The following is a 285,361-nucleotide window of genomic DNA, read 5'->3' as shown; positions in this document are numbered from 1 at the left end:
GTATTTTTATACTCATTTATATTCAAAAAAGATAAATACAACTTCAGAAAAACCCCAAACTCCTTTATGACACGCAAATCCAGGGAAAATAAAATCTGTGACTGCAGCAAATGGAGCAGAGAGGAGCGAGCTCTGCTCCCTGATGAGGAATTGTGCTTCACCCACAACAGATGCAGCTCTTGATATTTGTTTTCTGCATAAATCTACATTTTAGGCTGAAAGCAACTGCTCTGCCTTTGTCTTGCTCTGTTCCATCCCTCACTGCTCTTTTCAGCTCAGTGCCTCACACAAACATCTCCAGTTTGGGCTTTTCCAGCCCCAAATCCCAACCAGGGAGACCCTGGCCATGGAATAACTTTGCTGCAGGCCTGCTGGAGTTCAGGTGTTCCTTTTCCCGTGGCTATCAATTCCTGCCGGCAGGGATGGTCCATCCCAGCCCCGGTGATGGGCAGAGCCCTCAGGGCTTGCAGCACCCAGGGGAACAAGGAAGGAGCAGCTGGAGCGGGTGCTGTGCCTGCAGGATGGGAGCTGGGGACAGGAATTCCTGCAGGACCCAGGGCTTGTGCTGCAACTTCAGAGAATCCAGGAATGGTTTGTGTTGGAGGGACCTTAAATCCCATCCAGTGCCACCCCTGATCCAGCATTATATGGAGGAAAAACCCAAAGCCAGCTCCCCAAACCAACACAGACTACATTATAAATATGTTATATGAGATATAAAGTCACTTCCAACCCATCCATTCCATGATTCTTCCCATGACTCCACGATTTACAGCTCATATTGCAGCCAGGGCTTTGGGAATGGCCTCGTGCTGCCAGATTTCCCCCTGGAATGGGAAGCTGGGAGAACAGAAAGTGGAAAATCCTCTTAGTAGGGCTGGGGTGGCTGTGCCAGGCTCCAATTAACACCAGAGGGTTCGTTATTAATTATGGCAATGAGGGAAAAGGGAGGATGTTAAATTTGGGAGAAAGGAGATGGCCCCAAATAACTGCCAGGGAGGGGAAAAGGAATGCCTGGAAAGCAGCACTGGGTCAGGGATGGAGGATGGAGCCCTCCGGCCACCCTGGTGTTCAAAACAGATTCCCAGACACCTCTCAGGCCTGGGACACTCCTGAAATCCCAAAGCTGCTTTTCCCTGGAGCCAGAAGATCTGGGAATATCCAAGGTGTTGCCTTTCCCCTGAGAGGGTGCTGGAGTTTCACTTTGCTCTGCCCCAAACCAAATCCCTCCCCATCCAGAGTGTCCAACCCTCCACAAAACACGGCCCAAGCAGGGATTTTAAATCCAGCCTAGAGGAGTCTGAAACCCAGGCAATTGCAGGGAAATGAGCCAAACACACATTATCCAAACCTGTGAGGAACAGATCCCAAACATATCCGGAGCACTGGGGGGTTCCTGGGGTGGACACCCCTTTCCCAGGCTCTGTGTCCCCAGTTCCCATCCCTATGGATGGATCATGGCCATGAGGGGCAGCACATCCATGGAGCAGCTCCTTCCCTTCCCTCCCTCCCAGGGGTGGGAATCCACAGCTGGAGCAGCCCCTGGCACCAGGGATCATCCCAGGGGATCCAGGGAGGGATCCCAGGGGATCCAGGGGTGCTGCAGAGGGGCTGCACATCCCGGCGGATCCCAGAATTCCTGAACACAACTCCTGCCCGTCTCTCCCTCCCCCCAGCACATCCATCCCTGAGCTGAAGATGCTGAGTCACAATCCCAGCCCAACATCCCGAATTCCCAGGAAATCCACAGCTCTGCTGGCAGAGTCTCACACAGTTTAAAAACCCTCCTGGAATAATTCCCTATAAAATCCCCAGCCCCACAAACTCCCTTTAGGTCACTTCAAGGAATTTGTCCCCTGTCCTTGATGCCCTTTTTGAGAAACAAAAACATAAAATTAATATGTCAAATCAAGGTTAAAAATAATGACCTAAGATCCATTAGGATCCCTCCCAATGATACAAAACTTGCTGGTGGAGTTGTTGCTGCTGCAGAAGAATAAAATCCATGGATATTTTTGGCTGCTGAGCTCGGAATGGAGCCTGGGGTGCATTTTTGGGGGGTGGAGAATGAGCCAAGACATTTATTATTATTATTATTATTATTATTATTATTATTATTATTATTATTACTACTAAATGCTGGATATCCCTTAATAACAATAAATGTCTTAATAAATAAATAAAACCCAAATAAATAAACATCCAATTAAATATATAAACAAATAAATAAGCATATAAATAAATAAATAAATGCATTTTAAAACAAATAAATGTCCAAATAAATAAATGTTTTAGTAAGCAATGTCTTTGTGAGCTGCTGAGGTGGGTCCAGGCTGAGCTGGGCTCCAGAATCAGAAACCCTGGAGTTCTTCCCTATCCTTCAGCTCCTTCCCCGGTGCCTGTAAAATCCTCCTCCTTCCAAGGAGGCCCAGGAGGGTTTTTTGGGAATAATTTAAAGGATCTGTCCCCAGACTGTGCCTCTCAGAGGGGACTGAGGTGCAGAGGGGCAGCAGAGCAGAGCTCAGGCTGCAGGCAGCCCGTTTCAGGGTACTCACATTCATCTTCCACTCCCGGCTCCTTTCAGGGCATTTTTGGGAAATCCCAGGGATTGGGATATAGGGATCCCGAGCCCCGCTAGGGCTGCGCTCCCCCCTTCCCCTTCCAGCTGGCCATTCCTCTGGGATTCGCCCGTGGAGTTGAAAAATCCACTTCGAATTCCTCTGGCATCCGCGATTCCAGCTGAACTCCGCGTCCCGCCGACGGAGCCGCTTCCAAAAGGATCTCCCGAAATCCAGACGGCTCCTGGAGTCGCCTTGACCCTCGGGATGGAGGCAGATCTCTTCCCGAGGAAAGCAGGATGCTGCTCTCTCTCCAAAAAATCCTCCCCTTCACAAGCCTCGACCTTGCCAGGGAAATCCTGTCTGCCTTGAATTATTCATCCTCTTCCCGCGCTGCTCCAGCAGACAATTCCAAGCATTAATATGCCATGACTTTTTATCCTTTTGGGGACATTCCCCCCCCCGCTTCCAAACTCACGCCATCCTGGAGGTGTTCAGCAGCATTCCTGCTATTTCCCAGATCAAATCGGCGTCTCCAGCCCCTCGCTCGCCCTTCCCGGTGGGAATGAGCCCAGGAACAGCTCCGGGAACAGGGATAGCAGGGTTGGATCCAGCCGGAGCTCCTGCTCCCGGCAGCACTTCCCAGCCTGCCTGGGCATGGAATGCAGGGCAGGCATCCGGCTCTGCAGGGAAAAACCCTGCAAGGAAAATCCGTGCTGGGAATTCCAGGAAAATCCTTTTTAAGGAATGCTGGTGGCAAATCCTGGTGGTGTAGAGGGTGGTGGCCAGGCCGGGCTCTGCTCCCCGTGGTGCCTGCTGGCTGCATCCCTGTGGCTCCCATCGGGATTTGTCCCTGGAATTTCGCTCTTTGTGGCAATCCCAGACCCGCTCCAAGGTCTGGAAATGGATTAAAGCGTCCAGAGGATCCTTTTTCCTTCTTCACGGAGACCAGTTGGAATCTGGGGTGCCTGGAGCTGCTCCACCGTGACCAAACCCCAAAATCTGCTCATTCCCATGGAAAACCCTTTGGAATTGGGGTTTGGAAAACCCCTTTCCATTGGAAGTGGGATGAGCAGTCAGCTCATCACTAATGCTTCCCTCGGCTCAAATCAGGGCTGGAAAAGTTGGAATTCCTGCCCTGTTAGCTGAATAAATGACATTCCAACAGCAGGGGACTCCAGCCAGTGAATTCCCAGCCTCAATTCCTTGTGTTTGTTATCCCCCAGATTAGTTTCCATATTTAAGGTGGGCTTGTTGCAACCCTGGGCTGTGTCTGAGAGGGGAAGGGTGAAAGGTATCCCGAGCCATCCCAGCATGGAATTCCCAGGCTTCTGCAGCTCCAGTTTATCCAAAATAGGAAAAGATCAATTCCAACAAAATCTCCTTTTTAATGGATTTTGGAAAGAAGGGAATATTGGAAATATTTCCCCTATGGATGAGAACATGAAGCTGCACTTTGGGATGGGCTGTCCTTGGCTGGAGCAGGAGCCAGCTCTGGGATTGGGAACTCTCAGAATTTAGTGGGATTCGAAAATCCCTGATTCCACCTGGGGGAAAAAAATATCCCTAAATCCAGCATTGCTGGGAGCTGCATCCTGATCCACCTGGAGGGTGCCGTGTTCCACTGTGGGAACTGCGAGGAGCTCTTTTAAAAACAGGACCGAAATTAACCCAAACGAGGCAAACATCGTGTCTGAGAACCATTTATTGGTAACGAAATAAAACCAAAATAAAAAGGTGTTACCCTACTAGAGAGGGGTAGAAAAGGCAGAGCATGGGGAGGAAGATAGAAGGGAGAGAGAGAGAAGACAGAGGGAAAAGAGGGAGTCAAAAAATCAAAATAAAAGAGAGTTACCCTACTAAAGAGGGGTAGAAAAGGCAGAGGATGGGGAGGAAGATGGAAGGGAGAGAGAGAGAGAGAGAGGAGACAGGGAAAACAAGGCTTTAAAAAACCAAAACAAAAAGGACTTACCCTACTAAAGAGGCGTAGAAAAGACAGAGCAACGCGGAGAAAGATGGGAGGGAGAGAGAGAGAGGAGGCAGAGGGAAAAAAGGGGGTTAAAAATCCAAAAGGGAATTACCCTACTAAAGAGGGGTATAAAATAGAGTGAGGGGAGAAAGATGGGAGGGAGAGAGAGAGAGAAGACAGAGGGAAAAGAGGGAGTCAAAAAAAAAACCGAAATAAAAAGGACTTACCCTACTAAAGAGAGGTAGAAAAGGCAGAGCAAGGGAGAGGAAGATGGGAGGGAGAGAGAGAGGAGGCAGAGGGAAAAGAGGGCGATTCCAGCGGCGCTCGGGGAATGCCGGCCGTGTCCCCGGGCCGGGGCTGCGCTCGCTGCCTGCCCGGGATGGCTCCTGAGGCGACGGACACCAGGGGAGGGGACACTGGGGGACACAGGAGGCCAGCAGCCAGCGCAGGGGGTGGGCAGCGCTCTGGCTCGGAGAGGGCAGGGCTGGACACCGGGGGCTCGGGCAGGGAGCAGGGGCGAGGTAGGAGGGACACGGGGAGGGAGGAGAGCCGTGAGGGAGAGCCGGGACAGCCGTGAGGGAGAGCCGGGACGTCCTGTGGGACAGCCGGGACAGCCGGGACAGCCGTGAGGGAGAGCCAGGACAGCCTTGAGGGAGAGCCGGGACGGCCTGAGGGATGGAGAGCCCAAAGGTAGGACGGGCAAAAGGGATAAAACACCGGCCAGGGCCGGGGCAAATGGGATAAAACACCGGCCACGACCAGGGCAAAAGGGACAAAACACGGGCCAGGGCAAAAGGGATGAAATACAGGCTGGAGCCAGGGCAAACGGGACAAAACACGGGCTGGGCCTGGGGCAAAAGGGACAAAACGGGCCGGGGCCAGGGCAAAAAGTATAACACTCAAACCCCCCAAAACGACAAAAGCATAAGCTCCAAAAGCCCCAGAATCGAAAAGCAAAAGGCACAAGACGCCAAAAGCCCACCCTCAAAAAGCCAGCTCGAAAAGCCCCGTGGTTTATGGCGCAGTTACTTTTCCGCCCCCGCTCCTCACAAAGCCGGCAGCGGAGCCTTGGTAGAGACCTTTTCCATGTGATGGCAGTGTCCCTGCAGGGGACAGTGTCCCCGGTGTTCCCCGCTGCTGTCCCTGCAGGGGACAATGTCCCCCATGTCCCCTGTGGCTGTCCCTGCAGGGACAGTGTCCCTGGTGTCCCCTGTGGCTGTCCCTGCAGGGGCAGTGTCCCCCATGTCCCCTGTGGCTGTCCCTGCAGGGACAGTGTCCCCGGTGTCCCTGCTGCTGTCCCTGCAGGGACAGTGTCCCCCATGTCCCCTGCTGCTGTCCCTGCAGGGACAGTGTCCCCCATGTCCCCTGCTGCTGTCCCTGCAGGGACAGTGTCCCCCATGTCCCCTGTGGCTGTCCCTGCAGGGACAGTGTCCCCGGTGTCCCTGCTGCTGCCTGGCCCTGTGGGACATGAGCAGGCTGCCAGCACAGTCTCCCGCAGGCACGGCCTTCCTCCATCTCCTCCTCAGCTGTGCAGCCCCTTCTACACAGGCCTCTGACCGCCAGGGCTGGAAAATTCCAAACTAAAGGTAACTTGGCTCCTCACGAGGGGATTAAAGGGGCTGTGGGAGCTGGACCTTGTGTTCTGTCCATACAAATCTGCTTCTCTTCTCTCAGATCTTTCCCCTCTTTAGCCAGGACCAGTTTGTCCCCAGCTCCCTCAGAATTAATGAGTTAATGAACTGTTAATGACGTGCTACAACTCCAGGCATGGACAGTTCCTAGGGTCCCTTAATCCCCCCCTTTCCAATACGGGATTAGGGTTTTCCCTAATGGGTTTCTGCTAATTCCTTATGAGATTGCAGCACAAACAAACACATCCCTGATTCCACCTTCCTCTTGCCATTCCCATTTCCCTTGGAAAAGGACAGGGAAAGGGGAATGGCTTCACAAGGACAGAGGGGTGGATGGGACATTGGGAAGGAATTTCTCCTGTGAGGCTGGAATGGATTTTCCCAAGGATGCCCCATGCCTGGAAGTGTCCAAGGCCAGCTTGGAGCACCCTGGGATAGTGGAAAGGTTTTGCATTTCATTGTCACAGAAATGTAGAGCTCATCCAAGAAAAAAATAGGAATGTTTCTAGCAGCAAGAAAATTGCAGGAAGCTCAAAAATGGGGATTAATTTCCAAGCACCAATCCTTGAAATCTGTCTATGCACTCCTCCTTTCCACAGACTCCATGGATGATGGGAAAATGCAGGAAAAATTTCCCCTTTTTCCAAGTCAAACCATAAACAAAGCAATTCCAGACCAATATTCCAAACCTTCCAAGCCTTAGTTCCATTCTGCCTTTTAAATTCCAACTTCTTGTAATTCATTTTTCCATAATGAAGCTTGGAAATCTCACCCCCATCAGGGGTTATTCCCTTAAATAACCTGACCTGACTTTTACAATTCCCTTTCTTAACAGACTGAAAGGAGCTGTGAAGGTTCCAGAAGCAGCTGTTGGGATGTTCTGCATCCTGACAGGAAATCCAGGCTGACACTTGGAGCGGGAGAATCCCAGGAGAGGTGTCCTCAGTGCCCTCCTTGAGCATTTCTTTAGGTAAATTTTAGGGTTTTTATGGATCAGCACAGCTGGAAAACGGACACAAAGTACTCCCTGCAAGTCTCCCCCAGGAAAAAAAAAATTATTAAAATAAAACCATATTTATTTTCCATTGTTTTTTCCCATTGCGGGTCCTCAGGGATGTGTTAATCCTCAGGGCATTCCTCCCAGGAAGAGCCACAAGGCAAAAATTCCTTCAAGGTTTAAAGAAAAAAAAGGTGAGGAATGTTCAAGGGAGAATTTTTCATTTTCAAGGATTAAATTATGCCCAGTTTAAACAAAACCAAGGAAAATAAATCCCAGAAAAAAAAAAAAATGAATAAATCCCAGAATTTGGCATTCTAGGTCCATCTGCTGTTGGAAATATGGAAAGATCATAAAGATATTTTGGCTGTAAAATACCTCCAGCAGGGGCAGATGGGGGGAAAGCCTCCTGAGCAAAGCTGGAGTGAAAAACACCCAGAGAGGATGGAGGAAAGTGCAAAAATTGGGGTGAAAATCAGTTAAAAAGGGGGGAAAACCCTAAAAATCAGTGGGGGTGGTGGCACAGAAGGCAAAAATTGGAGGAAAAAGCCCCCCAAAAAATGAGATTACAGGGAAGAAATTGAGCAGACAGGAAAAAAGCCTGGGAAAGGTCCATGTAGGAGCACAGTGACAGGAAAAATACAGCAAAAATGCAAAAAAACCACACCAAAAAAGTTCGGGAAATACTGCAAAAAGTGGAAAAAATAAAAAAGAAAAGGAAAAAACACACCAGGAACTTAAAAAATTACAACTTTAAGTTAAAAACGGAATTTATTTCCCACCTGGGCAGGGGTGGAGCCTGAGCAGGGCAGGATCAGCCTCGTTCCCTTTCCCTGAATCCCTGCTTGGAAAACAGAGATTCCAGAGCAAGTGAGCCATGAATTATTAATTAGCAGGGCAGAATTCAAATCGGAACGAAACCTTGGATGATTTAAAATAATCCTAAAGCAGAGCTGAGCTGCAGAGGGGGAGGGAGGGCTCGGGAAAAGCTGGGAAGAGCAGCTCCAGAGGCATAAATAATTCACAGGGCTTTTCATTTATTCAGCTTTCTTTACTTTCCTAATGTTCCAGGGAGGGATGGGGATGAGTGGCTCAGGCAGGAGAGGAGGGAATGTGGGGAGCCCAGCAATCCCTGTCCTGCAATCCCAGCGTTTCAGGACACATTTCAATCTCTATTTTACATCAAAAATGGGATTTTTTTCTATCCATTGATCTCCTTGAGGTGGCTGAAATCAGCTCTTGTTAATTAATTTACTCCTGGAGGCACAGGGATGCTCCTCTCCTGGTGTCTGTGGAATGAGCACTGGGCATTCCCAACCTCCTGCTCCAGTTCCTGACTCTGGGATACCATGGAGTGATGGTCTGGGAGAGCTCCAGGCTCTCCCATTTTGGAGAGGATGTGGGAGCACAGGGAATGTGGAGAGCTCAGCAATCCCTCTCCTACAATTCCAGCCTTTCAGGACACATTTCAATCCCTTTTGACAGCAAAAGTGAGGTTTTATCTCCATTTATATCCATGAGGTGGTTGAAATCAGCCCTCAATAATTAATTTATTCCTGGAGCCGCAGGGCTGTGCTCTCCTGGTGCCTCTGGAACAAACGTGGGATATTCCCAACCTCCTGCTCCTAATTTATTTCCCATCCCGTATTTATTTCTCAAGCTCCCTGATCAGGAGGAAACAAGTGATTAGCGCTGATGGGAGGCTAATCAAGAGATTATCAGCGAGGACAATAAATCCAGCGCTGGGACACAAAAGAAATCCCTCCTGGAAATGCAAATTCCGGCTGGGACAACAATCGGATTTTGGGCTCCGGCAAAGGGATAAATTTGGGTGAGGGGGGCTCAGGTGAGCTCAGAAAAGCGGAATCGGCTTTAATTCCAGGAGTTAATTTGCATTTTTGCGGTGACATCACTCGGCAGCGGTGACACAGCAAAATTAGGGATTTATTCATGGATTTGGGAGAACTCTTCACTTCTGGAGTGCAGTTTTTATGGACGAGTGGAATGGGAGTGATGGAACTGAACCCCGGAGCAAAGGGAAGGTTTGGAATCCCAAAACCCAGCTGGGTCTTCCCAGGGACAGGAGGAAAACCAGCGCTGGGAATTGCTCAGGGACCACAGGTGCCATGGAGCCATTCCCAAAGCAGGAATTGGTTGTGGAAAATAAATCACCCCTCAGAAACCACCTCTGCAGGATTTCCTGAAGGGCTCACAGCAGCACCCCAAATTCCCTTTGCTCTGTGCCACAGGGGCAGCTCTGGCCCCAAATTCTGCTCCCTAAGGACAAATCTAGCTGGGAAGAGGCAATTCCTGGCTTTGAAAATGAGGATTTTTAACACCAATAATTCTTTTGTGTCATTTTCTGCATCTCAGGTCAGGGAATTGAAGGGCTGAGTGAAATTGGTGGAGACCACAACCAAAAAGACCCCCCCAGCTTTGATCTGAGGCCAACTCTGAGCATTAAAATTGCAAATTGATCCCAAAAGTTCTTAACTGGGGTGACACTTTTAATTAACACTTAAATTATTTTTAATTTTTGACATATAAACTTTTAAAATTTTAAGATTTTTAAGATTTATTTAAATTTGTAAAAATTTGTTTTGATTTTTCTTTTTAATTTTTAACTTTTTTTATAACTCTGTTTTATTTTCCACAACAAAGACATTGCTAACCCCTGGTCACAGGAACAAATCTATCCATGGACACCTCGAGGGTGCTCCAACCCCACACCTGGACACAGCTGGGTTGGGATAAATAAAAATCAAGGATTTCAGGGCTCCTCTCACCCCATTGCTCCCAGCCCAGGAACAACAGCACCAGGGTAAATTCCCCTCCCAGGAAAAAAGTAAAAAATCCAATGGCAGCACAAACTCTGGACAGGATGTCCTGGATCCCAAACTGTGAGGTGGCAGCAGCAGAGAATTTAATGAAGAATGAAGAACTTTTCAGAGCAGCATTGCTGAATGACTTTCTGTCACTGGAGAGGGGAAAAATCCCAATTTTCTTTGCTGGTTTCCATTTCTCCAACTCCTATCAGCCAAAATAGTGAGTGGCACAGAAACTTTTCAAATGAGATCTGGCAGATTGGTGGGAAAACAAATTTATTTGAGTTCCACGCTTTTTCCTTGATACTATTAGTGGGAAGAGGATTTGCAGCTGGATTTGCAGCTTCCCAGTGTCAATCTTTTCTAGGAACTGTTAATAAAAGTCACATCTCCTGGGGGCAGAGGGTGGGGTTGTTGTCTAATGTTTCAAATCCAGAATATTGTAATAATCCCTCATTAATTCCATCAGCTCCCTGGCAGACAACTGCTGGATAATTGAAGGGGGAAGGATTTAAAGGAGGATCCTGATTTAACATCCAACTTCCATCCCAGTGAAATCACAACCCTGGGAAGAAAATTAATCTGAAAATTAAAGGTAAATGCCAATGGTAATGTCTTAAACCTTCCTATTAATATTTTCACTCTTCCTCCCCCCTTTTTTTCTTTTTGTAGATTTATTTTAAAAAATAGGTTAAAATAGGTTTATCAACCTATTTTTGTTTGTATTTTTTTTAATGCTGATCCATGTATTCATAATTTTTAAGCTATTTTGAATATTCCATCTTCTATTTAAATTCTCTCATTCCTTTAGAAGTGAAGCAGAGCTGAGTATTACAGGTATTCATTAAGATTTCTATTTTAGCTTTTATTACTCACTATGGACAAAAGCCACTGCAGGGAATTGTTGTGTCCCCACCTCTGTTTTTTAACTCTCTCTTTGGGATTCCTGTCGCTTTGGAAGGAGCAGGGAATGGAGGAATTGAGAAGGAATGCAGGAACCTGGATCCATGCAGGCCTGCTCAGATTGTTATAAACTCATTTATTGAATTAATCTGTGATAAGAGATAAGAGCATCACAGCAAATAAACATCTGCCCACAAAGGTTAAACTTCAGGCTGCCTCATTTGGGGAAAATCATTGTTTTCCTGAAATAAGCAAGCCATTAGAGTGGGAAATAGCAGGAATAATTCCTGGAAGAGCCTGCATAGCTCTCCTGAGACTGATCTGTATTGGCAGCCAGGGGAGCATGGCCCCCTAATAGGACAATTTAAATGCATAACAGCTCCAATAAACTCCTTAAAGGGTGTCCCCACATTCCTTATGGCTCCCCACAAAAATCCTGGATAACTCACAGGCCTTTAAAGCAGGAGAAAATACTGTCCTGGCTGTCTCCATAACCAGTTCTGCCCTTAGGATGGATTGTGTGGAAGGCAAAACTCAAATTCCCCTTTCCTTCCACAGGGCCCTGTTTTAAACAAATCTAAAATAAACTGTTTAAAAAACCCAAAACTACTTCCGTGACCAGAATAAAGCAACAGCAACCTGCAGTGATGGGGAAAAATGCCAAGTTTGGGACAGCATCTATGAGAGGAAAAGGCATGGATTTCATATTTTGGGAGAAAATGCCTTGGGCAGCTCCTATTTGTCTGATTGTTTGAAAGCCACCTAAAATTCAACAATTTGGGTGTCCAGGCTCTCCTGAACAGCAGGAAATTTCAATTTCTCCTGATCAGATTGTCCAAAACCAATTCAGTTTTTCCTGATCCACTTGTCCAAATTTCCCTGAGGGTGTAATTAATCTATCAGGTTTATTAGGCTCCCGTTTTACTTATTTAATTTTTTCCCAGTACTTGTGTTGAGATAACAATTATTTGAGATTTAGCTGCACCTTCAAGTACTTGATCACTCCCATCTTTCCCCACTGGGATTTTGCTCCTCACAAATTTGGGCTCTCAGAAAGTCGTGGCTGAAATGCCCAATTTTCTCCTGGAAAATTAAAAAGTAGGCCCTGGCTTTGCTCAGGAGCAAGACTTGAGGTAAATTAACTTTCACTTTGTGTTTTGATGGATGTTTAATGAACCCAGCATTGTTCAGCTGGAAGTCTTGGAGCTGTTTTTCATCCCAAACCTCTCCTGAGCAGAGCCTTTGACAGGTTATTAAGATTTTAGTGTCACTGTGGAAACATTTTTCCAGGCGTCTCGGCTGTGATCAGGAGAGGTTCTCTGCTCCTTCTCCATCTGCTGATCTCCCAAACCAGCTAAATTAAAACATCCAGCTCTTTTTTTTTTTGGAAATATTTAATAAGCAATGATTTCCAATCCCGGATTCTTCGTTCTAATGACCAAGAAAAGCTTCCCCACCATTTAGTGGAGGTGCTGAGGGGGAGGAAGTTGAGTTATCAGACAGTGGGAAAAGTCAGACTGCTCTGATAAATCCCCAAATTATGGAGGCAGGGAAAGACTCATTTAGGGACTGATCCCACAGCATCCCTGTGCCAAGGGATCCAGGAGGTGGGATGCAGATGGATACCAGATGGATACCAGATATTTGTGTTTTGCACATGTCCATCCAGGTTTTGTGGAACAGGAAAACATCTGGATCATGCAATTATAAATTACTTCATATATGGAAATATTTATATTAGGATACAGCTGCATTTCCCATTTACATCAAGGTGAATTCCCAAAACCTCAGGTAATTTCCATGTTTTAAGTGAAATTCCACAGGAATTCAGTTGATCTCCAGCACTGATTTAACCAAGGAAATAACATCTTGAGACACCTTCCCCATCCCTGGCAGTGTCCAAGGCCAGCCTGGACAGGGCTGGGAGCACCCTGGGAGAGTGGGAGGTGCCGCTGCACACAGGACGGGGTGGGATGGGATTTAAGGTCCCTTCCCACCCAAATCAGCCTGGAATTCTAGGAAAACACAGGAGGAGCAAAAAAAAATCCAAGACATTGGGAGTTCACTTTCAGACATCCAAGTTTCTGACATGGATCAATCCAGAATGTCCAGCCCTGCAGCCAAACCAGGGCTGGAATTACAAACACAGCTCGTTCCCACTGGTTTGGCTGCTCCATGGAGAAGACACTAAAATGAACTGTTAAAAGGAAAACACACCATCAATCAATCTCATACTCAAGTTCCTGTTCAGCCCTAATTAAGTGGGAAAACCCCAACATCAGGTTATGCTAAAAATGACTTTTAATTCAACTTTTTCAAAAAATCGATTTAATTAAAGTTTATACTTACACTTTTTAAAAAAAATCCCTCTTGGAAGTGCCCCAGTTTGGGAGTAAACCCAGATTTACTTGAATTAAACCTGGCCCAACCTGATTTGTTCTGTCACACTCCAAGCAAGACTCTTCCCCAACCTTCCCTCTCTTTATGCTCCTATTGCTGTAATAAAATATCATTTACTGAGGCTCATGTATCCCAAAAGAAATTCCACGAGGTTTTAGGACCTTTTCTACCATTGCCATCAACCCTTCCAGCAGACAAAGTTCCACTGTGTGGCAAAGGCTGGAAACAAAGGACAGTGGTGCTGGAAAAAGCCAAATAAAGCCCTTCAGTGCTGCTGGAAAATGCATCCATTGACAGCCAGGAGCTCTGCAATTCCTTTTCCATGGAGAGAGGAGTCTGTGACAGCCTCTCGTTTCTTTGCCATGATTATCTCATGGTGGGCACAGCCTTTAATAAATGAAATAATTCTTTTCTTGTGTCAAAGAGCAAGGTTTAAAATGAAAGCATGGAGAAGATAAATCCCCAAAACAAGGACAGCTGAAAGGACATTGCCACGGAAGGTCTGAGTTTATGCTCTGAGGGAAATTAAGTGGGAACATTTAGAATTAAAATATCTCCTTGCTGAGCAAAAAAAATGAGAATATTCTTAATTTTCTGGATCATTAAACTCCTGGAAAACGAGTTAAGGAACTCTGGGATATTTTTACAACACTGAGGGTTTGGGGATTTCTGATGATGTGATGAGTCAGGCTCAGGTTTGCAGGGAATCAGTGCCCTCCCAAAGATTTCTGCAAGAGGGAGCAAGAATCCTTAGGGAAAGGTCACAACCCAGGCACAAAGTTGTCCAGTTCCCTTTCTATTGGGACAAGGAGCAGCAAAGGATCTGTTCCATTCAAAGGGAATGAAGGAGTTCCTGCAGATGGACTTAATGAAGAAGTGTATCAGGATTAAAGGCATGGAATGGGAATTGGGACTTGGAAAAGCCAGACTGGGATTTGGACGTGCAAATTCCAAGCTCCTCTGTGCCTCAGTGTTGTCCTAGAGGAAATTCAGGGCTCAGTTGATGGTTTGGGGTTTTTTTTTCCCCAGAAATGGGAAGGGACAGACAAAAGTCCAGCCCTGCTCTACAGCCACCCATGGAACTCCAGCTCACAAAGCAAATTTAGAATGATTTTGGGAGAAAATCCAGGAAATATTTTGCTGTCAGGAAGAGAAACATCAAAATGGGCCCCAAGTGAGCAGGAAGCCACAGCAGGATTCCCAGTGTTGGGAGGGACACAAAGGCCAGAATTTCATGGAATCACAGAGTCCTTAAGGTTGGAAAAGACTCACAAGATCAACCCATGTTCACCACTAAATAATGTCCTCAAGTGCCACCTCCACACATTTTTGGAACACTTCCAGGGATGGTGAATCCATGAATCCACCACTTGCCTGGTCAACCTATTTTCATTTCTGTACATCCCAAAAAACACAGCTCTGGACTAAAAATACTGAGTTTTCCACAGCACCTTCATATTCCCTTTCCATTTCATTCAAGGTAGAAAATCTGTTCCTGAAATTTGGCTTCAAGATTTCATATTTAAGTTTGCATCCCAATTTTGCAAAATTAAACACAAGAGACGAGATAAATCCCTGGCATTCTGGGAAGCACAGCAGGGTTTTACAGGAGAGGGGGAAACAGGCACTGCAGTGTTCACAAATAGTCTGAATTCAGCATGGGAAATATTATGACATCTTCATCTAATTTACATAATTTACATAAAAATAAAATTACAGGGGAATATTAAATTCCTGCATGCAAAACCATCTCTTCCTTTCCCTCCCTGAACGAGATTCTCCTTTTGCTTCTCAGTGGATTTTATCCAATATCTGGGATTTCTGGACACTGACAAAATCAAATCTAACAATAATTTGATTTTCTTCTGAGCTCCTCAGAGCACCAAAGCGATTTTATTATTCTGAAGATGGTTTGAAAGCATCTTTATTGAAGGCCCATAAATGTCTTTAAAGCTGTCCATGTGTCAATGGATCAAGAATACTCCTGAAATTCCTTGTTGTGCCTTGTACCTGAAAAATCCATTTGGAACAGCTTCTCCTGTATTGAATTCCTGTCTGGAGCAGCTGATTTAAGCAGCTGATAGAGGTTGGCAAGTGGCCCATTCATTGTGTTATCATTTTATACACTCTGTCCATAAAACCCCCAGGAGAAGGATGGACTGTCTGTCCATGAGAAATAATCCACTGGCTGAGCTTTATTGGAACAGCGATGGAATTTTAAATATCTTGGAAAAGCCAAAGCCTGGCTGCTGACACAATTGGAGCAGCGTTTTCCAAGCTCCACGTTCAGGCTCAGAATGAGAGGAATTAATGCAATTAAAGCAGCCTTAATTAGCAACTGGAAACAAGGGTTTAGTTGGAAAAACAAGAGCTCCTAAATTTTCAAATAATGAAAATTATTTGAAACTGGTGTACACAGGGTGTGGGGAATGCGTGTGGGGAATGTCCAATGTAATAAACCACAGGAATATTCCACAGTTCACCTCTGGCCCTGGTGTTCCCAGGTGGGAACTGCTCAGCTCCCAGCATTTTCCTGCCCTGGCCAATGGGAGGAAAAATATTGAATTCAGTGTCAGCAAAGAAGAGCAAAATCAGGTCAAAATTTCAGAAGTCGCCAATGAAGGAAAGTTTAAAGCACAGTCCAAGGAATAAGGACACAAGTGGGGTCTGAGGTGATCCTGGCACTGCTAAACAAAATCTTCCTGGAGAGAAGAGCCTGGGAAACAGGAAACCCTCCAAAATTCACTGTTGCATGGGTAGGACAGAGGAACTTTGGGGAGTTTTGGGGTTCATAAAGGCTGACACTTTAAAGGAAAGGGAGAAAGAGCAGCAGAAGTTAAAAAAGAGAGAACCAAATTATGCAATCAAACAAATCATGGAAGTAATGGATAATCCAGAATAAACACCAAAGTCCACTGCTGTACTTAGATCTCTTAAAGACCTTTGAGGAAGGGTGGCTTTGCCAAAAATTATTGGTATGAGAGATGGGTTTGGGAGAAAATCTGCAGACCTGAATAACTCCAGCATGGGAATCTCCATTAACACAGGATTTAATCAGGTTTTGTTGAAATCCTGAATAATTCCAGTGGGGGAATGTCCCTTAAAACTGGGTTTGGGGAGGTGCTTGTTGAGGAGCAAAGCTGCCCAACCTTCCTCCCAAAAACATCACCCGTGATTGGGCTCAGCTCCAGGACGGGCAGAGCAGGTGGGACATGAACCTCCAGCACCAGGGCACCTCCCTGCTGCTCACTTTGGGTTCTTTGTTAAAATTAAAATGGCTTTTTTCACCCCCAGCTTGAAATCTTCACTCCCTTGAAGAAATTCCCAAAGAAAATATGGCTGTTTCCTTAAATGCTTCCCTAAAACATCATTTATGTCTTCTTAATGACCTTTAGCTGACCCTCACAGGTGGAAAATTGCCTCAAAAAATGGAGTCATTGAAACAGAATCAGAATCTCCTAAAAACCAGAATAAGGATTATTATTTGCTTATATTCCAAGCAGTAAAATAGCTCAAATCATATTTATTCCCACAAAAATGTACTTTCCCAGTGTATTTACTCTGAAAATTCATTTTACGAGCAGAAATCAATACTCTGCCCTTTGGAAGGAGATCATCTGGATATATTTGGAAAGATCCACTGTGCTGTAATAGACCCCATTAAAGTGCTGCTGCCACATTTCAGTGGTCATAGAGCCACTAAAATAATTTAATGGCTCAGGATGGGGCAATTTCCATTGGATTTTCCCTCCATCCCAGTAAGTTTCTATGAAATATATTTTATACATCTAATTCCTCCTGGTCTAATCATGACTTTATTATCCATTACTTGAATTTCTTACATTTCCCCCTCTTTTTTGGTCCCATGAAAATAGAATTCATCCCAGCCAGTGAAGATAATTCCTTGTGGGAAACCTGTGTTTGGAAATCTCCCTGTCTGAAATAATTCCGTGTTGGAGACACGTCACCATTCCCATCCTTTCCTTCCCATTCCTTTTTCCTGCACTGCTCCAGTGTTTTGCTCTGGATTGAGCTGTTTAAGCTCTGTCACAGGCAGGGCTTGGGAAGGGTGACAATGAAAGGCCTTGTCATTTTGGATTTGCCAGATCCTGGTATTCCAAATAATTCCTAGGAGTTGTTGGTGTGCTCTGCTGTGTCCTCTCCTCACCCATGCCCAGCTCTCAAGCAAACACCCAAAGCTGTGATCCCAGAGGGTCTCATTGGAAACTCTACATGTTTCAGGATATTTTAGCTGTGCATCCTAAAGAGCAGGAAGAGATGGAATCTTTTCCAGCCTAAAGAAATCAGGCCACTGTCATCATTCCCAAAGACTGCAGATGCCATCAGCAAAGCTCACTGGTCACAGAGGAGAGAATCGTGGAATTGTTTGGGTTGGAAGGGACCTCAAAGCTCATCCTGTCTTCCACTTCCACTGTCCCAGGCTGCTCCCAGCCCCAGTGTCCAGCCTGGACACTTCCAGGATTCCAGGGGCAGCCACAGCTGCTCTGGGAATTCCATCCCAGCCCCTCCCCATCCTCACAGGGAATAATTCCTTCCCAATATCCGTCCCTTCCCTCTGGAAGTTCCTCAGACAAAGGAAATTCTGGATTTTCAGTGTGCTGTCACAGGGCTGGAGAGAAACCTGCCAGGAGCTTCCTGTCATGGTGCAAATCTGCTCTGCACCCCCCTGCTTAATTCAGCATTAAAGTCTGCATTAATATTATTTTCATTTTGGGGCCTGGCTTTGTAGCAGGCAGGCAGTGGAATTTCCATGCTGTGGGAATAAATGAGATATTGCAAATAGAATTAGCTTAGAAAGGATTTATAAAGGATTCAGCCAAATTTCCTGAAGTGGGACATAAATAAAACTATTTCTGAGCCCTCTCATCAATATCACCAGAGCCATCTCATTGTGAAACTTCACAGAGCTAAACCCACTCCAGAACTCAAAAAACTGTTCTCAAGTATCTCAAGGAGCTGAATATTCTCCCAGAAACATCACCAGAAATGTCTTATCAGAGGTTTTGTCATCAACCAAGAGCATTTCTGGATTGATTTTGCTGCTGCTAATCCACAAGGACTCAAACTGACATCAATAATCCCATCAATACCCAACCTTCAATGCACACAAGATAAAAAAGAAGAAATTGTTGGTGTTCTGCCCCCACCAGCAGAAAGGATCAAGAGGGTCCTTTTGTATCCCAGCAGTTCAAATCCCATGGGATGATATTTTTAAGGGATTTAAACTTGGATAATCACTGGGGATGATTATGTACACAAATAAACACAAACTCAACAACTATTTCTCCATATAAAAGCCATTTAAAAGACAAATTCCTTGTTAGGCCACAGCACTTTGAATTCCATGCTCACATTTAGAACTGAGATTATCCAAAGCCAATGGGAGGGATTGAAAACAACATTTTTTTTCCATGTTCCTTTCATTCCAAGTGTTATCTGACAGCCACATCAGCGTTAATGTTTCTCCCCAACCCATCAAATATTTGATTTCTAATTAAGGCCTTTTCATCTCAGTTGGATTTGTCTCCCTCATCTTTAATTATGTTTCCATCCACGCTGCTCAAGAGCAAGGATTTGCATTTTTACATTATATAGAAATCACATTGTAAATATTTATCAGATGGTTCCCTCTCTGCTGCTCACGGATTTGGGAATTCAGGCTCACAGGAAAGAGGGAATGTTCCCATGTTAACACCCCACTGCTTGTTAGGATTTCATTGCCTCCCATACATTAATTTTCCCTCTCCCTCGACTTCCCATCGCTCCTGCAGGTGCAAAACCCACCTGGGAATGTCACAGACACCGGTGGGAAAATGGGATTGTGCTGGGAGACCCAGGAACACACAAAGGCTGCAGAGAGATTTTGTTCTATTTTAGAACCAAACCTTAATAAATCACTGAGGAAAGTCCCAGCTTTGAAGGTACCCCATGGGGCAGGAAGGACAGACAAACTGGGGTTTGGGCAGAGGTCCCCATGGAACATTTCTATGGCATCAACTGATGGACAAAAGGTGGCAAAATACTCATTCCTGTTTAGAAAAACAGCTTTTGTGTGGCTACACGTCTAATAAAAAGCATTTCTTGGTAGAAAGTTGCCTCTTGGAGCACTGGGCTCAAGCAGAAAAATGGGAATTTTACGGAATGTTCATTCTCGTGAGCATCCCAGTGATTTTTAGGAGAGGCAAAGAGGTGCTTTGCCAGGGTGGGAGGTCAGCAGTGACAGGGTTGGGGTAAGATCCGCGCTGAAGGGCAGCGGGCCCCGAGTCCCGGGCGAGGAGCGAGCGGAGCTGCCGCTGTCCGCGGTGCTGAGCGCGCCCGGCCCCGCCGCTGCCCGCGGTGCTGAACGGCCCCGCATCCCGGGGATGCCGCTCCTGCCCCGGGCAGCCCGGCAGGGTGGGAGCGGGGCTGACACATCCCCCTGGACACGGAATGTTCCTGAGACCCCGCCTGGAATGCTGCACACGGATCTGCTGTCCCCGCAGTAAGAAGGACGTGGAACTGCTGGAGCGAGCCCAGAGCTGGCCATGATGTTGATAAGGGGACTGGAGACCTTCCCCTGTGGAGACGGGCTGGGAAGGTGGAATTTGTCAGCCTGGAGAAGAGGAATTTGTGTGCAGAGCTCAGAGCTACTCCCAGAATCGGAATGGGGATACAAGGAAGACATGGAGAGACTTCACTGGGAGCTGGAGTGACAGAACAAGGGGATGGCTTCAAGCTGAAGGAGGGGAAATTTAGATGGGATATTGGGAAGGAATTCCTCCCTGTGAGGATGGACAGACCCTGGCACAGGGTGTCCAGAGCAGCTGTGGCTGCCCCTGGATCCATGGAAGTGTCCAAGGCCAGGCTGGACATTGGGGCTGGGATGGTGGAAAGTGCCCCTGCCATGGCAGGGGTGGGATGGGATGAGCTTGAAGGTCCCTTTCAACCCAAACCATTCAGTGATTTTGGAGGAAAAAGCAGAAACCCATCTAGGAAGGAAAGTTTTAGCACTTTTCTACACGGTAGCAAAAATTAAAACATTTACAAGGAAGAACATTATTTCAAATCTGTTATACATCTGTCTTCTAATTTCTTTTTAGCAAAAATTAACGTGCAAAAGGAAAACAAAAGCAAGTGAAGACAACACAGCTCCAGCCTGTGTGCTCCTCATACCATAATCTGATGAGTGATCAATAACAGATCATTTCCAACAGTTAAAAAGCTGTTTGTACTATACACACGAACCTTTCTTTGCTACAAAGCAGCAGCCAAGCAAGAATTCTCCATTTCCCATCTTATCCCTCAAGCTCTGACAAGTGATCAATAACAGATCATTTCCAACAGTTAAAAAGCTGTTTGTATTATACACACACGAACTTTTCTTTGATACAAAGCAGCAGCCAAACAAGAATTCTCCATTTCCCATCTCATCCCTCAAGCTCTGACTCTGCACCCGTTCCATCAGCTCTCTCCATGGGGAAGGCCCGGGGGAACCCCGTGTTGTACCCCACAAATGCTCAGAGATGGAGCCATCACTTTCTCCCCACAAATACAGAACTCCCAGCTGCCCTTCCTGAACTCCCAAACACCCCAAAGTGTCATTTTCCAAACGAGATCAGTGCTGGAGAAACTCTGGAGCACACAGCAGAGTCCCTGCGCAGGGTACGAGGGACCTCTGGTGGAGGCAGATTCCAGTGGCAGATAAACATTTATATCCTCATTTATTCCTCTAATTAAAGGAACCAAACCCCTTTAATCCATGAAATGTCAGTGTCTAACCCAATAACCCAGCCCACCTTGTCCTCCTCCTCTCCGGCTACCAACTGAAAATAAAGCAGTGCCCTCAGGAATATTTGATTAAATTCTGTCAAGCACCGTGTCCCAAAATAAACCTGCTGGAAACAGCTTCACTTTGGGCCTGAATCAACACTTGGATTGACACTGGAAAGAGTCAAATTAGCCTCAGAATTCCAAGATCAGAGTTTTTAGTGTGGAAAAGCTCTGTTTGATCCGTGCCTTGGGCTTCACAAGATTAAAATCGCTCCAACTTTGCAACTCAAGGCAGAATTAAATTTATTCAGCTTGAAGAACACCACTAACAATGATTCCCAGATTTTTGTAGGGGTCCAGAAGCCACCAAAAGCTGTCCTGGGAGCGACAACAGCCACTGGCAGTGAGGATCCAACCAAGCTATTCCCTCCTCAGGAGCAGGGAGACACTTCCTGCACCACACACCAGGGCAATCGCTGCTCCTGGAATTCCTGAATTATTCCATGTGCTCCAGTCTGCAATTCCCTCAAGTCTTGTTTTCTGTCACAAGGCTGAAGGCAACATCTCCAGGCTCTGTATTTGTTTAATTATTGTCCTAAAAATCCCAATTCAGAGGCAATCACAGAGCTGTTTGTATTCCAAAAATGGGATCTATATTTGGGGTTTATTTAGGGTCAACTTAAAAAGAGAAATGCAGCCTCCAGCCACTGGTCAAGGCAGAATATTTATTCCAAAATCAAATTTAATGCTGATCTCCTAAATCAACTTCTCAAAGTCCCTTTTAGCCTCCTTTAGACTCTTTTAGTCTCTTTTTTGACAAAAATCAACCAACAAAACAAAACCAAAAATCAACCAAGAAACCACCTTTCTTTTCATGAAAAGCACCACAATTTGAAGTTTTTTTGGGAACACAATATCCTAAACACACAGGACACAAGACCACTTGGAAACCCCTTTTTATCAGCAAGAACATCTCAAAATCTGCTGAATTCCATGTCTGATACCCACAGTCACACATCCTGATGAGCCTACAAGAGGAATCTCTGCCTGGAGGTCATTTGAGACACCTAAAATCCCCTTTTTAACCCATTACCAACCCACAACTGAGCTTTCACTTATCCCAAACCCCAGAAAGGAGGGCAGCAAAGGCAAAAGGAGGAATTCCAGCCGGACTCACGGGGGTGCTGCTGTCGGAGAAGGTGTTCATGCTGACAGACCTGCTCATCTTGCCCGAGGCTGGCGACCTTGGGGACATTGGGGACCTTGGGGACGTCGGGGACGTCGGGGACGGGCTGCCCTTGTCCCGTAGCTCCGGGGATGGGGACAGGTCCTGGCGCTGCAGGTGCTCACGCCATGCTCGCTGGATGCTGAGGGAACAAAGGATTTCAGTCCAGATCCCTGGCTCGAAACTTTGGGGTTGGGGGTTCCTGTGTTCTGTTTTCCTGTCTGGGTAAGGATCCCGTGGAACTGCCTCTGCAGGGTTTGTGTAAGGCACCACTGGGGTAATTTAGGATATTTTTGAAAGAGAATCAGGGGATTCTGGAGTGGTTTGGGTTGGAAAGGACCTTAAACTCTTACCACGTTCCTCGGAGTCCCACCCAATCCCAAAACCCATGGAAGTGATTTCAGTTCAGGCCATCCAGAACTCAGAATTTATCCTACATTCCACAATCAAAATAAAAACATCCATTTTTCCATTTAAAGAATTAACAACCATCTACATCCTTTTTTTATACCACGTTTCAGATTACAATTCAGATACAAGTGGAATTTGAGAGCTAGAGCAGTATCATGGAATTATGGAATCCTAGAATGGTTTAAGGTGGAAAATGTCATCTCATTCCATCCTCTGCCATGGGCAGGGACAATTTCCACTATCCCAAGCTGCTCCAAACCCTGTCCAACCTGACCTGGAACAATTCCAGCATCCACAACTTCTCTGCAGGATTAACTCCTGGTAGGATTTTTAAGCAATTGAGGGTTTATTCACTGTGATGAGTATTTACATATTTATATTTACATATTTATATTTACATGTATTTCTATTTTAAAGCTAGAGAATAGACTGAGCTTAAGTCATAATTACTCTCCTAGAAAGCTCCCTGAAAATGGATTATTTTATCTGGTTTTTATTTGCATGACTAAAAGCTTAGAAGACACTGGCTTTAATTTGAAACTTCACGTCCTTTTAATATTTTAATATGCATTAATATCTGAATGGGCTGTAAGTGAGGCGGTGTTTTCTGGACGGAGGCAATTTCTGTGTCAGGGCTGGAGGATCCATGCTGGGAGAAGCTCCAAAAGGAATCCTGGACTCAGATAAATATGTGGGGAAGTTTAATTATTCAAAATCAAGACTTCTAGAATAACTGACGCCAGGGGAAACTCGGTATCATGTAATGTACAGCAAAAATTGTAATTTGAAGAGAGGATTGATTTAGGATATGAGGAAGGACTTTTTTCCCATTAGGGTGGTGGGGGAGAGATTTCCCACCCTTAAAAACACCCCAAATCAGGCTGACAAAGCTGCCCTACTTGAAGCCATCCCTGCTCAGGCCTGAAAGGTCCTTGAAGGTCCCTTCCAACCCAGACCATTCCACGACTCCATGATTCGGTGGCGTTGGGGAGGTCGGAGCTCATTCCGGAGCCCCGGGCTGTGCTGGGTGTCAGCGTGGGCCGTGGCCGAGCCCGAGGAAATCCCGCTTCTCCCGAGCACCCTGGAGCAGGAATGCTGCACTTCCAGGGCTGCTCCCGCCAGGAAATTCCCAGGAAACTGATGTTGGATGGGAAAATCGGCTGCTCCTGCCAGGAAATTCCCGGGAAACTGACCCGAGCACCCTGGAGCAGGAATGCTGCACTTCCAGGGCTGCTCCCGCCGGGAAATTCCCGGGAAACTGATGTTGGATGGGAAAACCGGCACGGAAAAGGCTCCGTGCTGCCTTCCCTCCTCTGGCTTCTCTGCACACAGGGAAAAATCCAGCAGATTCCCAAATATTCTTGAGTTACGCAGAGGAAATGACAAAATGAGTGCAACACTGATGTTTAACATTTGAAAGTGGGTTCAAAGGGAATCTGTGGGATTCTGTGATCCAGCCCAGGATGGTTTGGGTGGGAAGGAAATGGAAATCCCATCCCACCCCTGCCAGGCACACCTTCCCTGCTGCTCCAAGTCCCATCCAGCCTGGCCTTGGGGACTTCCAGGGATCCAGGGACAGCCACAGCTGCTCTGGAATTCCATCCCAGGGCCTCCCCACCCTCCCAGGCAGGAATTCCCAATTCCCAGTCTCCCATCCATGCCTGCCCTCTGGCAGTGGGAGCCATTCCCTGTGTCCTGTCCCTCCATCCTTGTCCCCAGTCCCTCTCCAGCTCTCCTGGAGCCCCTTCAGGCACTGCAACGCCACAATTTGGTCACCTCAGAGCCTTCTCTTTTTTCCAGGCTGAACAACCCCAACTTTCCCAGCTCCGTATTCTTACACATAGAGAACTTAATTAATTTGCTTAATTAATTTGCTTAATTAATTTGAAGATCTTTTATCCAGCTACACAGAAAGCCAGGATGGATCCAGTGCGGATCCTGCAGTCCCATCCCACCCCTGCCAGGCACACCTTCCCTGCTGCTCCAAGTCCCATCCAGCCTGGCCTTGGGGACTTCCAGGGATCCAGGGACAGCCACAGCTGCTCTGGAATTCCATCCCAGGGCCTCCCCACCCTCCCAGGCAGGAATTCCCAATTCCCAGTCTCCCATCCATGCCTGCCCTCTGGCAGTGGGAGCCATTCCCTGTGTCCTGTCCCTCCATCCTTGTCCCCAGTCCCTCTCCAGCTCTCCTGGAGCCCCTTCAGGCACTGCAACGCCACAATTTGGTCACCTCAGAGCCTTCTCTTTTTTCCAGGCTGAACAACCCCAACTTTCCCAGCTCCATATTCTTACACATAGAGAACTTAATTAATTTGCTAATTGGAAGATCTTTTATCCAGCTACACAGAAAGCCAGGATGGATCCAGTGCGGATCCTGCAGCTCAGGAATTGGACATCCCCAGATGCATTCCAAGGCAGACCCAACACTTTTCCTTACTCACATTTTCACTTTGGATTCCAAGGGCTGGAGATTGATAGGATATTCCTGGATATTATTTTCTTCATCCATGGTGAGCTGATGGCTACGGGGAAGAAAAGGAAATTAGTTAAACGTGTTCCAGCCTGACATTCCTGCAACCCTGTGAATGAATTCCCTAATCTGGACAAGAACAAACAAGAGCTGCTGATCAGAAGGTGTTGCTATCTTTGGAGGAATTTATCTGGACCTCTGTGTCCAGCTCCCAACAAAAAAATGGGAATTTGGATCCAGTTTTCCAGTGGGAACCTGCCTGAATCCCTGTTTTAAATCTCCCAGCTGCCACAGCTCCAGGGACAGGCACAACCAGCAAAAGAGCTGCTGTAAATTAAAAACAAAACAAAACAAAACAAAACAAAAAACCAAAAAAACCCTGTCAAATCTAACAGATATCCCTGCTAAATTAACTCCCATCCCCATGGCCATGCTGGAAAAGCTGGAGAGGGAAATGGAAAGGAACAATGGGAATGCTGGCAGCAAATGAGTTACAGCAGCAAAAGCCACGTGGGGGGTGAGGAATAAATTCTTTGTAATAAATGATGGCCAAGGAGTTGCTGCTGGGAAGTGATGGCTCGAAGAAAGCAATCTGAAAATGCTGGAATATCCAAATCCAGCATCTGGGATCACTGCCCTGGATGGAGCAGCAGCATGGATTGAATGCAGCTCTTGGCAGGAAATTTGGGAGATCAGACCCCAACCTCTGGAGTTATTTTGAGACTTTACTGGGCACTCAATGATATCTTTGTCAGAAATTGTCCTCTTGTAACTAAAAATAGGAATTGTTTATGGGAAAAAGGCAAAATTTGGGATGTCTGTGACAAAGAGGATCCCTCAGCAAAGGGTTCACACCTTGGAAAATCCATTTCACTTTCTCATGGGTGAGGTATTTTGGAAAAGGCACATTTACCTTTGGAGCGAGTCTTTGCCATCATTGACCTGTTCCAGGGTGTGCTGGAGCCTCCTGAGTTCTTCCTGCAAGGAGAGAGAGAAAAAAATATTTTTATGAGAAGCACTTGGACATTTCCTCTTAGCCTCAAGACAAAGCAAGTTTTGAATCAACGCCAAAACAAAAACAATCCCTCAGGTTCCTCCTACAAGATTTTAAACTTAAAAATCCATAACAATGACAAAGAAAACAATATTTTATTGATAATCCAGCACAAGTTTGAAAGGAAATATCAGAGCTACAAAAATAAGACACAGAGTAAAAGAGGAAAGTTTTCTTTCTCTTCTTGGGTATCTTTGATTCCAGAGGTGCTCCTGGGAATCTTTGTTCTGCCATCAAAACCTATTCAGGCTCTTAATGAAGAGATTTCCAGCCTGCACCACTTCCTGTTCCAGCAGTTTAATGTGGCAGATGTGGAGCTGGGAATCCCCACATCCATGGTAATTCCTGGGAAAAATCCATCCCTGATGTTCAGCACAGAGGTTTGGCTTTAAAAAAATGGAATTCTTCTGAGGCACAGCTCAGTTCAGAGATAACCACACAACCTTTCCTTCTCCCACATTTTCCCTCCGGCAGTTTTTCCAGCCTCCTCCAGAGCTGGGTACAGTAATTTAGAATGTGAAAACAATTTGCAGTTGACTTTATCCATAGCTCAGGGTGCCAAAAGCTGCCTGACTTCCATAAATCACTCCTGGTGTTTGACATCATTTTCCATTAACCCTGGGGTGAAGACTGAGCAGAGAACAAAAAAAGCAAGAGGCAGAATTGGTTGTGATGTTTTTGACTATTCCGAATGAAACATCACTGGGCAGTGCCTCTAAAAGCCGGGATAAAAGGCAGCTCTGGAGGGGGCACAGCCGAGTTTGCATAATTGGGAAGAGGAGGAGACAGGAAATCGATCCTAATTTCAGTCGGGCATCATTAACCGTGGAGTATCGATCCGTGCTCCTCGCGGCGGGATTTATGGAGCTGCCCGTGGTGCTGATCCCATGGAAAAGGGGTGGGATGCTGCAGAGGCACAGGGGGGGACAGGGACAGCCAGGATGGTGCCACCCTCAGCTCCACATCCTGCCCAGAGTGACCCAGCTCCAGGGAGTTCCTTTGGAATGGATCCACATTCCTGCTGGAACCCAGGATGAGTTACGGGGCTTCTCTGAGCCCGGATAAAACAAGAATACTGTGAAAATTCCTGGGCTTTTCTTTTCCCTCCTCCAGCTGCATACAGATGTGGACAGGGATTGGGCAGCTCCAGGCAGACACTGAGGGAAAAAAAATCCAGGAAAGCTTGAGGAGCACACTCACTCAGAGCAACCTGAAGTGTCTTTTCATAGTCCTTAACGTGCTCATTCCATCTATCCGTTAATTATTTTTCAGCCTGAGCATACCCAGCATCCTGGGGTTTGTTAATTTTATATTTTTCCATTTTTTATTGCTTTAATTGCATGACACACTTGAGTCTGGATTATTTGGGAGAGGAATACGAGGAGATTGGAACACAGGCAGGGTGAACTGCAGCACAGCAGGGAGGGGAAGGCAGGGGGAAATCTCACATGACAGATCCATTTCTGAATTCCCAGGGGAGGGGTTTTCCCCAGAAAAAGCAGGGGGGGGAAAAAAAAAGCTTTTTATAGCTCCTGAGCCTCTTAATTTTAGTGACAACAACAGAGGAATGTTTGAAAACTGAAAGAAAATCTATTAATCCAATTTTCAACTTTTCAGTGTGGAGGAATGTCTGTAATCCTCACAAAAGAGGGATGAACTAGTTTGGGAATCAGAAGGTTCCTGTAAAAAGTAACAATCCCATTTATGAAAAAATATTATTTCTACAGTATTTTCTTCCAGGGGTTTTAGGAGGAAATCTGAGGAGTGGCTCTGCACAACTCCCTGACAGGAGGGGACAGCCAGGTTGGGATTGGGATCTGCGACCGGGGAACCGGGACAGGAGGAGGGGGAAAGGCCTCAGGCTGGGCCAGGGGAGCCCCAGGGTGGACATCAGCAGGAATTTCTCCATGGAAAGGGTGCTCCAGAGCTGCTGAGCAGGGACATCTCCGCTCTCAGATGCACCAGGGGCTCTGAAGATGGTTTTAATTCCAGAGGTTGCTCGGCAACCACATCCCATGTGCAGCACCACCGCTCTTCACCTGGAGCAGGGAAACACTGGATGGCTCCTCAGGAACACCAGATGGCTCCTGAGGAACACCAGGATGGCTCCTCAGGAACAAACATCAGGATGGCTCCTGAGGAACACCAGGATGGCTCCTCAGGAACATCGAGATGGCCCCTCAGGAACAAACATCGGATGGCTTCTCAGGAACACCAGATGGCTCCTCAGGAACAAACATTGGGATGGCTCCTCAGGAACACTGGAATGGTTCCTCACAAACATTGGGATGGCTCCTTTCAAACATCAGGATGGCTTCACACCAATACTGGGGATGGCTCCTCCCAAACCTGAGCAGGGTCAGGGAACAGCGACAGCAACGAGCCACAAGTGCTCCTCCTCAAGTTGTGCCTCTGGTGCCCAGCAGCAGGAAAAGCCAAGGAAACCCAACTGCAGGTGGAACTTGTCTCTCCTCCTGCTCCTTCCCACCAAACCAGTCTGGAATTCCATGGCATGAGGCTGTCTCCAGTGTCCATGGGATATAGAGATGCTGCTTATGCTGGAGGCTGGTGGAGCATGGAACTCCAAGGAAGCCTTGGAGCACACACTGAAGATCATCCCAATCCTGGATATTTTTCCTCAATCCTGGATCTTTTTCCTCAATCCTGGATCTGTTTCCCCAGTCCTGGATCTGTTTCCTCAGTCCTGGATCTGTTTCCCCAGTCCTGGGTCTGTTTTCCCACTCCTATCTAACACACCCAAACCTAAGCAGGTTTTGAGTGGCAGCTGAATCAGAAGGGTTTTGAACTGGGATCTTAAACCCCATCTCATTCCATCAGCTGCCACACTTCCACAGACTGGGATGCTCCTGCAAATCTGACACAGGGATTGGGATGCACAGGACCCTTAAAATCAACCCAGAGCTAAAATAACAAACACTTTTCCCTTGGAGGCCCCACTCCAAAACCAAAGCAGAAGCAGGGCATCATTCCCAGGGTTTCCCAGTTATCCCATTCCCATTCCCACAGGAAATTCCCATCCCATTCCCATTCCCTCATGTGCCGTGGGAAGCACTGGGCGTTGAGCACAGAGCAGGTTCTGGGAGTTTGACTGACAGAGTCCCCCAGCATCCAGCAGGGCCTTGGGATAAAGGGCATCCCAGGAAAACCTGAAATGCAAACAAAAAAAGCAGCACGGGAAGCCCTGAGATGGAAACTGGTCACATTCAATCTGGGAAAGCAAAGAGCTCCACTGGGTATGAATAATTCACAAACAGCCTCAGACAAATGATCTCAGGTCGGGAAGGAAATGGGAAAACCTCTGGAGGCTGCAGCTCTTTTTATTCCTGCCTGGTTCCTGCTGAAAGCTGTTTTCTCTGGGGTTATTTTTTGCCCTTTAAAAGAAAAATATATATGGATATCTAAACAGGCTGGATGTTCAGAGAACACAGCAGACCCCAGAGAAATCCTTTCATTTTATTTTCATCTCTGGCTGGTAAATTATTCATTAACAGGGATCATGCAATGGGGGAAAAATTAAAAATTGGTAAATTAGTTTTCATTTGTTGACGTTAATTATTTAGTGTTCTTCCCTTTTATTAGAGGAAACACAGAGGGGGTTTAGTCTTGCTCTGGCACTCCAAGTTTGCTCCCCAGACAACTCCCAAATTAGCATTGCTGTGGCTACTTCTGTGGAAAATCCATGGGAATGTGACTCCAGGGCTGAGATGTTGGGGCAGAGCTGGATTTCTGAATTCCAGAGAAACTTTTGGATATTTTTCCACAACACTTTGTAAAAAAAATAGGCAGGTGGGGCTTTATTTCCAGATATCACCCCAGCCATGGCATTAATGGGGATCTCATTAATTAATCTCCCTGAGCTCAGCTACAAACACCCAACATTCCCATCAAGCTCATTCTAATAAAGAAATACCCTGATATTTAATGGGCAGTGGAAATGGAATTGTCTCTGGAGCAATCTGCTTTGGATTTTGCAGCCTCGCTGCCCTGAAGAGCCACAGGCAGGAGAAGTTAATCACAAATGCTGGAGCCAGACTAAAACTGAGCTTAGCTTCCCAAATCTCCAGCTCTCCCTAATCCTGCTCCTCAGCTCACAGGAGCTGCCAGAACTCGTTCAACACCTCATCCAATTTTTCTTCTGTCAGATTTCAGTGGCTGCTCCATCCTGAAAAGCTGGAAAAGCTTTGATTCCTCCCAGCTTTTCTTCCCAGGCAGCCACACAACTCCCAGGCTCAACTCTGATTTTTCTGAAATACTCTCCAAATGAAACCTGCCACTCATTTATATAAATATGTATAAAATAATAATAAAATAATGATTAAAACCCCACCTGGCTTTGTGGGAGTCCCCATTGTGACCAAACTATACCTATTTCAATCTTTTTAACAAGTTCCTGAGAGATAAAACTGCTCCTGGTGCCTGAGAGCAAATAATTTCCAGGGAAGTTCAATTCTTCAATCACAGAGCCAAAATCCAGGTTTTCTGCAGCAGCTGGTCCTGCTGCACTGGATTTCTGTGCTGGGAAATGTGAAGGTGACCCCAGGACCTGCAGCATCCTCAGTTCATTCAGTCAGGTGGGGTCAGCTTTTAATGAACTGAATTAAAGAATCTTGGCTTGATTGGGTTGTTAATTCTGCCCTCCCTGGCTGAGGTTTTTGGTGCATTTTTACATTTTTCCCAGTCCCAGTTTCCTGCAAACACACATCCCTAGGAGGATTTCAGAGACAGATCCACCAGGACAGGAAATTAAAGGTCTCAGCTCCCAGACATCACAAGATCAGATCAAAAACCAAATGAAATCCCAGCATTCACAAACAAAACCTGGGATAATGAAAGGAGGCCCTGGCCACGGGGAGGGGGTGGAATTACATCAGCTTTGTTGCCCTTCCAGGACCTTCCTCCAAACTAAACCAAAATGCTGCATAATTGTTGAGAATAAAAAGAACCCCCAAAAGTGACAAACCCCCTCCTCCCTCACTGCCTGCTCTCCCTGCAGTGTCTGCCAGGAAGGAGCCTCTGCTCTGGGTTTCCAAAATCAAAACTGAATTCAAATGTCAGACAGAGTAATGACAAGACCCTTCCTTTGAAATGTCTCCATCCTGCCTCCACCCAAGGGACAGAAAGGACAGAAACTCAGTCCACCAGAGCTTTGAACTTCTCTGGCATCCAAAAGCAAGGCAGAGCCCTTGGGCTGCCCCATGGCAGCATCTCACTGATTAAATCTCTTCTTTTCCAGCTGCTTTTAGAACACCTTTAATTCTCAAAGTTCACAGTGACACCAAAGACCTTTCACAGCCGAGCCTGAGAGTGAAACAGCCCATTTTTGCCAGGTTTAATGCTACAGGAATGTCAGGAACACCACAGAAACAACACACAACCACTGCCAAGCTGCACCGGGGTCGCAGGAGTGAACTTTATCAACTGAAAAGCAGCAGAAAAGGTCAAATGGGCACGAGGAGTCCATCCTTGTGGATCCTGGGTGTGTGGAGGGGTGAGGGGGAAGCTGGAAGGGAATGTTCTGGAAATGTTACGTTGGAGATGCTGCTTTAATGCTGTGCTTGGACCTCTGGCAGCTGCAGCATTCGCCGGAGGGATCTGTCACAATCTGGCTTTAAACAAATCCAAATGTTGGTGCTGGGTGTTCTGCTGCTGCCTTTGTCAGGGATTGCTGGAGCTGCTAAAGGTCAGATCACAGGAGGCTCCCACAGGAAAGGCTTTCCAGGGAGATCAGCTCTGGCTGTGGGAGGAAAGGGCAGCTGGCTGGTGCTTTGTGATCTGTGGGAGCCAGGCAAAGCTCAGTGCTGGAAATGCTGCAGGGATGCTTTGGCTGCTGGGGTGTTTGTGGTGTTCCTGTCACAGGAAGGAATTCCATCCCTCCCATCCCTGTGCTGGGCTCTCCGGTGAGACACGGAGCTGGCATGGGGGAATTTGAGGCACAGAGCTCTCCATGCCATGTAAAATATCCACCATAAAACACAAGCCCTAAATTTAGGGATTAAGCCCAGGAGTATCAACTGGGTCCCTGGTTCAGTGACCACTTCCTTTTTGGAAAATCCATTTTTATGGCCAACACAAAACACCACAGCACCAGGACTGCAGAGCTGTACCATCCCAATCCGAGGAATTCCTGAGAGCCAAACTCTCCTGCTGGAGAATCCCAGGATGGTTGGGTTGGGGAGGGATCTTAAAGCCCATCCAATTCCACCTGGGACACCTCCCACTGTCCCAGGCTGCTCCAAGCCCTGTCCAGCCTGGCTTTGGACACTCCCAGGGATCCAGGGCAGCCACAGCTGCTCTGGGAATTCCAGCCCAGCCCCTCCCCATCCTCACAGGGAGGAATTCCTTCCCAATATCCCATCTACAGCTCCGTGGAAAGAGGAAAAGCACTCCCAGCTTAGTTATGAGGATGGTGAGCAAGAATAAACCAGCACTGAAGTGTTTCTTCCTCCATCACACAAATAATTAGGAATACACAGGGTTGTGTGATGATTTTTAAATAGGATCTCGTGCTGCTTGTGGGAATACAATTCCACAGCAATAGTTTATCCTGGGAAGTCAGCTCAGTGGGGTTACAGCGTGCCAAGTTGAAATGGGAACCATTTGTTTTCTGTCTGCATTGCAGCAGGAGCTGGCAGAGTTTTTATGGAGCATCCCTGACAGCCCCCAACTGTTATTTTCCCAAATTAACGCCGTGCCTATGGAGTTAATGGGAGTGCAGGCAGCGAGGGGTCTCTCCACAGCCTGGCCTCGTGCTCAGGATCCTTTGCAGGAGCAGAGAATAAAATCTGACAAAGCTTTCTGTAATTACTGCTCTGCTTCACGGGATGTCACCACAGGCACCCCGTGCTGCTCTGTGACAAAGGACACGGTGCCGCTGCTGCTCCCCCAGGCTGAGGGCACAAAAAGGGGACACGTGGAGAGGTTTTAGATTTGGGGGGTGTGGAGAACCCACTCTGCCCTTCCAGGGAGCTCCACAAGCCCTTGACCCCACCAACACTGATTTCTGGAGAGGGCTCTGCAGAGTTTTACCTGAGGACATCCTAGGGGAACAAGGAAATTCCTGCTCGTAAAGGGGAGGATTGCCCCAAAAATTCACCCCAGGAGGTGATGTAACTCCAAGGTGCACATTCCTCCTGCCACGGGATTTCTGGCTTTGAGAGAGGAGTCACACAAGTCTGCTCTGATGGAAAATAAAGAATCCTGGAATATCCTCAGCTGGAAGGGACCACCAGGATCACCCAGCCCAGCCCCAGCCCTGCACAGACTCCCCACAGTCCCACCCTGGGCATCCCTGGCAGTGCTGTCCCAACACTCCTGGAGCTCGGGCAGCTTTGGGCATGTGCCCATTCCCTGGGCAGTGCCCAGCACCTCAGAACCTTCCCCTGATTTCCAACACTGGAGAGGCAGCAAATCCTGCATCCTTTAACCTCTCCAATTCCCATTTATGACAGAAATATTCCATGTTGGATGGCTCCAGGACTCATCCTGTGCCCCAGAATTTCCAGGTCACGTCTCTTCTCTCAGCCTCACCCTTTCCCTGCTGATCCCTGCCCACCTCCAGCTCTGGATGTGCCACCCTGCCCTTGGGCTCCTCTTTCCCTCCTAACCTGCATTTTATCCCTCCTGGATAAGAAGGAATTCTTCCAGCTCCAAAGCAGCTTTGAATAATTATTTTACCCCTACTATATTAATCTGGCTCCTGCAGAACAGCAGCTTTGCCACAGGACTGGAGCAGGGGAATCAATTTTCCAGGAGCAGCTTGTTTTTATTCCACCAGCTCTCCCTTCCCAATGATCCCTTGTCCCTTGCCTTGCCCCGACAGATTTTTGCATGCAGAACTTTTTCCAGATGGCAGCTTCGGTGCAGACAGCAATTTGCATAATTTAAATCTGCTTCCTGGCATAAATTATAACACAACACAGCTCAGGCTTTGATTTCCAGCTCCTCACAGCCAGGGCTGGGCAGTGCCCAGGAATTGCAGGTGACTCTGGAAAACCCTGGTTCAGCCATGGCATGGGGAAGAGCTGAAATCAGAAATATTTCCTCATGGAAATGTGCTCCAAACAGCAGCATTCCAGTGAACTCCAGGAGCTCAGCGGCTGCTCTGGAGTGAAAAGGTCAAGGAGAGCTCCTGGTGACAAAATTGGATTTTCCCACAAGGACAAACACAACTTTGGTGCTGTTCCAGGAAGGCTGAGAAAAATCCATGGTCAGTGAATCTCGTTCCTGACTTTCCAGTCCCCAGAAGCTGGGCTGAGAGCTGGAATCACCTCTTTGGGATCCCAAACGTGAGAGGTCACTTGGGATGCAACCCCTCCCAACAAAAATGAATTATTCACCTTCCAGAGGCTCTGGTTTACACCAAACAGAAGTGTCTGTCCCAAAATACACCCAGGAACAGCTGAGAGATGGAAGCACTCGGAGCAGAAATGTGCTGGCAAACAGGGAACACAAACGGATCCCTCTTCCAGAGAGCCCCACAACAGAAGCCTGAATCCCAAAATAATCCCAGTAAAACACACATATTGCCCAGAGCCTGCCTTGCTCCCATCAGTGTGGTGGCACAGTGGAGCCATTCCCAGCCTTGGCACGGGCACGGCTCTGGGGCTGGCCAGGACTGAACATCCCTCTGTCCATTTGGCACGGGACAGACACAATGGGCCCAAACCCCACAGTCTGCAGCCATCTGGGATGCTGAAAACAGCAATAAACCCAAAAAGTGCTGTTTTGGTCTGTTAGCACCCCGAGCAAGCCAATGTCTCCAAACATTTGTGTGTCTTATGTCTCAATTAATGCATTTTCATTTCTGCACCAAGTGCCTTCTCTCTGCGTTAGAGGAGCATTAATTCTGCCACTCCGAGTCCTGAGTTTGGGCTCCCTGACCCCATTTCCACTGTCAGAATTTGTGTTTAGAAATGTCAGATGCTAAATTCCTTAATTTCTTAATTCCATTGTTTGTGGGGTTGTGACAGGCCCCACAAGGCTGAGGCCACTTCATCCCCAGGCAGGGAACACCTCCATCCCCTCATGGAGTGCCCATGAAATTCCACACACTCAAGGCCATATTTTCAATTAAAATTTGCCTTGGAATATTCCCCCAGCCCAGTGTGGATGTGTTTGCTCTGTCCTGGTGGTGAATTCCCATCAACTTTCTGCCAGGGAAAAACCCCAGAGGCTCCTCAGTGAGGATCACATCCATCAGCCTCAGGCCTCTGCTCCACTTTTTAATTACAACGCTCAGGATCCTTCCTTCAAATCCTACACCCGAGGAGAAAGGAGCTTTTCATTTGCACAACATCCATGAAATTCCCTGCTCCAGTGGCATCCATGTGCTGCTGTTTCCTGGACTAAGGGAGAGATTCCCTCTCTTCCCTCTTTCCATGCAAGATGAGTTTGCCCAAAGTCACAATCGCTTTAAAAATCAGTTGTGCTTTGTGCCCACACTGAATTATAAGGATCATTTTCCATCAGCAACTGTGCTTGTAAATGGACAATTCAGGCTTGTTTTGCCTGGGATATATTGCAGTTTGAACACTGGTTTAATTGTAATTATACCCAATTTGGGTGTTTATTTCTAGGTATAGGCAGATCCTGTTTCCAGCAGAACTTTGGGACGAGGACTTTGCCACAAATCAGCTGCTGAAATGCTGGCCTAAAACAATCCTGAGAGTGGTTTGCACAGACACCTCCCCCCATTTAGGCTGAGCCTAAACCCCACCAGCATTCCCAGATTCCTTTGGAGTCTCTCCCTTTGCAAGAGGACGTTTTCCATCAGGATTCCAATCAATGACCACACAACCACGTCACTGGATGGAAAATTCCCTTCAGGCACTGCTGGCCTCGTTGGATTCCTCAGGGAGAGAAGGAAAGGGATGGGATGAAAGCTTGGGTTGTTTTGTGGAGAGGGAAAACAAGACAGGAGATGAGCTAAAATCACCCTGAATTTCAGGTACCTGGAGAATGGAATGCTCCACGCTTCTCATTCAATTATTAGCACGTAAAGACCACCCTAAATACTTGATAATTGAAGGAATTTAAAGGATTAACAGGAAATTAATGAGTAAAGGACCCTCTCTGTGTCTTTCTGAAAGCAGCCACTCCACATTGTTTTAAAAGGCACCAAGTTGAACATCCTCCAACTGCTTTTTAATAAATGTAAATAATATTCCAAAGCAGGGACGAAATGCCAGCAGTTGAGAGGTGGCTGAGCCATCCATGGCATGTAAATGAATTCCCTGCCTGGATATCAGGATGTGGATGTGCAGCCTTCAGGAATTAAATAAGCCCAAATTGCACAGCTTGAAAAGAGCTTCCCAAAGCTCCAAAAAATCCCTTTTATTATTTATGTGGGAAAAGCAGAGGAGCAGCAAGGGGGAAGAGTTGCAGGTGACACCAGGAGTCAGTGAAACCTGACAGAAAATGCTGAATTTTGGTAAAAATTGAGGGCAAATAAATTAAACATGAAGCAGGGAAATGCAAAAAAACACTGGAGGATGTAATTGGATTTACACACAAAAGTAATGGCAGCATTCCTGCAGCTGGGAGAGCAGATCCAGCTTCCTTCAGGAATTATAATAATCATGGAATTATTGAAGCTGGGAAAGCCTCAAAGGTATTCCTAAATCCAACAGAACTGCCTGGAAATCATCATTCCTAAGGGATGGGAGCTCCTCTCAGCCTGGATCCTCCAGGGGGTTCACTGGCCCAGTTCAGTGGCACACGGGTTCTCCAATTCCCACTTTCCCACAGTTTTCCTGTTTCCACTCCCCTGACATCCCTTTAGATGAGGGATTCCCCAGTTCAATCTGCAGGTTTCAGAGAAAGAGGAGAGCTGAGAATTCCTTTTCCTCGTGGATACTTTCCCAGCTCTGTTTTGCCCCAAAACCACTCTTTGGACCCTTCAAAGGGGAATGGCCCCACAGCAAGGTCCTGCTCAAAACCTGGGATGAGCAGAGCTGCCCAACCTCCAGCTAAACCCTGGATTGAGATCTTTGTTTCAGGAGACATTTCCATGTTTTCTCTGGGTATTTTACTCTCTGTAGTTACTCCCTGTATTTACACCCTGTATTTACTCATCCAGCCTGTTGTAGAGGAGTGAGTTGGAATTCAGGTCCCAGTCCCTGTTCCAAGGGGACAGCACAGAAACCTGGGACAACACCTGCAGGAGCCTCACCCCTCCTGCCCCCTGAAGCCAGGATGCTGCAATCAGGTTTTCCAGCTGTAGAAAATATGGAATATTGGCTGTGCTGTGTTTTTCCTGCTGCAATCAGGGCACTGAGAGCCACAGGCCCCTGAAACAGGAAAATTTCCCCTTCAGAGAGCTCACCCCAACCAGTTTGTCATTTATTCCTGTGTTTTCTTTGGCATCCAGGGAAATTGCTGGAAGTACAAACATTCCCTGGCATTTGATCTCTTCCCTGTATTTTAGCCAGGCTTTAGCCCTTGGGCACACCAAGAGTCTCCCTGGTTTTATTGGGATTCCAGGAACCCCCAAAGTATCACAGCAGGGACCTGCAGGAACCTCACGACAGAAAATCTGAGTTTTAAGAGATTTAAAGCAGGGAAAGGACTCCAATTCTGTCTGTGCCTTGGAATATTCAGGGAAAGCAGGGAACAAAAGTACTGGACACAATTCCAGAGGTTAGTGCTGCACAGAGAACACGAAGTAAATCCAGCACCTACAGCTCAGAGAAGTTCTTATGGGTTTATTTTATTTATAAGACTCCTCTAGAGCTTCTCCAGCCTTTTGAGAAGCTGAAAAACTTGAACCAGCAAAGGGAATCCAAATAAATTCAGCTCCAGGTAAGTGAGATATTCCTAACGCAGCCTCTTTTTCCCTGTGCAATTTAACAAATGAGTTTCCAGTGTCTGACAAGTTGTCTGGGAAAACAGAGAAGCTCAGATTAATTCCAGCATGGGAGAAATGAGAATTCAATATTTGCTGATTTCCTGCCACCCACTCTGGAGCTCGGAGCTGTGGAGGATCCATCAATCCCAAGATGTTCAGCCTCCTCCCCTGAGAAATGGGATGTGCAGGATGGATCCTCACCTGAGGGTTGGCTCCCTGCCCTTGGAATTCCTGAGGAACCATCCCCAGCTCCCTGCCTTGCCTCCCAGTGCCTCTCCCTGCTGCATTTCCACCCTCTGGTGTTTATATCACTCCCATCTGTCACATCCCAGTGGATAGCCTTGGAATGAGGTTTGGAAAAGCCCCGTGGGATGTCCAAGCCCTGGGAATGAGGTTTGGAAAAGCCTCGTGGGCTGGCTGTGCCCAGCACAGAGGCGATGGAGTTCGGGATGGAAGGAACCACCCTGTGGAAGAGATTCCTGATGGAATCTCTGCTCCAACGTGCTGGGAAGATCCTGGATGCCCAACCCAGCCAGCCCTGCTACAACTATTCCGGCAAAACCCCACAATCAACCCGGCACCGAAGGGTTATCCCAGCGCCAGACCCGGATTGGTCCCGCAGCATTCCCGGGATGACTTCATCGGGATCCAGCCCCGAGCCGGCAGCTTTTCCGTGTTGACAAACTGCTGAACTCTTGGCTCCAGGAGCCCTGCATCGATCCGCCGGCTCCTCCAGAGCTTGGAGCTGAATCCCAGCGGAATCCCGAGGCTCAGAGCCGCGGGCTCTTCCCCCCGGGAAGCACAGCCACCTTTTTCCCCCCCAGTAATTGCACAGCCAAAAGAAAAAAGGCTGTGAAACGCAGGGAAATCCTGCCACAACACTCGGCCACGGCTCGGCAGAGCCCTGAGAATCCCCGAGAATCCTCGGGCATCTTTCCCAAGCGCTGTTTGGAATTGTTATCACCCGGAGATTATTCCCTCCTTCCCGAGCCTTAAATCCCCTCAATAAACTTACAGCACGCCAGGAATCGCCTGGCGATCGCTCCAGCCTCCTTCTCCCGAGGCAAAAGTGCCGCCGGCTCCCAGATTCCTGAAGGGAATGTGCCTGCGCATCCCCGGCGGTGTCACATCCACGTCCCGCTGGGCACCCCGCATCCCTCCCCGGTGATTCCCGGGGGAACGGCTCCATCCCGAGCTGCCCGAGCCCTTCCTTTGGAATCCAGCCCCTTACCAGCCGCATGGTGAAGTTTCCCAGGAAAAGGAGGCAGGAACGCGGCTCCTCCCGCGGAACAGCAGCACACAGGGAAGCTGCGAGCCTCGGAGTTGAGCTCACTCGAAAGGCACCAGAAAAACCTCAAAGAGAGGAGGGGGGGAAAAATGGGAAGAGCCAGAGCGGGAGCGAGCAGCGCACAGGCAGCGAGAGGAGAAACTCCTGGCGCGGCTCCAGCGCAGGGATGGATCCGCTGGCATCCGCGGCCGCGCAGCCATGGGAATGGGGAAACTTGGATTTCCGGGCGGCTTCCGAGCCGCTCTGCTCGCTGCAAGGAGCGTGTGACAGGGAATCGGCCAGGCTGGCTCCAAAAGGGAATGGCGGGGTGGGTGTGTGCCGCACGCAGAAACACTTCAACCCGGTATTCTACTTTGTATAGTCTATTTTCTATATGTTATTTTATGTATTTTAATTTGTAACTTCTGTTTCTTATTTTATATTCTACATTCTATATTCCATATTATATTATATATACATTTAATATATATATAGTAGATTTTTATTTAATTTCATTTATTAAATATAAAATATATAAATATAGAAGTATAGATATATAAAGATATATTTATATAATAGATATTTAATACTTTATATACTTATATATTTCTATTCTATTCTATTCTATTCTATTATATTATATATACATATATAAAATAGATTCTATTTCATAGATTCTATTTTATGTATTTATAGATTCTATTTTCTGGTTTATATTTTATATAAATAAACCCAGCTGCCAGCACAAACTCCAAACAGCTCGTTCCGTCAGCTCGTCGATGGGAATTTTATTATGCACAATTCCAATCCCAAACTGCATCCAGGTAGCTTCACTGGGGTTTATGATGCTCTTCAGGCACAAATTCCTTAAGGGGTTTTTCCCTAACATTGCCAAAGATCCATTTTCCAGAGGTAATTCCAAGGATTTCAAGCATTTCATGGTACACTGTCAGTGCTCTGAGCCTAAACTTGTGCAAAGATTTCTGCTTTGGCATTGTCCTTCCAATAAAAGGAAGAGAAATAATAATCCAAAATAGTAACAACCGCTGATTTTTCTTAGGCCAGAAGACTCTGTAAGGCTCAGACAGAGAACCCCTGGTGCTCCTCACACCTCCAAACTCCAGCTGTCCATGGAATTATTTGGTCTCCTGAGCTCCAGCCCCTCTCCCTCACTCTCCATGCAGGAAAACCCTCCCTGCCCTTCCCAGGAGCCAGGCTTGTCCTTCCCGCTGCTCCCAGGAGCTGATCCCGTGGCCAGGATCTGATGGGTGGCCTTGGGCCAGCAGATGGAAAGGAGAGGAGCTGCTCCTGCTCCTCAGGAGAGCAGGAAGGACACAGAGAGCCCTGGCTGGGAAAGCAGGATCCACACAGGTTCCTTGCATCCAGGCTGCTCCGTTCCCACTGGACTCTGGAATGATGAGCACTCCCTGCCCAATGAACAGATTTTAAAGCAGCCAAAATCCAGGAGCTCCCGCATTCCCAGAACTGCTTGGGAATCCTTAGAAACAGCCTTAAACCCAGGAACTGAATCGGGAATTAAACCCACAAAGCCAAAGGGGAAATTTCCCCGGTATTCTACTTTGTATAGTCTATTTTCTATATGTTATTTTATGTATTTTAATTTGTAACTTCTGTTTCTTATTTTATATTCTACATTCTATATTCCATATTATATTATATATACATTTAATATATATATAGTAGATTTTTATTTAATTTCATTTATTAAATATAAAATATATAAATATAGAAGTATAGATATATAAAGATATATTTATATAATAGATATTTAATACTTTATATACTTATATATTTCTATTCTATTCTATTCTATTCTATTCTATTATATTATATATACATATATAAAATAGATTCTATTTCATAGATTCTATTTTATGTATTTATAGATTCTATTTTCATATTATATTATATATGGAATATAGAATGTATATATATATATACATTTAATATATAAATATATATATACATTTAATATATAAATATAGTAGATTTTTATTTAATTTCATTTATTAAATATAAAACATATAAATATAGAAGTATAGAGATATAAAGATATATTTATATAATATATGTTTATATATTTCTATTCTATTCTATTATATATACATATATAAAATAGATTCTATTTCATAGATTCTATTTTATGTATTTATAGATTCTATTTTCTGGTTTATATTTTATATAAATAAACCCAGCTGCCAGCACAAACTCCAAACAGCTCGTTCCGTCAGCTCGTCGATGGGAATTTTATTATGCACAATTCCAATCCCAAATCTGCATCCAGGTGGCTTCACTGGGGTTTATGATGCTCTTCAGGCACAAATTCCTTAAGGGGTTTTTCCCTAACATTGCCAAAGATCCATTTTCCAGAGGTAATTCCAAGGATTTCAAGCATTTCATGGTACACTGTCAGTGCTCTGAGCCTAAACTTGTGCAAAGATTTCTGCTTTGGCATTGTCCTTCCAATAAAAGGAAGAGAAATAATAATCCAAAATAGTAACAACCGCTGATTTTTCTTAGGCAAGAAGACTCTGTAAGGCTCAGACAGAGAACCCCTGGTGCTCCTCACGCCTCCAAACTCCAGCTGTCCATGGAATTATTTGGTCTCCTGAGCTCCAGCCCCTCTCCCTCACTCTCCATGCAGGAAAACCCTCCCTGCCCTTCCCAGGAGCCAGGCTTGTCCTTCCCGCTGCTCCCAGGAGCTGATCCCGTGGCCAGGATCTGATGGGTGGCCTTGGGCCAGCAGATGGAAAGGAGAGGAGCTGCTCCTGCTCCTCAGGAGAGCAGGAAGGACACAGAGAGCCCTGGCTGGGAAAGCAGGATCCACACAGGTTCCTTGCATCCAGGCTGCTCCGTTCCCACTGGACTCTGGAATGATGAGCACTCCCTGCCCAATGAACAGATTTTAAAGCAGCCAAAATCCAGGAGCTCCCGCATTCCCAGAACTGCTTGGGAATCCTTGGAAACAGCCTTAAACCCAGGAACTGAATCGGGAATTAAACCCACAAAGCCAAAGGGGAAATTTCCTCACCCTACCAATCCGTGGGATCTGGGAGTGCCCCGTGGCCTCGGAGCTGCAGTAAGGCCCAGCCAGCCAAACCCACCGTGGGACTGCAGCCGGCCGGGATGGCCGAGCCAGAGCTCTCCAGAGGAGCCATTCCCACCTGCTGGACTTAACCATGGGTTTGCTGTGGTCCAGGAGCTGCGGGGGTTTGGCCCTCGGGGTCTGGTCAGGGGTAGGGTGGGTGATCCAGACAGAGCAGGATGGTCCCTCTGGAGCAGAATGATCCATCTGGAGCAGGATGGTCCCTATGGAGTAGGATGGTTCATCTGGAGCAGGATGGCCCCTCTGGAGCAGAATGATCCATCTGGAGCAGGATGGCCCTTCTGGAGCAGGATGGTCCCTTTGGAGCAGGATGGTTCATCTGGAGCAGAATGGTCCCTTTGGAGCAGGATGGTCCCTCTGTAGCAGGATGGTCCTTCTGGAGCAGCATGGTCCCTATGGAGAAGGATGGTTCCTCTGGAGCAGAATGATCCATCTGGAGCAGGATGGTCCCTCTGGAGAAGGATGGTCCCTATGGAGAAGGATGACCCATCTGGAGCAAGATGATCCCTCCAGAGCAGGATAGTCCCTCTGGAGCAGGATTGTCCCTCTGGAACAAAGTGCTCCATCTGGAATGGGGTGGGGAGTGCCCCGTGGCCTCGGAGCTGCAGTAAGGCCCAGCCAGCCAAACCCACCGTGGGACTGCAGCCGGCCGGGATGGCCGAGCCAGAGCTCTCCAGAGGAGCCATTCCCACCTGCTGGACTTAACCATGGGTTTGCTGTGGTCCAGGAGCTGCGGGGGTTTGGTCAGGGGTAGGGTGGGTGATCCAGACAGAGCAGGATGGTCCCTCTGGAGCAGAATGATCCATCTGGAGCAGGATGGTCCCTATGGAGTAGGATGGTTCATCTGGAGCAGGATGGTCCCTTTGGAGCAGGATGGTCCCTTTGGAGCAGGATGGTTCATCTGGAGCAGAATGGTCCCTTTGGAGCAGGATGATCCATTTGGAGCAGGATGATCCATTTGGAGCAGGATGGCCCCTCTGGAGCAGGATGGTCCCTCTGGAGCAGGATGGTCCCTCTGGAGCAGGATTGGCCCCTCTGGAGCAGGATGGTCCCTCTGGAGCAGGATGATCCATTTGGAGCAGGATGGTCCCTCTGGAGCAGGATGTTCTCTCTGGAACAGGACGGCCCTTCTGGAGCAGGATGGTCCGTCTGGAGCAAGATGATCCCTCCAGAGCAAGATAGTCCCTCTGGAGCAGGATTGGCCCTATGGAGCAGGATGGTCCCTCTGGAGCAGGATGGTCCATTAGGATGGTCCCTTTGGAGCAGGATGGTTCATCTGGAGCAGAATGGTCCCTTTGGAGCAGGATGGTCCCTCTGGAGCAGGATGGTCCTTCTGGAGCAGCATGGTCCCTATGGAGAAGGATGGTTCCTCTGGAGCAGAATGATCCATCTGGAGCAGGATGGTCCCTCTGGAGAAGGATGGTCCCTATGGAGAAGGATGACCCATCTGGAGCAAGATGATCCCTCCAGAGCAAGATAGTCCCTCTGGAGCAGGATTGGCCCTATGGAACAAAGTGCTCCATCTGGAATCCCTCTGGAGCAGGATGGTCCATTTGGAGCAGGATGGTCCCTCTGGAACAAGGTGCTCCATCTGGAACGGGGTGCTCCAGCCCACCCACGATGCTCCTCAACATTCCCAGCTCCCGGTCACATCCCAGCCCCGTTCTCCAGGGCACACCTGCAGCTCCTCCTGAGCCACACCCAGGCCACATCTGTCCCCTATCAAAGCAAAGAGGGTTTAAGCCAGTCCTTGTGTGTCCCCAGGCCAGGCCTAAGCTCCTCACGCTCCATCAGCAGGACGCGCTGGGGGTGTTGTGCCACGACACCCTCACCAAACCAAGCCCAAGCCTTCAGTTGTTCAAGGCTTTTGACTAAAACTGGGCCTAACACTGGGTCTGGCACTAAAACCAGATTTTCTGACTAAACCCACGGAAGGACTGGCCGCTATCAACAGCAGATGAATCATTTATGGAGATCAGCCCCAGGATTTGCAGCTCTGCACTCCTGGAATGCCAATGGAAAGGAAGAGCCGAGCTGGCTCCCTCTGCTCAGCCTGCCCTCCCCAGGGAGCTCGTTAGTGTGGAAACACTTGCTGGAGATTTCCATCAGTCTCTCAGCGCTGGAATCTCTGCTTGGGATTCCCACTCCTGGGTGCTCCAGCTGAACAGAAGCTCCTGGGTGACTCCCACAGCCACCCCCAAATCTCAAGGAACAGATTCCCAGATTTTTAAGAATGAAATTATTGAACTGCCTTGGTCAAATGTTGGACTAAGCTGGAATTGTCTCATCCCGCCCACGCTCGGCCGCTTCCAGATGGATTTATCCAAGAGAAAATGAAATCCTGGATGTGGCTCCTTGAGCGGTGTCTGTAGGAACCTCAAGTTCCTTGAAAAATGAAATGTAAAAAGCAGTTTTCCAGTAGCCATGAAGATGGAAAACATCATTCCTGCTTTCAGAAGGGGAAGAAAGGAAAATCCTGGGAACTGCAGACCAGGGAGCCTCACCTGCATGTGGAGGTGGGATTTATGTGGGATATTGGGAGGAATTCCTGGCTGGCAGGGTGGACAGGCCCTGGCACAGGTGCCCAGAACAGCTGTGGCTCCCCTGGATCCCTGGCAGTGCCCAAGGCCAGGCTGGACACTGGGGCTGGGAGCACCTGGGGCAGTGAAGTTCCCAATGGCAGGGCTGGAATGGGATGGGATTTAAGGTTCCTTCCAACCCAAACCATTCCATGGCTCTGGGATAAAATGGGGACCCCATCTCCAATTTTAACATGGGATTGAGAGGCTGGGGGATCCATACAAAGCCCACCTTTCCCGAGAGGACACGATGGGCCCGGGCAGCAGAGACCCCATCCCAACTTCCCCAGCACTCGCCACTCCCAGGCCTTGCATTCCTGGTCTGGATGAAAATGGAGAATCCCCCATTTCCTGCACCAGACAAAAGCACTTGTGCATTGGAATAAAATTCTTAGTAATTATTATTTTAATAATTTAAAATCACCAAATTATTTTCAAATCATACCATTTCGAGAATTCTAAATGATTAAATTGTTTTAAAACAAAACCACGTGGAAACACTTGGAAAACAGTGGATTTACCCCTGGAATCATGGATTTATCACCTGGAGATGGCTTTGGATGCATCCTGGGAACTTCATTTTGGTGCTGGGAAATTCCCCCTTCAGTCCTACCTGGTTAGTGAATAAAACCCAATGTCCCCAAAAGAACTTCCTCTGCTGTAAATTCCCTGGAATCCACAGGAAATGCCTTTGGTTTGCTCCATGTGGGAGCTGGGCCTGAGGGATGTGCAGGGAAAGATTTCCAATGCAAAATAAGGAATAACTGATCCGAGTGATATCTGCAGCCTTTGGGGCCCTTAATGAGCTGTGGGAGAAAATTAATTTCCATGTGTGATATACTCAGAGACTACGAGGAAATCTGGGAATATAATTAATCACAGCATAAAAAAAAAAAAGGGATTGGATATAATTGTAAGTAAATATTTCTTAATTATTCTTCTAACTCCATGGCTAATTTATTTCCCTGGACACTGTTCCTGGTTCAGGCTGTGAAATATTTATTGGTCCAACCATAAATTCCACATTTTTTTGAAATAATTCAGGATTTTCAATGCCTCTGTGCTAAACCCCAAACATTTAAGGCACAAACCCCCCCTCCCAATCCCGAGCAGAGCTGTGGGATGCAAAGCACATCTTTCCTAGGAAAAGCAGCAGGAATGATGCAGATTCCCATTAATTCCTCCTTAAATTGGATGCTGTCATCCCCCCCGCCTTAATTAGCCCTAATTAATTACCCTGCCCAACACCTCTTGTGTCTGTTCACTCTCTGAACAGTTTTATTGTGGATTTTGCTCCATTTAAAGCTTCCCAGTGCTTTTTTTCCGTTCCAGAGGCTTCCCAGAGCAAGAACCAAGAGCTCTTGCAGTGAATTACGGATTTTAGTCCTCGGATCTCTCCCAGATGTTTATTTTGAGTGTCCTTGTGCTGTGCAAGATGTGTGCAACCCTTGGAAAATCCGTTTTTCTTTCCAGGGCGAGCTGCCCTTGCTCCCTTAAAACCCAATCCTGACTGCCACAGAGCTTAAATCAAATCCAGGCTTTGCATCCCTCAGCCTGAAGGAGGAAAGAATGGGAAAACTCCCAAATCCCATCCTGCTTCCTATGGACACGGCTTGAGTTGTTTCAAATGCCCTTTCCAGCCTTTTCCTCCAGGAGCAGAGGGATTACAGGAGCTGGAACTCCAAAGATTTGCGAGGCAATGTGAGGGATTATCTGGAGGGGAACGTTCATGGTTCACCCATAAAATATTTGAGGGATTTGGTGCTGTTGAGAGAAAAATCCCTGGAAAAATTGAGTGCATCCATTGGCTCCGGTGCTTTAGGAAAACCAACCAGAATTCATCTAGGAAAATTCAACATCATGTTTAAATATGAAATCTTTATGGTGGAGAGCAAATAGTAAAAGAACAGAGTTGTTTTTTTAACTCCTGCTCAGCCCTCAGGATGTTAATCCAGTGGGAAATGCTCTTCCATTTTCTGGGAATGGTGTTCCTGCTGTTCCTCATGGGCTTGCTCCAGTTAATTATGGGATTTAATTAGTCACGAGTGGTGCCTGGGGAATCAGATAAACGGTCTCTCCTGATTTATAACATTCCAGAGATCCCATCAGTCTTAACAAAGGAAAATTGGGAATTATCACTGATGGATGAGCCTGGGTGGGAACTGGGGGAATTCCTCCAGAAATTCAGGACAGGATTCAGGGACGGAAATCCCCAAAAATAAGAAGCAGCGGGGATTTTCCTGCATTCCTGGGGCACTTCCCGTGGCAGATCCTGCACTGGATCCTTGTGGATCCCTCCCAGCCCAGGGTGCTCCACCACTCTGGGACACTCAGCAGATCCTGACCCCGAAGCCCATTAAAGCCCAGCCCACAATTACTCTGAAATGCTGATTTTTGCCTTCCCAGTCTCCAGAAAATGAAGTTCTGGGCAGACAGGAGCCCCCAGTTTGGCTCTGGAGCTGCTCCCAGCTCTGCTCCTCCAAATCCACATCCCAACCCAGCCCAGAGCGCCCGGCAGCTAAACCCAGCCTAAAATGAACTTTGGCACATCAGGCAGTTAAACCCAGCCTAAAATGAACCTCTGGCACATCAGGCAGCTAAACCCGGCTTAAAATGAACCTTTGGCACATCAGGCAGCTAAACCCGGCTTAAAATGAACCATTGGCACATCAGGCAGCTAAACCCAGCCTAAAATGAACCTTTGGCACATCAGGCAGTTAAACCCGGCCTAAATGAACCTTTGGCACATCAGGCAGCTAAACCCAGCCTAAAATGAACCTCTGGCACATCAGGCAGCTAAACCCAGCCTAAAATGAACCTTTGGCACATCAGGCAGTTAAACCCGGCCTAAAATGAACGATTGGCACATCAGGCAGGGAATTCCTGATTTTCTACTGGCCCCACTATTCCCAGTGAGGGATCTGCCCTTCCCCAGTGCAAGCACTGCTCCCTGATGGAGTCCTGCCTGGGTTTTGGTGATTATTTGGTGATTATTTGGTGATTATTTGGCGATTATTTGGTGTTATTTGGTGATTATTTGGTGTTATTTGGTGATTATTTGGTGTTATTCCCATCCTGAGAGCTGCACTCTCCTTTCCCCAGCAGCCTGGCCTGCCAAGCCTGGATTATGGAGGCCAAATCAGAGATGGAATCAGCACTTGTGGGGTTTGACAAAAGCCACGAGGACACCAAACCCCCAAAGCAGAGGACAAACCCCCGTGGCACAGGGCAGGAATGAACAGCTTTTGAAATTCACAGACACCAAACCAGAGGTAAGCTGTGGTTGTAACAAAGATTGCCAGGATTTAAATGGAAGGTTTATTTCAAAATAAACATTTTATTCTGCTTAGAGAGAGTTTGGGGGTGGGGCTGAGTTAAAAGGGGGCTGGTGCTGGGCAGACACCACCAGGGATGGCTCAAAAGCACTGTTAAATAACAAATAATTCCTGTATCAAACACATTTGGGTGGCTTCTCCAATATTTTTAAATCTTAATGTAAATGAGGTGCTTCTCTCCTTTTGGTGCTGCATTTTTGGTACAAAATCACTGTTAAATAACAAATTAATTCCCGTATTCAAGGACATTTGGATGGCTTCTTCAGTCCTTGCTCTCCTTTTTTTGGTGCTGCATTTTTGGTGCTGCCCAGGGGAACCAGATCCCACCTGTGCAAACCCCACAGGTGTGGAAGGTTACATTTTTCCCTTTTTTTTCTTTTTTTTTTTCTTTCTTTCTCCGGGGACTTTTGCTCCCTTCTGCTGCTCCGAGGGGACTGCAGGTGCTCAGGGGACACCGCCGTGCTTGGGGTGGGGACGAGGATTTGGGGGGGTTTTTATTGGGCTGGATTTTGGGCTGAGCTCGGTGCCTGGGCGTTTTCCTGGGAAGTTTTTGCAGGGATTTGGGGCTTGCCTGGGCTCAGGGAGGGGACAGGGGTGGCTTTGGGGCCGGGCTCCTGCTGCTGCTGCTGCGGGGACAACTCTGCCACCAGAGCTCTGTCCCTCCCTGCTCCTCCTGCCGGGGGAGTCTGGGGTCTTCCCAAAATCCCGGAGCCCAATCCCTGACCCCAATCCCTGATCCCTCACCCTCTGCTCGGTGCTTTAGGGGAATCCTGGGACCCCAATCCCTGATCCCTCCCTGCAGAGGGACCCTGACCTTTAGGGGAAATCCAGGACCCCAATCCCTGTGCTCAGGGGAAATCCAGGACCCCAATCCCTGTGCTCAGGGGAATCCCAGGACCCCAATCCCTGTGCTCAGGGGAAATCCAGGACCCCAATCCCTGGCCCCAATCCCTGTGCTTGGTCCTTTAGAGGAATCCTGGGACCCCAATGCCTGATCCCTCTCTCCAGAGGGACCCTGATCCTCTGGTCTGTGCTTTAATCCAGTACCCCAATCCCTGTGCTCAGGGGAAATCCAGAACCCCAATCCCTGGCCCCTCACCCTCTGCCTGGGGGAAAACTGGGACCCCAATCCCTGTGCCCAGGAGAAATCCAGTACCCCAATCCCTGTGCTCAGGGGAAATCCAGAACCCCAATCCCTGGCCCCTCACCCTCTGCCTGGGGGAAAACTGGGACCTTAATCCCTGTGCCCAGGAGAAATCCAGGACCCCAAACCCTGACCCCAATCCCTGTGCTCAGTGCTTTAGGGCAAATCCAGGACCCCAATCCCTGATCCCTCTCCCATCTCCTCCTGGCACCCCCAGAACATCGCACAGGACAGGTGAGAGCTCAGGAAAACCCAAAAAATCTCTCCTCCCTCTTCTCCCTCCTCCAGCTGTTTCCTGCTGCTGCTTTGGGGTTTTTGTTCCACTTTAATCCAGACCCCACACCCACCCCGACATCCCACTGTTCCCACAGCTACACCCAAGGGGGAATGGCCCAAAGTGGGGGAAAGGCTTTTGGGATTGTTAATGGGATTGTTTCCCCCCCATTATTTTCCCCCATTTTCCCCCTTTCGGAGCTGCACGGAGGGAGCCCGGCTGTTCTCCTGCTCCAGCCCAGGCTGGCTCCCCAAGCCCGGGGGGCTGCAGCCCCTGGGGGCCGGGCAGGAACATTTGCACCCCAAAAGGAGCTCAGTCCTGGCACGGAGGGATCCCTGTGCATCCCCCGGATGTAGACCCCACCCCAGCCCCTGCACCTGCACTTCTGACAGAACAAAACCACCAAAATCAACACCAAAGTCAAGCTCTGAGCCCCTGGTCAATTCTTAGGGACTCAAAGGACCTCAAGTAACCCCAATGACCTAAAGTAACCCCAAAACGACCTTGAATGACCTTGAGTTGGCCCCAATGACCTGGAGTAACCCCAAAATGACCTCAAATGACCTTGAAATGACCTCAAAATGACCTAAAGTAACCCCAGTCAGGAAGTCAAAAATCTCAAAATCCAAAAATGACCTCAAGTAACCCCTGTGACCTAAAGTAACCCCAAAACGACCTTGAATGACCTTGAGTTGGCCCCAATGACCTGGAGTAACCCCAAAATGACCTCAAATGACCTTGAAATGACCTCAAAATGACCTAAAGTAACCCCAGTCAGGAAGTCAAAAATCTCAAAATCCAAAAATGACCTCAAGTAACCCCTGTGACCTAAAGTAACCCCAAAACGACCTTGAATGACCTTGAGTTGGCCCCAATGACCTGGAGTAACCCCAAAATGACCTCAAATGACCTTGAAATGACCTCAAAATGACCTAAAGTAACCCCAGTCAGGAAGTCAAAAATCTCAAAATCCAAAAATGACCTCAAGTAACCCCTGTGACCTAAAGTAACCCCAAAACGACCTTGAATGACCTTGAGTTGGCCCCAATGACCTGGAGTAACCCCAAAATGACCTCAAATGACCTTGAAATGACCTCAAAATGACCTAAAGTAACCCCAGTCAGGAAGTCAAAAATCTCAAAATCCAAAAATGACCTCAAGTAACCCCTGTGACCTAAAGTAACCCCAAAACGACCTTGAATGACCTTGAGTTGGCCCCAATGACCTGGAGTAACCCCAAAATGACCTCAAATGACCTTGAAATGACCTCAAAATGACCTAAAGTAACCCCAGTCAGGAAGTCAAAAATCTCAAAATCCAAAAATGACCTCAAGTAACCCCTGTGACCTAAAGTAACCCCAAAACGACCTTGAATGACCTTGAGTTGGCCCCAATGACCTGGAGTAACCCCAAAATGACCTCAAATGACCTTGAAATGACCTCAAAATGACCTAAAGTAACCCCAGTCAGGAAGTCAAAAATCTCAAAATCCAAAAATGACCTCAAGTAACCCCTGTGACCTAAAGTAACCCCAAAACGACCTTGAATGACCTTGAGTTGGCCCCAATGACCTGGAGTAACCCCAAAATGACCTCAAATGACCTTGAAATGACCTCAAAATGACCTAAAGTAACCCCAGTCAGGAAGTCAAAAATCTCAAAATCCAAAAATGACCTCAAGTAACCCCTGTGACCTAAAGTAACCCCAAAACGACCTTGAATGACCTTGAGTTGGCCCCAATGACCTGGAGTAACCCCAAAATGACCTCAAATGACCTTGAAATGACCTCAAAATGACCTAAAGTAACCCCAGTCAGGAAGTCAAAAATCTCAAAATCCAAAAATGACCTCAAGTAACCCCTGTGACCTAAAGTAACCCCAAAACGACCTTGAATGACCTTGAGTTGACCCCAATGGCCTGGAGTAACCCCAAAGTGACCTTGCGGTGACCCCAGTGCCCTGCAGTGACCCCGGAGTGCTCCCGGGTGTCCCGGCCACTCTCCGTGTCCCTGAGCCCCCCCGTGGCTCCCCGGGGGTTTCCTGCTCCCTCCCTGTGCCCAGTGCCCCCCGCTGGGGCTCTCTGGGTGTCCCCAAGTGTCCCCAAGTGTCCCCAAGTGTCCCCCCAGCCTCCTGGGGCTCCTCTGTGTCCCTGCTGGGCTCTGGTCCCTTGGCAGCCTTGGCACAGTGTTGGGGGGTGGCAGCTCCAGAGCCCTGGGGACACCAGGGACAACCCCAGGGACACCAGGGACAATCCCAGGGACAACCCCAGGGACAACCCCAGGGACACCAGGGACAACCCCAGGGACACCGGGGACACCCCCAGGGACACCAGGGACAACCCCAGGGACAACCCCAGGAACAACCCCAGGGACACCAGGGACAATCCCAGGAACAACCCCAGGGACACCAGGGACAGTCCCAGGGACAACTCCAGAGACACCAGGGACAACTGCAGGGACACCAGGGACAATCCCAGGAACAACCCCAGGGACACCAGGGACACCAGGGACAACCCCAGGGACAACCCCAGGGACACCAGGGACAATCCCAGGGACAACTCCAGAGACACCAGGGACAACTGCAGGGACACCAGGGACAATCCCAGGTGGCAGAGCCTGGCAGGGTCTCAGGACCTCTCCTCTGTCCCACCCCAGTGGGGAACATCGCCCAGATTTCAACAATTTGGGATTTATTCGATCGCTGTTGTTGGTAAAATCAGCAATTATTGATCAGTGATTGATTATTGAACACAGAGCCATGGATTAGTCCTGCACTCAAACACAGAGCAAGAATTCCTTACCCCTGTTAATAGCAAATAAAAAATTCCAAGAATTCTTGTCCAGAATTGTGAGGGATATAAATTCTGGAATTCTAGAATTGTGTGGTTTTATTTATCTCTCTATCTGTGTGTGTAAAGATATATGTATATTTTAAATATATATTTCTATAATATCTAAATATATATATATATATTATATAAAATATATATCTATTTATATACTATATATAATATATATTGTGTTATATATAATATGTATTTCTACTGTGCAAATATTATCTATTTTTAGATATAAATATATAAATATTAATTTTTCCCCCTAGAATTGCTGTGCAAGAACTTTCCAATCCTTCAGAATATTCCCATGGATTGCCTGGGATTTTCTTCCTGGGTGGTGGCTCCGTGTCCTTCCTGTCCCTGAGGGACCAGAGCCTTCATTCCGTGATTCTCTCTGAATATTTTTCATTACTTTAAACCTTTCCCTGAGCTGGAATTTAACAGAAAATTGCCAGAACAGTTCCAAACCAGCCCCAAAATCAGCCTGCAAAGGATCCAGGAATCCTGAAAGATTCTTTTCCCCAGGAGTCACAGAAGCACCAGAGCACACACAGCCTCTGTGTTCCAACAAAGGAAATTTTATTTCAACAATAAAACTTGGTTTCAACAACAAATACTTTTTATTTCAGCAATAAAACTTTTCTTTCTTACTGACACGGAGATGGAACTCCAAACAGAGGAACTCTGAGCGGGCTGCACACGAGACTGGAAACAAATCATAAATAAGATTAATTTTATTAATATCAGTATTTTTAATTGCATTAAATGTCTTAATTAAACTCATAAATTTACACTATATATTTTAATTACTAATTGTATTAATGTTACTAATGTTATGAATATTAATAGAGCCTGTGAACATTAATGATGCAGCTGCAAACAAAACGAGCACTTGAACCTTAAAGCTCAGCTGCTCCCTGGGAGAACTTTTCCCTTCTGCTTTTCCTTCTTCTTTAAAATCTGGAAGGATCAAACACTGCTGTTAGAATTGTACATTAATTGTACATTAATGTCACTGCTATATTATTGTTTAAAAAAAAAAAGAAGTTTGGTGAAAATCTCCACATTTCAACAGTGATTTTTCCAAGCTGGGGATTGAAAGGAGCAGGAGAAGCTGATCTTCAAACTCACCTGACATGGAAGTGAAAATACAACACAAAAGCCTTGCAGAACACAGCTCAAGCCTTGCTATTCCAAATTAACCTGCTCAGTTCCCATTAAAAAAATGAGTAAGGGTAAGAATCAGTTCACACAACAATCTGTTCTTGTGAAAAACCAGCTCAAACCTACAAAAAAAACCCCACCCGTGTAAAACACTCACTGCCCAGGAGACAAAAAATGTAAACTGTCTAAAAAGAGAAAAATGTGATGAACATGCATTGGTCATTACCAGGCAACGAACCGAATTTCACTAATTTACTAATTAAAGTCACACACAGCACCTTCAAATACCACACAAAAACCAACGCTGTAAATAAAAATTCACCTATTCTACATAAAAAAACCCACGTGTCTCTGTCTATTACGACTCTCCCTGCCGGCAAACAAGAAATCCTCTGCTCCCACCATTCCCGGGACATCCCAGGCCGGATCCAGCCCGGGAGGATCCGCGGGCAGGGAAAAAGACAAATCCCAGCAGGATGAAAAGCCCAGGCACGACATTCCCTGCCCGTTACTATGGAGATCCCGAGCCTGGGATGAGCCAAAGCTTCCAGACGGGATCCTGAGCTGCCCCGACAATTCCAGGGCAGGAATGATCCCCAGCCAGGGCAGGAACACAGCGCAGGGAGAGCAGGGCTCAGCCCAGCCTCAGGGGGGGACACATCCATGAGCCAGGCTGGGATCCCGGCAATGGGAAGGGGAATGGGAAGGGGAATGGGGAATGGGGAATGGGAAGGGAAGAGCTGCCAGCGCTGCTGGATCTGCCCTTGGACCAGCTGGAACGCCAAGCCCAGGACAAGGCACAGCACGCAGCCAGCCCTGGGCTCTGCCCTCCCCTCCTTCCCCAGCTCAGGTTTCCCCTGGGATTCTGTGCCAGGAGAGCCCTGGGTGGCAGCTCCACGGGTGAGGATGAGCTGGTTCCAGCAGCTGTGCTCCATCCTTTATCCATGGGGAATCCCAGCTCCCCGAAATGAGGGACAGACCCCAGCCTGAGCCCCCGGGATGGAGGCAGCACATTCCCACTGCTCAGGAGTGCTGGGAACGTTCCTCTGCTCTGCCCCATTCCTTGGGCTGAATTCCTCCTTCCTTCTCCTCCCAGCCTGATTCTTGCAGCAGTTTATGAGCAGTAATTAATATCCAGGCAGGATGAAGGAGAGCAGGGTTCCCACTGCTTGGAGATGTTTATTATTTATTCCTCTTTAAGCCTTGTTAGATTAATCCATTTTAAATTACCACATGCTGCCAGGCACAATTATTGTAATTTATTGGGATCATTCCGGTGCTTTATTTCCCTCGGATGTGAGGTGGGGGCTGCTCTGCCAGGGCTCCCAGGAAGCTGCTGGAGCAGCATTCCCTTTCCCAGAGGGAACAACCCCCAGCCCAGCCTCCAGGCCACCATAATTCCTCTTTTTTTTTCAGCAGAGAGGAATCATGGAATAGTTTGGGATCTCAGAGCCCATCCCATCTCCTGTGCAGGGACACCTTCCCCATCCAGCCTGGCCTTGGACACTTCCAGGGATTTGGCAGCCACAGCTGCTCTGGCAAGGACAGAATTCCTGCCCCTGAACCTCTTCCTGCCTCATTTCCCACCTGGGACATTCCTCAGGTTTTCCAGGAAAAAAAAGAGTCCTCCAGCTGTGCCCTGTGTCACCTCATTTCTTTAGGAAAATTCCACATTTTTGTTAAAAGCTGCAGCTGCCATTATTCCCTTTAACTCCACGAGGGGCTGGGAGTCCATCAAGAGCCACTGTAAATAACAGCACCTTAAAGAACAGCACCTTAAATAATGTCACTAAATAACATCATCTTAAATAATGTCACTTGAAATGACAGCACTTTAAATAACACCACTTTAAATAAAATCACTTCAAATAATACAACTTTAAATAACACCACTTTAAATATTACCACTTCAAAAAATATCACCTTAAATAACACCACCTCGAATGATATCACTGTCAATAATATCCTCTTCAATAATATCATTCAAAAAAAAATCACTCAAAAAAAGTCATTAAAAAAAAAATCTCACTGTCAATAATATCCTCTTCAATAATATCATTCCAAAAAAAAATCACTCAAAAAAAAAGTCATTCAAAAAAAAACATAGCTCAAAAAAAATCACTACCAAAAAAATCCTGCCAAAAAAAAATCCCTACAAAAAAATATCACTCAAAAAAATATCACTCAAAAAAGATTACCACTCCAAAAAATATCACTCCAAAAAATATCACTCCAAAAAATAATGTCACTTGAAATGACAGCACTTTAAATAACACCACTTTAAATAAAATCACTTCAAATAATACAACTTTAAATAACACCACTTTAAATATTACCACTTCAAAAAATATCACCTTAAATAACACCACCTCGAATGATATCACTGTCAATAATATCCTCTTCAATAATATCATTCCAAAAAAAAATCACTCAAAAAAAAAGTCATTCAAAAAAAAACATAGCTCAAAAAAAATCACTACCAAAAAAATCCCGCCAAAAAAATAATCCCTACAAAAAAAATCACTCAAAAAATATCACTCCAAAAAGATTACCACTCCAAAAAATATCACTCCAAAAAATATCCCTCCAAAATTCCAGCAGTGCAGAACCACAGGACGGGATCCCTCGTGCTCCCCAAGCCCCCAGAGTGCCCTGGAATTCCAAATCTCTGCTTTCACCTCCTGCTTTTCCCCCCGGGCTGTTTGACCCTGGCAGCACAGCCAAGCCCAGCGCTCCTGGCACCGTTGTTATTTTAAACACACTTCCAATAAACTCCCCAATGCAGTCGGAGGCCTGCGAATAAACGAGCTCATTAAACACCCCTGGCACTTAGCAGCATCTCTGGTGGCCAATCCCAGCTCGGGCAGGGCTGTAATTTATAACTTTGATGCCCGTTTAATCTGCTCATAACCATCAATCTCTGATTTTTATTGCCCCGTTCTGCAGCCTGAGCAGAAAACCTGCTCCAATTAGCCCCCCACCAAAGAGACCCTCGCGAATAAATACTGACTTTAATATCCCACGGCACAATTCCCTGGGATCCATTTCTTATTTCTGGAATAAAAGAGCTGGGGAAGAGGTTTGTGATGACAAAAGCAGCCCCAGAGGGCTGGGGAAGAGCAGCTGGGGAGCAGGAGCTGCTCCGGGCAGCCCAGATGGCACCAGGAGCTTGTGGGGTGGGACGTGCCACAAGTCACCCTCCAGGGGGATGGGAGACCCCCAGAGCTGCAGCTGGCTCCAGCTCCAGCTCCAGCAGGGAATTGGGGTGCTTGGGAATGAGGCATGGAGCAGGGGAGGCTGCCAGGAAAAGGAAATCAGGGGGAGCCCATCAATCCCTGTCAATGCCAGGCTGCCAGGGATTCATCCCCAGTGCCAGGAGCTGCCAAAGGAGGAGCTGGAATAATGATTTTCCTCGGGATATCAGCCTGGCTCAGAGCTGGAATCTGCACCCTCTGGAGCATCAGAACCTGCAAGGTTCTCCTGGGGAAGAGCATTTCCCACTGAGGTGGAAAACCAGCCTGGTTTCCAGGCAGGAAAACAGATGGAGGCACCTGAATTGCTGCCCTTGAGCCCTGGGAAGCCTCTGAGCTCCTGATTCCTGCAGCTCCTCGAAGGGAATCTCTGCTGTGGCCATCAAAAACCTCGGACAGGGATCACAGCAGCAGCTCTGGAACTGCTGCATGGAATCCAAGCTGTGCTTTCTACTCAAAACCACAGACTGATCCCCCAGAAAAGCCCCACTTTGAGAATGGAGACAATTCCTGGCAGTGCTGGGGCAGGGGGATGTGCTCCCGAATCCCTGTGGTTCACTGGGAGGCCAGCTGCTAACTCTGTCAGGCAATATTCAGTGATGGATTCCAAAAGGATGTGCAGGGTAATCAGGCTCTGCTCCTGAGAGCACTAATTGGGTTAAGCTCATGAACAAACCCTTGGGAGCAGCAGCCTGGCCAAAGGGAGAGCAGGAAGGGCAGGAGGAAAGGACAAGGGAAAAAAATTATTCTGTGCAAAGGGAAAAAATGTGAGTCTGTGGATTGTGCCCTTCATCTGGCACCTTTAAAATGGCAGATTTAAAGTGGCATTTGAAAATGATTTTGGGAATGATTAATTAATGATCAAATAAAATGATTTTTTAAATGATTAATGGGAATAGAAATGGCACCAAAATGGATGGGTGTGGCATTATGGAAGTGCCAGGATCCTGGAATGGTTTGGAGGGACCCCAAATCCCACCCAGTGCCACCCCTGCCATGGCAGGGACACCTCCCCCTGCCCAGCCTGGCCTTGGGCACTGCCAGGGATCCAGGGGCAGCCTTGGGGAACCCATCCCAGCCCCTCCCTGGGAAGATTCCTGCCCAGCATCCCACCCAAGCCTGCCTCTGGCACTGGGGCCATCCCTGCTCCAAGCCAAGGACACCAAAGCAGGGGATGTGCTCCCTCTGCCCTGAATATCCCAAACAATCCCAGGCCAAGGACTGCCCCAGCAGCCTCCTCTGCTCTCAGCCATGGCAAAAGGAAAGGGCTGGCTTTGCTTCCCCTGCAGCACAGCACAGCCCAGAATTCCAAACTGAGAGGTTTGCCCCGGAGTCAGCTCTGAAATCACACTGGCATTACAGGCAATCCATCACCTGCCACTGAATTCATGTCAGAGTCCAGGGGCAGGGAAATCAATCCATGCAAACGAGGAGCTGCTGGACTTCCATGGAGCCTGGAGTGCCCCTCCAGCTTTCCCTCAGCTCTCCCTGTGTGCATCCCTCATTCCTGACACCTTCCTTCAGCTGGGGTGGCACCTCCAGTCTCACTACAAACTGCTTGCAGGGATTTCTTTGATCTAAAATCCTGGGAAATCTGCTTTAGGGAGCTCTTCTAAGCAATGCTTTTTCTGGTAGATTGGGAAGTCAAGGTTTGCCCTGGATTTCATCTTCATGGGGGTCTGGGATGCAGGGTGGGCAATGAGGGACACCCAAAAACCTCCTCTGGCCCAACAAATCCAAGTTGATTTGTTCCTACTGCTGCACTGTAAAATAAACCCCAAAACATGTATGTAAGAATGTTAAATAATATTAGAAATCCATGTCATGCTCACCTGCAGACGTTCTGGGAATAAAGTCGGGTTTTTGGCCAAGTCCTGGAGCGTGGAGTTGAAGGAAATTTCCATCAGGATTGAGGGGACACCTGAGATGTCCCTCTGGGTTTGCCCCAGCCCCAAAGGAGCATTTCCCCCAGCTGCCAGGAGGCTGCTCCTTCCCTGACCTTTATTTGCTATATTAAAGCAAACACACATGATTATTATTATTATTATTGTTATCATTATTATATATTCCATCCCATTCCAGCAGGGCTGTGGGATGTGCCAGCTCCACCAGGGCTCAGTTCCTGCCGTTCCCAGCTGTGCCCACACACAGAGCTTTGTAAACTCGTTAACAACTCCATTAATTACGGGCTAACGCTGATTGGGATCATCTGAGGAGCAGCCCCGTGTTCACAGACCCACAACTGCAAAATCAAAATCCCAGAGGAGCAGCTTGGGCAGGGGGAACAGAGCAGGAATATTTCTCCTTCTGTTCCCTGGAGGCCCCACCTTTGGCTTGAAGAACAGAGGAGCTCCAGCCCCAAATCCCAAAGAAATGAGGGAGTTTTCTTCCAAAGGTGCAGCTGGATCAGCCAAAGCTCATCCACCAACAGCTCCCCAAGCCCACTCAGGAGCACATGGAATAATCCAGAATCCTGGGATCCCTGAGGCTGGAAAAGCCCTCCCAGAGCATCGAGGTCCTGCTGTGCCAGATCCCCACCTTGTCCCCAGCCCAGAGCACTGGGGACACCTCCAGGAATTCCCTGGACACCTCCAGGGGTGGGCATCCAAACCTCCCTGGGCAGCCCAAAGCCTGACCACCCATTCCATGGGGAAATTCCTGCTGCTGCCCACCTGAGCCTCCCCTGGTAAAACCCAACAGAGAACACCAAGACTTCACCCACCTTGGAAATAAATCCAGTCCAGGAGAAGTTTGAGGTGCTTTTCCCAAAGACTGGACTCTATTCCACGGAATCCCTGATTGTTTTGGGCTGGAAGCACCTAAAAAACCAGGCGGCCAAGGGCAGGGACTCCTTCCAGCACTGCAGGGAGCCCTGTCCAGCCTGGCACTGCCAGGGATGGGCACCCCGTGCCCGTCAGGCACCAAAACAAACCCCGGCAGCCGCAGCCCCCAAGGTTTTCATCCCAATTTCCCGATTTGCCAACATCCCGAGGCAGCAGCGGGGCGGTGCTGACCTCTAGTGAGAGGTGGCTGGAAGAAGGAGCAATCCTGGGATAAATTCCCTCCCGGCTCCATCCCCTGCCCCTCCTCGGCCACCGCGGGCAGGGCACGCAGAGATTTTGAGCAATTGGCCCAATAAATGCCCGATTTTGATATATTTTCAATAACTGTGCCCAGGGAGGGTCAGAGCCCTCTCCACAGCCAGCCGGAGGGGCTGCAGCTCCCAGGGGAATTTGTCCCCCAGGAGTTCCCCCAGGGCTGGGGCAGGATGCTGAAGGGTGCGGGGAATTCAGCAAGTGAAACTGAAACAGGAACCGCAGGGCTGGAAAAGCCGGCCTGGAGGGAACAGCAGAGCAGCTCCCACCAGAACGCGTCAGAGTTCAAGAGAAGAAGAACAGCAAAATTCAATTTAATTCTCTCCCTCCCCATGCAAAAAAATCAACAACCCAGCAGTGGGGGAAGCTTTGCCTTTGGATCCTCAAAGAGAAACTTCCCCCAAACTCTCCACCCTTCCCAGGGGAAAAAAATGACCCCAACAAACCCAAAAGACAACAAGAGAACCCTCAACAAGCAAAAAGCAGCGTCCAGTGGAAGGCTTTATTTAAAAACACCCAAAATTCACAAGTCTACAAGGAAACCAGCAGCCAAGCCAAGCCCTCAGTGCTGGTTCTGAGGAGCCAGCAAAGCCAGTAAAACCCAGCACAGCTCAGGGGGCAGGAGCTCCCAGAGCTGCTGCTCTGCTTTCCACATTGTCCTTCAGAATCCAGAACTTTCACCCAAAAGGTCCTTCAGAAAAATGAGAGTTTTCCTGCTTCATCAAAAAAAGCTCCACTGCAAAGTCTCTTTTAAAACCAACTTTAAGACTGTGAGTTCTGCTTAAATTAAAATATTAAATTAAGAATATCCTACATCAAATGCAGCATTTTTATCCTAACAGACTCCTCTCTCTGCAGCCAGGCACAAGGCAAAGGCTCCTGAGCTTTTTGTGGCTCACAGGGACTCCCAGGAGCCATCCCAGGAACATTCCCCATTCCTGGGGCTCCACAAACCTCCTGCTCCTGCCCTGGAAAGCAAGATCTGCTCACTTCAGGGATCATTTATCTAATTACCTCGAGGAGTAATTAAACCAAAGCAAAATGCTCTCTGCAGGAGCTCTGGGAAGTCCCTCCTCAGCAAGGAGCCTCCCACTGCAGCGCTGGGAAAATGATGAGTTCCACCATGGAACTGGAGGCTTTTCCCTCTGGAAGCCAAACTCAGCACTTGCTTTAACTCTTTTTATGGTTTTTAGTCACTAACTCTTAAAAACAAATCAGTTTTCACATTATTCAGGCTTGGAGAGGTTATTGCTGTTCCAGACCTGGGATACATTCCAAGGTGAACACTTTCTGTCCTTGTGGAATTGGAGATTCCTCTCAGATATCCACTTGGGAGCTTTTCCTCACCTTCTTCTCTCAGAAAAACAAACCAGAGCAATGAAGGTGTCCAAGGGGAGAGGCTGGAAGTCCCCCCCTGCATCCAGGCTCATCCCAGCAATGCAATGATTGAGTTTTCCCATTTGCCAGCCAGAGATCAAATCCTGGCCCTGGCTCAGCTGCTCACGGAGTATCTGAGGCTGGAGCAGCTGCTCAGAGGTTCCACCAGAGCCACAATTCCCCATCAGCATCTCTGCCCTGCCCAGCAAGGAGGAGTTTTAGGCAATATTTTAAATCTAGGATCTAGGCTGGCAGCAAAGCACGGAGCATCTGCTGGTGCTGGGCTCTGTGTCCCAGGAAATTCAGTGTATTCCTGCTTTTCCACAGGGCCAAGCTGCTATTTCAGCACGCTTCTGTGGGCCAGGGTTGAGAAACAGGAGCAGTAATGAGCTGGGAGCTGCAAAAAAATAAAATTAAGACATTCCTCAGCTTCTGAGGTGGGCCAGCCTTTGATCCCTTTCCTTCATTCCATTTTTAATTATTGGGAGGTTTCTTTCTGAGACCAAATCCCAGGAATTTCACTCAGAGGTGGAGCTGCTGGCTGTTAAAACCAGCCAAATTCTTTAAATAAACCCCTGATTATTCTGGTTTTGAATTGTCTGTGAACCCCTGTTAGTGATACCTGAGCTCCAAGCTTGGACAGGTATTTATTCCTTAAACTAAAGGCATCAGCTTTTGGCAGCAATTTTGCCAAATCATCTTCATTCTGCCTTCTGAGCCTCTCCTGCTCTTCTGCTCTGCAAAAGAAAAAGTGGCAAAAAGATGTTTGCCCTGAGGGAAAACCCTGCCAAGCAGGGAATTATTGGAATATCAGTCAATATTTTAGTATTGTTATTGTAATAGCTAGGAAATGTTCTGGGCTATCAGGTGAATGAGCCTGAGATGTGCAGGGATCAATAATTCAGTGTAAAGAAAGAGAGAGGCTGATTTCTGCAGCTTCCTTTTATTTCATTCCAAGATTTCAGTAGAAAGAGAAACCTTTTGGTTTTTCCCAGATTACAACGTGCTCAGGGAGCTCTGTAACAACTTTTCTATCTATTAAACAAACTTTCATCCTTAAAATAAACATTACAATACAAAGAGAATCTAGAAGGCAATAAAAGACTGCTCAGCAGTCTCAGAGTTCAGAAATCTACCAAAAAAAAAGGTCCCTTTGAGCATCTGTGGCTCTTTTTGCACTGTGGTGAAAGGACACAACCCAAAGCTGTGAATACATTGAAAAAGTGGTTTTTGCATGAGGACAGTGACAGAACAGCAGCAGGGAGGTGCTGGGAGCCCTGGGTGGGAACACAAAAAGGCTTTTTGCTCAGGAAGCTCCACCCTGTGAGCTCAGGGGTCTGAGCTCAGCTTTGCTCCAGGGGCCCCTGGGGAGGCAGAGCCCAGCCCAGCAGGAAAAGGAATTTTGGAATTGTGAGAACACAGCAGGGGCTGAGGCAGTGCTGGAAGCCCCAGGGGTGAGTGGATCTTCCAGAGAGCTACAGAGCAACCTCAGCTCTGCTGCTGGCAGCTGGGGAGGTGCTGGAGCTCCCACCTGGGATGGGCTTTGCTATTCAACTTTCCTTTCTGCAAGAAATGGGGACAACAATTACTGCAAACCCTGGCCTGGGGCAGCCCAGATCCCCCAGAACCCCTGGAATTGTCACACAAGGGTGACAAACCCTGAAATGGGACATCCCAGATCCCACAGAACCCCTGGAATTGTCACACAAGGGTCACAAACACTGAAATGGGACAGCCCAGATCCCCCAGAACCACTGGAATTATTACACAAGGGTCACAAACCCTGAGATGGGACACCCCAAACCCCCCAGAATCCCTGGAATTGTTACACAAGGGTGACAAACACTGAAATGGCACATCCCAAACCCCACAGAATCCCTGAATTGTTACTAGGGTGACAAACTCAAACACTGAAATGGCACATCCCAAACCCCACAGAACCCCTGGAATTGTTACACAAGGGTCACAAACCCTGAGATGGGACATCCCAAACCCCACAGAACCCCTGGAATTGTTACACAAGGGTGACAAACCCTGAAATGACACATCCCAAACCCCACAGAACCCCTGGAATCACTGATTTGTTACACTAGGGTGACAAACCCTGGCCTGGGACAGCCTAAATCCCATCAGTGCTGTGATTTAGGCTCAAACCACCACACTTCACTTGTGAGGCCACTGAAATAAAGGAAAACAGAGAGGAACAGTGCCAGGAAAGGACACCTGGATAATGCTGCCCCAAACACTGACTGACAGGAGGCAGGATATGAAATCCAAAAACAGACTGAAGAAAATAAATCCAGCAGAAATCAGATTGGAGAAATGATCTGCTCAATCCCTTCAGGACAAACACTTCCCAAGGCACTGACATCTGCTGGCTCTGTACTTACTCAGAAGCAGCTGCTTTTTGCAGTTTTGCCCTTTTCTTTGCAGACCAGTTGAGATCACCACCTGTAAGAGCAGCAGTGGGCACTGAGACCTTCCAAACTGGGGTTTTGTGGCTTTGCTATCAAAACTCCCCCCAGGAGCTCTCAGAGCACTGAGAAAGCAGAAGAAAGATTTTACAGAAGTAGAAACTGAGGGAAGGAGAAGCTGCAAAGACTCACCTGTGAGGTGATTCACGAAGTACAGCATGACCACAGCTATCAGTGACACTGCAAGAGGAAAGGGACAGTTTTAGCTGACAATAAATGACCAGGCTGAACCCACAGCCAAGATTTTCATGGAATCTCTAACTCAGAGGAGTTTCCTGCTTTTGTAAATCTCCCTGTGCTCACAGAACGTGGTAATTCAGAAAGGATTTTAATTTTAAACTTATAATTTACACTTTAAAAGCACTGTTTGTCTACTCTCACTCCATTTTTTAAACACTGAAACTCTCCACGCTTCAAGGAAACCCCAAGCACTTCAGTGGCTGTGAGTTCATCCCAACACTGCCCCAGCTGACACCTCTTGGAGAGGAATGTTTCTGTTTCCCAGGAAATGTGAAGCCAGAGAGCCCAGTGAAGCTTCCTGAGCCCATTCCCAGCGTGTTCCAGACTCACAGCAAACACAGGCACTGAAGAAGACCTCCAGGAACAGGTATCCCCTGGTGTCCAGGATCATGCCAGCTGCTATGGCAATCACTGCCAGGCCCAGGTTCTGGATGGACTGCATGCTGGGACAGAGCAGGAACAGCAGTGATTTCTTTCTTTCTTTCTTTCCTCAGGAAAATGGAGTTTCATTTCCTCAGGGAAAGCTCCTCAGTGGCACTGAGCCCATGAGAGCTGCACTGTCCCCGTTTGTTGGGACATGGGGAGGCAGGGCTGGGTTTTGCAGGAGTTCCTGTGCCTCCCCCAGCCTCGGGCTCTGTCCCAAACCCCCCTCCCCAGAGCAGCCTGGAACTCCTGCTCCCAGCCTGGAGGAGCTGGAACCAGGAATGGGTTGGATCTGCTCAGATTCCGTGCTTCCAGAGTGCCAGGGATCAGGGCATGGCTGGGGATGGAAGGGACCTTAAAGCCCACCCAGACCCATGGGCAGGGACCCCTCCCACTGCCCCAAGGGTCCAACCTGGCCTTGGGCACTGCCAGGGACCCAGGGGCAACCTCAGCAAATCCAGGAATCCCACCCCAGCCCCTCCCCACCCTCCCAGGGAACAATTCCTTCCCAGTGTCCCATCTCTGGAGTTTAAACCATCCCCCCTTGCCCTGGCACTCCAAGGTCCCTCCCCAGCTCTCCTGCAGGCTCCCTTCACTGGAATTCCCAATGCCATCCATCCCTGCCCTCTCCCCGTGTCCTGCCCCTCTGTCCCTTGTCCCCAGGTCACCCCAAAGCTGCTCCCTGCAGGCTGGAGAGCCCTGCACTGCCACAAAGGTACTCACAAGCCATAGGCAGTTCCCAGCTGGTGCTCGGGGACAACAAAGGCCACCATGGGCCACAGGGCACAGGCCAGCAGGGAATAGGACACGCCCAGCAGGCACTGGGGACACAGGGGACACGGGGTCACAGCAGGGCCACCCAACAGATCAGTGCACCCCCAACAGGGACAGAGAGCGGCTCAAGGAACGCTCTGTGCCATGAAACTGGAAATAAATGTCCACACTCGGGGCTTCTTCTGGGAATGATCCCCAAAAATAATCCCTGGTGATTTAAATTGGGGTCTGATTGAGCACCCAGAGCTGCACCTCACGGGAAAGATGCTTGAAAACCAAAGTTGTGAATCCCTGCCCCACTGAGGAGCAGCACAGGGCTCAGCTCCAAACCAACACTGCAGGAAATCTGCCTCAAGGAAAGATGCTTGAAAACCAAAGTTGTGAATCCCAAAGTTTGAATCCATTTGAAAATGTGAATTCTCAAGAATTTGAGAAGAATGCACATTTTTACTGAGGTTCCATCCAGCACATCAGAGGCTGCTTGAGTAACAGTGATAAGCTTCAGAAATAAATTAAAATAACGATTTTTAGGAGAAAAATAAGCAGTTTGAATAATAGTAAAAAACTTCAGAAATAAAGTAAAAGAGCAAGTGAGCAGTTTCAATAACAGTAAGAAGCACCCAGAGCTGCACCTCACGGGAAAGATGCTTGAAAACCAAAGTTGTGAATCCCAAAGTTTGAATCCATTTGAAAATGTGAATTCTCAAGAATTTGAGAAGAATGCACATTTTTACTGAGGTTCCATCCAGCACATCAGAGGCTGCTTGAGTAACAGTGATAAGCTTCAGAAATAAATTAAAATAACGATTTTTAGGAGAAAAATAAGCAGTTTGAATAACAGTAAAAAACTTCAGAAATAAAGTAAAAGAGCAATTTTTAGGATAAAAGTGAGCAGTTTGAATAATAGTAAAAAAAACTTCAGAAATAATTTAAAAGAACAATTTTTAGGAGAAAAGTGAAGACCTGGCAGAGGAATTTAGTAATGGAGTGAGGAATCTTTTCCACCTCCCAACACACACAATAATTCAGTGCCAACCCCATTGCTTAATTTATATTTATGAAAGAAATATTTGATAATTTATTTCTATTTAGGTCTAAACCCCAGAAATAAATATTTGATATTTAATTCTATTTAGGTCTAAATCCCATAAATAAATATTTGATATTTTATTTCTATTTAGGTCTAAACCCCAGAAATAAATATTTGATATTTTATTTCTATTTAGGTCTAAATCCCAGAAATAAATATTTGATATTTTATTTCTATTTAGGCCTAAATACCAGAAATAAATATTTGATATTTGATATTTTATTTCTATTTAGGGCTAAACCCCAGAAATAAATATTTGACATTTTATTTCTATTTAGGCCTAAACCCCAGCAATAAATATTTAATATTTCCTTCTGTTTGGGACTGAGTTACCATGGCTATCCAGGGGTTCCAGAAGGTGAAGGCCAGCATGATGTGTGAGGCCAGCGTGGTGACCACAGCACACAGCACCCAGATGATGTTCTTGCCAACTTTATCCACCAGCAGGCCAAACACTGGGGACATGGGGGCTGAGATGATGTACACGATGCTGCAGGAGAGGGAAATTCCAGATTTAACACCCCCTGAGTCCTTTGTTAATTCCAGGGACAGAAGAAAAAAGCAGCCCCCAAAAAACCCCAGTAATTTAGAATTCCCAAAGGGCTTGAGGACATGGAAGTGCTCAGCAGCCAACAGTGACAGACTCAGTGTTTTCTTGGGGGGTTTCACTGCTTTGGGCTTTGGCCACGTCTCAAATTCATCCTCAGACTACCCAAACTGAGCTCCTTTAGTGTTGTTATTAAACTGCTTTTATCACTCAGGGAAGAATCACTAAATACTAAAATAAAACCCCCCAGAGCTTTTTCTTTCCAGTGTGAACACCTGTTTTTAATAAAAAAACACATCCACATTTCCCAGTTATTCCTTGGGTCTGTGAAATTATTTCTGCACTTAAATGCAGCTCACAGGAGATCCCAAATCTCTTCCCACCTGCCCAGAGCCCACAAATACACCCTAAAATTTGGCAGTGTTCCTTATTAAATCCACCACAATGTACCTGTTAATTGCACTGGCTTCTTGAGAGGAAAATCGGAATTTTTCAATAAAGAAAACCCTGAGGGGAGGAAAAACATTATTTAGGAAAATGCAGACCTGAAGGACAAGAAATCAAAATGAAGTTAGACAAAGACATGAGAATCTCAGTTACAAAAAAAAAATTAAATAGAGCTTTGACATAAATATCCCAGATTCTAACTTATAATTCATTTAGGAGCTTGTTAGCAGACTCCACAGATTTTAATTTAAGGATCACTCTAATTATTACACTTTGGGGAACACACAAAAAGTCCATAACCAATATTTAACCAAAATACTGAGGTACTGGGTTGTAAATATGGAAGGAATCCTACAGGACCCCAAATTCCACCCCATGTTTTAAAGTGGATCCAGTTTTAATCAGGAAATCAAACATTCCTCACGCCCCCCAGTTCGTAATTCCCAAAGAATGTGAAGTTTTTAAGCATTTTGGTCACAAGCTTGGCCAGATTCCAAGGGAATGGCTGGAAAAGTGGGTGGCACTTACTTGCCAAGGCCAATGAAAGGGAAAACTGCAGCGTAGTAACAGACACAGATGACAAAGATGAGCCACAAGGACAGGGAGAAATCCTTCACATCTGTCAGCTTGATCACTTCTCCTGCACAGGGGGGGACACAGCGTGCCATCAGTCAGGATGGACAAACACCCAGGAGTAACAGACACAGATGACAAAGATGAGCCACAAGGACAGGGAGAAATCCTTCACATCTGTCAGCTTGATCACTTCTCCTGCACAGGGGGGGACACAGCGTGCCATCAGTCAGGATGGACAAACCTGGCATTCATCACACCCAGCTGATCCCAAATCCCTCCTAAAGCACAGCCCTGGCTGGACATTAAAGGTCCCTTCCATCCCAAACCAGGCTGGGACTCCACTGGATCTCAAACTGAGTTTATTTTTAATTGGCTTGAGCTGTCCCACGTGGAAAACTCAAGCCTGCACACACTGACAGGGAGGAGCTCCATGGTTCTGCACCCCTGCTAAAGGAAATCAGCTCCAAGAAAACACAGAACCAGTGGCACAAATGGGTGCAAACTTTGGTTTTTATAAATAAAGCAGGTGACAGTGCATCTGCCTGCTGAGCTGGTGTTTAAAACTAACACTCCATGGAAAAATCAGCTCAAATTTTGATTGGAAGTGTGACAAAGTTTAGAAGCAGGCACTGAATGACCTGAAAAGCAAAGCTGGCTGGGGCAGGGGGGCTGGAAGGGTCAGGCCCAGCACTCACCTGTTTTCCCCTGCTCTTTACAAAGCAGCTTCTCTGCTCTCCTGTCCAGGTAAGCCAGGATTAAAGCACAGCTCAGTGAGAAGAGACAGGTGACCCCACCTGAAGAAGGCAACACCACATGGTCAGCTGACAGCTCGAGCAGTAATTTGGTTTTCAGCCCAATTAGAGCAGTTTTTGGGCATGTCAGGTACACCAAGTTTAGCACCAGCTTTAAGGCTCAAGAGCTGCACAACTCAAAGGTTCAGGTGTAAATCAGAACCCTGGCACGTGGCACACACCTGCCTTGGAGCACAGGCATGTACATGGGTTTATTTTATATTTATTTAAAATGTCACCAGCTCCTCATCTGCCCCTTGCAGGAACAGAAACAAACCTGGCCTCATTCCCAGCACCACAATCTCCATGCCCATGGCTCTGAGGGAAGGGAACACACCCCAAAATTGTTCAAATTTCCCTTTTACAATCAGATAACCCACAGGCAAGCTTTGACACTCCGCAGAAAATTTTTCAAGCCTATCCTTTGCTCAGAGGATGTGAAATATTTCATCTCCACAAGACACAGACTTGAATTTGGCAGCCCCAAAAACGCCACAGCATTTCAGCTGCAGTAACTTGAGAGAAAATGAGATTATGATACAAAAGGTGTTGGGAATTGCTGTTCCTAAGCTCAGACAGAGTTGTTCTGCTTTTAAGTGGTCAATAAATGCTTTTAAGTGATTAATAAATGCTTTTAAATGATTAATAAATCAGTAACACACACGAGGTGGCACCAACCCAGAACATCACTGACCTATGAGCAGAGCCAGGCCGAGGGTGCTGGGACCAGTGTAGCCCAGGAGATCCTGAACTCTGGAGTAGATCCATCCCATAATATTCATGTTCACCGTGCTCCCCTAGGCACAACAGAGCCACGTGAAGAACCCAGCCTTTCCCAGCTGCAGGGATTCACCAAGAGTTATTAAAATGCCACCCAGGGGACAGCAGGGAAGAGGATCCAAGGGATTCCCTGCTGGGTTGGTAACAAAGCAATCCTTGCAACAAGGATTCCACACCACAAACTGAAATTCATACAAGCCTGGAGAGTTTTCACTGATGGGAAGTGCACAAACCCACAGGCACGAGCTCATAAACTGAGCTGAATTGGACAGGTTTGATCCAACAGGATTGCCAGCTGACAGGCAGCAGGAAAAAGCCCCTTTTCCCTCCTTCTGCCCCCAGGAAAGGATCCGTGGCTGCCAGCACTGCAACATCCCCCTGCCCCAGCCAGGAGCAGCTCCCAGCTCCAGCAGGGAAACACCTGCAGTGCTTAAACCCCCCCAAAAGGAGCCTAAAATGGGAGCAGAGCCCCCCTCTGCAGGTGCACACTCACAATCCTGGCCATGCTGAGCTGCAATCCAAACACCAGGTTGAGCTCCTTGCCCTTGAACCAGCTCACTGCATAGGTGTTCTGGGCCACTGCCAGGGACTCACCACCAATCCTGCAAAAACACAGCACCCTCAGTGCAGCAGGCACAGCAGGAAGGGCCTTGGCAGCAGCACACTGCAGAGAGCTGCCTGGGCACAGGCTGACTTGGTGCAGGTCTGAGTACACGAGGCAACAGAAAGCCAAAATGGAAGTGCAGGGATTGAAGAACAGTTGGGGCTTCCAGAGGTTTTGATTCAGCAACACCTGCAAAGTGCTGGCTTTGGTTTTCTGAGTTACACAAGAACTGCAGATCCTGCATTCCTCAGCTTCAGAGGTCTCAGAATGCACCAGCTCTGGCTCCACGTGGCAGCACTTTTCTAGGAGAGCTTTCTAGGGTTAGTTTTTGTAGTTTTCCTAAAAAGAGCACAAATCTGCCCTTCCAGACTCACCCAAAGATGAATCTGCCCACTTCCATCAGCCAGAAGGTATTGAACAGTGCTCCCAGAGCAAAAACCACCTGCACAGCAGCAAAGGAGAATGGTAATTGTGCCTTTCAGGTATGCAACAGAGCAGGACTGTCTGAAAACAAAAATTGTTTCCCTTCCCACATCCATTTCCTGCTCCTTTTGGTTTTTGCTCCCTCTGCTGTCCTGGCCCAGCTGGGACTGTGGCAGCCTCAAGCAATTTCACATCAAACACACAGAACCGTGGGTCCTTCCCACAATTCCAGCCACATTCCAAGGTTCCCCCTCCCAACACAGCCCAGGCTTCTCCCAGTCCAGTTCCCAGCTGAGGTGAAACACAAACTGCAGGCCCAGACCATCCTCCAGCCCCTCCCTGCACTCACCTGCCCAACACACACAAAGCTGCTGAATATTACAGTGCCCAGCCTGCAAAGACAAGAAAATCACTTCATGCACAAGCAGAATCCTCTCTTTTCCACCACAAAACACTATTTTGGACCTGCAGCAGGGAAACAAGGGGAGCTGGATGGGCAATTAAAAGGTTTGTGTTATAAACTGTGCAGCTCAGCAATTCCCACAGAGAACAGGGAGTGCAAGGTGGTGTTTCTGAAACCAAATTATTTAAGTTATAAAGGAAAGGAAGCTCATCTATATTGTTCAAAAATCCTAAATGGAGTGGGGAAAACATTGAAGATGTTTATTGTAACCTGGAAAAGCTTTAGAACATCAAGGGTAAAGCTCAGCTGCAGTTTCAGCTCAGGATTCCCTGCACATGAGAGCCACAAAGGCTGCACTCACCGGATCCCAAACACTCTGTCTATCAGGAACCCTCCAAAGAAGCACAGCACCACGTTGGGCCACGAGTACCAGGCATAGAGAGCCATGAACTGGGCTGTGTTCACCTTCATGTCCTGCACAGCACAGGGATGGGGAAAAACATTCTGAGCTAGCTGTGTGCACACAGAGTCAGCATTCAGGAGAGCCAGCGTTTTCTGTAACCCACAGAATTCCTAGACTGGAAGGGATTCATTTTGTTCCAAGCCCAGGGACACCTTCCTCTATCAGGGGGTGCTCCAAATGGCCTCGGCACTGCCAGGGATCCAGGGACAGCCACGGCTGCTCTGGGCACCCCGTGGCAGGGCCTGCCCGCCCTCCCAGGGAACAATTCCTCCCCAAATCCCAAACCTCCCCTGTGCCAGCGGGAAGCCCTTCCCCATGCCCACACAGCAGGTCACTCTCCGCGTTTTCCAAAGCGCCCTGACAGCGACTCACCCGCTGAACCTGCGTCTGCAGAGCGGCCGGGTTGTCGTAGCAGAAGTAGCTGCCTGCAGGGAGAAGGGGACGCCTCAGGGCTCTGCCCCACACCCCACCCCCCAGCCCCCACCCCACACGCAGCGCCCCGGGCCCGTCCCGCTATTACAGTGCCCAGCCTGCAAAGACAAGAAAATCACTTCATGCACAAGCAGAATCCTCTCTTTTCCACCACAAAACACTATTTTGGACCTGCAGCAGGGAAACAAGGGGAGCTGGATGGGCAATTAAAAGGTTTGTGTTATAAACTGTGCAGCTCAGCAATTCCCACAGAGAACAGGGAGTGCAAGGTGGTGTTTCTGAAACCAAATTATTTAAGTTATAAAGGAAAGGAAGCTCATCTATATTGTTCAAAAATCCTAAATGGAGTGGGGAAAACATTGAAGATGTTTATTGTAACCTGGAAAAGCTTTAGAACATCAAGGGTAAAGCTCAGCTGCAGTTTCAGCTCAGGATTCCCTGCACATGAGAGCCACAAAGGCTGCACTCACCGGATCCCAAACACTCTGTCTATCAGGAACCCTCCAAAGAAGCACAGCACCACGTTGGGCCACGAGTACCAGGCATAGAGAGCCATGAACTGGGCTGTGTTCACCTTCATGTCCTGCACAGCACAGGGATGGGGAAAAACATTCTGAGCTAGCTGTGTGCACACAGAGTCAGCATTCAGGAGAGCCAGCGTTTTCTGTAACCCACAGAATTCCTAGACGGGCTGGGATGGAAGGGACTCGTTTTGTTCCAAGCCCAGGGACACCTTCCTCTATCAGGGGGTGCTCCAAATGGCCTCGGCACTGCCAGGGATCCAGGGACAGCCACGGCTGCTCTGGGCACCCCGTGGCAGGGCCTGCCCGCCCTCCCAGGGAACAATTCCTCCCCAAATCCCAAACCTCCCCTGTGCCAGCGGGAAGCCCTTCCCCATGCCCACACAGCAGGTCACTCTCCGCGTTTTCCAAAGCGCCCTGACAGCGACTCACCCGCTGAACCTGCGTCTGCAGAGCGGCCGGGTTGTCGTAGCAGAAGTAGCTGCCTGCAGGGAGAAGGGGACGCCTCAGGGCTCTGCCCCACACCCCAACCCCCACCCCACACGCAGCCCCCCGGGCCCGTCCCGCACCGAATCCCAGGAAGCACATGAGGGCCAGGACGAGCAGGCGGTGCGGGAGGCGGCGGGGGTCGCAGGCGGCGGGCAGGGCGCGGGGAGGGCCCGGGGAGCCGCCGCCGCCATCGCCGCCATCGCCGCCCAGCAGCGCCCGCTGCTCGTCCGCCATCGCGCCCGCCTCACGTGAGCGCCCCGCACGTGACCCGCCCCCCACGTGACACCCCCCGCACGTGACCCGTTGCCATGGCAGCGGCGGGCCGAGGCCTGCCGGGGGGGGCCCTGGGAAAGTGAAATGAATATTTTTTAAAAAATGGAAATCGTGAAAAACGAGGTTTCACTAAGCTTCATTAACAACAGAAATAAAACGCGTATCTTTACAACAAAGTCACTTTGACACTACACATCTAAAATCCATTTTCATATCTGTGAAAAGCCAATGTTATAATACGGATCTCCAACAGAAATGGAAGTGGAAATGGAGTTTGAGGGCCAGGCTGCAAGGCTGAGCACCCAGGGAAATGCACCAGATTGTGAAATTGCTGCACAATTGCTGAAATTGTCCTTCTTTTGGGTGTTGAAGTCGTGGGATCATGGAATCACTGGAAGGCTTCTCCTCTCCAAAGTCATTTTTCTTGAGCTGTTTGCTCCAACAGGTTCTTGCCATATCAGAAAAACCCCTGAAAAAGCTACTTTTTTACTGTAAAAAGCTCCAGTCTGCCATCAAATTTCACCTTCTTGCACCAAAAATGACCTGAATCCTGTGTACACATCATCAATGGCTTTCTGATGAAAAGATGGTCTTTTTGAATAAAATATGCTCTTAATGAGGCACAACCCCTTGTGATTTAAGCCTTTATTTACCTTTTCAAGGTGTAGAAAGCAAAGGGCTGAGTTTTACCTGAGATGCTGAATGACACACTCACCTCCCAGCCACTCTGTCATGAATTTGATGAGGAACCATGGAGGAAAGTCAAAACAACCTCTCAAAACATGCAGGCATCACGTTGTGAGTCAGCTCAGGCTCCTCCTGGACATAGCAAAGGGCTGAGTTTTACCTGAGATGCTGAATGACACACTCACCTCCCAGCCACTCTGTCATGAATTTGATGAGGAACCATGGAGGAAAGTCAAAACAACCTCTCAAAACATGCAGGTATCACGTTGTGTTACCTCTTGGACACAAATCACTTCATTTCACTTGATACATGTCTGTTCAGAGACCTGCCAAAAGAGAAATGTGCTATGAACTTAGTCATGCTCAACTGCTCTAAACTCCTTTAGATTCCTTGAAATCTGAGCATCTCAGTTTACCACAGTGCCTGTGAAAAACATGGGCTTAAATGACAAGGCTTTGTTGGAAAAGCAGTTGTGCAACAAACTGGAGAGTTTCAGTGACAAACTGGAGGATTCCAGTGACAAACTCAAGGGTTTCTGTGACAAACTCGAGGGTTTCTGTGACAAACTCGAGGATTCCAGTGACAAATTCAAGGGTTTTTGTTAAAAACTCAATGGTTTCTGTGACAAACTCAAGGGTTTCTGTGACAAACTCAAGGTTTTTGTTAAAAACTCAATGGTTTCTGTGACAAACTCGAGGGTTTCTGTGACAAACTCAAGGGTTTCTGTGACAAACTCAAGGGTTTTGTTAAAAACTCAATGGTTTCTGTGACAAACTCGAGGGTTTCTGTGACAAACTCAAGGGTTTCTGTGACAAACTCGAGGATTTTGTTAAAAACTCAATGGTTTCTGTGACAAACTCGAGGGTTTCTGTGACAAACTCCAAGGTTTTCATTGCCACTTGAGGGAGCTCAAAGATAATTGTCCTTGCAGAGCCACCTGGAGTTTCCTGATTCCAGGGAGACAATTTCTATCCACAGATCAAACAGGTAACTTTGGGAAGCAAAGCTAAATCGAGCCTGGCGTTGTGTTTATCTTGTTCTGTGTCACACCAGGCTCTTGATCAGAGAGTAAGAAATTACAGCCATGCACCCAGGATATTTAAGAGGAGGAAAAGACAGTTTTCCATTTGCTAATTCCCAGTATTTGCCTTTGCCCCAGTCCCCTCCACCTTGACCTTGCCCCTGCTGAGGCTCGTGGCTGTGATGTTCCTGTGAGCTCAGCCCTGATTCCCACAGGCATTGCAGTGTTTATGTCCCAAATAAATACAGGGGACTGCTCTTAAAGTCAGCCTTTAGAATGTTGGTTACAGATGTAGTTGCTGCTCCCCATAAATCAGAGCACCTGAAGTGCCATTTGATCCCAAACGCTGTGGTTAGCATCAGCAAATGGAGGATTTATAAATTTATAAATCCTGTGCTGTGCACAGGATTTATGGGGCCATAAAACCCTCGTGCCTGTGGCCTGCCCTCCTTGCACAGAGCAGTCAAATCACTTCATTTCACTTGATACATGTCTGTTCAGAGACCTGCCAAAAGAGAAATGTGCTATGAACTTAGTCATGCTCAACTGCTCTAAACTCCTTTAGATTCCTTGAAATCTGAGCATCTCAGTTTACCACAGTGCCTGTGAAAAACATGGGCTTAAATGACAAGGCTTTGTTGGAAAAGCAGTTGTGCAACAAACTGGAGAGTTTCAGTGACAAACTGGAGGATTCCAGTGACAAACTCAAGGGTTTATGTGACAAACTCAAGGATTTCTGTGACAAACTCAAGGTTTTTGTTAAAAACTCAATGGTTTCTGTGACCAACTCGAGGGTTTCTGTGACAAACTCAAGGGTTTCTGTGACAAACTCAAGATTTTTGTTAAAAACTCAGTGGTTTCTGTGACAAACTCGAGGGTTTCTGTGACAAACTCCAAGGTTTTCATTGCCACTTGAGGGAGCTCAAAGATAATTGTCCTTGCAGAGCCACCTGGAGTTTCCTGATTCCAGGGAGACAATTTCTATCCACAGATCAAACAGGTAACTTTGGGAAGCAAAGCTAAATCGAGCCTGGCGTTGTGTTTATCTTGTTCTGTGTCACACCAGGCTCTTGATCAGAGAGTAAGAAATTACAGCCATGCACCCAGGATATTTAAGAGGAGGAAAAGACAGTTTTCCATTTGCTAATTCCCAGTATTTGCCTTTGCCCCAGTCCCCTCCACCTTGACCTTGCCCCTGCTGAGGCTCGTGGCTGTGATGTTCCTGTGAGCTCAGCCCTGATTCCCACAGGCATTGCAGTGTTTATGTCCCAAATAAATACAGGGGACTGCTCTTAAAGTCAGCCTTTAGAATGTTGGTTACAGATGTAGTTGCTGCTCCCCATAAATCAGAGCACCTGAAGTGCCATTTGATCCCAAACGCTGTGGTTAGCATCAGCAAATGGAGGATTTATAAATTTATAAATCCTGTGCTGTGCACAGGATTTATGGGGCCATAAAACCCTCGTGCCTGTGGCCTGCCCTCCTTGCACAGAGCAGTCAGGTGCAGGGAGCACTCAGGACAGTAAACACTCCCAGGAAACAAGGGGGACTTTTGGGGTTCAGCTGCTCAGAGTTATTGCTGTCTTTGGGGAGATGCTTCAAAGCTGCAGTGAAGCAGGAGCTGTGTTTCACGTGATTAAACTGGCTCCACCATCATTACCCCAGTATCCATTTTCTGAAGGAAAACTCTCATGCTTCCCTCCCCCAAAAGATGAGGGATCTGTCATGCACAGGCATGCAGATTTTAACCCCTGCATGTGCTGAGGAAGGGGTTATTACAAACCCCTCTGTCTCACTCAAACGTTACTGGGTGTTTATGCACCACCCCACAAAGTGCTGGGAAGAGGCTGAGGAAGCTTTTCTGCCCCACAAACCTCTCTGAGGGCAAAGATCCTGGCCTGAGGAAGCTCCTGTGGGTGGGAGGGATCCTGTGCCACAGCAAACAGCTCCTGCCTCTGCTGAGTGCCAGGAGCACTGAGCGGGGTGGGTTTATGGCTCCTTGTGCTAAACGTTGTTCAATATTGTTCTGATCCTTCCTGGAATTCACAGCTCTTCCCGAGGACAGCTGCTGCCAGACTCCTTCTCCAAAGCCAGCTCAGATAATGGAGTGAAAACACTCCCTGGAGAGTGTAGAGCACATTAATGATGTGCAGCTTCCAGGAGGATTTTTGATGTTCCAGGGCAGGCTGGACAGGGCTTGGAGCAGCCTGGTCCAGTGGAAGGTGTGGGATGAGATGATTTTAAGGTCCCTTCCCACCCAAACCAGTCTGGGATTCTGTGATTCTGGGAATTCAGAGCTTTGGGCTACGGGGACTATAAATGAATTTCTGGATAACACTTGAACTTGGCTTCATGCAAAATTTCCCTTTGTGCCTGTTTTCCTCAGGATACACAAATTCCTGCTGGACCTTAAGAGTGCAAAATTCTAACAATCCCCAGGTTATTTGGTGGAAATACTGAACAACAACAGTTCCTGAAAGCCACTGAGCATTTCCTGGATAGTTCATCTTTGAAAAGAAGCATTCTCAAAACATTTAAACTTCTTAAAACTCTCCTGTTTCTTCCAGCAGGATGGGCATGAAGGGTTTCAGGACACGAAGGATTTTATAGCTCAGCCTTGGAATTTCAGGAGGAAGCTTTGATCCTGACTCAGCTGCTGGAGGGTGGTGCCACCCAGCCTCAGTGCCCTGGGAATGAAGGAAGTTCCCACCCTGGACAAAGGCTCTGCTGAAGGCCAGGGAGAGCTCATTGTCACCAGGGCTCCTCATTCCCTGGAGAAGGGAGTGCTGGAAATGGATGGCAGAGGGAACTGCTCCCACTGCCTCCGTGGCAGGGCTGCAGTGCCCCCCTGGAATCCCAGAAAACACTAAAACCATCCTGTTCCCAAACCCAGGGCTGTGGGACACCCCAAGGATCCGGCAGCACCTCCTCTCTGCAGGCTCCTGCAGTCCCCTCTCAGCTGTGTTCTCTCCCTCAGTTCCTTCATTCCAGAGGCAGATCTCCTGCCAGGCTCCTGCTTTTTTCCTGCCCAAGGCTGAGCATTTTCTGCACATCCAGCAGCTCCTCCTCAGGCATTTCCTCTGCCCTCGAGTGGCTGAACTCTGCTGGAGCCTTTCCAAGACCTGGCTGAGGTGGGGTGGGTTTCTTTCCTTCTCTCTGCTGCAGCCTGCAGAACTTTCCAAGCAAACAACTTGATTCACTGGTCCCGTTGTTCCCTGAGCTTGAATTCCTTTGCTGATTACACCTGATCCCTCACTTTCAAATTCATTCCTCCCCTCAGTGGAATTCCTTCTCACCAGCTCTCCCAGGCCTTGAATCTGAGGAAATTCAAGTAAATTCTATCCCTGTAGTTGACATGGTTATGTTAAATATTCTCATTGGGTTGGGATGGTTTAAAATAAAACCAAAAATGAAAAATCACAATTATTCCAATAATCCTGAGTCATCCTCACATATCCAGCTTTATCTCAGAGTATGAGGCTTTGCTTCATAACCCAAGAAAGTGATACCAAGGGGAAAAATTACAGAAAGCTCTAATTTTGAGGAAAAGAGAAAAGGGTGGGAAAGGGGGAGCATAATCATTTCCTTATAAGCAAAGAATTGGAAACAAGCTGGAGAGGGGAGGAAAAAACCATTTCACAAACTGATAATTCAAATTAGAGGACAAGAAATTCTGCCTAAGTATTTGTTAAAGTAAGGGGCTGGAGAGGGAGATGAAATGCAATTTTCATTTCCTTCAAAGAGTGAATGAGAAATTATTCTACACAGCAAAAAAAAAAAAAATCACTTGTGATCTAATTCTGAAAATATGTTGTTTCCTTTAGAAACATCTTGCTCAACACTTGATTTCACAGTTTCACTCACAGATTACAATTCTTTGCATTTTTATATCCCTGACCTCCCCACCTTGTGGTTTCCAAGTGCAAATAATTTCCTCAATATTATTCATGGCCTGGGAGAAGGAAACAAGAGCTGTTCCCCATAAATGACAAGTGAATAAATACAAGTGCTCCAGGTGAGTAACTGAGAGATTCCCCTCACCTTCCTGGCACCACAGCCAGCTCATCCCCACTCAGGAAAGGTAAGGGAATTATTCCTAGCCCAGAGTTTCAAGGAAAGGTCATTCCAGCTTCCTTGGCTTGGAAATGTTGTCATTTCTTAGGGGACCTCCAGGACTCACCTTCTTTCCACAAGGCAGGAAAGTGGTGCTGTGCTTTCACCACCTGAGTCCCAGCTGCTCCTGGGCTCCACGAGGTCCTTGAAAAGGAGGAAAAGAACAGAATTCTTTGAAAATAACCTGCTTTGAGCAGAAGGAAATGAGTAAAGCAAGTTCTCAGATGGTTTTAGTGGAAATTGTGCTGTGCTTGGAGAACCTTTCCCTCACAACTTGGTTTATTTCTCTGTTTACCTCTTCCATTTAGGCAAATCCTGAATTCCATCCACCCCTCACCAGCAGCACAAGGAAAGGATCCCAGAGATGGGGGAGGCCACATGGGATTTCACCTCTCCCTGCTTCCAGTGGGAACAACATTCCCAATGACATTAATATTTAAATGACTGAATTGCACATATAAAGTGATTTCTCCTTGGATGGGTGAAAGAAATCCCAGCATGCTAACCTGGCCATGGACAGCTCCTGTGGAATCTGCTTTGGTTGCACTCAGAGGAGCTGAAACCCTTTTGAACCACAAGTTCTTTGTCCTTTTAGAATCATCCCAGAATCCCTGAAGTTGGAAAAGACATCCAGGACCATCAGTCCAGCTGGTAACCCAGCACTAAACCACATCTCAGGATTTTTAAACACTTCCAGAGATGGGGAGTCCACCACTCCCTGCATGGTAACCAGGAGATGAAGTGAGATTAGAAGAAATTGGAGAGAAATGAAGTTTTCTTTTTTTTTTCTCTTATCTGGAAGGCGGGAAATGAAGTTTTCTTTTTTTTTTTTTCTCTTATCTGGAAGGTAAATACAGCTGCTTTTATTTTTCCCTGGAAATCTGAGACCCACAACCACAAAGCATTCATAGAAAATACCAGCTCCAAGTTCAAATATCTGACATCTGACAACAAGTGCCAAGGGCATGGCTCTGGAAAGCGATAGGGAATGGAAAATGGGGAGGGAAAACTGAACTGAGGAAAGGGAACAGATAAAAATCCTGCTTCAGAGAGCCACGCCAAGCAAGGACATCCCATCCTGCAGCTGGAGTGTTTGCTTCCTTGTCTGAGTTTGCTGGCAAACTCTGAACTCACACTCCTTATGCTCCACTCCAACAAGAAGAGCTTTGGGGCAGGCCTTGGCTGCAGCAACCCCAGCTGAATTCCCTGGATCCAACTGACAAGGACCCCTCATTCCTTTGGGATTGCACCCCTCGGGCTCTGCCCAAGCCTGGTAACCACTGGTGTGTTTTGCTTGGCTCCTCTGAGTTTACATCCTCACCAAAACAGGAGAAACAACTGATGAGGGCTTTTATAACTCCTTAAAATCTGATTATTGCAGGGAATCAGAGCCAGCAGATGCACTGGAGATAAGGGGTGGGATGAGCACATGTGAGCCCTGCTCTGGTGCTGCTGGGGAGGAGGGATGGCACCACCCCCAAAACTCAGATCACAGCTCTGACAGTCAGGGGTTCCAAATCTGCATCCTCAGGAATGCAAGCCCTTCTTTTCCAAAGTCACTTCACCAAAGTCATGCTGCAAATTGGTCATAATTCATCAGCTTTGTATCATTTTTTTGTCTAGAATTTACAGGTTCAAGTTTTCCTTTTAAGGCTGCCTGTTCCTTCCCTGCTGAGCATTCCTGCCTCCAGCCCGAGCTGTCCCAACATCATTTCAGCTTCTACTCCACAAATTCCCAGCCCATTTTCCTGCACTTTCTGCTCACCAAGCAAAACTGGAGCTTTTTATAAGCTCCTTACACTGACACCTGAAAGAGCAGTGCTGCTGTCAGCACATTCCCAGCCTTTCTTCCCTGGGAATATTTCCCAGAGCCAGCCTCACACTCTGCATGCCCCAAAGGAAAAGTGATTTCCCTGCAAAGCTGGAGGGCTGGGATTCTCAGGGAGTTCCACCCAGCAGAAAATGCCTGAGAGTGGCTGTGGATGGTGTCCAGCAGCTCCTCCCTTGTGGCCCAGCAACCTTCCCCAAACACCGAGTGCTTCCAGGAAATGGGAAGCAAACACACATCCCACAGGACTGGGAAGAGGGCCTGCATGAATCACTGCTCCCCACACACATCTTCAAGGAAATGAGGAAAAACAAATGGGTTCCAAACAGCATAACTGCTTCCCTGGGGGCCTTGGCTGGGGGTTTTTCCTGCAGCCACAGCATCCCAATCCCCATGGATGCAGTGCCTGGCCCAATCCCAGTTTGCTGGTGCTTTTCTTCCAGGCCCAAACAGCTCTGCTGATGCAGCAGCCCGCCGTGGATCTGTAAGGAAACCTTTGTGCTCTTGCAATGTTTTCCTTGTTGCTTTGTGCACTGTGCAAACAGATCTGGCAAGCAGCATTGTTACCCTGGGATCCTCCTCCAGGGTTTATTCGGGGTGTTTAACACCTGCCACAGCCATCCTGCATTTCTCTGAGCTGGCATTAAATGCTGGCCCTGAAGTGATGATTTATTGTTGGTTCTGTTGGCTCAGGATAAGCCTCAAAGCCAATAAGGGTTATAAAAGTGCCACTCCCAAAGTGTCCCCCTCCCAAAGTGTCCCCCTCCCAAAGTGTCCCCCTCCCAGGGCTTGGGGATGCTCCTGCTGGTTGTTCCCATCACCTCTCAGCTAAGGGATAAGCAAAACAAAAAAAAAAAAGGATAAAATGTCTGAAATTCCTGTTCTGATCAACAGCTGGAAAGGTGCTTTATCCCCCAGACACTGCTGGCTCCATAACCAGGCTCTCTTTGGCTTGGAATCATGGAATGGTTTGGGATGGAAGGACCTTAAAGCTCATCCAGCCCACCCTGCCATGGGCAGGGACACCTCCCACTGTCCCAGGGCCTGGCCTTGGGCACTGCCAGGGATCCAGGGGCAGCCACAGCTGCTCTGGGAATTCCATCCCAGCCCCTGCCCACTCTCCCAGGAAGGAATTCCTTCCCAAGATTCCATCTAAATCTCTGCTTTAGTTTAAAGCCATTCCCCCTTGTCCTGGCACTCCAGCTCCTTGTCCAAGGTCCCTCTCCAGCTCTTCCAGGCTCCCTTTAGGCCTTGGAAGGCCCCAGTTAAATCTCCCCAGATCTTTCTCTTCTCCAGGATGGACACCCCCAACCTTCAGCCAATAGTCTGAGAAAAGTCTCCTGCAGCCAACTGCAGAAAAATGCAAAAACATCCAACAGCTTCTTCAATTCTGCATTTTTAGTTAATTAAGCAGATTGATCACAGAAACCCAAGTTGCTTTATCAGCAAGACTGACCTTGAACCACACTCTCCTAAAATCCTGCCCCTTCCTTGCTTTGAAAAGGAAACACAGCAAATGGAAAGATGGAAACACAGCAAAAATAAAAGAAGAATAGATTTGGTTTGACTTTTGGTATCTTCTTGATTTTTGATCTTCTACCCCCAGCATTTCTTTTAACACAACCTATTTCTGTTACCTTCTGTTACCTTCTCCAGCTCACTGAAACCTTCTCTGATTGCAGTGATGGCACCTCCTGAGTCAGGCTTCTCTTGCTTTGTGTCAGAATTGTTTTCTGTTCCATTCACAATGAGCAATTAGATCATTCCTGCCAAAAATCTGGGTGAGTTCAGCACAGGTGCTGTGACTCTTCCCCTGGGACTGCCAGGCATTTCCTCTCCCAACCATGTGAAATATTAGCATCACTCCCTTCCCTCCCTTTTAAGAGTCTTCAATGAAATGGCCATTTATAGCTAAATCAAATTTAGGTATGAATTAGGTATCTGCTGCCTCTCAAACCCTGCCATCACTACAAAAATGGAAAGCTGATCATTAGATTTAAGAAGGCTGGGAAAAACAATTCATTAAAAATAAACCTCTGACCTTTGGAGCTGTTAGAATCAGTGTAAGTCCCCCAGCAGCACCTTCTGAATGCAGCAGGAAAGGATCCAGGCCCTTGGCTGAGGTGTCCTTGAGCCTTCCAACTCTGCAATACAGGAGTTTTCCACGTTAACAATTCCCCTGGGGAAGAGGCTCTGGAGCCAGAGGATTCACCAGGGGAAGGAAAAGGGCTCTGTGGTGATGGGAGCATTTCCCATGATTGTGCTTTAAATACCCTCAGCACTCACTCCCCTCCCATTGTTCTCCTCTGGAATCAAGGCAGCCAGGGTGAGGGAAAAAAGGGAAACCAAAATGTCAGTACAGGTTGGAGCTTTCTGCAGGGGAACTCTGCAATGGCTTACACAGAAAAAAAGGGAAAGTTCTCCCTTTTTCCTTTCTAGGTAAGAATTTCCTTTAAACTTTCTCTATTTGTTTGGACAATTAAATACTCAATTAAAAATCCTTTCAGAGGGAAAGGTGGATGATGTCAGGGATTCAGCCACAATATCACTTCAATCATGGGTTACACCTCTCTCACTGAATACATATATATATTAATTTATAATTTATATAGATGTGGCACTGTGTTGCTTGTGAACACATCAGCAATCTAAAAAGATCTATATTTTAAAAAAATTGATAGCACCAGGCTCTTAACTGGCAGCAAATTATTTAATCTGGGATAATTTCATTAATTTCATCCATACAAATAGTTCAGTATATTCTATAACATCAATAGCTGGAAGAATAAAATTCCACAACTCTGAAAGCCTTTTTTCTTTGGGAAAAAAAATTAACATACCCATCCTGGACATGGTTTTATATTCTAAGCCAAACCCAAATCCCTCCTTGGAAGGGTGGGGGAGAGCTGGGATGGAATTCCCAGAGCAGCTGTGGCTGCCCCTGGATCCCTGGAAGTGTCCCAGGCCAGGCAGGAGCAGCCTGGGACAGTGGGAGGTGTCCCTGCCCATGGCAGGGGCTGGGAATGAGAGATTTAAGGTCCTTCCAACCCATCCAGTCTGGAATTCCATGGTTCTGTGAACATTTGAAGGCACCAAAGGCCCATTTTCCAAGCCAGAACCACCATTTAGACATTAAATAGACATTTAGACATGAAACTCGTCCCAATTTCATTTGCTGTCTCTCCTAGAAACTCCCACTCTACAGGAAAACCAGTAAACATTAGTGCCCATTGCAGCATTTCTGGTCTGTTCCTCCAGTGGAGCACAGGGAATGTCCCTGGTCACTCCCTCTCTGGGATGGGGTTGTTGATGTGCTGGGGAGCTCTGCCAGGTCACACCAACTCCCTCCCTTTCCCAGGGATCAAAGTGGAAGAGCTTTCTCCCTGTAGTGCCTCCGAGGGGAATGAAAGCTGCTGGCAGTGACTGTGCCCCTCTGCTGCTCTCCACAAGCTGTTCCTTGAGCCTGACATGTTTGGAAGTGCTTTGGGCAGCTGCTGGCTGCATCAAAGGCACGCTGAGCTCACAGCTCCGCCCGTCCCTTGGAGCTGGTACAGGATCAACATGGCCAGGCACTCCAACACTCATGAAAAGCACCACACTGCCCACACTGAACTTTGCTATTTCACCAGATTTTTTCATTCAAATGTTCAGTCATGGCCAGGCACTCCAACACTCATGAAAAGCACCACACTGCCCACACTGAACTTTGCAAAAGCTGCTATTTCACCAGATTTTTTCATCCAAATGTGCAGCTGGACTGCCCCATCCTCCTGCTGGTTAAGGCTGTGGAGAAATAAACACAGTGGTGCTGATACATTGCTTGAGGAAACAAAGCCATGTTTGTCCAAACACCGTGACTAATCCAGGAAAAAAGATCATTTTCTCAGAAGTTCTGGGAACACAGTGATGCAGGAAAGAACAAAGGAGGAGTTATTGCTAATCACAACCAAGAAAACGAGATTATTGTGAGATAATTCACTGACCAATGAGAGATGAGAGAAACCAAACCATGCATCAGTATGGAAATGAGATTTTATATACACTAATTACTTAAAGAACTGGATATAGCTGCTCTGATGTTTTAATTCCATGTCCATCTAGTACTCAGACTAACATGTAATCCTAGTTGAATTTTAAGTCCCAGGAGTGGTACCTACAACAACCAAATATGAACTTTGCATTACAAACAAATCACAATGTGGATTTTGATTTGTTCTGTGAAATAATTGTAGGGGTTCCTGAAGAATAACCTGCCTTTCTTGCTGTCAGGGTGCTCAATCTGCTTCAATCACACTGGAAATCCTGCAGAAGAGTAAAATTAAAAACCTGCAAACTGTCATCACACATTTTATAGGGTGAGCTGAAAATTGGGTAATAGAATCCCAGAAATCATTAAGGCTGGAAAAGATCTCCAACATCACCAAGTTCAACGAATAATTCCATGAGTAATTTATGTGTCCACTGACATAAATGCAGGCTATAAGTGTGTAACTTTGAGCAAACCTTTAAAAAACCTAAGCACAAAATTTGTATGTGAAGATCAAATGACTCATTTAAGTTAATTAATCTCCCTGCAACACAAATTCTTCTTAGAACAACAGAATTAGAATTAACAATAAATTCTACCTGTTTTCCACTCTAAATAACATCCCCAGCCACTCAAGGAAGGTCTCAATGAGGACTATTTTTGTGTTTTATTTTGTCTAAGAGATGTTAACAATTATGAAATCATTAATGTTGGGATCACCTTTGAGGTGTGCCCAGAGCAGTGACAGTGCAGGGCTGTCCCCAGAGGGGTTTCTGTCCCTTTTGGGTTTTGATGACAGGAAGCTCAGAGCTCAGCATCCCCAGCTCCTGGAAAAGGGCACAGAGAGGGGATCCAGGGAGCAGGACACTGAAAACTCCTTCCTCTCTGAGGGGCCACTGTCACCTTGCAGAGAGGGGTGGCTGCTGAGACAATGCTGAGGAATTTTGGTGAGAATCCCTCTGCTGTCCTCACCTTATTTCAAACATCCCTGAGGCATCACCCCCTTGTTGTGCAAATATTTAATGCCTTCTCCAAACATTGTGCAACCAAACACCTCCCAGAGTTATTGTGCTGTTGCAACCCTTTCACAGGGACATGCACTGAATCTTTACAGAATCAGTGTCAAAGAAGTCAGCATTACAAGGGCATTTTTCTTGCTATCACATAAGTAAATGTTAGCCTCAAACAAATTAAAGTTTTGTGGGGTGAGGGGCTGTGCCTCCACGTCCATCATCTGCCAGGAATTCCACCTGAACAGCGCTGTAGAGGCTTCATTTCAGATTCCCATCTTTTAGGGATCTGCCCAAACATCTCTGGAGAGGCAGAAGTGCTGCAAGAGCTGTCCAACAACCAAACATCCCAGCTGAGCTCCCCTGTGACAGCCATCAAGCACTCCAAAAAGCAAATATTCCCCTCAGCAGCTCAGCTCCAAAGAGCTGCTTTAATTACTGCTTGTTTTTAAACAGGCCTGAGCATGATCCCACATGCTTTTGTTACAGTTTCACGAGGCAACACGGTGACTTCAGGTTATTAACAGGGATTATTTACTGCCCGTGTTTATTCCTGGCTCTGGGTGATGGGATCTCACTGGGCATGGAAGGGATTTGTTTGTCTGGAAAGGTTTCTCTGTTCCACAGCAGCTCCAGAATTCCAAGGAAACTATCCCAAAGAGGTTTGCCAATGTTGTGTCTCTCTCCAAGGTCAGGATCACAGTGATCATCTGCAATGATTGACTCCCTGTTTATAATCCATGTCCTCTCACTTTCCTGGGGTAAGGTCATGGCAGATTTAGCCAATTTCCTTGCAAAACAACATTTGGGGAAGTGCAATAAAAGAGGATCCTGTAAATGCTGATGTGCTTGGGAGTTTCTGTGCTTCTCTGTTTCACAAGGGGTTTTTTCTGTGTGGGAATGTCTGACACTGCAGAAGTATTGGTTTGATACAGAAAAAACACCCAACTGAATTAAATGGGGCATTAAAGGTGAATTTACACCATCAGCCTTCAGGCTGGAGGAGCCTCCAAGCAGCAGCAGCAGAAGTGCTGATGGATAATTCACTGGAGAAATGGGAACAGCAGCTAAGAGAGCTCTGAAACTTCCTGGTGCCATTTCAACTGTGCAGGACCTTGGCACACATTTAAAACCCAACAGAAAAATACACAAAATAATGCAAACAGCAGCAATGAGCTTGGTTTTGGCCAGAAGGCCTTACCAGACCTTCCTGGATGACTTAAATATTGTCCCTTAAAAGTCAAGTGCTGGGGTGACCTAATTATGGCCTTCCAGTACCTGAAAGGAGCTACAAGAAGGATGGAGAGAGAAAATTTGCAAGGGCCTGGAGTGACAGAACTGCTGCTGACACAAAACACAAATATTTCTTTTTGAAAAAAAATCCTATTTGTGATTTAAAAATAATCAGAAGCCTTCAAACCCAAATTTTCCTGGAAAAAATGAGCCTCACTAAATCAATACCCATATTTTATTCCTATAGGTAAGGTCAGTCCAGCAATGCATTAAAAGGTGACCAATTCTTGACTTATCCAGCAAAATATTTGGAGAGTAATGAAAAATAAATTCTTGGGATTAGTTATTGAGAATAAATTCCAAATCAGTTAAATTCAAGTAACAGAACTTGTTCATAACTACAACAAGATGGTGAAGTTAAAGCTGGAAAAGTTGCACAACCAAATAAAGTGAATTTTGTCCAAATTCACTGTATTAAATTACAGTCAGCTGGTAACGATTGTGAGCCAGTGAGGTCTGGTGCATACAGGGGATATAGAAATCGCCTCCAAATATGAAACTAATTAGGAATAATTGGCCTCTAAACAAGCACTTGATGTATGAAAAAGAAAATGCAAACCTCAGAATGCTTTTTAGAGCCACTGCCTGAACCAAGCCTCGTTTCCAGTTCCAGGGATCCAAGTCAGCTGAGGCAGAAGCGGGATGCAGACCTCGGGAGCTTCCCAGAATGTCCTGGTTCCTACAGGGAACAGAGAAGGGGACAGGGAGAGAGGCTCTGTGACACGGAACTGGCACCAGCTCTGTCCTCCTGGGCTGCAGCAAATGAGGGGAAAATACTGCAAAGGACAAAACCCCCCTGCAGCACAGTCTAATTAACCAGAATCATTGAATCCCAGAATGGTTTGGGTTGGAAAGGACCTTAAAGCCCATCCAGAGCCATCCCTGCCATGGCAGGGACACCTCCCACTGCTCCAGGCTGCTCCAAGCCCAGTGTGCAGCCTGGCCTTGGGCACTGCCAGGGATCCAGGGGCAGCCTTCTCTGGGCACCTGTGCCAGGGCCTGCTCACCCTCCCCACCAGGAATTCCTAGTTCCCAATATCCCATCCATCCCTGCCCTCTGGCAGTGGGAAGCCACTCCCTGTGTCCTGTCCCTCCACCCCTTGGAAATAGTCCCCTTCCATCCTTCTTGCAGCCCCTTCAGATGAGGCCGCAGTGAGGTCACCCCAAAGCTTCTCCAAACTGAGCAATCCCAGTTCTGCAGCCTTTCCTCCCAGCAGAGCTGCTCCATCCCTCTGATCATCCTCGGGACTCACTCCAGCAGTGGATGCATCCCTCCAGGTCAGGTAATTCACCTCAGCTCCTTTGGTTCAGCTCTGACACACCGCAGAGCTTCATTTCACTCAGAGCCTGAAGCAACCTTGGCTCTTGGAGGATGCATTTCCAGCTTTTAAGGGTCCAAAACCCTCAGAGCTTAAAAGAAATACATTTCCTAAATGTTGTGGAAGCACAAAACCTTGTGCTTGTACACATTTACAAACATGCCCCAGCCTTGACCTGGACCTGTTCAGCATCTGAACTTCTGTTTTTCCCGAGTCAAATTGTTTTGTAAATTCAGACCAACGGCAGATTACGGCAGCGTGACCTCTGCAGCAGAGGAGGAAACTGCCCTGGGATTGTCCCTGCTTTGTCACAGGGGTTCAGTGCCCTTGTCACTCTGACTCTGGGTTACGCACAGCCCTCGGGAGGAAGGAAACTGCCCTGTCACTGGGACAGCAGGAAAAGGAGGAGAACGCCAGGGGAAGGGAAGTGCATCCAAAGTCAGGGATGGGGACGGCGCCCCAGGCTGCGAGCCTGGCAGGCTTTTTGTGACAAGCCGCATTTAGAGCCTTTTACCTCTTTTTAAGAAACACAACACTCCCCTACGATCGAAGGCACCGAAGCTGCGAGTGTGAAACCCCTGCGCAGGGTGGGTTTAACTCCTTCCCTGAGCAGCGTGAGCAGGACAAGCCGCTCCCACCCCACCCTGCCCGACATCCTGCACCCAAGGCTCCTCACCGGCCATCCCTGCTCGCCTTTCCATGGATCGGCGCTTCCTGCGCTCCCACGGGCTCCTCGGCGCTCGTCCCACACCCAGGCTGCCGCAGGAAGGGCAGGAAGGGGACAGCGGGACACAGCTGGCACTGCCCGACCCCTCCCAGTGCCAGCCGAGGGCAGCCAGCCGCTGGGTTCCAGTCTGAAAGGGACATCAGCCTGAAAGGGACATCAGCCTGAAAGGGACATCAGCGCTGCCCCCACTGCGAGGAGAAAATGTTGGTTTCTTCCTGAAAAATATTGGAGACAAACATGGCATGTGTCCCAGTAAGGAAAAAAAGAAATCATTCTTCAGGTCCAGGTCCAGGTTGCTCCAAGCCCCCCAGCCTGAACTGTTAATTACAGAATCTATTTCAGGAGGGAAAATAATAATCAACAAATTCAGGAAAATTAGCTGGGTGGTATAAAAAAAAACTGTAATAAAGAATATTATACCTTTACGGTAATAATTTTTTTCCTCACTTAGGAAAGCCTCAGAAATACTAAATTTCTAGTTCTGTGAAAAAACATTCCAGTAATAAAAAGAGACTTAAAGCTCCACAGGAGACAGTTTGAGTCCTTAAGCGGAGTTTTGATTTACTTCTCTGAGGTCCCAGCCCAGAAACCTGCCCCAATGCTCATGCAGAGCACAAAAATAGATTCCCAGCTGCACATACAAACCCCTGTCTGCTGGGATGGTAATAGAAGTCATTAAAAATCAGCTTTTTTAACACAGGAAGTGCTGCAGTCTTTTACATTTTACCACATTCAGTCTCTCCAAAGGACACGCTTCCAGAAAGAGCAAGGCAACAAGCCCACTTGTATCCCAAACATAATTTTAAGGGAATCTGGCTGCTCTCTCTGTTGATTTTCTTCATGTTACCAAGACATGACTATACTGGCTCCAAAAACTTCACTAAGTGAGATTTGTCCCAGAGATGAATGCTTCTTGTGCATTATACTTGGAATATTTCAGCTGTGTCCCAGGCAAAGTGTGTCATGGTCTGAGCGAGGCTCTGGACTTTTGGGAGGTGTTGAGTTGTGGTAACGCTGAGAAGGAGCTAAGTGTGTTTTTCCAGCCATTACCTGTGTGTGCTCTGATCTGTGTCAGGACTGCACATCTGGCTCGAGCTGCAGGCTCCCTTCAGACAAATCCTGTGACCCTCAGTGCCCCTGGCTCCCCTCAGAACCCCCAGTCCTGCTCAACTTCCAGCACCTTTCAGTTCACCCTGGCTCCCAGCCCTCCTCGAGCACCCCCAATCCTCCTCACCTCCTCTCAGAACCCCGTATCCCCCCTGAGTCCACCTGGCTTCCCTTAGGACCCCTCAAATCCCTCTGACCCCCCAGAACCCTATGTCCCCCTCAAGCTCCTCTGGCTCTCCTCAATTCCCCCTAGCTCCCCTTAAAACCCCTGGTCCCTCTGAAGTGCCCCTGGCTGCCCTCCAAGTCCTCAGTCCCCCTCAAATCCTCCTGGTTCCTCACAGAACCCCTGGTTCCCATCAAGTGTCCCAGGCTCCCCTCATACTGACACCCCTTAAATTCCCCTGGCTCCCCTCAGAACTCTCAGACCCCCTCAAATTCCTCCAGCTCCCCTCAGAAACTTCAGACCCGCTAAAATTCCCATGGCTCCCCTCAGAAACCTCAGACCTGCTCAAACCCCCGGCTCCCCTCAATACCCCGGTCCCTCTCAAGTCCCCCCAGCATTTTCAACCTCCGGGTCCCCGTAACGTCCCGGTTCCCCTCAGCCCGCGGGGCTCTGGGGTGGGAGGGCTGAGGGAAGGGGAGTCGCCGCCGGGCCGGGCCCTCCGGCGGGCGCTGGCAGCGGGCGGAGGGCGGGCGGGAGCAGCGGGCCGGGCCCCGCTATTTGTACGGGAGCGGGGCCGAGCCCGCCCCAGTGCCCGCCGCTGCCCGCACCATGCCGGGGCTCCGCGCCCTGCCGGGGCTCCGTGCCTCAGCGCCCGCCCTCCTGCTGCTCCTCGCGCTCGTCTTTGCCCGGGGCAGCCTCGCCGTGCAGCAGCTGCAGCCCGGCACCCGCTCGGCCGCGGCGGCGGCGTGGGTGGCCCTGCAGTACCGCAACTTCCAGGCGGGATCCCTCGGCGGGCTCCGGGCGCTCGGGCAGGTCCGCAAGGCTACGCTGAAGGTAAGCGGGGAGCCGGCGGGGCGTACAGGGGCGCTGGGAAAGTGTAATTAACAGTAATTATTATATTAGTACTGTTATATGTAACTGAGCTGAGCGCGTCCCCACGCGGGGTACCGGGCGCCTTCCCTTGAGAGCCGCCGCTGCCCCATCCTCGGGGACAGCCGGGTCCCCGCAGGGATCGCTGTCCCCTCTCCCCTTCCTCAGGGACCCCTGGCTCTCCTCAGGGACCGCTGTCCCCTGTCCCCTTCCTCAGGGACCCCTGGCTCTCCTCAGGGACCGCTGTCCCACAGCCTCGTCCCTCGTGGGACCCGTGGATCTCCTCAGGAGCTGCTGTCCCGCAGTCCCTCCCTCACACCTTCATCTAGAGCTTCATCTAAAAGCAGTGCGGTTCCGACCAGAAAATACACCGTAATCTTCCAAAAGTCACATGGAATTGAGGTGGCAGAACAGGACAGGAGTCCCAGAGAGGAGCAGCTACAGGGACAGAGCCTTCCCGTCACGGGGAGCTTACCGGGGATGCTCGAGGTGCTACTGGGGTACAGTCCTTCTCCTCCTCTAGGTTTCGGGGGCTTTTTACAGCTTATTCACTTTCTGAAAGTACAGGATCAGGCAAAAACTTCTGGGGAATGTTTGTCCCGGGCTGTAGATCCTGGAAGGAATGCATCACCTTCCTGGAGAGCCAAAGGATGGGATTTAAATCCAGCCCTGTGCTCCTGCTGCTGGGCAGCTCTCGATAGCAAAGGCTGCTTGTTCTGGTTTCCCAGAACAACAGATTCTGGATCCTGGATTCTGCTGGGCAGCTCTTGATAGCAAAGGCTGCTTGTTCTGGTTTCCCAGAACAACAGATTTTGGATCCTGGATTCTGCTGGGCAGCTCCTGAGAGCAAGGGCTGCTTGTTCTGGGTTCCCAGAACAACAGATTTTGGATCCTGGATTCTGCTGGGCAGCTCCTGAGAGCAAGGGCTGCTTGTTCTGGGTTCCCTGTGTGAGGTGCCAAAGGCAGCACTGGATTCCACTGGATCCTTTCCAGGATCTGGAGATCTTCCACTACTTGTCCTGTGCAGCTCCTAAAACTGAGTAAGAGGGTGTAGTGTTAAATCTCCCCTTTCAAAAAACTAACCAGGAATATTTGGAATGCATTAATTAATGCAGCCCTTGTGTTACAGAGATTATTGGGTGCTGAGCATGGAAGTGCTCCTGGGATATTGAAATTATCCTGTGAAATTGCTACAAACACCTATGACAGGAATTCTCTGTTCTTTTATACTCTCCAAAAGTACATATGTTCCTTCTGTATTTCCTGGGCACTTTGCATATGTCTGAATGTAAATATTTCCTTATATAAAACACCTGTGCCTGGCTGAAGAATAAGGGAATATTTGTGGGGAGGGAAAGGGGTTTTTCCACCCTCTATCAGCCACCTGCCTCCTCATACAGGAAGGAAAATAATTGGCTCATTATAGAGAAGTGAAATTGCTCTTTATTTCCTCAGTGCTGGGTGCTGTAGGAGCTCCCTGGAACCACTCTCTGCAGTTTATTCCCCCCACCTCCCCCTTTTTTTTTTTTTTTTTGCACACTCAGTGAAAACAAGAGGAGAAATGCATGAAAAGTGGGCACTTCCTTCTTTCCTGTCCTCCCCTGGAAAAAAATGAAAAGAATTTCCTGCAAGGAATTGGCTGTATTACGTGAAGGCAAGGGGCAGAAATGTTGGGATTGGGGTATTTTTTTAGGTTTGTCTGTTTTTTAATTATTTTCTAAAGTGGGCTAATTTCCTACTGGTTGCTCTCTTACTGAATCTCATAAAATCAGGATGATTTTTAGTGGAATTTAATAATGAGCACTGTAATTTAATTCTAACTTTATTAGCCCACGAGCTGGTGAAACTGGTAATTGGAAACAGGACTGGGAACACTCTTAGATGGGAAAGATCTTTCAAGTTCAGGTAGAATGAGACTTTCTTTCCTGGCAACAAAATGCCAAACCTGGGATAATCCTTACCTTGCTGTTGGATGCAGATGGTTTTTGTTGTCCCTTTTTTTCTCTTGACTGAGGATCTTGTAGGAAACAGCAGCTCCTGGAGTTGTCCTGCCCTTTAAAACACACTTTTGATACTGAAGCATTAGTTTGTGCCAGCTGAAGATCCCAGAACTTAAAGGGAAGGTTTTGGGAGCAGTTTCCCATCCCAATCTGTCCTGGAAATCCTAATTCAGGAGTAGGAAGGTGAAGGGGAAAGGGAAAAGGCAGGTGACCTCGTGCAACATTTGCATTAATTGGACTAGGAAATCCAATTCCAAATACCCAGGTGGACATTTCCCAGCCTCAGCTGGACACAACAGCAACACCACAGCTCTGCTCCCTGGTAGCAGAAATTAATTAGAAATGTTCTATTAATGTCCAACAGTCAGAGCCCCACGCTGGGTGGCAAAGGCAGAATCCACAGCAGGGGCAGCTCTGACTCCTGTCCCAGCTTCTCCCTGCTCAGTGATCCAGGCAAAACCTGAGCCCAGGGGAAAATCCTGGTGGGAAAACAGAGGGGAGAGATGGAAACCTCCTCAGGAGGTGGGGAGAGAGGGATCCTCCCTTAAGTGCAAACTGATAGAAATTGATTCCTCAGGGACCTGCAGTGAAGCTGCTCTGAAATTGCTGTTTTGGCCTTCCCAGGACTAAAAATCTGTCAGGAAAGTTGCAGCAATTTGGAGCCCAGAAGTAAAAGAATCCCGTGACCCAGATATTGAGTGGAAAAATGAATTACTCACTTGTTTTCTTCTCTTTTTGGACACTTTTATCTTTGGCTGCTTCCCTGGGGGTTGCCAGACATCCCTGAGCTCTGCTCAGCCCACATTCTGGAATTGGGTAACAGCATTTTGGGACGAGAGTGGGAAAAAATAGTGGAAATAAAAGTTTTCCTTTGGGACTACAAAGACTTTTGTACAATTATTTTGTGCCATCTGGAGCTTCTCCCTTCTCCCTGGTGAGCTCAGGAAGCCTCAGGTGTTCACACCAGACTAAATATTTGTTTTAGCTGTGTAGCATCATTTGCAAGCTGTCTAGGGAGCACAAGTAGGGTGGTAGTAGCTACTAGCAGTACTATGGGGAAGTTGTTGCAAACCAGGAGGGAATCTCTTATTGAAAATCCCCAAAAACACAGAATTCTCTGCTCTTTTAAAAAGGCCCTGCTGACTATTGCAGCCTCTCTCACCTGCAGGACTGATGACACACAGGAGTAATCCTGGGTCACTGTAAAAATCCCCAAATTTAGTCAGATTAGGGGTGTTGTAAACCATAGCAGTAACACCTCTTGGGTGGCTTTTCAGCAGTTGGAATCTTAGACTTAAATGTGGTCATTGCACGAGGTGAGAGCCTTCTAACCCTAATTTCATTGCAGTCTCCTTCTTTGATGGTCCTGCATTTCAGAGAGTCAGCTTTCACTACTCTGCCCATGTCCCACTGTCACTCAGGACAGTGTTTGAGGGAATACACAAAAAGGGCAGAAGGGGAAAAGCAGGATTCAGAGAGGAAAGAAATGATCAAAAAGTCTGAGCTCACCCTCTCTGTTTCCTGCACCTCCTTCATGGTGAGATTTGGCTCCACACTGGACTTGCCTCATCCTAAAGCTCCAGGAGGGGATTTTACAGGAACAGAGTGACTAAAGCAATTGTTTACCTGCATTTTCCAGCTCTGTGTAGGTGCCACAGGCAGGTGCTGAGCTGAGGATCTGCTGTGGCTATGAAACTCCACTCACCTTGTACCATTAAACATTTCCTGGGAAAAGTGCTGGCAACAGGAAGGCTCAGGGTTAGATAAATAACACACAAAGGTTTGCTTTGGATCCTGTAAGCAGCCAGAATTGAATTTGAACACCAAGGAAGACTAAAAATCAGTGATGTTGCACTCAAAACCAGGGGATTTCAGAAGGGCCTTCCTTCCTCAGAGCTCCTTGCAGCACATAAGGCTTTAATTCCACTGCTGGCTCCATCTTCTCTCTTCCAGAACATCCCAGAGTCTGGCCACAAGTATTACCTGCAGTTCAGCACTGAGGACTACAGGACTGGGGTGAGTTCCTGCTCTTCCTCCTCAGCCTGGGCATTAAATCCACTCCAGCAGCTCCAAACCAGGGACATTTGTGTCCTAAATGGAAAGACCTGTCTGCTCCTCCCTGCCTGTCTTTGCTCCCAGGCTCACCTGAGTGATCACCAGGCCTCAATCCCAAAGGGAATTCTTGCTGGAGTCATCGAGGCAGCCAAAGGCCTGAGTGGAGCTGTGCAGTGGCCCAGGCTGGGGGACAGTGTGGGCCCCATTCCCCCTCTCTGCTCCCCGTTCTCCTGCTGTCCACCCCCAAAATGGGAATCAGGAGTTGACAGCTCTGTGGTCTTTCCAGTTCCAACACTCTGCCCCAGCTGTCAGCAGCATTTTGCTGTCCTCTTCCTTGGCACACACTCTGTGGAATTAAAATGATTTTCAGAACTTACTGTGAAACCTTAGATTATTTTTGTTTCAAGGCTGGCACAATGAAAGTCTCTGTTATCAATTAATGTTGTTTCTTGAGCTCTCACAAACATATTTCCAAGATGACTTAGAACACTGTCATGTCCTGAAAGCAGGACAAGCATTAATTAAAACCTTCTGTTAAATCCCTTTAGCCTTGTGGTTTTAACCTCTTTCCTGGAAAAAAAAGAAAAATAAAATCCTTCTTGACACTTTCCTAACCCCTGAACAGCTTCATACAAAGAGTGAATTGCTGGTAAATAAAATCTTGATTAAAAAGAACAGTTTTAAACCCTCCCTTGACAGGAAGATGCTGGGAACTGCCTGGCTACAGTGCTGTACCCAAAGAAGAAGTCTCGTCCTGTTGTCAGCATCAAGTGCTCCCACACCAAAGACAAGAAGCAAATCCAGGAAGAGGACAACACATTTTACCAAAGGCTCAGGCACCAAAGCAAACCAATAACTGCAAACAACATTCCAGGTATATTCCTCCAAATATTCACCAGGATTTCACTTTATCTCAAAGGACACAAGCATTTGAAAAGGAGACACATTACTGACAGCAGCACCCCGAGCCCATCCTGCTGTCAGAGCAGCCCCACCTCCCCAGGGATTTTTGGGAGAACAGAGCCCCTCTGGATTTACCACTGGCACTCAGCACCATCCTTGAGGGTGGTTTGGATTTAAAAGCAGCTCCACACCATTTCTAAGTCAAATCAATGCAGACTGTCCTCCAGGAATAACAAGTGCCCAAACCCACACACCTCCCCAGCTGTGGCTGGAAATTCACTGAGGATGACCAACACAATTTTTCCATCCTGGAAAAATCCCATCTTTTCTCCCAGCTGTGCAAATAAATCCATTATTGTGGATTTTTTTGGTTTCTTACCTCATCTTGGGGATCCCTCTCTTGGCAGTGTCAGCTGTGCCACACTTTGCACTCCCCTGGGACTGCAGGTTCAGCACCATTCCCCTCCCTGCTCCCTGTGACACATCAGAGGGAGGAGCCCCATGCAGCAATGGTGCTGTGCCAGGCAAAACTGCTCTGAGCTTCATCATTCTGCTGCCCAGCCAGAATTAATATTATTTTCTCTTTCTCCTTGCCTTGCAGACAGCTATGGCAACATTGAGCCTGCCCTGGAGCCAGTGTGGACTCTGGCTGTGCTTGGCAGCAGCTCCATCATGTGGGAAAAGTCCACAGAGACCTTGGAATACTTCCTGGCCCAAGTGAAGTCCGTGAGGCAGTGGGTGAGTGGGGCAGGAGGGTCAGGGGCAGCACAGAGCCCTGCTCTGAGGGGGATTCCCCAGATCCCAGGGCCTGCTCCTCACCAGCAGCTCCACCTCTGCACCAGCACTTTGGCCAGGTTTTGCTGGGAAAATTTTCCTTACCTGGATCTGCAAGGGTGGCTTCTGCAGGGGCTGCAGTTCCTGAGCCCTGGGGCAGAGCCCAGCAGCCTCTGGCCCGGGCTGTGCTCACACCTGACACCAGCCCGGGCTGGGCAGCAGCTCCAAGGCCTGCAGCACATCCAGCAGCACTTCCAGAGCCCTCAGCCAGCTGGGATCCACGGGCAGGATCCAGGTTTGGCTCCTCAGCTATTCAGCATCTCTCTGAAGGAGAGGTTCATGTAATTCTCAGATGTAATTGAGGGTTAAATTCAATTAATTAGCACCTGGTTTCAGTGCAGACAGGCTGCAGAGCCACACAGCTCTTGGTGTCCTCAAACATTCCATGCAGGAAAGGCTCCTAATTCCCTCTTTCCATAATCAGAACCGAGCTCACTGCAGCCAGCAACCACAGGCACAGGGCCCTGCTCACCTCCTTCCCCGAGCTCCAGTAAATCACAGCAGACATTACATTTTAACAATATAAACCTGTGCTCCTGATAATTCTTTCCCTTTTTTACACCTGCCCAGATCAGGAAAGACGATTTTGTTGAGTTTGACTACACTGTGCTACTGCATGAAATGCCAACCCAGGTAAGGAAGTGCAGGTGAACAAGCCCTCCTGCCAGCAGGAGCTGAGCTGCCTCAGGATGATCAGATGTGTGTTTAAATCCCTTCTCCAGGAAATCATTTCCTGTCACATGCGCCTGACGTGGCTCCCCGGGCAGCCTCTGAAAGTGAAACATTTCTGTGATTCCCACGGTGCAGACCAGGGATCTGGGGCAGAGTCTGGATCAGCTGCTGGCCCTTCTGCTGAAAAGGGAGCCAGTTTTTAAGTGAAATCCTCAGATTTGTGGATGTGGATCCAGTCAGCAAGTCCTTGTGCTGACAGACCTGGAGCTGGGATCATCCTTCCATGCAAGTCAGTGATTGGGAGCGGCTTCACTGATTGTTCTGTGCCAAAATTAATTCCTGTCACTTCTTCAACGGTGAGATTCGAGTTCTGCAGCTCTGCCTGAACCTTCTGCTACTCCATATATACACAGATGAACATACAGCAGTTGATTTGATGTCACTAATTAACTGTTACTTAAGAGTTTGTAAACAAAATTAATATATTTGGATAAAAATCGTGAGCAAAGCGTTAGTCTGTCACGAGGAGAGATCTGCCTACTAATTTTTTGTCATGTTTTGGGCTAGAATCATGCTGATTTTTAACTCACATCTGCAATAAACCAAGTGCCATCACTCAGGGTCGAGGCTGGGTTTTCTTTCTGCTGCTGTTGGAGCCCAATTTTCCACCTTCTCTGTCACCTCGACTCAAACCAGACCTGCAGAGCCAGGGAGGCTCCTTGTGGATGAATCCCCATGTTTGGGAACAGCTCCTGTGTCACTCCTGCCACGTCCTGCCCCACCACAAAGTCATGGCTTCGTCCTGTGCCACCAAATTCTCCAGCTGGCTTCCCAGCAGATCCATCACTGTGCCACCTCTGCTCACTGCCACGTGCCAAACTGTCCCAAAGTCACCTTTTTCCCCCAATGGGCAGGTTTGTGGCAGGATAAATCAAATCCTTCCCAAGAACACCACGTTCCTGAGAGCAGAGGCTCTGGGGTGGCTGCTGTGTTTAACCTGGGGTGGTTTTCACAGTCCTCCAGCTGTAATTGGGAACAGCAATCCAAGGATTTCACACAGCAGCTTTCCCTGCATGTTTTTAGGCTGGGTGATGTCAGCTTCCCAAATTCCAGCATTTTACACAAGTCTGATTTCCTGACTGAAGCTTTTCCCCTCAGCACCCAATAAACTCAGGGAAGCAGCATTCCACACCCTCCTGGTGTTTTCTTTCCTGCAGGAAGAAAACATTTCTCATCATCAGAAGTGTGAAATCAGGGAGTGAAATTCCAAAATTCCTTAAAGAAGCTGGTGATTAAAATAATTTTTTTGGAATTGAGTCAAGAAAATAGGATGGATTTGGCACTTTGGGGCTCTGCTTTTGTCTCCTTACCTTGTTTTTGCCTCTGCTCTGCAGGGCTGGATGAGAGGATCAGGCACTTCCCAGGCAGCAGGGTGCTGGAACTGCCTGCTCACAAACTCACAGCAGTTCAGGAACTCCACAGGAACTTCTGGATAAGCAGCAAAGCTGTGGAATTCTAAGGCAAAGTCTCCCCCAGCTGCTTTTAGGCCAAGGTTCCAGCCTAAAACCTCAAATCATACAGCAAAATTTGGGGTTTGTTTCTTTCCTAGGTTTGTGGAGAACCAGCACATCTGGCAGAACTCATCAGCCAGGAATTGACATCACAACTGGCCTAAACATGATATAAACCCCATAAATAGAAATATAAATCACATCAATAGAAATAAACCTCAGCAACACAAATATAAATCCCAGAAGCACAAATATAAATCCCAGAAGCACAAATATAAACCCCAGAAACACAAATAAAATCACACCCACCCTGGTTCTTGTCCTGTGTTGACACTGCTTTTATCAGACATCTCCACATTTTGGGGAAAGTGCTACATTTGCTTGTTTTAGAAAACTTCCAAATGTCTGAGAACCTGCAGGGCTTTTTTGGAAATGAATTCCAGCTGAGCATTCCCAAAAACAAAGCCATGGATGTGCGGGAATCAGGGATTTGTCCCGAGGCAGCGCCACACGGACACCCCACATCTCGCCTGGGATCCATCAGCAGCTCCAGGCCCTGGCAAATCCTTTCCCAAGGTTTCCATAAATCATTTTCCAGCCTTTCCAGAGGAGAAGCAGCCTGGCTGCTCCACTTGTTTCTGTCTGGGAAGCAGCAACGCCAGTGCTGTGCCAGGAATGTCGCTGGGTTTGAACTGGAACTTCACTCCCTGTTTACTGGAATCTGCAAAAACACTTTTCAGCTGAGCAGGGCAGGAAGGAGGAAAGAAAACTCAACGTGGACATTCTGGGAATAATTACAAATACTGAATTATGGGAATATCTTCTCACCTAACGCCTCTGAGTCAGCAAAGTCAAGTGATTCCTGAGCTGAACATCAGCTGCAACTCAGCCTCTGGATTGCGAGATTCTGGGAAAAGGGATCTTGGGTTTGGGTTTCTAATACCCTCTGGATTGTGAGATTCTGGGAAAAGGGATCTTGGGTTTGGATTTCTAAGCAAGAGCCAAAAGCCAAGGCCATACATGAATCCACACCCCAAGCCCATTAAATCCACATCTCCACAGTAATTCCATCTTGTTCCCAGCTCTGGGAAGAGGCAGCTCCTCCCAACATCCTTGGCAACTCAGCTCCATCCTTGTGCACCAGTGAAAGTGGATTTGGTGACAAGCACTGACTGATGGCTTTGCCCAGTGGCTTGAGACTTTGGAGGATCCTGTGCCATTTCCAAAGGATTTGGAGGGGAAAATTCCATCTGCTCCCTGGAGGGAAGCTGGAGCACCACGTGCCAAGTGATGTCCCACACCCTGTACCTGTCCAGCAGCTCTTATCTCAGTTTAACATTTCCAAATAAAGATGTATCAAATAAAAAATAAAATTATTTTAATAGATCTTGATCAAGACAAATCATCAGCCGTGTTTTAACGTCTACTTGCTACAAGAGCATTTACACAGAGCAATCCCGTGGTGATCCCCTGGTGCTGCTGACACCACCCCAGAGGAAAGGTTCTATGGTAAAATTCCAAGTCCAAATCCCACTGGAGCCCACCTTACCCAGCCAGCCTGGGCTGCTTCCATGGCTTGGAAAAGCGAGCTGTTGGAGAAGACCGGGACAAACTGTTCAGTGGACTCCAGAGGAATCCCATCAGTTCTTGGCTTTGCCCTTTTTGGCAGGAAGTCTCCCCGTTGCTTCCAGGTATTTGTTGATGATTTCCTCCTGAGTGCTGGCTGAACAGGGCTGGTATTTGGAGTATTCCATGGTGTATTCCCCTTTTCCCTGCAGAGTTGGGAAAAGAAAATGAGGATGGGCCATGTGCAACCCTGCTGGGCACACAGCTCCTGTCTGTGAAGGGATCCTCCACAATCCCACCCAAACAAACTCCTCAGGTACAGGAGAATTGTTTGGCCAGCAATTCCACAGCTCTGGTCTGATCTGATCTCATTCCCTGCTGCAGCTGCCGTGGACAGGATGATCCAGTAAGCCCAAATTTACCAGATCAAACATGTTCTAGCAAAAAGGACCAGGAGGACTCACCTCTGTGCAAGACCTCAGCTCCGTGGCATATCCAAACATATCGTTCAGTGGCACCTAGAATCCAAACATATTTACTCAAAATTTCCCATCATTTTTGGGCTATCAGCTAATTAATCCCAATTATGACATAAAGTGCCAGTGCTGCCTGTAAACAGCTCTGATTAGCTGGTCTGCTGTTGTGAAGTATCTGTTACTTTAATTAATTTCTATTTGCAGTGTGTTTTCAGCAAGAAACCTCAACAATCTGAGACTTTGAGTGCACCAGGAACTGGAATATCCTAAATTCAGTGATGAGTCAACCAGCAAGGTTTAAGGTATCTCCAGACATTCCTCCAAGGATAATTTGGGAAGCAGAAGGGCCACAGGGTGTGCTTGTCCTGAGCCCCTCACCCAGCAGGAAAACAACTGATCCTCTCCAATCATTTTTAGGAGGGAGATAAAAGAAAGAACATTGAAATTGAGTCAACCTACAACTGTATCCATAAAAACTGAGGAAAACAACTGAATCAAACACAGGGAAGGGGAAAGGAAAGGGGAGGGAAAGGAGAGGAGCAGGGAGCACAGACCTCAGCATAGAGAGTGAAGTAGCCCTCGGAGCCGTCCTGGCCCGTGATGACGCCGTGGCGCCGGTTGATCCCTGCTATCACTGTCCCCTGGAATTCCACAGGAGCCACCACCTCCACGGCCATGATGGGCTCCAGGATGCGCACGGCAGCGTTCTCCATGGCTGGGGGAAGAATGGAATGAGGAATCCAGCATCAAAGGTGAACCCGGGGCAAGGCGAGCTGCTCTCTGCACAGCAGCAGATGTTTATGGTTAATGTTGGGAACCATGAGCAACACATGGAATTCCAGCTCTTGGCTCTCCTCCTGGAGCCACAATCACAGAATCATTAAGGCTGGAAAAGACCTCCAAGGTCATCAAGACCTTTGGCTTGGCTGATAGCACTGTGCTCACTAAACCCTACTGTGAAATGCCACATCCACACATTGTCTAAGCACCTCCAGGGATTGTCACCCCACCACTCCCAAGGCAGCCCCTTCCAGTGTTCAACCTCTCCTTCAGGGAAGGAATGCTTCCTCAAAAAGGCCCAGTCTGGCCAAATGTTCTCTTCCTACCCTGTAAGGATGAAACTGGTGGTGCTGTACTGAATTCTAGAAAAACAGGATTTCCTTTGTACAGCCACAGGAATTATTGTGCCTCCCTCAGGAATTCTATAAACTCTTGCACATGTTCTGCTCCATAAAACTAGGCAAGCTCTGCAGGGATGAAGGGAGGGATGGAAGGATGGAATGAAGGAAGGAAGCATGGATGGATGGAAGGAGAGAGGGATGGAATAGGTGGGTGGGTGGATGGATGGAATGGGTGGGTAGGTGAATGGATGGATGGATGGATAGAATAGGTGGGTGGATGGGTGGATGGATGGATGGATGGATGGATGGAATAGGTGGGTGGGTGGATGGATGGATAGAATAGGTGGATGGATGGATGGATGGAAGGAATAGGTGGGTGGATGGATGGATGGATGGACGGATGGATGGATGGATGGAATAGGTGGGTGGGTGGGTGAATGGATGGATGGATGGATGGATACCAGCCAGCAGAACCCATCCAGGGAGGAGGCTGTACCTTGTTTCAGGGCTCCCTCTCCTGCCCTGATGAAGGAGATCTCGTTGGAGTCCACCATGTGGTGGGCCCCGTCCTCCAGCACGAAGCGCACCCCGGAGATGCGGTGTCCTGACACCAGACCCTTCTCACAGGCGTCTCGGAAGCCCTGGGAACGACACCTCCCCATCAGCAGCAGAACCTGCAGCCTCTGCACTGCCAGTCTCTGCCACCTCAGTCTGATTGTACAAACAAAAATCACACAACAAGGAAAAACGGCCTCAGGGTTTGCCTTTTTAACAGATGCCATGGCCAAACCCCAAAAGAATGCTCAGTGTGGAAAGAGCTCTTGCCTGGAGAACAAGATTCCTTTAAGACTATGGTTTTTTCAGGATTTGCCAAAAATCTTTAAGTGTTGCAGCATGGAAAAACAAAGGAATAACTGCAGGTTATTACAGGAATTCCAAGATGTTGGTAGGTTAATTAAAGCTGTGTGTAATAAATTATACAGTGAGGCAGTCATGGAGGAGATAAAGAAAGAGAATTTGGGAACTGAGGCAGGAAATGCAGTTTAATTACAGTTTCCTCTATAACTGGCCTCAGAGAAGAACAGAAGAAGTTACACATTTTGGGATTGGGAGGAGAATTGTGGGGCCACAACCACAACCAGAAGAGGCCAGGAAAAAGCAGCTTGAGCAGGAAAAGTTTCTCACAAGGGAAACAGGGGCAGTACACACCACCAAAGACAACAGCAGCTCCTGAATTAACTGAAAACCCCAGGAATGCAAGACATGGAGTAAAACCACACAGCTGTGATCCTGCTGCCACTGGAGCAACGGGAAAAGCCTCCTTTCCTGGGGCAAGGCAGGCACAGCAAATGTGGGTGCTACTGCAGGAACACAACAGCAATCAGGATTTTGTGTGTCACAGAGAAAGGCCTGTACCTTTTCCACAGCGGGCACAAACTGCTTGGGAATATTTGTGCCAATGGTTCTGTCCTCAAATTCCAGTTTGGTGAAGTCCTCTGGCTCCAGGGGCTCCAGCACTCCGATCACTTTGCCATACTGGCCTGCTCCTCCCGACTGCTTCTTGTGGGTGAACTCAAACCTAAACCCCAACAACCCCCCAGACACCACGTCACTCGTGACACAATCCACAGCTTTCTGTGGAAAACGTTCCCATTATGAATTGCACACAGTCACAGACTGGTTCGGGCTGGAAGGGAATTTAAATTCAAAATTCCATGGGCAGGGACGCTTTCTGCTATCCAAGGCTGCTCCAAGCCCCGTCCAACCTGGCCATTCCCAGGGATAGAGCAGCCACAAATTCCCCGGAAAACCTGAGCCACGGCCTCCCCACCCTCCCGGGGAAGGATTCATTCCCGCTATCCCATCTAACGCCGTGTGACACGCCGGTATCCCGTGCCGCGCAGGGATGCGCTGTCCCCGCAGCACCCGGCCCGGGAGCCCGCCCCGCCAGCTCCGGCCCCGCCCGGCGCTTCCTGCGGGAGGAGGAAGCGGCTCCCGGGCCATGGAGCTGCCTCCGAGCCACTTCCCGGCCGCCCGCGCCGCCGCCGTGGCCGTGGGGTACCTGCGGTACCTGCGGGGCGGCCCCGGGCGGGGGCTGCAGCTGCGGGAGCTGCGCCGCGCCCGGCGCCAGGTGAGCGACACGGACGGGACGGGAGCGGCACCAGCACGGGAACCGGCACCGGCACCCGGCACGGGAACCGGCACCCAGCACGGGAACTGGCACCCGGCACGGGAACCGGGAGCCAGCACGGGCACCGGGAGCCAGCACGGGAACCGGCACCCAGCACGGGAACCGGCACCGGCAAGGGCTTTTCCCATGGAGCGGGCAGAGCACGGGGACAGCCGCACGGGAGGTGTGGAGGGTCCCGCTCTGGGGACATCCCAAAGCTCCCGCCTGGGCTGGCCGATGGGCAAAGTCCTTCCCAGGCGCGGCTGCTCTGGGGTTGTGGCACTGTCACCGCGGGGGTGACACCGCCTGGGTCCGTCTGGGGGTCCTGGCAGAGCTCGGTGTCACCACGGGCGGGTCAGCGCTCTGGGACACACCCCGTGTGTCACCTGCGGTGACAGCACCGCCGAGAGAGCCCTGCCCTGGGCACGGCACGGGCACCGGGCCAGGAGGAACCTCCCGGGGAGGAGGAGGAGGGTGCTGGGTGCTCCGTGGCTGCCAGGACACAGCTCTGTCCTTCCCGGGGGCTGCAGGGACACCTGGCACTGCGGGGGCACAGCAACCCCCTCCCAAAACAAGGGCACAGCAAACCCCCTCCCAAAACAAGGGCACAGCAAACCCCCTCACAGAACAAGGGCACAGCAAACCCCCTCCCAAAACAAGGGCACAGCAAACCTGGCACTGTGGGGGCACAGCAACCCCCTCCCAGAACAAGGGCACAGCAAACCCCCTCCCAAAACAAGGGCACAGCAAACCCCACCTGCTCCCTTCTTTCTAGCCAGAAAAATAAAGGACACAATCCCATTAATAATAACCTGCAAAATGGAATTAATAGAAGGAAGCACCGAAGGCTTTTAGGGGAGTATTTAACCAAGCAGCAAATTCATGGATAGCATCACACAGGAGCCCAAAATTGGCAATTCAGGGGTGTTCAAGGACAGAAATGAGGGTGGAGAGGCCCTGGCACAGAGTGCCTGTCCCTGGAAGTGTCCAAGGCCAGGCTGGATGGGGCTTGGAGCAACCTGGCATAGTGGAAGGTGTCCCTGACCAAGGCAGGGGTGACACTGGATGGGATTTAAGGTCCCTTCCAACCCAAACCATCCTGGGATTCTCTGATTTTGTCCAGGATGCAGCCAATTCAACATTTGCCAAAACAAATGTTATTAATATTTTCCCTTTTTTAGGACATTGATGATGTGGGGCACAAGTACTACCTGGAACTGGAGCTGGAAGATGTCCTGGACAAAGTGAGTCAGACTGGTTTAATTACACACTCTCTGAACACAGCACTTAATATTTTGAATCATGCTCCTGATTTTTCTGTACTACCTATCAGGCCCCCAAAATTTTAACCAAAAGGAACACCCTGACCACGTGGTACCTTGCACCACACCACCAGACAGTGCTGCAAGGAGGACAAGGACATTTCATCATCACCCAGCTCCAACTGGACAGCACAAGGGACATTCTGCACCCAACCACTGCAGAAAGCAAATCCCACCCTTAAACATTCACAGAAATGCCAGGAATTTAACCTTGTCTTAAATAATCACAAACCTCTCCAGACCAGACTCAGAGAAAACAGCAACTACATAAAAATGACATTTTCAGAAGTGCAAATGACCCTGGTTACACACATATTCTATCAGATAATGCACATCATTAACTCTGCCACAGGACAGGACTGTCAACTGCACTGCTGAGGTTCTGTACCACCTGGGCAGCAAAACCTCTGCTCCAGATGTGCAGGTCACAGTGCAGGGAGAGCTCAGGAGCACAGAGGAAGCAGACAAGGAATTCTACAATCGGATCAGGAGCCTGGAAAAGGAGCTTGTGGCTGAGAACATCCCAGGTACAAGCCAGGGCTGGGAGAGGGCTCAGCCCTTCACCTTTCTCTTTTTTTGGGGGGGGTGGGGGGGGTCTACAAGCACAGCCACTGCATTTATTCCTGATTCTGAGTGTTTTAGAAAACCAGCTGGCACTGGCACTGTCACCTGTCCCTGCTCCCTCTGAGGGTGTCCTGGCACAGCACATCCAACACCCCAATGCACAACGAGGGGCTGCTCTCACCTCAGAGCAAGCACTGCCTTTGAGACCTGGAGTTTCTAGCAAGAGAAAAAAGTGGAGGAGAACACCCTGGCAGTGTCCCAGGCCAGGCTGGATGGGGCTTGGAGCAGCCTGGGACAGTGAAAGGTGTCCCTGCCATGGCAGGGGTGGCACTGGATGGGATTTAAGGGCCCTTCCAACCCAAACCTATGCAGGATTGTGTGAAGTGGGAGGAAGACTGTGGTGATGGAGCAGCTCTTCCAAAGGCTGTGTGACAGGGATTGGAGCAGCAAGCCCTGTGTGAGGTGACAATGCTCTGCTAAGGGCTCTCTTTAACATGCAGTGTTTATTTTGGTTCCAGACAGCCATGGGAACGTTCCCCCAGAGCTGGAGCCCATCCACCTGCTGGCCTGGGTGGCCTCTGGCTACGTGATCTGGCAGAATTCCACTGAAAACACCAAGTTCCACCTTGCCCAAGTTAAACACGTGAAGCAAGTGGTGAGTTACCAGCAGGAACAGAATCCCAGGCTGGGCTGGGATGGAGGGACACTGAAGCTCATCCCATTCCCCCTCTGCATGGGCAGGGACACCTTCCACAGCCCAGGGTGCTCCAAGCCCATCCAGCCTGGCCTTGGCTTTCCCTGGAAAGTATTCATGAGCTAAGCAGTTGTGGCAAGGACAATAAACTAAATTAACAGAATTCCATAGATCCTCCCAGTTTTGCTGTGTTCTATTAGAGAAAATCGATTCTGAGTTAAAAATAACCCTAAAGTGATCATCAGCTTGAAATTCAAGGCAATTTTCCACAGGAGCCACAGAAAAGCAGCAGGATTTAGTGTTTAGAAAATGGAAAGCTCCAGAAGTTTTGTCCCTCTGCATAGACAGTGAATTCCCAGGAATTTCTGGGTCTGAAGGAAAGACAGGAATTCCTTGTGGGAGTAGGATTTGTGAATGTTTTGCTCCCTCTGATGGCATTTTAGAGAATTCACAGCTGCTGCAGAGCTGTGCACCAGCAGGAGTTCAAAGATTTTCTCTAACAAACTTAAGGATAAAGGAGACAAAAACCTGTTAACTAACCCAGCTGCCATCTCTCTAGTTGTGTCCCTTTTTCCCTGAAAACACAGGAAAAGAATCTATTCCAAAGGCCAGGGTTTATTTTGTCACTCAGAATCCCTGGCTGTCACTCACAGAAAGGCCTCTGGAGTGTCCTTATCCTCTTGCCAATTTTATTTGGGATTGTTTGGGTTAAACTGACACCTGCTAGAATGAGGTGTTCCCATCCCAAAGAATTCCTGACAGATCTGGTCTCTGTAAGGCAGGAATTAGCAGCTGAAAGCTTTACATTCAGTGTCTCCAGTGCAGTTTTGGAGTGCACAGAAATTCAAACCAGGAATTTTGTTACAGTGCCTGAGCTCCACCTGCTTCATTTGTGATCAGGAGCTGCCAGTTTTACCTGAAATCCATCAGGGAATTTTTGTGATAACCACAGAGAACTGAACCACTTTTTCTGAGGTGGGAGAATCCCCAAATTCAGCCTTTTCATCCTGTCTTTCCAGAAAAGAAGCGATGAAGATCTTCAGTTTGACTTTGTGGTTCTACTCCATGACATGGTGTCCCAGGTAAATATTTTTATTCCCAAAAAGCCTTTTTTGGGTGTTTTGAGACTGCAGCTGTGTGAGCTCCAGCTCAGACACAGATGTGATCCTGCAGGGTGAGCTCAGGGTCCCCATCCCTGCCTGTCTCAGCATTCCAGAACAACAGCAGCAACTTCCAGCCTGGGGCTTTGCTGGGAATGGCTGAGGTTCAAAACTGGTCCCTCCCAGCTCTCCCTTGTGCCAGAGTGGGCAGGGATAAAGGGAAGGGGCAGCTGGAGCATCCTGGATGCTCAGCTGAATTCCAGCTGGGCTGTGGATGCCTCCATGGCCCAGGACAGAGACCTCAGCAATCCCAGTAACCCCCAGCAGAAACTGGCTGTCGGAACATCATTTACATCCCGTGCTACTCTCCAGCAAAATTCTGGGATCTGAGCAGGTGTTTTCATAGGAAAACCACAAAAAATTGGGAAGGGAAGCTCTTGCCTGTAATAATCCAGGGATCTCCCTCCCAGCTCCAGCTCTGCTGCTCCTGGCCCCCTGCACTCCCATTCCCTCGGGCTTAATTCCCAAGTTTTCCATTAGAAAGCTCCTGGCTGGCTAGAGGGGGCAGCAGGGGTTGCTGACTGTGCTGTGTGTGCCCCACAGGAGGTGCTGCCCTGGGAGGTGACCCTGCTGTGGCACCCCCAGCGCGGGGCCCGAGCGTCCCAGAGCCGCGCCGCGGGAGCTGGGAGCTCCTGAGCACCCTGGGGACACCTGGGAGCTCCTGAGCACCCCTGGAAACTCCTGAGGAATACCTGAGAACACCCCTGAGAGCACCTGAGCACTTGGGAACTCCTGAGCACCCCTGGGGACACCCCTGGAAACTCCTGAGAACACCTGAGCACCCCTGGGAACTCCTGAGCACCTCTGGAAACTCCTGAGGAACACCTGGGAACACCCCTGGGAACTCCTGAGCACCCCTGGGAACACGTCAGAGCTCCCACACCCAGAAGGGGAAGGTGATGGAGCGGGGACCAACCACGGTACAAGACATTAAATGAAACCTTCCTGGGCATTTGTGATCCCAGCATTCCAAAGGGACTTCCTCTGTCTCCAAGGGGGTCAATGCAACAATTCCCAGCAGGAGTACTCACGGCACAGGGGCAGAGATGTTCTCTCTGAAGGCAACTTTGGGCTTCCCCATGGTGCAAGGACAACCATATTCCCTCTCCATTCTCTGCAGGAAAAAAATCCACAGTGATCAGGGTTATTCTATTGGGATCTATTTAGTAACTTCATCAGGATTAATCACTTTTTTGGTTGGGCGTTGGGTTGATTTTTGGGGCTTTCTGTAATTTTTTAAAAATTAACAAATTATTCCCCATCAACTTCTTTAAGACCTGCAGCTTCATAAGCAGGAAAAGGAAACAGCATTAATGATGTTATTAAAATTCAAGTTTTTCAAGGCAAAAATCACTTTTTCTTCATTCTGTCAATATTTAAGATACATCTTTTTGTGTTAAGATTAAAATAGAGACATGAGCTGGAAAGAAACAAATCCCTCAAACTACTCCTTTTTCCCTGCACCAGCTATTATTAGGGAATGATACATTTAAAACCACAGAAACAGGGGATTTTTCTGTAGAATTATAATTGGGTATTATTAATTATTATAAGCAAAGGCTACTAGAGCAAAATGTAGTGTTTAATACATTTTTATGGGTTGTACCAAATCCTAAAAATATTCCAGGCAAAATTTCCTTTTAGAAACCTTCAGAATGGAACCACTGGAGAGAAAGAACCTTCAAAAGTTGACTTAAAAGTTCAGCTTTTCCCTAAGCAGCTGGAAGGAGTAGGGAGGAGGAAGATGAGATGGGAAAAGCAGGCAGAAGCAGAATCCATGGGATGTGCTTCCCAAATTACCTGGGCATAGATTTCCAGGTGCAGCTCCCCCATCCCAGAGACAATGGTCTCCTTGCTCTCCTCATCAAAGTGGATCCTGAAGGTGGGATCTTCCCTGGTGAAGCGGCCCAGGCCTTTGGAAAATTTATCCAGGTCATTCTGAAACACAAACCAAGTTTCACTCACCATCCATGAGCCATTCCAAGAAAAAAGCCTCAAGTTTTCCCAACCACTGCTGAGCATTTCTGCTCTTTGGGGTTACTTTATGGAAGACTTAAAATTCTTGATTAAAGTGTTAATTATTTATTTCAAGTTCATTCATTTCTGGCTGAATGACAGCATCCAGCTCAGCCCTGGGTTATCCAAGGGATAAAATCTTGGATGTTGGGATAAAACACTTCCAAACAGTGCTTAGACTGTTCCATGAAATCACAAAGCAGCAAAGGGAGGGAACTCGGGGAGAAGAAGCTCCTACCTTGTTGGAAGGCTTCATAGCCACAGAAATGACGGGATCAGGGACGTGGATGGATTCCTGTGTGGCCAAGGAAAAGGGGATTATAAATCCCAGCAAAATCCTGGTGACTGGCAGTGCCTGAGGCAGCCAGGGCAAGGGGGGCTCACCATGGAGATGTCAGTGCTGGTTTTATCTGTGAACGTGTCCCCGCTGGCACAGTCGATCCCAAACAGGGCACAGATGTCCCCAGCATAAACTTCATTTACATCCTGAGGGAAGGAAAATTCCTCTGCAGACAACACTGGCATAAGAGCAGCTGTGGCTGCCCCTGGATCCCTGCAGGTGTCCAAGGCCAGGCTGGACAGGGCTTGGATCACCCTGGGATAGTGGAAGGTGTCCCTGCCCTTGTGGCTGGATGATCCTTAAGGGCCCTTCCATCCCAAACCATCAATTCCCAGACTGATTCTCTTTCTCTCACATCCAAACTCCACCTGGATTACAGAAGATCCATAAACATTGTCTTTTAAAGCTTGACACTGAGCTCCTTAAAAACTTCCAGCTTGGATAAAAAGCCCTGAAAATCCCCTTCTTTATTCAAAGGACAAAAGGGAAGGCTCAGCTTGGATTAATTCATGATCAAACAAGAAGCAAAGTTGTTTAGAAGCAAAGACCATCCTGTGCTTCAGGATCATCATCCAGGGTGATCCATCCAGGGTGAGCCAGGGGCTCAGGCAGTGCTAACCCACCCAGGGTGATCCATCCAGGGTGATCCAGGGGCTCAGGCAGTGCTAACCCACCCAGGGTGATCCATCCAGGGGCTCAGGCAAGGGTGATCCATCCAGGGTGATCCAGGGGCTCAGGCAGTGCTAACCCACCCAGGGTGATCCATCCAGGGTGACCCAGGGGCTCAGGCAGTGCTAACCCACCCAGGGTGATCCATCCAGGGGCTCAGGCAGAGCTGACCCCCCCAGGGTGATCCAGGGCTGGCAGCCCATCCCCAGGGAGCCACTCACCTCCATGTTGTCCGAGTGCATCCGGACCAGTCTCTGCACCCTGACCCTCTTCCCCGTGCGGGTGTTGTAGATGTAATCTGACTTCTTCAGCATCCCCTGGTACACCCTGACGTAGGTTAACTGCCCAAACTTGCCAGCCTGCAAGCACAACCACCAAAATCTGATCATTCTGGGATCATTCTTCAGAGATAGCTCAGGTTTAGCTTTTCTATGTTTCAGGTTCTGTGCTGCTTTAGTGTGCAGTTCTGAGCTTCACATCAGGGGATGGTGAGCTCTGTGCACAGAGCAGGGAGACAAAACAATTCCTGCTCCAGCTGGGCACCAAGGACAAATGATCCAAATCTCAGCCCAGGAGCACAAACCCCGTGGGCTGCAGAGAGAAAAACAAGCAGGATGGGAGTGCAGGGGCTGAGCTGGAATTGGACACTGAACTGCAATGTGCACATGGAGCAGAGCTGATCCCAGGGAGAGACCCCGGGAGCGCTCGTGCATTTTGGGACCATTTGGGTTCATCTTGGCTGCAGCCCTGGCTGGGCTCTTGTGCTGCCCAAGGTGCATCCATGGAGGAGATCCTTGGAATAATCCCTAATTTATTATTTATCTCTGTCCAGCCACCAGCACCAATTCCAAGCACCAGCTGCACTGACTACGTGTGGTGTGAGTTTCCACACTACAAATGGAAACAAGATTCTTAACAGCTTTCATTTGGCTCTGCAAGGGAATGTGGCAATTTTCTGAACCAATTTTTCACTCCCAAACCTTCCCAAGAGACACATGCTACCATGGAATGTGGCCAGCCATTTTCCATTTCCATAGGAATCCTGAAGTGCTGCTGTCTAAGTAGCAAACAACTTATTTGCTTAAATCTCTGCACTTTTTCCTCTCTGACTCTCTCATGATGTCCCTTTGTTTCCAAGTGAAGGATTTCCCCCTGAAAATATTTCAGTTAATACAACAACCCCCCAGATGTTTAAGTTCTAGCTAAGAAAACCAGGAAATACTTGAGGTCCACAACCCACCCTGAAGTTCCAAACTGGCAGCACTTGTGGATTTTATGGTTGAAGCCTTTTTTTAAAAAAATAAGTTAAATTTCAACTGAAGTCAAATATAAACTGCTTTTCAGCATAAAGTGATTTAAAAGCCTGCTGTAGGTGAGTTTTGGTAGCACCACCTGGGCTCTCTCCATGACTGTGGGAAGGAGCAGAGGGAGACTCACCTCCAGCTTGAAGGCAAGGCCGATAAAAGGCTGGGAATCGTCACGAGCAGAGTTCAACAGGAACTTGGTTTGGTCCTGAGAATCCCTGAGAAACAGGGATGAGAGGGAGGAGAGGTTAGGAACCAACACAGGAGTCTCCTCTAAACATTTACAGGCTCTGCTGTTGGGGTTCACACATCTGGGTGGGCTGTGCTTCCAGGGGACAGGAGGAGAGGGAAAGGACAGGGGGAGGCTCAGGGTGGAATCAGCAGGAATTTCCTCAAGGAAAGGGTGGTGAGGCCTTGGAAGGGGCTGCCCAGGGAGCTTTGGAGTCCCTATCCCTTGAGGTGTCCCAGGAAGGGCTGGACGTGGCACTCAGTGCTCTGGGTTGGGTGACAAAGGGAGAACTAGGTACAGGTGGACTCAAAGATTCTGGAGCTCTCTTCCAGCCTCAGGCATTCTGGGATTCATGTCCATAAGAATAAAACACTATTTACACACTTGGGATGTGCTCCCTCCTCTAGGCAGGCCTGGTTTTAAGGGCTGCCATCAATTCTAAAGAATTATCTGACAATCATTGTCCAAATGCAACAGTGAATGTGGTAAAATCCCAGCACAGAGTAACCCTTGAATGAGAGGAGCTGTGGGACTTTGTGCCAAATGCTGGTGGCACTGTTTGATACCAGTGGTAAAAGATTGTGGATGTTGTTAGGAATGCTTCCTGCTTTGAAACTATTCCATTGAATCCTAGACTGGTTTGGGTGGGAAGGGTCCTTAAAGGCCATGCAGTGCCAGGGGCAGGGACACTCTCCACAGTGTTGTTAGGAATGCTTCCTGCTTTGAAACTATTCCATTGAATCCTAGACTGGTTTGGGTGGGAAGGGTCCTTAAAGGCCATTGGGTGCCAGGGGCAGGGACACTCTCCACAGCCCTGCCCCTGGACACTCCTGCTGCTGCTGGATGCACTCACCCCTGGTTGAGGAGAGCGTAGTTCTCCACCTCAGAAGGATTGGGAAGGTATTCCAGGACAGCATCCAGCAGTGGCTGCACCCCTTTGTTCTTCAGAGCACTTCCCACGAGGACAGGGGTGAAGGATTTCTGCAGCGTTGCTCTTCGGATTGCCAGCTGAAAAACATCCCTGTGAACTCCTGCAGCACAGCCCAATCCCCTGGCTTTCCTGGGCTTCTCCACTCCTGGAGCAAAGAGCTGCTCCCACAGTCCCCTGGACACCCCTCAACACAAGGGCTTCCCATAAAACCTGCTCTCCAGGATTCTTCAACAGATTGGGAATGGGCCTTCCCCGGGGGCAGCTGGACTTCAGCTGAGGTGACACAACTCCAGCAAACAGAATTCCTGATACATGTACTGAGGAATGAGGGGACAGGGAGCACAAGGAAGGTACCTTTAACTGCGCAGCTGTGGGCATCTTCTCCTCCAGGAACAGCTCCCCCAGGAGCTCGTCGGCGTTGGCCACGCACTCGATGAGCTCCCGGCGCCGCTCCGCAGCCTCCGCCCGCAGCTCGGCCGGGATCTCCTCGACCCTCAGGGTCTGCCTGCACACACAGGAGCACACTGACCCCCCGGAATTCCACGGGGATCTGCCTGCCCACCCTGACTGAGAATGATCCACCCTCCTGGGAAAAAAATCCCCTGTGAACATCAGCGTGTTATCTCTGTGGGGGAGAGTCCTTCCCACTCCTGGCAGGCATCAGGAAAAGCTCCCAACAGCTCAGCCACAGCTGATCTTCATCCCAGGGAGCTGCAGGATCCCGTCATGGAGCAGTCTCCTGCTTCTCCAGGAGGGAAGTGGCCACCACCCCTTCACAGGAACCAAGTCCTGCTGCAGCCACCCCCACCCAGAGCTCCCTGCAGCCCCGGGCACTGGGAGAGCTGCAGGGGGACCCTCAGCCCCAGCACGAGCCCTTCCCAAACTTCCAGAGAGTTGGGTTTCATCTCTGAAGAGAAACTGCAGGAATTCCTCCTGCAAAGAGCAGCTCCAGCTATAAAAGAAGCAATTTCCAGGACTTACCCAAGTGCCCCATCAAAATAGATTGCTTTTTCTTCAATGAGATCTATAATTCCTTTAAAGTTTCCCTCCAGCCCAATTGGAATCTGAACAAAAGCTGCATTGTGTTTCAGCTTGGATCTGAAAAGGGGGAAAAGAGGAATTATTGAGGAAAAAAGTAATTTCCATGTGTGTGCTCCAGATGGTCTTTGAGCAACATCCCCCTCCCACAAAATCCCTGTGTCTTGTCCTTTGGACAGTGCCCAAATCTGCCAATATGGATAAAAACCACCCAGCTGTGGTGTAGGCCTTTCTATCCCACCTTCTGTATCCCAACAGGCCCAGGGAGCAATTCCCATGGGAAAGGCAGCAGGGGAAACCAGTTTGAGATTGATTGCTTGATTAAGGGAGTTGCTTTTCCCTTAATGAGTATTAATGAGTTTATCTTGTGGATCAAATTAGGCAGGGAAAGGCTGGGAGTAAGCAGAACTTCCAGGAATCCAAAGCACCCTGTGTCACCTCCCTGCTGGAATTTCAGCAGCACCAGGATCCAGGGAAAACTAAGAGGCTGCTCTCAAAGTGGGTCCTGATACAGTTCCATCAACAAAATAAACATCAAACCCTAGCCCTTGGTCACTGCAGGTGTTGGCTGACACCAATATTTGGGGGTTTTGGGACGATGGAGATTTATCCTGGGTCAGATCAGGATTTAACCTCGTGTCAGTCCAAACTGCAGCTCCCAAGAGAAGCCTTTCCAACACTGTTCCTAATGACCTGCCTTGGGGATGGAATTTCAGGAATCATTGTAAATGCCAAAACCTGAGCTGCTGCACTGCTCTGGCCGGGTTGGAGCCCATCCTGTCCAGTTTGTTGATGAAGGTGAGGAAGGGGACGTTGTAACGCTTCATCTGCCTGTTGACAGTGATGGTCTGGCACTGGACTCCTCCCACAGCACAGAGAACCAGGATGGCTCCATCCAGCACCCTCAGAGACCTCTCCACTTCAATGGTGAAGTCCACATGGCCTGGATAACAAATACAAATAAAAATGATAAATGCACTGGAAAGGAGCAACAGCCAAGGGAATCACACTGAGTGACATCAGCTGAAGAGATGGAGCACAGAGTCACGGAATGGTTTGGGTGGGAAGGGACCTTAAACCCCATCCCACCCCTGCCATGGCTGGGACACCTTCCACTATCCCAGGCTGCTCCAAGCCCCAGTGTCCAACCTGGTCGTTGGCACTGCCAGGGATCCAGGGACAGCCACAGCTGTGCCAGGGCCTGCCCACCCTCCCAGGGAACAATTCCTTCCCAACACCCCATCTATCCCTCTGTCAGTTTGCACCCAGCACTCCATGTCCTACCACAACCAGGGACACAAAAGGTGCACCACATCCCCTGTATCCACGAGGAACAGCAATGCCCAGGTGCTGCCAGCTGCCCTGACCTGGCGTGTCGATGATGTTGATGTTGGTGTCCTTCCACATGGTGTAAGTGGCTGCAGACTGGATGGTGATGCCCCGCTGTCGCTCCAGCTCCATGGAGTCCATGACAGCTCCAACTCCATCCTTACCTTTCACCTTAGGAGAAATAAAACAATTAGTTCACGGAGTTTGCTAAGAATTCATATCCCATCCCTGGAGGTGTCCAAGGCCAGGCTGGAGAGGGCTTGGAGCAACCTGATCTGTGGAAGGTGTCCTTGCCCGTGGCAAGGGGTGGGATGGGTGAGCTTTAAGCTCTCTTCCCACCCAAACCATTCCATGACACTGTGAATCCACGTGCAGGAGTGATGCTGCACAGACTAAGCATCCTCCCTCATGCAGAAAAACAGAGTGTGGAGGTAAGTCCCAGGAATATCCTGGTGGGAGCTCAGCCTGACCTCGTGCATCTGCGCGATCCTGCCCGTGTAGAACAGGATCCGCTCCGTCAGCGTCGTCTTGCCGGAGTCGATGTGAGCCGAGATCCCGATGTTCCTGATCCTCTCGTTGGGAAGGACCCCCGAGGAGCAGTGCCTGCAGGAGGTCAGCAGGAGCTGCAAGGCAAGAGAAGGGCACTGCCTCAGCCAGGAGTGCATCCAACACAGCTCACAGGACACCAGGAATGGGACGAGGGGAAACGGCTTCAACCTGTGCCAGGGGAGGCTCAGGCTGGACACCAAGAGGAATTTCTCCATGGAAAGGGTGGTCAGGCTTTGGAAGGGCCTGCCCAGGGAGGTCTGGAGTGCCCATCCTTTGAGGTGTCCAAGGAATTCCTGGAGGTGGCACTCAGAGCTCTGGGCTGGGGACAAGGTGGGCATCGGGCACAACTGGGACTCGATGGTCTTGGAGGGCTTTTCCAGTGTCATTTATCCTGGGATTCACTGTGCCCATGGCTAAACGGCCAAACCGCTTCCCCACGGCTTCCTGTCACTCTGTGTCACGGGTCACCTGGAGCCGAGTGGCCTTTCCAGGGTCACCTCGGAGCTGTCACCGCACCCCGCGCGGCCCCTCCAGGCCCGCCCCGCTGCCCGTTCCCGGTTCCCCGTCCCCATCCATGTGACCGGTGCCTGCTCGTTCCCTGCAGCTGCTGCGGCCCGTCCGGGGCTGTCCCTCCGCCCTCCGTCCCTTCTGCTCCCGGCTCCCTCCCCTCCCTGGGGCGCCGTCCCCTCATGCGGGCGCGGGGCGGTCCCGCCGCCGGTACCTGGATGTGCCGCGGGCGGCCGGGGGCCAGCCCGGCCCGTAACACCCTGAGCATGGCCCGGCTGCGGCTGTGACTGCAGCCCCAATCCCGGCTCCGGCTCCAATCCCGGCTTCAGCCCCGGGTCGCTCCCGCCTCTTCCGGGGCCCCGCGCAGGCGCCGCGGTCCCGCCCGGCCCCTCACGGGCCCCTCCGGCAGCGGCGACACTGGGCGGGAACCCCGGGGGCGGAATGGAGAGGGGAGACTCGTGCTGCTCCCCCGGCCCCTCACGGGCCCCGCTGGGAGCGGCGGGAGCCGTGAGGGGAGAATGGAGCGGGGAGGCTCTCACCAGCCCCTCAGGGGCGGAATGGAGAGGGGAGGCTCTCATCACCCGGCCCCTCACGGGCCCCTCAGGCAGCGGCGGGAGCCGTGAGGGGCAGTGGAGAGGGGAGGCTCTCGCAGCCCCCCCGGCCCCTCAGGCAGCGGCGGGAGCCCTGAGGGGCAATGGAGAGGGGAGGCTCTCACAGCTCCCCCTGGCCCCTCACGGGCCCCTCAGCAGCGGCGGGAGCCCTGAGGGGAGAATGGAGCGGGGAGGCTCTCACAGCTCCCCCTGGCCCCTCACGGGCCCCTCAGCAGCGGCGGGAGCCCTGAGGGGCAATGGAGAGGGGAGGCTCGCACCGAGCCCATCCCGGAGCGCCCCGGGCTGGTCCCTCCCGGGAGCGATCCTGAGCCAGCCGAAGGGATTCCCGCTGTGCACACACGGAATTCTCCGACTGCGGCCTGAAAGGGGCGGATTTCAGCCAAAGCATGGAGCCGGACGGAGCCCGGCACCGGCGTCACAGCCCCGGGAGTGGAATTAGGAGGAATTAGAAACGAGAGAGCGGCGCTCCCTGGCCCGGGGGGTTTGAATTGCCGGGAAAGGGGAACACAAGGCTGGGATTGGCAGGAGGGCTAGTGGGGCACAGGGGTCCCTTTAGAACGCGCTGTTAATCTATTCTTGATACAAAATTACTCCCCGGGAGCTGCCTTTCATACCTGCAAAGGCTCCAGGAGCTGCTCGGAAACAGAGAGGCCCTCTCCGTACTCTGGTTGGTTCCATCGACCTTTATTTTTTGTGGAAAATGCATGGTCATGTGTGAATACAGGGATTTCCAGAGGACCCCTGAGTGGTTCTGCTAAATCCCATCCCATTCCACCCCTCCAGGGGCAGGGACACCGCCCAGAGCCCAGGTTTCCTTCACTGAACTGTTTCAAAGCAGCCCAAAGTAAGTAATGGCACGTCCCTGTGCAGTGCAGAATAAACCAACAAACCCCATAAATAATAAATAACTTTATTAAAGAAGTGCAGTTTCAGATGCTTTTACAGAGCACAGCTCGTGCCTTACATTGGAGAACAGTCTTGGTGTAGCAAAGGGATCTGGAGGGAATATTCACCTCTTCCCACTGTCATTTCAAACCCAGGATGAGCTTGTTTTATTTCACACAAAAATCCCAGTTATCAGGTGAATTTAACAGCAGCAGCTCTCCAAGATTCCTGCTCAAATTCCAACACAGAAAACATTGCTGCTGTTTATTATGAGAAGATTATCTCATAAATTAATTGCAGAATCCACCTTGTGGATGGAAAACGAGCCCCTGGGTTGAGCTCTGACTTTAAGGGGTGCCCAAGCTCCCCCGACCCCCACTGCTCATTAAACAGTTCAATTATTGCCATTAATATTGATCACATCAACTTATTGCCACTGGTGCTTCTCTAATTCAGGAAGAGACCACAAGCAAACAACTGTCCTTCCCTTTTCAGAAGTGCTGTTGACTGGGTTTGCACATTAATAAACATTAATTAAGTAAAATTAAATAACCTGGGGAAACTGTAGGAAGATTAAATATGATTTAGAGGCTTTTTGGCCAAACTAATATTACTCTTAACTTACTAAACCCTATTTTATCATCCAAACAGTACTTTTAAAGGCAACATTATCATGGAGCCTTGAATTTATGTAATGCTTTAATGTTACTAATTTATATTATTTCATTTACAGAAATTCTTTCTGCTACACCACAGGGATAATTCTGCATGGTACAACAGTACAGGGACTCAGCACCTGGACTCCCAGGTTTTTCCTGCTCTCAGACATTGCTGGTTCTTCTAAACTCCTACAAAATGTAGATTTAGGGTCATTCTACCCTCAGTAAAACACACAGAACACAGAAAGGAGAGGGGTTCCTCTATCCAGGGCTCTTTGGAACACAAAAAATGGTGAAATCATTCCAGTTAAACTCATTTCTCCCATCTATTTTTCCTATGAGTAACTCCTAGTTGCAGCTGATCTCAGGACACTGTTATTACCACAGGATAATTAATTAAACACTACAGACAATCCTCAAAATGGAAAATGATGGGCTAACTCCACAGGAAACAAAGGATCAGGAAAACAAAGTTGACAGTTCAGGCACAGGAAATGAGGTGCAAGCAACAGCTTATTAACATAAAAACTCTGATAAATGACACTACAGACAATCCTCAAAATGGAAAATGATGGGCTAACTCCACAGGAAACAAAGGATCAGGAAAACAAAGTTGACAGTTCAGGCACAGGAAATGAGGTGCAAGCACAACTTATTAACATAAAAACTCTGATAAAGTATTGTCATATTTCAGTACTCCCCCTCATTTTATGTTACACCAAGGTGAGTGTGGGGGTTCTGTAACAATTTATAATATGATTTTAAAGTAGTGCTTTACAGTGTATTCAAGTTCTTTTAATTAACCTAGAAAACCAGTAATCATTATTTCAGCAACCCAAAATAAAGGAAATTTGCTTTCTGTACAACTCAGAGTGGGAAGGAGCAGCTGCAGTACCAGGCTTAGTAAAGCCTGAGGTTGGTGCAGCTGGAGCACAACAGCTCTGCAAATCCAAGCTGGTTTTACCAGGCCTGGAGATGTTCCATAAAGTGCTTTTAGGCAGAAAGTTGTTGGGTTGGAGTTCACTGAGGAGCTGAGGACACTGAGAAGCAGGAGGAGCAAAGGCACAAAACACAGAGCAGAGATTGGTCACAAATCCAGGTGTATTTTATGGACACGAGCACTGAGCACCATCATCTACCCCAGGGAACCTCCATCCTCAGGGAATGGGGACAGTTACTTCCTGGAGCCCTTCAGGGGGAGAAGTGTTCCTTTCACACTGAGAGCCTCCAAGGAATCCCTGGGCACTCTGGATCCTAGAGCTCCAAGTGGCTTCTCTCTGGAAAAAACAACAACAACAACGCTCACAACCTCCGTGAAAACAGGAGGAATAAAACCTGCAGTTCCCCTTGGAGCATTGCTCCACAACTGGATTTTCCTTCTGCTGCTGGAATTTCCTTATCCTGCAGAACAGCAGGGAACTGTTTTTACCTTCTTGATCCACCTTCCCTGGGGCTGTTACGGACACTTCTGGGTCTTGAAGCCTCCACAGCTTCTCTGCTTCGGCAAGGCCTGAACTTCATGACCTCCTTCTGCCACTCCTCATCGAAGGTGCCAGCCTCAGCTGGAAAACAGACACATTTATTTGAAATGGTAATAAAGAGAGGAAAAACATTTAATGAGAATTAGGGGCTTTGGATAGTGATTTTAAACTTTGTAGTCCACAGTTCTGCGCATGGCCTGCCACTGTTTTTGGGATCTATAAAAGAGAATTTGGATTTGGAGACTTCAGTTAAAAAGTGCCTTTTAAGATATCTCCAGCTGGAACTTCCAAATCAGAGTGTGAAACAGTGTGAAGCCCATTAGCTGCCTAAAAAGACCTACATTCATCCATGTTGATGAATTCTTGGTTCATCTCCTCATCCCCAGTCCTGGAGTTCCTGGATTTTTTGATGACATGAGCCCGATCCTGGATGTGGTGACCAACAGCTATTTTTTCCAGGCCACTTTCAGAATCCTTCAGTGCTCTTCTTGTTTCTTTAACCTGTTTTTAAAAAAGGTAACTGAGTGTCCTTCCAACTAAAAATGAGACAGAGTTTACAGAATCCCAGGATGGTTTGTGTTGGAAGGATTCAAAGCCCATCCCGTGACACCCCTGCCCTGGCAGGGACACCTCCCCCTGCCCCAATGTCCAACCTGGCCTTGGGCACTGCCAGGGATCCAGGGGCAGCCCCAGCTTCCCTGGAAGAATTCCCTTCCCATCTCCCATCCAACCCTGCTCTCTGCAGTGGGAAGTCATTCCCACTTGTCCTGGCACTCCAGGCCCATGCAAAAGGTTAAATCTTCCCCCAACAGTTTTGTATCTTTCCTTTACACAAGTCAGGTCTTCCAGGCTTTTCCAATTCTCTCATTTCCTGTGTTGGCTGCAAACACACCAACCAACCCCAAATAAAGCCTGTTTTCCTTTGGCTGCCAGTGAGGAAGATGTAACAACACCTCAAGTTTTTTAACTGGGTATTAATTACTGGGGCAAAACCCCTCAGTTTAAAAATGCTACAGAGCCAAGTTTCCAACATTCTCCTTGGCAACAGAAAGAGCAACACCTGATGCCAAATTCCCAGCGTGAGGAACAACCAGTTACTGGGCTGTGGTGCTGACTGGCTTGGAAGGCAGGCTGGCCCTTATCAGTGTCCTGGGCTATTCTTAGAAGCCTTGTGATAACGGGTGTGCTGGAGCTGGGACACATTCCCAGCCAATCCTGCCCACGGCCTTTAGGGATCCTGTCTAGGCTTTCATGGGCCAGGTTCACATTCCCACTCCCAGTTCCCAGCAGGATTAGACACAACAGCTGCAAGGGAGCTGCAGCTCAGGGTTATGTAAGTGTCTGGCTGCTTTGAAGGCAGGGGTTACATAAATCAATGTCTCTCCTGGAGTTTAAGTGGACAAGGAAAAGGATTCATGACAGCAAAGAGAAGGGCACTGGAAAATTGCTGCTCTGTGCTGGGTTTTCCCAGCCTTGGATGGGTCTGTAATTTATTTTGGGGTGTACTTAAAGCACAGAATTACAGGGAGGGAATCAGACCTTGAATACAGAGCAGGGTTTGAGAGCCCTGTGTTTTCCTCAATCCCTAAATTTTCTTTGTGCAGTCAGGCTTTGCTCCCAGGGAACAGGGACAGGAGGAGAGGGAATGGCCTCAGGCTGAGCCAGGGGAACCCCAGGGTGGACACAGCAGGAATTTCCCCATGGAAAGGGTGAATAAACATTGGGAGGGGCTGCCCAGGGAGGTGTGGGGTGCCCATCCCTGGAGGTGCCCAAGGAATGCCTGGATGTGGCACAAGGTGGGGATCAGGCTCAATCCAAGCTCAGTGATGCCAGGATTCTGTAAATTCCAGGAGTAACTGCAGGAAAAGCAGCTGCAGACACTGCTTTGGTGTGGCTGCACCTGAATCCTGGGCTGGATCCCAGCATCACTCACCCCTCCTGGAGCCGTGCGGGTCTGGGCTGTGGCTTGGAAAACTTTGGGAGGTTCATCCCCCACTTTGGAATAGGTCATCATGGAGGAGGAGCTGAAACTGTGTCCCTCAGGCTGGATGGACAGGTCATCCTACAAACAAGGCACTCATTAGTGGAACTTAAAACTTGTGGGTAGGAGTTATTCCTTATTACTTTATTATGGAAAATATCCCTTCACAAAATTAACCCTCCTGGCACCACATAAAACTTCAGTTTCATCTTCAAAGAATAAAGAAAAATTATAAACACAATATAATCCGGGCAAAACCCCCTTTAATTCTTACTGTTTACTTGAGATTAGTTTCATTTTTCTTGGCATTATTTTCTGAGGCACATTTGAAATAACTGGCACTCTCCAGTGCAATAAATTTCAGAATGATTTTCTAAAGAACTCACAAATTTCCTCTGCATTTCCAGCATGCTGTTTCTCATGTCTGACATCATCCTGTCCATTGCAGAAAATGGATCCATTAACTGTGCATCCCACTAAAAAAAGGGAAACAAAAGACTCCAGTTAAAGCAGTCTCATCTCTCCCAGTCCTGAAGCTGGATTTCACATGCACTTTTAACTCAAAAAGCTTTTCAGACTGCACTTCACACACAGACAAGCCAAAATGCATCTTTTCAAAAGGAAATTGAGGGAGTTGAATGGATGGAAATATTGGGAAGATGAAAGTGGAAGATTTGTCACTCAGGTGTCAGACTGGCCACAAAATGAGTTTATTTAACAAAACTGTTCCTTGGATATTCAAATATCCAATTCTTTCACAAATGTGTTCCTAAACCTCACCAGCTTCTGCTCTGAAAGTCCTGTATGAAATTCATTTCCAGAGTTATGCACTTCAGTGTTGCAAAATTAAAGCTGCATTTGAGCTCAAAATCAAGTTAAATTAAAGGACAGAAAACCTTCAAGTTATTTTTTGAGTACAAGAAATTGGAATCCTCTGGGCAAGAGCCATGGATAGATGCTGGATATTTAACAGGCTATTCCAGCCCCCCAAGCCACAGCTGGAAACCACTCCAAGCCCATCTCCAGGGAGCAGTGGGTTTGTGCCACCCCCACAAAAGCATTCTCCAGCTGCAGCTTCCCCAGGGATCATCCCATCCATACCCAGAGGTTAGTGCCCCAGGAAGGATTTTTTTCCCTGGATTTTCTTATTCCCAAACTGCAAACAGCACCAAAAGCAGGATGCAAGCACAGAGCTCAGCTTCTGCCATGCTTTGGTTACACACAGCTTACACAGGAGCTACTCCAGGGATACTAACCCCTCTCCCAAAACCTGCAAATGGCATGAGGGAGAAGCTGGTGGCCTGCAAAAAAAAGGAGCAACATCTGGAATTTTTAGCAGGAACAGCAGAAATTACTTTTATATGAAGCAGATTACATGAAACATTTCCCATCTAACAAAATCACTCAGGAGGGCCTTGGTAATTAATGAATTAATCCCTGGGTATGTGGAAATAATATATTTATACTGATGACATGAGAAAATGATAACTGCCACCACATCTAATAAATATTGATAAGAGTGTGTGAAAAGCACTGCGAGGTTGGCAAACATTTGAACCCCACAAGAGCCTCAGTGCTGATTTCACACTTCAGGCCCCACCCTGCAGTGCTCCATTCCAGTCAGGCAGCACTGAAAGCTGATTAAATCAACAAATCATCAAATTATCCCACGGATACTGAGGACTTCTGCCTGGCAGGGCAGTGAGATCCTGGGAAGCACAGGGGTGTTTCCAGGAAAGCCAGACTGGAGAGTCAGATAAGGCCTGCAGACTCACGGGGTGCCAGAAGGACCCAGCCCTTGGCAGGAACTTTAATGGAAAAAGAAGGAATTCTCCAGTTCTGGAATAGCTTTGGGAACTCTTCAGGTTTCTGGCAGGACAGATTGGGCAGAGCTGTAAATAATAATATGTATTTTTTCTCTCAATATCAAGTCCTCACCAGTAAGAGTTATTGGGCATACAAAGCTTATAAACTCTGTTTTGTAACACTAAAATGCCACTAAAAGCTGTTAAACATTTGCTTGGTGCACAGGATAATCAGATATCCCAAAAAAAAACCCCAATTAACAGCCTCTCTTATTATGTTGTAGCTCATTCCTCCTGCCCTAAAAACTGAACTACAAACCTGCTGGAGAAAGGAAAAGCAGTTTTAAATTTGAATCCTACAGTGGCACTCCTTGAGCTGTCCCAACTAATTTGGTTCCTTTTAAAGCAGTTTTAGGCCTGCTGCAATTTAATTAAAGACACAGAATTACAACACTACTAATCAGTATCAGTAATTTGAATGAAGTGTATTTTGACATGATAGCAAAGCTCCACCTCTTCCTACATGAAAATGTAATTTTAAGGGTTTCAGTCCTTGGTGGAGCAGCAGTTTGAGATGCAAAACAACCAGTGCTGAGTCTGGTGTGACACCTGACAGCTCTTCAGTGACCAGGAGGAACATCAGGAGATCCTGGGAAGGGTTTGGCAGCTGTGGAATTCTTTTAACACAGAGCTCCTGCACCTGTAACTTTTGCTGCAGCCACAGATAAAGGGTTTGGGCCTCACCTCTGTCCCTCACTGCAGAACAGGGACACAACCCCTGAGCTGTGACAGGTTCTTGCTCTGATCTGCTTTAGGCACCACTGATCCAAGCCTAAGGATCAGCAGAGGAAAGCTGATGCCCAGTTTAGATGCAGTTTCTATATCTGCCAGGAATGGATGAGCAGGGGAAGGAATGTGCCAGCTCCCCTCTGGAGCTGCAGGTGACAGGCTCTGTTCCAGCTCTGGCCTGGCCAGCAGCCCCTGTCACCTGCTTCTTCTTCAACGGCCTCTGAAAATCCCGTGGGAAGCATGAAAGGAGCAGGGAGGCAGCTGCTGAGTATCTGCAGGGAAAGGAACCAGCTCCCAACGTTCATCCTCTATAAATACAGCTCTAGATAAGGGTCAGATATGATGGTCCTGCATGCCCAGAGCTGAAAAAACACTTCAATTAAACACAGACCATCAGTTTCACTGGGTAACACACAGAAATACTGAATTCCACACCAATTTCCCTGAGCTTTAGTTCTTACAGGTTTGTATCTGAGAGAATGTCCCAAATTCAGAGCATGAAGTGTTTATTCCCAGATGCAAAGCTGAAACAGGGTTTAAAATCCATGGATATTCCTTCCCGAGGTGGTGAAACCCAGGCTTGTGGAAATCAAACTGAAACAGCTGCACACAAGGGACTGAAATGCACAAATATATCATGGAATTGTGGAATGGGCTGGGTTGGAAGGGACCTGGAAAGAACCTGGCCTTGAACACTTTCAGGGATAGTGCAGCCACATCCAGGCACCTTTTAAAGTCAAGTTAACACGAAAAGGAAAAACCTGTGCAGAGAATGCAGGACACTCTTAGTGCCTTTCTCTAACAGAAACATCTAATGCATTACATTTATGAGAGCAAGCACTGGGTGAGTGATCAGTTTGTTCACTAAATGTCTGCTCAGCGATCTGTACAACCCAGCCGGATGTTCAGCAGAGATAAGGAACGCGCCATGAGGAACCTTCCCATTCCCGAGTGATGAGCAGCTGAAGCAGGCTCCAGGAGCAGAGGCAGCCCGATTCCCAGGGAATGCCCGATTCCCAGGGAATGCCCCTTTCCCAGGGAATGCCCCCTTCCCAGGGAATGCCCCTTTCCCAGGGAATGCCCTTTCCCAGGGAATGCCCGCTCCCCAGGGAATGCCCCTTTCCCAGGGAATGCCCCTTCCCCAGGGAATGCCCCTTCCCCAGGGAATGCCCGCTCCCCAGGGAATGCCCCTTCCCCAGGGAATGCCCCTTTCCCAGGGAATGCCCGCTCCCCAGGGAATGCCCCTTTCCCAGGAAATGCCCTTTCCCAGGAAATGCCCCTTTCCCAGGGAATGCCCGCTCCCCAGGGTCACTTACCCTGCGGGTGCCCCTCGTGGCCACCTGCGCGTCCTGCTGGGCCCTGCCGCCCGCTCTCCTCTCCGCCGGTGTCCCCCCTCCCTCCGGGAGGCTCAGGAAGGGATCCCGCCCAAAAGGCTCGGGGAAGTTCCTCATCATCTGCCTCATGTGCTCATGGTGGGCAGCAAAGGGATCCCTGCACGCCAGAGAGGCACTGCGTTATTCCAGCTGATAGGAAATGGCTCCAGGATAGTTCAGACTCTGATTTTTAATATTCCAGAGGGGTTTTTTAAGCCAAAAATTTTACTTTAATAGGACCCAACCGGGCGATCTCCCATTCCCAATAAACTCTGGCTTCCTCTTGCACTCCCATCTCTCAGGTTGGCTGTTTGAGATCTGTTTTCTCTCAGCTGCCCTCACTGCTCTCCTGGCTGTCCCTGTTCCTGTTCCTCATCTTCAGAAATATCCACCCTTGGCTGCACCTTTCACTCCAGCCTGTGTTTAATACCTGCCATAACCATAAATTGGCCCATATTTTATTTATCACCATTTCCACCTCCAACACCTGACATTAAAATAATTTCTTTTCAATTTTCCCCCTTCATATTCCAAAGTTTAGCACAGTCCTACTCACTGAACTCCTCATTTATCTTGCTGGCAGTTCCCATCCTAATTTTCCTTCTCCCTTTTTCTTTCGTCCCACATGCTTAAAAATACCCATTATCCTCTAAATTCAGGCCAGTTCCATCTCCTATAGTCACCCCCTGCTGCACCTGTGCCTTCCCTCTCCACAAATCCTGTCCCCACATCCCTCTCCTGTGCTTGGGAAGGAGATTCTCACTGGCTTTTTGTTTACCTCTTATTTTCCCTCTCCTCTGCCAAAAACCTACAGAACTCCCCTGGTATTCCCAAAGCTTGGCTTGCAAGGAGAACCTTGCTCAACTTCCCTAATTCTCTAAACTGGACAAGCCCTGATATTCCTAATTAAGGCCAAAAGAAGAGCAAAGCAGGAACTTTTCGGGAGGGCAGGGTATGAGCAGTGCTGCTGCCTGAGGGCCAGGCTGCAGATAATGAACACTTGCCACACAAATGAACACTTGCCACACAAATGAACACTTGCCACACAAATGACCCTGCTTTATTTCCTCCTTCCATCTCATCTTCCTCTTTGCCATCCCACTGAAAACACTTTATTACCGTGCACAGTCACTTCCCAGGCATGGTTATTTGGGTTTAATACACCTCATCCTCCTTCCCTCCCTCAATTCTGGCACTCCTCGCACCCCCCAGGACAGCACAGCCTTTCCTGGAACATCTCAGGAGGAAAAGCTCAGGATGCTCCTGACTTTTCCCTGCCCAGTTATCTCCCCAGCCCTTATCTCCAGCCCCCTGAACAGCAGCTCCCACATCACGTGGCTGCTTTGGTCTTGTGCCAAAGTCACACTTCATGTTTATTTTCTCCCCTTTCAAGTGAAAAAGACAAACACGAGGTTGGATTCATTTTGAAATAAGATTTTTTTTAACACAGAAATATCCCTTTATGCTATACCCAGACTTAAACTCAGCCCAGAAGAGACTTTTGAAGTGTTTTAGTGATGCCACGGAGCAGCCCCTGCTCTGCTCCCAGCCTTGGCTCCAGCCCTGGCTGCTAAAGAGCTCACCCAGGCCAGGATGAAGAACAGATGGAAAAAGTGCTGGCATGAGCCAAGGACAGGGAATCACACCAGCAGCACCTCGGGGTGTGCACAACTCCAGCAGATCCCAAACCCCAGAGAGGTTTGGTTACCACACACAAAGAGCTCCTTGGTTCCAGGGGCAGGGAAATCAGACACAAACTGAGGAATGGCAGGCTCAGGAACAGGAGGAAAGGCCCCCAGTTCCCGATTCCAGGGAGTCATTAATAGAAAGAATTCATGCTGTCAAGCTTCACAAGAAACATCCCAATTTTGGTATGATCTGGAGTAGGGTAAAACCAATGGAAAGGGAACAGAAAATCCATGTGGAAGACAAGGTTTCCAAGGAATTAAACCCTGGTGGTTCCAATGAGTGAAACCCGAGCCAGAATTCCAAGAGGAGGAGCTCACCCTGACAAACAGAGATGCACTGAGCAAGGCAGAGTCTCTGCAGGACACCTGCAGGATTTGAAGCTCCTTGCTCCAAGCACAGATTTTATGGGATGGCAGCAGGTGTAGGACACCCTAATTCAACAATTTTTGACTTAAATATGACCTTTTTTTTTGGGGGGGGAGATACTTTTGATGAGAAGGCTGTGATTTTTGTTATAGCATGGAAATGATGAGGAGAAAGTGAGGGGTTCACAGGGCTTTGCACACCAAACCTGTGCCCTTCACATACTGAACACTAAATTATTTTTAAAATTAAATTCTGGATGGAGACAAACAATCAGTACATTTATTCTTCCAGCACTCTGCAGTAACAGAATTTTGTCTAATATAATTAACCTGACCCTCACCTGACATGAAACATGCAAGTGTAACATTACTGCTTACTTCAGTGCATGAAAAATCAGTCCTAGAACAATAAATCCCACTTATTACTTCTGTAAACTGTACTTGGTATTAGATGTGTTTCTTTTTATTAGATATTAGATGGAAATATTTGGTTTTTATTTCCCCACTCAGGAAGTTATCAGCTGCAGATTCCCTCTGGAGAGAGCACCTGGCACAACAAACTGCAGAGAATGAAATGCAGAGTGTGCAGCTGGCAGGGCAAACACAGCTCCTGCACCTGGGCAGGGTTTCAGGGATGGAGCCCAGCACCTTTGGGTGAGTGACTGCTGCTTCCCTGGGACAGCTGCTCCCACAGGGGCTCCAGCCCAGGCACTATTTCCAGTTCAGCCCCAAACTCTCTCCTTATGAGGCAGCTGGAGCCCATTATGACTCTATTTTGGAGGCTAATCTTATCTGAGGTGATCAGCTCATTTCCTCCACTGTATGCAAAGCAGCCTGACAGGACAGTGCTGACAAAATGAGTCTCAATTTCCAGCTCATCTTTCACACACACTCCCTGCCTCCACCTCCTGCAGTCCTTGTGGCTACAATAACAAGGAACAAATTAATAAATAAGCAAATGTTATTTCAAACAAGACATAATTTCTGTTGTTACTTTAATTTCATGCAGAGGATTTGCACAGGGAAGTTTCCTGCATAGAACTCATGAGCTGTTATAACAGCAGGAATATTCCTAGAAACCAAGAGTGCTAATCTGTGTGGCACAGCTTTGGGAATTCTCCTGGAATGTGCTGCAGCTCAGCAGGAGATTCTCCTTTAAGCAGCCCCAGCCAGAGCTCCCAGTAACCAGGAGATCCAGACAACAAACCACATCACAGGGCCTGCTGCTCCCTTCCTCACCCACCCCTTATCCTGGCTGCTGATGGAATTCCTGAGATTTTTTTCAAAGATTTAAAATAATTATTGAGGCTCCTCAGCGTGCTCTGATCCCATTTTCATTCACTACAAATCACAGTTTCTGACCAAAGACAGAAATGGGGCCAGAGCAGGTAATTCAGCAGCCCTGGCTGAGGGGAGAAGCATTTGCATCACTCACTACTTATATTTAGATTCCTGCGGCAAAAGAAGATTCCCACAGGGAATAAACTGGGCTCAGACTTGAAATCACAGACAGGAGCCACCACTCTGCTCATGGCGTGCAAACAGAACCACAGAATGGTTTGGGTTGGAAAGAACCTTACAGATGGTCCTGTTCCACCCCTGCCACGGGCAGGGACACCTCCACCTCCCCAGGCTGCTCCAAACCCTCTCCAAGCTCCAACAATTCCAGGGATGTGGCAGCCACAGCTTCTCCGGACAACCCGTGCCTCACAGGGGATAAAAACCCAAACTGCCAAGGTAAATAAAGCAGCACCGTCCCCTCGGGAAACGAGCACAAGGAGACAATTTGCCATCAGTGCCCTCACACACACGTCGGCAAAGTTTTAATTGAAGGACACCCGGTGCTCTGAGCGGGGCTGGCACTGGGAAGAGCTCAGAGACAGCCTGCGGCCAAGGGATTAATTAAACCCGCACATAAACCCGGGTGAGCTGCGCTGCTCAGAACCCGCACTCAGGGCACTGAGGAGCAAACACGCTCCAGAGTCTCCAGCCACGGGGGTGCAGATCTCCTCGGTGCGAAAGGCGGGTTAAACCCTGCCCTGCTGAGAGGGGAGGCAAACGCAAGTCTCGGCTGTTGAACCTCGTTTAACCCCGGCCCGGCTTCAGGGGGGCTGGGGCGGTACCGGCGGGACCCACGGGCGGTCCAACAGCCCCGACAGCGGCTCCTGCACCGGCACCGACCCTGTAACCCTCCCTGGTAGCGATACCTGCCCCGGTCCCTTTCACCGGCACCGACCCCCGCGGCTGCCTCAGCCAACGGTCGGTCCCACACGGCCACCCCGCCCGCCCGTTCACACCCCGCACCGGCCCGTCGGAGCCCACCGCCGCCTCCGCTCGCTCTCGGCCGGTCCCCCTCCGCCCCTCCGCTTACGGCACAGCCGCCCGGCCCTCACCTGAAGAAGGGATCGTCCTCGAAGCACCTCCCGAGCCCCCCGAACATGGCGGCGGCCGCTCCGCTCTGCGCGCCCCCGGCCCCGCGCGGCCCCTCCTCACCGCGCCGCTCCGCCCCGCCCGCGCACGTGACCTCCACCGGCCGTTCCCATTGGTCGGCGCGCCGCGAGGGGGCGGGGCTTCTCCGCACGCCGCCGTTGCCGTGGCGACCGCGGGGCCGCCGCTCCAGGAGGGCCCCGGGAATCGGGAAAGTTCTGGAAATTCGGGAAATGCGGGAAAGAATCGCGGGAATCGCGGCCTCGCCGCTCCTCCCCAGCCCCGCTCTGCCTCGGGCTGCGCGCCGCTCCTGGGGAGTGCGCTGCGAGGCGGGGACAGGCCCGGCCTCAGCGGGGCTGCGGCGCGTCCCGCTCCGCGGCGATTTGAGGAAAAATCCAGTTTTTCCAGTAGATGGCAGTCAAATAAAGCTGCGGCCTCCTGCCAGCGGCTGGGAACCGCGGAACGGGGGAAAGAGCGAGAGGCTGGGGTGAGGTACCCAGAGCAGCTGTTCCAGGGGTCCAGCGTGGGGAGGGCCGGATGGACTGGGACTGGGATGGACTGGGACTGGGATGGGCAGGGACTGGGACTGGGATGGACTGGGACTGGGACTGGGATGGACTGGGATGGGCTGGGACTGGGATGGGCTGGGACTGGGATGGGCAGGGACTGGGACTGGGATGGACTGGGACTGGGACTGGGATGGACTGGGATGGGCTGGGACTGGGATGGGCTGGGACTGTGATGGGCTGGGACTGGGATGGGACTGGGATGGGCTGGGACTGGGATGGACTGGGACTGGGATGGACTGGGATGGACTGGGACTGGGATGGACTGGGATGAGCAGGGACAGGGATGAGCAGGGACTGGGATGAGCAGGCTCTGGGATGAGCAGGGACAGGGATGGGCAGGGACTGGGATGGGCTGGGACTGGGATGGACTGGGACGGACTGGGATGGGCAGGGACTGGGATGGACTGGGACGGACTGGGATGGGCAGGGACTGGGACTGGGACGGACTGGGACTGGGATGGACTGGGATGGACCGGGACTGGGATGGACTGGGATGAGCAGGGACAGGGATGGGCAGGGACTGGGATGGACTGGGACGGACTGGGATGGGCAGGGACTGGGACTGGGACGGACTGGGACTGGGATGGACTGGGATGGACCGGGACTGGGATGGACTGGGATGAGCAGGGACAGGGATGGGCAGGGACTGGGATGGACTGGGACGGACTGGGATGGGCAGGGACTGGGACTGGGACGGACTGGGACTGGGATGGACTGGGATGGACCGGGACTGGGATGGACTGGGATGAGCAGGGACAGGGATGGGCAGGGACTGGGATGGACTGGGACTGGGACGGGGATGGACTGGGATGGGCAGGGACTGGGATTGGGATGAGCTGGGATGGACTGGGACGAGTAGGGACAGGGACGAGCAGGCCCTGGGATGCTCCAGTGGCTGCACGGGGCTCCAGGGCACGTCCCCTTCCCAAGGCTCTCATTGTCCCCTCCCTGCCCTGCTCTGGGTCACAGGTAAAAGGAGTCTTGGTTTTAGCAGAAGCAGATAAAGGGAAAGCCCCCAGCAAACCTTTGGAATTGTTGTCAAAGGGAGGTTTCAGTAAAAGCACGGATTTGGGAGATCTCTCCCAGCCTTAATCACAAGATATTTTGAGAAGATGGAGTTCCAGGAGTGGGAGAATTTGCAGAATTTTGTATTTGATACAGGAATTGTGTTAAAGGAAATCCACCTGGCTGGTTTGTGATAAATGAACATTCCAGCCTGGAATGGCTGCCCTAAAACCAACCACAGCATCTCTGTTAATCAGAATATTGACAAGTCATTAATAAATGACCACTGTAAATTATTTCATCACTATGCTAAAATCGCTGCTTGTGGCATTTTTAGTGGGAATAGACTTTAACTTTGGAGCAGTTTTAAATAATTCTAGAATCTTTGAGTAACTGCAGTGCAGAGGTGGAGATTACTAAAATATTTGTAATATTCTGTGTGTGGCTTGAAGCAAAGCTGAATTCTGTGTGTGAGCAATAAAACCCATCCCAGCTGGCAGGAGATTTGGTGATAAGAAGCCCAGCAGAGGCAGAGCTGCCTCACTGAGCTGGTTTATTTGCTGCTCTCCCATCCCCAGAGGTCACCTGGGCCTGATGCCTTCAGAGGCCACCTGGAGCAGAGGCTGGGAATGATAAAGGAATAAAGCAGGGATTTATTAAAATACCTCAAAGGATACACTCTGGGCAGGACAGGAGCCTGGCTGAGGCTCTGCCCAAGATGGACCCAAGGTCAGGAGTTCTCACCCTTTGATAAGTTTTGGTCCATTTCCACATTGAGTTCTCTGTCCAATTCCAGCCCCAGGTTCTGCAGTCCCACCCTCCCAGGCTGCTCCCCTCCATTCCCTGCTGTTTGCACTGTTGGGCTGAAGCTGCAGCGGTGTCCTTGGTTCTGGGGCTGGAAGAGGATTGCTCTGTGTGCCTGAGCTGAGAGGAGAGCTGCTGACACTTTATATGGAGTTCAGAGTTTATATATATATACTGTTACAATGCAGCACAGAACCTGGAAAACACAAAAGCTAAAACTGAAGGCATCAGGGTGACTCTCCCTGCAGCATTCCCTGCCACCAGTCACTCCCCAGAAACATTCCAGCCTGGAGTGAATCCCAAACCCTGGGATCTGAGGAAATTCCAGCAGCTGAGAGCAGAATCACCTGGCTGCTGTGATCTGCAGAAATGCTGCAGCCTCGGTTCATTCACCTTTGATGTCTCCTCTCCCCTTGGGGCGCTCCCCCTGCAGCCTGATGGATCCTGATGGATCCTGGTGGAACAAGGATCTCCTCTGCTGGCTGCCATGGAAATACTCCAGGCTCCTCTAATCCCACCTGGTTATCCCAGGCATGTTTCCTGTAGGGAATCTGAGGAGGGACAGGACACAGGGAATGAATTCCCACTGCCAGGGGCAGGTTCGGGTGGGATTTTGGAGGAATTGTTCCCTGGGAGGATGGGGAGGGGCTGGGATGGAATTCCCAGAGCAGCTGTGGCTGCCCCTGGATCCCTGGCAGTGCCCAAGGCCAGGCTGGACACTGGGGCTGGAGCACCTGGGGCAGTGGGAGGTGTCCCTGCCCATCCAGGTGGATCTTGAAGGTCCCTCCCAACCCAAACCATTCCATGATTCTCTGAACTCAGCCCTGTAAAAAGAAATCATTTCTAACCCTGGGACAGGGATGTGGAGTTTTCCCACAGCTGTTCCCAGCACTCCACATCACCCACACTCCCCTGGTTCATTGTGTGCCCACTCTCACTCCCAGGGATGAAATCTCTGCCAGCCAGAGCAGCTCCAGTGCTGGATCCTGGGCAGGAACCCTGGGATGAGGCTGCAGTGGTTCTTCCTTTCCATTTTCCAGGATTCTGTGCAGGAACCCTGGGATGAGGCTGCAGTGGTTCTTCCTTTCCATTTTCCAGGATTCTGTGCAGGAACCCTGGGATGAGGCTGCAGTGGTTCTTCCTTTCCATTTTCCAGGATTCTGTGCAGGAACCCTGGGATGAGGCTGCAGTGGTTCTTCCTTTCCATTTTCCAGGATTCTGTGCAGGAACCCTGGGATGAGGCTGCAGTGGTTCTTCCTTTCCATTTTCCAGGATTCTGTGCAGGAACCCTGGGATGAGGCTGCAGTGGTTCTTCCTTTCCATTTTCCAGGATTCTGTGCAGGAACCCTGGGATGAGGCTGCAGTGGTTCTTCCTTTCCATTTTCCAGGATTCTGTGCAGGAACCCTGGGATGAGGCTGCAGTGGTTCTTCCTTTCCATTTTCCAGGATTCTGTGCAGGAACCCTGGGATGAGGCTGCAGTGGTTCTTCCTTTCCATTTTCCAGGATTCTGTGCAGGAACCCTGGGATGAGGCTGCAGTGGTTCTTCCTTTCCATTTTCCAGGATTCTGTGCAGGAACCCTGGGATGAGGCTGCAGTGGTTCTTCCTTTCCATTTTCCAGGATTCTGTGCAGGAACCCTGGGATGAGGCTGCAGTGGTTCTTCCTTTCCATTTTCCAGGATTCTGTGCAGGAACCCTGGGATGAGGCTGCAGTGGTTCTTCCTTTCCATTTTCCAGGATTCTGTGCAGGAACCCTGGGATGAGGCTGCAGGGGTTCTTCCTTTGCATTTTCCAGGATTCTGGGCAGGACCTGGGGGATGAGGCTGCAGAGGCTGCTCCTTTTGCAGCTGTTGGAAGGAGCTCATTATGGGATGCTGGGTGCCAGGGATGCAGGGCTGTGTTTGCACAGGGATCTCTAATTGCTCAGCCCTTCTCCAGCTCTGGGGCTGCTGCAGCTGCAGTTCCTTTGTGCAGATTAAAGAGTTCTGTAAGGAACTCCTCGTGCTGCAGCTCTGTCAGGCTGGAGGGCATCTCCAATGAGATTAATGATGTCTGCCTTAATGGAAGAAAACTTTGCATAAATGAGATTATGGTTTCTGCTGAAACCTGCCAACTCTTATTCATTTGCAGTAAATATTATCTTTAATTAAAAGTTTTAAGGTATCTTGTTCCTGAGCTAATGAGATCTACAGTGATTTCCCTTAGGAATTAATTTACCTTCTTAATTCTTATTCATTTTGGTGAAAGGACTATTTAAATCTGCTCCAGACTTCAGAGCTTTCTTGAGCACATTCAGCCAGAACAAAAGGTCATTTTGCCATATTGATGTTTGTTGATATTTGTAATTCCCTTGTTCTCTCTCCATTCCAAAGATCCCTGTTTAGGTTCCTGCCCCAAACATTTCCTTCCAACCCCTGAGTTCCTCTTCACTCCTCATGCTGAGAGGTTTTCTTCCCAGCAATTTGGGTTTGTGTTTTCTGTTCCCTCCAGAGTAAAAATCAGTTCTGGTGATGCCCAAAAAGACTCTGATTGTGATCAACTTTTTATATAAAATACACTAAAATCTGTGGGAAGGTTTTCTGTTCCCTCCAGAGTAAAAATCAGTTCTGGTGATGCCCAAAAAGACTGATTGTGATCAACTTTTTAAATAAAATACACTAAAATCTGTGGGAAACACTTGGTGCAACTGCTGAAAAGCACAGGAATATTTCTGCCTTTCTGGGAAATCATCCACTCTAATTCCTCTAATAATCCAAAGGATTATTTTGAAGCAGCAGGGATGCTTTAACACTTGGAGGTGAAAATTGCATTCCTGCACGTGTTTGAATGGGAAAAGTGCCAGACTGGGCTGGGAGAAGTGGAGCCAGAGCCCTTCCCGAGGCTGGACACAACTCTGCTGGCCAGACTGAAATTCATTAATTATTAGAACTAAATGGCAAGGTTCCCTTCTTTAAAACAGACATACAGGTGGAAATGAAAGAGCAAATTTCAAAGGAAATACCTGGTTTGTACACACAAAGAAGAAAGAAGAGGAAAGAAAGAATGAATGCTCCTTAGCTCATTATCAGCAGATTTTTCTGTTGAAATCCAGTCTGAATCCTGTGAGTCTCCTCTGAAGATGCTGCATCTCACAAGGTTTAAAATTTGGGTAATTAATTACCCTAACGAGGGAAATGGAGCAATCAGAGCCAAGTGTTGACCAGAGGTGGTTTTGTTCTGATGAAATATAAAATACCTGTTCAGGACTATGCTGTCAGCCTTACCTGGATAAGTTGAACCCTATTTTATATAAGATGCAAGCAAGGGAAAGACAATTCCTCCTTTCTATAGGAAAAAAAAAAACTAAATTTCTTTTACTATTATTCCATTTTTTTCCATTTCCCACCCAACAGAAAACCTGCCCATGTCCTCTCTTTGTGTATAATTAGGAAATATCCCTAAAACCTGCCCTTGTGTGTCTGCAGCTGATAAAAGGAGTCACTTAGAGGCTGCAGGAGGAACCTCTGCCTGCAGGAACTCCTAACCCTGAACTTGCAGCACCAAAAAAGGGGAAGAAACACATTTTGGGTCCTGGGCTGGGCTATAAATAGAGCTGTCACCAGCTCGTGCAGGCTGCTGATGACCTTCCTTTTATAGCTCACTGCAGCCCAGCTCCCTCCACCCACACAAATTAGAGATTGTCAATTAAGGCTGAGCTAATAAACACTGCTGGCAGGGCAGCAGATCCCTCTGGGAGCAGGAGGGACCCTCGGGCTGTGCCACGGATGTCCTGAGACTTCAGTGCCCATAAAGTCTCAGCAAAGTGGGGAAATGGCATTTTGGGTGTGGAGTCACCATCCCTGGATGTGTTCAAAAAAAGATTGGATGTGGCACTTGGTGCCATGACCTAGCTGAGGTGCTAGAACGCGGGTTGGACTCGATGATCTCAAAGGTCCCTTCCAACCTAGAAATTCTGTGATTCTGTTCTTTGAGGAAGCTGGGAGCTGGTACCAACAGCAAGGTAAGACACCAGGCTGAGCACAAAGCACCAATAATGCAGGGATTGCAGGCTGGTGAGCTGGGATGGCTCCCTGCTGTCCTCTGTAGGATCTCCTGGCACTGGCAGCAGGTGAAGGCACTTTCAGCCCCTCTTTAAAGCCCGTGCCCAGTTCAGGCCACGCTGTGTTTGTTCCTAAGGGCTCTCCTGCCTCAGGCTGCTTGTGGCTGCAGCTAAAAATTCCTGCTGCTACCTCAGCAGATCCATTAATCCCATGTTCCAATTAGTCCTGGACAAACTGAGTGTATAAGTTATCACAACATCGAGTTCCCAGCTCAGGTTCTGGCTGATTTCACAGGGAGGGCAAGGATAAATTGTCAGTTCCAATCAGCCAGGACAGGTTTCACTGCTCACTCAATAAAACACCCAGCTTTTATTACACAATTACTTCTTAATTACATTTCTTGCAGCTCCAAACTTCCAAACATTCAGCTCTGCTTACCCAGCTAGCGAGAAACAGCAGAATTAGTAAAAATAGGGGGTTTCCAACTATTTTGGGAGGAATGGGAGCACCTGGGGGCCCGGCTCCATTCTCTGCCCAGCAATGTCAGGAGCAAGGTTGAAGGAAACCCGAGAGGGCTCCATCCCCAGCAGCTCTGGAGGGATCAGCAGCTCCTATTTCCATTTCCCACGGATGGGCAGAAATGAGGTGTCCTCACTCCTCCAGCTGCTCCTTTCCAGGTGGGCTCAGGGCTGCTCTGCACTTCCCAGAGGTTTAAATGTATTTTTAGTGGGAGAGGCCTTTGGACTGTGCTGTTCCACAGCTGATTTCAGTCCAGAGGTGACATCAGCTTCTGCCAAGGCAGCTGGTGATTAATTGTTGGTAAATGTCAGATAAAAGCAAGGACTGGAGGAAGATGTGTAAGAACATGGAAATTAATATTTGATTTAAATATCTCTTCAGCTCCCTGTTGCCCAGTTCAGGAATTTGTACAAGGCCTGAAATAAGACAACAAGAATTTATAACAAAATACTGTTAAATTCACTGGGACAGAATCAGAGAATCATGGAAAGCTTTGTGTGGGAAGGAACTCAAAGATTATTTAATTCCCATCCATGGCAAGGACACCTCCCCCAGGTGCTCCAGCCCCAGTGTCCAGCCTGGCCTTGGGCACTGCCAGGGATCCAGGGGCAGCACAGCTGCTCTGGCAATTCCAGCCCAGCCAGGAATTCCCAATTCCCAATCTCCCATCCATGCCTGCCCTCTGGCAGTGGAGCCATTCCCTGTGTCCTGTCCCTCCATCCTTGTCCCCAGTCCCTCTCCAGCTCTCCTGGAGCCCCTTCAGGCCCTGGCAGGGCTCTGAGCTCTCCCTGGAGCCTTCTCCTCTCCAGGTGAACATTCCCAGCTCTCCCAGCCTGGCTCCAGAGGGGCTCCAGCCCTGCAGCAGCTGCAGATCTTTTGTGGGAGCAGAGCACCTGGAATGTGGGAGCTGGGCTGGGAGCTCAGCTCAGCCTGCTGGAGCACCCTCCTGCCCCTCTGCTTCCTTCCACAAAGAGGAGCCACCTGGAGTCCCCTGTGTGGCAATTCCAGAGGGCCTCAGGGTCACTGAGCCATTCCCAGCCAGCCACTGCTGCTCTGTGTCCAAACTGGGAGAAACAAACAGCCAATGCTGCCCTGAGTCCAAACTCCCAGAGGGGGGTGTTTTCAGTCCTGGCTAGTTGTGGTTCTGGGTTTTGTATCACGTTCAAGCTGAGGAGTCTCCCCAGCCCCCTCCAGCCCTGGGTTCAGCCCCAGGTTCCAGCTGGTCCCTCCTCACAAAGGTTTCTGGAGTTCAAGGATCCCCACTAAAAATAACTCCCTCCTTGTAACCTGACAAATGGAAAACTGTCATCATGCAGGGGGCTGGTTTTGGGTTACAGCTGGGACAGGGGCCTTGGGATCACCCAGTGCTGCCCTCCTGGAGTGACTGGAGCAGGAGGAGCAACATTTGATCTCCTGGCCAGGAGGGTTTCTTTGACAGCATCATTTGAGCAGCAAAATCCTCCTAAATTATTGTAACAACAATGACAACCACCTAAAAACCACCCCCAGGTCCTTTCCAGGCAGTTATCCCTCACCTACAGTGCTGGAGCTGCTGAGGGATGAGGAGCAGGGACCATTCCTGATGGGAATGGAGGGTGGCTGCTCTGCAGGCTCTGGGAATGAGTTTGCTGCTGGAATTCCTGGGGAAAAGGGCTCTGCTGACTCCCAGGAGCCAGAGAAGCTCCAGTTCCAGCTTTATCTTCCACAGCTCAGGCAGTCTGGCATTGGCAGGAACTTTGTGCATCAGAGAGTCCTGAGTGACAAAGCCATGTCCCTGCAGGCTGCCAAACACAGCCAAAATCCTGAGTTCTACAGGGAAAACTGACAGCTGCTTGTGTCCCTTCCTGTGCAGGAATCTGCTCCCTTTCACCAGGAGCAAACTGGGAAAAATACCAGAAAAAAATGAACTTTCTGTAGGAAAGAGTCCTAAATGTGAGAACTGAAAATGACAGGAACTAAAACCAGGATTTTTGTCACAGGTTAAGATTTAGGAGATGAAGAACAGTGGCATTACTGGATCAGGAGAAGCTGGAGCCAGCAGTGCATTTATCCAGGCTGCTGGAGATGATTTGCCCACATTTAAGGGGTTTATGGCCAGGTGCTGGCATGAATTAATTTGGATGAGGTCACACATCCTCCCTCTTCCTCAGGGAAGAAGGCCCCAGCCATGGAATGGTGGAGAGCACATTTCCTTGGACACTTCCTTGGACATTTCCTTGGACATTTCCCTTCCTAATGTGCCCCAGGGTATAACAATTCCAGCAGTAACCTCCAACCCCTCCTGGGTCCCCCAGCAGAGCTGATTCCTGCCTCCCCATCCCACTGCTGCTGCTCCAAGGCAGGGAGGTGAAGAGCTGATCCCAAGGAAAAGCCAAGTTTGTCCCAGTGGGATCTGCTGGGACATAATCACAGGAGCTGTGTCCCTCCCAGGGGCAGGGAGGAGTCAAACCCACCTGGAGTGCTGGGGGCTCTGGAAATGTCCCTGCAGGCTGGCACGAGCTCGGGCACCGCTGCATCCAGGGATGTGCCAGGGCAAGAACCCAGGAAAATCCCCTTCAATGAGCCCCCTGAGGCAATGCCCAAGTTACTGTTCCAAGAAAAGTGCACGATCCTGAGGAATTCGTGGATAGTCTGATCACTGAGCTGCTACTGGAATGATAAAAATCAACTTTATCCTGATTTGCTCCACGTTTCCAGTGGTGTTCGGAATATTTCAGTATATTTTCCGTTCAGTTAAATTTTCCAAATGTTATTTCAATTACCTAAATGTTATCTAAACATTTTAAAATTTATTAACTTAATTTATTTAAATTAATTTATTGATTTTAATTTATTTAAATTATCTAAATGTTATTTCCATTTTCTTTCCAGCTCTTGCTCCCAACTCTCCTCCAGCAAATTCAGATGTTGATTAATAAACAATAAATAAATAAATGAACTCTACTTTAAATCTATTTGCTGCCTATTGTAAAGTTTTCTAATATTCTACAGGGCTGCAAATAAAAAGAATCATTTTACATCCAATAAAAGCACCAAACTTATCCAACACAATGTGTGAAAAGAGGAATTTACACCTGGACCTTCCATGGACATCAAACAGTTTTTATTTTCTATGAAACAAACATAAAAGGTGATGATAAAATGCAGCAATGACAAATATTACCATTTAAAAATGCTGAAATGAAACAGGGGAAACAAATTTTTTCCCACTTTTTCCTGCAGACAAGGTCTTGGAATATTTTGATGCAGGATAAAGTCAAACTAACCCTTCATAAAGGAAGTAAAAATGTGTCAGAATGCAAATTCAATACATTTTCCTTTTACATCCAGGATCTAAAATAAAAAATAAAACAACCAAAGTCCATTTCCAGAGTCAGCCTCCATTTTTTATCACCACAGATCTGAGAAGCAGGAGGAACAATCCCAAAAAGCAGCTTCCCAAGGGAATGCTGATGCAGGGCAGCTCCAGGGAGCTCATCCAGAGGTGGGGCTCAGTTTTCTCCTCTCCTGATGTGACAATTTCCCCCCAGCTTTGCTGAAGAAACACTTTTGTATTTTATTTATTTGATTTGGTTGATTTCCTGCACTTAGATGGATGATGGGCAGATTTTTGTGGAAGCTTATCCAGGCTAAATTCAGATGTTCAGACTAAACTTTGATTATTTAAAAGTCCCACCTGGCCCCAGGGAACTCCATGGGCTGGGAGCAGCCCCTGCCCAGAAGCAGGTGTGTGGCAATTCCATCATTTGGCAATTCCAGAAATGATGAGGTTGATACAATTCCCATTTTGGAGGGGCAGTAGTGGCAGATGCTCAAGGAAACGTGGAGCATTTTCCACCAGAGTGAGGCAGTGGGAGCAGAGGGATGAACACATCCAGGGAGAGGATTCCCTCAGGCAGGAGCCTGCCCAGATGTTCAGGATTGCACAGGAGGAAGGGATAACAGGGATGGATCCTGGATCCTCTCCAGCTGCAGGACATGGAAGGGCAACTGATGGCTCCTCACTCCCCCAGCCCCCAGCCTCAGTTCCCACTTACCTCCCAGCTCCTACCTGGCTCTATAAAATTTTCTGGATTGGGAGAGATAAAATGATATTTCATGGGCTGCCAGGTGCTCTTCACCTGAGGAATTCCCTCCAAAAAAATGGAAATGCCCCTGGCTGTGCTGCCCTGCCCATCTCCAGCATGGAGCCTGCAGAGAACCAAGGCAGGACATCCCTGGGTAGCCAGGGGAACCAGGAGAGAACATCCCTGGTTATCCAGGGGAACCAAAGCAGAACACTCCTGGTTATTCAAGGGAACCAGGAGAGAACATTCCTGGTTAGCCAGGTGGAGCAGAGCAGGACATTCCTGGTTATTGAGGGGAACCAGGAGAGAACGCTCCTGGTTATTGAGTGGAATCAGGAGAGAACATTCCTGGTTATTCAGGGGAACCAAAGCAGAACACTCCTGGTTATTGAGGGGAACCAGGAGAGAACGTTCCTGGTTATTGAGTGGAACCAGGAGAGAACATTCCTGCTTATCCAGGTGGAGCAGAGCAGAACGTTCCTGGTTATTGAGGGGAACCAAAGCAGAACACTCCTGGTTATTCAGGGGAACCAGGAGAGAACATTCCTGCTTATCCAGGTGGAGCAGAGCTGGCCATTCCTGGTTATTGAGGGGAACCAGGAGAGAACTTTCCCAGTCATCCAGGTGGAGCAGAGCAGGACATTCTGGTTATTGAGGGGAACCAGGAGAGAACTTTCCCAGTCATCCAGGTAGAGCAGGGCAGGACATTCCTGGTCATTGAGGGGAACCAGGAGAGAACTTTCCCAGTCATCCAGGTAGAGCAGGGCAGGACATTCTTGATTCCCCAGGTGGAGCAGGACAGAAGATCCCTGGTTTTCCAGGTGAAACCCTCCCTGCCTGCCCAGCTCACTGAAGCCTCCTCTAAGAGACAAGAAGAGCAGCTGAGAGCGGGAGCTGCACGTGGGAAGGGGCTGGGATGCCCTGGCAGCCGTCAGGCCACGGGGCTCCCCATCAGCCGCTCCTGGCGCAGAGCAACCAGCCTCTGGAACCACTTCTCCTCAGCCTCTGCCTTCTCCAGGAACAGCTGCCACGGGGGAAAAGCCGGCACAGTCAGCGAGCCCGGGGCTGTGCCCATCTCCTGCAGCACCCACCACTGCCCCGCTGCCCACAGGAGAAGCTCAGGGGGGGCAAAGACAAAGGTGAGCCAAAATCATCAACAACAGCAGAGACTGTTCAGGGAATCCTAAAAGAGTTTGGCTTGGGAGGGGTCTTAAAGATCATAATCACTGGGGAGGCAAGGCTCCAGTGCAATTCATGTCCTGATATCTGTTCTCTGTCCATTCTACAGAACCCACACTGATTTCTTCACTGCAAGGCATTTTTGACTTGCTAATTCTTAAAAAACCTTTTCTTTCCCTCTAAAGCTCTTCCAAAGGGATTTGCTCAAGTTTAGCCACAATGATTTAAAATTATCTGAAGCCTGTCCCGTGTTTAAAACGTTGCAAGTTGGCAAAACGGGCAAGTTCTGAGTTTTCCACCAGGTTTCCAACTACAGAAACCAATTTGTCCTGAATTTTTGTTTACCTGAACTTCCCCAGTGTTACATTAATTATATTTTATTATAAAATTCATTTATAGCTCTAAAATTCCTGCTGAACCTCCTTGTGGGATTGCTCTGCTGGGTGATGGGAGGAGTGGGATCCTCTTTATCCCAGAGCAGGGATTTTGTGAGGAGCTGTGGGGTCACACAACCCTGCTCTCATGCCAGGGGCTGCTCTAAAGCTAAAGGTGGGATAAACTCTGGCTAAAAAGATGGGATAAACACTCACATTTGGATGTGCTAAGGAATTGTCATCCTGGTACTTGATGGCAGTGGGAATGTTGGCAGCTGGAGGCTCTTTCTCAGCAGCAGCTGCCTCAGGGGCTCCTGCTCCCACATTCACAGGCTCCTGTTGGAGCTCAGGAGGATCTGCTGACTGAAAAAGAAACAAACACACAAAATTTGAGTGCTTTGTCCCAGTATTCCCAACTGTGGCAGTATTTTAACCCAGCACTTGGCTGTCTTCCCTGAAAGGATCCTCGTGGATCCTCAGCATCTTCAGTGGGACACACTGGACAAGGACAAAGGACAAGAAGTGATAAAAACAAAGTATAGGGAGAGAGTTGGAAAAACTGCACCATTGGGATTTTGGATCACTTCCTGAAGAAGCTGCACCAGATTCCTGGAGATGTCTAGAAAGGCAAATTGCACATTCCTGGGGAAACAAGCAGGGATAATTCCAAACACACTGCCAGGTGGGAAAATGAACACATCCCACACCAGCTCCCTGCAACACCTGCTGGCCAAAATTCAGGTAAGTTCTGGGATCTGGATGTCTCCTGTTGGGTTTCTGGAAAGCTGATTGAAAACCAAGCTGCTTCTTTTCAGGGAATAAATACAGACCTCAGGTCTGGCTTTAGTTAAACAGCATTAAAATCATCTCCACTTTAATTACAAAGTAAATGTGATTACTTTGGGATTTCAATTCTTCTGCTTCTCCTAACAAAAGTCTTCAAACCAGGTGATTTTTTAAATTCTGTCACATTTAAATTCCCTGAAGCCACCCTGAGACCATCAGGGAGTCCTTGGTGGGATTTCAGGTGGATTTAAGGTTCTCAACGTTGATGCTCTTCTATCGATGGAAAATCCTTAATGGCACAGCTTCCTCCTGGCTCTGAGAGGATAATGCAGCAAGAAAGGGACTGAAAATGCCCTTTTGGAAGGAAAATATCCCTTTTGGAAGGAAAATGCCCCTTGTGGAAGGAAAGTGTACCTTTTTGACTTCTTTGCTGGACCTGAAGGTCTGTGGGACGAAGGCGTCGCTCTCGATGGCCTCGATCTCCTTCACTCGCTTCACTTGGTCCAGGAGGGTGGCTTGGTCTGCACAGGAAGGTGGGATTTGTGGGATTTTTGGCATTTATGGGATTGGTGAAATGCTGGGAGCCAGGCCCTGTCCCAGCCATGCCTGAAGGAGATTTTGGGACACACCAGGAGAAGCTGCTCGTGCAATGCAGCCCAAAATCTTCTGTTACAAGGGAAAGCTCTGAGTAAAAACAACAGCAGTGAGGGTGGCAACATTCCAGATGCTGACCTAAGGATTTGTGGGATAACTGGGGAGGAGAAGGCTCCAGGGAGAGCTCAGAGCCTGAAGGGGCTCCAGGAGAGCTGGAGAGGGACTGGGGACAAGGATGGAGGGACAGGACCCAGGGAATGGCTCCCACTGCCAGAGGGCAGGCATGGATGGGAGATTGGGAATTGGGAATTCCTGGCTGGGATGGGATTCCCAGAGCAGCTGTGGCTGCCCCTGGATCCCTGGCAGTGCCCAAGGCCAGGCTGGACACTGGGGCTGGAGCACCTGGGACAGTGGGAGGTGTCCCTGCCCTGTCCCTGGATGGGATTTAAGGTCCTTCCAACCCAAACCATCCCATAATTCTAAGTTGACAGGAGCTGCACTACAGCAAAATCCACAAATACAACTTTAACCAGATTTTTTGGGGGATTTGGAAGGTAAAAAAGAATTTCCTACATTTAAACTTGTGTTTGCAAGTCCTGCTGCCTTGGTGATGAAACCTTCTGCTTTAGAACAGATTCCCATGGATTTTTGGGATATATCAAAGGAGAGGGAATCAGAATTCACTGAGGTTTTGGATACACCTGGTCTGAGGGTAAATAAAGGATCCTGATTACAGCCAGGCATAGAAAGGCAGGAAAAGCAGATTTCAAATCCACAGCTCAGCTCCAGTTTCACCAAATCCCAGGCAGCTCCAGGATCCCACCCAGATCCTCACAAAGTGATGGGAATGACAAATTAGGGAAGGGGCAAAAATCACTAAAAGCTGCCAATGACATCAGTGACATTAACGGGGGAAAATGGACTGGAGGAAGCAGAGCCCATTAGTGCAGGGGAGTTTTGACAAACACATTATGGGGAGATAAAACGACTTCCAGCTGTTGTTTGTCAGCTGTCAGGGACAAGGATATGTATTTCATAGGAAAATCAAAAATAATGGAGTCAGAAAGCTCCGAGGCTTCAGACAAAAAAAAAAAAAAATCAATACTAACTCAGTGCACCGTGAGTCTTTGCAGCCTGTTGGGGTGGAAATAAAGGAACTAAATCTTGGATTAGGGCTGGTTTTTAATAAAAAGGTGATTCCAGCAGCAGGAACAATTTCCAGCCCTGTCACCTTGGCAGGGGGGAGCTTTCCCAGTTGAACTGGGAATATCACCATCCTTCAGGGATAATTCAGTATTTTACAATTCTCTATTTACACCTGCTGCTCTCCTCCCATGTATAAATATACACACCCAGCTCTGTAGCTGTGAATTCCTGTAGAATTAGGCTGGAATGTCACTGGAGAATTAAATGTGCTGGAATTCTCTTGATGCCACCCCAAAACACCACACACACAATAATTAGAAACAGCAGAGAATCAGATAAAAGTAGAAGAAACAGAGAATTCTATGATTCTACAAAGCAGGTGAAAGGAAAACTTCCTTGCGAGCTCTGCCTAAAAAATTCCCATTTTTTCCTTAAAGACAAAATTTATTCCACTAAGAGTTTTAAAATCACTGAAATAGAAGCATTAAGTGACCAATAATATCTTGTGAAAGATCCATTAAACAAAAACATGTTTTAAATATTTTTTGGATAATCTCCGAGTGTAAATTTTTATGGATTCATTGCTTATCCATAATCCTGACCATGAACATGAACTTAAAGAGATTTTTTCAAGCAGGTCTAACTCCAGAATCAAAGCAATGACAAAAAACCTCAAATATTCCTCAGAATCTGTTTCTTCCTATTTTACTAATTAGATTTAATTTAATTTAAAAATATAACACATTTTACATAAAAAAAGCTTTGAAATACAGAAAAGCTGCTATTTCTTCTTGCTCTTTTGAGTTGAGGATTAAAAGAAGGAAACACCCCCAGATCCCAGACTAAACAAACAACTACAGCAGAAAATACTTCCCCTTTGATCCCATTTTATTTGGGGTTATTGGAAGTGATATTTTTATCCAGCTGCCTTACAGAGCTGTGTGCTTTCCACCAGAACTGGGTTTTCACACATCCCATGGTTTTTAATTGATCCCAGTTTTACTCAAGCTGCACAAGCTGACAAATTAAAGAAAAATGAAGTTTTGCCTGGGTAATTTGCAGTGGATGACACAAAAACTCCCTGGCTGTGGGAGATCCTGGATTCTGCTCTAAGCACTGGGAAAAGGAGGCAAATCCAGCAGGACAGGTGGGACTCGCTGTGGTGTGTCACCTCTGGACTTCACCAGAACCAGGCTCTGCTTCTCAGGAATTCTCCTGCCTCAAATCCCGTCTGTTGGGATCAGGAGAGGAGCAGCCATCCCAAACCTGATCCTGGGGTATCCCAGAGCCCTGACCCCCTTCCCAGCCCGAGTGCTGCAACTCCAGCCAGTGGGAGCTGCCTGGAAACCTTCCATGGAGATCCTCCCTGGAGAACTTCCATGGAGATCCTCCCTGGAGAACTTCCATGGAGATCCTCCCTGGAGAGATTCCTGGAGAACTTCCATGGAGATCCTCCCTGGAGAGATTCCTGGAGAACTTCCATGGAGATCCTCCCTGGAGAGATTCCTGGAGAACTTCCATGGAGATCCTCCCTGGAGAACTTCCATGGAGATCCTCCCTGGAGAACTTCCATGGAGATCCTCCCTGGAGAGATTCCTGGAGAACTTCCATGGAGATCCTCCCTGGAGAACTTCCATGGAGAACTTCCATGGAGATCCTCCCTGGAGAACTTCCATGGAGATCCTCCCTGGAGAGATTCCTGGAGAACTTCCATGGAGATCCTCCCTGGAGAGATTCCTGGAGAACTTCCATAGAGATCCTCCCTGGAGAGATTCCCTGGAGATCCCCATTGGAGAACCCCCCTGCAGATCCCCCTGGACGCCCTCCCTGGAGAGTTTTCCTGCAGATCCCCCTGGACACCCTCCCTGGAGAGTTTTCCTGCAGATCCCCCGGAGCCCTCCCCACAGCCGGAGCAGAAAACAGCGGGGATCAGCCCAGAGCTGTCTGTCCCCTTGTCGCAAGCCCTGACCGCGGCATTCCCGGCACGCCAAGTCCCTCCTGCTGCTGCAGGGCCGGAGCGGGGCTGTCCCGGGATATTTCCCGGGATGTTTCCCGGGATCTCCTGAGCTGATGCGGTTTCCCGGCCGGGCTCCGCTGCCGTTAGAGGGAGGCACCGCCTCACGCAAAGCGCTGGAGCCTCGGGGCCGAGCCGGGGATGCTCCGAGCGGAGTCTTCCCGCGGGATCCATCCATCCCTGACCCATCCCCGCGGGATCCATCCACCCCTGACCCATCCCCGTGGGATCCATCCACCCCTGCAGGATCCATCCATCCCTGACCCATCCCCGCGGGATCCATCCATCCCTGCAGGATCCATCCATCCCTGACCCATCCATCCCCGTGGGATCCATCCCTCCCTGCAGGATCCATCCATCCCTAACCCATCCATCCCTGCAAGATCCATCCATCCCTGACCCATCCCCGCGGGATCCATCCCTCCCTGCAGGATCCATCCATCCCTGACCCATCCCTGCGGAATCCATCCATCTCTCCCCGCGGGATCCATCCCTCCCTGACCCATCCCCACAGGATCCATCCCTCCCTGCAGGATCCATCCATCCCTGACCCATCCATCCCCGCAGGATCCATCCCTCCCTGACCCATGCCTGCGGGATCCATCCATCCCTGCAGGATCATCCCTGACCCATCCATCCCTGCAGGATCCAGCCATCCCTCCCAGCGGGATCCATCTCCGATTTTGGGATCAGCTTCCAGCCCCCTCACCCCTCCCACAGCTCATCCCGGATAAATCCCATTCCCACTTCCCAATCCCCGAGCCCTGCTCCTCACTCCTTCCCAGCTGTTGGGATTTCCAGGGAAGGATTTCCCAGCCACAGTCACAGGAACAATAAATACACCCCAAAAACAGAAACTGGGCAGAGAAACTTTTACCTGTTCATCTCTCTGCTCCAACTTCACTGCAAGCACTTGAAAAATACAATTAAATTTATTGAAGTAGAAAGTTTGGAGTACTCCAGAATCTACTGATTACAGGGAGCACACAGGATTTGCAAATTTAGCTGAAAAAAAATGCAAATTAACAAGAAAAACTTTGTCCAGGCTTGTTTTAACATCCTGTGAAAATAAGGTTATCATTAAAATATATTGAAAATAGCATTTTGTGAGCACTGTGGTACTTACTCCAGAGAGTACTTCAGAGAGTAGTACAGAGAGTGCCAGACTACTCTAAGTTTGCTGTTTTCATACATTATAATGATAATAACCTTGTTTTTATAGGATTTTAAACCAAGTCTGGACACTAACAGCTTTTAAAAACCTGGGAGCATTGGGTATAAAATGCAGCAGAAAGCAGGAGGGGAAAGTTCAGCAAGCGAGCTCTGAATTTAAGAACCTTAAATTTAAGAAAACATCTATGAATTTAAGAACTTTGAATTGTAGAAGGTGAAATTTCTGCTGGAGCCCTGCACGTCCCGTGTGCCTTGCCCACTGCTCTCCTCACACCCCTGCACTCCCGTTTTGGGGCTTTTTGGGGTATTTTTGAGAGCATCCTGGGCGAGAGCCCCGCTCCCAGCAGAGGGGTGGGCACAGCCCTGGCACAGGGAATTCTGCTGGATTTGTGGCACGCCGTGTTTGTCACCGAGCTCCTTCCTGGGCACACAAAGCCAGGCCTGTAATTCAATGCTCAATTTACCCTTGTCTCAGTGGAGATTTCTCCCCGCTAATTGATAGAAATTAAGCCATTAATCAAGGCACCAGCCATCATTCAACCCGGGGAAGATGAATCCAAACTTTCATCATAACCACCTTCCCCATTTTAGTGTTCATTAGCATTAATTTTTAATGCAATTATGCTCTTCTTTTACGCTGAGCTCATAAATTACTGCTCTTTTGTTGCTCGCTGGCCTTGTAAAATCCAAGGTAATGCTTTGTGCTCTGATCTTAAAGGCAATTACTGCCTGCTTCTATCTTTTCCATACCTCCATCCCAAATAACCTCTGTGCTGGAGGTGCAGACTCACCAGCGGGGATCCCACACGGATGTTTCCTACAGAGCCATTTGTCCACGTTCAAACACACACTGACACGGGCAGAGCCAGAATTCCTGCTTCTGCTGCTGGATCCCAGGACCCAACAGCAGAGAAATGACAGGAAAATGGGATTCTGCAACGGATACAGGGAAGAAATTGGTGCAGTGTCGTGGAAATGAACTGTGGGAGAGCCTGCAGGACAGCAGGGCTGCAGCTTGGAGGCTCTCCAGCTTTTCCAGGGATCACTTGGTGTTGCCACTTCAAAAAGTGCTGCTGGCACGTGCCCAGGGCTCCTTTCTTTCCCCCTGGCCTGTGCCAGTGTGTGGCAACCCCACAGAGCCCTCCCAAGGGATCCTGTGTCCCGTGGGATCCGTGCTGGCACACAGGACCCCGAGTCGGGAACTGCCAGCTCTTTATTCCCACTGTGATCCTGAGAACCCCACCAGAGGAAAGGCACAGCAGCTCCAGCCCCCTCAGGCTGCCCCCAGACATCCTGGGCTGGCTGCAGGGAAAAGGAAATGCTCATTAGGAAATGCTCATTAGGAAATGGTGCTTGGTTTGAATTATTTTTCTGTTTCTCATCCAGCCTTTAGCTGGGACATGGAATAAAGTCACTCACTCCAGCTCAAGGTCTGCCCAGCACCAATAAAATATCATCCAACTCTAAATTCCCAACTTATCTAGGCCTCAGCCAGCCTAAATAGGACAATTCCCATGAAGTCTCATGCTTATCCCATAGTTTCCCAGTAAAAAAAAACCCTCTGGAAGTACCTGTGTGATGGACCCAGATCCACAAAGCCTTCATTTTTACCAAAATAAAATTCTCCATGCCAGGGATTGTGGTCTGGAATTTTGTTCCATACACCCCTATTTATTTCCCCACACAGCTCTCTTTATTTCCCATACCCCCCTGTCTATTTTCCCCATAACCCCCTGTTTATTTCCCATACCCCCCTGTCTATTTTCCCCATAGAAACAGCTTTATTTCCCATACCCCCCTGTCTATTTTCCCCATAACCCCCTGTTTATTTCCCATACACCCCTCTTTATTTGCCCTTTAGAAACAGCTTTTCAATACGTAGCCATAAATTTGTGTTTCAACTGACTGAAGTCCAATAAGCAATTCCATGATGGTTTTTACAACCCCATTCCCTTAAGTGACTTCTCCTTTAGCACAAATAAATGCCATGGAGATGACAGGGAAACACACAACATTAATGAGGTACAGAAATCAGATTTGTTTCTCATCTTGAAATTTGAAGACGATTTCAAGACTTTTAATTTGTAAAAATAAATCATAAATTCCCCTGTTAGGGAGGTCATAAATTTCTGTTTCACTTGTAGAACAGTAAAACTTTAATGACACCAGCTGTGATTGCTAAAATAAAATCACTCAAATATCAGCTTCAAATGTACTCTGATATTTCTAAAGATTCATGGAAAGCTTTGGGTGGGAAGGAACTCAAAGATTATTTAATTCCCATCCCATTCCCATGGCAGGGACACCTCCCACTGTCCCAGGCTGCTCCAGCCCCAGTGTCCAGCCTGGCCTTGGGCACTGCCAGGGCTCCAGGGGCAGCCACAGCTGCTCTGGCAATTCCAGCCCAGCCAGGAATTCCCAATTCCCAATCTCCCATCCATCCCTGCCCTCTGGCAGTGGGAGCCATTCCCTGTGTCCTGTCCCTCCATCCTTGTCCCCAGTCCCTCTCCAGCTCTCCTGGAGCCCCTCCAGGCCCTGGCAGGGCTCTGAGCTCTCCCTGGAGCCTTCTCCTCTCCAGGGGAACATTCCCAGCTCTCCCAGCCTGGCTCCAGCCCTGCAGCAGCTCCAGGTCATTGGGATCACACTGGGATCCTCTCCAGGGAAAGCCAAAGAGGGAACTCTGGAATACAAAGGGCCAGGAGAGGATGGGCAGGCACAAAGCAGGGCAAAATTTAAGGAACTCATTTACAAGTGATTATTAATTACAGCAGCTTTAATAAAAAGCCAGGAATTGATTCCTCCAGCAGCCATTATCCCTGGGGGGCCATCGATCCCCTTTCCAATGCCCCTTCCTCAGCTCTGGACACACACAGTGGCCAAGACCCCAAACTCCCCTTCCCTTCTCTCATTTCCTCACGTGGCTGCTCTTCCTAACCAGCCACACTCTGCCACTGCACCAAAACTTGGCATTTTTTGTTTCCCCCTTGATTTGTTCCCACCCCCTTTCAATTCCAACCCAGCAATCTGAAGATTAAACAGAGATAAAAGAAGATCACAGAGTGTGCCAGATGCTGGGACAGCCTCGTGGGAGCAGCAGCACAACACCAGGTGTTGGTGTCAGCCTAATGAAGTGACACTGGCACACCAGGGACACCCAGGGCGGGGCTCCAGACCTGCCTCTACCGAGGCAAAAACGAGGAATATTGGAAATTCCAGCTTTGAGGAGGCAGGGAAAAACAATCCGTGTCTTCATCTAAATGTATTATCTGTATTAAATAATTTGGGGGTTAAACAGATTGAGTTTGGTCTTTGCCACCACAATGATCTTCAGGAAAATTTACTGAAGATAAATGAGGAGCTCAGGCAGTAACTGATGAACTTCAGGGCATCCCAATCCAGGGCTGAGTGAAGCACTTTAACTTATTACAGACTGACCTCACCCCAGCAAATCTTCTCCTGGCACGTCCAACCTGTGGTTTAATATCCATTACACCCAGGGAAAGGCTTTTAACTCTCTCTAAAGGAAGTGGGAAGGGAAATCAGTGGGTTGGGGTGTCCTGGGCACGGCCAGAGGTTGGGCACACCATCCCTGTGAGTCTCTTCCAGCCCAGGATATTCTGCGCTGGCCATGGATGAGACTCTTCATGTGAGAACTCCTGGCCAGCAGGTTAAAGATGAGTATTTAAAAAAATTCAAATTTTTAACTTGGGTTTATAGAGTTTATAATTTAGGGATTTTCTAAAAGTGGAGTCCTCCAGGTTTTTTGTCCCTTCTAACTTTGCTTCTGTGACCCCCCATCACTGAAAATCACAGAACCACGGAGTGGTTTGGGCCGGAGGGACTTGAAGACTTGAAGAATTTCACTTTTGCTGAAGGGAAGTCAGGCCAGCAGCACAGAGAGCTCAGTAAAACCCAGGACTGACCCTCGGGGATGGGGTTTATTCCCTGCTGAAGGGCCAGCTGTCTCCCAGCCACATTCCCGCTCTCGTTTGCATCCCTCCCTCCCTCCCCCTGCCCACGTGGGCCTCATTTCCAAGCCTATTCAAAATGATATTTTCCAAGCATGTGCCACACGACTTGTTCATATAAATGGAACAAATTAAACTGTCTCCACAGATATCCCCTCACATTTGTAGCCCTGATTCCTCTCCCTCACACGTGGCCAAGACACCGAATTATCTCCCTGCAGAGGTTGACCTCAGGATATTGGATTCTGCCACGGAGCTCTCCGGGACTAAACCGACGGGAAACACTTAATCACCCCTGCCTTTGCAGGGAAAAAAAATCAACTTGAAATTTGCCCTGATGAAAAATCAATAAAGCAGTAATTGCTTGGCTTATCACGGCGTGGAGGGACAAATCGGGAAGCGGAGCTGGGCGCGGATCCCGGGGAAAGGCGCGGAGTTTCGGGATCACTAAGCCAGAAAAGGGAAAGGTCTCGGAGTGATAATTAAATCTACTCCTGCTGATTTTCTGCCAAATTTATTTCCCCGGAGTTTATCAAAATGTTGCAGAGCTTACCGGGGGTGGGGGGGGGAGAAGGAATCAATTCAGCACCGGGCCGGCATGCGCCGGGCACGGGAATGCAAACCCTGGGATGAAGGGAGCAGGAAATGCAAATCCTGGGATAAAGACAACAGGAAATGCAAACCCCGGGATAAAGGGACTGGGAAATGCAAACTCTGGGATAAAGGGACTGGGAAATGCAAATTCTGGGATAAAGGGACCGGGAAATGCAAATTCTGGGATAAAGGGACTGGGAAATGCAAATTCTGGGATAAAGACAACAGGAAATGCAAATTCTGGGATAAAGGCACCAGGAAATGCAAATTCTGGGATAAAGGGACTGGGAAATGCAAATTCTGGAATGAAGGGACCAGGAAATGCAAATTCTGGGATAAAGACAACAGGAAATGCAAACTCTGGGATAAAGGGACCAGGAAATGCAAATCCCGGGATAAAGGAACCAGGAAATGCAAATTCTGGGATAAAGGGACTGGGAAATACAAATTCTGGGATAAAGGGACTGGGAAATGAAATTTCTGGGATAAAGACACCAGGAAATGCAAATTCTGGGATAAAGACAACAGGAAATGCAAACTCTGGGATAAAGGGACCAGGAAATGCAAATCCCGGGATAAAGGAACCAGGAAATGCAAATTCTGGGATAAAGGAACCAGGAAATGCAAATTCTGGGATAAAGGGACTGGGAAATACAAATTCTGGGATAAAGGGACTGGGAAATGCAAATTCTGGGATAAAGAGACCAGGAAATGCAAATTCTGGGATAAAGGCAACAGGAAATGCAAATTCTGGGATAAAGGCACCAGGAAATGCAAATTCTGGGATAAAGGCACCAGGAAATACAAATTCTGGGATAAAGGCACCAGGAAATGCAAATCCTGGGATAAAGACAACAGGAAATGCAAACTCTGAGATAAAGGGACCAGGAAATGCAAATTCTGGGATAAAGGCACCAGGAAATGTAAATTCTGGGATAAAGGCACCAGGAAATGCAAATCCTGGGATAAAGACAACAGGAAATGCAAACTCTGAGATAAAGGGACCAGGAAATGCAAATTCAGGGATAAAGGGACTGGGATATGCAAATCCTGAATTAAAGGCATTTAACTCGGGAAATGCAAATCCAGATTCTGGGATAAAGGCACTGGGAAATGCAAATCCTGGGATAAAGGCAACAGGAAATGCAAATCCTGGGATAAAGGCAACAGGAAATGCAAATTCTGGGATAAAGGCACCAGGAAATGCAAATTCTGGGATAAAGGCACCAGGAAATGCAAATTCTGGGATAAAGGCACCAGGATAACGCCCACCCCATCCAGCATCACCCTCCTAGCCATCCACCTATGGAATGACTGCTTGCCAAAAATTCATGTTTTCTATTCTGCTGTGTTCCAGAACAATTCCTCTTCCTGGTTTTCTGCTCCTCCTCCCCACACGTGGCTCTGCCGTGGTGTTTTTTAAATTCAATATTTAAAAATACTATTACCTGTGGTAGATTAAGAGAAATGAGCCCAAAACCTCTCCCTAACATCACCCAACGTGTTCCAATGTTTTCCTTTGCATTTTGGTTTTTTTGGGTTTTTTTTTTGCAATCTTCCTCTTGTCCACTTCACCTATTTGGAATTTGTCCGGAGTAAAACCCAGCTGGGTGGCAAAATCCCCTTTGGATTTTGTCACTTTTCAGGCAGCCCCAAAGCAAGTAAACAAAAACCAAACTGAAAAACAAAAAACAAACCGAAAAAAAAAAAACAAACCCCAAAACAAAAACCCAACCACTGAAAATACTCCTGGAAAAGTAGTGGGTTCTGCTAATAGACCTAATTTCATGCAGCAAATTAGCATAGCTCCAATGGAAGTGCAAATGTAATCAAACTGAAAAATTCAAATGAGGCGGGGGGAGCCTTTTTCTTTCTTTCTTTGCTTTTTAGTCACTTAAAAAAAAAAAAAAAATCAGCATTTTGCTGTGTGTCCTTCACCGGGCTGGAGGGACTGTGGTAATTAAAACATTTAAACCAGCACAAGCCCCCAGTCTCTAATCTGGAGCTGGGGTCAGCTGTCTGTAGATTCTAATTTGTCCTCAATTTTTTATTCATGCTGGGGAAATGCTGCATATTTAACAGGAAACCAGCAGGAAGGGGCAGCAGTGGGCTTGGAGGTCAAATAATTTGATTTCTGAGCAGATTACATGGAACATCCAACGTCTAATCTCACACCTGATTTGGCAATAAAATGACAATAAAAGGAATGTTAAGACACCCTCACTATGGGGTGGGCAATAACCAGTTTTTATGAGTTGGGAAAGGATTGGTTTGTTTGTAGAATTATTTTTATTGCAGCTGTCTACACAGGCTGGAATTTCCTTTTGGAGGGTTCTAGTTAGGGAAATAAAATATGGACTACTAGAGAAACAATTCTTTTTTTAAATAGTAATTTAGATTTTTTTTTTTTTAAGATTTAATTCAATATAATTTTGCTTTCTCTTATTTGATTCAATGACTGGATGTAGCACTCAGTGCTCTGGTGGGGATCAGTCACAGTTTGGAATCAATGGTGTGGGAAGTTTTTTCCAACCTCAGGAATCCCATGGGAGATCAAAGAGGGCTAAAAACCACCCAGAGATGTTGTGTGAGGAAGGAAGAACTAAGAAAAAATGGAAAATGCTCTTTTTCCAAACTAAAGATGCCACTGGAGCCTGGGACAGGGAAGGGAACACACTCAAAGCACTGGATAAATGCTCCTCAGCAAATGGTTGAATTTGAGTTATTCAGAGAAAATCTCTCATTTTCCAACACTGTGACATCACCCTCACAACCCTTCAAAGCCACCCCAGGACAGTTTTCATGGCTTATGAATAAACTGTAGAGAAGTTTTTCTCCCCATTTCCTTGGAAATTCCATTGTTCCCAAGTCATGAACTGCCCCTTTTTTCTTCCCTCTGCGTTTCCACACTCACCCTTCCCAATCCCTGCTGGCACAGCCACTGCCAGCACATCTGCCACTCACAATGGGATCTAAGCACACAAAAAATACTGTATTTTTCCAAACATTCCCTGAAAATTGGTGCTGCAACCAGCTCATCCCAAAATCCCTGTGCCCGTGGGAGCCTGGCTGGGTGACTCCTCCAGGTGGAAAGGCTCCCCCTGGGCCATTGGCTCCAAAATCCAGGAATCACAAAGGGGAGGGGGCACAGCTCCTTGGTTTGGTCCCTTTTCCAGTCAGATCTGGAAGTGCCCCTTCCCCCTCCTGCCATGTCTGGGCCATCCCAGTTTTCCACTTGAATTCCCTCCTTTGGTATCACAAGAACCTTCTCCAAGCAGGATTAACTGGGAGCACCAATTAATTCCCCTCAGCATCCCCCAGTCCACAGGGAAAACAAACTAAAGATTAGAACATTTTGATTTTGAGTGAAATTCTCAGCAGCTGCTGTTTCAAAATTGGGGAACTTTCCTGAGTTCCCTCTTGGAAGTAAATCCTGGAATCCCAGAATGGTTTGGGTTGGAAGGGACCTTAAAGGCCACCCAGCTCCACAGATCTCCAGTGAGGATTTGAGGCTCCTGGATTGTTTGGATTGGCTCCCTCATGATGTTGAAATGTCTCTTCCCATCACTCCCTGACATTTCAAACCCTGTGGTTTCGTTATTCCACCTAGCTGCTGTTTCAAAATTGGGGAACTTTCCTGAGTTCCCTCTTGGAAGTAAATCCTGGAATCCCAGAATGGTTTGGGTTGGAAGGGACCTTAAAGGCCACCCAGCTCCACAGATCTCCAGTGAGGATTTGAGGCTCCTGGATTGTTTGGATTGGCTCCCTCATGATGTTGAAATGTCTCTTCCCATCACTCCCTGACATTTCAATCCCTGTGGTTTTGTTATTCCACCTGCTGGACTGCAAAGAAGCAGCTCAGGGCACCAGATTCCATCACCAGCCCAGGCAGGAAAATCCCACAGCCCCACTGGAGTTTGGACATCTAAAAATAATAATTTCTGACTTCCTGGGCTTTGGTTTGTTGTGAAATAAAATAGAATTCCTCACCTTCTTCCTTTTTTCTCTTGGCTTCTTCTTCACTTCTCTCCTTGGCCTTCAACGCTTCGTCTGCTTTGGCTAAAAAGGAGAAAACAAGAGCTGGAATTAGTTAAATTTATCCTATCAAATCATGGAATCATGGGCTGGAAGGACCTCAAAGCCCCTCCAGTGCCACCCCTGCCATGGCAGGGACACTCCCACTGTCCCAGGTGCTCCCAGCCCCAGTGTCCAGCCTGGCCTGGGACACTGCCAGGGGTGGGCTGTCAACAACCTCTTGCCAAACAATATTTCCTGGGCTTTAAACCCAACTTCATGTTCCTTCCTGCAGGCCCCATGATGAAACCCACGTGCCTGACAGACAGAACTTGGTTCTTCATTTATTTTAAGTCACTCCCACAGTTAAGGAATAAATGGCATTACAGAGGGTAATATCAGGTCAATATTGGAGACAATATTAATTCAAAATTTGGGGTAAGCAAAGCCCTTAAGAGACTTTTAAGAGGTTTTCTTCCTTTAAACCCCAACCAGCCCAGCCCAGTTGCCCCCAGCCCAGCTGCACCAGATGTGGTGCACCCATGAAGTGGCAGATTTGCTGCCATAGTGAGTAATCCAGCAGACCTGTTTTGAGGATAAAACAGAAACAAAACAATATTTCCAGGGCTGCAGACTCTGCTCAGAGTGGGAGTCACACAGCTCTTCCTCAGGACTTTATTAGGCAGTACACAATTTTCTCTTCACTCCAAATCACAGCAGCAGTACTTAATCCATGTTACAACAATCTGCTTTAAAAAGAATCTTTTTCCCTCTAGAAACCTCTTCCCTTATTACTTAATTATCTACCAGTTGCTCAACTGCAGGGGTTTTCAAACACTTTCCTACAGATGTTAAAGAAGATTAAAAATATACAGCACAGTAACAAGGGACTATCAATATACTCTGTAAATTAATTAAATTTCTGTTCTAGCACATCATTTATTCCAAAGCATTAATGTCTCAAAGGAGCCATTCTCTTTTATTGCCATCTCACTGCCTGATGAGTGAACTAAGTGAGAATAAGTCTCTAATAACATTATACTTGATGAAATATTAAGTTTTCAAAAGTATCACCAGGCCAGAAAGAGAAGAACCAACAAGGACCAGGAACTCAGCATTTACACCAGGCCTTCTCAGGGAGGAAAATCACTATAAACTGTGGCCTGAATGGCAAGATCCGAGTCAGATTTGCAAATATTTAATCCCAGCACCTCCTGAATTAAGCAATAATTAATGAAAACCAAATTCAGCTCAGGAGGGGGGTGAAGGGCTGGTTCCTTCTTGGAGCCACCACCTCCACCTTAAAATGCACAACCTGACCAGGGTGGTACAAAGTGATCCAGTCACTGCACTGACAGCTGCTTCCATCTCCACAATTTTATACATATTTACACAACATTTAAAGCCGTGAAATATTAAAACTTTTCCTGCCACTGAAGATCATTACAAGAATCTATTAAATCCCATAATAAAAGCAAACCACGACTAACTCTAAAGACTTTTACTTCATTTACACTTTATTCTCCTTGGTAAAAGGACAGGGATAATAGAAATTCCATTTAAATTCAATTTTGGTGATATGTGTAATTGTAGATATACCCCTTGAGTCATGTAAAATGCTCAGCTTATGTTTCTTTCAAATTATCCCGCTCCCATTCCCATTCTGCTCCTTACAACTGTCTTCAATATGTATTAGCAGAGCTCATTAGGCTGGAATTTAATAATGCAAACATCAGGTGGATTTCAAGACCCTCCATTATCAGCACAAGATGGATTGCTCATATAGCTCGTGGGCCAACTGGGCACAATTTAGATTCAATAAACTACCAGGCCTAAATTTGATTTATCTATTCCACTGAGCTACTTTGTTCTTCCTGCCCGATTTGTTGCTGCACAGGAACAATTCATTGGGTATCTCAGTGGCAAAAAGATATTAAAACACACAGGAAAGATGCTGCTGGTCAATGAATAAATTTTTAGCTTGTCTTTGTTAACTTTAAGTCGCTGATTTCCAACCCTTGTAAGTCAAGTTAAAACTGCTGCCCAGGCAGAGCTTTGCCTTTCAAGTCCTGGTTAATTAGAGGGACAATGGGGCAATTTAGGAAGTATCACGAGGACAATTCTCCACACAGAATTGCTCATTAACAACAATTTAACTTAGCACATAAATCTCCAGAGCTCACAGGGCTCTGTGCACCACGACCAACAACAGGCACTGAAACTCTGAGTTACTTTCAGCATTTACCATCAAGGGTTTCCTTCAAACATTTCCCATTTTCTGCCATTTTTGCACAAAATCCCAGAATGTGCCAGGCTTGGAGGAACCACAGTGGGTCATCCCTGCTCCAGCAGGGTCATCCTGGAGAACATGGCACAGGATTGTGTCCACTCTTCTTCTTCCTCTCCTTCTCCTTTTCTTCTCCTCCTCCTCCTCCTTTTATTCTCCTTCCTCTTCTTTTCTTCTCCTTCCTCTGCACAGGATTGTGTCCACTCTTCTTCTTCCTCTCCTTCTCCTTTTCTTCTTCTTTTCTTCTCCTTCCTCTTCTTATTCTCCTCCTTCTCCTTTCTCTTCTTCGTCTTCTTTTCTTCTCCTCCTCAATGCTGGTATTATTATTATTGTTATTATTTAGTGAATATATTATTGTTCACTGCCCAAGTGCCATAAAAAGCACTAAAAGAAATTCACTTTTCTCAAACCAAGCTGCAATCAAACAACATTAAAAGATCTTTACAACCTGAGGGTTGGATTTGATGGTCTGGGAGGGCTTTTCCAATCTAAAATGTGAATTATTCCAAGGTAGAAAGAGGGCAGGTGATGTTTTGGGGCTGGAAAGGGCATTTTGGAAAGTGTGGCCATGGAGGAGCCCCTGCAGCAGAGCCCTCTCCCAGTGCATGGGAGAAGCAGGGAAGGTGCATGGAAAAGACTCAGCCCCTCACTAAGGAGACTTCATTTTCCTGTCAAAATTAAAAAGAGAGGAGTGGCAGAACACCCACAACTGCAAACCACAAGAGGTCTGGAAAAATAAATTAATTCAACATAACTGTGGACTTTCCAACTGCTCAAAGTTGAAAATACAAGATGTGTCTGAGGAGAAGAAAGCCCAGAAACTGTAAAAACACATGGACATCTCATTTAAAATGCAGCCAACCATCCCCAGTGCTCATCAGGAAGACTTCACCGTTTGTTTTTTTTTTAAACACAAACATTTTTGCACTTATAAAATATTCAGTCAGCTCACATATAAAAATACAAGTGGAATCCATTATTAATTTACAAGGCCCTGTTTAATTTACATGCTATTTTTCTCTGGTATATTAAATGTATCAAGGCTTGTGGAAATCCTCTCCGCCGAATATTCATAGGCTGACATGTGAAATTATCTGTTATCCATCTGACAAATTCCAGCACAAACTCCAGACCACCACTTGCTCGGAGAATTCCTCTGATAGGAACACCAGGAGCAGCACCCAGGAGGAATTCTCAGTTCCAGAGGAAAAGTGACACCACCACACACATTCTTATCACCTCAGATTTAAGCTGGCTTTCTGTATTTTTGCCTTTAGTAACATTTCACCCAAAATGTAAGCACCACCAACATTCTTAGAGGGCTTTTCCAGCCTAAATGAGTGTATGATCCTATTAATCCACAACCCCAAAAATCCACGGGGTTCTGTGGTTCCATAAATCCCTGTTTTGGGTGGTCACTCGCCCACTCCATCGTGTCCATGGCCACAGATCTCCCCCGAATTACACCTGAAACACCCAATTCCCAAACATGGGAAGTTCTGCCCTTGCTGCCCTGTAATTTAATTACACCAGACTAATGATGGATATTGGAGCCCTGAGCGTGAGGGAGGAGCTCACTGCCCCCTCCCCTGCTCTGCCAGCCACACTTCACAACTCCCCACAAGCCCAAATCTGGATATTTTAAACTCCTTTGAGCTCCCGGGGGAACACACCCAGTGTTTGGAAGGGAGATGTTATCCCACTGATTCCTCCTGCTGTAGGAATGCTGCTCCTCACCTCTTCAGCACCAGTTCCTTCCCTCAGTCGTTTCAGGAAATATTCCTTATTTTGGGATAAATGTCCTGTTCTGGCACAGCTAACGAGCATCTGGCTCACAGCCACAAGGGTTTTCCCAAATATTAAATGGATTTTTGGTAGAAGATAAATCCAGTCACGTACAGCCCAACTGAAAAAACACAGGCAATACCCAAATGTTGTCGTATTCCGAAGGATAGCTGAAATATTTGTGGTTATTTGGTGTAACCGAGCTAATAATCAAGATAAACCCTTCCCCTCCAACCAGGCAATTTTCCCCTGCTTTCTTTCACTGTTACCATTTTCAGGAAGCAGTTTGTGGCTCACCTGCTGGCTGGAAACGGCACGGGGCTGGGAGAGAGCCCAGCAGGAAAGAGAGGATATCCAAAACCCCGGCGAACTCCCCGAGTCCAAAGGGGTCAAACATGAAACCAACTCCTCTGCAGAGAGGGAGGCACCTCATCCCTGGCTGGAACACCAACGTGCTGGGCAGGAATCCGGGAGGAGAAGAGGCTGGAAGGGCCACGGGGTGTTGGGCAGGGAAGAGCTGAGAGCTAAAACCCCGTTCTGGCGAGCGGGGCCGAGCTCCCCGAAGACCTCCCGGATCCCGGTGACTGCCTCCTGTATTAAGACTGCCTTTCTCATCACTTAATGCTTATTTTCATCACTTTGCTTAAAATATTGATAATCAATTAGGGCTACGTCTGTTTTGCCACAGAATCTGTGTCACAGTCTATCAGCCTGTCAGGGCCAATTCAATCCTCATTCAAAGTTAATTTTTTCTCCATAAATCCGCCTTTGGAGGAGTCATTAGGCGCAGAACATAGCCCGAGGTGCAATCACCTATTCTCTTTCATTAGAGGCAGGCAGGGAAGGTGAGGGAGATTATTAGAACTTTGGAATGATCACAAAGCAGCGTGCTGCCTGTCAGATCCCCCCAACATTTCATTCATCTCGCCAGCTCGCTGCCAAGGCTTCTAAATGGACATTATTCATGAACATCTGTGACACGCTGAATATTCCGAGGCTGGCAGGGATGAAAAAGCCATGCCCCCCCTTTGGCTGGGAAATTAATTCTGTGGTCAGAACAATTAGGAATATAACAAACTTGCTCCGTGATGTTATTTTTAGGCTGAGATATTCCCCTTAAAAAAGGTGGATTTTGTTGGTTTTTAAGTGTAAACGTGGCCACTGCAAATGGTCAAACACTGGATTTTATGGGACTGGAGAATGATGAAAAAGCTGTGCCCCCTTCTGACTGAGAAATTAGTTCTATGGTCAGAACAATTAGGAATATAGAAAGCTTGTTTCATGTTGTCATTTTCAGTCCTTCCAAGATATTCCACTTTTAAAATGTTATTTCACAACTGGATATTTTTTGAGTCCACTCTATGAGAAATTAGTTCTATGGTCAGAACAATTAGGAATATAGAAAGCTTGTTTCATGTTGTCATTTTCAGTCCTTCCAAGATATTCCACTTTTAAAAGCGTTATTTCAGAACTGGATATTTTTTGAGTCCACTCTAGAGGGTCAAACACTGCATTTTAAGGTATTGTTGAACAACGTGCACCTCCTGTGCTATGGAAATGGATTGTTGGTTGGGTATTTTTACAAGCAATTACCAAATCAGCAGCTTTGCAATCTGATTTGTTGATACCTTTCTAAAATGCAGCCAAATGAGACCTCACGTTGGATTTGAAATCACTGCCATCTGAAATTCCAGCCCACTTCACTCCTGGTGGAAAAGCAGAGTGGGAAACAGATTTCCACAATCATCTCTATTTATTCCTATTTCCTTCCAAGGAACATGTGATGGCCATCCATGCATTTTTTAGGTAGGAATGGCAGAAATGCTGGTGCAAGAGACAATCACCCACAAAATTAAACAAACCACCACATTTTCCATGCATATTCCATTCTTAGATGGGGGTTAAGATGTAGCTACCTGGGGAAAAAGTCATTTATATCTAATGAAATCACATCAAGTAGTTCCTTGAATCTCATTACAAAATTCAAAAGAATAGTCATTTACATTTTTTCCCCTGATATTACCAGGAAAACCGTGTTCTCATCACCAAACTTCCCACAGCCCCCATCATCCTCCTCCCCAAATATCCTCCTTTTCCAGAATTAAGGGCCAGATCCTCAGTGAGTTCAAGCTGGCACAATTCCACTGTCTTGAGCTGAGCCAAGCCCATTTACTCCAGCTGAGGATCTGGCAGTCCCCATTTATAATAATAATCCTAAAGAAGACTTAATCAGCAGATCTTGGCTAGGTACATTCATCTATTATTTAGTGCATCCCTAATTTCTTTCTTTCTCCCACAGTTTCCCCCCCAAACACACGTTGGAGGAAAAATCCAACCTAAATAGGGTTTAACACTACGGATTAATTGGCTTCTGAGTCTGCTGTTAAACATTCCAAGGATTTGTTTCCATCCCAGAAAAGGCTGTACATTATCCACCTGGACATCTCCTGACCAAGCAACGTTTCACCTCGGATCGTCTCCCGCAGCCTGCAGCCCAGCTCAGGAAAGCAGCAGAAGTGGATGTGGCTCCTGTCACCTCGCATGTTCAGCCTTGGGGAGGACATCAGCCCTCAGAAGAACTCAGTGATTCCCAGGGAATGGTTCAAATGGCACCTTCCAGGTGAGTTTTTTTAGGAGACAGGAGTGGGAATCATGGAATCAGGAGATCATTAAGGTTGGAAAAGCTCTCTAAGATCACCAAGGCCAACTGTTGATCCAGCACTGCCAGGTCCATCACTAGCCCTGTTCCCAGGTGCCACATCCACACGTTTTCTGAACACTTCCAGGGATGCAGACTCCACCCCTTCCCTGGGCAGCTCATTCCAAAGCCAGACCACCTCTTCCAGGAACAAAGTGTTCCTCAAATCTAATCCAGACTTCCCCCAGTGCAACTTGAGGCCATTTCCTCCAGCTGATGAGAAAAGAAGAACTTGCTCTTCCTCAAGGAATGAAGAGCTAGGGAAAGTAGAAGGATGGCCTGGAGTTAAACCTGCCCCTAAACTACTGAGACAAAAGAAGCAGCAACATTTAGGAGCAAAAAATTAAATTCCATGTATAAACGTTGATGGAGTAAAGAATGCTCTTATTGCTATAGCCTTCAGGAATAATTCCCAGTTCAACCAGAAAACCAAGAAATGATCCCTATGAGAAACTCCAGTTGGATTCCATTTATTTAAATTGTTCTTCAGCCAGTATTTGCTCCAGAGCTGTTTCTTTCCCCATGGCACACCGTGGGTGGAGAAAGGAGAGGACAATGGACAGGGCTGCCATGGATCTGGTGAGCAGGTGAGAGGAGGAAGCCAGGCTGGATGGGGCTGGAGCCACCTGGGCTAGTGGGAGGTGTCCCTGCCCAGGTCCTGCAGTCCCGATGGAAATGCTTTCAAAGCCATCACACAGATTCTGAAGGACAAATTCAGGCTGCTTTTTTCCTCCTCAGTGACTTCAGTGTTCCCTTTCCTTGGGATCTCAGCCCAAACCACCACCAGGTTCTGCAGCCTGCTGTAAGCAGAGCTCAGCCAAGCCCTGCAGCTCCACAGACTGTGTCCCACCCCACATCCCACCTCTCACTTCCCAGGAAACACTCAAAATCCTCAGGGGATCTGCCAGCCACCCCCTGCATCTGCATGAGAAATCACCTTCATCTTGTACTACCCACCTACCTTCACATGAAAACGTACCAGCTCCTCCATTTAATTCCACAAATAAATCATTTTCATTCAAAAAACACTTCCTTGCTTAAAGTATAACCACAAAGACAAATTACTTAAATGATTTCTGGGGGAAAAAAACGGCACTGTGCCTCAAATACAATTGTCATTACAGGCTGTAGATTGGCAATGACAGTCAGCTTTTCTTTCTGGGGTAAGGGCAGAATTCAGCCTGACAGCTTGTCAGCAAACTTGAAAAATTCACTCCCAAAACTTCGATTCCAAACGAGCCCTTCTTTCATCTGCCAATTTCCCAACGTCAGGAATCGCCACGTTAAGTGAAAATCAAGTAGATGACAACTCCTGTGGCTGTGGAAAGGAAGCAATAAAGCACGGAGCACGCACAGCTGAGAGCAGAACAGCTCCAAGAGGAGCCCCAGCACCTCGGGAGGGCTCCGGGAATTCCAGCTCCCGTTTCCCAACCGAATCAAAACACCAGGAGTGGAAACATAAGGAATAAAGCCATGTAAGTGGACTTAATCAAGAATGGAGCACAATTAATATTCCAACAGTGGTGCAAGGAAGCATTTTTGAGGATATTTTGAAGAAAGAAGGAAATGTGCTCACCCTATGTATTATCCTTTGCCACTTTGACCACAACGTTAATAAAAAACCTTCATGAAACAACAAAATACAAAAAAGATCAAAAAGCACTTTTTAAAGATTTATTTTTTTAAACCCTGTAAGTGCATAAACACCAAGACACGGTTAAAGAAAAAGAATATTAGCACCAAGGAGTGTTAGCTCACAAAGATACTGAACGGGGCACTGGAAAATCAGGAAAGGATGAGATGGAAAACTCGGAGTTGGAAAACTTTGAGGTGGGGGCGCAGCAAAGTCCCAGGATTTACCGAGCTGGAACTGCAGGATCATGAGACAGGCAGCCAGAAGAACCTGACATCTGGCACCAAAAGGGGGAGTGTGTGTCACGGGAAGAGTTGTGGGGAGGACTCACGGGCGATGCCAGCACACCCTCGATTAAAGCCCAGCAGCCTTGGGAACGCCGAGCCCATCCCGGCGGAGAAGAGGATGGGAAACTCCACGTTCCCAGCCTGTACCCTCAACTCCTATAACCATTTACTGTACTCAGGCTCATTAAATACTCCCCCAGGATAAAAGAGGTAAATATATTGCTTAAATATTCAGTGGCTGGCTGTAAAATTTCATTGCAGATTAAGTGATGAAGATGAAGAAATGCTGCTGAAAACAAACAATTTATCTTCGCTCGGCGCAGCAGAGCGCTCCTGGAACCCCGCCAGAGGCTCTGTGGGTTGGAATTCAATAACTGCATTAAAAGAAAACTACACCCCTACTACACAGCAGCCTGAACATCCCTGAGTAAACAGTTTGCTGCAGCGGCACTTAAATAATTCAGGAAGGAATTTGGGGTATCAAACGTTTTTTCCGAAGTACTGCGTTGCTTAATGTATTTCAAATAAATGCTTGTTTTTAAAAGTTTGAGTAGAGCCCATTAGAGCAAGTGGGAAAACACACAAATCCAAGACAGAAAGCCACCAAAGCACTGATTTCCAGGAGAGGAGCGAAGAAAGATTTGTCATCGGGGAGGAAGCCACCGCCAAGGGCACGGAGCTGATAATATACACAGGCATTTCCACTGCTCATCTACAACCTTGAGAGATTCCAACTGGCTCTCATAAGTCTGGACAGCATAATTTTCCCTCAGACACATGTGCATCCATATATTTGTATAAAGCTGTAGCAAAGTAATAAATAAGCAGCCTTATTCAACACCAGAACTTCCATAAACTTTCTCCAATTAGGTTTCATTTCCAGCCAGCTTTAACTTCGGATGGGAGAGCTCTGCCAGGTACTTCAGGAGGGCATTTCTCTCATTCTTACAGAACAGAAACAATTTGAAATATTAAAAGTCATTGGGTGTTGAAGGGTTTTAACCATGAGGAAAGGGAAGGCACATAGCAGAGCCCCACTGAGGCTCACCATCCTCCATCCATCAGAAGGAACCTGGCTCTGAACTTGCACCTGCACCCACACGATGTCTGGGTACCCTTTATATGGAATTTCTGCTTTTTAATGAAGATGATTGTGTTCATAACACTTTTAATTGCACTGCTCAGTTGTCCAAGCATAGAAACATGGAATGGTTTGGGTTGGGAGGGACCTTAAATCCCATCCAGGGCCACCCCCTGGCATGCAGGGACACCTGCCACTGTCCCAGGCTGCTCCAAGCTCCATCCAGCCTGGCCTGGGACACTTCCAGAGATGGGGCATCCATCAGAAGGTGGCAGAGGGTTGAACTGGATGCTCCCTAAGGTTCCAACCAGCCCAAACCATTCAGGGATTCTTTTTTCAGATAACTTCCATCACAACATTTTTGTTAACAATATTAAAAGATTATTTTTACAATTTGTACAAATGTTGCAAGCAGGGTGATAACTATCTCCAAAAACCCACTGAACTGCTTTAATCCCTATTTCCTGCCAATACTGGATCTCCACTCTCTGAAGAGCCCCCAGCCAACGCTGCCCAGGCCAGGCTGGCTGGAGCCTTGTGGTGAGAGCAGGTACGAAGCAGCGCAGCCTGAGGGGCACAGGGCAGGCTTAGGGTCGGGATCAGGGTCGGGATTAGGGTCAGGATCAGGGTTGGGATCAGAGTTGGGATTAGGGTCGGGATCAGGGTTGGGATCAGGGTCGGGATCAGGGTCGGGATCAGGGTCGGGCCAGCTCCAGCCGCGCCGTGTCCGGAGCCGCGTTCCGCGCGCTCCTCCCGCTCTCCAGAGCCCCGTCCTCCATCCCCTCATCAATCCCTGCCCTCTCCAGGCGGATCCATCCGTGCCCAGGCAGCCCCACAGGGCTGGAGCCCTTCACTCCAGCTCTGCAGACAGGGAATGGCAGCCCAGGGAGCCTGCACTGCCCCAGCCCAAGGGCCACGGCAGCCAGAGCTGGGAACCGTCCAGCTCAGAGCCATGGAACTCTGCTCTGCTCCCCCTCCCTGCAGCTGGCGCGCTCCAAGCGTGGGTTTGATTACTCTAATTAATATAACGTTATCAACAGATCTCCGTATTGATCCCTAACCCTCCTTTCTGATGGAAAATTCCGAGCTCGGAGGGAGGGAGTCGAGGCGAGCGAGGTTAATGGTTTTAATCCTCCCCCAGCTTTATGATGGGTTTCCTCCAAGTGCCATTGATTCCTCACAGCACCAAACTGGACTTTTTTTTAGTGTTTAATATTTAGTACTTTATATTTTGGTATTTTCCTTTGGCCATTGATTCCTCACAGCACCAAACTGGACTTTTTTTTTTAGTGTTTAATATTTGGTACTTTATATTTTGGTATTTTCCTTTATTACAGTAACATTTACTACTTTGTTACCAGCTGAATCAATTAAAAAAGTATCATGAACACACACACACACATCCATTATTTTCACTAAGACTAACAAAAACATTAAGTAAGTTGAAATGAATAATGAAGCTGAGCTTTGATTTTAAACTTAATTTAGTAAAAATAAACTAATACAATCATTAAGGTTGGAAAAGGACCTTCAAGGCCATCCAGTCAACTTCCAAGAATTATTTATGTAGTTGTTAAAAGTTTCTTTCCATAGCAGGTGACTAAAACATTTAAATATGAATAATTGCAAACAGAATATGCTGTCAAACAACATTTCATGCCCATGAGAAAGCAAAAATGCGATGCTACTCCTGAAATGACAAATATTTTAAATTTTGGATTCTTTTCCCTTCGTTTACAGTACAACAGTGACGTTCCTTATTACCAGGCCCAATTCCACATGGATCAAACCATAAAGGACCCTCTAATCCTCCAGCTTTGTCCTTTAAAACTCATTTAGCCCTATCCCAGCCTGTGGCAGGAGCGGGCAGCACTAATGGGCCCCCGCTGCCTCAGCTCCCCCCATTCATCCCCTATTCCCCAGGAGCTCTCCCTGCTCATGCCCAAATGGCACATCCCTAAAAAGCCCAGCCTGGATCGTCCCCCAGGGATGAAAACCTTGCAACCATCCAAGCTGTTCCTCTGTCTGTGAGGAAAAGCCCTGCCCTGCCAGCCAGGCCGAAGAGGAAACCAAATAAAGCTGATTTTAAGGCAGAAAAAGTCAGAGCGGGGTCCTTTAAAGCAACTCCTCACGTGCCAAATACACCAGGTGATGCTGCACACGTTGGCTGCCTAAAATTTGGGAAAAAAATTGGTAAATACCGAGCGCTGTGATGTTCTAAGGGAATTGGTGTTGAAACACACTGATATTGGTAACAAAACCTGACACTTTCAATAAAAACCACCTTACACTGAAAGCTCTGCACAGCTCTGGCTCGAGCCCCTTGATATTTTTTCAATATTTGGCGTTTCTGAGTGAACACCTTGCTTTCATCCCCGTGCTCACCCGGGGAAGGAGCGGGGCTGCTCTGCTATTCCTGCTGACACAGCCCTGATCCCCAGGGATGGGATGATGCAAACCCCACCCAGGACACCCATGGGAAGATAAAGCAATAAAATCCATGGTATTTGTCACCCTGGGCAGCAGCAGAGCCCAGGGAGGGAAGGGCACATCCCAAATCAGCTCCAGGGCTGCTCCCGAGGAACTGGGATCCAGCCCACACAACTCCAAACCTTTTCCATTTTCTTCCTCCACGCTCCCAAGTTTAATAAACAACAAACCCATCATTTTTTAACACTTTAACCAGCGAGAGCAGTGATTCATAACTCTGTCATAATTAAAATTTTATGGCAAATACACACAGCCATCAGTCATCCAGGCAGGAACGTCCGAAAAAAGCGGGATTTCAATTTATAAGCCCGTGCAGGATTGTATGAGTTACACTGTATAAAACCACATTTCTAGGGAGTTATTGAACTGGGGAAAGCAAAAGTTGGTTGGGTTTATTTTTTTAAAATCAAATACAGAGGAGGTTATGAATTTGTTGGCGCAGTGTACAGTGACTGATGGTTAAAAAAAGGAAGGAAATATTATCCTGTGTCCTCTTCCAGAGCTGCACTAACCAAGTTTGGTGCTGTCCCTGGTGCTCCCTAATGCCACAAACACAGATTTCCTGAAATTATTAAAAATTCCCCAAAAAAAGAGAGAAAAATCCACACTGAAGCCACGGGATAAAAGGGGTAATTCAGTGAAATTGGTGAATTGTGAGATACGCACGTACAGAAACATTTTAACATACAATAAGATAATATGGATTCATTCAATTTCAATTAATTTTATCCCAGCAACAACATGGAATTCTCCGAATGAATGAAAATAATGGAAGTGGTGGTCTGGTACAGACACACACTCAGGGATTTCCAAAATTTGTATTTGGCTCTCTAAGATCCATCCTGGATCCAGACATGAAATTAAATACTCTTTAAAAGGGATCAGGGTGATTTTACTGATTTAATATACAGCTGGGTTTAGGCCATAGTAGAGAATAAATAAATGTTTGCAGATCAGTTTCACAAGCTGCTTTTGTTGCTTAGAAATACAAGAAACCCAAAAATTTTCAGTAACTGTTTCTCATACCTGTCCTTAAAAGGAGTTTTTCCTAAATCCCATAAATGTTCCACATCACCTGGGAAATCCCTTCTGCTGGCACACACCCAGCTGTTAAAGCAGCTGTGTTCTACAATGCTTTGGGAGGGAGTGGATGCTCCATGGCTTTACAAGAAATCTCCATTTTTAAGACACAACTGACATCCCATTCCACCCTAAGGCCAGATGACAGGAATTCTCTGTAAGAATATTTAGGGTTTCCCAACATTTTTTGCCACTAAAACACTGTCAGTACTTGAGATTTTTATCCACTTTTAAGACGAGAAAAATATCAAGGGGTGTGCAGGGAAAAGCTGGATTAAGTTTTCCAGTGAAAATGGTGAATGTGGCAATGCTGGGTTAAGGGCTGGGCTTGATGACCTCACAGGTTTATTAGACATTTTCCAACTTTAACAATTCCATGACATAATTTCTACTTGGAAAAAGAATCAGTTTGTATTTTCACCCACACAGATAAATAAATAAATTAAAAGGAAAGAAAAAAAGCTAAACACAAGACTTGGAGCTTCCACAAACTGTTATTACAGGTCTCCCCAGTCCATTAAAGGAAGTAATTGAATCAGTTTGCGTTTTCTCCTTAAAATCTCATTCAGAGAAATTTTATTGCCAGCCATCTAAATAGTAAATACTTATTATCCTCTCCAAATGAGGTTTTGCTTGCCAAGGGCAAAGCCGTGGCTGTGATTGTGGCGCTCTGTCAGAGGCAGCAGAAGTGAAAAAGGTTATAAAGACACCATTAATGTCACGGGAGGGCCTCGGCAGTGCTCCGTAATTGGGGCCTTGATTCCCAGGCTCAGGCCCTGCTAATAGGATGCTTTAGGGTTTCTTTGGTGGCAGCCCCACGTAATCACCTCCACCAGCTGAATGTGGACGTTTATCTGCTGAGCCTGGGAATAAAATGTCAATAATGGCCAGCTGAAAGGCCCAGAGAGGCACGGCCACGCTGAGAAAGGGCACCAAAATACACCAAAATGCTGGGGAAAAGGCTGGAAAATCAACTTTTAGAACTCAGTCCCTACTGTAGAGAAATCTGGGAAAACAGGCCAAAAGGCAATATTGAGATTGATTTAAAATAATGTATTTCTAACTGGACTGGCACAGAGTGCCCCAGCCCTGGAGGAGACCAAGGAGCAGCCTGGCCCGTGGAAGGGGTCCCTGGCCCATGGAAGGGGTCCCTGGCCCATGGCAGGACTGGAACAAGATGGGCTTTAAGGTCCCTTCCAACCCAAACCAGTCTGGAATTCCACGTACTCTTGCACAACTCATTTCTTTTCCCCCTTGGCTTTGCCCACGCTTTTTTCAGAGCAGAAAATGCAGCCACAAGCCCAGTGCTGCTGCAAGGCAGGAATGCAGAGATGAGAAGCCCAGGATGGTTTGGGCTGGAAGGGACCTCAAAGCCCATCCAGTGACATCCCCTTCCAGGGACAGGGACACCTCCCACTGTCCCAGGCTGCTCCAAGCCCTCTCCAATGGAACCACAATTTCCTCTTGCTCAAAGAGACTCATCACTATAAAATCATTTGTATTTCTCAGAGAAAACTCTCCAAGGGCTTCAGATCAGCAGCACAAAATGCTCAAAACCTTTAAGAAACTACTGATTAAATAGTTTTAGTGGGTATTTTAGGAAGATAAGGAGATACAGGATGGCTTAAACAAAGCAGCTCAGAAATCTTCAATAATAAATCACAGTGCAGCACAGAGAAGAGAAACAGAACTGGAATTAAAGGGAGGATCTGCAATAAAGGCACCTAATTTGATTTTTCACATAAGCTGTGTTTTGAAACACTTCTTTTTTCCTTGCTGGGGTGATCAATATGAGAGATTGGAAAAGGACACGAGTTTCCATTACTGCTGCCTTTACTGACAATGCTGTTCTGCCCTTTCCAATGGATTCTTTCATGGGCTTGTGGCAACAGGGCTCAAATCACCTGATGCAGATTTAACTCGGAGTGAACTTGCCTTGCTTCACATTTGGAGGAGTGGTAAAACCTACTATTACAGCAGTTTGACATCTGCTTTTCAGGAGCATTATTTCTGCAGAAAATGTTGTATAAAATCCTGTCCAAGTCACTGAAGTTACCAAACGCTCTCAAGAAAATACTTTAGAAAACAACAACAAAAAGAAAATAAAAGAACATTTTCTTATTAGCCTCTTAGGTATGAGGAGAAATGTTTCACATATATAAATATGTTGGGGATCTTGTTTCTGTCAACCTCTATGACCCCCCACATTTGCAAAAGTCTGAGAACTCCCCTTAAACCACCCAAAAATCCTGCTAATGCCAGGCAGCAGCCTCACAAAAAGCCCACCAGGACTGAAGAGCCCTTGCCAAGCACCCTCTGCTCCACGCTAAGATTTATCTGGCCGACACCTCATAATCATCCCTAAATCTAATGGGACACAAATGCATTTCATCACAGATGAAAATCTTCAGCGGCCCCTCAAATGGAAATCAAGGAATTATTACAATCCCGTGGTCTGGCTTGCAGCAGGCATTAATCAGAAATCATAATAAATCCACACAGCACATTCAGGCAGCACATTAGTCAGGCGCTTTTGCATGATAACGACGTTGACTAATGGGCTCCGAGTTGGAAGGGTCAATCATAAACTCATCAAATGCTTCATTTAATTTCTTAATTTGGACAAACACGATTTGTTTATGGGAAAGATATCAGGTGTTCTTGAATGAATAATGGCTGTGAAACCAAAGTCCATTAATCAGTGCTTGATTACAAATGACTCGGAGATTGTTTGTTCTAATTTCATTCATTTGGGGCAACAAAGAGAACACGAGCGAGCGAAAGCACTTGGCCAAAATGGCACACTTAGTTCTCCATGTTTAATAAAGTTGTGATAAATGGGCTTTCAATAACTAAAACAAGGGGGTTATTACCCATATTAAATACTGTCCCTGAGAAAATTAATATCCAGGAGTTCCAAGGAGATGGTGCAGGCACACAGCAAGGTGCTGGATGAGTGCTCAACTCCTGTGCTGGCATTCCAGGTTCTCCTGAAAGGATGGATGGGGAAAGCACAAAACCAGCAGGGAGTTATTTCTACTTCTGGCAAAATACTTTAAGAAAATGATGAAATTATTTGGGTTGGGACTCTAGAGCTCAGCCAGTGCCACCCCTGCCATGGCAGGGACATCTCCCACTGTCCCAGGTGCTCCAAGCCCCAGTGTCCCACCTGGCCCTGGACATTTCCAGGGATCCAGGAGCAGCCCCAGCTTCTCTGGGCAGCCTGGGCCTGCCCACCCTCACTGGGATTTGTAATTAATTTAATTTAACCTAATCCATAGGTTCCTTTCAGCAAGATGATTCCAGCACACTTCCCATGTGGAAATGAGGGAGGCCCCCAACACCAGAACAGCACCAGCCAGAGCAGATGGGGCAATTTAAAACATTTTTCTGGGCATTCAGGCTGTAAAATCCACCACTGGAATTTGGATTGGAGTGGATAAAAACACTCTCCACTTCCACTTGTGGAAAATCTAAACATCCAAGGATGTTACGAGGGAAACTGTCAGCACAAAACTCCTGACACCCATTCCTGGGAATGCCTGGATGAGCAGAGCCCACAGAGGGCAGCTGGACAGAGAGGAGGCTGTGACAGACCATGTAAAACACCAGAACTAAATATTTCCCCATCAGTACTAAGAAATAACATTTCCCAAAAGACTTGCTAAAAACAAACGAGCCCCACGACCACATATGGTTTGCACAGCCAAACCAGTGGATAACTAAATTACAGCAAAGTCGCTAAATATGAATTGATATAAAACTTCAGCTAACTGAAAAATTGTCTTTGACTGCAGATCAATAGCAGGCCTGCAAGATTCATCTGCACATAATTAGCACAGAGATTTGCATCAAAATCCTGGATCCCATATGCTGCAATATTACAGAAACCCATTAGGCACCATGTAAGCCTGAGATACTTTTGGTGCCACAAAAAAAAAAAAAAAAACCAAAAAAACCTTGGATAAAAACCTATCAAAAAATAAAAATCCTAAAAGCTTTAGAATTATTTCTGAAGGCAATAAATGTTCATTAACTAATAAAGTTCCTCTAAATTCTACTTACAGGCTCTGGTTTATACTATGGCATCCCTACAACTCCTCATTGGCTTCTTACTCTAAAAACAAAATGTTTTGTGAGCCGAAAAAAAAAAAAAAAAAAAAAAAAAAAAAAAAAAAAAAAAAAAAAACCTTGGATAAAAACCTACCAAAAAATAAAAATCCTAAAAGCTTTAGAATTATTTCTGAAGGCAATAAATGTTCATTAACTAATAAAGTTCCTCTAAATTCTACTTACAGGCTCTGGTTTATACTATGGCATCCCTACAACTCCTCATTGGCTTCTTACTCTAAAAACAAATTGATATACTACAAAACTGGTTCAAAGCAATTTTTTTTATTTTCTTGTAAGAACCTAAAAGAGGTCCCTGAAGAGAACAGCTTTTAGACACCAAGAGAATTTTATACATTGCAAAAGTGAATTATTTCATTTCAAACACATTTATTCTCTACCTACACTCAATTAAAATCCTGTATTTTACTGCAATCCTGCAAATTAATTTAAATTATTTATCTTATTTAATTATTATCCAAGTGTTTATTTTGCTCACCACAAACCAGCTGCACATCAGAAATCACAAATTTTGTAAAGACAACACCCTTAATATGTTTAAAAAGCAATTAATTGGAGAAAGACTCCTTTTTCTACAGTTGTCATTTTGTGTGCAGAAATTCTCATTTTTTTCAGAACTCTAATGAGATTATGAAGCTCTGCCAAGAGCTCAGGGGCAAGGAATGGCTGAAGAAATGTCTCTGTCCAGCTTGGCTGTGAAGCTCATGGGTGTGGAGCACCCAGGTGAGCTCAAAAACTTCCTGAATTTTCTGAAATTCAGTCTTAAAATACCTGAAATTCCCATCAAACATATAATATAAAAACAGCTACTTCTTCTAATGCACACCTTGATTTTTAAATTATTGCTTAATTCTTCTACAGCTGAGAGCTCTTACAAGTGTTCTTTCTCCTGATGCTGTCACTGAAATGGGTTTTGACACCAAAATCTGCTGAGCAGGAATCAGCAGTTGACCTAAAAACTGGGTTCATTAACTCCATAATCAGCTGGATTTCCTAAATTAGCTGGTGTCCAAGAGCAGGATAAACCTCCCCTCTGGAGCCAGGAGAGGAGAAGGATCCAGGGAGAGCTCAGAGCCTGGAGGGGCTCCAGGAGAGCTGGAGAGGGACTGGGGACAAGGATGGAGGGACAGGACACAGGGAATGGCTCCACTGCCAGAGGGCAGGCATGGATGGGAGATTGGGAATTCCTGGCTGGGCTGGAATTGCCAGAGCAGCTGTGGCTGCCCCTGGATCCCTGGCAGTGCCCAAGGCCAGGTTGGACCCTGAGGCTGGAGCACCTGGGACAGGGGGAGGTGTCCCTGCCATGGCAGGGGTGGCACTGGGTGGGATTTAAGGTCCTTCCAACCCAAACCATAATTCTCTCTAGGGCCACCTGAGGTTCCCTAATTCTGGAACCTCAGGTGGCCCTAGAGCAGGACATGAAGAGAAGGTGTTTGGGCCATCACTGCTGAGGCTCTTCCCAAGGAAATTCCAGTTTATTTTCCTTTGGCACAGGGAACAGAACAAACTTCCCAAACTGGTGAAGACTCACAAGGGATGAAAATTCCTCTCCATGGTGGGGGTTCAGAAAATGCTCCACAAAACACCCTCAAAACACTCTGTAGCACCTCCATCCACATTTGTGACAAAGAGAAAACATGATTCAAGGAAGAATTTGATGATTCAAACATGAGTCAAAAAAGAAAACATGATTCAAGAAAGATTCCTTTGCTCTCCAAAGAGAGATTTTTATATAAATAGAAGCAAAATTCAATTATCTAAAGTGTCAACTGCCACTACTCAAAACAAATATTTGAAATTGATAAAAATTAGTATTTTATACTAAATCAAACCTACACAGCAACTGAATATTTTTTTCCATATTCAGAACTTTTAAGCTTGTTAAAAGTTTAAATTCTTACAATTTCTGGGGCAAGAATTATTTTTAAAGCCTGCTTTCAATTTCCACAGAACAAGTAAAATATTTTAAATATTATTTCATTCTTTGTGTGTATATAGTAGCACATGTCATCCACCCTCCTAAAATTCATTGCATAATTAGAAATTTAAATTTAAGCCAGCGAGTTCTCAGTGGAAAGAACACAAATAAGAAAACTGAAAGAAAACCATCATCAAAACGAGAAATCCATAAACATTTGATAAATTTGGCAGTTGAAAAGAAGCCCCAATAAAAGGAAATTTCTCATACTTGTTGCCACCTGCCCGCCTCACTGCTTTGCATAGCTAGAAAAGAGCAAAACAGAGGCCAACCTATTTAACTAAACAGTTTTTATTAAAGTAAAAGAAAAGCAAGAATCTATAAAGTAGCAAGTGATCCTATTAGTTCCACCAGACTAAAATCATACAGTCCACGTATGTGGTCCTTTCAGCCACATCTGTTATGAGCCATTTTGATACCCAAAAGCAGAGAATATTTGCCCATATTTATTAGGCACTGAGTGCAAATCAGGCTTTTTCTCCTCAATAACTCCTGGTAGAATGGGTAGATTAAAAAAAAGCAGTCAGAACTAAAAAACGTTTGTATTTGCCACAGTTAAGGCCGAGGTACTCATCGTACCCCATGATTTTCTCTTTGAGGAATATGTAAAATCCAATAAAGATGCAGGCTACAAAATTAAAGGCAGCAAACTGATAGCGTAATTCAAAGATGAGGAGTTAAATATCCAACATCCAGAATTGGATCTGATAAGTGGTAAATGTTTGGGATTTGTATTCCCCCATTTTCATCACCTCACATTTAGCGCCTCGGTCCCGAAGTTTCCTTTAAACAAACTCGGCGAATTCTTTGCACAAAACGCCCCATTCTTGACTGCTCTTTCAGCCACAGATTGAAATGCAGATCCCAAAAATACATCAGTCACTTATTTCAACTCTAGACCTTTGAAAATCCAGATCAATTGCCTTTTGTCATCGTCTTTATATGGAGAGTAAGAAATTTCTGCTTAGCACCATGGAAAAGCTCCCGGAGCCCTTTGGAAGGGGCGGCAGCGTCGATAGTTTGAAACATCCCCGTGCTATTCCACGGGAATTTATTGACATTTTGGCAATATTCATCCATACTTTAATCTATATGAGAAAGCACAGGTGCCATATAATTTACAACAGGCACTAAGCAGCTTTCAGGTTCTGAGGTTTGCCCTAAGCTTGGGATTTCGGATTTGAAACTTCTCCCTAAAACCAGCGCCGGGAGCCACGCTCGGCACAAACCCCCAGCTCGCATCCTCTCCGTGCCTCGGTAATGAAGGCTGGGAAAGAAATCACAGACACCCAAGTGGTTTGGCAACTGTAAGTGACAGAAGCTGAGCTAAATCCTCTGTTTACACTGGGGATTATCCGGGTGGATTGTGCGGCGCTCCCGGAGCCGGCGCTGGTCAGGGGACGCTGCTCCCCGTCCGCCCGTGGGGCAGGGCACAAAGCCCCGGCCTGGTAGGAAGTGACCCAGAAGGAGATGGCGAGCAAGGATTTACACAAAGCCAGTCTGCCTCAGAAAAACTCCATATGACCATTAACTGGCCGGCAGGGCCTGCCAGGAGGCCTAATTACAGCCCTACAGAGCCCGCTAACAAAAGCTGGAGAGCTTTAGCCCAGGGATGATCTGCTTTATACTGACTTGAGAGAGTCCATATAGAGCGAGGAAAAGAAAGAGGTTTAGCTTGGAAATTCTCCCAAGAGACAAAGCATTGTCGCTCAGTCTGGAAGGCCCACATGGAACATACTTCAGATGGGCTTAAACATCCCACCCTCTCCAAATTAACATTCAACTATTGCCTGCTTAACATCTGCTCGGGCACGGCGACTTGTGGGAGGTTGTCAGAGGAGCCTAAAAAGGCTCCCTGGCACCTCAGTAATTCAATAAATTCAATTCAATAAATCATGAAAATATGAAGTTATAGCTGGCTAGTTATATATATATATAACTATATATATATAGTTATATATAACTATGTAACTATATATAGATATAACTATATATATAGTTATATTTAACTATATATATAATTATATATATAGTTAAATATAACTATGTAACTATATATAGATATAACTATATATATAGTTATATATAACTATGTAACTATATATATAGTTATATATATATATATATATATATAACTATAGTTATATAGTTATAAAAATTTCTGAGGAATGAAGGGTTTTATAAATCAAAACTCAGTTGTCTCAATAATTAAAGTGTTTGACTATCTCCCAATATAGCCCTGCTTAATGAGAACAAAACACTGACATTAATCTACACTTAAAAAAAAATAAATTTAATGAAGTCAGCACGAATGCAGGACTTGGAGAGAAACTTCCTAATCACTGTACAACCTAAATATAAAAATGGCCATCTTACCCTCCTCCCCCACAGACACAGGTGAGTATTTTTTATTTTACCTGCTCTCCTAATGAGAGACCAGAGCCACAATTCCTATCCCCAAATACACCAGGGGAAAAAAATATCTCAATAGTAAGAGCCTGTTTTACTACTTGCTGATTTCTGCCTTTCAGAGACAGCAGCTGCTATTTTCTAAAAAAAAATCTAGGTTAAATTCTAAAAGCAGGTTTTCTCAAGATCCTAAATATCTCCACAAGGGAAATTTAGACAGGGAAATACAAACAGGGAATTCAAGAGCATCTGTGGTTGCCCCTAGATCCCTGGCAGTGTCCCAGGCCAGGTTGGACACTGGGGCTGGGACAGTGATGTCCCTGCCATGGCAGGGGTGGGATGGATGGGATTTAAAGCCCAAACCATTCCATGATTCCACCATGTCAGCAGGGATGTCCCCAGTGTCCCTACAACCCCTGCAGGTGATTTGGAGCTCCTGCTTTGCCTGTCCAAACCAGGGAGGAGCAGCATCTCTTCAACACCAGATCCACGGACAATCCACTGGGAACACAGCACAGCCTCCCAGTCCTGCTCAGTGGGGTTGGGGCAATCCCTACAACGTGCACAGATATTCCATGAGCTCATTCCCAAGCTTGGGATGGAGCCTGCACAGAGCCCTGTGCACACCAGCAACAGCTCTACTCCCCATTACTGAAGTACAGAATTAATTTCAGTTATATTCAAACAGAACATCACCACAGCAGCAATGAACCTGCTGAGCCCCAGCTCCTCAAAAAGCTGCTAGGTAATGGCTCGGCAGAAATTTATTTTTAAGTTTGAAGACTAAAAGGTGCTGATTTTGCAAGGAGTAAACACACAAAAATATATTGAAACAACATTTACCAACATTTGCAGCCTCTTCTCACAGCAATTAAATAAAAATTAAATTTAATTGACTGAATGCAGGACTTGGGGAAGAAGGTGGGGGATGATCCCATAAATGCCTGCGATGACCAAGACTTGAATAAAGCCAGGAAGGAACTTAATTCTGTATTTTGGATTGTAAGAGACACAAAGATATTAAATCTCTTCTGTTCCTTATGAACAACCTGCAGCTTCAATCTAAGATTCAGCCCTCAGTGGTGGATATTTAAATTTAATAATGTCACAGACCTTTGATAAGCTTTGGAAAATTTTGGAGCCCAGGTCACAATGATATACAACCCTCAGTTATCTTTTGTACATCTCCCAGGTGTGAAATTAAAAAATGAGATGTGATCGATGGCAGCAGAATACACAAATTGTGCTTTTGAGGTCAGGGCTGTCACATCCATTTCATAATTACATGCTTCAAAGATTTATTAAAAGTTCTGGAGAACAAGGAATGTATTGGAAGAAAGACAATGCAAAAGGCTGGATGGATTTTGGAAAAAAGAAATACATCAGCAATGTGAGGAGATTCCTCACAAAAGGGTTTCCAAAAGAGGGGGGGAAAATATATATGTATATACTTGTACTGATTTAAAACAATGCTAAAACATAAAGAAAATTGCAAAAAAAAAAAAAATCAAAATGTTGAGAGCACAGAATAATGTCTCAGTAGCAGCAAGAGCCAGAGGACAAACATGAGGTTTTAGTGTAAAAAAAGGCTTATTTTTATATCCTTAAAGGGCTTTACTAAGTACCAACAATGATGCAAACCAATTTCACTTTAACCTGCAATTTAAGTGAGCTACGGAGAACGGGATCAGCATCTGCCAAACACAAAGGGATAAAATCCCACCTGACAGCCCAAAAATGAAGCAAAGTGTTGAAGATTGTCATTTACTCACCAGCTGCCTCCAGAACCAGCTGCAGCCTGGCTTTGGCCTGTTCAGCAGGAGTCTGCAAGAGAGGATGGATCAGCTCACACCTGGTTGGACACTGGACACTCCATGGGACACTCCATGGGACATTCCCACCCCCAGAGAGCTCCTGCCTCCACACCAGCCACAGAACTCCCAGACTGGAAACACTGAGGGAGGAATTATCAAGGAAATGTTCAGAACTGACCCAAAGCAGCATCCCCACGAGCTGGCACCATGACCAGCCCACGCCCAGCTCCTCTCCCAGCCCTCCAACCCCAAATCCTGCCTGGCTCCTGGGTGACCCTGTTCCACACAAACGCACAGCTCCACAAAACGCCCCAAAACTGGCTTTAACGTGATTAATGCGGCGAGTTTTTCACACTTTGCTCTTATCTGGGGTGATTTTCCCTCTCCTGAAGGTATTGCTGCACATCTGTTGGCTTGAGGAGCACAATGTTGGCTGTGGCCCCACTATGCTAATCACCCCAGTGATGTTGCACTGCGTCCAATGCCTTTGCCATCCCTCTCAATGTGAAGCCACTCAAACGTTGCCACAGCTAAATTGATACACAAACCCTATTTGTCACGGAGTTCAGAAGTTGATTATTTCTGGAAGTGTCAGAGAAGTTTGGGAGGTTTCTGCTCGGCGCTAAAAACAAAACCTGACGGGAATTTTTGGTGGCGTTTTGCAGCTTGGGAAACTCTTCTCAAGAGCCTAAATGGCTGCAAAAGGGAAAATTAAATAGGAAAATTCAGACAAGAGAAGCTGTGGCTGCCCCTGGATCCCTGGCAGTGCCCAAGGTCAGGTTGGATAGGGCGTGGAGCAGCCTGGGACAGTGGAAGGTGTCCCTGCCCACAGCAGGGGATGGGATGGGATTTAAGATCCCTTCCAACCCAAACCATGCCATGATTCCATGATTTTAATTAGGCAGAGCTCTTTGCCATCAATGTCCCAACTGGTGATGCTCTGCATGGCCTCACCACCCTCATCCACACCCATGAGGAGAGGCTGACAATGACAGAACAATTCCCTTTCTACTCCAAGAATTTACAGACTGCTCCTTCCAATAGGAGAGATGCTGCATTAAATGTAATTTAAATGAAGATCCACATTTTGGTTGTATAGAGATCGATTATTTTTAGTTCAGATTTTTGCTGTTTGCATAAATCCAAAATACTGCTCCTTCCAATAGGAGAGATGCTGCATTAAATGTAATTTAAATGAAGATCCACATTTTGGTTGTATAGAGATCGATTTTTAGTTCAGATTTTCGCTGTTTGCATAAATCCAAAACTACTGGGCAGAATTTTTTATTATTATAGCTGCAATATGGATCCTACCATCAGACCTGACCACTAACCCTGGTGGCAGCAAGAAACATTTTAAAATTTATCATAAATTATCTTCTCATTTCTTCTTCTTGCCATGAACTAATCACTGCAATCTGTTCTGGCATCTTCAGTAGGTCACAGGAGAAGAGGAAGGGAAAGATCTGCTTTTTATCCAGAACCAACTTGCCCAGCTTCAGTTTCAGAGAAGCTTTACTTCAGTTTGTGGTTTCTCCATTCCATGACAATTGTAAATCTAAAAAATCCCACCAGCATTAGTTGAGTTTGGCAAAACTTTGCTGGACAAGCAGAGAAGGAAAAGTATTTGGTGTCAAACACCACCTGTGCTCACGTCTGCACGTGAACAGCCCAAGTCTTTGTGCACCTCATGCATCAGGTGGGCTCTGGCATCCCCAAAACACAATTTCCTACTCCTACAGCAGTTATCCACTTCAGATATTTAACCAAAAACCCCTGGATCTCTCAGATCCCTGGATCCCTTCTTGCTGGCCACGCATCTGTTCAGCGCCACTGACTGGAGAAGGATGTTCCACTGGCAGCTTTAGGATATCTGTGTCCAGCACCAGCAGGCCCAAAGAGCTCCATGAAGAGCAAACGCCAAGCAGGCTCCAGAGGAGGAGGAGAGAGCAGCAGCAGCTGCACAGAACTCCCAGCACTAAACACGGAGCTCCACAACTGATCCCGCTGCTCTCAGGAGCTCCAAACACCTTTTCCTGCTCCTCCCATGGAGTTATGGATGTGCCTCCTTGGTGTAAGGGAGGGAAGACTCAAATTCTTATTTTCCTCAGCAGTCTCCCACTGGGAGCAGCCCAGGCAGTTGCTCTGGAGGCATCTTCCCCTTTGCCCTCGCCCCAGGTGTTAATTACTCCACGGGAGAACTCGGCACAGACACCTTTTCATCAATCAATAAGCCCCAGCCAAGGAGTGAAAAGAGGATTCTGAAATAAAGGCGACTGCCTTGGCCCCAGAAAACATCTCTCCAACTGGTGGATGAGGCCAGCACTCGGAGAAGAAAGGACAGAGGGGATTTCAGCTGAAAACCACAATTAGAGCCTCAAACAAGCCGGGAGCAATGTGTGAGAACAAGCAGCTACCCGAGGTCAGTATTGATTCAGGGGACCATTAAGTGAAAAAATTCAGCAAGAGCCTCAGGAAACTTCAAAATGGTGAAACGATTGGTGGAGGAAGCATTACCAAGAGTGATGTTGAGCAAAATAAACCCTTGTACTTTCCTTATGGTCTTCAGCACAACACAGAAGGAAGAGAATTCAAAGAGAGTAAAAGGAAAAATAAAAGTATTTCTAGTGGCAGCTGGTGAAGGAGCCCACTGACTGTAAAAGAAGGAGAGGAATTCCCTAAAATTCCTTAACAAGCACACTGTAAAATGACCCAAGGTCATCCCCAGCAATGAATTTTACACGTGTCCAAAAGTGCCTGGTGAGACACTGGAATCCCAGCTCAGAAAAGTATGGGATTCCATAGGACACCATCAACCAGAAACACCCCTGTGGATTAATAACTGCTTTCAATATTTCAGGCAAAAATTGGATTGGACCATTCAATTTTTAATGGCAGCTGATTTATGAAGACACAGCACAACCCTTAACTTGTATTTCTTTGCAGTTCATCCACTGCATTCCATCACTACTCCTTTCATAAATAGTTATTTTAATAAAATTACACTAAACCAGACTCACAACTTGAAATTTGGTAGGTTTTGTGTAAAAATCCCCACAAAAGCTGCTTGCCACTCACAGCTCCACAAAACAAGTGCTGAGTGTGATGGGCAGGAGAGCCATGGTTGGCTTCCCAAATATTCCATTTCAAGGGAGATTCAGCTTGTCAATTAATTAATAGATTAAAACACTTGAATTCAGCTTTAGAATGTATTTTTTAAAATTATTCCTGCTATTTTGGATGAATGGTACATGTTCTTGACAGAGGAAACAATATTAAAGTCAAAACTTGAGAACACTGAGGAAAAAAAATTGAGAAACATGAAGTTTATAGAGAGAGTCCAAGTTTCTGCTGGAGCCAGCCACTGGGAATTTTGTGGAGCACAGCACGTGGCTCTTGGCAGCCCTGGAAAACTTTTATCCCAGGATTCCAGCAGGTCATGAGGCTGCCAGCAGTTTGAGTTGCAATGCTGCCTTTATGAATTTCTATCATTATGGAATTTCCTATGGAAAATGGCTGAGATGTGCTAAAACTGGACAGGTTCCACTCCTCCTGCTCATCCCTGACACTGCTGGGAAAAAATTTACCTGCAGGACTTTCCTGTCTCAAAACATCTGGATAAAAGCCCAACAAACTTCTGGTGATGGTGATCAATTTTGGGGGTTTTTACACAATTATTTTCTCTCTGTATTTGATAAAGACACATCCAGCCTTCCCCATTCCCAGGAAAACCTGCTACCTGAAACCTTAATTCCATGTTTGGCTTGCAGAGAAATCCCAGTTTGGGGCTGTGGGCAGCAGAAAGAGACCTCAAATGTCAGTGAGGGGAAGAAATCAAACAGAGGGGATACACCTAAAATTATATTTGAATTTATTCTGTAAGTCAGGGGCCTGCCTCCACCTGCAATTTTATCCATCCCACTTCCAGCAAATCCCAACAGGAGAGAGCAACAAAGGAGCCTAAGCCCAGCCAGCTTTTAAACAGATTTTGATCAAATTATGGAAAAGATTGTGGGACAGGTTTATCATAGGAATGCTGCAATCCTTTCCTGCCATTTACTCCTCTTTGGGTGATTAAAAAAACAAAATTAATAAAGAAACTGAAAATACTTATTTGTCTAAGAAGACACTTCAGAGGAGAATAAAAGACTAAAATAAAAATAAAACCAAAGGAGATGGAGAATTTGCAGTTGTAATATTTTCCTTATATAAGTCTTTGAGGGTGTCAATTCCAGACTGACAGAGGAACAGTTTTCACATTAAAAACAAAAATAAAATCCCACAGAAGAATCCCTAATCTGAATTAATAGCACAGAAATATAATAAGCACATCTGGCACTATTTGAATTAAACCCCTGCATTTTCACACATAAATCTGTTGAAAAGATTGGATGGTAAAATTACATTTCTGTCTGAGTTTTTCCTCTGATACAATTAATCAACAACACTACCCAGGACTAGGCTATGGTAAGAGTGTCCTGAGTGGATACAGATTCACCTGCTCCCAAAAAAATCATCTTAAATTTATCAAAGTGAACTGTAAGTGGAGAAAAATCATGCAAAACATGGAATAATGGCAAATTTTGTCCATGGAATTCACAGATGCTCTTGGTATTTCAACAGAAATAAAGAATCCAGCATCAGGGATGGACTAATCAGGAAAGGGAAATCATTAACCAAAACAATGGGCAGAAAAGCTGAAATTTTAATTTATGCAAAGGCCACCGAAAATGTGACCAGTGATGAAGGGAAGAGTCCATCTTAATTAGACACCAACACCACAGTGAAGGGAGAGCCTGGCTATGGAATGTGGCTCCTCCAGCCAGAGCCAGGAAAAAACATTGGAACATTGACAGGAAGGACAGAAAACTTTCCCTAAGTTCTCCTCCTCCAGGATTGCCAATTTACCAAAACTGGGAAGGAGAGAGCCAACAATGACAAGGCCCAATCCTGAAATTCGGAGCCCAGTGAGGAACTGTAAAATCCCAGCTCTGAATGGAATGCCCAAATTTCCTGCTAAAACACCACAGGATATTCGGACTCTGAGCTCTCCATCCAAGGGAATTTTCACTCAAATTTGGGATCAGAGGGACAACACCTGCAAGTGACCCCAAACACCAGCAGCACTTCGAGCTGAGGATTCCCCAAATCCTCTCCTCCTCTCAATCCAGGACACACACGGCCACTAAAACATTTGGATTTGTTAACTTAAATTGTGGATTTTTCATTCCACTCCACCTCAGCAGGAGCCACTTCCCAGAGCGAGGTGGGCTCAACCCAGGATCTCCAGGTGGGTGGAAAAATCCCATCTTGTTTCCACTAAAACCAACCCAAAATGTCAGGAATAAGCAACAATGGATTGCTGGAAGCAAATCAAAGGCAGGAGGGAATGGCTGAGGCAAATAACCCAGGAGGCTCGGGCACACGGATGGGATTTTTGGGATTTAAAGCAGTTTTTGCAGCAAGGGCTCCTTTAAAAGGACCAGAAAACAACAATGCACTCATTTTAGTGAATATTCCTGAGAAAAAGCAAGGAAAAAGGCCTTCCTACTGGGAGTGGATACAGCAAAATGGATTAAACACTCAGCAGAAAGAGGGAGAGATGTAAATAAGATTTTAAAAAATTAATTGGTAAATCCAGGTCTGCTTGAAAGGAAAAATTCCTGGAAGTGTTAAACTTAAACAGCCACAAAACTCTGCATGGGTTCTTCAATAAGAGAGGAAATATGGATAATATTGCACTAAAGGCTAAAAAATTACCTCCCTCTATTTATTTCCTTGCAGTCTGGAATATCATCCCTTTGATTTACATTTGCATGGAAATATAGCCACAATCACCAAAAATTCAACATTCTGATAGAGAGCTGACAGAAGAGAGATTTTTTGCATCAACATCATCCAATCATTATTCCATAAATTAATCTATTTCCTACTTGAACCTTTAAAAATTAAAGGTAGAAAGATCCCCACAGCTTACAAAAATTACAAAAGTATTAATATTTAACTTTTAAATATGTATTTTTATCTTTTATCACTGTTTCAAATTTTTGCTGCATTATGTTGTAACAAAGACATGGGAGAACATAAAAATAGCAGCAGATAAATGCAGGTTCTGAAATGAAAAATTTTAATTAACACATCATAAACTGCTTTGGAAGCAGCTCCAGCCAAGGCTGGACTGGCTGGAAAAGCAGGAGCACAACCAACAGGTAAAAGGCATTAATTAACAAAAGGAGCAGTTAATACTTGAATTACTGCTTTACTTTTTCCACTAAGAGAGACGTTTTCTCTAAATAAATTAGAATTTCTCAGAAAAAAAGGAATCCCACCCCCTCTGGAACCTCTGCATTGAAATGCAGCAATTGGAAAATAACAGGAAAAAAAATTTTTTAATGAAAAGCATTTCAAATATCACAAGGATCCAGTGGATTCTAAATCAGCACTCAGTTTCAAAATAATCTGATAATCTAGTCCAAATCATGCCTAATTACACAGGAATTAACCTGAACCTAATCAAGATGATATACTTTGAATAAAAGTGCATTTTCTCTTGTCTCTCAGACTCAATGATAACTCACCCCCACTGCACTGTTTTTTGGGCTGGCACAGATCTGCAGGTTTAACTTTCCCAAAAATGACTTGTGTTTCACGCCTTTGGCTCCTTCTTCTGACAAATAAGTACAATATAAAATGTGCAGGGCAAAACATAATTATTCTGAGGAGCACCTGCATAAAACCAAGGTGCAGAGATTTGTACTTTAGGTGCAGACCACAGATATTTGGGCAAATTTATGCCTCATCTCAGTATCGTGGCAAGATCCCTCTTCAGCACCTGCAATAAAACACATTCAGAACAGAGATCTCCACGCAAAATCCCCAAAAGAAGAGGAGCAAGGACCCCCCAAAAAGATGAATTCGCCGGTGGCCTCAATAATTAGATTAAAAATCAATTACCCTTCTGCCAAAGTGTTTGTTTGCTGGAGAAAACCCTTAGGAAATGCACTTAAACTTGGGGCTAGCCCAGCAGCCACTGCCCTCCGTGAAGTTCCTTTATATATTTTTCCACAATATGCACAAAACCAGAATATGAAATCAGAAACACTTTACACATTCTCATACTTCAGAGAGCACTAACAGCATTTTACTCGTCGAAAGCACTTTATCTTCATGTCTCTATAAGGCAGAGTTGGTGCATAATAATGTAATTTATATTGCCTAAATGTTATTTTGGGAGCATTGCATCATTTCTCAAACTTCATGACCTTTACAATTTTCTAAACTTTTATTTCCCTCATTATTCTGAACAGATTTCATTACATATTTTGAATGTAAACAACCCTGAATAATGATGGGCCCCATTACGTATGTACAGCTCTGACAATCGCGCGCCGGGCCGAGATGGAAACCCAGTGCATTAATTTACCTCTCATCCGCCGTAACCGCGCTCCCATAAAAAGTTTTATACTCAACTCACATAAATCACGGGGAAGAAAAATGAGAAAATCTGGTGGCTAACTCATCTTCCACCATTCTGCGAAAATGAAATTCACTGAAATACCTATCAAAACTGCAATCATCAAGAGATAATGTCTTCTTAGGTCTATCTGCACTTTCCGATTTAATTTCCTCCATGCCCTTGACATCCACAGATACCATTAAGATTAAGAGCAGCGAGTAACTGAGCAGTTCTCAGATTTTGATATATGGGGCCCAGGCACTAAATGTAATATCATCATTTGAAAATTAATGCAATATTTCTTTTGTTAGTTTTTCCACTCGGAAAGCGGGATGAATACTCGGGGTTCTCGCCAGTAATTTCCCCATCAGAATGCCGTGCAATTATGAGGAGATGTGCACCTGGGCAGAGGTCACCCAAATTACTCCATCATTTAATGAGCACCGAGATCAAACCCGAGCACACTGTTGCTGCCGAGAGACGCCTCGCAGCCTGCTACATCAAATCTGATGGAATCATTAGAGTAATAAGCAGGAAAATCTGTTTGCAGATTAACCTCTGGTTTCATGCTGCTTTCATCTAATGGGGCGCTGTGGAAATCTTGTCAGCTTTTCATCAGCCACGATCAAATTACGGGAATTGCGAACAAACCGCCGGCGCGATTGGAAACAACACCCGCACGTGCCGGGGGTTTTATGCAGATGCCAGGGAAAATCACACTCTTGATATTTTACAGCCTTATTTACTTCAGCTGATCGCCGCTCTCCTCCGCCCGCAGAGCGGCAATCGGGGACGCTCCCGTCGGCCTTCCCGAATTTACGGCGGAGAACGGCAGTCAAACCAATTTATGGGGGAAATATGAGCGGGGTGACAAAGGGAAAGCAAAATAAAGGCACAAAGGTCACGGGGATGGAAGGTCACGGGGTCCCCACCGCAGCCAGGGGAGGGGGAGGCACCTCAGCCTCGGCGGTAAATGAGAGCGATCAAAGTTTACTTTTTAATAAAGACACGGAGACATTAAAGCGCTGTTTTATGTGGAGCGGCTCTGGCTTCAGAGCCCGCTGGTAATGGGAAGCGACAGGGTAAAACTCGCTTCTCTTACAAAGTTTCCACAAAATTTGTCGCCGTTGGAACAACAAACCGCTGCAAGCCTTTGAATATTCTGCCAGGAAAACGCCCTGCCTCTGATGGTTTGATCGCGCTGCTGTTCGATTCGCATCTGCAACTCACAGCAGCAAAGCCTCAGAACAAATCAAGCGGTGTGTGCACACGAATTTAACACACACTCGGGGCAGTGAGCTCGCTCAAATCCTCCATGCACGGAGCCCCTCCGCAGGAGCAGCCTGGGTTCCATCCCCGCAGGCACACACAGCCCAGCAAGCTGATTTCCCGTGGATATTCATAAGCCATTGATCTTCTGCAGTGTGATTACCTGGTATGAACCTGATCCAGAGCTCCTGAAGGAGCTGGGAAGATTTCCAAGGGCCAGGCTGCTGCTGAGCCAGAGGAATGGTTGGGATGCCCACCCTGGCATGGCCAAAGGGTCCATCAGCCACACACCTGATGGGCTGGGGACACCGGGGGTCCCCTCGGTGGGGGACACAGCCAGAGCCAGCACTGCTCCTCAAAAAGCACCTCCCAAGCTGGTGCATCCAGCTGGACACTCCGTGGCTCTCCAGCCTATCCAAAGGGAAATTTGGGATGTCTCTGGACACAAATGTCACTTTGGCCATAGGAGGAAAACCTCTCCACCCCCACCTTCACTCCCTTCCTCTCAGAATGGGAGAGCAGACACAACTGAGGAGAGACAGAAAAGACAATTTCAAGCCTGCAGAGCATAATTGACCAGCATGGAATTTTGCCAGGACAGCAAGATAAACATAATTACTCATATTAAGAGCGTTAATTAATTGTTTGTGAACACAAATAATTGGCTGCTTGGTTTAGAGCTCGTTAGGAAGCCAAGGACTCTGCCAGACATCCCTGCCTGGTGGCCACCCAAGGGCCGTGGAGCTGTGACACCACAGGTGAGAAACTCAGAGCAGTGAGGGGCCAGCACTGCAACCAAACTGCCTGGAAAACCCAGGGCCAGCCAGGAAACAAACACTGACATTTAATTGAAATAAATGCCTGATCAAATATTAACACTGAATAAAGGAGAAGGGCTCTTGGTTGGGGTTTGGGGTTTTTTTGGTTGCTAGATCAAAGAAATACATGAACCTTAAATCCCACCCAGTGCCACCCCTGCCCTGGCAGGGACACCTCCCACTGTCCCAGGTGCTCCAGCCCCAGTGTCCAGCCTGGCCTTGGCACTGCCAGGGATCCAGGGACAGCCACAGCTGCTCTGGGCACCTGTGCCAGGCCTGCCCACCTTCCAGGGAGGAATTCCTTCCCAGTATTCCATCTAACCCTACTCCTTCCAGTCTGAAGTCATTCCCTGTGCCCTGCCAGTCCAGACTCTTGTACACCCCAAATTGTAAAACACCCTTTTAATACAGAAGGGATCCAATAACAGATTATTAAATCAAGATAAAGACTCTTAAGGTGGGAAAATCCAAGCATTTGGAGCTGCAGGAATTGAAGCAGTAGAGTGGGAATCATGTGGCTTAAATCTCTGGAGGAATAACCCTATAATTTACTGGAGTCCAAAATTTATGAACAAAATGTTGAGGTATGGAACAGTTTCCAGCACAAATATTCCTACCTGTGGGTGCCTTGGGAAACAGTTTGTTTCCTTGAGCACCCATTCCCAGGACAGATTTTCTAAGATCAAAGGGAAAACAGAAAAAAAAAAAATCTCAGTTCCAGAGTTTTTGAGAGATCTTTCAGGGAAATGTTCCCTGTCCATGGTAGAGGGTGGAATGAGATCTTTAAGATCCCTTCCAGAAGGGAAGGGATCCAATCCCTTCCTGCCCAGTTCTGGGATTTTAAATACAAAGCAGCCAATTAATTTAACAAAGACAATTTTATTCCAAATTATTGTGAGTTAACCCATGAAGCACTTCAGGCATCATCATTCCACAGGGAATATTTCCAGTACCTTTTGCCCCAGTCCCAGAGAAACCCTGAGCACCACTGAACTCTTCCTGCTTCCCACCTCCCCAGGCTACTCCACATCCACAGAGCCTCTTCCTTCCCACTTTTTGGGAATATTTGTTGCTATAAATCAGCCCTGCAGCTCCTGCTGTGGCAGAAACCCCAATTTAGAACAAGCCCCAGCCATGGTCACTCTGTCAGGAGGGGAGCAGCTTTATAATGCACGAGAAAAATCTCAGGAATCTGCTGGATTACAACTCCTTGCCAGCAGCAGGGCAACAACATCTTCCTAAAATTTATTTAAAGGATTCAACCCCAGGTGAGGCACCCCTGGAAGCAGTAACCAAGGTGGATTTTCCAACTGCTCCGAGAACTCTGCTCTTTACTGCATGTGACGATTCCCAACACATTCCACAGGGCACCTTCAGAAAGGGGGAGCTCCTGAGAGCTGTGCCAGGATCTCCATCCCAGCAGGATCTCCATCCTTTCCACCCCACCACAATCTCCATCCTACCAAGATCTCCATCCCTTCCATCCCACCACGATCTCCATCCTTTCCATCCCAGCAGGATCTCCTTTCCATCCCACCACAATCTCCATCCTTTCCATCCCAGCAGGATCTCCTTTCCACCCCACCATGATCTCCATCCCACCACAACCTCCATCCTTTCCATCCTCGCAGGATCTCCTTCCTTTCCACCCTACCAGGATCTCCACCCCATCAGGACCTCCATCCTTTCCACCCCACCAACATCCCCATCCTACTAGGATCTCCATCCTTTCCATTCCACCAGGATCTCCTTTCCATCCCACCAAGATCTCCATCCTTTCCACCCTACCAGGACCTCCACCCCACCATGACTTCCATCCTTTCCACCCCACCATGACTTCCATCCTTTCCATCCCTTTAGCACTCCAAAGAGATATTGGTGCCCAAGCTCCTCCAAATCCTTCACAAGTGATTCCCAAAATAGGAAGGAGCAAGAGGAAAGCAATTCTGTCCAAGGAGACACACGATGTTTTTCACAGCACTATGGAACAGCAGGGATTATTTAAATACTCCATGAAAAAATTAACCCCTTCTCAGGATGGTTGTGCCATTAATAGTGAATATTTTCATTTAATGGGATTTAATAATCACTTTACATCAACTATTTAATGTTCCACTGACTGCTGGTACCAACTTGTGAGGCTCAAAGAGCTTCTGACTTGTGACAAGGTTTTATTTTTCCCAGTTTTGATCAACTGATGAGTTTTTAATGCTAAGCCTGGCTTGCCATCACTTGTGGGTTTAATATGTTTACTTAAACCAGAAATATTTTGCACCTCAATTATTATTTCCTACTGCAGCCCTGAATGGAATTTAAGTCGATCCATTATTCATAAAGCAAAGACAAGAGAAAACACAAAGCTGTGCACTTCTTTCAAAGCCTCCAAATGACTCAAACACACCATATTTATGCATGCAATATTTGATTGTGTCCCTGGCTCTTTTTTTATTTTTTTTTTACTTTTTTTTTAATCACAAGTTTGTTGTTTTTAGATCAGGATATGCCAAAAACCCAACACCAAACAATTTTTGTTTATAATTAAGGCAATCATCAATCCAAGGATTGTAGTCCAGTTTATTTCATCTCGACATCAAAAAAAAGTAATTTAAAAAAATTAAAATTCCCTTGAAATGGGGAGATAAATGAAAATGTGAGTGCCTTCACATAATAACAGTAGCCTGACCCTCTGGGAAATGGTTGACTTTCTCAATTCAAGGTATTCAAAGCTCATTCAAAAGTGTTCATTTGGAATGCAGATATCAAAGATGATGCAAATGTTCAAGAGAAAATTAAAACTTACCAGATGTTCTAATCCAGCTTTGATGTTTGCAGAGTCCCTGTAAGAGAAGAACAAAAGTTCTAAATAGTTGCTAAACCCTTGTCTGCAACGATTTCTGTTTAACTCTGAAATGGCAAAGCTGGGTAATTTCTCCAGTGTCTCAAATTTTTAATTTTAATACATATATTTACCTGTAACACATGAAAAACATTAATTATCCTAATGCTCAATGACAGAATTCACCCCTCACATAGTACCTGCCCTGAAATTGCTACAAACTGCAGCAATGCCACAGGATGCACATTTAAATCAACATTTTTCAGCTAATTATCCCACTGTTTACAGTGGAAAGAATCAGCCAGGCCAGGACACAGGGCTGTTCATCAAATCCACATTTGGTGCCTCCTGGTTCTGTCCTGCCACCACTCCCACAATGAAATTCCCTGCCCCTTTCCAAGGGGATGGGGAGAAGGAATTGTCATGAATTCCATGGCTCATGGCAGCTATGCTGGAGTAGGGCATCCAGTTCCTGAAAGCTGCAAAAAGAACAAATGTGCAGAGAGAAGATGGGAAGAATTTTACATAAAGGCAGCTAAAAAAAAAAAATAGACCAAAGTATCCAAGTAAAAAAGCAAAAATTCAGAGGGAAAATTTATCCTTAACACATCCTGCTATGGAAAAAAAAATATTAAATCAAATGGAAAAATTAAAAATTTCCCAAATCCCAACCCACTGGACAAGGAGATGGTTCCTGCTCCCATCAACACCAGGTTTCTACCTAATTCCAATTCTGCTTATAGGAAGGTGGGTCATTCCCACAGCAAACAAGGAGAAACCAGCCCGTGAGGACTGCAGGGAACCAGTTAACAGTACAGTATTACTAATTACCAGTACTGAAATTGCTAATTATTTATCATTTCCTAAAGCTTTTCCAAAAATCTGCTACGCAGTTTTTTTCCTATTTAAATGTCATTAATGAAGCAAGAAGGAAGAAAAAAAATAGAAAGTACTTTAGCTGTTAGACTTGGAGAGAATTTATTTTTCTCAGCCCTACAGGATTTATCCCAATTTTGGAGACAGGAGGAGGATCCAGGGAGAGCTCAGAGCCTGAAGGGGCTCCAGGAGAGCTGCAGAGGGACTGGGGACAAGGATGGAGGGACAGGACACAGGGAATGGCTCCCACTGCCAGAGGGCAGGCATGGATGGGAGATTGGGAATTGGGAATTCCTGGCTGGGATGGAATTCCCAGAGCAGCTGTGGCTGCCCCTGGATCCCTGGCAGTGCCCAAGGCCAGGCTGGACACTGGGGCTGGAGCACCTGGGACAGGGGGAGGTGTCCCTGCCATGGCAGGGGTGGATGGATGGGACTGATCTCCCTTCCCCAAAGCATTCCATGGCTCCCTGATCCCTTTGGAGGCTCCACCTGGCCCTTGAAGGCGGAGCTGCTTTGGGAGAGCTCCCAGGCCAGCCCCATCCCTGCCATCAATATCCGCGCGCCTCCCTCAGCCTGCGCTGAAAGCAGCCCTAATTCAATTCCAGGCCTCAAAACTGATAAAAATGGTCCTGAAGTGGAAAATGTGAGGAGATTATTGGCAAATGAATAAAGATTTGTATCGAACCAACACGCGGGAGCAGAGCAGGGCTTGGTGGGGCTGTTTTTTAATCATGCCCTGTCTCAAACCTTCTGGGAACAGCGAGTTTCCCTTCCCCTCCTGCAGCACATCGATTCCTGAATTAGGCTGCAATATTAAATAATTAATATACTTGCCATGATTGATGTTTTGCATTAGTTGAATATTAGGTTATCAATCAAAATCCACTTGGTTTAATGTAATAATATTGAAAAAGTGTCACGGGCTGTTCAGCCAATTTGTAGTTGAGGCAGCCCAGACAGGAATATTGGTGTAACACAAGGCCCTAACGCAGGAAATGCACTGCTGGAACATCCATAAGGAAAACATTATCAAACTAACCAGGACAAGGCTGAGCTTGTCCTAAATAAACCTTGGGGCACCTGTCACTTCCAATGAAAACCTCTTCCCAGCCTGAGGCTGCTGGGCATCAATCAGCCAGGCTGTGGCAGGGTTTTATCTTTTAGTTAGCCAATAGATTATATTAGAGATCTTACACAATTATATTCTGCATCCTATTCTATATTACATTATATATACTGTAAATTATATTACATAATTACCCTTATATTTATATCATTATATATAATAATTACATATTTTAATACATGCTATAAAATACATTATAAAATTTGTTGTATTTGTATAATTACGTGAAATAATCACATATTTAAATTATATTATTTGTATATAAATTATACAAATAAGGCTCCCATTAATACTATATTTCATGTGTTGTTTTAGGCAAAATTCAGACCTATGGCCACAGCTCAGTCTCCCACACAGCCTTGAGTAACTGCACAATTTTAAACCATTAAACACCACAAATAAAAGCCAGGAGCAGCTTTATGCACATCCAACATTCCAATGTTCACAACATAAAAGAAACCATCAAGCTGCATTAATTTGGTATCATTACCAGGTAATTATGTTTTCCTCCATTTTATACCCCACACTTCCCAATATATTTGCTTTTCATACCATCTCCAGTGCAGCACCTTCATTTCTTTGGTTCATCAGGCAAGTTTGATTTTATTCCCGAGTTTTCCTTTTTTCTACCAGAGAAGCTCTGGAATTTTTCCCCACTGTAGCCAAGGATTTGCAGTAAAACACCACTTGACATGCATATATTTAAAGTCATCCATTAAACCCAGGAAATATCATAACTCAGGCTCATCCAAACGTTTCAGCAATGCCAGGGGAAAAAATTCCAGCTCCATCTGAATCCTGGTCATCAGGGACCTGTAGCAAGAAGCTGGGAACTCAATTAAGGAAGTTCCATCCCTGCCCATGGCAGGAGGTGGAACTGGAGGAGTCTTAATGTCCCTTCCAACCCCAACCATTCTGGGATGCTCCAGGTTCTGCCAGATTTGGGATTACTTAAACCCACAGTAACTAACTACAGTGGTGTGAACTTCCTTTGCCAGTAAATGAAATTAAAAGTATTTCCTAGAAATTGCTGAAATCATTATTTTAACCTGGAACATATTCATGTTCCTGAAAATACTCCCTGTATCAAACTATCATTAATCAAGGGAGCTGTAAAATGTGCACGGTCCTCAAAATACCACATTTAGGTATTATAATATATACAATATATATGTGAAATATAATATATTATATTTCACATACAATGTACTTTCCAGTGAATTTACAGCAGCTCCACCCAAAAACTGGAGAACTAACACACAGTTAATTAATAGTTAATAACTGTCCTTGCCCTAGATTTTGGGTGAGAAGCCATAGCCTGCAGGATAATCCTATGGGTTATTTATACCCACATGGACATTAGAGGAAAATTCAGGCCAAAGGGGCTTTTGGAGGGTGCAGAGCTCCTGAGAAGAGAATTAGATTTCCATGTGATCACACGACTTTATTTCTACCTCAGGATATCCCAAGATGAGACATTGCTGAACTTGGCATTTTTTGCTGCTCTTTCCAATCTTTCCTGCACAACAAACTCATCAAGAGGAGCAAATGGTTTGGGAATCTCACACTCTGACAGGAAAAGCATCCATTATATTTTTTTTAAAGTGTGCAATGTTGTTTTGTTCTTACCAAGCACCAACTTCAAATGATCTGGAGCTGATCCTGGAGTGTGAAGACTCCAAACCTGGTGGTCCTGGCCCCAGTGGATCACTCCAATCATCCAAATAATTCATCTCAGGAAAAATCAGCAGGAAATTTGGCCAATTACTACTACATTTAAATGCAAATACCCCAAGAAGATCCTATGAAGGTCACTTAGCAAAAGCAGGAGGAAAAGCCAAAGTCAGCCTGCACACAAACACTCTGGAATAACTTGGAACTGCCAAGGAACTCCATGGAATATAATGCAAACCAAACTGAATCATGCTAAAACCAGGACTCCAAACAGAACACAAGGTGAAACAATTTCCATAATATGTTATCCTAGAAAGAAGGAAAATCAGTACCCAAGAGACCTTATCAAATATTCAACAGGGGGAAATATATAATAACCTTGGCTCAGAGAGTAAAATGCAAGATTTTATGCAATATCAATACTGAAACTAAGCAGAGAGGGAAAACTCCAAAATACAGTGTTGATAAAAGCAGTATTTTCAAACAGACCCTACAAAAATATTGCACTTCTTTGCATGTATTTCTCAGGTAAACAAGAGACAAAACTATCCAAAACCTCTTGGTTTTGCTTTACAGAGCCTTCAGGCTGGGTATGGAAATGCCATAAATCACACAAGACAAAATAACCACCCAAAATCTCCTGGTTTTGTTTCAGGGAGGCTTCAGGCTGGCTATGGAAACCCCATAAATGACCAAAGCTGATTTCTCTGTCCTGGTTGCCTTAAAGCCACTCAGCTCAACCTGGTGATTCCAAGGACATCACAAGGTGCAAGTCCTTGGAGTTCTCCTACTTGGAGTGAGGCTTGGTTGGTTTTTCCCTGGTTTTGGATGGTTTTGGTTTGGCTGGCTCTTCCCTGGTTTTGGCTGGGCTGGTTCTTCCCTGGTTTTGGCTGGATTTTCCCCTGGTTCTGGCTGGCTGGCTGAGATTTATGCTCCTGTTCCCTTCACCAGGAATGCAATCTTGTTCCTCCCAGTCTGCATTCCCAGCAAACACAGGCAATTAAACATCAGGCTCTGGAATGTCACTGTCTCTGTTAACCAGCCTTAAATAAATTAGACAACTTTGGCCTGGTTTACCTTCTCTGTAATATTATTTAGTAGATATTCAATTAAAACACATCCTGTAGGTGAAAGTGTAGGAAAACATTTCCATAATGGACATCAGTGGCAGTCAGAAGTGCTGCTAATTAGCCCCAAAGAACAAACCAGATTACAGAAGGAGCAGCGAGCCCGGCACTGGAAATGCCCACAAGGCTGGGCTGAATATTAAACAAAGCCCAGCAAGTTCCAGTCCTGGGAAGCACAACTACAGGAAAAACTCTCTGGACTGGTAGAGAGTGTTACAGGTTAATGAGGAACATAGAGGGAGAGCACAATAATTATCATACCCAACACCTCCCCATCTGGGTTGGGATGGCTGCAGAATATCAACACAGCGCCGAGGCTGCCACTAATTACACGTGTGCTGCCATTAGCAGGAATATTGGAAACTATGGGAGCTTCTCCTCTGCTCCTGGTACTGAGGAATATTAAATGCAAGTGTAAGTCAGGGAGGAAATTTAAATGTTCTAAGCACTAAAACAATTTGAGTACAATCAATTTTCCATTTGCTGAAAGCTTCTAAATCCCCCTCATTCACCCAATTACTACTGTACTTAACCTAATGAAATTTTATTCTGCGGGAACAATACTATTCTTAAACAAATTCTTGAAAAAAAATATAAGATTAAAAACTTCGAGACAAAGAATAAACTCCTAGAGAAAAGATGCAAATAAAATTACTATCATAATCTTTTGTTTTTTATTTGCAAGTAGAAGAGTGAAGAGAAACAAAAGCACGGAACATAGCATCTGTCATATCAGAATATAAAAAGATGATCCTGGCACCAAATGAAAAAGCTCTAATTCATTTGCAAATCAAGCCTGCCAGTTCTATTTCAAGCTGGCGATAACTGTCAAGAGTTAACAAGATAATCACTTTCAATCCTGCCTTCAATGGTACATTACACTGTTATTCCATTCAATAAGGCCCTTCTTTGGGGCACTGGATGAATGGTTTTCATTTCGAACTCACACAAAAAAGTTGCAGAAAAAAAAAATCCATGGGGCTTAAGAAAGAAATCCCTTTATGGGCATTTATCTGCCGGCACTTGCTTTTAGGCAAAATGAGATATTTGGATACATTGGTGTCCATTCACTTCCTCTATTCCTTCAGGCCCTCAGTCTGGTGATAAAAAAAAAAAAAAATCCCACAAGGAAACCTCAAGCCTGTTTAGTTTGGGGTTGGGTTTTTTAAACTCTCTATGCACATTAAACAAGTTCTGCAATAATCTTTGGGAAATGCTTCACACCACACTGAAATGACATCGTGTTTGAGCGGCTCCATCTTGGTCTAAATTCATTAGAAACTGCTCAAAAAACAGTAAATGCTCATGAAAATTGTGCTTAGGGAAACATTTGCCAGTTGCTCATTAAATATTCAGTAAAAATAAAGTTACCAATTAAGGGCGCTCTGCCTAGGAAACAAGGCAACCTCCAATTTATCTGAATTAATTATTTGCTAAGTAATTCTTTGCTAAGACTCTGTGCCATGAATTCTTCCCAAGAGGAGAAAATCTTGTAGAAGTTTATTAAGTATTTTAAACTTATTTGCTGGCACACAACTTTGCACTAAGACCTGTGAATAAAACTCTTCAAGCTTTTGCTCACTGCTCAAAATTCACATTCCAAGGCACAGCCTTGGTTCCCTCACACAGATCTCATTCTATTACTGCATATTCATATTTAAAGGTTGGGATTTATGATCCTGGTGATTTTTTCCAAGCTCAAGGATTCAACAGTGGCAATTTAAAGCTTCTATACTGACTTTAGAAACAAATTACTCTCTTTTTTTCCCCCAATTTGTTCCTTCCTTCTTTGATCCCCACAGATCTCAGTTCAGAGAACAAAGTTAAATTTATATTGAATATCTGAACTGTGCTCAGCTTATCCAACCTATAACCAGTACAGAGCTGTACATACATTTAATTTATTAATTTAAAAATCCCTTTCCTCAAACCCAGGAACCCACCTCACCCAGCACTTCTTATTCTGTCTGCAGAACTCAGATTTTTGATTGTTTTTCTAACCCACCACTGGAAGTCAGACAACTTCTTCCCCACCCTTCTCATGCAAATGTTCCTTTCTATTCAGGCTTTCTTTTATGGAAAATCTAAACACAAGTTACGGCTTCATTTTTGTTCTTTGCACTTCACAAGTTCTTCAAAGCTTCTAAACACAGAGATGTTCTTATAATTAATAAAATACTTTAATAAACCCAAACCTAAATGCCCCTATGAAGTACTAGCACACAGCTGGTTTTGTTGCCCTACTGCCCCTCAGTCCCAAAAAGACAGAAACCAAAACAAAAATTAATTTAAAATTCACACAATTTTGAAGGACTTTGAAAGAGCACAAGATGTTGCACTTAGAATGGAAATTAAGAGGAAGTGACAGATTCAAACAGCAGGTCAGGACTTTCAGCAAGATTAATAAAGACCCAAAAAAACCCAGGAGAAGTTTAGGATGTGCTCTCCAGCCAGCAGCAGGATGGCATCAGCACTGCTGAAAAATAAACACCAGATTAAAAAACAACCATGAACCAACAAGCAACTCATGTCCACAGCTCGGGGAAGGAGCAGGACCACCCAGAGACCCCTGGGTGCACAGGTTTGACAACCAAAGACTGAAAAAACCACTTCCAATATCCCTGAAGAGGAGTGCAGCCCTTTGGGAGCCATGGTCCAGTTCAGCTGAGCCCCACAAATTCCCACTGGGCTGGAATTCCAGCTCTTGGGACTGCATCTGGTCCCATTTTAGCAGCCTGAAACCTCGTGGGTTTTTAGGCATCCCTGCTGGGAGGGATAAATCCAGTCTGGAAATTCTGCTCTGTGCTGAGCAGGTGACTTGGGTTTAATTCCTCCCAGCCCAGGCTGATCTCAGAATATCCTCAGAATGTCTCAGATATGTCACACAAGCCCAGCTTTTCATTCCTGCACAAGACAAGAATTTCCCTATTCCTGAAAAAAGAGCAAATCCACTTGATTTGAGAATATTTCATCTCCTCACCCAATCCAGCTTTTTTGGTCAGAAGAGATTTGAGTTTCAGGCTTTCCTCCACATTTTTTTTTTTAATCTCAACTCAATGTAGCCCTAAGGAAAACCTTTGGAAATCTCTTGGTCTCTCCAAGATGCTCATTCCAAGCAGCCCAGTCCAACTTCCAGTAAGGAAGGAAGTTGCATCTTCCAACAACTTCCATGCTGGGCTGTGTCACAGGACAAATTTATAAAATTTTAAAAGGGAAAGCTAAAGTTGCTCAAGCTTGAGAGGGAATTCCTCAACTTCCTGGTCACAATTGAGGAGGAAGAAATAATATTTCATCAAAATGAAATAAAGACAAACTGATTGCAAGTCTCAAACACATCTGACCAAATCCGAGCCTAACAGACAGTGACAAAAATAACCTGGAAATGCTTTGAAATTAATAAAAACATGAGGGAAAAAATCAAATCAAATTAAAACTAGCTACTTGGAGCTGATGAAGGAGAGGAGATGGACAGGGATCACTGAAGTTCCCACCTTGGTTTTCACAGGATTCAGCCCAAAACAAGGCTGGGCACCTTTGGGGCAGGGCTGAAAACAAAGATACAGGCTGGAGTGTGATGTCCAACACAGCATGGTGAGAACAAGGAAAGATCTGCAAGTTCCCCTAAATCACAATTTGTATTTTTGGTAGGAAATTTGACAGCTTAAAGAACCCCAAAAGCACCAAGCAAAGCTGCCTGAGCTCTTCATGCTCCTTGAGTTGCACCAGAACCTCCCTCAGGCTCCCCATTTCACCAATTAATAAATCTAAACTTCTTACACACCACACTGGCCCTGCTCATTTCACTCTCTTGCTCTCAGTAATTTGCTTTTAACCTTTTCCTGCCATGAAAAACGAACACCATCTGTTTGCTTTGGCATTTCTCATTCCAGCACTTCCCAGAGAAAGTGGCCAGTGGAAACAGAGCAGGAATGGCTTTGCAGGGTGGAACAAACACCCAAGAAAGTGCCAGCCAATGTCTAGACCAGGAATCCCAAAATCCCAGAATGGTTTGGGTTGGAAGGGACCTTAAACCCATCTCCTTCCAGCTCCCCACCACAGGCAGGGACACCTTCCCCCAGAATCTCCCAAAAGCATTTTGTGTTCTGGCATTTCTCCAATGAAATCAAAATAATTAGTGTTGCACATTATTGACTTACCACCAAAATGAGACCAAAAAAACCCAAAAATATAAGACATGTCTCATTCTGCAGCCAAGATTTCCTTCAAAGGCTGTTTTTTTAGTATAGAGTGAAGAGATTCCTGAAGGAATTGAGCACCATAAACATGGCAGGCTCCAAGGAAACTTGGATTTTAAGGAATTTGGAGGCTGATGGTTAAAACCAGCACCTCCTGTCGTACCTGCTAATCTTGGAGGTGAAGTGAAATATTCTATTTTCAATAAAAGGCCAAGTAAGTGGCCAGATCCTCCCAGGGCAGCACTTCCCAGAGGGCTCCCAGCCCATGCAGAAGACTTGGGAATGGGGATGATCCAGCTGACACTGGTGGAAAGAATCCTAAAAGTGCAAGGGAGCAGGGGAACACCCCACAAACACCTCGAGTTCCAAACCCACCCAGTGAACTGCAGCCAGATTTTTGTGTCACCTGTCCCCTCCAGCACTCCCCCAGCTGCTGCTCAGGAGGGACCTCCAGGAATCACTGAGGTTGGAAAAGGCCTCCAACACCATCAAGTCCAACCTTGGACCAAATCCTGCAATTAAATCAGGTTGTGAAATGTAAGATCCAATTTTCTGACCACTCCAGGGCTGAACCAATCCTTCAGGGAGGAAATTCCAACCTGAACCTCCCCTGGCTCTCACTAAGGCTGGCAAATACCTCCAGAAACCACTGAGCCAACCATTCCTGAACCACTGCAGACTAATGCTGCAGGACAAGCCCAAAATGATGCTTTACATAAAAATGCTTATTTTTACCTCAAATTTCAAGGTGGTGACCTCAGCCAGCCCAGAGTCAGCTGAGCTCGTGGGTGAATTGAACTTTTATAACTTGTCAAAGGAGAAGCAGCCAAAAACCTCTTTGTCAACTGAAAATTCTTCCTCTATGATGCTTCCCAGGATTAAGGATTTTCCCTATTGCAACACTCCTCATATTTGTCTTATTTCCCTCTCTTTATGAAACACATCCAGACAGTCTCACTGATGTCAATCAGAATAAACTGCATTTTTTGCTAACTGCTGGTGGAAGTAGAATGTGGTAGAGAACATTACAATACTTGTGGCTGAAAGGGATTAAGAGAAAATAAAATAAAAATTTAATAAATAAATTGATAATTTTAAATGAAGATGCAAAATGAGGGGCTGATCTCCACAAACAGCACCTTGATACTGTTAAAAAAAACCCTCATATATTGCCTTTTCCACCATTTTCACTTTGGGCTGAAAGTTGCAATTTCAATAGACAAAATGATTGTGTCCTGCAAAGAAGTGCCACAAAGGGGTGTCCCCAGAAGGTGGAACTGGAACTGTTCCAAGCACTCAAACACACCCATGGGTTCAGCACAAAGCTCAGGACTTGCACACAAAGGCAGCACGGGATAAGCCACTGCTTCACTTCTTGTCCAAGCAAGATGTTGCAAAGTTACAGCAACATTTTTGATCATTTTCAGACTTTTCAAACAGGTCAGGATGTTCCAGCAACACATATATAAAAATAATATCATATTTAAATTTATTCAACTATTATTTAAATTTAAATATATAGAGATATTTGTAAAATCCCCTTCCTCTGGTCATCATGGCTTCAGTCAGTCAGGTCAGCATTTGGGTGAGTAACTTTTACAGTTAATTTTTTTAGTGTAAGAGTAAATTTTACAATTTACTTTTTACAAAAAATTGACAAAAGTGAATTTTTTGGTGAGTAAAATTTTACTCACCCAGTATACCAAAAGCAGAGAATGGAAGAAACTGGAAGAATCAACTGAAGAAATTTAAAAGCCAAGTTGGAAACTTTGTACCTATGTACAAGAGGATAAAACAGTTTAGTTGTCTCTATATGTATTTTTTTAGCAGCAGAAATCCAGCACAGCCAACAGGTGAAGTGACCAATGTTCAAAGTGCAGGTGAAATGGGGGAAATAATTTCAACTATGGGGTAAAATTTGCAAACTCTGCTTCACGTCTGGGATTCAAGGTGAGCCTTCCTTGTAAATCTGTAATGACAGAAGCTGCACAAACCAGTGGTAGGAACAGCAGAAAAATGTCCAAGCATTTGTACATACAACAGAGCCCAGTTTAGTTGTCTCTATATGTATTTTTTTAGCAGCAGAAATCCAGCACAGCCAACAGGTGAAGTGACCAATGTTCAAAGTGCAGGTGAAATGGGGGAAATAATTTCAACTATGGGGTAAAATTTGCAAACTCTGCTTCACGTCTGGGATTCAAGGTGAGCCTTCCTTGTAAATCTGTAATGACAGAAGCTGCACAAACCAGTGGTAGGAACAGCAGAAAAATGTCCAGCATTTGTACATACAACAGAGCACGTGGTACTTGATGCACCACAAAAGGGCCAAAAATAATTTTAAAAATTAATAAATTTGTCTTTTTAAACACTTTTTCCCGTTCTGTATCTGGCATTTACGTCACCAGGTAACGAGGAAGGCTGAAATCAGCACATCCTGAAGCATCTCCTGCACTTGCAGGATGCCACAGACCTGACTGGGGAGTGACAAAAAGCCAAGTGCTGAGAAGTATTTGAGAAGCTGTGATAGGCCAGCACCAGACAAACATTTTTTTAAAAATGAAAAGGCAGCCCCCAGAGTCAGAGCCGGGGGAATTCGCTATCTCCTGGACGTGGAATTGATCTGAATGCAATTACTTTATTCTTTTCAGCTCAGTTTGACTTTGAACTAAACATCAATTAATGCACAAACAAGATCTGTTAACTCCAATACCGATTTCTCCATAAAAGATGTGAAGCAAATTCATTTGCTTCCACTGAATGGCTTTGAGCAATCTCAGCCATCACCCAGGCAAGCTCAACTTCATTTTCCAGTGGTCACTTAAACCCTTAATTCTCAGGACAAAACTCCCTGAGCCTCAGGTTTAAAGCCCTGAAATCAGCAAACAAGACATCACATAATGTATGCTCCAAAGCTGGGACCTCGCAGAGCTTCAGCTGCGACGCAGCCATTGAGCCATGGCCAATAGAAGCTCATTTGAATAATCAATATGACAACCTTATTTTTCTAATGCAAACAGGATTGCTACAGTAAGGTGTCTCACTGCCACATCACAGTCATGGCCTCTTTTAACCCCTAATTAGATTTAGGCGATTATCCCTGCTCTTCCTTACAAGTGTACAGCCCGGATAAGGGATGACAAAAGCTATCTGCCACTTCCTCAGCCTTCGCAGGCTGCAGGTTATGCAGGGAGATACAGGGGAAGATCAGCAAACAATTGTTATTCATATCATCTCCAGTTTGGAGATAGTCACAGTTTGCCATCCGTGCTGAGGGAAAATAGCCCAGAGCATTAGGTAAATGCAAAACCCCTAAGAACACGGGGGTTACACAGATGGAAATTCAAGGTGATGTTGGGGAATTATGTTTAATTCAAATTGGTTATCACAAAGAGAACTATGGAGCCGTGGTTTTGTGCCTTACACAGGAAACCCTGCCTTTTCAAAAGATTGCTGTGCATTGTCTGGTGGTGTGTAACATTTTACATGGCTGTTTCTATCAAAATTGAAGGGGAAAAAAAAAAAAAGAAATCAAACTTAGAAACAGCAATCCCAAAAGAATTACATTGCTCAACAAAGTCCGAGCAGACAGAGAAGATCTATTACAGAAATGTAATCACATTTCATTTACAAGAACTCTTATCTCAAGCACTTAAACATAACATTTAAACAGTTTTCCATTTTATTGTGCTCAGTATTGAAGCTAATAAGATAGAAAAGTATAATCACGTTAGCAACATTTCTATTGCATTACATAAACACAGCACGAGATTAAAGGCAGAGCAGGGGGAAGGCAGTGCCTGCAAAACTGAGCCCTGGCTTTCTGCTGGCAGGCAGGAACATCACTGGGACCATGTGTGAAAAGTGCCACGCTGAAATTGGATCGTGGGCTCCCAAAATGGCCCTTCCCAGACTGACTGAAAAAGGGATTTCACCACATATTCTCCATATGGGAAGTGTTTTGGAGCAGAAGAGAAGCCCTGGCTCTTACTGGAAGGATCATTTATCCAAGACAAGTAAAAATTTCAGAACTGCTACCAAAACCATTTGGACAGAGCTTTGTAAAGCACTGAAGGGGAATGTCTTTTAAAAATAAGTGGTGATTAACCCTTTACCAGCAATGCTTGAAGCAGCTCTAATGCAACACCTGCACTGGGGCTTCATTCCCATGGGGGAATCTCTGCAGCCCTTCCCAGATTTCTGCTCCGTGCCCAGCCCAGGGTGGCTCAGGCTGGGAGGGACCACAGGGCTCACCTGGTGCCACCCTGCTCCAGCAGGGCCAGCCAGGGCAGGGCACTGGAATTGTCCCTGGGAGGCTCCACAGCCCCTCTGCTCCAAGGGCAATTCCCTGGGATCAGCCCCTGCCCTTCCTCCGGTGCCACCGCTGGGCCCTGCTCCAAAACTGGCTCCAAAATTGCAGTACAGAGAAGGAAGAGAACCAAGCAACCATGGAGAGGAGCAGCTCCAGGAGAGCTCAGAGCCCTGCCAGGGCCTGGAGGGGCTCCAGGAGAGCTGGAGAGGGATTGGGGACAAGGATGGAGGCACAGGACACAGGGAATGGCTCCCACTGCCAGAGGGCAGGCATGGATGGGAGATTGGGAATTGGGAATTCCTGCCTGGGCTGGGATTCCCAGAGCAGCTGTGGCTGCCCCTGGATCTCTGAAAGTGTCCAAGGCCAGGCTGGACATTGGAGCAAATACATTTCTCAAACCCTGGGAAGCTTTGTCAGAAAAAAATTCCTCTCCCACAGCAATGTGAGAAGAACAACCTAAAAATAAGGCAGGAGTCAGACTATATTACAGTGCAGGGCAGAATTTTCAAATATTCTATCTAAAAACCTACAGTGTATAAAATTTTGAGCCTGTAACATCAAGACCTAATTATATACTATCAATTTACTGAGTTATTGTAGCCTGAATCTTTAGAAAAAGGAGAAAAGCAACAGAACTATTAAAATTATCTTTAAAGCTCTTGGAAAGACTTTCTAACAAGCTCTGGGGCCTAAAGCTTGCTTTGTTTTTTTAAATAAATTAATTGATGGACTTTAATCTCTTGTCCTCCTCAATAAAAAGCACATTGTGACCCTTTAAATCAGATTTAGTGGCTCCCACTCCATATAAACCCCTTCCTTCTCTTCCCTCTTCATGCTCCTGACTCACAGGGGACCTGTAAATTAACTCCCAGCAGAAACTCCCACTGCAACATCATCCAAAACTTCACCCAGGTTTTGTTGTTTTTTTTTTTTAACACTGTTTAACGTGGCCAGGAAATAAAGGCAGAGCAAAGGAGAAAATAAAAAGGAAAAAGGGAGATGGCAGAGGCAGGCACGTGAAGTCTTCTCACCCCTGGCCCTGCATTCCCCATTCCTGTGCTGAACACTCTCCCAGAAATCCATTGTCTGGATTTCCCTAACATTTTTCAAAGCACAAGCAATGCCCACCTGACAATAATCAATGGAAAACCTCCTTTTCCCTCTTGGACACAGCATGATCCCATTAAGCAGCCTCAAAAGATTCTGATCTGAGCAGCCAAGGCAGACCTGCCTGATCAATTCCTTAATCCATGTGGAGAGAATGGACTGATCCTGCTGCTTCGATTTCAGCCCAGGAAAAATCATTCCCAACGTAATTCACCATTACATGGGCCTTGTATTACAAGAACTTCAGCTGCTGGGAGCAGCTGAGGAGCGAGGCAGGATCCAGCAGAATCCAAGATGTTCCCTCTGGGTCTCCCCATTCCTACCCTGGAAGGCACCCAAAGCATTTCCCAGCCCTGTTTTCATGGATATTTGAAGGTGTTGGTTTTTACACTGCAAATAATGTAAAAGTCAATGGCTGGAGCGGGAGACATTCCCAGAGTTTTCCCCCAGAAAAAGTGCAATGCATCAGGCTGCCATAATCTCCAAAAAACAAATCTTAAAAAAGGGAATAAACCCAACACAATGCTGAATTATTGCCACAAGGACCGCTCTGCTCCAGGGACTGATGGGGAACATCACCCCATCCTGCTGGGGAACTGAAGGAGCTTCTTTCCAAGAAAGGATCAGGGGATTCTCAAGGAACAGAGAAGGACACAAAGGTCAAGAGCAGCCTCTGCACCTGGAAATCTGCTATGGGAACCAGACCCAGAAGTTCCCAGAATGGAAAATTTGTGTTGGCCAGTCTCTTCTCCTTGGGAAGATCCAAGAGCCTTCCCTCTCCAATGGAAAATCACTCCAATGAAAGAGTGTGGAAGCAGAAAAATGGAAGCACAGGTTATCTGTAGGGTTTCACTCCTACTGAGCAGGAACAACCTGCCCTGCACATGCCCAGGAGGTGCCAAGGATGAAACCAGAGCCTGGAAGTGAATCATGGAATCACAGAGAGATTTGGGCTGGAAGGGACATTAAATCCCACCCAGTGCCACCCCTGCCATGGCAGGGACACCTCCCACTGTCCCAGGCTGCCCCAAATGTCCAGCCTGGCCTTGGGCACTGCCAGGGATCCAGGGGCAGCCACAGCTGCTCTGGGCACCCTCCCAGCCAGGAATTCCTTCCCAATATCCAATCTACATCCCTCTTCTCTTAATTTAAAACTATTCTCTCGTGTCCTATCACTGATCAACAATTTAGATTATTTCATTTCAGTCTGTCACATTATTTTATAATTCCAAACAACAGAAAGGTCCAAAATTAGACCAGGATTAGAAATGCTTCCTCCAAACAAAGATTCTCCTTCCCTTCCTAAGCAAAGCCATGGATGGTTTATAATCTCCATAGCAGGTAAGCTCATTCCAGAAAAAGCATTCCCAATTCAAAATACGAGGTGCAACAGCGAGTTTAATATTTTAATGTGAATTTCAATTTCACTTTACCACAGCATTACCTTTCAGATGGGCTGTTTGTGACCTGCCCCTTCCCTGCCTGCTCTGAGGAGCAGTTTGCTGGTTTGGGGCTGGGTTTTCCCTAAATCCTTGCTGGGGACTGGTGGTTTTAGTGCAGGATGCAGGAGCAGGGTGCAGGGTGAGGTGATTACTGTATCTCTGCTGTTCAGTATCTGCAGGGTGTCTCAGTGCCACTCCAACTCCTTAAACCCAGTAAAGAGATTACAGCTCACACTAACTGGATTTGCACAGCTCTGGATCATTCAGTTTGGATTCCTCCTGCCCAGATTAAGGGAGGCCATTAAAACAATAGTCAGCTGCTCTCCCAGCACAAGGTGTCCCAGGGAAAAAAAAACCCCAAAACTCCATGTTGACATTCAGAGCCTGTGTGTGTTTGGACATGTGGGCAAACAAAACCTTCCTTCAGCAGGGATACTCCACATTCAAGGAATGATTCCACCCAAAACCCAGGATAATGCAAATTATATAGTTATAAAAGGACAATCATGGTGGCTGGCAGTTTTAAGGAGCAGATAGTTTGGAAAATTTTAAACAGCTTAAAAGAATGTGTGTCTTTGAAGATATTGCCTTCAAATGCATTCCAAAACCTATTTCTGGAAACAGGGAGAAATATAATTCCCTCAACACAGTCCATGAATTTAGCAGAGAAGCTCATTTGACAGCCATCACTAACTGACAGTCTGAACTACAGAATTTGAACACAAAACTTAGATTTTTGTACTTAGCACAGAAAGTACTTAATGAATGAAAACGAAATGGTTACTCTGAACTAAAATTATTTATTTTCCAGAGCCAGTGGTTCCCCAGCACCTCCTGCACAGTTTTGCTCCCCGTGTCCCATCCACGCTGACTTTTCCAGCTGTCTGGGAGTGAAAGGAAAAGAAATCATCCCATATGCTGCTGCCCATTAAATAAATGGCCAGTCTTTTGAGTCCTAAAAGGGGATTTTTAGCAAACAAAAAGAAAAACAAGGCCAACACAGCTTAGACAACAATAGCAACAAATCTCGGTCAAAGGCAAGTGACCCTCGAGCTGCTCTGGGCATATGGAGGTCTCAGTCCTTTTCAGAAAAAACCCTTCCTCTGCTTCCCATTAGCCTTTGGCTGACTTATTGGGAGGAAACTGTCCTGGTTTGGCCTCTCAGCTGCTTCCTTCTGCCTGCCAGCACCAGCAGCTCTGCCAGCAGAGCTCTGGGACTCGTCACCCATCACCCCAAAAATGCTCAGGTGTTCCCCAGGCACTCCCTGGGTGCTCCCAGGATCCTGAGCCTTGCAGGGAACCAACCCAAGCTGCTCAGCTCCTTTTCCATCAGCAAACACGGATCCTGACAGGGCAAGGGATTCAATCTCTCTGCACTGAGGTCACCCACAGACCCACTTCTAATGAATTCTTCATTACCTGCTCCAGTCACCTCATGCTTGGCTTCTGCCTGCAGGCAGAAAGGAAGGCAAAAGGAGTAAGAATAAATTATTAATTAATCAATAGAAGAGGCATTTTGGTTTTACTGTGGATAAGTGACTCCCTTGCCTTGGCAATACATCCTTAAGATCCTGGAAAACCCACTCTGAGTCCAAGCACGTGCCTGGCAGTCACTGGAGTATCCCAGGCTGGACAAAGGGGCTCAAGTTGTCATTCAGTTTCAGAACCTGTTCTTCAAGAAGCTACCAAAAGAAATCACTGGAACCAAGAAGCCCTACCAAGCATCTTAAAACTTTACTAGAAGCACTTGTCAAAGTCCTTGTAATTTAGCCCAAACACTGAAAATAAGCCCTCTTGGATTAAGGAAAGGGTTTCCCCTCTGACAGAAGGTATTTTTCCTATAAGCATTCAAACTACTTTCCACCACAGGATGGAGTAGTTTGGTTTCAGCATGCAAAATGCAGTTGCTAATTTTAAACATATTTTAAAGAAGTTCTCCAGTTTTTCTAGGAATGTCCATGTTTAACATGGGTTTTTGGTCAGACTGTACAATTCCCACCAGCCCACTTCTGCTGCCCATTTCCATTTTCCTGGAAGCACCTCCTCTAGGATGCTTACAAATCAACAACAAGAATTTGATCAAGACTCAATCACGGCATGCAAGGTTCCAGCCCAGTAGCTATCCTTATTTATTATATTTGGGATCAAAACTTTCAAACTGGACATATTTTCCTTTTGGACTCCTGAGCTACAAACTAAAAACAATGTACTTTATATTTTCCTCATAAGCTTCTTTGAAATAAACTCCAAAGAGAATTGAAACAACCAACAAGAACTCCTGAATGAGAAACCTGAGCAGTGCAAATTAAATGAGCATTGTAGCACCCTGAACATCACTTTGTGTTTGCACGTTTCTGCTCCTTGAGAAATGGAATTTGGCAGGTCAGATTTTGAGGAAAAGGTCTTGGAGAGACAGAATCAGCCTTCCCAACCCTTCAGCTCCTGGTGTAACACAGGCCCCAAGCGTGCCAGAGGAATGCTCCCTCCCAATCAAACATTCCCCCTCTGCTGCTGGTGAAAGGCAACGAGATCTCTCTTTACAACCCTGGTCTTGCCCAATAAATTTTGCATGAAAACACGTCAGCCCAGCCCAGAATTCCTGCTGGCAGGCTGGGAGGTGATGAATGTTTAATGCAAACAACACCCCCAGCTCGGTGTCAGACAACAGCTCCCGCACGGCCCCCTTTGATCCCAGCACAGCTCCCCAGCAGTTCTGGGTGCTCTGCCCCACACAACTCCATCACCTATATGCAAATCAGGGCCAATTACCATAAATGACTTCCTACTGCACCGGCTGGCAAGAAGGAAGGGAAAAATAATCATGTGCCAAGCTCCAGGAGAGTGTGACTCAGGAAAGTCCAATGCTCCCACTTGACTCCTGATGTTTTCTCCAAACAGCAACAATCTCATGGACAGGCATCAGCCACCCACGTGCCATCCATGGGGCACTGGGCATGGATCCAACTCCAAGGGATTTGGGGAAATGCCACTGGAAAAAGGTCCCCAGACAGGGGGAGCTCAGTGAAACCTTAAAGCCCTGAAGGGTGGAACTGAAAGGAAAAATGGAGATGGTGTTTGATCAATGAGCTCCTCAGCTCTGTAATACTGACAGGACACAGGAAATGGCTCCCATTACCAGGGGCAAGAGATGAGATTTAGGGAAGGAATTGTTTGCTGGGAGAGTGGGAAGGGAGTGGCACAGGGTGCCCAGAGGAGCTGTGGCTGCCCCTGGATCCCTGGCAGTGCCCAAGGCCACCTGGAGCAATCTGGGCCATGGAAGGTGGCCCTGCCATGGCAGAAGGTGGAATGAGATGGGATTTAAGGTCTGTCCAGCCCAAACCATGCCAGGATTCTGGGATCTGTCAAAGTATTTAGGAAGCTGTGAAACCATTAATGCCCAAATGTATCGATAACCTTATTAAGGATCAGCAATTAAACCAGCGGTCAGGTTGATAAATGGTTCACCACTTCTTTTCTCTTAACAACCAAGGAGGCTCTTAATTTATTCCATTAAAAATTGTCAAAATCACTTGGAGAAGTAATCCCAAATTCCACTAGTACACAAGCAACGATGAGACACAAATCTAGGAAAAGTTATTTAAAACTAACAAGCTTTTAGTAGCTTTCCCCCCCAATTTAACAATGAACAAGGAGCCTTAGGAAAAACACCTCTCAGAACAACAGAATTTGCATGTTTTGAAGCTGTTCAAGACTTGAAACATCAAAATTCAACAGCACACCCATCCAGGTCAATGAAGACATGCATGCAGGTTGTTTTAAAACAAGCCAATTTCAAAAAGCATAAATAAAAGATGAATGCAATGCTTTGATTAGTACAAAAAAAATAGTTGGAAAACATTGTAGTACTGTAAAACCCTCGCTTCCGCAGACTTGGACAGCTGAAGGCTTCCTGCATGTAGATGTTGTTGGTCTAAAGGTGGGATTTGGGGGTGGAGGGAACTCCCTGGAGCTCCCAGCCCACATTCCCAGCAGCTGCTGCAGGATTTCCCTCCACAATGGCTGGACAAGTGGAACAAGCCTTAAAACATTTCAGGGTGTAAGAGTTTCACAGCCCATCTCATGAACAGCTGGTGCTTCTCCAGCACTCCAGAAATTCAGTGCTCAGCATTAGAGAATCATCACTGAAACAGGCAATGCACAATGCCCAGAATACTTTTTTTAAAAATAATTTTCTTTTTTTTTTTTTACTTTTGAAATTTCTCTTGAGATGTTTACTGTGAATGAATCTAAAGCTGCCCCAAAAAAAACCCCAAGCACAGACCCATCACATCTACAAACACAGGCAAGCCAAGGACAGAAAATCATCATTAGGGTTCACAGGAGCCACAAATTTGCTGCTTAATTAGTGGGAAAAAAATGCATTTTGATTCTGTGCTTTAGAGGAGCAGTAAAGCCCCAAATATACTACATCTCTCAGATAAGCTGCAGTGCTGCCAAGCTGAAATACCTCCTTTTATGCAAAGTTAAACTATAAAGTCAAGCAGCACCTGACAATTTATGTCCCTTCTTCCCACAATGTGGCTTCAGGCTGATCTTCATTACAGCTCCAAAGCAGCTATTTTGAATAAATACATTGCAAACAGCCATGAATTTAAACTGGGAACCAGACCTGGTCCTTGAGGTGCCTTTGAGGAAGGATCTGCTCAAATACTGAGGCCACAGGATTGTTACCACTACAGATTCCCTGATGCTGGAGGTTCTGGAAGGGCTCTGTAGAATAATGAGACTTTCCAGACTCTGGGTCTAGAAATTCATCTGCTTGGAGAGTCCAAATTGGATCCAACTTAACCAGGAATTTTCCTGCTGCCGCAGGGAACAAAGGGAAAATTCCAGAAGCCCACATGTGGGTGGAAGATGCTGCTCTAGAAATCCCCCAGGAGCATTTTTCAGTGGGAATCCACCCAAGGGAAGGTCATGAAGTGACACCTCAGCGGGTTTTTTTTGGAAGGGATCAGACAAAGAGGGAAAAGACAGCCCAGGAAAGGCTGCACAGGAGCATGATGTATAAAGCAGAGGGAATTACATAAATTACATACATGTAAAAAATTACATTGTCTTTCCTGCAATCTGACATCAACAACCCAAGTCATTCCAAGCAGAAACTGGACTGACAGCAGGTTCTCAAGGGTTCCCATCATTCACCCAGAGCAAGGCTTGTGCTGGAACTGCATTTTGAGCCTCAAGCAAAGCCCAGGAGGATCTCCTGCCACTGGGAGGAGGTGCAGGTGTGTGTGAACAGTGAAACCCATCTTCTGCTAGGAAGAAGCCCTCATGCTTTCCAATATTCCTCATTTTCCCCCTAAATTACGGCTGTTACATATGGGAAGAATGTTAAAATTAAAAAAGTGCAGACAGCTCTTTAATTCACCTGAAACCAAGCGGGGAGGGAAAGGGTAGAAAATTAAACCACACTTAGTGCAAAACACTGCCACACTGCAGAACCGCAAACCCCTACAAACCCCACCCTCCAAACAGTCTGAATAATTCCCCACCCTTCAAATATTCTGAATTTACATAGAAATTAAGGAAAATTATCACAAGAGTAAAAGCACCCGCGTCGCTGCCCGGTTTCGCCCCAGCTGCATCCTTCGGCGTTTCACTCACCCAGCCTTGGTGCCATGGATCTCCTTGTCCTTCCCTTTGCCCTTGTCCTTGGCCTTGTCCTTGTCCCTGGCCTTGCGGCGCTCCCGGGACCCGCCGGGGGTTCTCCTGTGGCCGGACCTCTCGCTGCTGCGGCTGTACGAGCGCTGCCGGGCCCGCGAGCGCGACCTGCGGAACCACAGAGCTGCACAACTCCACTGCTGCTTCCTGGCTTCCTCTCAGCTCGGGAGCCAAGTGCCAGAGCTGGCAGTCCGTGCCCAGGCTCAGGTGTTTATTATTTCTCATCTGTGTTAAGAGCTGTGAGCCCTACAGTGTCACTGTTAGGTTGGGTGTGACACGCACACACACGCGCGATCGGGGTTTTTATCCTGCGTGTTCTCCAGATCATACACTCTTAACAAAGAGTGATCTTAAGTCATTAACCACATCAAGTTGTCATTCAATTTTAGAACACGTTAACTTGTTATATTCATTATATATATGTTCAATAAAGTATTATATTTACTGCTGCAAAGCAATTAACGTCAATATAATTAGCAAAAGTTTTACAGAAATTTAATAAGACATGTATGCACATCTACTTATGTAAGCCTAGCTTACAAAAAAGTTCATGTATCTTTTTTAATCTGTTCCCATGCTGACAGCCTTCCTCTTCTTCCTTGCTATGGATACACTCAAAAATTTGTTATTTCTTCTATTAACTCAACTTTGCTTGCAAGCCAGCTATCAAGCCTCCCCATACTACAGCATTCTACTAACACCCTACCAAATGGCTAACTACCTTACTATACTTTTAAGGCTAAACTATCCAGTTAGGAAATGACACCTAAATTATTTTCATTTTTAACCCAGTAACTGATCCCTCAAAGTCCACAATGCATCCACTTTTCTATCCAATTACAAAATACCACCCAAACCCATGAAGAAGGACCAGCCTCCACCCCAAAACCTCCATCTTGCTTTATATATGTATCACTAAATTCTAAAATCCCAAACTCTCAGTTTCCCACCCTGTGACAGTGCCAAACTCCACCCCCACAATCCCAGGTCTATCATTCCATTTTGGAAGCCTTCTCCATGGCATGAGGTCAATGCAGTGTTCTCTCAGGGGTCAGTGCCTTGTCAGCACACAAAGTCTGAAATTCTCAGTGACCAGGGTTCCAGCACTCCAAGATCGAGTTCAACCCAGCCCTAACAGCCCAACTAAACCTGGCACTGAGTGACACACCCAGTCTGCCAAGATCGAGTTCAACCCAGCCCTAACAGCCCAACTAAACCTGGCACTGAGTGCCACACCCAGTCTGCTTTTAAACACATCCAGGGATGGTGACTGTGATGCCCAAACTGAGTGACACACCCAGTCTGCTTTTAAATACATCCAGGGATGGTGACTGTGATGCCTTCAGAGGCCACCTGGAACAAAGGCTGGGAATGATAAAGGGATAAAGCAGGGATTTATTAAAAGGCCTTTAAAGGATACACTCTGGGCAGTACAAGAGCCTGGCTGAGCCTCTGCCCAAGATGGACCCAAGGTCAGGAGTTCTCACCCTTTGATAAGTTTTGGTCCATTTCCACGTTGAGTTCTCTGTCCAATTCCAGCCCCAGGCTCTGCAGTCCCACCCTCCCAGGTTGCTCCCCTCCATTCCCTGCTGTTTGCACTGTTGGGCTGAAGCTGCAGCGGTGTCCTTGGTTCTGGGGCTGGAAGAGGATTGTTTTGTGTGCTTGAGCTGAGAGGAGAGCTGCTGGCACTGTGTGTGGAGTTCAGAGTTTGTTTATATATATACTGTTATAATGCAGTACAGAACCTGGAAAATATAAAAGCTAAATCCTGAGGCATCAGGTGGACTGACAGGAAAAAATGACCCCAAAGCAACTGAAGAGATTCTGATTAAAACAGTTTAAATCTTTTTACAGGATCTATTGGATTATTTAAACAAGCAGGAGTCACCAAAACTCTTGTGAGAAGCACCCAGATAGTGAAGGAAGGTTCTTCTTCACTAGAGAAAGAAGCTGCTTCTAGGCAGACAAAAAGGATTCCCATAGTGTAAAATACCAAATTAGTCTAACAGTACCATCAATTCCTCTGCCTTCCCCTACAGAGGTATCTAGATAATTTTCTTCTCCAAAAACCAGAGTGAGTGAAGTCAGACATCAGCAGGCTCAGTTTGCTACCAAGGGTTTCATCTCCAGGTTTTAGAAGCTTGTGACTACTCAGCCCTGAATACAAACACTTTTAAAAATGCTATAAAGGTCTAAAGTGAAAATCTCAGAGCTCTTACTGCCCTGGTTCACAATTACCAAATTTCATCATCAGAACAACCCATCAGCCATTTCTCACCAGCACTGCACCTCAGCCTTGGTACAGTTTTATTTTATTATTTAATTTCAATACATTTAATAAATACATCTAATAATGTAGCACATGTCACAATTTAATACCTTTAAACTGACAACTTAGCAAAAGAAGATAAAAAGACAACATGGTTCCTGCTCTGAAAAGAGATGCAAAATAAAACACACAATTGATTAATCCATTAACAGAATGGAAAAAAAGATCCAGAAGTATTAGGGCTGGTTCTTTGTGTGTACAAAATGATTTCATTATTCCTGAATTTCTTGTAGAAGATTTTCTAAGTTTTATTTAATAATTTATCATGGATCAATGCTGCCTGAGTGGACAAGGGATATTTAGGGAAAATCAGGTCAAGTTTTCCTTGGTTTCTCTTGCCTGAGCACCCTGGCCTTTGGAATGTGTCCCTCCCAGGGCAGGGGATGGAATGAGATGGGCCTTAAGGTCCCTCCCAACCCAAACCATCCCATGACTCCACAATTCCATGATTCCCATCAAAGTTCTGATGGCACCTCATGGAAAAGTTCCACTAAGTACTGAGGGAAATGGGGAAATTTTTAAAACAGCATTAAAATTTTTTTTAGCACTTCTTGGAGTGCAAAACTCCCAAGGCCTTTAAAAGCCAAATCACACAGACAAAATCCCTCCTTTTATGAAACAACAACTGCTTAATAAAACTCAACAATAGACTAAGCAAAAGAAAATCCTCCCTCCAGATGAGGCTATAAATTACATTTCTGGAATTTGTCCAGCACATGGGAGTTCAGGTCCCTATTCCTGCCAGGAGCAACTCCAGAGGTCAGGGCTGGGTTCCTGTTTCAGCAGCTGGTACCTTCCAACAGCAGCTCTCCCATCCTGGTCACTCTATTAACACTAATAAATAGATCAAATTACCACTGCAGTGCTGGATTCTTAACTGGAGAGCATTTGCTGGCTCAAAATGGATTTTCAGTGTGTCATCACAAATGTAAAAGCGTCCATCCATCCATCCTTACTCCTCAGGTAGAGGAAGTTTTGATTTTCAAGAGCATTCTGGATATTAAATCTAATTTTTGTTTGGCACAGAGACACTGTTTTTATAAACATCACGATGAGGCAGCACAGATTTACAGAGCACTGCCCTAAATCCACTATTCCCAGGTAACACTGGCTTCTCAGAACTCTGCAGGTAAGTCCAAAACAGAAAATAAACCCCAAACAACAAAACAAACAAAGTCCTGTAGCAACACGAATCACCCTTAATTGATGCAGGGCCTCTCCTCACTTAATGGCACAGTCCTCCCACCAGGAATAACAGGAATCTAAAATATTTATTGCTCAAGAACTCCAGTTTATCAGCTCAAATCTGAACTGGAGTTCTGTTCTACCTTTTGCAGGTGCAAAAAACAAACTCGGCTCAGGCAGGCTGGATGCTCAATAACTGAATTTCTGCTCATTCCCATATCTGTGCAGAACTGGTGGCAGGTGACATTTATATACAGAAAACAGCTTTTAAAAATTAAAGGAGTTCTTGCATCAAATTTCCCCATCCCTGGCAGTGTCCAAGGCAGGGACTGGAGCTCCCTGGGACAGTGGAAGGTGTCCCTGCCATGGCACTGTGCCCTCAGTGTCCCACCACCCTCACAGGGATGAATTCCTTCCCAATATCCCATCTAAACCTCCCCTCCACCAGCTTCAGGCCATTCCCACTTGTCCCATCACTCCATGGCCTTGGGAAGAGCCTCTCTGTACTGTTCCTTAATTCCTATTAAAGTATCTTGCAAGATCTACAGGACAGGAAATCAAGATAAAACTTCCTGAAATGGAGCTCCCAAAAGTCATCTGTGCCCCCAGCTCATCGCCAAACCACAACAAAAGTCCACAGATCTGCCAGAGAAGACAGATTTTCTATTTTATCTGCTGTTGAAAAATAACAAGAATCACAATTAGTCCTATTAAAGCAAGACCCCAAATGTTCAAATTATGGAACTACCAGAGGGGGGGAAAAAAGAAAAAAAACCAACCAAGAAGTGAAGCTGTAGAGGAGATTTCCAGCATGGATCCCCTTCCCCCCCAACGACACCCAAAACACCCACCCACCATGCCAAAGGTTAAGTCATTTAGTCAAGTTCAAAGATCTTCAAAGGGTTCTTAGATCCAGATAAGCCCATATGTTCCCAAAATTCTGTGAAAAGCCATTACTTTCCAATCTGCTTTTCATGTCTAAGTTGCAGAACACACAGATGCTTGGCATCACTCGGGATCCCTAAATTCTCACACCAGATAATCAAGGCTCACCAATAACTTCCCTATCTCCAACCCTAAGAAATGGCTTTATTCCATCAGCACTCGGGCCGCTTGTCAAAATTGAAAGTCTCCATAAAAGCCCATTCAGTTACTGCACAATAAGTGTTAATTTGCTAATTTCTTCACAGGTAATCAATTAAAATGTAAAATATTGGATAAAATTAGTTGCACTAAATTTAACAGCTGCTCCATAAGCATAATTAGTTTCACAAGGGCCATATGTATTCTGAGCAGAGACCGAGTTGAAACAAATAAGAGGATTTTAAAACAAGTTTGAGGAAATCTGCATTTAATTAGCAGGTGGGCACTACAACTGCATAATGTTTTTATACATTTATATTTATGAAGTGACAGAAGATCTAAAGGCTTTTTAAAATGGCGTTTATTGTTTGAATGGGAACTGTTTTGCTGCATGCTAAAGTGATTTAAATCCTTATAGCCCCGCTTTGAAAAAATCATAAATGGTGAAAGAAAACATGTGGAAAACTGTAAAACTAGAAAGAATTTGCGACAAAAAGCAGAGCCACATACCATAACCAAAAGGAAACTACACTTAATTAAATGTACACTACATCTGGAATATCAGCCTAATAAAACGTGCAACTATTAATTCTCATTGTTCTAAAGGAAATGAGGTCAGTGGCGTTTAGTATTTCCCCAATTATATTGCACTAAAGCACTGAACTCTAGCTTAGAGGTCCAATCTAATCTCTTCAAAAGGTTACAACTGCAAAAGAGAGACTTTTTTTTAAATGGAAAGAGGAATTAGAGCCCAAAGCCAAGACAGGGTTTGTTTTCTTCTCTTTGGGCACTTCCAGGAAAGATCAATTTTTGCAAAAATAATCTGTTTTCTTGGCAAACAGCACCCCCCACTCCACAGAACGGTGCTGAGATGTCAGCTTCTCCCCTGGAATTCTTCTCAGCATCTCTCACCTGACACGAGCCTTATTAGATTATTTTTAGCTCAATGGCCACAAACAAAAGCCAACAAATTCGGGGCTCTTTAATACTTCAGCCATAAATCCAAGGGCTGGGCCAGAACAATGGAACAACTGCGCTGCATCAAGCCTGGCTGCTCAGACTGCTAATAAAGCCAGAGTGCAAACACACAAGTAATTGCAGCAAAATGCCATGTTCTCTTTCAAAGTGTATTAAGAGAAAGTTCCTTGTTTAACTCAACTTCACCACCAGGAAAAAAAATCATGGTATGAGTTGCTGGAAAGGTAAAATAATTTCAGGTATCAATTGCAGCCCTTCAGACTGCAGAAATTATTAAAGATGTATATATAATGTAAATGTAGCTGCCTCCATAAAACACTGCAGGTTATTAGTTTGCAATTTTAAAATGCATGGCTTTGAGGAAGTTAAATACAGATAATATGCACAATAATAGTAATTTTTTTTTAAATTTACTCTTCAATATAAGGCAAGTGATAATGTAAATGTAGCTGCCTCCATAAAACACTGCAGGTTATTAGTTTGCAATTTTAAAATGCATGGCTTTGAAGAAGTTAAATACAGATAATATGCACAATAATAGTAATTTTTTTTTAATTTACTGTTGAATATAAGGAAAGTGATAACAAAAGTAGGCAGCAGCAGAGTCAGAGTTTCAACTGAAACGAGACTGATGCAAAGAGGAAAAAATTGTTTCAAACCAGCAGTTTGGACAGCTGGTAAGTGACAAAACGTATTTCAGAATAAGGGAATATTTAAGAATTTAAAAATTATCATCCACAGTGCCAGAGAAAAGCAGGATGAAATAAAAAGAAGAACTGGGACAACCATGAACTTTTTTGGAGGTGATGTAAAATGTCTTTCCTCCAGGATTGCAACATTTAAACTTTCATTCAGCCCATTTCTTCCTGGTTCCTTTTTCCTCAGCCTAAGCAGTGACAGCTCTGGGATTTGGCTGGGAGAGGAAGAATTGATTCCCTTGCATCTTTGTGGATCTTTGTGTGCCAAAATTATGCCAGATGCAGAGCTGAGGAAATGCATTCACCAAACACCAGCACCAACTCAGCCCAGCAACTGTGCACTTTTAAATCAAGGTAACTACATTATCAAATATTTGAGGAGGTAAAAATCCCACAACTGTCATTTTGAAAAAGATGGAAAGGCAGCACGGAGAGGACAGGAATGCAGCTGGAGAGAAGAACCCAGGGATGGGACGCTGCTGGAATTCTAAAGCAGCTGGTTTGACACACCTTGAGTTCTCCAGATTCCTGGAGAACCTCCTGCTCTGGATTCCAAGGGGGATGAAGGTGCCTCCTCTGCCACAATGCCTTGATTATCCTACAAGGAGTCCTTGGGAAGGACATCCAGCATGGCCTGGTTACCCATGGGAGATCAGCTGGGAGCAGGAGAACCACCCCAAACACATCGAGTTCCCTAAACGAGCCTTGGGGCCAGAGCCTGCATCCCATGGAATCCAGGCACAGCTCCCTGCTCTCCAGGGAACCCAGGCACAGCTCCCTGCACATCCCAGGGAATCCAGGCACATCCCAGGGAATCCAGGCACAGCTCCCTGCACATCCCAGGGAACCCAGGCACAGCTCCCTGCCTGAGGAATGGGCCATGGCAGAGAAGCCCCCCAGGCCCTGCCAGCTGCAGGAGCACCTCAGTGAACACTTCATGCCAAACTAAAACCAAAAATAGACTTTACTGGGAGCTAGCTGAGAGATAAATCATGGATTAAACTGCTCCTACCCAAGCAGGGAGATAAACCATTTATTTCCCTTGTCAGTCTGCTTAAAGACTCCTTCCTAAAACTGAACCTCAAATTAAGACCATGAGATAAGAACCCATCTGGTTTTACCTGACATGAATTTCCGCCACATCTTCTCAGATGTGTCCCAAAACAGGACTTTTTTCTAACCCTGTATTCCTGGAGCCATGTCATGACTGAGCAGAAAAATCTGTAATCTCATTCTCATAATTTTTAGGGAATAAAATAATAAAGAAACCAAAGTTAACACAGAAGCTGGTACATTGTCCTATTAAACAACAGGACGAGCAATGGGAGAGACTTTTGGCTCTCTCATTCAAAGCAATCTTAGAATTCAAGGGCAAAAACCCCTCACACACCTAAAAAAAGTGTGCAATACCCAGCTGCAGGTACATTAGATAAAAACTTGCATATAAAACCAAAGTTAATGTTGGTAAGGGAAGTAAATATTATTCCAATAATCTGAAAACACAACAAAAAAAAGCCAATTGAGTTGAGAATACCCAATTCATCTTCTGGTCATACAAAATTTTAAAGCATGAGGTGAGGCAAAAGCACAACAGTTGCTCATTTGCCACACAAAGACACCAGCAAGGAAATTCCTTCCTCTCCCAAGCAAACCCCAGAGCTGCCCCTGCTGAGGCTGAGAAAAAGCAACCAGGAAAAAATGGGCTGAATCAAAGTTTAAATGCTGCAATACAAAAATGTTATCTTTTATGCAAATAAAAAGGGGAAAATTTGAATTCTACAGGAACAAACAAGCCCCATATTCCATTAGCAAGCAGATCCATCAGACCCTGCAATTAATTCTTACAAGGAGTTATTCCCTTCTCCAGGCAGCTGGAATCTATTTGAAAAAACAAAGGTGCAGCTTTCCTGCAGGACTCTGGACAAACAGCCCAGATTATCCCTCCCTGCCTCGTGCAGGCATTAGTGCCTCTGCATCTGCCCTGGATGGATCCCAGAGCCATGGAAAAGGCTCCAATTCATTTTCCAGATGGAACCACGACCCAGGCAATTATTTGTTGTAAATTTGACAACACCTCTGATATTATGGTAAAATGTTAAGGGACAGACAGGAGAGATTTTCAGGTTGAGATTTTCCACTTCCCCTGTGCCTCAGCTCAGATTAATTACAGGTAAACACTGCTCCTCTGTCTGGCTGGGACAAACCCAATAGTTCAGGTTTTGGGATCATAAAACCTCCAAGACTGAGGCCCCAGTGATGGGCTGAGCTTAAAGACTCTGTAATATTTGTGTGTCCTTACATCCCCAAAGTGATATTAGACAGCTGAAGGGAATTACCTAAACAGATATTTGAAATCAGCTTACACACCAGGACACCACCTGCTCTCAGAAACTGCAAAAAACCCCCCAAAATTCTAATTTAGGTCACGCAGCACCAGCACTGGCAACTGAGATGTCAAAGTGCCACCAGCACGGAGCCAAAATTGAAACAACCGGGGGGAAAAAACTGAATATTCCTCATTCTTCAACACTGCAACACCATTTAAAAGGCAAAGAAAAAAAAAATCTGCTCAAAGACAGGCTTAAGGCATTTCCTAGAAATAAATACCTGCTTTGGAAGACTGGGAATATTGAGACTGACTGGATTCATAATGACAAACAACACAAATAATAACACCTGGATGAAAAGCTGCATCTCTACCTTTTCCTGAGTAAAACAAATGAACCCATTCTCTGTGCTCACAGCTTTTAAAAAAGGCAATTTTTTTCTTTCATTCAGCGATAACCAGACAGGTTGAGGTTTAAATTTTATGAGATGTAAAAAAATTTAAGGTATTCCACCTGTACTTTTTACCACCATGTGTTTGTGAAGAACACAGAAAGATTTTTAGAATATCTCATTCTCCCAAAATAAAACCAAAATAAACTTAACATTCTAAATGAAAATTGCTGTAACTGGACTCCAAAAATTAAGTCATGAAAAGGCTTTAGAAACACACAAGAAAAACAAAAGTATTTCACACCATCCACTCAAAATCTTGTGGAGGGACAACAAAACAAAGAGTTTGGATGTTGTGTCCATTTCCCAGGGCACACTCTACAAACACAGGGATAATTTCCATGCAAGTTGGATGCATCTCCCTTTAAATATTTTGCATGTAACAAACACAGAGCAGACTGAGGAAGGCAGGGGCTGGTTTTAATATTCCCTGGATGAAAACTGAACAGCTCCATTCCTGCAGACTGCTGAAGAGCACAGAGCTGCCACCTTTATCAGCCCCAAAATCTCCTTTTCTGGGAGTTATCACCTCTAACCCTGTCCTGCCCCCTGTCCAAAGCCCAATTCTTATGGCTAATTAAAAACTCCAGGGAAGGAACTCTGAATATTTCATTTGCTATTCTAAAAATTAGTGTTTTCCTCATGGAATGTGCAATAGTTACCAAAAATATCGTCAAATAAACCACACCACAAACAGAGAAACAACAAAATCTGGATCGTTTCTAAAAAAATACGTAAAGCAACAGAAGAACTTAATTATTATACTTCAAAATGTGTTCTGACTGGTCTGATGAGCTGATGATGCTGAGCACAAACTGGCTGGTGTCAGTGCTAATTTAAATGGGGAATAAAGGTAAATTATGATGTGATTTCTACATAGCTAGGCTTTGTTTAAAAAAGGGTCTCATGGAACTTTCTCCTAAGCTCTGCTTTTTGTTTAAAACACAAAAGAAGCTCACAAAGCCACAGCTAACCCAGGAAATAGTGACAGGTTCCTGACTCTGCAGCAGCTCTTATGGACCACATTCACCTGCATTTCCAGACCTCAAGGCAGGAATTAAAATGAAAACTGAATTATTTCCATCACTGAGAATATTACCCAAACCAGGCAGCTGAGGAATTCCAAAAATAAACTCCAAAAATAAACCAGTACCTGCTGTGTGACTCAAAACCTTCCGCAATTCTGTCCCCACACCTCTGGGAAGATCCAGGAATCCAAGGTGTTAATTAACACCATTAACACCATCCTGGGGATGTTGTAGGGGAGGGAACAGAAATATAATGGGATATGAGAACTGGAATGTGTAACTTCTTTTGAGTTAACCATGTATTAACCGAGGGAAATGTGTCTGACACCCCTCTGGGAGTCACTGCTGTCCCCAGGTGTTACTGCTGTGCATTTTGGCATTTTTTGCTGATGTATTTTTTGTGCTTCTCCAGGTTTTTCTCCCTCACTTACTGATTCCTGCTGCTCCCCAAGCTCCAAGTCTCTGGCATTTCTGTTCTGGATACTCCTGGATGCTGCAGAGGGCCAAGAAGAGCTCCATCCCACCCAGCCCTTCCCTGTCCCCATCACCCGAGGGTCACTGAGTGACCACAGGCCACGGGGGTGCCACCACTGCCTGGTATTTCCATCCATATTTGAGAATATTACCCAAACCAGGCAGCTGAGGAATTCCAAAAATAAACTCCAAAAATAAACCAGTACCTGCTGTGTGACTCAAAACCTTCCGCAATTCTGTCCCCACACCTCTGGGAAGATCCACACCACCAAGGTGTTAATTAACACCATTAACACCATCCTGGGGATGTTGTAGGGGAGGGAACAGAAATATAATGGGATATGAGAACTGGAATGTGTAACTTCTTTTGAGTTAACCATGTATTAACCGAGGGAAATGTGTCTGACACCCCTCTGGGAGTCACTGCTGTCCCCAGGTGTTACTGCTGTGCATTTTGGCATTTTTTGCTGATGTATTTTTCATGCTTCTCCAGGTTTTTCTCCCTCACTGATTCCTGCTGCTGCCCAAGCTCCAAGTCTCTGGCATTTCTGTTCTGGATACTCCTGGATGCTGCAGAGGGCCAAGAAGAGCTCCATCCCACCCAGCCCTTCCCTGTCCCCATCACCCGAGGGTCACTGAGTGACCACAGGCCACGGGGGTGCCACCACTGCCTGGGTGAGCTGAAGCCAAATGGGGAATAAAGGTAAATTATGATGTGATTTCTACATAGCTAGGCTTTGTTTAAAAAAGGGTCTCATGGAACTTTCTCCTAAGCTCTGCTTTTTGTTTAAAACACAAAAGAAGCTCACAAAGCCACAGCTAACCCAGGAAATAGTGACAGGTTCCTGACTCTGCAGCAGCTCTTATGGACCACATTCACCTGCATTTCCAGACCTCAAGGCAGGAATTAAAATGAAAACTGAATTATTTCCATCCATATTTGAGAATATTACCCAAACCAGGCAGCTGAGGAATTCCAAAAATAAACTCCAAAAATAAACCAGTACCTGCTGTGTGACTCAAAACCTTCCGCAATTCTGTCCCCACACCTCTGGGAAGATCCACACCACCAAGGTGTTAATTAACACCATCCTGGGGATGTTGTAGGGGAGGGAACAGAAATATAATGGGATATGAGAACTGGAATGTGTAACTTCTTTTGAGTTAACCATGTATTAACCGAGGGAAATGTGTCTGACACCCCTCTGGGAGTCACTGCTGTCCCCAGGTGTTACTGCTGTGCATTTTGGCATTTTTTGCTGATGTATTTTTTGTGCTTCTCCAGGTTTTTCTCCCTCACTTACTGATTCCTGCTGCTCCCCAAGCTCCAAGTCTCTGGCATTTCTGTTCTGGATACTCCTGGATGCTGCAGAGGGCCAAGAAGAGCTCCATCCCACCCACCCCTTCCCTGTCCCCATCACCCGAGGGTCACTGAGTGACCACAGGCCACGGGGGGGCCACCACTGCCTGGGTGAGCTGAAACCATGCCCTGGACCAGCTGAAACCATGCCCTGGGCCAGCTGAAACCATGCCCACAATCCTGCCACCCCAGAGCTGGGACACAGCACAAACCCCATGGATTTGTTTCCCAACCTCCAGCTCCACTCACCAGAAGCGATGCTCTGAGCAAGGCCAAGACTTCCGTGGATTATTCAGAGAATTCCACGTTTTCATGTGGCTGAAGTGAGGGAACACCCCAGAATTCAGGTATTTTAGAGCCACCAGAATGCTCCAGCTCTGGCTTTATCCTGCTGTCTGACCCACAAACATTTCCAGGAGAAGCGATGCTCTGAGCAAGGCCAAGACTTCCGTGGATTATTCAGAGAATTCCACATTTTCACGTGGCTGAAGGGAGGGAACACCCCAGAATTCAGGTATTTTAGAGCCACCAGAATGCTCCAGCTCTGGCTTTATCCTGCTGTCTGACCCACAACATTCACATTTCCAGTGCTCCTTTCAGCCAAGGGCTGAGGAACAACCCATCCTCCCCCATCACCCTCTGAGGAAGTGGGTACCATTTTCACTGAAAATCTTATTTAATTTAATTTCCCATTTTCCATATTGTAGGGATGTAATTAAAGCTGTAGTTTCACTCTAAAATGCATTTCCTAGTTCTGATAATCGACTGAGCAATTTCCATCACCACATATTTGATGGGACTCCATAAAATAAAATCCCTAATGAATAAGAAAGGCTATTTGTATTTTACATCATTTTTCTGTACTGAATATTTGCTTACAGACTAATCAAAATATTACCGTTAGAGAAGCCTCACAATTAAACCATTTTTTTAAAAATTGAAACAATCCTGCAGTTTTCTTTAAGGATTTGTTTTTATTTTCATTTACACTGCCACAATTCATTTGCTTTAATCCTTTATCTGTTATTTGAACCAACATCCCATGAATAAATGACATTTTGGTTGTTTTCTAATTCACAACTCTTTTTAATCAACCTTACACTTTAACCACAATAATTGCTTGGGTTCTACACCAATATTAGATTCCTCAAAGCCCATTTTTTTGTGGCCCAAGTGGCACAGCTGACCTTTCTTTTCCCAGGCTGCAGTTTGCTGCCAGTGCTCCCCTGAGCTGCACGAGTGGCTCCTGTAGCTCACAGAGCCCTGCAGATGGTTGTGATTACACCCAGGACCTTCCCAGGCACTCTCCTAACAGGATCTCCCGTCCAGCCCAACGGAGCTGGGGAGATAAAACCCCTCCAGATTGATTCCACCCTCTCCAAACAGGAGAGGTTTTCCAGCCACGACGTTTCCCATGGAATTACTGCTGCCTGCGCTGCTCTGACCCAACACAGATCTGGGATTATTCCTGCTGCTGGGAGATGTCCTTGGAGATGAGAGCTGTCAGCAGCTTGGGAATGGATGCCCCAAACTCCCAAACCCTGGGAAACAGCAGGGTTTGCCTGCTCCTGCCTTCCTCTCCCAACGCTCAGCCCTGGATCCTCGCCGATTCCCTGCGTTCTCCCGGGGTACAAACTTCCACCTGGGAATCAGGAGCTGCTGGGAATGGTTCAGGGAACAAACGACTGAAGAAGGGTGCAGCTGAACACATGGCACTGCACTGGGGCTGCTGAAAGGGGCTCTGGGAAGGTGGTTTGGATTCCCGGGAAGCTAATGTGCCGTGAGAAGGGCCGGCGATGAAAGCGCACCCGGCCCCACAGAAATCCAAACACAGCCACAGACACAATTATTTTACTAATTGCTAATGAATACAGTCAAGTGGCTTCAAAAAGACAAACTTTGCTTGGACTACTTCAGGTTTTGACCTCTGCAGGAGCAAATGCATTTCAAACTGGAGCCCACCAAAACTGATTAACGGCGCCAGCCAAGGCCAGCGCGGAGCAGGAGCTTTTTTCCATCTATCACATGGCCCCAAGGATAGTTAAATGAACCTTAAAATGGCTACAAACAGCTCAATGACTACACAGAGTCCTGCCAATTAGAAATAATTAGGCAGTCATTTTGGTGGTAAGTCTTTTTAAGTGCATACATAATGATGCAATGATGCTTATTAGCGAGCTCATAGGAGCTCTGCTCAAACAGCCTGGAATAATTATGCAACTATCACAAAGCCTTGCACATCTCTGTACTTCACCTTAATGCATTTAAAAATCCACTTCATTACCTCCAGTAATTAATCCTCCATTAATTGCAGGAAAAGCCCAGTTTACCGTGCTTCGTTTCTAATTATCTTATAAATAGTTATGGTTCTAATTAATGTGTTCATTAAGCTGAATATCTTTCTCAAAGCCATGCTCAGAGCAAAGGTTCTGCTTTTGAGAGAAAAAGCCTAACTAGCCATAAGGTGAGGCCATTTTGGTTGTATTTGCTTTTATTTTAGTATATTCAACCTCCTAATTGGCATTTAAAATCTAATTTGGAAGAACTTCAAGAAGACTATATAGGAGAAAAATAGGAAAAGGCTTTGCCTTTTTTTTTTCACCCATTCTCCAATCAAGAAGCTCAGAGCTTTAACAGGGAAACTTTTAGCATCTCTTTTTGATATAGACTGGGAACAGCTTTTCAGTGCTGTGCCACAGATTAATTTAAATTCAATCACAATTCAGTTTATCCCTGCATGTTTCCATAGAGGAGGACCAAAAACCATGGAAGAAAAATAGATACCTGTATAAGAGTTTATACAGAATTACTGCTGCTCTTGCCTTCATTTCTAAGATATAAATCCATGGCACAGAATTTACATCAGTTATTTGAGCTGAGCATGACCTGACCCTTTAAATTCATTGACAGGTTGCCTTCCTAAGAGATATGGATATGACCCAATAAAAAACACAACTGGAGAATATCTTACAGTAATACCCATGGATAAAGAACCTCTCCATTGAAATACTTTTCCCAGGATTTTGGGGCATTGCATGCAAGAATTTTCCAGAAAATTTGGACTCAAAATAAAATTCTGCAGGAGTACAATCAAAATATTTTAGTTATAGTTACAATTGTGGTATAGATACTAAATTTCCACATCTTTCTAGATTTCAGTTTTTTAAATATACTTTATATATCTAATACACCTGTCTTCAGTCACAGTATGCAAAAACAAATCCAAGTTTTCCCATCTTTTTATTACCCTCACCACACATTGAACTTTAAATATTTTGTTCAGAGAATTGTTCATGCTCTATTTTAACAGCAAAAGGACAAAAGCTCTGCAATTATCCCATTTCTTTTGGGAACCTTTTCTTCCTAGAACATCCCAGCTCAGGAAAATCTGGAATCACTGCAGCCAGGTGCAGCTTTGCCATGGCTCTGCCAGGGCTGAGGTTTGATGCCAATAAAGCTGCATTAGGAGCAGAGGAATTATCAGCTCTACAGATTGCTCTGGAATTTTTGGGAGCCTCAGTGCTGGAAACTGGGAAAATGTAAAGCTCAGATGTGGGAGGAGAAGCAGCAGCAGGAAGGATGAAAGGAGAGCCAGGGAGGGGCAGGACAGCAGAGTTTTAACCAAATGAATCATGGACTCGCTCCCAGAGCACACTTTGGGAATGGCACCAGCCTGGACCCCGCGGGAAAATGGATTTTTATGGGATAAAGTTTGTTCCAAAGGTCCCCAAACCCTGCAGTGACTGCCCTGCTATGGAGAAATGCCTGGAATGCCAGAAAAAACTGACAGCAAAGGATTCCAGGGCATGGATGCTGGTTTACAGACAACCATGGGATGTTTTGGCTTGGGAGGGACCCCAAAGCTCATCCACACCCATGGCAGGGACACCTCCCACTGTCCCAGGAGCTCCAGCCCCAGTGTCCAGCCTGGCCTGGGCACTGCCAGGGATCCAGGGGCAGCCACAGCTGCTCTGGAATTCCATCCCAGCCCCTCCCAGGGAACAATTCCTTCCCAAAATCCATCCAGCCCTGCCCTCTGGCAGTGGGAATTCATTCCCTCTTGCTCTATCACTCCACATCCAACACCACCTCTCCATATCACTTTTTTTGGCAGAAATCCACATTTTTTGCCTTCAGCATTTTAACCAGATTCTGTTCCTGCTATACATTATCAGAATTAGAAAGAGTGAAAGAAGAGAATAAGGAGTAAATTTTTTTTACTAAATTCTACTATTTTGTGTTTCACAGTGGGGAAAAATCACTCCTAGAAACGGACCCCTGGAAAGAGCAACAATTTACAGAGCAAAGAGAGTCTTGGATTACCAGGGCATCCTCAAGACATCTGTTTTTGCAGGGCTGCCTCAAGAAACAAGAGCTCTGCAGCAAAGAAAAAACAGATTCCATTTCATGGCCAGAGCTTTGGTGGCAGAGAAAAAAGAGAATTAAAAAAAAAAAAGTTAAAATACATCGTGGTTTAGAATGTAGACACACTGAAATCAAAAAGGCAATTCCCCACTAAGGGCAGTTCCTTTTCCAAACAGAAAACTGAAGCACTAAAAAAACCCAACAACCTGCAAAGACTTTTCCCAAAGGGAGGAATGAGAGGTTCTAGAGCAGTGATGAGCTCTGCTTTAAACACACTGTGTGTACCCAACACCTGGGCTGCACAAAAACCAACTTTCCCTGGATTCAGACTCGAGCCTGAGCTCCAAATGAACAGCACTTTTGCATTCAGAGCTTTTTTAAGGCTCCTTTTTTTTGGTTTTATACCAATGAAAAGCATCAAAGCAGCTGTCACTCGCAGCTCTGTGCCTTTATTGATAACTGGAGGGCCCTTGGCACTGCCTGTGAAGTTTAATTTCCCAAAGTGGTCAATTAAGGGTGGGCAATGAGCTCGGCAGTGCCTGCTGCTCCAGGATATCCCCACTGCTCCTGCTCCACCTCTGGGCCTTTCCTGGGCAGCCACGGACACAAACTGATCATTCTTCTTGAAAAAGTCATTTATTGCAACAAAAAAAAAAAAAAATTTTTAGAGGCTGGTGCTGATACAACCTGGAATGCAACAAAATCCTAAATAAAAACTGCAGGGTTGGATTTACTGGGGGAAAAATGAACAAGAGCTGACATTACCATCAGCAGGATCACACTCAGTAATGTCAATTCCACACTCCTGCCCCAAGCTTTTATTTGAAGTGTCATGAAAGAAACGCTGCAATATCTTAATTAAATCTATTTGCTAATTGACCAAAGGCTTAAAACTTTCCCAGCAGTAAAAAAAGAGAGGAACATGTAATATTTACACTGATTGCTCACATAATTGCACCTGAGTGGTTTAACTTGAGGAGCAAGGACAGGGGGGAAAAAATAACCTAAGCTGCAGATCAATACTTGAAAGGAACAGTAACTCCAGTGGCTACAACCAGGCAAAAATTAAGCAATCCTAAGAATTAATGACAAGAATAAAATTACAGAAGCACGGAATGGCTTGGAATTTCAAAAGCAATGTTCTAATTAAACAGCACTGCTTGATTTCTGCCAGGACTCCTGTCTGCTTCTCTTTGGAAAAGTTCTCCCAAGGGGGCATTCCCAAGGGCTTTGCCAGCTGAAGAGGGCACAGCCCTGTCCCTGTGTGCCCAGCCCTGCTCACTCCTGGTGTCCTGCAGCAGGAGAAGGGCCCTGGCTGTCCCTGTCCCATGCCAACCCATCACTCTGAGCCACTCCTGCTGCTCCCACCCCAATCCAGGGCCACCCTTCCAGCAGACACAGCTGCTCCATGGCCAGCCCAAAAACCCTCCCTTTGTCCCCAACTCCTCCTGAGCAGCCACCATCAGCTGTGCCAGCGCCCAGTCCCACGGCCAGACCTCTGCTGTCACCTGGAACATCACCAGTTTAATCCCCCAGCTGAAAGTCACACCTCAACACCCCTAAAAATCAGCCTTCTAACTCCACACCACTACAGTGGATCTTTGCCCACCAATGGAGACATTAAATTATTTTTTTTAAATCAATCTCTCCTCTACATCCTCCTGTTCCTCCATAAACTCTCCAGGCCCATCACAGTTTTACTCTTTATTTATCTGCTGTCCACTCAAAAACATCCATCACTTTTAATTTCCTCTCTCCTAAAAAGCTTTATTTTCCTTTTAGGCCAATGCTGGTTGAGGAAATCCCTCCTGAAGTTTTCATAATGAAGCCCCTGCTCTGTAATCCATGAAAAGCCCTCCACCAGCATGTGCTGAGCAGGACAGACAGACACAAAATTACTACAAATTGTGTCTTGATCCACTAGTTCTTATCAGCTCTGAGGTCTGATAGGACAGGTTTTAATGTGGAAAGACTCCAGCACTTCAATCCCACACTAAAATAATTGCATGGAAAAAAGGTACCAGTAACACAAACACAAAAGCATTCAGTGATACCATCTTTAAAAAGTCTTCCAAAGTGTGCAGCATCAACCCCTCAATAAAGTATACAACAACATTTTTTAAAGAAGGTATTAAAAAAAATCTCCAAGACCCCAAAAAACCATAACCAGTGGGGTTTTACTCTCAGTTGTTTAATGCCCTTTCCACACTGCACTTGAGGACGAAGGTATTAAAAAAAATCTCCAAGACCCCAAAAAACCATAACCACTGGGGTTTTACTCTCAGTTGTTTAATGGCCCTTTCCACAGTGCACTTGAGGAACCTGGTATTAAATAGCACAAATTAACTGCTAAACACAAAGAACTCTGCCAGGCTGAAGCCAGGTTAATTCCAGTTCACACTGCTGGGATAATGGCAGCTGCTTTTGCATCCCCAAACCCAACCCCATGCCAAAGCCAGCCCTAAGCTGCAGCTCCCCTGCCCTGCATGCAACAACCTGCACACTCTGCAACACGAAATTAATTAGGCTGCAGGAATGGTAAAGAAACAAGATGTAAAACCTGATCCAACACCTCCTTCAGCCCCACTGCCAAGGATCAGCTCTCCAGGCAGGATTACTTCCCATATAATCTTTTTTTCTCCTTCAACATGTACAGATGCAATGCTGGTTTTGTGCTGATTTTTAAGTTGAAGCGCATTAAAGATATTTGAAGGCAGCAGTTTGCAGCTTAACATAATGGGAGAAGCCAAAGACATTTGGCAGACAATAAAGCAAACTTGCATATTCACAGGCAGTTCCAGGATTGGCTGAAATCAGGGAATAAAGGTCAACATTTTTTGGTTAATTCTATTTAAAGCACCGTGAATTAGAAGATTTGTGCAGCAAGTTCTGCTGCAGAGTATTTTCTATGTGATTAACTGGCAGAACAATCACAGTGGAAACTCTCCCAATATTCCCAGGGCTCCATCCAGCCCACAATCCTGCAGGAGCCACAGCAGCAGAATATTCTAATAAGAACTCTCCTAATCTTCACCCAGCAATAATTTCAAGATGATATTATTATTCTCATTTCCTTGAATAATATCCATACTCCAGGGCCATTTTCCTTCTCATATTCAATATGGGGCATGCTCCTATCAAGATTCCTTTCTTCATATCCTGTCACGGTATCAATCACTGCCTGCTGTCCACTCAATCCACTTTTGATTTATCAGCCGCCGTCTTCCCGGACTCCATAACTCGACCCAAACCATTTTAGCAAGACAGTGACAAATAACACCCAGGATCACATCAACCTGTTCCACTTAGTAAACTAAGGAACAGGAACTGTGACATCCCTCCATAAGTATTCCCCGCTATTCCCCAGCCTGATGTATATTAATGAGGAGCTGCTATTTGAAATGCTCCTTCCACATCAGCATCTAATATGATCAAATTAGGAAATGGGATGATTTATTAAATTCCGTGGAGCTGAAATATTCCTTCCCAGCTCTGGATGCCTGGCTGCAGAGTGGGAGCTGTTGCTTCCAATTTTTCCACGGGAGGATGTGCCCGCGCTTCGCGGACGAATTATTGGCTTTAAAAAGATTGTGAGGAGGCGAAATGTTATTAAGCAAATGCTCAGTAAAACAAACTAAATCGGTTTTAAAATCCCTAATTTAATGTAAATCTTGGTTGTTTCTGCTGAAATTCAGTTTGTGATCTTATTAAGTCGTATTTGCATTGTACTCCCTCACTGTAGGACAGCTTGGAATTTATGGCATTACTGGGAAGCTACACTTTTTGGACTTTAAAAATGCATCTAAAATAGAATAATTATAATATGCACAAGTTTTCTTATCTTCTCAAATAAAACACAACTATTATCAGGAAGCTCCACTTTTTTTAACTCTAAAAATGCATCTAAAATGAAACAGCCAACACACAAGTTTTCTTATCTTTTCAAATAAAACACAACTATTATCAGGAAGCTCCACTTTTTTTAACTCTAAAAATGCATCTAAAATAGTAGAATTATGATATGCATAAGAAGTTTTTTTATCTTATCAAAAAAAGTACAAGCAATACTGGGAAGTCCCACTTTTTTCATCCTTAAAATGCACCTAAAATAATCACAATATGCACAAGTTTTCTTCTCCAATAAAGTATGAGAAATCAGTTTAGGTTGCAAACAACACCTATTTAAAATATCTTACACATATCATTATAAAAATCCAACTTTTGAAAGTAACACTTGATCTAGCTCAGTGTTTTGCACTGCTGGAGATGTGTAAATCACCTGCTCTAATAAAACACCTGTGTTAGAGAAGTTATTAAAAAACACATTACTTTTAACACCACCTTCACTACCTTGAAAAACACATTAAAAGAGGATTGTGGGGAGAAAAGACATTACAGGATACAGAATCTGCATGATTTATAGCAAAAACAATTCCAGGCATTTAAAGAGACCACGTAACAGAGCTTAACTTCCAACAGGAAGGTAATTTTCCAGAGGTAGACTCCTAATAACTAAAATAAAATTTAAAAATGGCATTTGCTGGGCTGCTAAAGGGGATAACCCTCTGAGGGTGCAGCAGGAGGGTGCAAACCCAGGGCTGATCTCCCCTTTCCAGGTGGTCAGCAGCTTTTCCTCCCCTCCTGGCAATGCAGAAGCTGGAGATCCCCAGGAATATTCCCCTGGATAACCCATTCCTCACCACAGGAACACTAGGGGCTCATGAGCTCCTCTGGATCCTTTTATTAATTATTTACGAGTGGTTTCTTCAGGATTTCCTTTGAAAAACCAGAGGAAAATAAGTTGTGCCAGCCAGAACAAATAAAAACCTGGAATTACAGCTGGAATTCGTGAGAATTCCAGGCCAGCACTACAAACACACACATTTTCCAGGACATTGTCACAGCTGCCCCAGGTGGAGCACGGGCAGAGATGGGGAACCCTCAGTCCTGAACCACCTTTTCCCACTGTTTTTATTTTTAGGGTTTTTTTTTCTACCACTCCTCACATTCCCTCTCTCCCCCACAATCTCTTTTCCAGGCTGAGGAATCCTAAACTCCTTGGAAAGCTGGTGAGCCCTGGGTTGAGTGATTTTGAGGCAGAAAAGGGATTATTTGGCATCACTGACAAGCAGGGCAAACACAGGTCTGGAGTAGCAGCTTTGTGCTAAACCAAGATTTAACTCTCCAAAATCAGATTAATCCAGAGCTGCTCAGTGCCACACCACAGCAGACTCAGAAAAAATTACAATAAAGGATGGGATGTGTCCTGCTGGGTTTCACTTTAAGCTTTTGGACTCTTGTGGGATCATTTGGGATGTTATTTAGCAATATTTTCCCCCTGTGGGTGTGAATAGGACCAGCAGTTCAAGGAACATGCAGCTCTACCCCTCCAGTGCTGCACACTCAATACATGAAATGTTTGATACACCAAATATTTAATACATAAAATATCTGGTACATCAACTATTTAACACACAGTATTTCCTAGCAGTAGCCAGGTTTTTCAGATCCTTAGCTGCCTAACTTCCATATATTGTAACCAAGATTAAAATCAAATCCCTTGGAAAAGATGACCACTAAACCACAGCTAGTGAGAGCTGCAATTTGTATTTATTATGTATTATTGTATGACCATTGAATCATAGCTAATGAGGTCTGTAATTTATTACATATTGTTTTATAATAATAAATTTTTAAATCAGTTTATCATACATCCTAACACTGAGCATGTGAAAAGCCTTCTCTTTCACCTCATTCTTCTGACACTTCTGTGGGTTCAAACTGATTTTCTTAGCAAGAAAAAGTGGGTATTCACTGCACAGGAACAGCTGCACAGCTCTGATGGGGAGGATACTCCAAGAGAGGTCAGGCAGTTTAATTTCTGAATTTATTTCTAACTCTAAATAATCAAATTTCTACTACAAAGGCACTGCAGCAATAAAAGGTCCAAGCAACTCTTCCAGTGAACAGCTGGGAATAAGTCATGGCACAGCACAAAGAACAGAAGGGGAATATTCACATCTTTCAACAACAATTTGTCAACATTTAGAGGTAACAGCTCTCCTGGTTTGGGCATGGAAACCAAAGGTTTAACAAATCCTTAGTGCAGGCACACGAAATCACCCGGCTGAAGATTTTAAATATGGACCCAAACAGCATTGATCTGCCTGCTCCAGTCAATAATTAATTTTAAATCAATAGGAAATGCTAATGGGAAACCTGGTAGCCAGGATAAACTTCAGTTAAACCTCTAATTGAAAAATACACACAAGCACAACCTGAGCATCTTTTAATTAAAGAAGAAAAGCAGATTTTATAGTAGCTTTTGCAACTTCTGGTTAAGATTTAAATATTTAAATTGTGAAATATTGGTTAGTCACAAACCAATGCATGCAAACTTTCACTGCAGACAACCTCAAATATTAATAAAAGATTGCATAACTAAAGACTCATCCTTTTCCAAGAGGAACACAGGTGAGAAAAGCAGTTTATTCTGAACTTCAGGGAGCCAGTGTGGGAATTATGGAAAGCAGGAACCAAAGGGAAAAATCCACAAGACATTTCCAAATAATTGTATGACACCAAGAGACCCTATTTATGTTTGTTTGTTTGGGTTTTTTTTTTTTTTTTTTGCTTGAATCAAATGCAAAATAAATATCTTTTCTTCAAAATTGTTTCACCAGGGTAACTGAAAGATTTAGTGTATGACAAGCACTCCAGACCCCAAATCAGGAATTTCCAGGCACGTGTGGCTCAAACCATCCCCTGCAGCCATTCTTCCCATTTATCCCAAGCTCAGTAATGATGGCAGGATTTTCCAGGAATGTTTTTCCAGCAGAAATACCACTGTTGTTTTTTCCTAGGGGAGACTCTTACCTCCTGGTCCTGCTCTTTGACCTGGACCTTTGGGACCTGTAGGATTTGCCTCTGCCCCGGGAACGGCTGCGCTTCCTCCTGGAGCCGTAGGAAGAGCTGCTGCTGGATCTGTGTCTGCGCCTGCAACAGAGCAGGGGTGAGGCTGGCCCTGCCAAAAATCCCAAAACCAGCAACAAACCCCCAGGAGTCCTCAGGAAACACAGCCAGGGGTGAGGCTGGCACTGCCAAAAACCCCAAAACCAGCAACAAACCCCCAGGAGTCCTCAGGAAACACAGCCAGGGGTGAGGCTGGCCCTGCCAAAAACCCCAAAAACGGAGACAAACCCCCAGGAGTGCTCAGAAAACACAGCCAGGGGTGAGGCTGGCCCTGCCAAAAACCCCAAAAACGGAGACAAACCCCCAGGAGTGCTCAGAAAACACAGCCAGGGGTGAGGCTGGCACTGCCAAAAACCCCAAAAACGGAGACAAACCCCCAGGAGTCCTCAGAAAACACAACCAGGGGTGAGGCTGGTACTGCCAAAAACCCCAAAACCAGCAACAAACCCCCAGAGTCCTCAGAAAACACAGCCAGGGGTGAGGCTGGCACTGCTCCCCAAACCCCAAAAAACAGGGACAAATCCCCAGCAATCACTGAAAAAACACAGCCAGGCTGTATATAGCACTGCCCCAAAAAAACCTAAAAACAGGGACAAATCCCCAGGGATTCCTCAGAAAACACAGCCAGGGGAGCATGGCACTGCCCAAAAATCCCAAAAAAAACCAGAGAAAATCGCCCAAGGACTCCTGAGAATACACAGCCAGGGTTGAGACTAGCACTGCTCCCAAACACCCCAAAAAAGAGGGACAAATGCCCAAGGATTCCTGAGAAAACACACACAGACCTGGGGGGTTTATAGGGTGCTCCAGAAGCCTCAAATCCCACTATTCCCCCATAAAAGAAACTCACACACACAGGGACACTGCAGCCCTAAAGAGCTGATCTTCCAAAATCCACACTCCTGATAAAAATGAAGTTTGGGTGGGATCCTTAATTACTGTTAGTAGTAATTAGTTAATCAGGGTTAATTTACTTCATTTGAGTTCATTTAAGGGCAGTTCCCTCCTGAGTCCAGTCAGAAACAGAAGGGTCTCTTCCTTTTCCCCTCCCTCCCAGTTCTGTCTATTCAAAGAATAAATTCTTCTACCAAGGACAACGGTGAAAGAAAAGATATTAAACCCAAAATCCCAATGAAATCCAAATCTTAACACTTCCTCCCCATCTTCCCAGTTGTTAACTAATTAACAATTACAATCCTCCCTATTTTTGGCCTTTATGTGTGATTAGTATAAAATATTATATTATATTATATTATATTATATTATATTATATTATATTATATTATAAACTGTAGATATAAAATATTGTATGTATTATATTCCATATATTATAATATATAATATTTTATATTATATATTTATTATATGTATTGTTTATTATTATTCTACATATAATGCATTTATATTATATATTATACAGACTAATTATATTATATTATATTATATTATATTCAGACTGTATGTATAAAATATGAACAAGAATGGAATTCAGGATGTGCTCAGTGATTATCCAGCATGAGGGAAAGGCACAGCAGGAGCTGGAATGCTGGACAGGATGCAGAGGTTAATGCTGAAGAACAGGGCTGCACCTGGAAAGGGAAGGTGATGCTCCTGCTGGATGAGGGGCAGGAATTCCAGAAGCTGCTGCCTTTGATTCCTGGGGGTCAGGGACAAATCCAGCATGGAGCAGGGCCTGAACTGCCAGGAGCAGATGCCCTGCCCCAGGGGCAAAGGCAGGATCCCAAAAGCAGAGCTCTGGATCATTCCTGGGGACCCTGCAGCCCCTCTGGGTTCCCTGGAGCTGTGCTGGAACAGGATCCAAGGTGCCCAGGGCTGGACTCACAGCCCAGCACCCTGCCCTGGCCCTGGGGAGGATGGAGATCCAGCAGGAGAAAGGGCTGGGAATGAACCCCCCAGCACACCCTGCAGCCTCTCCAGAAAGGCCTGGCAGGAGCATTCCCTCCTGGATTCCCAGGGCAGCTGGACACCAGGAGAGTTCTCCAGCTCCTCCTCCCAGTAAATTCACCAGCACAAGCCAGACTGAGCCAGCCAGGATGGAGCACAGAGCTGCTGCAGGGCTGGAGCCCCTCTGGAGCCAGGCTGGGAGAGGAGAAGCTCCAGGAGAGCTCAGAGCCCTGCCAGGGCCTGAAGGGGCTCCAGGAGAGCTGGAGAGGGACTGGAGACAAGAATGGAGGGACAGGACACAGGGAATGGCTCCCACTGCCAGAGGGCAGCCATGGATGGGAGATTGGGAATTGGGAATTCATGCCTGGGCTGGGATTCCCAGAGCAGCTGTGGCTGCCCCTGGATCCCTGGCAGTGCCCAAGGCCAGGCTGGATGAGCTTGGAGCACCTGGGACAGTGGGACATGTCCCTCTTGGGGAAGAAAGGAAGAGTTATTTTACCTCCTGGGGTTTCCCTGCTTTAAAGCAGAATTTCTCTTTGGATCTGCACATTCCCTGCTCTGTTCTGCTGGGGAGGAGGTGGTGTGGGTACTTCTGGTCATGGTGGTAGGTTTGAGGCTTTATGTTGACAAAGTAAAACAGTTTCACATCTCTTAAGGCTCAGAACAATCTGTGCCATAAAATCCCAACCCGTGGGATCCAAACCCTTCCTGCCTTAACACTAAAGAGCTCAGCTTCCAAAACCTCCCACAAATGCACCTTTTCTCATAGGAATGGGACCAGGACGGGAGATCCCGAGAGCGCGACCTGGACCTGGATTTCCTGCCCGACTTTTTGCGGCTGTAGGCGCGGCTGTCCGAGGAGCTGCTGGAGGAGGAGCGCCGCCGGTGCTTCTTCTTCCTCCTGCTCCTGCCCTCCTCCTCCGTGTCCGAGGAGCGCCGGCCCATCTCCGACCTGCACAGAACGCGGACACCCGCAGCTGTCACAAGGGCTGCTGGCTGCCCTGCCTTGGTTTAGATTTATAAAAAAATCAAAATACGCCCTCTGCTCCTGTCCCTGTTCCTGGGAGCACAGCCCGACCCCCCGGCTGTCCCCTCCTGGCAGGAGCTGTGCAGAGCCACAAGGTTCCCCCTGAGCCTCCTTTTCTCCAGGCTGAGCCCCTTCCCAGCTCCCTCAGTCCGTCCTGGTTCTCCATTCCCTTCCCACCTCCCTCACCCTTCCCAGCTCCCTCAGCCCCTCCTGGGGCTCCATTCCCTTCCCAGCTCCCTCAGCCCCTCCTGGGGCTCCATTCCCTTCCCAGCTCCCTCAGCCCCTCCTGGGGCTCCATTCCCTTCCCAGCTCCCTCAGCCCCTCCTGGGGCTCCATTCCCTTCCCAGCTCCCTCAGCCCCTCCTGGGGCTCCATTCCCTTCCCAGCTCCCTCAGCCCCTCCTGGGGCTCCATTCCCTTCCCAGCTCCCTCAGCCCCTCCTGGTTCTCCATTCCCTTCCCAGCTCCCTCAGCCCCTCCTGGGGCTCCATTCCCTTCCCAGCTCCCTCAGCCCCTCCTGGTTCCCCATTCCCTTCCCAGCTCCCTCAGCCCCTCCTGGTTCTCCATTCCCTTCCCAGCTCCCTCAGCCCCTCCTGGGGCTCCATTCCCTTCCCAGCTCCCTCAGCCCCTCCTGGTTCTCCATTCCCTTCCCAGCTCCCCCAGCCTCTCCTGGGGCTCCATTCCCTTCCCGGCTCCCTCAGCCTCTCCTGGTTCTCCATTCCCTTCCCGGCTCCCTCAGCCCCTCCTGGGGCTCCATTCCCTTCCCAGCTCCAATCCCTTCTGTGCTCCTCCTCCTCCCAGCACAGACGAGTCCATCTCGCTCAATTCCTCCATCCAAACTCCGGCCCATCCTCACACCTCCGGCCACCGGGGCAGCAGCTCCTGATCCACCGGGGAGGGCCTGGAGCAAAGGGAAACTCCCCGTTAAGGACACCGAGACTCCTCCCGAGCGCTGCCGGGAGCCGCAGGGCTCCAGCAGCCCCGTCCCGGAGAGCGGCCGGTTCTGGCACGGCCTCCGCGCCAGGGCAGCCCCGGCAGCGCCGAGCAAAGCGCGGCCCGGCCCGCGAGCACCGCCACCTCCCGGGGCTCCCGGAGCCGCTCCCCGCCACCAGCAGCAGCTCCAGGGACTCCTCCCCCGGGCCCAGCCCTGCGCACCCCGGCGATGCCCGGCACAGCCGGGATCCCCGTGCGGGCTCCGCCGGGGCTCTGCCCCCGCACCGGAGGCCGCGCGGCCGCTGCGCACACCGGGCCCTGCAGCGGCCGCTGACCGCCCTGCCGTGCTCTGGGGGACCGGTGCGGGTGTATCCCGTGTCCCTGTGTCCCCCCGTGTCCCTGTATCCCGCTATGTCCCCCCCCGTGTGCCCCGTACCTGGCGGAGCCGCCGCGGCCCCGGTTCGAGCCCAGCGCCTTCCGGGGCGGCGGGCAGGCAGCGCCAATCCACCGCCGAGCGCGGCCAGGCGGCCACAGCGAGCGCCGAGCCATCGATGCGGCGCGCCGGGAGCGCCCACGCGGGACGGGCGGGGTCGGGCCGGGGTCCCGCTGCCCACGGGGGTGCAGAGCCCCGGGAGCGCTGTCTGCACCGTGCCCGACACGGCCACCCACGGGCGTGACCCGCCGCGGGTGACGCGCAGGAGGGGAGCGTGGGTGGTCCCGGGGTCGGGGTCCCGCCGCCCACGGGGGGCGCAGAGCGCACGGAGCTCTGTCCGCACCGTGCCCCACACGGCGACCAACGCGGCGACCCACGGGCGCACGGCGTGTCCCGGCCGGTCCTTGTCCCGCCGCGGGTGACGGGACCGCGCGGGGACAGCGGCACGGAGCGGTTTTCGTTCCGTCCCGGAGAGTTAAAGGAGAGTCGGGGGTTTATGGCACCGAGAGCCGCCCCGCGGGCGGGGGACAGCGCTCCACGCGCGGCGTGGGCACCGCGGCCGTGCCCGCGGGACGGAGCGCGCCGGGCGCGGGTGGGCACGGACCGAGCCGGGACCCACCGGGCCGGGCGGAGCCTCCGCCGGGCAACGACCAGAAACGCGCCAGAACGACGGAGTCGCTTCGCTTAATTCGATTTTCTTAGCCAATTTGGTTCGTTTAACGCGAGCTCCCGAGAGCGCGCTCCCCCGCCACGGGAACGGCGTGGGGATAAACGAAATGTCGGGGCGGAGGGGCCGGTGAGGGTCACCGGGGCGGAGGGGCCGGTGAGGGTCACCGGGCCGGCCGGCAGCCGCGGCGGGGCCGTCACGCCGAATCCCGCGGTGCCCGGTGCCCCGGGGATCGAAAACGCCCCGCGGGAGCGGCTCCCGGGCACCGGGACTCGCTGCCTGTCGCGACAGAGTCGCGTGTGACCGGCTCGGAACAAACCCCGACGCCACCCCCGGTACCGAACCCGCCCCGGTAAATGAACGCTCCGTTATGTGCAGTCCTCGCCCCAAAGGTCAATGAAAAATCGATACGCAGGCAAGAGTTAAACAATTCTGAATAATTTATTAGAATTTAGCGAAGGTGGGAAAGAGACGCGTTCCCTCGGCAAAAGCGCTCCGCGCTGGGATTTAAAAAAAAAAACAAAGGGGAAACCAATATCGGCGTGTTTGGCTCTCATCTGACGCCGCGTCCCTCGCTGTCACTTGTCCCCTCGGTTTTTTCGGGGCGCCCACGGAGGAACTTTGGCGGCTCGGCCGTGCCCGGGGCTGACCCGACCCACGCGGGGCGGTGCGCGGAGCCTGCGCGGCCCCGCCGCCCCCCCGCGCGTCCCGGTGCGGCCGAGGCGGCCACCCCCAAGCTCAGCGACGGTAACGGCGGCACCGCGGGCTCCCCCTTCTCCCGTCCCCTCTCCCCTTCCTCCCCTTCCCCCGTCGGGGTCGGTAGGCGCGGGGCGGCCCGCGGTCGCGGGTGGCCGGGGGCTGGCGGGGAGGCTGCGGTGATGGGCGGCTGCCCGGGCTCTCTCCCGGCCGCGGGAGATCGGCGGCCGGCCTCGAAGTTTTTAGATTAAAATATTTAAACCCGGATTTAACTTGCTCGGAACGCGATCTTGTTCCCGTTCGGCATCCCACGGGAAGCCGCGCCGCCAACGAAAGCCCGGCCCCGCGGGCCCCTTCGTTCTCCCGCGGCTCCGCGGACTCGCGTGGGGCCGGGCCGCGCTGCCCACGCTCAGATCCAGCAGATCCGCCCGCGGGTGTTCCGCGCGGTACCGCGGGGCCGGCACCGGGGCCGCCCGCCGCTCTCGGGCGCCGCGGGAAGCGGCCGGGCCCGTGCCCGTGGCTGCGGGGACCCGCGGGTCGCTGCCGCCCTTTTGTTCGGACCGGCGGAGCGCCCGGAGCATCCCTGATGGGATGCCCGCAATGAGGCGATCGGCGCGGCGGGGAGCCGCGGCGGGACCGGGCCGTGCCGGCCGGGCGGCCCCGGGGGGTCGGGGCGCGTCCCCGGCCGAGAATTGACCGAGCAGAAACGGATCCCGGGGGGCGCGGGGCGCGGAGGGGCCGCGGCGGCCGGCGGACGCTCCGGGGACCTGTTGCCGCGCATCCCCCGGGGGCGCGGCGGGGCCGGAGGGGAGGGCTCCGTGCGGACCCCGTTTCCCCCGGCAGCGGTTACCGGAGGCAGCGGCGGAGCCCGGAACGGCGGCGGCCGAGGCGGCCTAGCGCGGCCCGGGCNGGCGGGAGCCGGGCGAGCCCCGGTGCCCCCGGCCCCGCCGCTCTGACTGCTGTGTCGTGCCCAGTGTCTCCAGAGCTGAAGGAGCGCAAGGAGGATGCGAAAGCGATGGAAGACGAAGGGCAGACGAAAATCAAGCAGAGGAGGAGCCGGACGAATTTCACCCTGGAGCAGCTGAACGAGCTGGAAAGGCTTTTCGACGAGACCCACTACCCGGACGCGTTCATGCGGGAGGAGCTGAGCCAGCGGCTGGGGCTCTCCGAGGCCAGGGTGCAGGTAGCCGGGGCCGCGTGGGTGCGGGTGCTCGGGGAAGGGGCAGCTCGGGAAGAGCCGGGGAGATGATGGGGACGAGCCCCATCCTTGTGTCGGGGAGAGGAGGCAGCTCCGCAGCTCCCCGGCTCCCAACTTCCACCGGCAAATCTGCCGGCGGCCTCGCAGGGTTTTGCCTGCCCGGGATTTGCGTCCCCGTCCCTTCGTTCTGCCGCGGTTTATCCCAGCTCCGCCGTTGTTCCATCCCTGCCTCGGCAGCCGCTCCCGGCTCATCCGCGGACACGATTCCCGTCATGGATGTCGCGACCGTAAACTGAATTAGACACCGCCAAGGGAAACAATGATAGGTGTATTTTCAGCCCGTTTCGCCTCGTAGTTCTTAAATGTTGAAACGGCACGGAAATGGAGCGAGGTGCTTTGTTGGGGTTTATGAAATACAGAAAGTCCGGGATTAACCCGAGGTATTTTGAGCTTTCTGTCCTCCCGGGAAGCCGCGGCTTCTCTGGCTTTACCCTGCGCTTTGCACCCTCCCAAAGTTTTTCCAAACGGGTCCCTGGGCTGCTTCCTGCGAGTTTGGTCGGGATGAGCTGAGGAGCGGGGAGGAAGGGGATCCCTCAAACGAGAACAAATGTAGCTGCTCCGGTGTATTTCCGTTCTGAAAATAAAAGAAGAGAAAATGATGATCATTATTTGCTGGAACACATGGAGAAGTTTTAGGCCCCGAACATCTGCAGCTGGTGGAAAGTATCGCTGTAACAGATACTCCCCCTCGATCTTTGTGCTCGCAGGCACCATCTGCACCCAAGTATGCGCTCGGTCCTTGGGGGGTTTCCCTGCATCGTGTAGGGTTGTGAGGACAGAGGCAGAGCGGGCACGAGGGACCGAAAAACTCAAAACGAGCAGCTTTTGTCAGAGCCTGAACCAAAAAAAAAAAAAAAAAAAAAATTAAAAAAAAAAAAAAAGTCTTCATTTCCCCCCCCTTCCCCCCCCCCCCCTTTTTTTTTTTTTTTTTTTTTGGTTGCTTTTATTTTATTTTCGTGGCTGCTCCGTTGGTTTTTGGTTGGTTGGTTTTTAATTGTGTTTGTTCGTGGTTTTTTAAATTTATTTTTTATTTCTGTTCACCAAACCCTAACAAAACCAAGGCAAAAAGTTGTTGGCTGTGGAAAATGGAGCAGGGAGGTGCTCGACAAAGGAGGCGGCGGCGGCGCATAATCCGCGCTCCCATGATGCCAAATCGCAGGGTGCATAATAACTTTTGGAGATTTACATAGATTAAACCCATTCCCTAGAAATCCTCCCGGAAAAAAAACCGCTTTTCAATAATATTTTGCCTCGTATCTGCTCTAATTTGTAAATGACGGAAGGCGCGCTTGTTTCCACGGGAGGCTGAGGGCGAACGTGGCTTTTGGGCAGGTTTTCCTTGGCTGGAGAAAATGACAGGGCGGGAGGAATTCCCGTTTATATTCGTTTTTTAAAGTAAGACTAAAAAAAAAAAGAAAATAAATTTTTCTCTTTTTTTAAAATTCTTTTTTTCTGGCGCGGGGAAAGGATTCCTTGGCCGCTGTGGCTGCTGGGATGAGCTGCAGAGCCCTGGGTTAAAACGGGGATGTTTTAAGACCGTCTCTCCCCCTCTCCCTCCCTCCTTTCCCCAAGCCAGCAGAACTTCAGGCTGGGAATTTATTTTAACGATTCCATTTCCAATATTAAAAGTACGTTCTTGTCTAACGGGGCAGCCTCTTCGGTGCAAGCAAATTAGATTATTATGATAATGAGATAATTATTCCGCTTCTGTGCTACACTCCAGTGAACAGGGAAATTCGAAACTTCTTTGTAGCGAAGCTTTTAGGACTGCAATTCTCCTGCAGCCCCCACGAAAAAAAAAAAAAAAAAAAAAGAGAGATATAAAGTCATAAACCCCTGTTGTTGTTGAGTTTTTCTGTAAGATAGAGCTAATTAATTTATTTATTAATGAGCGCGAGCTCCTCGGTCCGTTACCGCCCGTTCGTAGTGGGTATCCAGGGCGATTCCAGCCTTTTGGGAGCCTGGTGCGGAGAGAGGAGCCCGGGGCTGGGGCGATCCTTTCCCTGGGGCTGCCCTTGGCCATTTTCGGGCCGTTCGGACCCTTTTCCTTGCGCCCCTCGGAGCTGGGGAGCGGGGGGAGCGGGGCGCGCCCGCCGCTCTTTGTCTGCGGGGCTTTGGGGCATTTTCCATCGCCCTTATCGCCATCACCGCTGCTCTTCCCCCCGGCCGGCTTTCAAAGCGGCATCGCTCCGCTTTTATCCCCGCAGGTTTGGTTCCAGAACCGCCGGGCCAAGTGCCGCAAGCAGGAGAACCAGCTGCACAAAGGTAGCGGGCCGGGGGCGCGCCTCGGGCACGCGCGGGGGGCTCCGGCCGCGGCCGCCGGCGCTGCTTGACCGCTGCTCCCCCCGCGCAGGGGTGCTGATCGGCGCCGCCACGCAGTTCGAGGCCTGCCGGGTGGCTCCCTACGTGAACGTGGGCGCGCTGAGGATGCCCTTCCAGCAGGCAAGTGCGCTCGGGAAGGGCGGCGAGGCGGCCCCCTCCCCAAAAGCGGGTGACACCCCCCTCCCTGCCCACCCCACCCCGCGCTTGTCCCCGCAGGTGCAGGCGCAGCTGCAGCTGGACAGCGCCGTGGCCCACGCGCACCATCACCTGCACCCGCACCTGGCCCACGCTCCCTACATGATGTTCCCCGCTCCCCCCTTCGGGCTCCCGCTGGCCACCCTGGCCGAGTCCGCCTCCGCCGCCTCCGTGGTGGCCGCCGCCGCCGCCGCCAAGACCACCAGCAAGAATTCCAGCATCGCCGACCTCCGCCTGAAGGCCAAGAAACACGCCGCCGCCCTGGGGCTGTGACCGCGCTGCTGCTGCTTTATTTTATTTTAATTTTCTTTTTTTTTTTTTTGGTCGAAAAAAGTGTTAAAAAAAAAAAGGAAAGAAATGAGGGAGAGGAGAAACGGAGATATAAACTTATTTAAGGAATTAGAGGACGCGCAGCTGGGAAGTTCACAGGTTTTGAAACTGACCTTTTTCTGCGAAGTTCACTTTAATACAAGAAATTTGATAAGAGAGGCGGGCCTCCTTTCACGTTGCATCAGGTACTTGAGTTTAACAACCGCGTCTGGAATAGCGACAAAAAGAAGAAAAAAAAAAAAAAAAAAAAGACAATGATTTCTCTGCGAATTTCTAATGGAAGACTGTCCGGGATACTTCCTCCAGCAGCATTCCGGGTTGCATGTATTTGTATTTCATTGATGGAGTCCTTTGATTCACTTGCACTTCACCCTCATCTTTAGTAGAAAAAAAAAAAACCGAGACAACCACAAAAGCAAACAAACAAACGTGGCTGGGTTCTTTCTCCTTTAATCTTGGAGGGAAGCCGGCACAGAGAGGCAGATCAAGCACCACCTTTTCCACTCTCAAATCTTTGTTGGTCGTTTGCTGTCCCACCTCTGAAATAAAAGGGAGCGGAAAGCGCCAGGAGAGCGGAGTTTGCCTCCCTTTGCCGGGTCTCTCCTGTCCTGAGGGCAAAAAGTAAATGCCAAAAAGAGAAAAAAGAAAAAAAAAAAGAGAGTATTTAATTCCCAACCACCACTTGACACCACGGCAAATTCCAATAAGAGGTACTGGGTACATGTAAAATATGTTGATACACACGAACAAAGTTTATTTTGGCTATAACTTGTGAATTGATAGTTGACTGTCAAACATTTACATTTTATCTCATAAAGGTGTATCTATTCACGTAACCTTGTGATTTTTTTGGTTATTATTATTATTATTTGAGAGACGTATAGCTATTTAACCTGGGGTACCCTGCAGTCAGTGATTGTTATCCCAGATTTTGCCATCTGACCCTCAAGCTTATTGCCAAGACAGAGGGAAAGCTCTTCTACGCGAACTTTGGTATGGACGGGCTTTGTATCTATTTGTTCTCCATGAAAACAAAATTATTTATATTGACCATATTTTTTCTAGTGTATTTTAAGTTATTTAAAAAAGGAAAAAAAAGAAAAAAAAAAAAAAAAAGAAAGCAAGATGCTGTTATCTCATTGCATTTGTTGTCAGTACAATATATTTTGTTTCACTCAGGTTTGCTTCACCTTTTTTAATCCATTTTCGACGTCACGAATTTCAATAAGTGCCAAGTAACGAATTTAAGACACTTTGCCTATTGACTGCCGGGGCCGCTCGGGGGCCGGTGCCAGCTCCTGCCGGGACTGTCGGTGTCCAGCCAGCGGTGATGTTCTTTCTTTTCCGTCTTCTCACCTCCCGTAGATCTCGCACGTTTCTTTCCGCTCCGTAGATGTCGCGACACGCCGATAGCGCTCAGCACGACGAGGAAGCGCCGCTCGCCTCCGCGCAGCTTTTTTTAAAACTTTTTTTTTTTTTTTTCCCCTCCGCTTTCTGTGAGTTTTCCCCGAGTTTCGGCCGCACAAAGCGGGACGTTCGCGTTGGGCTTTTCTGCGGCAGCCGAGCCGGCCGGTGGACGCTCCATAGCAATTGTGTCTTTACGAGTTCTGTCAGGTTCCCTCAGGTAATAAAAGCGAGCAAAGCGGAACGGCTCGGAATCTTTTCCAGGGCGGGATCGGGGGGGACCGGGAGCCCCTGAGCCCGGGTAAAGCCAGCACCGAGCCCGGGTAGAGCCCGCACCGAGCCCGGGCAGAGCCAGCACCGAGCCCGGGTAAAGCTGAACCGAGCCCGGGCAGAGCCAGCACCGAGCCCGGGTAAAGCTGAACCGAGCCCGGGTAGAGCCCGAACCGAGCCCGGACAGAGCCAGCACCGAGCCCGGGTAAAGCCGAACCGAGCCCGGGTAAAGCCCGCACCCATCCGGGCAGAGCCCGAACCGAGCCGGGCAGAATGCACACCGAGCCCGGGTAGAACCCGCACCCAGCCCGGGCAGAGCCCGAACCGAGCCCGGCACAGCCCGCACCCGCCCGCTGCCCCCGAGCGCTCCCGGCCGGCCGCTCCCGGGGGCTCCGGGCCGGGCGCTCCCCCCAGGCCGGGATTCTCCCCCCGCTCCCCCCGGGGCGCTGGGAAGCTCCGGGAAATCCCGGCGGGAGGAGCCGCTCCGGGGCCGGCGATGGACGGGGCTGGCGGGGGATGCGCAGCCCCCGAGCCCCCCGAGCCGGGGAAGGGCTGGGAAATGTTGGGAAGGGTCGGGAAAGGTTGGGAAGGGCAGGGGAGGGTCCCTCGGGCAGGCTGCGGCACCGCGAGCAGCGACGGGAGAGCCCGAGGTGTCCCCGCGGGATGGGCAGGGAGAAGGACCGGGATAAGGACAGGGACAGTCAGAGCCCTCCCGAAGAGGCCCCAACCATTCCTGTGCTAATAACGGTCTGGAAAGGATAGATTTTACATTAGGTAAAACGGCTTTATTCCAGCAAAAGTAAAATACTGCTAATTATAAAGTCAATAAAAGTAGCGGTGCTGTCGATTGATCCCGAATAGAGCAGTTCATTAATATGTGCATGAGAGCATGGCAGGCTCAGCCCCGGCCTCAGACACCCTCTCCCTCCTCCAAATTAACCTGCCAGGTCCTACCTGCTCTGCTTAAAGCACCACAGGTTGAGGTGGAGCTGCCCAACAGCCTTGTGCGGGTTTTTGGGGGTGCAACACAAACATAGCGGGAATCTCAAACCTTCCCCCAGCTCTTGGCATGTCTGTCTTCAAGATGGTTGTAATAAAAAAGTCGGGGAAAATGGGCTTTCATCCTATCACGGAAGGTGATTGGATGGTGTGAGAGAACTGTGTGGTTTTTAGCACAGCTGTGATTAAAATAAAATAGCCTTAACGGGATGTTTTTGGACAGGAATACTCACATTCCTGGTTTCCTTGGACTGCAATCCCTAATAAGTCTACAGGCCAACAGAAGTTGGCCAGGACTCTTCTGTTTCTATTTTATTTCTTAGAGTGTCTGAACCTCTATAAACCCCCGTAGATTTCCCCAAATTTAATTATGGATATTTCACGAAGCAGCCAGCTCTCACAATCTGTGCTTCCTGCAGATAAAACTTTCGTGTGGGAGTGACAGGGAGGCGTGCTGGCCGGAGCAGGGGGCAGGAGAGGGGACCCAGGAATCCTGCAGGAAGGAGCAACCACCTGCTCCTGCCCTGGCAGAGCCCGTGGGGGGCTCCCAGCAGGATCTGACGGGGGTTCTGCGGGCTGAAGGAGCAGATCCCAAATTTTCTTGTCTCTCTGCAGCAGCACGAGCGAGGAGAGCGCGGCAGGGAGCAGCCGGAGCTCCGGCAGGGAGCTCCAGCCCCACGGATCCTGCCTGGATCTCAGCTCCACACAGCAACGCTGGGAAGGAAACGGAGCGTGTGAAAACGTGCTGAGCCCTGGGCACAAAGCTGCTGCGTCCCGTGCTGCTCTCACCGCTCAGCTTCCTTCCAGAGCTGCCTTTTGGAGGAGCAGCCTGGGAAAAGGCTGTGTGGGATCCAGCCCTCGGAGGGAGCTGTGGCTGGGCAGCCTCGGAATAAATGATGTGTTGTGCTAGCGGTACAGCCTGTGCTCTTTCCTGCCCAGTAAATATTGATACTTGTTCAATTTTGTGGCCGTTCCCGTTTTGTTTGCCCTTGAATCCTCGGTCCCTGGCTATTTCTGAGCCTGATTTCCCTCCCTGCGAGGTGCCGGCAGGTGGAAGGGCACCTTGAAGCTCACCTCCTGCGTGGGTCTGAGGGATAAAAGCAGGAGATCTGGATCCCTTTGGTGGTTCCGAGGTGGGCAGCAAAGCTCTGCAGGGACCTGGAAAAGTTGTGCTCATTTTTAAATTTCACTTCCCTGCTTTCAAGCAGCGACTGCTCGTGGTTTTCCCGGAGGATCCAGTGAGTGTTCCCAGCCACGGGAGCTGTCACTACTCACACTTTACACCAGCACTCAGCCTTCTCTCCAGGTGTTCTTTAGGCAATTAAGTTGGTGTGAATGAAGGAAATCCTCAGAATTTTCGACACCCCGAGTCTCCCTGCTCTGCTGGCACACCCTGGGGGTTGGGATGTGTTTGTGCTGCTTTGCCTGCTCCTCCTGCCCGAATTCCCAAGGGCAGAACCAGCAGAGCCACCAGTGCCCATCGCCTCCCTCAGCCCTGTGCTAACACCGGGCCTGCTTTGACAAGGGGAAGAGCCACACAAACCCCGTGTGAGGCTGATTTTTGGGGCCGTGAGTGCCCGGCGCTGCTGGCTGCAGGATCTGCGGGAATCTGCCGAATCATCCGTGCGTGCATCCCGAGGCTGTGCCCACACCAGCTCCTGCTGCTGCTGCCTCTCCTCCAGCAAGGCTGCCTTGTGCTCACCAGAGCCCCAACTTTTCCTAGAGAGGGAAGGGAAGCTTTTCTCTGACCAGGGAAAGAGGTTTGGGAATGTTTTCCTCCGTAACAAAGGGTTTATGGCACGCCGCTCCTTTTCCACAGGGAAAAATCACCCAGGGAAAAATTCCGGGAGAGGGCCCCAAAACGGGGAGGTAAAAATGCACAAAAGGATCCAGGGGCACTTTGGCTTTCTCAGCAGCTACAGCCAGCCTGAAAGCAGCGAGGACACAGAGCTGGGGCTGGTAAAACACCGTGCCAGAGCTCCACGGACACCTTCCTCCGGCTCAGCCGGGAATAATGCTTCCAGGAGTGCAGCTGCAGCTCCCTCAGGCTGGGATCCCGGTGTGCAGGGTCACAGCACCCTGGTGCAGCAGCCCTGGCTCTGTGGGGTCACCGGGGTCACCCTGCTCTGCAGGACACCCCGGTGTGTGCAGCCCCAGCACGTCCCCTCCCTCCGGCAGCTCCTTGCAGCTCCCCCTTGGCTTCTGCGTGTCCTGGCCGAGGCAGGCCCAGCACGTCCCCTCCCTCCGGCAGCTCTTTGCAGCTCCCCCTTGGCACCCAGGGCTGCTGAACTGCCCAGCAGCTGTGCACATCCAGCTGTGGGGGTTTGGGATGCCCAGCTGGATGCGTCCCCCTGTCACTCGAGGCTTTTGGCGTCCTGGCTGTGCGTGAAGTGCTCTCGTGTCACTGTGAAATGGGAATTGCGCTCAGAACTCGGTGGCTGTGGGGGCACACTGACCCCACAGCTCCTGTTCTGTGTGAAACTCAGCTGTTCTCCCTCCCCCAGCCCCTGCAGAGCCCCAGGAGAGGCTGACACGCTGCACATCCTCTGTACCAGGGGAAGCATTTTGTCACTCCATGCCAGGCAGCCGCTGCCACCATTCCCGCTTCCACAGCAATCCAAAGCCACTGTTCTGTTCCTTCCAGGGGAGAGCACGACCCAGCAGCCACTGCTGAGAGCTCCAGCTGGATGGAGCCCCACACAGGTGGAGTTATCCCTGCTGGAGCAGCTCGGGCTGGGGAGGGTGTTTGGGAAATAAGGATTGTCTGTGCGCTACAGAATCGTGGAGTTATGGGATGGTTTGGGTTGGAAGGGACCTTAAAAAATCATCTCTTTCCAGTGCCATGGCAGGGACACCTCCCACTGCCCCAGGCTGCTCCAAGCCCTGTCCAGCCTGGCCTTGGCACTGCCAGGGATCCAGGGGCAGCCACAGCTGCTCTGGGCACCCTGTGCCAGGGCCTGCCCACCCTACAGGGAACAATTCCTTCCCAAATCCCATCCCTCCCTGCCCTCCACCACTTTGAAGCCATCCCCCCCTTCCCTGTCTCTACATGCTCTTAGAAACATTTGAATTTTGGAAGCGACCAGAAGAAGACACAAGGATGTCCCTGAAGGTGATTTTAAGTCAGTGACTGAACTCTGCTGGGGGCTGGCCCAGGTGGCCTCCCCTCCTGTGCCAGAGCATCCAGGAGGGGGTTTGGCACCCCGGCACAGACAGCAGTGTGCAAACTGTTATTATTAACAACAACACACTTCCCACCCTCTCATTGTCCTTTGAGTAAATATTTAAGCAGTGGAAACTTGGCTTGCACTTCCCCAGACTGGCAATCTGCTGGAAACTGAGATCCTGCCTGGATCCCCTTACAAAATCCCTGTGAACACTCAGAACATCTTTTTCACCACTCCTCCGCTTTATGTACACACTTTAATTATTATGCAGATTCTCCTTCAGGAAATATTTGGATTTGGAAGTGTTTGGCCATGTGGTAATCTTTAGGAAGAAGGTAAACATATTCTTTGTTAAAGAAAATGTAAATAAAGAATCGCCCCAAAATATCTCAGAGAGGTTAAATGCAGGACAATGGGAACCACATGGAAATGTTCCTGCTGTCCCTGGCAGGAAACCCAGGGATGTTCCCAGTGACTCTGGTGGCTGCAGCAGGAATTCTGCTGGGGTGAAGTCCTGACCCTGTAAGAAAAGGGAAACAATGGGGCAAGGAATTAACTGGGTTTGATGGATTTGAAACCACAGAATCCCAGACTGGTTTGGAAAGGATTTTAGTGTTCATCCCACCCCACCCCATCCATGGGGATGATCCCACTGTCCCAGGTGCTCCCAGCCCTGCCCAGCCTGGCCTTGGCACTGCCAGGGATCCAGGGGCAGCCCCAGCTGCTCTGGGCACCCTGTGCCAGGGCCTGCCCACCCTCCCAGCCAGGAATTCCTCCCCAATATCCCATCCTACCCTTTGTCATCCCATACCTGGTTTAGATTATCCCAATTAGTCGGAGCCATTCATTTACAGAGATACCAGGGCTGCAACATCCACCCTCCCTCTGCACAGGGATGGGAGCTCATCCACGGGGCTCCTGCTCATTTTTTTAGCTGCTTTTCCTCCTTGTGCAATCCCTCAGTGGGATTTGGGCTATTCCCACACGGCTGGAACTGCAGGAGAGCATTTCCTGGTGGATCTGATGGTTTCAGGCCCGTTCCTGAGCTGCTGGAAGCAGTGGCAGCTCTGTCCTCCACCCCCTGCAGCAGCACAAGAAGGGACAGACCCTGGCTGGGTTTTGTCCCTGTTCCCTGCAGCTGACAAAGAGCTTTGCAGCGTTAAGCAGATGACAATTTTTACATGTGTAATCAGTTTAATTACACAAGCTGTTTACAATACTTTCCTACCCAGGTAGAGGATTCTGTATGAATTTCAAAACTAATTTGGCCACATTAATACTGCTAAAGGAAACGGGAACATTTGCAATTCATGCATTATTTTACATTCAGATGTAATTAATTTGGATTAATTTCTAATGAACTCGTTTTGCTGGAAATCAAGAACTTCTTTTCCTGGGCTGTGGATTTTCCCCCTGAGCTCTCTGGCAGAAATCTGCCCCGAGCTGTGTCTGTGGAACAATGGAGAGGCAGATTTACAGGGTGCCAGCTCTGCTCTGGGCCTGCAGGAAGAGGAATTAAGATGAATTAAGCCTTCTCTAGAAATGGAACATATATATTCAATTGTTATTAGCCAAGATATGCCCTGGCCAGGCTGAGTTCTGGGTGAAGCACTCCTGTGAGTAATTTATCTCCAGGGCTCTTAAATGTAAGGATTTATTTAAATTTTGTTTCAAGTTGTGCATGAGTTCTTTAAGTGTCTTGCTTAGTTTTCAGGAAAATAAAAACAAACACTGAGCAGGATTTGGGTTTGTTTTTAACTGTTTTCTGTGTGCTGGTACAATCATGGGTCACTCACGTGGGGAAATCTCTGGGTGTTCACTGGATTCTTGTCAAGGAGGAAGAGGGGAGTTTGGTCTTGTCTAATTCAGGGAACTTGGAGAGAGGTGTGGATTAATGCTGGAGGCTCAAGTAGCCAGGAGAATAACTGGAGCAGAAAGAAGAACTTTTGTTCTGCCATTTGCAATTAAAATTCAGAGCATCACAGAATGGTTTGGGTTGGAAGGACCTTAAAGCCCATCCCATTCCCCTCCCTGCCAGGGACAGGGACACCTTCCACTATCCCAGGGTGCTCCAACCAGGCCCTGAAAAATGCTCAGACTTTTGTATTTTATCACCTATAAAATGGGCATAGTCACCCCTTCAATATGGAATTGAGACTGCAAAAATTTAAAGAAAACCATAAGAATTCTGCAAGTTGTTCTTGAGGCTGCACTGGGTCCCTCTGTGGGCAGCACCCCCCTGGCCCTGTGGTCTGAGGAGGAGGATGCAAGGATGGCCTTCAGCCAGCCTTTCCAGAGAAGGAGCTGCAGAATGTAAATGAAAACAAAACAAAACAAAAAAATCAGATTTGGGCACAGAAGGAATGCATTGCCCACAAATTGCATTTTTCCTGATTTCTGTACAGCTCTCCAATTGGCACAGCCTTGTTTAGCTTCAAAGATCTAAGAAAATTACAGCCCAAGGCTCTTGGATGGTGGCTGAGCGTGGCTCTTATCGCTGAACTCCTGGGGATTAATTTAAGGCCAAATGTCCATCCCAGCCCTCCTACTCTGAGATTCCCAACGCTCGCCCTGGGACACCCAGGAGGGCAGAAAATGTGGGCAGTCTTGAGAGCAGTCTCACATGAAAAAGGTGTGAAATTGCCAGAAGCAGCTGCAGTTCCTGCAGAGGAGCATCCTGGAGCAGCCCTGGCAGTGCCAAGGCCAGGCTGGACCCTGGGGCTGGCAGTGGGAGGTGGCCCTGCCAGGGCAGGGGTGCAAGGAGATGATTTTTAAGCTCTCTCCCAACCCAAACTGCTCAGGGATTCTGAGTTCCTTGGAAATAAATAACCTGAGAACACTTCCTGGGAGCAGACTGCTGTTGGTCCTTGAATGACAAGGCTGAGGAAAGAGCCAAAGGAGTGAATTCCACCAAATTTGGGGTGCTGGGGGTGCTGTGCATGGCTCCAGCCCAGCCAGGAGCTCTGCTGCAGGTGGGGAGGGAACAAGGGAGGTTCCCTGTGTGACAGGGTGGCCAAGGCAGCAGGAAGCCATCCCTGCAGGCAGGGAAAAACCAGGATGGGCCGTGGATGGGGACAGGGACAGGGACAGGGAATGTGGGGATGGGGAGGGGCACGGGAGTTTGCTGGGAGCCATGGACAAAACCAGGAGCATTTCCAGGTCCCTGGATGCCCACCCAGCTGGGCACCATGCTCTGGCTGTAATAAACAGTCTCAGGCTGTGTCAAGGGAAATACAGGTGGGATATCAGGAAAAAGTTTTTACAGAAAGAGTGATAAAGTTCTGGAATGGTCTCCCCAGGGAGATGGTGGGGTCACCATCCCTGGGTGTGTTTAACAAAGCCTGGATGTGGCACTGGGGGCCAGGGTTGAGTTGAGCTGTTGGGGCTGGGTTGGACTCGATGATCTTGAAGGTCTCTTCCAACCCAGGGATTCTGGAATTCTGTGAATTCTGTGAATTCTGTAAACCCTGATGGATTCGTGGAATGCTTTGTTCACTCACCAATTTTTTTTCCTGGATGAAACAACCCAAGGGAGCCCGGGCAGTCTGTGCCACAGAGGCTGGCAGTGCTGGCCCTGCCAGAGCCTGGAAATTGAGCAGGTAAAGGTGGGAAGGGATGGCCCCAGTTTGGCCCTTGGAATGTCACTGTCTCGTGCACTTTTGTGTCCCACAGAAGGACCAGAATCACCAGGAGTGCAAGCAGGAAATAAAATTTTTCTGCTATCCATTAATCCATCATCCATGAATGGCCAGTGTGTCCAACATTCCCAGGGACAGGGAAAACAAAACTCCTTCAGGGGAGCTGGGGGGTTCCTGAAGGATCACAGCAGATGAAGGGCATGGAGATCATCCTCCTCCTCCTCCTCACCCAATGTCCTCCTGGCCTTGCACCTGCTGCCAGCAAAGGCAATTCCAGGAGTGAGGGTGATGGAAATCTTGCTGGAAAGGGGATGTGCAGTGATGGAAAGGAAGACAGAAGATTTCAAGCTGCAAATCATTCTCTTTCCCTCCACCAGGATTTGTCCAGAGAGGCACAGGAACTGCCAGCCTCACCCTGCCTACAGCAAACTGTGAGCATTTAAACACAATTAATGCAAAATACCATTTAATTCTAACTGCATTCCCTCATTTGCAGCACATGGATAATATTCCAGTGGGGTGTGACTCCATGGAAAGTCTCGTGAGCAGCACTCACTGAGCTGGAGCTCTGCGTAAGTGGAACTTCACAAAGGATAATTTTTATTTTTGACATCAATTTTAAATGAAATTCAAACCTAAGTAACAACTTATGTTCCCAGCTCTCAGCAGAGCCCTTGGGTCCCCAAAATAAACTGTTGGTTTAACATTTATTTGTGTACAAACCCACACACATTTGTTCGCAGAGATCAAAGCGGGTTTCCAGTTTGCAGACGAAGCCGTGGCCGTAGCAGAGCTGTGGAAACCCTCCCCGGGTGTTCGAGCAGTGTGTGTTTAAACACAGCTCTGCAGCCAAAAAAATCACACAGAGCCCTGGGCTCCGGGGGCACCCACGAGCCTTTGTAGGCTCCGTTTGGGATTTCAGAGGGGAAAACATCCCCGGATCAGTCATTTCCCAGCGTCTTTATTTCCCCCTCAAAGCAGGGGCAGCAAACAGCTCTGCCAAAGTGATGTGAAAAGGTTTCCAGCTGGGAGGACGTGTTGGGATCTTAAGGCTCATGCTGGAGCAGCTCCTTGCTGCTGGAGATGAATCCCCTTCTTCTCCCGGAGGGGAGCAGAGCTCCAGCTGCCCAAAGGGACCTTCCACAGCGTTTTTCCCAGCCCATCCCTGGGGAGCCAGCCCTGATATCCACGGGGAAGGAAAAGTTAATGATGATTGTGCATTAAACCCATCAGGGCTGGAATTCGGGGATCAAGGACTGCGAGAGCCTCTGAACAGAGTCAGAGTTACCTCGTGTTCAGACACTCCCCGCTGGGCAGATACTTGGAGCAGCAGATGTAAAGTTAATGGCATTTAATAAAGTATCTGCAAAGGGAAAAATACCAGTTGAGTATCAGGGAGAACAGGCTGAGTGCTCTGGCTACGTTTCCATGGCCAGGCTGGTTCCATTTCTGCCACCCCTTTATCAACATTTCAGGCTTGATTATTTGGATACTAAAAAAAAAAATAAAATAACTGGGCTGCAGGAAGAGCCCAACCTTCTCAAGGACGTGGTGGATTTTAGCTGATGTTGGTTTTTGCTCAGTGAAACTATTGGCAGCTGCTGTGTGCGAGGGGGTTGATCTTTAAAGCATCAATTCACGGGATGTTTGTCTTTCCCCGTGCCTGCTGTCTGCAAATCCTTTAGCAGGCAGAGATCTGGGGCAGTCCTGACCACAGCAGCATATTTTATTTGTTGAAAATCACTTTTGTATTGTAATAAAGAATATTTGCTGTGGCAGCCTGGGGTTTTTTCTGGAGACTGATTTATACCTGTCCAGACAGCTAAAGAAAAATGCCTTAAGACTTAACTGCACAATTCTATTATCCTAAGTATCGACTCTCAAATTCCTGTAGTGAACTGACTGTGAATTTCTGATTAAAAATGAATTCTAATTAATTTAAGGATCAGAAAGAAACAAAAGGAAAACAATGAGCTGCTACCTGACATCATGGATGGGAATGGTCTGGAGTGGGTGGAGGGCTGGGAACAGGTCCTGGAATCCCAGAGTGGGTCAGAGAGACCTTAAAGCTCATCTGCCATGGGATGCCTTCCACCATCCCAGGCTGCTCCAATTCCCTTCCAGCCTGGTCTTGGACACTTCCAGGGATGGGGTGAAGCAGCTCTGGTCTGTGGTGGATCCCCTGGCAGGGCCTGACAAGGCAGGAAGGGAATCCTGCAGAGACAGCATCATGGAGAGCTCCTTCCTGGAATGTCCTCCTGAAGGTATTTCTGCTGTCACAGGGTCCACCAGTCTGGAACTGGGGGTCCAGCAGCTCAGCTCTGTGATGGAGGGCAGAAATGCCAAATTGAACATCACCAGGAGGAGGCGGAGGGAGGGACAGGCACTCCTGGATGGACTCAGGGCTGGGAGAGGGGAGAGGGAGCTGAAGGGCAGTGAAAAGGCAGGAATGAGTCAGTTTGGAAACATTCTTTGTTTATGGTCTTTGGCAGGGGGTGACTTTCTGCTGCTGCTCTCTCCTCTCCCCTGCCCGGGACCCCGTTCCTGGCTGGTCCCGTGTGTCCCACTGGGCTGTTTCTATTTATAGCACTTTGGGATGGGTGTGCAGGGGCAGCTCAGCAGCCTGGGCTGGGCCAGCTCAACCCTGAGGCACAGCTCAGCTGGGACAAGATGAACTGCCCTGAAATCGGCTGCCTGAGGAGGGGCTCCTCCTCTGGGAATCTCCTTTCCAGAGGGGAGCCCCAAAAAGTGCCCAGGGACTGAGTGTGGTGTCCCCCTCCTCCCCTCACCCTGACTTCCATGGGCTCTTTCCAGCAGCTCCTTGCTCCACGCCCTGTCCAAGCTGGCCTGGAGCACCTCCAGGATGGGAATGCAGGTGACACAGGAAAAACAAGTGATGGAAATGGAAAATGGTCACTCACACAGGCAGCTTTCATTAAAAAAACAGCCCTCAACCCCTGTTTATTTAACTTTTTGTTTGCTTGGTTTTAATTCTTTAATATAAACTAGTCAGTTTTAATTATTTTAGATGCAACCAGAGCCCCTTTTTTTTTCTGATTTAAACCAGTTATAAATATAATTTTCTCGTTGCAAACCCAAGGAGTCCCTAAAGCAGTTCCAGATGCCAGACATGGACATTTGTAACATTCCTACTGGAGGGAGAACTTTGGATATTCAATTCAAAGCAACAAGTTTAACAAACAAGACACTGACACATGAAGAAATAACATGGTTAGAAGAAGAAAGTTCAGTCTATAAAATTTCAATGAAACTTCTCCAATGGGTACAAAGAGTTTTACAAATGTTGGTTTAAGCAAAGGCTCAAAAATGAAACCTGAAAAAGAGTGAGAGAACTGGACTGGGGAGAAGTGGACTAAAATGGGAGGAAGAGGCAAAGGAAGAGAATAAGCAGTAAACAAATGGGGACTTAAAAACAAAGTGCAAAATGTCAAAGGAGAAAAGCAGAAAATCAAAAGAAATGCCAAGGAAGAATAATTTCAACAAGACAGGGATAAAAAATTGAGTTGTATGAAGAAAAGTGCAAGAAATACCAGGAGTTACAATGTTCTAAAGACAACAAAACTGTGAAAACACTCAGGAGGAAAGAGAAACTATGAAAAACCTCATTTTGTATTAATTGTGCTCCCTTTCAGACACCACATTCCAACGCTGGAATAAACTGCTGTAATGAGATTATTGTTTACAGCAGGTTATTTATTCCTCAGCTGCTTCCCGTTCAGCCTGCCTGTGTTTGATCTCATTCTGTCAAACCTTGCAGCGCAGCCCCTGAGTTGCTACCTGAAAATAAAGACTTAATCACGCCAGTGGATTTGGAACAAAAATCCTCATTATGGCCCCATTTTTCCTAAAGGCTTTGTGTGATTACCCAAAGCTCAGGCTGCAGCTTTGCAGCTTCTGGCAATCTCCAGCTATTGATGGTTGGGGGCTTGGCTTGTTCCTTGACCTTGAGCAGCTCAGGTTTGGGGTGGCGATCACCCAGGATCTCCCCTTCAGAGCAATGCCAAGAAACACAAATTCAATTAAATATTGGAGGCCGAACATTTAGACAGAATAATTGTGTCTAATCCCTTAATGGTTGTTGAAAATAGCTGCCCTCGGAGCATGGCAAATCTTTGTATTTTTGGGGAAGAGAACTTTGGGAAATAGGCATGAAACCCCCCAAAGAAGCAATTAGCTAAATAATCCCAGGAATACACTGAGGAAGCAAGTGGGAAACGCTGTATGGAGATGTGGTTAGAGAGGGAAAATGATTTTATTATCATGTGTTTTAAACAAGCAGGTGCCCACATTTTTCATGCAACGGCACAATTGCGTTAGGCACTAAAATCAGATTTTAACGTACTTTTAAATGTTCTCCCTTCCCCTCCACTCCAGGGTTGGAGAGTGTGGCTTCTGTCACCATTCCCGTGGCTTCCCAAGGTTCCTTTAACCAGCCCACAATTACCAGAGCTGGCTAATAGACCATCTCCTTGATAAACTTCCTCGTTAAGGGGAGCCCAGGACAAAAAAACGAGCCTGGTTCTTTAAAAGTTTATCCCTGTGGCACCATCGTGTAAGCATCCATATGGGACAGTAAAAATGGAAGACGACACATTAAATGACATTATTATAAAATGCAATACTCTTGGAATGATCCCTTATTAAATTAGGCTCTATGATCTGAGATGAATTTCCCCGATCCCTAATCCATCACCAGAGAAATATTAAAAGATAGGTCTCAACTGGCATTAGAATCGCACTCAGTCTCTACTTTCATTATTTTGAATTAGGGTGCTACTGGGGGGAAGCCTCTTAATGAGAATTAGAGTGATTCACTGGCCTCCTTTTGGATTTTGACAAGTAAAATATTAACTCTTCAGTCACAGCTGTCGGAATTAAAATACTTGGCAGCCACAGATGCACAAATTAAATTGGCCTTTATGTTTCCATATTGCTGACCTCCTTAGAGGCAAAAACATCAAACCCAACAATAACAGCAAACCCACAGCATGTCATTCCTTGGAAGAAAATATATTTATTGAAGTTTTTATATTTGTTTCAGTTTTGAACACATAATTGAACAAATACGGGACGTTTCTACAAAAGGCTCTTATTTTAATTTTGCGTTCTGTAAAACTTCAGCTACAAATCAGTTCCTCTGAACCATTAATCAGGCAATAAAATAATAAATGAAGTTATTTCGGGGATTTCTTAACTGTTTAAACCAACATAAATCAGATTTACATGCAGTGCATCAGTGAAAACATCTTAATGGCTTTGACTGGCATCTCTTTGGGATTGTTTCTCTGGTTTTAATAGATTCTTTTTCTTAGAAACAATATTTGAAAATGCACAATTACTGCAAAAGAACAAGGCTTTTTATTAGCAGCGCTCCAGTTTGGAACAGCAAAACAAGCTGGAGTTTAGCAATGTCAAGAAAAGATCCTTTCTGATCTTTCCTCCTCTTTTTTTATTTACTGCTGTGGCAGTGGAATTTCAATTAATCTCAGTTAAATGTGCCTCAATTAAGTGTATTTCAATAATAATAAAAGTTTCCAAAGTGGAATTGCAGCATGGAAAAGAAAGGAAGGGCGCAGAAGTGATGCAGAGGTGTTTTTATTTTGGTTTTTTTAAGCTCTCCTTAAATTCTCTGATCCATCAGATCCGCCCCAGGCGGGGTTTGTTATCCTTGCCTGTGTCTCTGGTCACCTCCAGCGCTGTCCCTGCTCCCTAACGATCCCACATTGATCCAGCTGGGATTGCTGGGAGCAGCTCCAGGGGGATGGAGATGGATGCCCTGGAGCCCCTCAGCCTTCCCACACAATCCCTGGTGAGCTCCCTGGACCAGTCCTGTGCAGGGAAAATCGGGGGCTGTGGCCGAGGCAGGCACAGGGGGGTGAATTTTGGCTCCTTGGGAGAGGTCACAGATGGAATTCCTCCACGGGATTCCTCGGAGCACGGGTTGGGAATTGCTGCAGAGTGGAGAGGCTGTGACAGGATGCAGCACCTCGTGTTTGATGGGAGGAAATGGAGCTTGGATCCCTCTTGCTGCTTCCCCAGTTTTCACTCATCCATAACCAGCCAGGGGAAGGTGGTGCCTCTTCTCCTCCTGACAGGGGAGTTCCAGGGCTGATAACAGAGCATTGTTGGTATCTAAAATGATCCAGCTCTGAAACCTTAATATTAGGGATTGCCTTGTTATTCCCTGGCAGGGATCTGCTGGATGCATTTGCACTGTGCACATTTGTTGTTCCCCCTCTCCACTGGCACCTCCTCGGTGACGTGGGACACGCTGTGCTCAGGACAAAGGAACCGGCCTCAGGTTGTGCCAGGGGAGGTTCAGGTTGGATATTTGGGAAGTTTCTCCACCAAAAGGGTTGTCCTGTGCCAGGGCAGTGGTGGAGCCCCATCCCTGGAGGTTTGACAGCCCTGGGGATGTGGCACTTGGGGACGTGGGTCAGCGGTGGCCTTGGCAGTGCTGGGGACGGTTGGATTCGATGGTTTGAGAGGGCTTCTCCAAGCTCAGTTATTCCTGAGGATGCTGAGGTGCCCTGGTGGCTGGGACAGTTTAGGGCTGTGACATCCAGCCCTGCCTGGTCAGAGGTCCAACCACACTGAGTTGTCCCAGAGTGGGGTCCCCGTGCTGCTCTCAGTCACACATGGGGACAACATTCCATCAGCAATCCTAAGGCTCTCCTGGAACCACTTCTCCATTGTTTTCATCCCTTTTATTACATTATCTCAGCCATGCAAACAGCTCCTTCATGGCATTCAGCCTTTCCTAGGAGCACTTTCCCCATCTTTCCTCCTTGCCACATCCCCATTTGGTGCTGAAGCCCTCCTCCCTCGGAGCACCGCTCCAGCCCCATCTCAGTCTGGAATTCCCAGTCTGGATTGGGGCTGAGAACCCACACAGAGTTTTCCAGGCTCTGTGGTTCCTTCCCGGGTTCCCTGTCCAGAGCCAGGAGCACCACGGAGCCACCTCGGTGTGAATTAGTCCTGGGAACTACTTAATCCATCTTCCCTGGAATTAAATGTGCACGGAGAGCTGCCGGGGGCCGCGCCGCGGGCGGCTTTAATTTCTTTTTTAGAAGGCATTAGCAGAACTCGATAAAGGGTCAAGTAATTTCATCCAACTTGCCACCCGTTAGTTAAGGGGAAGCGACAGGGCTGGAGCCTGACGTTGTTACAACCCCGCAGAATCATTTTATACAACAGGAGGTTTAAAATCCCATTTTTTTAGGCCGGAAGAGCGACGGCGGCAGGGAGGGTGCCGAGCTTTAACGGATTGCCCCAAACGGGGCACCACGAGGGATATTTGCAGTTTTGGGGGAGGGCTGAGAGCCCCGAAATGAGATGGTTACTTGTGGCACGGGAGCGGCTGCGGAGCGAGGCCGGGGAGCCTGGCCGGGGAGTAATTCCCGGGAATTGTGAGCGGACAGTGGGTCCGCGGGGAGCGCCGGCAATCATGGCGGAAACAATGTTTGCATCGATCAGCTGTCACGGTGATTTATGGCTTCATTTTGCTGTAATGGAGAATTAGTGGAAAGATTATCAGGGACTCAACACTTTGGCTTGTTACCCATGTCCAGACGAGCAATTTGTCTCCCTGAAGCAGTGAAATACTTGTGACAGCTCCAACACTTGCCCTAATTCAATCAAGAGAAAATGTTGGAATTAATTTGTTACAAGAAAATTTAAATATGTTCAGCAAACAGTAACCGCAGAGCAGCAGCTGATTTATTGTGCTCGGCAAGATATCGATCCGCTTCGATCCGGTCCATGTTGAGGTTTTAATGTGTAATAATTTCCAATTTAAAGCTCCTTTTCAAGATCACGGGTTTAAAGAGAGGGCAGGCTGGGTCTCAAGACCTGATTAGGAGCCTGTTGCAATGGCTTTGTCAAAAGCCTGTTTGAATGTAAATTCATAGTTATCTTTTGCACTATCTTTAATATTCTTGACATGGATTTTATTGTGTGTCAAACCTCAGGCCAGCTGCCTGCCACAACCATTAATGAAACATCTTAGGAAATAAATCTCAGTCTTTATACAATATTTTTAAAAACCTGAAACATTAGATGTCAGCAAAAAAGGTGGAACAGCATCCTTTTTTTTTTCCCCCTGCACAGTAAAGCATCAGAGATGGAGCAGTTTTACAGCTCCCCTACACAATTAGATTGAATTATTGTGCAAATGCTATTATGCCATAAGCCTAAATTCCAAAGTCTGCAGGAATATTTTAGGTGCTTGTACAGATCTGTTATCTTCATTGAAGGTGTGACAGCTTATTCGACCCTTACAGATCTATAATTTTTAAGCTTTTCATTATTAAAATGCTCTCCCCTAATGCCTGTAGGGTGACACCACTCAGGGAGGTGGCTGGAGCATTGGAAATTTAGCTCCTTATAATTCATGGAGCAGCCATGGTGGTCTGCAGGCTGTGCCAGCTCCTCTGCCACCCAACCCCTGCAAAATGGGGGGGAAAAACCAAATGTGCTCAATGAATCCTTTCAACCACATTGTTATGATTGATTAAAGAGAAACCCAGCGCTAAAACCTTCTTTAATAACCAGCTCCAACTTTGAGTTTTCGCCAACATTTTTAGAACATCAGTGGGTCACATAATTAGAGAGCAATCCTGTTCAACCTAATCAATAAAGAGTCGTCACCACCATTGGACACAGCCATAGCCAAGGATTTTTTTGCTCATTAGTAGAGTTTGTTTTAGTTATTCTTAGTTTGGCTGTCTCAGACTGAGCACCAAAAAATCATCTCTCTTCATTTTAACCAATTTTGAAAGTATTTCTGACAATGTCCGGGCTGTCAAACAGGGTTTGGGCATCACCACTGGGTCAGCAATGCTGGTTGGGAGGTGCAGCCCCCCCCAGGTTCTCCCAGGAAAACCCACACGAGGCAGCAGGATTTTCCCCAAATGGGTGATGGGAGAGGTGTGTGAACACCTCAAGCCCACCTGGGTGATCCCAGGAGGGCGTTTGCACCTTCCCAGTGCAGGAGAAAGGACCAAAGTGCTGGAGAAGCCAAGCTCCTGAGCTCCCCTGGTCACCAGAGCACCTGCACTAAATATCTCCATCCCTAAGCGAGTGCAAAATGCTGTTTGAAGGATGAATGTTATCCCAGCAAACAGGAGCTTCCTGCCTGGCAGCCACAGCCACTTCCTGGGCTCTGGACTTTGCTGGCTTTGCAGAAACAACATCTGGCTCTGTTGGAGCTTTTGGAGGCAAAATGTGAAAATTTCCTGGTCCTCATCCAGTTCTGAGTGAAGGTAATCCACAGGATGTCCAACGGGGATCACATTTGATCAGTGACTGAAAATGAGGTGAATTTGGACAAAACAGCCACACGTTGCTCCCTGGAGACACTCTGGCTCAGGGGTGGTGACCTCCAGGAGGTGTTTTGGTGGCCTGGCAGCACAGTGTCCCCTGGCACACCCCAGGGGAGGGGACACAGAGGGATCATGGTCACTGTGCTGGGACACATCCCTTGGATGCACCTTGGTCCCCTCCAGACCAGCCTGGGCAGAGCTCTCATTGTGTCCTCAATCAACAAACCCTTCCCTGACTCCTCAGCAGGACAAGATTCCATCTGTCAAGGGCTCCAAGGACTCCCTGACCTCGGATGGTGTCTCTGGCGCAAGGATTTAACGCTGCGGCCTTTGCTGGGCAGCCACATTCCCACCTCACTCCTCTCCATGGTGGAGCTGAACGTCTTCCCCCTTCCTGAGACATTCTCTCTTTATCCTTCCACATGTGTGCACTCAGTGCCTTTGGTAAAGCAAATACAATTTTATTAAATTCTGTGCATGAGTTGGATCATAAAAGAAAAGGGATTATGGACATGCTGTAGCAGCTTTATGAAGGGAGGTGTCCCTGTATTTCCAAGATTCACTCTGACTGGGGGCTTCAGGATTGGGAATGAGTAATTTTTTTCATAAATGCCGTGCTGATATTGTGCTCCCACCTCTGCAAATCCATAATTACAACTCAGTTTTTCATTACAAACCAGAAACTTAAATATTTCTGTGGTCTTTGATGGAATTTAACTTCTGCAGCAAATAATATCTGCACATGTGTTTCCTATCTTGTTCTTTCCCGTGTAATACCAGGCATGCTACAGCCAGTAAAATATTATTACAAAAGTCCCTTTGCTGCAAGTCTTGACCGAAAAATCCACAGCTTTCTATCAAAAGTATTCCTGAGGGTTCCTGGGAGCCAGCAGAGCTCTCGTGGTCGGGAAGGCCGCGGCAGGAGCAGCTTTGTCCTTCGTGGTCACAGCTTCAGGGGGTGTCCCATCCACGAGATCCTTTACTCTGCTCAGAGACCCTCACATCTCCTTTTCCTCCCAGTTTTTGGGGAAGCCAGGCTGCTGCTGGGTGATTTTAGGAGGCTCTGAGCCTGCAGCCCCCTTGGAGAGCCATCCCTGGGCTCTGCAGCGCAGTAGGGAGGGAGGGCCCACACCAGTCCTGTGTGACCTGGAGGAGAATCAGGCCTTGACATTTAAAATTGAATTAGACTGATATTTAAAACAGAGATAAACTGACATTTAGAACAGTCCAATGTTCTGTTGTTTCAATTTGCTTCTTTTTTTTTTTTCCCCTTTCTTTCTTCATTTTTCACGGCTCAAGGCTCCACCGCATTGGAAGCGGCTCACTGGGGGTCTGCTGCTGGATCATGACCTGCAGGGACCCCAAGGCTGAGGTCTCACCCTTGCTCCTCCAGCCCTACAAGCAAGAAGAAACCTCCTGGCTGACTCCAGTGGGATGCAGTGTTGTCCTCACCCGTTAATGTGTCAAAAAGCAACGCCAAAATCAGCTTGTGATGGTTCCCGAGCCGTCAGGAGCAACGCCAGCTTAAATTGTATTAAAATGTTGGTCAACAGTGCTAAAAGGCAGCATTGTAGATTAATAATATCGAGAGAAATCTAAAAACCTCATCTCATTTTCGGAGCCTGCATTTGGTTTTCTTCTCTCACTCTCTGCTGGAACAGCCAAGAACTGGTTTGGTTCCCTCTGTGCCTCAGTGAGCCCCAGAAATGAGCTTTTCCAGCTCCCGCTCATCAGCGTGGCCCTGCAGCCACGGGCTGCAAATCCCACTGGGGGATGTTTATTTGTTTTTAAAAAGTCCTATCAGAATCTGGATCTGCTTCTGCAATTGTCTTTAGTGCTGAAATACAAGTTTAGGGGCTGCTCATGGCTGCAAACACCAGAGTTGGGAGAGGGCTGAGAGAATGGTATTCCTTTCAAGTCAGATTTGCACAAAACACAAAAAAATCTGGGGAAAAATAATCTTTTAAAAAGTTACCAATTGTGAACTTTATAATGCTGCCAGCCATTAACAATAGACCCTCTTGGGGTGGGTTTTTCTCCCTTGCCATAACAATTTTTTCTTTCTGCAAGGTCATTTTAGGTCCTCAGCCTCAATAATTATTTGCTCCACGAGCCGTTGTAGACAGGGCTGTCTTCAGCCTCTCAGCTCGGAGGGAGAAACCCGATCACGCCTGGGATCCTTCCCAAATCTCTGCCAACAGAAATGGCTTTATTTTGCCCAGAACAAGGATGACAAGGGGTTCTCCACGAGGCTCTGGCACCTCTTGGGCTCTGCCTCCTGCCCGTGGCCCCAGAGCTGGGGGAAGGACGGGGCTCTTCCGTGGGGGTGAAGCCCTGGCTGGGCTTTTCCAGCATTCCCATTGTTGCACAGCTGAATCCAATCACTGCTATTTGTTTTTCAAAACAGGGCCCAGCTCCCTGTTGCTGGATGATGTTTTCATCCGCTGACATTTAAAAGAGCTATTTCAAAACAAGCTGAGAAGGTTTCTAGAATGCCTCTATTTTTAAGGTTTTATCGAAATCAGCTTTTAATTATTTGTTTGGAAATAATTGTTAGTAAACAGCTCCGTGCCTGCTCTGAAGGAGCTCACCAGACCTGTAAAAACCAGCTAAAAACGGCATTTTTTTGGAAAGGAGACGATTTTTCCACACCCACGGAGTGATCAGATAATGCTCAAGCCCACGTGCTGCATCCCAGACAATGTGGCTGTGATTAACCATTTCCTTCAGCTCCTGAATCGTTGTTCCACTCAAGAATAAAGGTAGAGCAAAGTTATTTAAAAAAGAAACAGCCTCTTCCTTGGAAAACCCACAGCTGGGCTCTCCTGCCCGGGGGGAGCTCCCAGCAGGAGCAGATTTCAGGAATTTCTGAGCATCCTGTTGTGATGGAGGGTCATTCTGAGGGATGCATTTTATGAAGGTTGTGAAATTGGTTTTGCTTGATTATGGTTAGGACTCTCTTCAAATCATCTGCCAGGACTTCAGGATGTCGAGGAAGAAAAGGGAGAAGAAATGAAGGCCTTCAGAAGACAATTTTGACCTGCTGAGCTGTTGTGTCTCCTGCTCCCGCCACAAAGAGCTACCAGATGTCTCTGTCTCCTTTCCAGGAGGGTTTCAATAATTCACATTCCCAGGAAAACGAGAAGCCCAAAAAACAAGGCTGACTCACGTTTGCTGTGGCCACGGGCTTTGCCCACTTGGCCATCACCACACGCAGCCTGGCAACAACCAATTACTCATAATTAATTATCAGCAAATTGTCAGAGAGGAGTTTAGGCCTCTTGTCCCTAACACCAGCTCACAATTAATTTAATTCAACCCCAGCCTAACCCAGGTTTGACTCTGGAGCTTTGCTCGCTCAAAGACAACAATCCCTATGCCTGGATCAGAAGGAAAGGCTGCCAAAACCTTCTGAGGAGTGAGGAACCTGCAGGAATGTTTTCCAGTGAAGCATCCATCCCTGTCCCAGCAGCAGGGCCTGGATGACATGGGGACATTTGGACATTTGTTCTCCCTTGAATAAGAAGGTTTTGGAATGGCTGTGACCTCTCAGGGGGTGAGGTGTCATGGAATCATAAAGAAATGGAATGGTTTGGGTTGGAAGGGACCATCTCACTCCAACCCCTGCCACGGGCAGGGACACCACGGAGCCTCCCTTGCTGCAGCACATCCAGCCTGCAAAGCTTTTGGCATTTTTTAATGATCTGCCAGAATTTGGCTCTCTTGGTACGAAGGACACGTTCCGAACTGAGATGCCTGTTTAAATCCCACCTGGCAGAGCCAAGCTAATCAATTTACCTTATCAAGCTGCAACGTCTAATTAGAGCTCTCCTGACACCACTCCCAAGCTGGGTTCAGCTCGTCCTGGAGGCAGTGTAGCCCTTTTATTACTTTCTACAACTTAATCACTGTGCTTTAAAGATGTTTTCTCTGAATTGCTCAAAGGTTAGCCCCTCTGTCAATTTAAGTCAATATCCTCTTCTTTTCAAAATTAATTGCTATTAATTAATCACCATCTGAAGGAGTTTATTGGTATTGATTGGGTCCCTTTTGTGTGTTTCTGTGAGATCTCTCATTGGTCCTCCTGGCTGGGTTTGTTTTTCCCCCACAGGGGCCACAAAGCCCTTTCTGGTGAGCATGGGTTGGCAGTGGCTCCAGACAAACATCCCAATGTCCAGGATAATCTTTCTACCAAAGGACATCCATGGTGTAGGTGCCTCTGGACTTCATGTGATTCTCTGTTCTTCCTGAGTCACTTAAAATATCAGAGCTCTTCTTTCAAACCAATTTTGAAAATAGGTTTTGAAGATGTGTCTGGGTTTTGAGTTCCTGGCACCCTTTTGTGCCCATGGCATTGAGGAGCTGTCCCAGCACCCACACCTCAGTGGTGTGACCCTTGGGCACAGATGGGGGCCATTTAATCAGGACCAGACCACGCATCTCTCCCTGCTTCAGCTGCAGTGGGAAGGAGAAGACCTGACCATAGAACCTCTGTGCAAGGCTCTGCTCCCCGCTGCTCTGCGGGAGGCAGGAGGGTGACGATGGAAAAGCATTCATTTGCTTTCAAGTTTTGCACCGTTATTGGCATTTTCTCTCCGACCTTTTTCCCAGTGTAATCAAATAGCAGCGATCAATACATTAAAAGTCGGTTTTCCTTGGAAGCCTCTCCTGGCAATGTGGAGTGACCAGTGCAGCACCATCTTCCCAGTCAATCATTAAACTGGAGTTGGGGGGGTTAAAAAGACCCCAGGTCGTGTTGGAACCTTACAGGGCTGAGCAGAGTGGGGAAACGCAGCAGGAGTGAGGATGGTGGTGGGAAGAGGTTTCAAACTGAAGGACAACCTGCACAATGAAGTGTTTTTCACAGAATGAGGAGCCATTTAAAAACAGCTTAATCTTGGGATCGGTTTTATTCCAACAAACTTGCCCAGCAGCAGGGACTGGGACCCTTCAGACCTCCCTCCTGGCCTTGGGACACCCTCAGGATGATTCAGACCTGAGAGGAGAAGCAGCCACAGCCTGCCAGCAGGACCCACCTCAGCTCCTTCCCTGAGGATGAGCAGGGAGTGATTCCTAAAGCAGAGCTTCCCACCAGCTCCCCTGGAAACGCCGATGGTTTTTCCAGCTGCTGGACAGGGTTCTCATGATCCCTCTGGCCGGTGTCACCACGGGCCCAGGGCACCTTCAGCGTCACTCTGTGTCTGATCCAGGACTCCAGGAGACACGTTCCAGGCTGCTGAGCCTGTCATTTGTCAGCCTCTGAAAAGACAGAATTCCTCCTCTCCAAAGCTTCCCCAGCTCCCCAGGGATGTCGTCAGCGGCTTTCACCGCCTTGAAAAAAATGTCATTTTTCTTTTTAAAGAGCACTACAATTATTATCACCAGGCCTCGGGGCACTTCACCCCAAATCACACAATGCTATTTCGGGTCTCTCTTTTACCACAAACGTTCAAAACCAGCTGCTTAAATCCGGTTTTCAAAAGTGAATTGGGCATTTAGCAGCCTGAGAGTCTCTTGGCGCCTCTGAGATGCTGTGGCAGCTTCCAGTCAGCCAGGAGCACCCAGAGGCTCTGTCCTGAGGCCAGGGACCACGTCAGGAGTGCCTTTCTGGGATCCTTCAGGGTCAGGTGGGACTTTTCTCCTTGCCTCGCTCTTCAGGATGCACAGATGTGAGGATCCAGCTGTGCAGCGCTGACTCGGGCAGGGTTGCACTCACCTCACAGAAAATCTGGATTGAATTTTGTATATAAGGATTTTTTGGATTAATCCTTGCTCAATTTGAGGGGCTAATTACTCCTGGGACAGGAGTCTTTTTCCCTGTGCAGCCTCTCCTGACCGTGTTTATGGGTGAGTTTCCCTGAGCACCTCCAAGACTGAAAGCGTTTTTTTTTTTTTTACGAGACAGATGGAACTGTTCTTTCCAAGAGTGAGCAATATTTAACCTTAAGCACTTTCAAATCCGGCCTCAGGAATATTGAGATGAAAGGCTCGTGGCACTAAGCTCCTTTCAAATGGATATTGCAGCAGAGCTGCCTGGACATTTGTCTGGCTGAACCTGAGCAGTGTTTAACATGCTGCCGGTGTGCCCGCGCTCCTCGAGGAGCCCCGACAAGAATAAATACTCGTCTTTCAGATTTAATTTCCAGCGGCAGCTCCGCTCTCGCTATTGTGTTTCTTCTGAGCATCCTTTATTGGACTTGAAGTTGCTGAGAGTGGCAGGGAGGGTGTGGGGAGATGGCTTCACCCTCTCCCTGCCAGTGTTGAGCACAGCTCCTGGGGCTGGGGGTGGGACAGGGGACAACGGCCCTGGTGGCTCAGCATCACCGTGACACTGCTCACCAGCACCGTGGTGCAATGCCCGTGGTTTGGGTGGAAAGGGACCTTAAAAATCATCTCATCCCACCCCTGCCACGTGCAGGGACACCTTTCACTATTCCAGATTGCTCCAAGCCCTGGCCAACCTGACCTTGGGCACTGCCAGGGATCCAGGGGCAGCCACAGCTGCTCTGGGCACCCTGTGCCAGGGATTTCCCACCTTCCCAGCCAGGAATTCCTTCCCAATGTCAAATTTAAATCTACACTCTTTCAGTTTAAATCCATGAGTTGTAATTATTGAAATGACAATATCCAATCGATGTAATTACAGAGTGATTTGAGCTGGAGAATAACAGCTGGAGAGAATGACATGGGAAGTAAAAATACATTTTCAAGAGCTTTTAGGTTTTCTCTTGGCCTGATGATTGGATTCCTTACACACAAATCCTCATCTCAAAGTTGTGCACTGCGGGGGGAAGGGAGTGACTTTCTCCTCACTGCACAAAACACGGGCACTTCTCAGGTTTTCTTAGGCTCTTGTGTATCCTCTGAGTTTTCCTGGGAGCCTTTTGGCTTTGTCCTCTGCAGTGGCCCCATGGCCCGGCCACGATCTGTATTTGTCTTGATCAGGATATTAAACCCCAGTCGTGCACAAAGCACCGAGGTCCCAGTGCACCACTGTTGAACTAAGAAATCATTATCATCAGCCAGAGGAGAAGGATGGATGATGGATAATGGGTCTCTCCCTGCCCAGCGATCATTACGCTCCTGCCGATGAGGCAGCAACTGTCTTAAGTCCCATTAGTGGATGATGGGCTGTCTGGAAGAGGATCCTCATTGCTGGGCAGGCAGCTCACTGCCTTAACCCCGCCGGGGAGGGACTGTCCCCTCCCAGCCCAGCCCCCAGCGGGTGGGAAAGGTGAAACGGCATCTCCCCGCCAGGCAGAAACTCGAGCTGGAAGGCAAAATGCACCTTCCTGAAGGGTCTGCTGGGCAAAAAATACACTCAGGGACGTGTTAATGCGAGTCTGAGGGAGTTTGAGAGTTTGTAACGGAGAGGCGTCTTTTATGTCTGCACAGCTCGGCAAGGGTTAAACTCTCCAGGCTGGGGGTGCAGGGAGCAGAGACAGCGGGGTCACCCCGAGGGGCGCTCAGAGCTGTGCACACCCAGGGTCACCCCGAGGGGTGCTCAGAGCTGTGCACACCCGTGTCACAGCCAGTCTGGGGGTGGGCAGCAAAATGGGAATGAGCTGGACAACAAAACTACTTCAGCTGTGACGGGGAGGTGGAGTGGGAGTGATCCCAAAGTGATGAGGGAGCCACCCCCACAGTGATGTGAGAACCATCCCCAAAATTATGAGGGAATCATCCCCAAAGTGATGTGAGAATCATCCCCAAAGTGATGTGAGAACCATCCCCATAGTGATGTGGGAACCAGCCCCAAGGGGATGTGAGAACCAGCCCCAAAGGGATGTAGGAGCCATCCCCAAAGTGATGTGGGAACCATCCCCAAAGTGATGTGGGAACCAGCCCCAAGGTGATGTGGGAGCCAGCCCCAAAGGGATGTGGGAGCCAGCCCCAAAGGGATGTGAGAACCAGCCCCAAAGGGATGTGAGAGCCAGCCCCAAAGGGATGTGGGAACCAGCCCCAAAGGGATGTGGGAGCCATCCCCAAAGTGATGTGAAAACCAGCCCCAAAGGGATGTGGGAACCAGCCCCAAAGTGATGTGGGAGCCAGCCCCAAAGGGATGTGAGAACCAGCCCCAAAGGGATGTGAGAGCCAGCCCCAAAGGGATGTGGGAACCAGCCCCAAAGGGATGTGGGAGCCAGCCCCAAAGTGATGTGGGAACCAGCCCAAAGGGATGTGGGAGCCATCCCCTCGATGGAGCAGGGGGAGGCGAGGGTGCTGCCAGGGGTGGGGACAGCTCTGGGTGTCTGAGCAGCCCTGTGGGCCCCTGGCATCCATTGCCAAGGTTGGCTGGGAAATGCCGTGGGAAGGGCCGGGCCTCTCCTGGCCCTGCAGATGCAGAGAGGGCCTCCTGTCACAGCCAGGTCTGTTTTCATGGAATATTCTCCAGTTGTTGTGTGATCCCTGAGTCCTGCAAGGTGTGGGGGGATCTGTTAATCCCAGAACGGTTTGGGTTGGAAGTGGCTCTGAAAATCATCCCATTCCAACCCCCTGACACAAGCAGGGACACATCCCACTATCTCAGGTTGCTCCAACCTGTCCTTGGACGTTGCCAGGGATCCAGGGGCAGCCACAGCTGCTCTGGGCACCCTGTGCCAGGGCCTCACCTCCCTCACAGGGAGGAATTCCTTCCTGTTCACAGAATCAGAGAACCACAGAGTAACCTGAGTTTGAAGGGACCCACAAAGGTCATCGAGCCCAGCTCCTGCTGCCCAAGCTCCAGCTGGGACCTCCCACCACAAAGGGCATCTAACCCAACCTCTGATCTAAACCTCTCCCTTTTTAATGCCCCATCCCTCTAGAAAAGCGTTTGCAGAACTCAGTAATTTTAAGTAAACTTTGAGGAATTGAATTTTAAGTCATATCTAAATCAGATCTGTCCCTGGCCTGTGACCTGGGCACAGGGTAATGAACAGAGGTATCTGCCGGGTGTCCCCAGGGAGCAGCTCTTCCCTTGGCAGCTTTGCTCTCAATTACACGGCCCTGACTGCTGTGATTCATCCTGACGTGATCCCCTGGTGATGAGAGCCCAGGACAGGATCCTGTGTTTAGCTGGAAATACATTTAAAAATGCATTCTGGAGGGTTTTCTTTAAATTATTAAAGAACAGTAATTCACCTTTTAAACTCACCAAGATGTAAAGCACTTTATGGACTATCTTTCAAATCGTTTTAAAAATCTTCAGATCCCCCTCGTGGTGCTCTCATAACTATTTAGTAAAACAATAATAAAACCAAAACCGATACAAATGTTGCCTGTTGTTTAGAGAAGTAAATATCCTTGGTAAGTCTTAGCAAAGCACTTACAACAGAGTGGTTTGGATGCAGTCCAGACTGTTCAATAGTTAATATATTATTCATATTAATAAAATAATGTTTGGAAAGGCACCAAGAGTCATAATCTGTGCAGCCAGACCTGGGGTTTAGCAGTTAGTTGACAATTAGTTACCAGCTGAGGGTTTCCCATGTTTCTCTGAGTTTTACTGGGGTGTGAAGAGGATTTCAAGCCATGTCACTGTCACAGCTGTGATTTATTCAGCATTCCAGAGTCCCAACCAAGCTTCTCCTGGACCCTGGGGCTGCGTTTTCACCCAGGGGGCTCCATTCGTTGAAAAATCAAATCCCAGTGGGACAAAAGTTTGCAAAGTTCCTGGGTGCCCTGGCTGGGGACCCCTCTGTGCCCCCAGCCCTGGCCAGAGCCCTCCCAGCAGCTTGGAGGGGCTGAACCCTCTTGCCGGAGCAGGGGAAAACAAACGAGCCATTTGTAACCCTTAATTTAAACAGCTCCCGAAGTAATAGTATAAATAGTATAATGCAATCGTAATGGCTGATGAATTATGCATACAGCCTCTTCCCTCTTTGAATATGCATGAGGCAGGAAATCGCCAAGTGGCACAATATTGCTGCTTTAGTGCTTACTTAGAGCGCTGCCCCGGGCTCTGGGGACAGCCAGCCCAGGGCTGCAGCTCCCCTGGCTCCTGCTCGGCACAGGGATGCTGCAAACCTGCTGAGAAAGAGCTTCTGCTTGGGACCAGCCCTGCGCTTCCAGCCTTGGGTCGGGAGGGTGTAAACATCAGAGCCGGCCCCAGCTTTGTACAGCCCGGCTTAAAAATCAGGATAATATCAAACTAGTTCTAGAAGCTGAAGCAAATAAATTAATTTCAGTGACAGGAATAAAGTGGATCTAATTAGAAGTCCCTCTGCAGTGCCTCATTAGTGTGGTTGGTAAGTAAATGAAATTTCAGCAGTAGTGAGTTAGACTATTTGTCTTGGGGTATTTTTAGGATTCGCAAAATGCCAACAAACCGGGTTTTCCTCACAGAAAATTTCCTTCATCAGATGTCTGGAGGCCTTTTTCACAGAGCATGGCACAGCCACTTCATTTACATTCCTTGGGCACTTGCCTTGCTCTCTGCAGCTCATTCATAAATTGAAACAAATCAAAGGGATTTTTGGAGACAAATGGATTTTAGCTGTCTCACTGCCTGCTGTAACTCCACAGAGCAACATGCTGCTGCTGAATCTGAACACTTCAGAAACTTCCTCCTTTTCCCCCCTGTGAATAAACGATTCTTTCTTCCTTCTGTGGGTGCCACCACCCTCCTGCACAGACACCCCCACGTCGCAGGGTGATTTTATTACAGGCCTGTGCGAGGAGCAGTCATTTGTCAGTCTTATTCAACTTGAGGCAGCTGTTGGTAACCTGCAATCCCGGATTGTCAGTCAGCAACGATTCCCCTTGACTTTCAGTGCCTAGAAAGTCATAGCCCGTGGTAATTTAATGAGCGGGACATAAAAATTCTGCTCATACCCACCCAGCAGTGGTCCTGACAGATCATTTAGTGAGAAGCCCTCCTTTCAGGACAGAGCCCTGCGATGGAAAGCGTAAAGTTATCCCATTAATTATGTCCTCAACACATCAGAGCCCCCAAAACCCCAGCAATTCTCAAGGCTGACATTTTGGGGATGTGCTGCCACCTCCGATCCCGTTGTTATTACAACACCACAAGGTTTGGGCATTGGGAATTTAATCAAATTAATGGAGTTGCTGTTCTGGAGTTGTGGCCGAGGGACAGGTGCCCTGAGCAGGGAGAGACTTGAAGCCTGGCTGAAGAGCTCTGCTCCTTGATGAGGGGAGGCCGAGAGATCCCAGAAGCTCTGCACACTGTTTGGAGCTTTCCAGGATCTGTTTCTCATGCAAAAAGAGGGGTTTTTGCATAAAAGGTAGATTACTGCCTGGGAAAAGTACAGGTTGCACCCATGTGAAGGCACTTGGGTGTTTTCTGCCTGGTCCTTCCATCAATAGGTGCTCACAGCCTCCCCTGACACCTGGAATGACAAGAACTGGGAATAGCAGGGGAAAAGCTTCCCCAAAACCTCATTTTATAGGACTGGGATAAAAACCTGCATGAGTTTTTGCCCCATTTATAACCTGAATTTCTCTATTTAACAACAACCCCTGTGATGTTGGCAAAACGTTTGGATTGGGATTTTAATGTTCAGCTTCCACCTCCAGAAATGCTGGGATTAAACACAATTTTTATGGCAGATTGAAGTGTTCAAGGCCAGGTTGGACAGGGCTTGGAGCAACCTGGGATAGTGGAAGGTGTCCCTGCTCATGGCACGGGGGAGTGGAATAAAAAGAGCTTTAAATCCTTCCCAAACCAAACCATTCTGTGATTTTAAGCCTGATTTTAACACAAGAGCAGGTTTAGAGAGGTGGCCCAAAACTGGGCCTACCCATTGCAATCAATTCTAACAAGAACATTAATATGAACTGGGCTTTTAAAGCTTTATTAGACTGCAGAGGTTTGGACATCTAAATTAGTACGAAGTCCTTAACAGATTTCCAGCCAGTGGCTGTGATTAACATCTTTATTAAAAATTTTTACATCGATTAAATTCAGACACTTCCATTCTGTTCCACAGTGTAACTGCCTAGCAATTGGGCCACACAGGATGATTCATAAAGTTTAGATACCAGAATAACATCCTCAGGCAAGAATAATTTGATTTCCCCCCTCCCCTTCAAACATGTTGCCATAGATTTTCCTAAATGTTTTACAAACAGTTATTAAAAGCACATTGAGAATCTGAATTCCCTGTGGGCAAAATGTTTTTGTACTTAACTTTCGTTTAATTCAAGAAAAAAAATCCCATCTGGTTGGAGTTGCAGCAAAACATGGGAAAATCCTTACCCAGCTATCACAACAACATCGATGTGAATCCAAAGATTGCTGGTGGCCACCTTCCCTCAGCCCATTCCCCCTGGGAGCCCCATCTGGGATCAGGATAATTTGGGGGCTCAGACATTTCCCCCTTCCCAAGGTGAGTTTTGCTGGATTCCTGGAGTCTGCTGAGCCTGTCACCCCGTGGGTTATTGGTGGTTGCACTATGGTGGCCCTGACTGGACAACTTGAATCATAGATTCATCATGGAATGGTGTGGAAAGCTCAGCCTGGCACTCCTGCCATGGGCAAGGACACCTTCCCCACACCAGGCTGCTCAGGGTGGTATTAAACAACAAGCAGGTGCTGTGGGGCAAAGTGTTCAAAATGTTCAAAATGTTCTTCCTTACAGCCACCATCAGAGACATCAAAACCACTCCAGCAATTTAGTGAGATTCAAAATATGCATTTGTCACTTTGTGCTTTTAAATGGCTCCTAACTGAACGAGCACATGGGAATTTTAAAAAATAAAAAATAACCCCAGCACCTACCACCCCCTTTCAAATCTCCCTTCCCTTAACAGCCCTGTAAATTTTCAATGTCATATTCCTGTGCATGGCTGCCCTTAATCTGACAGTGTCACAGGGATCTATCTTCATTTTCTCACTCTTTTCATAATCTAATCCTCAACTCTAACATGCAATTAGTGCCCTCCTCGCCCCTCGCATACCAAGCAGGCTGATTGCTACAGCTTTCCCTGTGCAATCCATTTAGCCCCGCGCCTCATAATGAATATGTACATTTGGAGGACCTCGCCGAGGAGGGTCACAGGCAATCAACCTTGAATTCAATTACGCGAGTCAAGGTTAATGACTCGGCGCAGTGGTCGGAGCAGCGAGGCTCCCGCAGATTAAATCAGGCTGTCACAGCTGCCAGTGCCGCGTGCCGGCAGCGCGACAGCGCCGGGACAGGGCTGGCACTGCCGGACCCTCTGCCCGCCTGCCCCGGCCCCGGGGCACCGTGCTGGGGGTCCGTGCCCTGCTCATGCTGGGGGGCACAGCGCTGCCAGCCGGGCAAAACGAGGGTTTCTCACAGCACAAGGGTTTTACTCTGCAGGAGAAACACCAAACTCAGCTCTGTCCCTTGCAGCGGTCCCTGCCCTCCGGGGAGCCCGGAGTCACTCCCGGGTTGGGGTGGAGACCCCACAGGGGCTCATCGGCTCCCACTTCCCTGCTCATGCCAGAGTCACACTGGGTTGGAGTGGAGACCCCACAGGGGCTCATCGGCTCCCACTTCCCTGCTCATCCTGGTGTCACACTGGGTTGGGGTGGAGACCCCACAGGGGCTCATCGGCTCCCACCTCCCTGCTCATCCCGGAGTCACATTGGGTTGGGGTGGACACCCCACAGGGGCTCATCGGCTCCCATTTCCTTGCTCATCCCAGAGTCACACACTGGGTTGGGGTGGACACCCCACAGGGGCTCATCGGCTCCCATTTCTCTGCTCATCCCAGAGTCACTGGGTTCGGGTGGAGACCCCACAGGGGCTCATCGGCTCCCATTTCCTTGCTCATCCCAGAGTCACACACTGGGTTGGGGTGGAGACCCCACAGGGGTTCATCTACTCCCACCTCCCTGCTCATCCGAGTCACTCCTGGGTTAGGGTGGAGACCCCACAGGGGCACATCTTCTCCCCCCTCCCTGCTCATCCGAGTCACTCCTGGGTTAGGGTGGAGACCCCACAGGGGCACATCTTCTCCCCCCTCCCTGCTCATCCGAGTCACTCCTGGGTTAGGGTGGAGACCCCACAGGGGTTCATCTACTCCCGCCTCCCTGCTCATCCCGGAGCCAGCACGGCCCGGGTCCCCACGGGTGGCTCTGGTGCCTTCTGCAGCCCTGCCAGGGCCAGCTCCAGCTGAGAAGTGCCACCAGCCCATGTGGGACCTGCCAGGGAGGGCTGCTCCCAGCCCAACCCTCACCCTCATCCCCCCAAGGACGAGTTTCAAATGTTTCAAATGTTGTTTCAGGACAACTTCCCAGCTGATATTTAAAGAGCACCCACTTTGATTTTGTCTCTCAGGGACACAATTATTTTGGTTTGCTCCAGGACTAACAAGGGTGCAAAAGAGCTTGGAACAGGCTGGAGCTGGGGCTTTGGTGGGGAACTGCAAAGACTTTGTGACAAATTTCCATACCCACGAGGGGTCAGCTGCGCCCCTGGCTCTGGGGTGTCCCACCACAAAAAGGTGTTTTGTGCAATGTGGTCACCCCAAAGAGAACCAGAACCCACAGCCAGCCCTGCCTCCCCCTGCCCTGCCCATCCAAGGCTTCCCACAGGGCTGCACACTGAGCACGGAGTTATTTAGTAGTGCAGACAAATTAAAAACATAAATAACCTTCGACTGTCGGGATCTTTTCAATAAAAACAAATTATGGGGTTTATGTATGTAAAGCAGTTTCACTTGGTGTGAAGAATCTTTTACAGGTGATTTATGCTGTTATTAAATGTGGGGCAATTTTTAGAACCAAATCACTGCTGTCATTTGGGGACCATTACATTGTATTTAACACAAATTCCTAATGAATGTCTTTTTCAAAATGTTCTTCCAATGCTTAGATTTTAAAAGAGAAACCTCCTTAAAAAAAAAAAAAAAAGAAAAAAAAAAGAAAGAAAAAAAAAAGATAGTTTTGTTTATTTTGTCTTCTTTTCCTTCCTTTCCACTGGGAGAAAAAAAATTGGAGAGGGCAAAAGAACAATTGCAGTTCCTATTACTGGGCTGGGCAGAGATGCAGCCCAAGACCTGGCAGAGCATTTTAATATATCCAAATTCCTCATCCCTCACTTTGAAACATTTCCCATGCTCAGATGGGCATCCATGGCCTTCCAGCAGGTGCCCATCACGCTCCCCACTGCCCAGTGTCAGCAAGGATGTGCCTCAGGAGATGGATTTTTGGATTATCCTCACAAATTCCTTGGTAAAAGCTGAGGATCCTTCTCTGGGTTAATTGTATTTTTCTCGGTGTCTTTACAGCCAAGGTGTTCAGCACTTGGATGTGCAGGGCTGGAGAGCCTGGCCATCCCAGGACAGCCCTGGGAAATTCATCCTGGGGAAAAGGGCTTCTTGGTTTTTATATTTTAAAGTCCCAGCTTTCCCCTTTGCCCAGCACTGCAATGTCAGGGGAGAGGGGAGAGACCCCTGAGTGGGGTCAGAGCCAAAAGAGATCCAGGCTGGGGCTGCTGCTCCATCACCTCCTCCATGCCCTGATGGCACAGACCACCATGGACCCACTGCTGGCTCCCCACGATGATGGGACACTTTTAATTGTACTGGTTATTAATGCAGGAGTCATTAATTGCTCCCTACAAATGGTGATAAAAAGGGAGGATAAAATACAGGTAGACAGGCTTAAATCCCTTCCTGCTACTTAGAAACTGGAAAAAGTTTCTAGAGATCTGTTCAGCTCTTCCATCAGGAGTTAAACATTCAGAAATAGTCTCTCCTGGGCAAGAGGAACGAGCTTGTGAGGGTTCAATTCAGCCCTGGAAATCTGGGACAGACTTAAACTTCCAGAAAAAAATATTTGGGTGAGACCCTATAATGTATGCCTAGGCTGAGGGGTCAGAAATCAGAGCTTTGGGAAATTCTGGGAATTGTTCCCAAACAGGAGCAGTTCCTGCAGGTGGTGGTGGAAAGCTTAGAGCAGAGATGAAACAGGAGAAAAGCAGGGAAGTGCCGTGGGTGCTGTGGAGAGGTGACAGCTGGCATTAAGGGAAGGCTGTGTTAGTGTCCAGTGTGATTTGTCTGACACACAGATTCCTTCACAGCCCATGGAAACACCTCTCAGGTGTTCCAGGATTTGCACGAGTTGGTTTGAGGTGTGGGGAGCCTCTGATGAGGATTCATGAATCCCCCGCTCCGGCACGGACACCTCCTGTTATTTCAGCTCCTGAAATGCACTTCTGGCCAAAGCCATAACATCACGTGGGGAACAAACAGCAAATTGAGGCTTGTTCAGGAGGGGCAGCATGACAGGAGCAAAATGAAAACTTCTGCAGGGCTGGCACAGCCCAGCTCACAGCAGATCCGTGTGCTCAGGGAGCCATGGAAAACCACTGCCGTGCCTGCGCTGAAACTGTGGGCAATGCACTCTGCCTAATCCTGGCCATTCTCAGAGGCTGAGCAGGGGGATATTTTTAGGATTAGCTGATCAGAGTCACTTAAAATTGCTTTAATTACATTATTGGATATTACAGCTCCAGAGGATGCTATGGGTATGAATTAGGTGCCTCAACAGTTGAGATTTTAATTGGTCCATGAGTTTTCTTATAAAATATAGGATCATATCTTCCAGGTGTTACTTCCATTTCTTCGAAATGCCTAAAAAGTCTTGCAGGGGATGTCAGGGAAAAGCAATAAGGTTGTTTTCCCCCATCTAATTATGATATAAGAGGTTGGCAGGGAAAGGGCTTAGAGGGGAAGTTTGGAAAACAATTTGGTGTACAGGTGATACACTGGTGTGAGTGGTACCAGTATCCTTAAATTTCCAAAATAAATTATTGTAGCAAAATGTTGTAGCAAAATATATTCAGTTATAGCTGTGAGATCAGACATTTCAAACCAGTGTCGTTGTTATACACATTTATATTAAATTAAACTTTTGCATTAATAAAAGGCACCTCAAACCCAGACTTTGAGACACTTTCCTGGGAGCCTCCAAAGCTTTCTCAATGAGAACTGAGAGTTAAATAAAGCTTTCCAAAGGATTTATCAGGTAAATGTTATGGATTGCTGTGATTTAATTTATGGAATTAGTTTGACTTTCAATTACCAGGCTTCACACTGAATCACTTTATATTTTGAGCTCTGTAAGTAGCACTCCTTACACTCGATCTTTCATTGGGGGAAGGATTATCAATAATTAGACATCATGGTCTTATTGATCAACTAATCAATAACCACATTAATCATCAGCAGTCTGAAAACAATTCACTCTTTGCATGAAAAGGAGTCGGTACAATCAAATTAACATCCCTGCAAGTGGAACCTTTCTGAGAGAGGGGATCTGTGAACCTGCTGCTGCACACCCAGAGAGGCTTTGCTCTTTTTTTGAACTTCTTAATTAAGTTTGGGTTGTTGTTTCTCAATTTTCTGCTGTTGATTTGTCACTAATAATAAATTTTGGCCCAAAAATGTGTTGGATAGAGAGAGAGTCTCCAAAGGTGCTAGTTTATCCCCACAGGGACAGTACAGAAGGATTGCAGGGTGAACCCTGAGGCTGAGCTCTCATCTACATCCCCATCACCCCAAACCTCAGCAGAGGTGAGCTGGGGCTGCCACACAAAGCAGCTGCTTCACATAAATGCCTCTCTCTCAGTTTTTTCCCCCTCAATCACTCAAAATTTTCACAGGCATTCCAAAGAATTATACCTGCACGTTATCCAAGTTACACAG

General features: G+C 47.3%; 8 protein-coding genes across 22 annotated transcripts; 3 read left to right on the top strand and 5 right to left on the bottom strand.

Annotated features, from left to right (window-relative positions):
- Window positions 1-22,063: 22,063 nt before the first annotated feature.
- Window positions 22,064-39,319, bottom strand: IQCJ (IQ motif containing J). Its single transcript, XM_041406071.1, has 5 exons — window positions 39,311-39,319; window positions 26,073-26,137; window positions 25,131-25,211; window positions 22,231-22,420; window positions 22,064-22,081 (listed from the first exon to the last, which is right to left on the bottom strand). The coding sequence occupies exons 1-5, from the start codon at window positions 39,317-39,319 to the stop codon at window positions 22,064-22,066; spliced, it is 363 nt and encodes a 120-aa protein (XP_041262005.1).
- Window positions 39,320-53,261: 13,942 nt separating this feature from the next.
- On the bottom strand, window positions 53,262-73,385 carry MFSD1 (major facilitator superfamily domain containing 1). Of its 11 annotated transcripts, XM_041406090.1 has the most exons (17): window positions 73,085-73,385; window positions 72,948-73,000; window positions 72,465-72,577; window positions 71,046-71,088; window positions 70,648-70,715; window positions 70,163-70,271; window positions 69,584-69,686; window positions 68,794-68,892; window positions 68,051-68,162; window positions 67,526-67,582; window positions 66,862-67,018; window positions 65,388-65,485; window positions 64,572-64,684; window positions 64,134-64,181; window positions 63,918-63,978; window positions 62,150-62,264; window positions 60,634-61,924 (listed from the first exon to the last, which is right to left on the bottom strand). In XM_041406090.1, exons 1-17 carry the CDS (start codon window positions 73,236-73,238, stop codon window positions 61,865-61,867), a joined length of 1,563 nt encoding a protein of 520 aa, XP_041262024.1. In that variant the 5' UTR covers window positions 73,239-73,385; the 3' UTR covers window positions 60,634-61,864. The 11 variants fall into 11 exon arrangements, 10 of the variants coding, with proteins under 10 accessions (XP_041262025.1, XP_041262024.1, XP_041262026.1 ...); XM_041406091.1 differs by lacking the exons at window positions 60,634-61,924; window positions 62,150-62,264 and adding an exon at window positions 53,262-53,345; XM_041406092.1 differs by lacking the exon at window positions 62,150-62,264.
- A 17,669-nt stretch (window positions 73,386-91,054) lies between these two features.
- On the top strand, window positions 91,055-98,522 carry LOC121336512 (ovocalyxin-32-like). Its single transcript, XM_041405740.1, has 6 exons — window positions 91,055-91,407; window positions 95,397-95,459; window positions 96,198-96,372; window positions 97,003-97,139; window positions 97,806-97,868; window positions 97,958-98,522. Exons 1-6 carry the CDS (start codon window positions 91,183-91,185, stop codon window positions 98,108-98,110), a joined length of 816 nt encoding a protein of 271 aa, XP_041261674.1. The 5' UTR covers window positions 91,055-91,182; the 3' UTR covers window positions 98,111-98,522.
- A 2,257-nt stretch (window positions 98,523-100,779) lies between these two features.
- GFM1 (G elongation factor mitochondrial 1) lies at window positions 100,780-117,748 on the bottom strand. Its single transcript, XM_041405739.1, has 18 exons — window positions 117,618-117,748; window positions 116,818-116,970; window positions 116,386-116,518; window positions 115,757-115,961; window positions 114,962-115,078; window positions 114,335-114,485; window positions 113,903-114,057; window positions 112,954-113,038; window positions 111,738-111,875; window positions 110,892-110,993; window positions 110,746-110,802; window positions 110,292-110,429; window positions 109,523-109,605; window positions 103,998-104,160; window positions 103,078-103,222; window positions 102,015-102,175; window positions 101,449-101,502; window positions 100,780-101,190 (listed from the first exon to the last, which is right to left on the bottom strand). The coding sequence occupies exons 1-18, from the start codon at window positions 117,669-117,671 to the stop codon at window positions 101,059-101,061; spliced, it is 2,226 nt and encodes a 741-aa protein (XP_041261673.1). The 5' UTR covers window positions 117,672-117,748; the 3' UTR covers window positions 100,780-101,058.
- On the top strand, window positions 104,168-109,516 carry LXN (latexin). 3 transcript variants are annotated; one of them, XM_041405744.1, is made up of 6 exons: window positions 104,168-104,712; window positions 105,933-105,995; window positions 106,426-106,600; window positions 107,156-107,292; window positions 108,351-108,413; window positions 109,035-109,516. In XM_041405744.1, the coding sequence occupies exons 1-6, from the start codon at window positions 104,488-104,490 to the stop codon at window positions 109,125-109,127; spliced, it is 756 nt and encodes a 251-aa protein (XP_041261678.1). In that variant the 5' UTR covers window positions 104,168-104,487; the 3' UTR covers window positions 109,128-109,516. The 3 variants fall into 3 exon arrangements, with proteins under 3 accessions (XP_041261678.1, XP_041261677.1, XP_041261676.1); XM_041405743.1 differs by lacking the exon at window positions 109,035-109,516 and having other exon boundaries at window positions 108,351-109,022; XM_041405742.1 differs by lacking the exons at window positions 108,351-108,413; window positions 109,035-109,516 and having other exon boundaries at window positions 107,156-108,315.
- A 2,893-nt stretch (window positions 117,749-120,641) lies between the features above and the next one.
- Window positions 120,642-131,590, bottom strand: MLF1 (myeloid leukemia factor 1). 3 transcript variants are annotated; one of them, XM_041405736.1, is made up of 8 exons: window positions 131,435-131,590; window positions 126,931-127,105; window positions 124,277-124,321; window positions 123,407-123,496; window positions 122,973-123,101; window positions 121,381-121,540; window positions 120,988-121,120; window positions 120,642-120,835 (listed from the first exon to the last, which is right to left on the bottom strand). In XM_041405736.1, the coding sequence occupies exons 1-8, from the start codon at window positions 131,479-131,481 to the stop codon at window positions 120,733-120,735; spliced, it is 882 nt and encodes a 293-aa protein (XP_041261670.1). In that variant the 5' UTR covers window positions 131,482-131,590; the 3' UTR covers window positions 120,642-120,732. The 3 variants fall into 3 exon arrangements, with proteins under 3 accessions (XP_041261670.1, XP_041261671.1, XP_041261672.1); XM_041405737.1 differs by lacking the exon at window positions 131,435-131,590 and adding an exon at window positions 128,030-128,191; XM_041405738.1 differs by lacking the exon at window positions 124,277-124,321.
- A 9,895-nt stretch (window positions 131,591-141,485) lies between these two features.
- RSRC1 (arginine and serine rich coiled-coil 1) lies at window positions 141,486-243,298 on the bottom strand. The gene is made up of 10 exons (XM_041406014.1): window positions 242,942-243,298; window positions 241,817-242,011; window positions 239,059-239,178; window positions 215,848-216,012; window positions 194,330-194,366; window positions 181,945-181,996; window positions 158,290-158,358; window positions 145,225-145,331; window positions 144,241-144,387; window positions 141,486-143,495 (listed from the first exon to the last, which is right to left on the bottom strand). Exons 2-10 carry the CDS (start codon window positions 242,002-242,004, stop codon window positions 143,403-143,405), a joined length of 978 nt encoding a protein of 325 aa, XP_041261948.1. The 5' UTR covers window positions 242,005-242,011; window positions 242,942-243,298; the 3' UTR covers window positions 141,486-143,402.
- LOC121336659 lies at window positions 142,166-143,164 on the top strand. The gene is made up of 2 exons (XM_041406013.1): window positions 142,166-142,774; window positions 142,808-143,164. Exons 1-2 carry the CDS (start codon window positions 142,166-142,168, stop codon window positions 143,162-143,164), a joined length of 966 nt encoding a protein of 321 aa, XP_041261947.1.
- Window positions 243,299-285,361: the final 42,063 nt, after the last annotated feature.

Source organism: Onychostruthus taczanowskii, unplaced genomic scaffold, assembly GCF_017590055.1.
Source record: "Onychostruthus taczanowskii isolate IOZ18803 unplaced genomic scaffold, ASM1759005v1 scaffold24, whole genome shotgun sequence".
NCBI classification, from domain to species: Eukaryota; Metazoa; Chordata; class Aves; order Passeriformes; family Passeridae; genus Onychostruthus; species Onychostruthus taczanowskii.
The sequence above is the reverse complement of the archived record's forward strand: the minus strand, read 5'-3'. Positions and strand labels throughout refer to the sequence as shown.

Bases quoted from the DNA above. Each gene is read 5' to 3' on its own strand.
- LOC121336659 (XM_041406013.1), top strand. From the start codon at position 142,166: ATGATGAGGTTGATACAATTCCCATTTTGGAGGGGCAGTAGTGGCAGA. The intron at 142,775-142,807 runs GAGAGAACGCTC...GAGTGGAATCAG, and splicing joins TGGTTATTGAGGGGAACCAG to GAGAGAACATTCCTGGTTAT.
- LOC121336512 (XM_041405740.1), top strand. From the start codon at position 91,183: ATGCCGGGGCTCCGCGCCCTGCCGGGGCTCCGTGCCTCAGCGCCCGCC. The intron at 91,408-95,396 runs GTAAGCGGGGAG...TCTCTCTTCCAG, and splicing joins TCCGCAAGGCTACGCTGAAG to AACATCCCAGAGTCTGGCCA. The intron at 97,140-97,805 runs GTGAGTGGGGCA...ACACCTGCCCAG, and splicing joins TGAAGTCCGTGAGGCAGTGG to ATCAGGAAAGACGATTTTGT.
- GFM1 (XM_041405739.1), bottom strand. From the start codon at position 117,671: ATGCTCAGGGTGTTACGGGCCGGGCTGGCCCCCGGCCGCCCGCGGCAC. The intron at 114,486-114,961 runs GTAAGTCCTGGA...CTGTGTGTGCAG, and splicing joins TATTTTGATGGGGCACTTGG to GCAGACCCTGAGGGTCGAGG. The intron at 101,191-101,448 runs GTGAGTCCTCCT...CCAACTCTGCAG, and splicing joins AGCTGAGGTCTTGCACAGAG to GGAAAAGGGGAATACACCAT.
- RSRC1 (XM_041406014.1), bottom strand. From the start codon at position 242,004: ATGGGCCGGCGCTCCTCGGACACGGAGGAGGAGGGCAGGAGCAGGAGG. The intron at 216,013-239,058 runs GTAAGAGTCTCC...GTGGTTCCGCAG, and splicing joins TCAAAGAGCAGGACCAGGAG to GTCGCGCTCGCGGGCCCGGC. The intron at 181,997-194,329 runs GTAAGTTTTAAT...CCTCTCTTGCAG, and splicing joins AAGCTGGATTAGAACATCTG to ACTCCTGCTGAACAGGCCAA.
- LXN (XM_041405742.1), top strand. From the start codon at position 104,488: ATGCGCTGTCCCCGCAGCACCCGGCCCGGGAGCCCGCCCCGCCAGCTC. The intron at 105,996-106,425 runs GTGAGTCAGACT...ACTCTGCCACAG, and splicing joins TGGAAGATGTCCTGGACAAA to GACAGGACTGTCAACTGCAC. The intron at 106,601-107,155 runs GTACAAGCCAGG...TTTTGGTTCCAG, and splicing joins TGTGGCTGAGAACATCCCAG to ACAGCCATGGGAACGTTCCC.
- MLF1 (XM_041405736.1), bottom strand. From the start codon at position 131,481: ATGTTCGGGGGGCTCGGGAGGTGCTTCGAGGACGATCCCTTCTTCAG. The intron at 123,497-124,276 runs GTTAGTATCCCT...CCCTTTTTTTAG, and splicing joins TTGCAGGTTTTGGGAGAGGG to TGGGATGCACAGTTAATGGA. The intron at 121,541-122,972 runs GTGAGTGATGCT...TTTTAAAAACAG, and splicing joins CCCGCACGGCTCCAGGAGGG to GTTAAAGAAACAAGAAGAGC.
- MFSD1 (XM_041406090.1), bottom strand. From the start codon at position 73,238: ATGGCGGACGAGCAGCGGGCGCTGCTGGGCGGCGATGGCGGCGATGGC. The intron at 68,163-68,793 runs GTGAGTGCTGGG...CCCCCTGTGCAG, and splicing joins TAAAGAGCAGGGGAAAACAG to GAGAAGTGATCAAGCTGACA. The intron at 64,182-64,571 runs GTGAGTCTGGAA...TTCCTCTTGCAG, and splicing joins CTTCAGTGCCTGTGTTTGCT to TGTCACTGATAGCTGTGGTC.
- IQCJ (XM_041406071.1), bottom strand. The intron at 25,212-26,072 runs GTAAATGTGCCT...TCTTCCCCGTAG, and splicing joins GGCAAAGACTCGCTCCAAAG to CCATCAGCTCACCATGGATG. The intron at 22,421-25,130 runs GTGAGTAAGGAA...TTGTTCCCTCAG, and splicing joins TTGGAATCCAAAGTGAAAAT to CATCCAGCGAGCATGGCGTG.